Raw genomic sequence first — 288,358 nt, 5'->3', positions numbered from 1 at the left:
CTGAGTTATTAAAAAATCCAAAATAATTTTGATTTTATAGCAAGACAGGAGGCTTCGTATTTTGCATTAACCTTCTTTACTGTTAACCTCCAGCAGCAAAACAGTTAACAGAACAATAAAAAAACAACCAATAAGAACACAGCAACAAGTCTATAAAAGTCTGCACATCTTGGCACTCCTCCTCTTTCTTTGCTGCTTAACCTCCAGGTGAGAACATTCCAGTATATTTCTTTATTACTCATTTTTAAACTATTTGTATACATATATCTTTGCATTTATATTTATCGTTTACTTTTGTATGTACATTGCTGCGCTGCTATTGCGTTTTCTTTTTCCTCCCCTTACCCCGGTCTGCGGCCTGTCCTGCCGGCCGCGTGGTCAGGGCCTTTGCTACGCCCGGGGCGTATCTGCCCTGCGGTTTTTTCTGTCCCTTACCGCCTGTTCGGCGGTTTATTCCCTTCCCCTTGAGGAGGTTTCTGCCGCCTCCTTTCTACGGCGTTTTCCGCGCTCTTCCGCGCGGCGTTCCATCCTTTTCCCGCGCAGCGTTTTTCGCTGCCCGGGTCTCCGTGCGGCGGCCGTCTAACTTACCTTTTGCCGCTTGCCTCGGTGTCTCCCTGCTCTTCCCGCCGCGGTCGCTCGTTTGTCTGCGCCGCGGCTGTTTTGGTTTCTTTCCCGCGGCTTTTCTGCATCCTTTAAACGCAGCTGCTCTTCACGCGCGGCTGCCGTTTGTGGGATCTGCGGCGTGGTGTCGGCTCGGGTGCCCCCTGGCGGCCCACACCACGCTGCACGTCCTTTATTTATTTATTTATTTTATTTTCTCCTGTGTTGGGCCTTATCGGCCTCACGGTGTGCTTGTTTTGTTCCTATTTTTTCCTATTTGCTGCAGGTTCTAGGAATTTCTTTTGTATAGGCTGGCCATATTGCACATCATAGGGGTAACCCCCCTTCTGTCCGGGCTCCTCTGTGCCCCGTTATTGCCGTTGGATACCCCTCGGCTTAGGTGACCCCACCGCGTTCCTATTAGGGTAAACCCCTGCGGTTATTGGTTGTGGTGAACCCCACACTGTGGACAAATTCGGAGTGTACTGCACCTGCTTTAGGGGTGACCCCCTGTTTCAGCACTTACTGTGTTATCGGGTAAACCCCGTTTTGCTGACGGTCTCAGGACCTTGCATTTACTCACTCCTGTCGTTCTTTGTGTTCCTATAGACACATTTGGAGTGCAATGGCCGAAGAATCCCAAACTCAGATACCTGCCGCCGTTCAGGCTTGGCTCCGAGCTGCCCTGGCTGCGTCTCTTCCAGCTGCTGAGGACTTGCATTCTGCTCGCCCCTCTCCGCCTCTCGCTTCCCCTACTGGGGTGGAGGATTCAGTAGCTGGCGGCTCCTCATCTCCTGCGGCCACAGCGGCCTCCCAGAAGCGCACCTGGGGTGAAGCGCCCTCCACGTCCGGGAAGGGGAAAGCTCCGTTGAAAAAGGCCCGCAGTTCAGCCCTTCCGCTGGTTTCCCCTATTGAAGACCTCACTGACTACGAGGTTATTGATGAATACTGTGCTGGCTCCTCTGGTCCGGCCTCTCCCATGCGGCACCGGGACTTCACTCCTGACCATCCTAAGCTCCCTCTCATCCCGTCCAACGCTCCTGATCAACCGTTTGAGGTCACGGATGACCTGGGAACTCCGCTTTTCGACCCCAGGGCTCTGCGCCACCCTCGCTCTTCGGAGTGGACCCCATCGTCCCACATTGCGGAGTTTTTGAGATTCTGGATGCGTCGCCCCCTGGACAAGGAGGTGCGCCAGCGACTCCGTTCGGAATGTCCTCGGCCCACAGTCCGGGATAAAGTGCTGAACACGTCCGAATTTGACCCAACTTTTGTGACTTTCTTGACCAAGAATGGCAAGGACCCTCGCAAGGGCATTGAGTTGGGCCTACACTCGGCTCAGGATAAACTGTTAGACGTGTCGGGCCCCTTAACGCAGGTGTTTCAAATGGCTGACGAGGCCATTGCTGAGGGCTCTCCATTGGATCCCCACCTGGTCCGTGATTGGACTCAGAGGGCTTTATGTTTGCTGGGAAACGCCAACTGTGCGATCTCGTCTGAACGACGCAAGGCGGCCCTATTTAAACTGGATGCCAAGTTGGCCGACCTGGGCCCCAAGGAGCTGGGCGCGGACGCCAAGGGCTTGCTCTTCGGCGAGAGGTTCATCAAGGACCTCAGTCAGCATGTCAACCTGTTTACATCGCTCACTAAGGCCCAGACCAACATCAGGCGCGTCTTTCGTACGGAAAGCCGTTTTTCCCCCAGAGCTGGTCGGCAGAGGGGTCGTGCCGCCAGCAGAACGGCCTCCTTTGGCTCTAGACCCCGTTTCCCGGACGCTTCCACCGCCTACCGTTCCCAGTTTCGGGTCCCGTTCTCCAGAGGCGGCTCCAGAGGCAGAGGCTACACGTCCACCAGAGGGAGATCAGCTTCAGGTAAGACTGATTCCTATTCTCCCTCATATTCCTGTCGGGGGTCGTATCGCCCATTTTTTCCATGCTTGGTCCCGCCTTACGTCCGATCCCTGGGTCCTGCAGACTGTAGTGGGTTTTCGTCTGGAGTTCCTCTCTGCGCCTTGCCAGGATTTTCCACCTCCACTCCCCAGGTTGTCTCGTGTCGCCGCCGCCCTGGTCCACTCGGAGCTGTCTTCCCTTCTGGCGAAGGGCGCTATAGAAAGGGCTCACTCCCCTCCGGTTTTTCTCAGCAATATCTTCTTGGTGCGCAAGAAGTCAGGGGAGTTTCGCCCTGTTATCAATCTTCGGTCCCTCAACAGGTTCGTGGTGTATCGCCACTTCAAAATGGAGGGTATTCACCTCCTGCGCGACCTGCTCAGGGAGAACGACTGGTTCTCCCGGCTCGACCTCAAGGATGCTTACCTCTCGGTCCCGGTCCATCCCGACGATCGGAGGTTTATTCAGTTCCGCTGGCGAGGCCTCCTTTGGCAGTTCACCTGCCTTCCGTTCGGTCTCAGCTCCGCTCCGTGGTGCTTCACCAAATTGCTGAAGCCAGTCATGGAGTTCCTTCGGGCCCGCGGATTCGCTCTATAATTTACTTAGACGACATCCTCCTCATGGCTCAGGACGTCGAGTCCCTTCGTCGCGATACTTACTTGGCGGTTCATCTGCTTCAGGATTTGGGCTTCGTGATCAACGAGCCCAAGTCGGTCTTGACTCCTACTCAGACCGTTCAGTTTCTAGGGTTCTCGGTAGACTCCGTAGCGGCGGTTCTCCGGCTTCCTCGCGACAAGGTCCTGGGCATAAAGAAGGAGATTCGCAAGCTCCTTCGTGGCGGCCTGGTTTCACTTCGAAATCTCGCCAGGGTGATCGGCCTCCTCTCGGCTTCGATTCAGGCCATTTTCCCGGGACCGCTCCACTACCGGGCCCTTCAGCGGTTGAAGACGCGACATCTTCGCGTATCGGCTTCCTACGATGCGATGATCTCCCTGTCAGACGAGGCTCGCTTGGAGCTCCATTGGTGGTTGGTCCACATGGACGCGCGGAACGGCCGTGCCATTTTCGGGTCAAGCCCGGATTTTGTCCTGGAATCGGACGCAAGCCTGTCTGGCTGGGGGGCTGTTTGCGGCGACGTGGCTACCGGGGGTCCGTGGACTTCCGAGGAACGCGACCTTCACATCAATTGCCTGGAGCTCATCGCTGGCTCTTTCGCGGTTCGCAGTTTCCTGAAGGATGTCACTCATTGTTCGTTGGTGCTGCGCATGGACAACGTCTCGGCCGTCCGCTACATCAACAGGTTGGGTGGCTCGAGGTCCAGGCTTCTCACGGAGCTCACCAAGAAGCTCTATCAGTTCTGCCTGGACAACCATCTGTCCATCCGCGCGGAGTACCTGCCGGGCAAGGAGAACCTCGTGGCCGATTGGTTTTCTCGGCATTGGAGGGACGTCAGCGATTGGCAGCTGTTACCGAGCGTTTTCCACACTCTCCATCTTCGTCGCGGCCCTCTACATCTGGATCTGTTTGCGTCCAGGGCGAACCGTCAGACGGCCGCGTTTTTCAGTTGGCTCCCGGATCCGTTATCCTCGGCGGTGGATGCTTTTCTCCAGCCGTGGCCGCGCCGGGGAGCTTATGCCTTTCCCCCGTTCAACATGATCCTTCGGACTCTCCACTCGGTCAGTCGTCAGGGCGTGTCTCTCCTATTGGTGGCGCCCCTCTGGAGGACTCAGCCGTGGTTCCCACTTCTTCTGGAGCTGTCGTGCGCGGATCCCCTGATCCTTCCCTCGACCTGGGATCTGCTTCGGGATCCGGAGGGGAACCCTCACCCTCTCATCCTCGAGGATCGGTTGACTCTCGTGGCTTGGTCAGTTTCCGGGGATCCTGGCATGTGCCGGGTTTATCGGAGTCGGCTCGAGATCTGCTCTGGGGATCCTGGGCTCCGGGAACCAGACGGTCCTACCTCCAGGCTTGGCATGCCTGGAGTCGCTGGTGTTTGGCTCGGCACCTTGATCCCCTTACAGCTCCTGTGACAGCGGTTCTTAATTTTTTGGCTCATCTTTTTTCCCTGGGTCGGTCTTACCGTACCATTAATTTGTTCCGCTCGGCCATCTCGGCGGCTCACGTCCCGGTTCAGGGCTCGGGTGTCGGTAAGGATCCTGCGGTCTGCCGTCTTCTCAGAGGTGTTCGCCTTTCTAGACCCCCTAGGCCTCGTTATGAGTCCTTCTGGGATGTCTCTCGGGTGCTTTGTTTTTTGGAGAATTGGCCGGACAATGACGGTTTGTCCTTTCGCCAGCTTTCCGCCAAGACTGCCCTTTTGTTGTGCCTCGTCTCTTTCCGTCGGGTGTCTGACGTTCGGGCTTTTGATGTGTCCTCGTTTGTTTTTTCCCCTACCGGGGTATCGGTCTCTGTTTCTCGTAGGACTAAATCCAGTTCTACTTCTGTTTCTTACCCTTATTTTCCTGACCGGCCGCGCCTTTGCGTGGCTCGCTGTGTTCAGGCTTATTTGGCCCAGTCGGCTCCGTTTCGGTCTTCCTCCTCTGGTCCATTTTTCATCTCTTATGTGCGTCCTTTTCGGCCTGTCTCTGTTCCCACTCTCTCTAGGTGGATCCGGTGGCTTCTTGTTCTGGCCGGTATTGATGGTTCCTTTGGGGCTCACTCGGTCCGCGGTGCCGCCGCCTCCGCGGCTTTCTCCGCGGGCTGTTCCCTTTCCGACCTTTTATCAGCGGCGGATTGGTCCAGGGAATCTACTTTCCGGACTTTTTATTTTCGGACCCCGGCTCACGCCGCCTTGGCGTTGGTTTCGGGGCGTTAAAATTGCAAAATACGAAGCCTCCTGTCTTGCTATAAAATTAGGGATTAATCTAGCCTTGGTGCAGTATTAATCTAAATTTTATTAAAGACAGGAGGCGAGTATTTTCCCGCCCTTCCCCTTCCCTTATGTCTTAGGGTTTTTTGTTGGGGGATTGTTGTCGGGTTATGATTCTTATTATATTGTCTCATTACCGTACCTGATGTTTTTTCTGTCGTGCTCGGCATATGGTTGCGTGGTACTTTCACGATTCTTTGTTTTTCCCAGGTCGTCCTCCGGTTGTCTGAGGTGTTGACGCTGCTGTGGTCATTTTCAGCGTGGTTTTGTGTTCCTGTGTTTCTCCCGAGTTGTTCCTGACTGTCGGTTCTGCTTCTGCGCAAAGAAAGAGGAGGAGTGCCAAGATGTGCAGACTTTTATAGACTTGTTGCTGTGTTCTTATTGGTTGTTTTTTTATTGTTCTGTTAACTGTTTTGCTGCTGGAGGTTAACAGTAAAGAAGGTTAATGCAAAATACTCGCCTCCTGTCTTTAATAAAATTTAGATTAATACTGCACCAAGGCTAGATTAATCCCTAATTCCCATAACCTATATTAAGATCAGCTTTGATCAGGATTTGTTAAAGGTGTTTAACATTAACTGATAATCCCTCTATTTTAAATAAAATGATCCCTGGGACCTATTGAGTAGACACAAAAATGTGAGCTGTTTTTCAGATTCACCATTGAAAGTTAACTGCAGAGTGGCATTAAGGGGATTAAAAGGCATTTCATAGAGCACTCTGGCTACAGAAATGCCTTATGCCTCCATTTAACACCCCCCCCCAAACTTACCGGTGCTTCTGACTCTGAGTCCCTAGTGTGTAGTCGGGGCAGCAGGTACACGTCTACGCGATTCGGGTAGGCAACTTCCGCTGCAGCTGGAAGGAGGTGTGGTTAGCAGCGGGGGTTGTCTGCGTCCATCGCGCATACACCTTCCGGCTGTCAGAGAGAATTCTGCGCACCGGTGTGGGGAACTCTCCTCTCTGACAGCCAGGGAAGGTCTGCGCGATGGACGCAGAGAACCCTCGCTGCTACCCGCACCTCCTTCCGGCTGCAGCGGAAATTGCCTACCCGAATCTAACCGCTGCCCCGACTACACACCAGGGAGTCAGAAGCATCGTTAAAAAAAAATTGGGGGGGGTGTCAAATGGGGGGCATAAGACAGGAGGGTCCAGGCCCCCTGCAGTGCTGCGGGGGATCTGGATCTTAGTCTCATAGTCAGACCTGGTCTTATAATCGAGCAAATACTCTTAAAAGCTCTTAATAGCTTAGCAGTACCCCTACTTACATCTCCAAATACACTTCTAACCGGTTTCCACAATGATCCGATGATCTCCATCTGTCCTGTGCTCTGATTTATAGCTCTCATGCATGCTTGCAACATTTCTCAAGGTCCACCCTTATACTCTGGAATGCCCTTCCCTGACCTTCCTCCCTTCCTCCTCCCTTCCTCCCATTTTCCTTAGCTCACCTTATCCTATTGTGGCTAGTCCATCCCTAGCACTTTTACCACTTATGTGAATACACCCTAACTCCCTCTAGAGTGTAAGCTTGTTTGAGCAGGGCCTTCCTTACCTCTTGTTGAATTGTTATATACTACTTGCTCTGTCCTGTTTACCCATTGTACAGAGCGGTGTAAAACAAATAATAATAATAATAATAATAATAATAATTATTATTATTATTATTATTATTATTATACTCTTTCCTCCAGATGCCAGCAGATTGAAAAACGACCACTGGCTGCATGAAAGCATATGCTTTTGTGCACCAGCAGCACAAAGGGGTTGAAAGATTTATCCTATATTAACAAAGGGAAGTATTTTCTTACTGTTTTAATTTAATTTAATATGTATAGCTTCAGAGGAGAGGGTGGAAAAACATGTAAACACATGAGATTTGGCATTGTACAGGAGGAAAGTTTACTTAAAAGGTGTAGAAATATTAGAACATGAGGTCATAATCTGAATAGACAGATGCTTTGAAGTGATGTAAGGACATTTTATTCAACTAAGAGGGTTGTACATGAGTTGAACAGCCTTTACAGCAGAAGTGTTATGTTAAATTCAGTGAATATTGTCGGTTACTCCCAAATCAGCATACTGCCTCCCTGCAAGCTCTCCCCTGACCAAGCTATATGTTAAGTCAGAGAACATTCATTTATATTGGGTAAAAAAAATAAATGTGACTGAATAGTGACTTTTTTGTGTTTTCGTTTTAACTGAACAGAACTACAATGCTAACATACCAGAAACATTTGAGTTGTTATAGCTACATTATCCAGTCGTTACCTTATGTAGCCCTGCATGAATTGGATTCATTACCTATTATTCTCTGAGAAGGGGAAGTTATTGTGATTGTTAGTAAGCCCATGTGTTTTATATTGTTCCACACACCTGTGTGTTTTCACAAGTATATTAAAAGTACATAATTTCCTCCTAAAACACAATAACTCTGCATCATAGTAAGGTTCAATTCTATGGAGTCTTTCTTTTTGATAGACTGTTAATATGCAAAAAAACAAGTAATCCCACATGATAGCACTCTAAAAAACTATTTAAGAATGCCAAAATGTGGAAAGATTTGAAAATAAAGAGAAATCGCTACAAATCTACTTAACCAAAAAACACAACCAACATAATATAATGTATATAATGAAACAAGCTACATTGCTATCATACTCCATTATGAGTTTGGACATGCCCAGTCGCTGCCCAGGTTCTCCTAGTTACCGTTAACCTTGTCTACTAGAGTCTAAATGGGGTTAGTTTCACCCTTAAATGAAGCTATATCCCCAGAAGAGGAGGAGGTTTAGATTGCCAAGCCTGGAAAGTTCCTAGTTAAGATTGCGGCCCTCATAATAAGTTCTACTGTATTACATTATTAGCATTATTAACATTAACATGCTTCCTACACCCTAAGATAAGCATATCATATGGTATGCAAGTTTTTACATTAAAAGACAGGGAAATCTTAGAAAAAAATAATAATAACATAATGCTATACCATTTGAAATACACATCACCAAACTATAAATGAGATAAAAAATAGATTTACTATCCCCAGCTGCCCTTTAGTCTATAGGTCACACATGCCATAATATAGTAATGCTACAATATAATTTATTATATTTAATTTATTTAGGCAATAATAGCTATTGCTGATCTTTGGTAAAATGGTTTTATTATCCATTAGTAAGATATTTTTTATAGTGACCATTTATTAACAGTCAAATTAATTTCCTTTTGTAGATCTACCCTTTGTCACCCTGATCTCCCCTTGCGACAGATGTTTAAGAAGCCACAAATAACAGGTGTGTGAATGGTTACAAGTTTTCCAGACTCGCGCTGTAAAACACAGCATCCTGATAATATTATACAGCCCTGCACCGTTTTCATCGAGTCTAATGTTTGAAGAATTGTTGCTACGGGTGAATTTGCTTTTACAATTAATTTTGGTGTCTAGCTTATTTTTTTATAACTCACATAAGTATCTGTTACTTATTCTGCTCTGTGTTTTGGCTTATTGGATTTGAATGTCTAGCCAGAGCAAAGAATTACGTATTGTCAGATTTATACTAAGCAGGTGCAGCGCACAATGGTGCTTAAATTGGTGACTTTTCAGTCAAAGTTTCTTTATTTCAATAAGAAGAAAATCTTCTAGAGGTCCCAACATATAAATGTTCTTCATCTGTTTGTAAGATACACAATGACGATTGCACAATTATCATTATTGAAATGATTACATGATGACAAATGTATACTATTTTGGCCAGTCATGTCAAAAGTATTACATACAAAGTCATGCCCTACCCTACCTGAGAAACTGGAGAACTGCAAAGCTTCTCTCCCCCCTGGTACCATAGGCTGTCAAGGAGGGTGATATGCCAACAAGGTTTTCAGGAACCCAGAGAAAATACATATGGCGGTTGGCGAATGGTGAGAGTCAGATCTGATGGCTTAGGGAGGAAGCTAAAAGGAAAATGAACAAGCCAGGTTCTGAAAAATACCCCTCGTCTTATAATCGGGGTTGTCTTATAATCAGACCTCAAATAGGTCTGACTATGAGACTAAGATCCAGATCTCCCTCCAACTTACCGGTGCTTCTGACTCCCACGTGCGTTGTCCGCAGGGCCGGCCGAAGACTTAACGCCGCCTGGGGCGAAGTTTAAAATGCCGCCCCCCGCCGACGCCGGGGGGGGCGGCATTATCTCCCCCCCCGGTACTTACCCTTAAACAGTCCTGCGGCGAGTCTCCCTGTGCTGCCACGGTGCCGGCTTGTAATGCTGAGCGCCGGAAATTCGCGTCACTTCCGGCGCTCTGCATTACAAGCCGGCACCGAGACCGAACAGGTAAACTCGCCGCAGAGGAGAGAGAGAGGGGCGCCGAGCGGGTAAGCGAAAATCACTCGGTGCCCCTCTCTCTCTCCTCCGCTTCAAAAAAAACAAAAAAAAAACGCTTGGGGCGGCAAAGTGCCGCCCCTTCTGAAGTGCCGCCTGGGGCAATTGCCCCAGTCGGCCCCATTGTAGGGCCGGCCCTGGTTGTCCGGGCAGCGGGTAGACGGAAGGAGGTGCGGTTAACAGCAGATGTGCATAACTGGGGGGGCAGGTTGGAAAAAAAAGGAAATAAAAACTAAATATTTTTCTCAATCATAGCTTTTATAAAAAAAAAATAGTTCACATAGTTTACATGAATTAACATTTACTGGTAAAACTTTTTCCTATAGGGTCATCTTATATTCAGGCTTTTTCTTTTTTTCATAAATTAATATTCAGACTTTGAGGGTCGTCTTATAATCAGGGTCGTCTTATAATCGAGCAAATACGGTGTATGTATATATACATATATATATATATATTCACCAAAGTAAATGTTCTTAACGCAGGGCTGCACAAAGACAACTGATTTTCCATGAAAACAGCTAAAAAACCCAAAACCTTTGAACGGTAGACACATTTAAAAGCCAGCTATAGATGCAATATATGTAAGAAAAGTATGTATAAAAGTACACATACCCATTCGGTATGGGCATTTTAACACTATTTGTATTAGTGAGGCCTCTAGAGATTAAGCAAAAGGATATTCGTTTTCTGTGTAGGGGACTGAATATTATTGTATAACGTGCTAAAACATGGGATGGAGGGTTTAAAGGGAAAGTCTAGCTGTCATATGCACTTAATGTATGTGATAACTTTTCATTTCTTTGGTTCCTAATGCATTAGGAGATTCTGGAGAATTTCCTCGCCACCCAAGAATTGTTGGATTACAAAGCAGGAGCTTCTAGATAAGGCAAGTATTTTTTTAAATACATTTTAAAGTACTCATAAGGCACTTCAATATACATTGTTCTTTACTAGAAACACTAAACTGCCCCTTGAAATAAAGTAGGTCAGAATGGGTGAGCAAACTGTATGATCGACCTCTTGTAAAAATAGAATCGAACTATAAAAGCTAGAATTTCCATTAATTGCACTAGAATTTTATATTAAACTACAGGTTACTGATTTTATATGCTATTAAAGAATTCAGAAACTCACTTGGAAAAGATCATTAATCATAATATGAACACTTAATATAGCTAATAACCTGTTAAGGTGTCTATCTATCATGTTAAATCCAGTAAAACTACTTTTCCCTGAGATGAAAAGGAAGCAGAAACAAGTAACAACATTTATTTTCTCAGAGAAATTATGGGGGTGGTATTAGTTTCCTAGAGAAACTGATACAACTTAAGAAATGTCTCAGTATGCTGAAGGGGAAATATTGAGACATTTTGAATAATGCGATGTTTCCAACTTTGTGGGAACAGTTAGGTGAAGGCCTTTTTGTATTCCATCATGACTGCTCACCAGTAAACAAAGCAAGGTCCATAAAGACATGGTTGGATGAGTATGGTGTGGAAGAACATGGCTGGCCCCCACGGAGTCCTGACCTCAAACCCATTTAACACCTTTGGGATGAACTGGAAAGGAGATTGCGAGCCATTCCTCCTCGTCCAACACCAATTCCTGACCTCACAAATGCTCTGGATGAATGGGCAAAAATTGCCACAGAAACACTCCAAAATATTGTGGAAAGCCTTCCCAGAAAAGTGGAAGTTGTTATAGCTGCAAAGGGGGACCAACTACATGTTAATGTCTATATATTTAGAATGCAATGTCATAAAAGTCCCTGTTGGTGTAATGTTCTGGTGTCCTAATACTTTTGGCCATATAGTGTACTGTTCCAGGCAGCCAAGTAGTAGCGGTTGCAAAACAGATAGTTTTCCAAATGTATAGGTCAAGTGAAATCCACAGCAAAATAAGATGTGTAAACTTGAAAATACCAATGGCCGATAATTATTATCCTGGAGCACAAAAGAAAGTAATACTCCTTTCAGTGATGGAAAGATTGGCCAAGTCTAATTCCAGACTCCAGTGGAGTTTTACATTGAAAGTCGCTTGATGGTTCAAGAGATGTTATGGCAAACTCAAACAGTGACAGCTGGTATTCCCAGGCTGTGCGCTGCCATTCAAAGCAACAAAGGAAGAATATTTTCCCATACCCACATCCTTTTTGTGAGGTCAATGGACTGCCCACATGCTACTGTTAAACAACAACAAGCATTTTTCTTTGTTGTCAACAATTTCTATAAAGAATGCTTGCATTAATGATCGGCGACAAGCTCATGGAGCAGCCTAGACAATTTCAGGAAAAAAATACTTTCCCAAACAGTTTTTACTGCATATTAATTATGTGACATGAGACTATTGTGTTGTGTAATCCACTTTTTAAAAATTAAAGTATTAAGAAATCCCCAAAGATATACATTTTGTTATTATATTCATTACTATTACTATTATAATGAGTACATTTTAATGAATGTGTAGAAGCTATAATGTGGATCAACACAGCTTGGAACAAGTAGTTATTTACATTAATACATTTTTCAATCAAAAAGGCTTTTTGGACTAAAAACTTTCTATGCAACCCTGGTATGGTAGAAAAACGACTTTAATACAGGTAGACGAAGAGTTATATGCCTCTTCTGTAGACACGTGCCCTTTTTTGCTCAGACTGCCATCTCATGAAGGATATTATGACTGATTTAAAGGTTGATTAAATTATTAATTTCTTTTTTTGAAGTTAATGAGGTCCTGGGCAATTGTCTCTCAAACCACCACAACTTATTGGTTTATTCATTTTTCCACCCTCTTAACATAATCTTATCCTGCCACAAGGGTCATATAGTGTGTACCACTGAGTAAGTATTGAATCTTGGCACAGGAAATTATTTTTGTAGCCACCATTGAAGCCACAGCCACTTTCTGTTGGTCATCTACTGTATGAGGTAATCACTAGACGATCACTTGTGCATTCGTCTTCGGGCGAACATGAAAACGAACACGAAGAGTGTGTTTTCGTGTTCGTTCTGAAGACACGCCGAAGAGAAGACAGCGGCAGTAAAACGTAGGCGAAGACGAAGACACACACCACGAAGATCTTCGTGATCGTCTTCGTCTACCACTCTCCCCCCCTTCTAATTTACCTTGGCATTGTGGCAGTTCACGGAAGTGGAAATCCGCAGGTTCGCCGTCACGGGTTACAGGGCAGTGCGAATGAACCTATTGGTCACCTACAGAGGTTGATGCCAGAGGAAGACCCTGCAGGTGACCAATAGGTGACCCTGCAGGTGACCAACCGAGTCGCTCGTACAGACTTTTAAAACCCCAAGGCTGCAACTTACCCTGCAGATCCCACTGGTCTCCCTGTTCTATCAGTTAACTGTCCGTACGAGCGACTTTATTGGTCGTTCATACGGATATTTAACTGATAGGACAGGGAGACCAATGGCATCTGCCGGACAAGTTACGGCACCAGGAGTTTAACAGTCTGTACGAGCGACCCTATTGGTCGCCAGCAGGGGGCTCGTTTGCCATCAACCATTGACAGACGAGCCCCCTGCTGACGACCAATAGAGTTGCTCATACGGACATTTAAACTCCTGGCGCCAGAGCTGCTGCGGTACGCGTTAACCCCGTATTAACCCCTTAACCGGAAAAAACGAAGAAAAAACGAACACGAAGAATGTCCACGAATATTCGCCCGAAGACGAACACGAAGAGCCCCCTGGTGCCCAAGTCTAGTAATCACCCTGTTCTGGTACCTGCATAAAGTACAAATGGTAAGTATATATACCAAAGGAGGAAAAATGCTATGACAAGACCTCATAGTCTAAAATGACATGGCTATACATTTCTATAAAGCATTTTCTTCTGCCGGTGCTAGGTAGGCAGATAAGAGATTTATACAATGTAAGCATGCATGGGACAGGCATACAATAAGTCGAAGGCCAAGGATCATGTAATGCTTAGGGCCTTAAAGTAGATTAAGAAAAAAGTAGATGGGCCAAATAGCTTTTATTTCAAATCTATTTCTATGGTTCTTGACGTTTTACACCTTAGGGACTAGTTATCAACATAGAAAATTATTCTGGTAATTTAAATGATGCTAGTAAGCTCATTCTATAGCGAGCCAATATACATTTAGGTTGGGGCTCCTCATAAATAATTGTTATACTATCCTTTGAGACAAAGCACCTCATTATTTTATATACAGACTACATTTACTGTCCTCTGCAATACTTGAAAGCACTGTTAATAACCTGCTTCTACACTGCATGCTTATGATTTAGCTCTCTTTTTATGCTTATTGTTTGTTTGCTTTTTTTTTTTATTTATTTCCAAAACTTCCAACATAGATAATGGAAAATATAGCTATATCATATATATATATAAATACATATATATATATATATATATATATATATATATATATATATATATATATATATATATATATATATATATATTCACCAAACTAAATATGTTTAATGCAGGACGCACACTTTGGAATGTCTAGAGAAATATATACTAATACATTTCTGTTCTCTCTTGCTGCACAAAGGCAACTGATTTTCCATTGCGGTTACAGATCACTTACACGCCATGAGGCTTGAAAATCAACACACTTCCAATTGTCATTTATATCTCAATTTGTTTGACGTGTGCCACACTAAGTTGGCAATTGCAAGACAACTTTTAGCTGTAAGGGCGTACACAAAGGAGCCAGTCTAAAAGACACATTAAGCAGGGGCGATGAAATCTATCTGTGTAGTTCCTGTTAGTTACGCACAGCAGGACGACCCATCACTTATTTAGGATGAAAGGGTTGCCATAACATTATTTTCAATGAAAATGCCAGTATTCAGAGAAAATGGATGAAATCGCTTGGGTTCCTCTGTGGCTAGATCACATGCGACTCAGAAAAGCATGCATCAAAAAGACTATCCTACATGTCTGTAACCATTAAATGTGTTTTAAATTAGATTCCCATTGGGAATGTATTGAATTCTAAACTCTGACAATATTGCTTTTTTAGTTTGTGCATGGAATATAATTAAACTTTACATTTATCCAAATAAGAATTCTCATGTACTCGCTCTGTTATCTCTATGTCTATTTTGAAACAACAAAAAATATTGTGATCAAGAGTAACTTCTGCATAGTATTACTGTATGTATAATCTGACATGCTAAATCAAGGGCTTTATAAATTCATTATTTTTGTTTGTTATTTTGTTGTTTTATCTCACTGCTTAAGAAAAGCAAAATATAGAGGATTGATATTGATTTAACCTATTCCTTTATAATGAATTCAATTTGATCATCCAACAGTAGTCCTTATAGTAGTCCTGGAAAATTCCATCTGCTACTATGGTGACTGCACTTAATTTGCTCTTTACACATGCTCCAATGTTGTCTGTTTATTTGGTAAGTTAGGAAATATAAAGCAGCACCGTTTTTTTCTTTTTTTCACGTCATGGTTGGTATTTTGCATAAACATTGTAGTGACGGAACTGGAGAAGGATGCCTGCACCAAATCAAGAAGGAAATACCACAATTAAAATCCAAGTTGTGGTATCAAAGGATCAGACCATGGTTAGTTATAAAACATGATCTGGACAAGGCAGGGTATAAACAAGCATAGTCAAGCAGAGGTTTGGAACGGAAGTCAATCCACAAGAAAAGCCAAATGATCAGGAGGAACCTAAGCAACCTGGAGATCTTTAGAGCCGCAACCATGTTTCATCTTCCAGTGGCTATGCGTGCAATTATATTGTTTCCTGTTGCCATATATGTTTTACAAGCTCACAAGATCTTGGAATATTGGATTGTTTGGTAGGGTATTTAAATAATGTTACCTAATTGTCTATTTTTTTTTTTAAATAATCTTATTGGCATTCACCTATGCTTTTAAGCTGCTACTATTACCCAAAGGCAAACATTGTTACTTACACTGACATACTTACACATACAGTCTACTGAGCTTTTGAATAATTTATGTTCCACCTAATTCCATTACCCTTCTAACTGGCAGTGTATGCTGAGCAGGGTTTTTTTTTTTTGCCAATTCAATAATCCAACTTTTACAGTGTTATGTAATATAGTTTGTCAGTGTACACACCTGGGGTTGGTAGTAAGAAAAAAAAAAGATTAATTAAAGATCTTAAAGAATTCTAAGAGGGTGTCAATATGGCTGCTACCATAGGACATCCTAAGAAGGTTTCTGTTTTGTTTTTCGTTTTAATCTACAAGGTCCATTACATTAGTCTATTAAGTGTTCCAAACTGTAAAAAAATTGGAAGTAACAGATTTGCTTTAATAATTTCAACTAGACTTTCCTTTTCCCTCCATTACAAATGTCTAATTAACCACAAATTTGAACTCATGCTGATTATACGAAAAGTTATCTGAAACCATGTAATTAATAGACAGCTACAATGTATCCACCACTGTTCCTCAGGATGGGAGATTTCTTCCTTCAACAGACCTAGGATTTCCTGTTCCAGGATGCTGATTTGCAGAGATAGCAGCAGTTTTTCCTTAAAAAACATTCAAACTGTGAACAGCCCTTGACTCTCTGAACTTCTGTCCTAATGAAGAGTATCCTGTGCGTAAAACTATTGTATTTTGGTAGCGTGCCCAGTGTGTACCATTTGAATTGTGCCGGTGTGAACAGAGACCTAATAGAGGATTCTTTTGAAATATGAACTTTTGTTGCTCTTATCAGATTTTTTTTTAAATGATACACTTTTTATCTTGTGACCAAACCAACCAACCAATAGATAGCAACAAAATACTTTGTGTCAAATATTATAAGGAGATAGATAAATTAGCCATAGTTGTCAAGGAAAAGATGGGATCTTTAGTGAAAGGTGATGCTTTTTATTGAATCAACAATAAATAGTAGAGTCACATATGCTTTTTGGGCACTTAGAGGTCTGTTTGTCAGTTTTTTGGGCCAATAAAAAGGAATCCCTTTTGACCAAAGACTTCATCTATCAAATATAAAAGGAATGGGTGCAGTCAATTATAAATATATGTTTACACAGATAGTTGTCAATAACTTTTACTCCGTAGATGATAGTTATCTGTTGTCTTGTCAATGTTACTACAATATGTAGAACAAAATAAAAGCAGCTATTACAAAACTGATGATAACACGACCCAAATAAACTGATATCGTAAAAACTGGCAAAGTTTATTATGCTTGGTTGTGAGAACTGTCAATCCATTGTAAGCTCTTAGGAAGACTATTCCACTCACTGAGTGATTTATTAGTATTGGAACTGAGAACAATACTCCTGTCTTACTGTTTTATGTACACATGATAACATTAGTGAGCAGGATTATAGATTAACTACCCACATGCTTTCCAGAAGCACCATGTAGCACTGAAGGAAAATCTTAATGCCAAGGAGCCTGCTTTGTTTGCATTGGTTATCTTCTCCTTTGTAGTTCAGTATTGGACACTATTGGCTTGTTTTCCACCTCTAAGTAGAACAGGCATTTGATTTATGATTGGCCGTGTAAACTTTAGCTTGAAACTTATCTACAAGACAATACTTTATTTTAGACTTCAGTCATAATTTTTTGTAATGATTGATGTAAATGTAAGTCACTGCTAAAACCTCTGTTGTCCACTAATGCTATGGTCAATGCTTACCCTATGTCTATTAAACTAAAGTATATTGTACTGTGGTCTGCATTACACAGGCTGCCCCACCAGAGACCAGGGAGTCTGAAGCACAGGTCACAACAAGTAAAGGGATGCACTGGTAAGTCAGGGGGGATAAGAGTGGCATGGAGGGGGGGTAATGGTTTTCTGGAGGCAGAGTGGCATATAGGGGGTTAAAAGGCATATCAGGGAGGCAGGGTGGCATATAGGGGGGATAAGGCATATCTGGGGAGAGTGGCAATAGGGGGGTTAAAATGCATGTCAGGGAGGAAGAGTGGCATATAGGGGGTTAAAAGGCATATCTGGGGAAGAGTGGCTTATTAGGGAGGCAGAGTTGCTTATAGGGGGGTATAAGGCATTTCTGGGTGCAGGGTGGCATATAAGGGGGTATAAGGCATATCTGGGGGGGCAAAAAAGGGAAATAAAAACAAAAAAACATTTTTTTCAATCATAGTTTTTATTAAATATGAAAAAATGTGAATTAATGGATGTGAATTAATATTTACTAGTAAAAACATTTTTCTTATAGGGTAGTCAGGCTTTTTCTATTTTCCTAAATTAATATTCAAGAGAGAGAGAACAAAGAATTATATATGCAGGGAATAGGAGAGTGAGAATATCATAGAAAGAAGAGAAAGAACTAAACAAGGAGGAGGGTAAAGTATTTTAAGTACAGGATTAATGCACATTTTAAAAGAGTTCTAGGATGAAAGGCCAGTCTCAGATTAAAGGTCCAGATACTTTAAATTATATGTTTATTTATTATTTATATTAACATGTAAAATATCTAAAAGCTATAGCAACTTTGTTCCCTTTTATTCATTAAATGTTCTACTCTGTATCATTGACCTTGGTGTCCATATGGTTGTTAAATTACAGTTTAATGAACATCAGTTAACACAACATCATCCTACATTGTCCACACTCCATATGCTCACACTGTATTTTGTTTTTGGCCAAACAACATCAACTTTCGCATTCTTGGCATTTGTTCTGATACTCCTTTGGCATTTGTTCTGATAATATGCCGTTAGGACCATTTCAGATTATTCTTCAGGGAGCATTTTTTTAAACCTTCAACAATGTGGTTTCCCCAGGGTCGTAAACGAAAGGTTTTAATAAAGATGTCTTCCTGATAAATGTATGGATACTGATTTTATTATGTGTTGGGTGTCTGGTCTATATTCTGCTTTATTTAGTATATCACTACGGTTCATTTATTTTATATTGTCTTTTTTGCCATGGGATCATTGTCTTTTATTTTACAGTCTACCTGCCATCAAGGAGACTCATAGAACCTGGATTATATGACATGCAAAAACCTATGATGGATTTTTATCTAATTTCTAATTAATTGTGAGTGTTTTATAAATAATGCACAATAAAAGGTATTCTGTTTAACTATACATTCAATGAAATATTAGACAGAGAAAATATGACATAAAAATACAGACAGCTGCTTTTTGTATACAATAAGGCCAGTGCTGTCTTTAAGTTACAGCACATTTTACTTAGAAAATAAATATAATTCAGTACAAGTCAAGTATTGGCCTAAATGGGAAAACTTGGAAATATGGCTACTTGAAATACCTTAGCCTAGAAAAAGCAGGTCATGGGTGAAGAGTAGACAAAACTGGACAAATGGTAGATAGCAGTAAAAGCCACTTATAATGCACATTTCATAAAAAAAATGTTCTACTCATTATCCAAGAAATATTCTGATGAAAGTGGTAATGCATCTTCTTTTTGGTATGACATTATATAAATATCTTCTGAATACCACCAGTTGTTACTTTAGAGAAAGTTGCATTGAGAATTTTCATTCATTATATAGTATTCATTATGAAGGGCCAACAATGGAAGTTTTCTATAGAAAGAATGACAGAGGTGAACCTGTATGATGCATAATGAAATTTGTGAGAAGTCTCTGAAAATTCTCACTGCTTTAACTGTGCATTATAAGGAACATTAAAGGTCTTCCTGCAGCATAAGCTCACTGTGATTTGCCCTTCCTAATGTATGGTGGACTCCCTTTAGTGAACAGACCCAATTCAAGTACCTTCATTTCAAAAGCATTTCAAAAAGCAATTTATGTGTACCTTTTTATTCTATGCTTACGATTGCAATTTTTAATAATGTTTTTTTGGGAAATATCCTTTTTTTAACACTTACACATTTTGAACGAAAGTTTTCTTACACGTATGGCAAATGTACTGTTCCAAATACTGACACCTGTTGGACAGTACTGTGAATTGCATATGATGTTTAGCCATACTGTATGTAAACCTTGAAGGTAGAAATATTTATATATCTAACTTATAAAGCATCAAATGAAGAAGTTCTTAAAATTTGTACATAAGAGAAGATTTTAGGAAATGACACAAAGCAAACTATTTCTGCTTTGTAGAGCAAATAATGTAATTTTTGGATAGCAAAATTTTATCCTGTAGAATAATTATTCCATTTCCCACATTCCAAAACAACACCTGCTTGAAATGGCTATGTGCATCTATCTGCCAGCTTTGGATAGCAGCCTTTAGAAACCATTTAAACTTGTATTGGCAATAACATAAATACAAAGCGAGCAGGTGCGAATTTTGAAAACACTCTCAATTCCTGGGCTCCCAGTTAAAAAAAAGCCATTTTAAGTTACCATTTAATTTTTTCCAGGTTTACGTTTTTATGATGCACTCTGATAATATCTTGAATGTATTCATAGTCTTGGAAATATGATAGGTTTTTCCATAGCAGTGTTCTGTTTGTACCATGCCACTTACTGTCAAACGCTATGCGTAATTCTGAGCGCTCTACATAAATCATTTTTAAGTTACTCTACGTAATACTCTGCAATGTGAAAGCAGAAAATTTGCCAAAAAACCTTTCAGATTGTCATTAGGCATTACAAGCAGTTAACCAATGGAAATACCTTACCCATAGTAACAGAGAAAACAGGAGAATGTATTTTTTAGTTCCCCTGTAGCACACCTATCGCTATCAATACTCCCTCACTAGTATACGTGTCAGGCATGGTCATTCGTAGGCTTTTTTCCAAAGGGAGCAAAATATCATCCCTACTTTTCCCCTCTCCCACCTCAATACCTCTTAACCTCATCCCCAGTGGTTTCCTGGTAAGAAAAAAATGTTAGTTTCCCATTAATAGAAAAAATTACTAATTAACTTTTGGGTAATGAAGTTAGTTTGCTGCCCTTTTGTTTTCCCGTCACGCTCTTCTGGCTGGCATTCCACTGTCTCGACTCTCTCCTAGGCAGTCCATCCTAAATGCTTCAACTAGGCTTATCTTCCTTGCACGCTACTCCTCTCCTGCTTCCCCACACTTATTAAAATCCTGGTACATATAAGGGCCTCTATAACACTGCTCCTCCATACATTTCTGCCCTCATAAGCAAATACTACCCTACTCGATCATTACGTTCTTCCCATGGGCTAAGTCTCTCCCTCACTTATGACCTCTTCCTTTTCCTGTCTACAAGATTTCACTTGGGCTGCCCCATATCTCTGGTATCTACTCCCAACGAACCTTCAGCATTCACCCTCCCTCTCAACATTCAAGAAACATTCTCTGTTCCTTATGTTTGTCCTCACCCCATTCCCTCAAGATTGTAAGCTTGCAAACAGGGCCCTTTCTACCTAATGTATCGGTTTGTCTTAACCTGTTAATTCTCGTCTTGTCATTGAATATATGTATTGTATTAAGCGCTGTGTAAATTGTTGGCACTATATAAATAAAAGATCATAATAATAATAATAATAACTTGCTTAAAGAGACATTCCAGCTATCCAAAGCAGTTTAATGCTTTTGATATCTGAGAGGTCCCTTTATACTTGCTTATTGCCCCCTTGCAAAAGCATGGCATAATTCTGCAGAATCCTTCCTGCATTTTCCCTTTTGCCCATTCCCAGCTATTTCCCATGCTGGACATGTGTTTGGCCGGTTAAATGAATGCATATTACATTACTTACATTGCTAACTGGGGTCTCTGGGATACTGGAGTGTCCCTTTAACATGAATCAGAGCCCAGTTAATGTCTTATCAAAGTGGTGAGCACATTTAGTTATTATTAGTTGGCACTTTTAATAACATTTGATGACAGGTCAGTGATAGACATATAAGACAACTGAAAATAGAAATAAAGTAATAAAAATATTCTAAATACGGCAAATTACGGGTGTCTTTTTTTTTAGAACATTAACTTTTTTTTAGTCAGTGACTGAAGCTAGTCAGGATTTTGCACTTCACAGCTCAATTAAGTGGGAACTCTGAGGTTAAGATTTTTTTCTTTGGATCAGCATGAAAATGGTTAATGGACCTGCTATAGAGCGGATCTTGTTTTCAATAGATGGATGTGTGTATTGCAGTAGTGAGAGGTATTGTATTGTAGAGCAGGGGAGTGAATGGGGGACAGGAAGTTTTTAGAGAGTTCATTGATCCTGGATAAGACATTCTTTGATACAAATCTAAACTATCAGCAGGGATTTCCTTACGACTTCTGCAGTAATTAACTTGTAGCAGCGCAGGGCCTCATAAAGCGGTATCAGCAGCATTTTGTGACCACAAAGGCCTTTTGGCAATAAAAGTAGTGCTGTTCGCTTTTAGCACAACAGCTTGTATGATGTTATCTAGGTTTATGTATCTGATTCTGATATTTTGGTGTATGTTTAATAGGATTTTAACAGATCTAAACATAGTGTTTTAATGTATTAATGTAACCAGTGTTTTCTCTGGATATTTCAGGGTATACTTTAGTATTTAGCATTGAGAAATGCTTTTGAATTGATAAAGGGAGGACTCCCGAAAGCTCGTCTATTATTTTAAATACTGTTAGTCCAATAAAAAAGGTATTACAAGATTCTGCAACATTCAGTTTTTTTTGCTTGTGTATACTTTGCAATGGTACCAGAAGTCTTAAATTCTTTTAAAAGAACATAAAAAATGAAAACTTCAAAAAAGTAAATTCATATTTAAGATTAAGATCTCCATAGTTTCCATATGCATTTTAAACTGCCAAAAAATACAACATTATATTTTATTTGGTTTACACTTAACAACTTTCAGCGGTACAAAGTATTGTTTGCTATTTATTTTGCAGCAACACACTAACACATAGATATTCATGCTAACACACACAGTTATACATACACACACACACACTACCCCTCTCACCCACCTCACGACCTTTCGTCACTTAACAACCTCAGCTGTCCATTTTGGCAGCTGCGTGAGTAGCTTTGCTTTTACCGCAGGCAGAGCCGGCCTTAAGTGTTCTGGCGCCCTGTGCGGACTACTCCTCTGGCGCCCCCCATCCCAAAAAAAAGAAAGGAAAAAAATCTCCCCCCTCTGCCCCTTCTCACTGCCTCCCCCCTCTGCCCCTTTTCACTGCCTTCCCCCCTCTGCCCCTTCTCACTGCCTCCCCCCCGCCCCTTATCACTGCCCCCCCGCCCTTTATCACTATCTACCCGCCCCTGCCCCTTATCACTATATCTACCAACATCCTTACTTACCTTGTTGCCGGAGTCCTGCAGTGGGAGCGGGAGGCCTCCGTCTTCCCGCTCTGCCGTGGTGCACGCTTCACAGCTGAGCGCCAGAATAATTCTGGCACTCAGCACGAAACGCCAGCACCGCAACGGAGTCACCGACACCGCTCAGCGCCCCTGCCCGGGACTTAAATGAAAACACCGTTTTTTTTTTGTTTAACTTTATTTAACATCCTCCATGTTAAATAAAGCTAAAAAAAAACAGGTCGCACACCCCTAAGGCCGGCCCTGACCGCAGGGCCACGTAACATCAAGTTACATGACCACGCTGCATTCCAGCCCCCTTGCAAAGTCTTACAGAATGGTAACATTACTACTATCCAATAACCTATATCAGAATGCTGATCATTTTTACATTAAATAGTTATTAACTGCAACTTATAATTGTGGTATAATGTGTCTGTAACTATCCGGCAGCCAGTATTGTCATTAAGTTAAGCCTGAAGCAAACATTGTTATGTGATTATAGTGTACTCTTTGTTGGCATACAGTACAGTATTGTTTTTAATTATATTTTCTATATATAATTTTGATAAGTGGCTTTAGTCCACCCATAAAAGGGTCAAGTTTATTAATGAAAACCTAGGGCTATCGTGTTATATGTGAAGCAATCAGCTATCATTCCACTGGTTTCTATGACCATTACTCTCAATCAAGCACTCTTTTTCAACGTGGTACAGAGAGGGCCAAAGTGAGATTTGTGAACTGAAAAAAGGTGAATGTATTCAATCATTTACAAGGGCATGGGAAGGTTTCGGCTAAACTTCTCTTAAGTAGGGCAAACAGCTAACCAACAAAGTTAATAAGGGAAGTCATGCTTCTTCTTGACAAATGACTTGTAGATAAGGTAAATGCAACTGCGGTAAAATCTTTAGCATCTCCAAACGAGAAACAATGTTGGCATTGGTAATTGTTACTGGTTGCTATTTATATCTAGACACGCAGGAAACGAATTATATGCTTTTCCAGAGTTATAAGCTGACTCAGTCCATGCTAATGAACAAAATAAGTCAATGAATTTTCTTGACAGAAAACTATAATGCAAAAGGAAACTGAAAACTAGCTATTTAACTAACCCATTTATTACACATCACCTTGATATATTTTCATGGGGATAACAGAATTATGCTGAATTCTATGTATTCTAAAATGTAATTAATACACTACGCCCAGTGAATGTTTAATTAACAGATTACAGGGTTAAGTGGCATCATCAGTATATTTTAGTGCTATTATCTGTGTCCTCTGACAATACAATCTTTTTTTTTCCATTTTCTAAAGAATTATATGATGCATCAATAAATGTAAAGTATGATTAAAAACACTATAAAAAGAATTGCTATGCCTTCAAAGTCAAAACACTGTGTTAGTTATGTTTTTTAAAATTAACATAGTGATCACTTTACTTTAACAAAGTGTATTCAGTTGTTACCTTGCATAAATGGGTTTTATACGTGACATTCTGCATAAACCCAATTTTCTGAGCTGTATGTGGAATCCCTAAAATTACATTTATTTCACAATGTATTAAAGTTGAAGTTTTTCGTCTGTGCTAATTTAATTAATGGTTGGACCACTGCGATTGCAGCATTGGTCTCTTATATGTCTGTTAAAGATATTCATATTCAGTGTACCCTAATGCTAAATTACAGCCTGAAACCATGTATGACATAAGTATAAAGGCACAACGCACCAAATAAATCTACATTGGCCACTTTCCTAGCAGTCGGTGTATTAATGTAGAACATTATCAAAGACAGACTATTAACTGCTACATTCAGACAATGGAGTATTTAAAGTAGTTTTTAAAAATAAGTATACTTGAGATGGGGGTAAGTGGTGCTTTAATACCAGTTTAATCAAAAAGGCTCCTATGACTCTCCTATGCATTTGACAAATCATTCTTTTGGAAGCCTATTCAGATTTGTTTGGTTTTATTATCAGAAGCATAATTTAACAGGAAATACACATGTTATGCTTGCATGAAAGGGGGATACGTTGTCTTGGTTGCTTTAGTTGTTCCTGAGGGTTGACAAGGTATAGACATTGTGGTTTCAAAAATCTCATTCCCGAACATAAATCTGATGATCTGCCCCTAAACATCTTTACAGAGATAAAGCGCTCTTAGAATCTGCATTGCTTTAAACTGGATTCAATTCATAAATAAGTGATTTATGGAATCCTCTGAAGTGTAAAAGAATGTTTACCTCAAAATGTCATCACATTCCTTGTGTTATGATCTAGTGCTCGGGCCACTCAAAGGGAAAGTACAGTTCTACTTCCACAACAGTATATCAATGTCAACAGCATGATTAAATGGCTAAAATTAATTAGCTGTACCCTTTGTTTGACTAAAATATTTGGCTTGCTAAAACAAAAGTTGAATTGTTGTGTTTTGTACTCACACAACAAATATGATAAAGATTCTGTGATTACTGAAAATTTTATTACTTCTAGACTTGACCAAAAAAGATTAGAAGGGAGGATTGCAAAAGCTGTCGTTCAACTTTATACATAATATTATATAATATATGAATTTATATTTTCTGCCATGGTATATAATAGACCATGGACCAAAGATGGTTTGACACATTTTTTGCTTCTTTTTAGTCCATCGTTTTTATGGACAATGAACTTTGTTCCCTGTGCTTCCAGTTAGGATGGAATTTGGAGGTCTTTTTTAAATTCGGAAAGAAAATTTGTTGTCACTCACCTTAATTCATTCTCTCATACTCTCTCACTGTCTCTCTCAATCTCTCACTACCTTCTCCACTAACTTTTTCCATGCCTTCCTCTCCTTTTCCACAACACTGTTTTTTGTCTTGCCTCCTCTTGGCTTCTTCTGTCTTCTGGGTTCTTCTTTCTTTCTTCGTCTGCTCATAATTTCCTTTATTTCAAAGTCTGGTTTAGTATAGAACTGTTTTGTTGTTAAATATTTTTACAATTCATAAATAAACAACAGGTTCGAATTGCAGTCCACTGAATTATGTGCAACCTCTTGACCCTGGAAAGATTTAATCATGTTGGGTATGATTTAGAACATACAGAACATATGACTCAGTATCACCTTTGCTTAATCCTATAACACCAACAAAGGAATCCAGTCACTATTATTTGACAAATTTACACATCATAACCACAGGAAGAAATAAATTAGAACTGGGCCTCAGTGGTGTTCTGTGGGATATGGCATACTACCAATCATAAAGTGAAATTAAGGACTAAAGTAGAAGAACAATGACTTAATTGTGGAGAACAAACCAAATGTTTTGGGTAAATATAATAAATCAATAATGCATGTAATAAATATAACGTGTCCATACAAATATATATTTCTCTTATCCCTACCAACTGACATTTTCCAGTATGTGAGAATATGTTGGGTATATTTGTGCTGCAAACCATAATAGCCATACTAATAAAGAAGCTGTAACATAGTGTATGTGTGTATAGAAATATATTGTAATATATTATATATTGTGTTTATGTTATGCACCAAACCAAAAAATAATCTCTTGTTCATGTATAGTAGTTTGGAGGGGCCGTATTAGTCCAGTGTATAAGAATGAAAAAAAACCCAGAATGTTGCATAATCTTCTAATACCTTTTTTATTGGACTAACAGTATTTAAAATAATACACAAACTTTCAGGAGTCCTCCCTTTATCAAGTCAAAGGAGTCCTCCATTTATCAAGTCAAAAGAAATGCTTTTGACTTGATAAAGGGAGGACTCCCGAAAGCGTGTCTATTATTTTAAATACTGTTAGTCCAATAAAAAAGGTATTACAAGATTCTGCAACATTCTGTTTTTTATGCATTCTTGTTCATGTATAGGCACACAAAATGATCACACCATGCAATGCTTATGGAAGTAAATAGTTCTCATATATTTACTTAAAAGACATGCTATATATACCTAAGGAAGGCAAACAACTTGATGAATACAATGAGCCATAAAGAGAGTATAAAAACTGGTAGCGAGAAAGCTGAATAACTTAAAGGCAGTATCTGATACTGAGCTGTTGGTCCCAATGTGCTCCTATGTAGTGAGATTGTGCTTTCAGGGCATACCAAAGTACCCTCAGGCACTGAAGCATTAGAGCCACACTATCAACTAGATATACAGTAGAGATATCAGAGACATAGATGATTGCGATCCAGAATATTCCGTATAGCTATGGAACCATTTAATGAACGGTGTTTGGACCATGGTGCGGAACCCTAAAATTGTTCTGGCACAACAATCCAAGCTTTATATACTTCTACAATGAGATAAAGCTGTGGCTTATGAGCAATGTAATAACTGTTACTATGCTAATGATTCTTTTTGCAATAGCAGACTCTATACATGTGCATGCCTGAGTATGACAAAGCTGATAAGTATGTAGTTAAGTGTAATGCAGTAACCATTCCAATCTCTTTCAACTCCTTCACTGCATGATGAAGAACAGACAAAATGTTGTTTTTGATCATAAGAAAGCCTATTTGCCTTTTAAATCAATTTGACACTGGGCAGGATGTCACTGGGAAATCCTAACAAAGAGTAAAAAATAGGTAATAATCAGAAAGAAAATCCAGAACTCAAAATATAAACAATTCCCTTTTCATGTGTCAGATTGAAATGTGGGATGAGTACTTGAGACAGTCCATAGCAGATTTAAAAATGTAATCCAAAAATGAAAATAAGATGAAGATAAGTCCACCAGGCACAAGTGATAAGGTTAAGCAGAAATAGTTTCAGTTAGTGAAATTAATACATTTCCAAACTGTGTGAAATATATCAAGGAGCTGGTTTTTATACTTTTTTATACTTTAAAAACAGGATAAGGTTGTTTTTTGTTCAGTACGCCAGCTATTCAACTTCTAATCAGACAAGCGAGAGGATTCCACTGTACCTTGTCTCTGATGTTTAAACATGTGATTTGGAGCTATATTGCAAAGGACAATAACTGCCAGGATATTATATGACAACAACCATGGGGGCACAGAGAGGTCCTGGGATTGAGTTGAGAACTGGAATGATTATTTGAATACTTCACAAGACTCTTGAATCAAACGGGAGAATTCTTACTTGAATATCAGTCAGTACAATTATTTCAGTATTATTTGGGATTGAATGAGAATCATTCTTTAAATGCTTTTGAGGATTGATTGAGGGACTTGAATCGTCAGGGAAACAGGATGACTTATGATGTAAGTCTGTATATGAGCAACATATGAGCGTTTTTTATGCTCATGGAGCATATAACTGGGCATATCCAGCCATTGCCGCACACTACAGCACACGATCTGCTGCTGGAGCTGGCGCATGTGCTGCCGGCTGGCAGCCTACTAGGAGTTTGCCCAAGTTACCAGATGGCCAATTTATGTTATAGTTTATTTTGTTCCTTCAAAAGGTACAGCAATGGCATGTTGTCATTATATTACATTTTATTTATAGTGTGATAGCAAATTCCATATCGCTATTCCAATAGAAGAGAGCAAAAATTAAAAAGTACTTTTAAAATTGACAATGTACAGAATCGACAATAATATTAACAAATGTTAAGACAACTTGGTACAAAAGCACAAGAGGCAGGAATGTGTTATGTTGATGCCATTTTCCCATGTTCATCTGGAGTATTGCAAAATAGTAATGAATAGCTAATGTTATTACAACAAGGGCCCTGAGAGTTACCATGATATTGATAATGTAGTGAGTGTTAAAAAAAAAAAACGAGTTATATAATTGTAGTGTCTTAATTGAGTAGGTCCTTGAATTGTAATACTTAAAATTCAGTTATGCCAAGGATTATAGCAGTTTTTTATACTAAAACAAATGAAAGTGCTACTAACTAATGAGGGATGCATAATGCAATGATAATTCATTGAAGTAGTTGAATTCTATATCCATCAGTCTTCATTCTTACACGCTTCATTATAGGGAGTGGCATTGGTGATTATTTTCAATTCAATAACATTTGTCTTTTAAAATATAGCCCCAAACAAGATATAGACATTTTTTTTATTTCCCTGATCAGTTAAATAAAACCGAATTTAAATTACAATGGTAGGGTTAACATACATTAGAATAAAATTACATAAAGTTTTTGTCTTGGCACTAATATTGAGTATTTAGGTGACACAAAAAAACAAACACTCTCTATAACGGGACAAATAAACATGTACCAATTAATAAGTTCTCTAAAGCCCCCGTTGTTAACCATTTGTGACACCTACTTGTACTCTTAGACCCATTAGACAGTCCACCTCTGCATAGAAAAATAAAACTGTTAGGTCCTCGAAAGCGGTGAGAAGAGGACTGGCAACCTTTATCCCAATTAAGCTGCCAAGCCACATGGTCGAGTAATATAATAACAGAAAACTCATCAGTGCTCAAAATTAGACTTGTATGCATGGACAATTAATTTTTTTTGTTTCTTTGTTTCTGTCATTTTGGTTTGGATGAAATTCAAAGGGCTTTTTGAATTAGGGAAAGAAATTTGTTGTTGCTCACTCTCACTCATTCTTTGTCACATGCTGTCGTTCCCTGCCACACTGTTTCTCACTTTCAAACTCTCCTCAGCTCTGCTTCTTCTACTGCTTCTTCTTCCTCCTGCCCTACACAGGAGCAGGAACTCTGTACAGCCATCAATATGTTGTTATTATTATTAGTGGTTTTTTATAGCGCTGTCAAATTCCACAGCACCGTACAATGGGTAAACAGGAAATAAAAAGTAAAGTATAACATAACAATTTTACTTACAGAAATAAGAGGTAAGGAGGGCCCTGCTCAAACAAGGTTACAATCTACAAGACTGTTACTTGCCTTGGATGTTCGTTTCATATAAACTCACCTAATATGTGTAGATTTGTCATGATTAATAGGGTAGCTACCTAACATAGATAAAACAAACAAAATTGCAGTGAACAAAAAATAATTAAAATCGGAGCAGCTCAGAAATAATTGCTATTCCTACTCTCCTTGAAAACTCTTCCTTCTCTACAATCATTCCAAAAGTCTGAACCACAAGATCAAACAGGACCCTGCGGTACATAGATTTACACTGCATTATTCTAATGATTAGATCTAACACATCGATTTGGAGAAAATGGAAATGAAAGTTAGAAGGAGATAGCAATGGCTTCAAAAAGAGGAGTAACCTGGGATGGGCAACAGAAAAGGCTGTTCTTGGGTCAGAACATGAAAATGGAAGTCATACAAATTACAGCATTAAATGGTATTTGATGATCATCCAATGTAATTTACCTGGTTGAGACATCCCCAAAGATGGTGTTGTTGGAAAGTATGCTTACCCTTTCATCAATGAAAAAGAGCAAATTGGGCAAAGAAATATTTCTCCTCTGCACCGTCTAAATATGTAGCCCTGTATAGATTTTATTTACAATGACAAGCATTCTTGATAATCTTATGCAGAAATATTTGTTCTGAGTCAGCCTGATGACTCCAGCTTGAAAGAACCACAAATCCAAAGGTTACTAATTTAAATAATTTTATTCAGCCAAAGGAAACCTTTATTTCTTTGACATCCAAATGCCGAATGAAGGCCAGCGTCTATCAAATTTTCATGACTGGTGAATTGAACGTGAAAATGAAAAGGTTCTTCTGGGATGCTGTTGAAGTGGTGATTTAATTTGTGATTCTGCTTTAATAGAACCTTTAAAGGAAAGGGCACATGATGAACAATTTGAAATACAGCATATATGTAGAGATTGCTAGCAGTCAATGCATTATTTATCTGTAAACAGTTGATAACCTGATAAACTCACAAATGAACAAGAAAGGTGAAGCAAGAGATGAATTTATAAAGGTCATAAAGCTGACAGAAATTGAAGAATATAATTTGTAACCAGAAATATATATGCAGACATGGCTGTTTTTACTTCTAATCTGTTTTCCCTCTTCTGATTTACCCTCTAATAATAATAATTCTCTTAGAGTAGATATTGCTACATCTTGCAATAAGAAAAGGTATTTCTTTTGTTGTCAAAGCAATACTGCCACACTATGTCTCCATGATCAGACATACACTACTCAAATTGGGAAGTATTTATTTAGAACTATTTTGTCACACGTGACTGGTGTTTTTTCTTTTTTTCTTTCTTTGGTTTAACGACTACTCAAGTTAACAGACATAACTTACAGTAATTGGTGGAGATCAACTCTTACTTTTAAATAAAAGGAATTACTGTTACTGTATTTATGTTTAATTTTGCCTTTTTTGAGTATTTTACCCATTTCCCAAATCTCTTACCAACCTATGCCTAACCTTTATATTTTTCTTCTCCATTATAATCATCATCAGTTTGAATGCTAGGGGGTGGAGTGGGATATACTTTTTCTTGTTTTTGTCCCTTGGATATTTTCTTGGAGCCGCATTATAATTTACTTATGTAAAATTGGGGTTTGGTGAATAAACCCTTTAAGATACGCTATTTGGGTTACATAAAATATCAAGAAATAAAGCCTATGTAAAAACATAAAAACATTGACTTTGATGGCAGATAAGAACTCAACTTATGTAAGCACTCAACTCCTAACCAGTACAGGTCTGGTACTTTCTGCCTATCCCCTGCACGTTTAAATTCCCTTACTGTATTAGCCTCTACCACTTCTGCTGGGAAACTGTTCCATTTATCTACCACTCTCTCAGTAAAAATAACTTCTTTACATTACATATAAGCCTCTGACTCTCTAGTTTTAGACTATGACATCTTGTTCTAACATCTCGCCTCCATTTAAATAAGCTTCCCTCCTGGACTTTGTTAAATAACTTAAGTATTTTAGTGTTTCTATCACATCTCCCCTTTCTCCTGATAATTGTAAAAGCAGCTGCCTTTGCTAAAAAAAAAAGCCAGCATGGCAGAAAGGTACATTCTGATTTAGCCTAACAATAATGTGCTTTGTTTACGGACAACTGTTACATCAACTGTTAACCTAGTCCATAGTAAATATAATACTTCAAATGGAAACTATTAAAAATGTACATAAACTTATGCGTGGTTAAAAATTTTGTTACAGTTATATATACAGAAGACTATTTATATGTATATATATATATATATATATAATTACTAATTGAAATTGTATTAGTATTGTATATTAATATTGTATTACTCCCGCAGTTATAATTAAAAACCATTTAACTGCAATCATTATACATAAAAAAATAATGTGGATAATCAAGGGCTAGTTCAAGAAAGGTTTGGCTAACAATAGCTAAACAAATATCCATTATTAAAATCACTCTTTCTTTAAATATACTCACTTGGTAAAGTAATTTAAAAACAATGCCAACAGAAAACTACTTAGTGTATTGACAATAAATAGGCAGGCTCATTCAGCCAAGTATTGGTAATCCTTGATCAACCTACATTATGCATTCTAATAACAGCATTTGCATGGTTTTGCAGATGTTAAAAAAGGGAAAAAAAAACTTTGAGTGACGGAATGAGCAATAGATCCTTGAAATAAAAACTTTCTATTTGTAAACTGTAGAAACAAAAACATTAAGCAGCTGCAGACTTTAATTTTTAGTTATTTGACATTTGGTAGATGACTGTTTTTTAGGGGAAATGATGTCATTCCCTCTAAGCTTAATGACCAGCACCATACTGATAAAGCACACTCTGCTGACAATCATCACCTTCCCAATTCATTTCATTTTGTTGTGACTGCTGAAGCATTGATGGGTTTCAAAGAAAATCATCACTTTTTTTCTGTTATAAAAACTACACTACAGTGTTTAGGAAAGACACGTTCCTTGCTGAGACTGAGCAGAAAAGTGATGAAAATTTACTTTTTAATAGACTCACATAGACTGACAGAACATCAAAAGAGAACCACTTATTTACAAATATCCCTGAAGGAGAAGCTACTTCTTAATTAAATGGGTTGTATATGACTTTTTAATTTCAAACATGGTTTATAGAAACACAGAATTTGACAGCACATAAGAACCTGCAGCCCATCTAGTCTGTGCAAAACTCAAACCTTTGTTCTTGTCTTATATTTAGGATAGCCGTATGTCTACCCATACATGTGTAGATTTGCTGTATTATCCACTACCACTTCTTCCAGGAGGTTGTTCTACATATGTAAAACTTCTTGGCCTTGAGACTTTAAGGATGACAGCCATCTAATGATCCCAAAGATTCTTGCTCTGAGTGAGAGGGTAGTGGGTAACAGCCTCACAGAAGAATTTTAGACGTAATTTATACATGCATAAGGCTAAATTCAATAAAAGACAACTGAATAAGGAGGCATTATACAATGACATGGCTTGGAAGCTACTATCAAATTGTATGTTTCTATTTATTCCGTGTCTCAAATTCTGTTAAAAAATACTTGCTAAATTATCCTAGGACATAGCATATTGAATCAGTTGGGATGTTTTAATGACTTGCACGAGTCTATGTTTCATTTTGGTTATAAACGAGCTTTCCGTGGTCTGTGCTCCATGATACATGAAGAAGGCTGCAATAAACGCTTTGAAAAGTCTTTTCTTCCTCATTTGATTCTTTAGTTGGATTTTAGATCAGTTAAGCTTTACATCAAGTGTCTTGGTGGGATTATAGTTACAGACTGGCTGGCAGCCAAAATTCATTAGAAGGAGGTGATTTGTACACAAGGCATGGGCTGATAATTACCCCTTGTTATTTTTTTTCTAGCACAGCAAAGTATAAGAACTTAACATTCGATGCAATATAGCATCCATTAATTTAATGAAATTCTTAAAATGTAAATATTAAAAAAGAGGGGTTCTCACAGGTACTAATTTTCAGTAAATCATTCCTATCAAAGGATTGAATGTATTAAGGTAGTAAAGGTTTTTTTAATTTGTGGAATCCTCTTATCGTCCAGATACAGAAACTAGCGAGGTATGTCAGTGCACTGGCCTACCTCTTTTTAGATGTCATGCTGATAGTTTTGTCTTTTTTTAAATAGTTTATTGTCACAAGGCTGTCCCCTGATACACTTCAAAGCTCCCTGAAACCAGGCTTAATCCGGCCACACTGGTATGCGTGACATCATGGTGCTGCAGGGGGTGAATTTCAAGGCAGAGGAGAATGGTTCTTGCTTTCTAATGAACCTCTCTGTAGTGGGAACACTAGTTAATGTATTATATAACAGCATGATGTCAACATTGCATTACTAATTAAAGTAGTTAAAATACAAGCTATGTAATGTTTTACAGAGTAGCTGCAAAAATCTTGATACTTCTAAACAACCAACAACAGCGCTAAGAAGATTTAACTTAGATAAGTAGACATTCATCAGTTAGTAGTTGAGTTGAACATTTCAGCTCACCGCCTTCACTAAATATTATTCTTCCCCAAGAAGGGCTAAGCTGATTTTGCATAATGGGTAGTTAATGTGGAAAGATTTCTTGAAAATCATCTAATTGATTTAGCTATGTATTATAAGAAGCAGGTTCAGCCCATCACCCACAAGAAACACATAAGTTATCATAAACTGAAGTCAAAATAGAAATGTTCAGCTTGCATGCAAACTTCTTTATTAATAGACAAGATAAGTATTTACAGTGAACAAACAGAATGAAAACTGGGGAAATATTTTAAAGGGAAGCTTGTACATGACACAGCTCCTAGAATTATTGAATACATTTATTAAAACTACTGACACCATGGTACTTCCAAACACCACAACTCGCTTGTAGATATCCATCTTAAAGATAAGGGGATTTTTTTGTCCCATGGAAGGTTTGATCAGTGGCAGAATGTGGCAGTGGCATCATAAACAACATCTTGTCCTGACGGCCCCTCACTTGACTTTGACCACACTTAAGGAATTAATAATGTAATAGGAGAAATAATCATAATAGTGCAGATGCTTTGAACAGCATGGCTGTTTACAGTGGCATAATTTTATTCATGTAAATATATTGATTTTACTGAATTTAAGGGTTTCACATTTCTTGCTGTCTAGATTATGTGAATGTTAGACAGTTGAAATAGTACAGGGGTGTCCACGTTTTTTCTGCAGTGGGCCACTTCATCAGAATTGTATACGTGCGCGGGCCGCACTCATTTTTCACTGAGAGAAAATATGGCCTTTAATAAGATATGCAGATTAAAATAAAGTAAATGACACAAAACCTTTACTTTTCCTCTCACTGATTTCTGGGATTTCTGGGCCTACAAATTCAGGATTCTGGATAAGTAAAAATAAAATAGTTCTATTTATTTTAGGGATGCACTAAAATGAAAATTCTGGACCAAAACCGAAAATTCAGGGTTCACTTATCCGAAACTGAAAGTGACCCCCCACACACACACTTTTAATAAAAGTAAGTTACACACCAAAATTGTACAAAAAAATTATACATTATGATTGTTAACAGCAATCTCAGGCAAACCCAGATTCCAGCATGTACTGGTTGGCTGGGCATTGTATTTTTTGTCCAATTTTAGTGTGTAACCACACTTTTAATAAAAGTAATACACCACAATTGGACAAAAAAAATCAACAATATGACTTGGCATGATAGGAGTGTGATTGCTAACAGCAAACACACTCTTTTTATACCCAGGCAACCAGTGAATGCTGGAACCTAGGCATGATGGGACTGTGATTGCTGTTAGCAGATTGCTGTTAGCAATCACACTCCTATCATCCCAAGTCAGCCAATACATGCTGGTACAAGGTGGCTGTAAGTGCAGACCCCATACTGCTGGCAGCATCAATACACAAGGGGGGCAGCTAGCCAGGTTTCAGCATGTACTGGCTGACTTGGCATGATAGGAGTGTGATTTCTAACAGCAAACACACTCTTTTTATACCCAGGCAACCAGTAAATGCTGGAACCTAGGCATGATCGGACTGTGATTGCTGTTAGCAGATTGCTGTTAGCTGTTAGCAATCACACTCCTATCATCCCAAGTCAGCCAATACGTGCTGGTACAGGGTGGCTGTAAGTGCAGACCCCATACTGCTGGCAGCATCAATACACAAGAGGGGCAGCTAGCCAGGTTTCAGCATGTACTGGCTGACTTGGCATGATAGGAGTGTGATTGCTAACAGCAATCACAGTCCCATCATGCCTAGGTTCCATTACTTACACATCCATGCTATCACACACACACAAATTCATTCATTCATTCATTCACAGATTCATTCCCTCAATCAGACATACTCATTCACACAACCTACCCCACCCCCTTACCTGCTCTACAGCTCTTGATGCCGCTCACAGATTTCAGCAGGGGGCGCGGCCTCCCTCGTTCTCCCCACAGAGGAAGCAGGACTGAAGCAGAGAATAGACCCTCCCACAAGTAAGCAGCAGGGCTCTTGTGATCCTGGCTGCCGATCTCACGCGGGCCGCACCTCGAGGTTCCGTGGGCCGCATTTGGCCCGCGGACCGCATGTTGGACGCCCCTGAAATAGTAGAAGACAAATATTGATAATATGCAGATCTCCCATGATGTACACTAATGCAGCAGAGTAACCCAAGAACCGTATATATGTCATGTTAAGGCTATACAAAGCCCTGTCTCTCTCTATGCAATAATTAACTTTCAGCCAAGAATCAATTTCAAAGGAAATACTGGGGGCAGCTTGTATTTGAGGGCTGTACTCAGGGCCAGCCTTAACACAAAAAAGGAGGCCTATAGCACTAGGCTAGTAGATGGTGTCATCATGAGGTTTTATCATATGTTAGCTTGCAGGTACATGCGTGAAAGGGACACCAGAAACTAGAGAAAAAATAGAAATCCGAGTAACGGCCCTTGGCATGCCAGCATATTGTTAACCATTGGTTACGTGTAGTCTAGGCATGACCTACATATTGATGTTGAGGAGTTGAATTTAGGCTATACAACACAGTGTGTGATGTGAAATTATGTTTGTTTGGGAGATGAAATAAAGAGAAAAACTCCCATGATCTATGTGTAAAATGATGAAGTTGCCAAGGCCATATTAGCGCTGTAGGAGATTCTTGTAAGGCCCTGCTTTTTGAAAACTGCACCCAAGGGGAGTTATATGAGAGGTCTATGTATTGAGAATCTGGCTAAGAAGCAAGACTCTCTGCAAAATGATTTGTCATTGTTAGTGAAATGACCTGTTAATAGACAATTCAAGTAAAACACAATGTTACAATAAAACTAAGTAGTTTTTTTAGTTAATGCACATAATATGGTTAATTATGTATTACTAACTTGAACCAAAGTAAAAAAAAAAAACTAGCTCCATAATAAAGCTTTTACTTTAAAAATATTTTCATAGTGAAATCTCAATCATTCCATCAACAATTACAATAAGCATATGTTCAGGATGTAAAGTGTAATATTGATGCTTAAAAATACTGGAATTCACTTCCTTAACACAAAAAAACTTTCAGTGTTAAACTAAAAGAAATATAAAGAACCATTTAATTGGGACTTGGGGATTCAAAAGCTATTGTCCTTTTAAAACCCTCTGCATCAGTGCCTCCGATCTCCAGAAGAATGAAACACATGAGAGGGAAGAGAATTTAATTGGTTTAATAAATCCTACTGGTTGCAAGGGTTTGCTCTTTTTCTTGGCAATAAGGTAATTGGTTACAAAGGATGTAAGAACATTTTTTGTAAACCAATGTCAATTATTATTGATTTGTGTTACTTGTAGAGAAAGATTGTAATACATTTCCTGGTTACGTGAAACTTAAGAGGTAAGGTTTTATAGTGTTTGACAATTAGTCATTCTTTGCAGAACATTGTAAATATTGTCTGCATGGCCGAAGTGAGTTAGATGTATTACACTAGGTGAAGACTATGTTGATTGCATAATAAAAAGGCAAATAATGACATTTTTGCATCAGACACCTGACAAAATATGTCCTTGAATGACCCGTTTATAATAACGTCTGGAGAGTCGTACATGCATTTATTATTTATTTGCTTTCCACTGAAGTATGTAGGAAGGTGACTGACTACTTGCGGTTGTGGAGTCTGCAAGAACAAACATTTGCATTATCTCTCTGTGGGTCTTTGTGACAATAGTGCAGGTTATATGATCAGTGGGATATCACAAGCTGTCTAATTGACAGCACCTGCAGCTTGAAAACCTACAGAATTCAGTGAATATTGATAAAGTCAATAGGTTATGAATGGGTAATCTTTTTTTCATTATTTTTAAGAAATAACAAACTGCCAACTGGTACTTTCAAATTTTTTAAGGGTTAAAAAGGGATCTGTCCTTTCCTTTTCCAGATCATACATTTTAAGGTTTGGAACACTTAACCCATATACCCCACTTAATGATTTAAATTACAATATATATTATTAAACCACCACCTCATGTGTATAGTACCCTTACATTGACTTTATCAGGATCTAAACAATTATTCCTCTCCATTAAGTTAACTATGTTATTTTGTTGAATTAAATTAGTTCTGGCACCTGTTGACACAAAAGTAGGGGGAAACTGACTCGTGGTTCTGCTTGAAAAGTCTCTAAATCCCACTCAATGTGGAAACTATAACTCAGAGGATACAAGCCAGCTACAAGTAGGAGTACTATGTACAGGAATGGGCAGAAAATATGCAAACCCGAGCAAGTGTGAGTGAAATGAAATGCTATTGTACCCACTCAGCGATCAAAGGTTTTGGTGGTTTGGCAAAATCTGGAGCATTCCCAGGTCTAGAAAGTGAGTTCATGATAGATTTACTGATTGTGTGCCTTTTAAGGCAGTGTAGACTCAGACGAGGAGGGGTCATCTGGGAGCACTGCCCTAGAGCGGGACTAGAGCATGCAGAAGGTAAATGCATTGCTGACGGTAGCCCGTTGGTGTTGCTAACATTAAAAAAGAATGAACTTAGTAACTGTGCAAAAAAAAGTACTGTTTCTCATAAAAGCTTTTACCATTGGGTAGCAAAAGTGACAGTCAATGTCTTACCTTGTAAATAAATTAAAAAGAAAGACATAACCGTTCTATAATGCATTCTTTCAGCCACAAAAAACAAAAACAAAACTGAAGCAATTGTGCAAACTTTGCCTGACTTTACAATCTACTTACAGCTTACTGATATTTTACAGTGAATTATAATGTTCTTCATGGCCATATGTCTTCTGAGGTTAATAACCTAATGCCTCATCACAAACATTAATGTCCTGAATAGTTTTAAATTGCTCATGGAAAAAAAGCCTTTAGATATTCTTCTCTTCTCAAAGATAACTATCAGTTGCTTCACATCAAATGTATTGTCAGCAAGGTAATGACTCATTTTAAACAGTGATTCCTGTATGCTGAAAACAACAGACATTTTTACACAATGGGGGTCTTGTTACCACTTAGACATTCAGCCTGTTTTTGAGACACTGGGGAGATTTTGAAACAGTTAATTGATAAATGAGAGGACGATCAACAGTCAACATTTGCACAGGTTAGTGATTCACGTGTTCTAACTGCCAGAGCCTTCTATGAATCACTTGGTTATCGCAAAAAGCAAATATAAGGAGGGGAAAATAACACTTGGGAAGATTTTCATTTAAAGTCCCTGATAGAGTCATTGAAAAGGAATGATCTTTGTTGGCTAATCATGTTTAACCAAGAATGTTTAACTCACAACCATGAGTAGAAACCTTGAATTAAAGCACCAAAATCCTGAAGAGTTAAAGCTGTTCTCTTTCCTTGAAAATACTTGATAGTTTATTTATCAGTTTGTAAATCATTAATGTGTTTCAACAATAGAGTCCGTTGTTCGGATTGCAAGATGTTTAGCTGTATTTTGCCAGTTAATGATCTATGCAGCAAGAATAAAAAAAGGTGTAAAGAGCAATGCTTATCTCAATTTTTCTTGATTTTAGAGAAAAATCGGCAATTGTTTCAATAGTTTTAAAATAGTATCAAGTTTCTTGTTCTAGTTTTGCCAACCTTATTACACGAATTTAGTTTTTAGAATATATTGAAATCTGTCAAGATAATTTAGTTTAATCATATGTTAGCAAATAATTACTTTCAAAATGTTGCCTAGCAGAACAAATTTCAAAGAAAGCCTATAAAGTACTAATTAAACTGAAGGATCAAATTTATGATATTGAAAATCTGAATCTTTATCGCTTAATGTAAGGCAGAGTTCAAGAAAAATTACTCCAGAAATAAGATAATAAGATACCACTAACTTTTATAGTTAGACATAGGTATTCCACATTTTTGAACAATTTATGGATGATATAAACATATTCCGATTGTTTAGAGGAGCATTTGTTTAGTGACACAGATTACAACTAATTAAGTTTGGGGTTTATTCTCATAGCCCGGAGTCAGCAAGAGTGGACTTGAAATGGTAAATAATGGTTACATACCTGGGAAATCCAGGTATAATTCTTGGCATTCTGCTAACTTAAATTATATGAATGCTTACCGCCTTACCACAATCACAGGTTGCCCTGAGGTGAATTACTTTAACATGTGTCCTATGAAAGCTGCTCACCTAAGCTGAAGCGCAAAATGCAACCCACTTCTGCAAAGCTTTAGCCATGTTAATAGTTACAACTCTGTGATGATTTAATTTTGCAAATGTCTGAGATTGCCACCCTGCTGGACATTACATGTACTAATCAAGAGAGTTAGTCACAAAGGACAAACTCATGTGAGGAGACTCGTTGTCTCTACTACATGCATTTGAGATGTACACCTGGGGAAAAAATAATGGATCGTGTAGGTGGAAGAATATGGCACAGTGATTATTTAAAGACGATCTTGGAGTAGACGCCTTTAAAAAACAAACAAACCTAAAACTAGACCATTGGTTCAGCAACAAAACGTATAACTGACTTGACACCCCTACTTTGTGACACCCCTACTTTGGGTCAATGCATGTCTATCCTAAATAATAAAAAAAACCTGATTTATTGTGGTAGCAAGTGATAATGGTAATTTACTTGGGCATAGTCAATAGAAGAGTTCAGTCTGGTCAAGCTATTTGAACTCTTAGAAATTAAGCGACAGAACACTACTTGCTGGGGGTATATTTATATATATATACTGTATATACACCACATACTATATTGATTAACATTTTAATATAGGATAATATATTTGTTTATAATCATTGATCCTCTAAAAGAATTATGAGTTATTAAGTCCCATAGAAAGAAATCACATATGAGTGTCCAGCCTGGTGGCTAAAACAGCATAGAAAGCTATGTAGTCAACCATATAATTGTAGTTACAGCTCTGTTTGCTTTATACTATAGGATTGCGGTTTATACAAACTTTTCATAAAGGAGGAATCTTTATCTATTCATGGTCCACTGAGTTACTTTGGTAATAAAAAGGCCTTTTTTCCTTTCCCTAATCATGTATAACATTTCAGAGAGGTAGCTTCTCCCTACTCTTAATACTCCTCCCAGGTACACAAATCTTCAATAATGACTGGACTAAATTAAATATGAAATTTGAACAAGGCAATATTAAATTATTATGCAACTATAGCACTTTAATCATATTCAGCTATATGTTCTCTTTAAATTAAAAAATACAGAGCTAAAATATAGTGTATAGTATTATACCCAAACCTTTTCCTGTTTTGTTGTATTTAATTGTGCAACATAAAAGAACATTTAAACCTGTGTGCAAATGGTTGGGAATTCTTTTTTCCTTGATAGTTTCCATTCAGTTTTTTTTAATTGAAAAGAAATAGGTAGATGGAAAGATGCCAAAAAACAGTATTACAGAATTGGCAACTGCCCATACGTTGTAACTTTTAACGTTCTATTTAATTGAAAAAAAAGGATTTTGAAATTGGGTAACAACATAATTGAGATCTATTAAATAATAATACAACGCAGAATGTTCATTCTTTGTGAAGATTAATATTTTCAACCTCCACCAACCTTAATAAAAGTCTTGTGTTCGTGAGTGCTTTCTTAAATGAGCTATTTTCTAAGTACATTTTAGTTTTAACTTTTCATATAAACATTAAAATAAAAAGACCAAAATAGAATAAGAAAAGTTCATATTTGTAAGGGTCAGTTAAAATTTGCTGCAGTCCAAGGTATTTTTTCCCCAATAGCATGTAACCAACAAAAGTGTTTTGATGTTTGAAAACTCCACTTCAGACAAATGGAACCAAATTAAGCGTGCCAACATATTTTATCAAAGCTGAAAAACCATAAAAATAAAAAATAAGCCAAAATGTCATGATATTTACAACACAGCATTTTAGTGCAAATAACAACCATGTGGACCATGTAGTATGCCAAACCTTATTTGGTCCTTGGTCTTATCTTATGATCAGAATAGCCTTATGGAAAACTATTTCACTTATCTACCCTCGTATTATTGAAGTTAATTTTTCTTAACCTTTATCGACCCTCCCAGTTTTAGATTAGTAAGCCGATAGACTATTTTACTTTCTCGAGAGTAGAAAGTGATCTACTCAGAAAACCCAAAAGATTCATTTTTGGTGCTCAGTGAATTCCCCATTCTGGTCTTCATAGATTTAATGTGGGACTAAAACTTATAAAAAGCTTGTAAGGAACTTTGCAAATGTTCAAAGTAAAAGTCAGCCCTTAGTGAACATACCTTTACCCTCAGCTTCTTTAGCAAGGCGGTAGTCGTTATCATGTTGGAATACTGCCCTGCAGCCCAGTCTCCGAAGGGAGAGGATCATACTCTGTTTCAGTATGTCACAGTACATGTTGGCATTCATGGTTCCCTCAATGAACAGTAGCTTCCCGGTGCCGGCAGCACTCATGCAGGCCCAGACCATGACACTCCCACCACTATGCTTGACTGTAGGCAAGACACTTGTCTTTGTACTCTTCACCTGGTTGCCTCCACACACGCTGGACACCATCTGAACCAAATAAGTTTATCTTGGTCTCATCGGACCACAGGACATGGTTCCAATAATCCATGTCCTTAGTCTGCTTGTCTTCAACAAACTGTTTGCGGGCTTTCTTGTGCATCATCTTTAGAAAAGGCTTCCTTCTGGGACGACAGCCATGCACACCAGTTTGATGCAGTGTGGGGCGTATAGTCTGAGCACTAACAGGCTAAACCTCCACCCCTTCAACCTCTGCAGCAATGCTGGCAGCACTCATATGTCTATTTCCCAAAGACAACCTCTGAATATGACGCTGAGCACATGCACTCAACTTCCTTGGCCGACCATGGTGAGGCCTGTTCTGAGCGGAACCTGTCATGTGAAACCGCTGTATGGTCTTGCCCAGCGTGCTGCAGCTCAGTTTCAGGGTCTTGGCAATCTTCTTATAGCCTAGGCCATCTTTATGTAGAGCAACAATTCTTTTTTTCAGATCCTCAGAGAGTTCTTTGCCATGAGGTGTTGAACTTTCAGTGACCAGTATGAGAGAGTGTGAGAGCGATAACACCAAATTTAACATACCTGCTCCCCATTCACACCTGAGACCTTGTAACACTAAAGAGTCACATTACACCAGAGGGAAAATGGCTAATCGGGCCCAATTTGGACATTTCCACTTAGGGGTGTATTCGCTTTTGTTGCCAAGGTTTAGACATTAATGGCTGTGTGTTGAGTTATTTTGAGGGGACAGCAAATTTACACTGTTATACAGGCTGTACACTCACTACTTTACATTGTAGCAGAGTGTTATTTCTTCAGTGCTGTCACACGAAAAGATATAATAAAATATTTACAAAAATTTGAGGGGTGCACTCACTTTTGTGAAATATATATATATATATATGTGTAGTAGTACTTATCTCAGGTATATTGATGATATTTTATTCATAGACTGATTACATTAATAGTGTGGTGTGTGAATCCTCTTTTGATAGCATCCAAATTAATGTATTGACTAGCCAAGAATGTGAATAACAACAGTCTTTGTACATACCTTAAGTAAACAAAATATGCCAATAAACAAAACATACTGGCATTTCAAAAGAAAATACAGATTTATATACAAGCATGTTGACTGTTAAAATAATAAACAAACAGGAGGGTGTGGACAAAGAAATAATTCTTGGGGTAAAATGTATATATATGACTTCAAGGCCCAATAATAAAATAATTTACATAGAATATCTAATAATAATAATACTTCATTCTTTGTTTTATGTAGTTTGTTTTTTAAAAATATATTAAAAAATTATGTGGAATTTAAAATGTTTGGCTTTATTAAAGAAGCTTGAGAACACAAATCTGTTATCTATTAAACAATTTCACTTTATCTACAGTATGATGGGCCATAAATATTTAACTGTAGTTTGTCTGCGCAGTTCAAGTGCTATTATAGTTATAACCGTGAAAAGATTGTGCATGTTTGTTGTTTTTTGGGGTTTTTTTTTAAATAGATTGCCTTGACCAAAATGTGGTTTTAACTTAAGGACATATGACTAATATTAGGAACATCACCAAATTGATAAAAAAATGAAAAACCCTCTATGTACAGTATTTCCTGAACTATTTCTAGTATGTAAGGACAACCCTCAGGATATTTGATTTATGACAGTAGACGATATATAGGATAACACCAGGAAGCAGTTTGGACAGGAAATTAATTCATAAAGAGCAAAAGTTGAGGTATAAAGTGAAAAACAGATTTCCATATAGTTTCAATGTTTTGGTGGATTAAAAACCATTCTTTTTATAACACATTTTTATTCATCTGACATTGTATTAAAGTACAACAATACAAGACATTACAGTAAAGGCAAGTAGTTGTTATAGCACCACCGACATCTCTGTTCTGATCTCTACCTCTCTTAACAGTAGCCACAGTAAGCTTTGGCACTGGGTTCCAGCCTGTGTTTTTCCTGACCAGGGTCACTACCAGAGTCCCCAGGAACTAGCTGGTATGGTAGACCATATTGTGTCCTCCACTTGCGTGTGGAGTTGGGACAGGTGATGTTACACTAATTACTGCTCCCTCATCACTATGCGCCGGCAAATGATGCCGAACGTGGAGCTATTACTTCGTACCCCCACGCTCTGCATTTATAGCCAGCGCATAGTGATGAAGGAACAGTAAAGCAAGGTGAAGTGACCTCGCGCTCCCACCACAGGAAGAAGGATGAAGGAAGAGGTAAGAGATGGGGGAGAAAGGGGTTAAGGGCATTGTATATGTATATGTGTGTGTGTGTGTGTGTGTGTTTGTAAGCTTGTGTGTGTGTATGGGCAGGTGCATGTAAGAGCAGTATAGGTATTTCTAAGCTGGTGTGTATGTGTATATGTGTGTGTAAAGGCAGGTGTGTGTAAGGGAAGTGTATATGTGTGTGTAAAGGCAGTGTGTAAGGGTCCTGGAAGGGAGGCTAACTTTAGAAAATGCTCTACTGCTGTGGACCACTCTTCCAATGATTATGGTGGACACCTGACTGGCTGAGCATCATGGGAATTGTAGTTTACAGCTAACATCTGCAGCTTTATCTACTGTAAACTGAACTTCCCATGCTCAGCTAGCATTATGGAAGCAGTATGTCTGGCTGAGCCTCATGGGGATTCAATTAAATGTGATGGTTATTCTTAATACGCATGACTGTCAGACAAAAATGAAGCGTGTTTTAAGTGGAGATGCAAGCATGACATTGTAAGTGCAATTGCTTGTATTGGTGAGTTCCGCGTGAGCAATTTAAAAAAAAAGTGTCCCTCTTTCACATTTTGAAATGTTGGGAGGTATGCACAGATCCTGAGGAAGTAGCCTCTCTATAGACCTGTCATCTCTGCCACCCCAGCATTGGTAAGACCCCTTATGAAGTCAATTATTCTCCCAAATTTATATTCCACCACTCCATAAATATATTTTTGTGTTGTCATACCTTGGCATATATTTTGTGGTCTAACCTTGCATTTAAACTGACCTCATGCTTTGCAAGCATATTATTATTTTGATTTTATCTTAATTGTAAGACATTGTTTAAAGAAAAAGGAGAAAAGCATGGTTTGGAAATTAAATGTATGTATTGATTATACGTACAGTAACTTACTTTACACATAATAAAAATTAGATATTCATACGTATACAAAGATATATCTTGGTGACTGAGAAATTAGATTTAAAAAAACCCCAAAACTCTTAATTAAGTTTTCCGGTATAAAACGCATGAATGGCATTCGAGAGATGTCTTTGTCAAAGTGATTGTGGTAGAATAGCAATGTACTGAATTTCAGCTTGTAGGTCAAGATGACCCAATTGCTGCAACTCCAATGGCCTAGTATTGTTCTAGTTTTAGCTATAAGACCAGTAGAATATTAAGCGCTTGGTTTGTGGTTCCCTAGTATGATTCACTTTAATCACATACACTACACCATGATATCAATAAAATATTTATTTTTATTTTAAATAGGTAATGCAACAGTCCTAGTATATTGATCCTCTTTCTTGCTTGTTTGTATTTATGTTTCAAACATTACATGTAGCTTTACAGGTAGGTAATGAAAAATTCTTACTTTATTGTTTTATAAAGCACTCCAGATTACTTATAAATGGTTTTCATTATGCTTCAGCTACAATCCCAGGCTTTCCCAAAGAGGAAAAGAGTATTTAGAACACATAGTTAATTTAGTATTTAGTATAATTTAGAGAAGAACACAGTGTTCATATGTGGGAAAAAAATGATGGCTTTCTTTTAAATAGTCCATTAAAGCAATAGCCTTTCTCTTCATGCAAGTTCAACCCTATGGGTCTGGAAGGTCAAGACAGGTTCATCTGATCCTTTTATCTTAAGCACTTGAAACCAAACCTGATGTCATCACATCTGCTAAATTACAAGATAGAATTTCACAATCACACTTTGCTGAGCTATCGTTCAGTGCACCTGGATTAGAATAAAACCTGATAGCCTACAGATTTAAGGAATCCTAGACGACTCATATAACACTGTCAATTATTTTGTAAAAATAATCTATATTAATCCATTCATTAATTTAGGTTATTCCTTTTATCACTTATTCCAATCTAAATAAACATAACACGTACAGGAGGATTTTGATCTGGCATTTATGGTGTTAACGCACACAAATGTTTTTGTAACATGCAGCATCTACCTGGAATAAAAATCCTAATCAGGTTTGGCTCATAAATGTATTTGCTGCACTCAAATACTTTAGGTTAATCAATTTTTCATTTTGAAAAACATAAAATAAATCTACAAATCGGTAGTAAAGTAACAAAACCATAATTCAGAATATTACTCATTTTTAATTGGTATTTATTATAGTTCAATGTAAATTTCAGCCACTATTCGCCTATTAATCTAAATGCATAAATCCTCAATATATATTTGGTGTTTTACCCCCCCCAGCTGCTTGCCATCAAGAAGATGTGTTTGATCAAATACACATCTTACTCAGCAATGTGCACTGGGTCAAAGTCATGCTGGAATAGAAAAGGGCCTTTCCCAAAGTGTTCCCACAAAGTTGGAAGCATAACATTATCCAAAATGTCTTGGTATGTGGAAGCATTAAGATTTCCCTTCATTGGAAGTAAGGGGCCTAGCCTGATTTCAGTTGTCCATAAACCCAATAATGACAATGCATTATGAGCCTGTAAAGGCACGGGCTTTGTTGTGAAGGGGTTAAGGTGTGTCCCAATACATTTGTCCATATAGTGGTGCACAAATCAAGGTCCACAAAGACATGGTTGGATGAGTTTGGTGTGGAAGAACTTGACTGATCACCTTTGGGATGAACTGGAACGTAGATTACGTGCCAGGCCTTCTCGTCCATCAGGGCCTGACCTCACAAATGCTGTACTGGGTGAATGGGCAAAAATCCCCACAGAAACACTCCAAAATCTTGCAGAATTAATGTGTATGTGTTTAGAATGTGATACTTTTGTCCATATAGTGTATGTTTGGGCATAATTATTAATAATTCAGATTAGATTGAGCATGTGGGAAGATCACTATACAAAATGGATAGTATGTGATACAAAAATATGCCACACTTTGTCCTTATGTTACTTATATAATTCCATTAACAAAAGGTCCCTAGAGTATGCAAAACAAATCTGGTAATTACCTCAATTGGCCTGCTAGCAAAAAATAAATAAAAAAAAGTATCTGTCTACATTGTTTAAACTATAAAACCTTGATGAAAGCCTATGTAAACAAAGCAATATCAAATGAGATTTAGCTGTGTTTTTGGCAGAGGGTATATAGGCACTGGCAACACAATTAATTGAGAGTCTAATTAAAAAATATGACTATAACTTGAATAAATCTAAGAAAAGAGAACTTTTTTTTACAAAGCTCAAGTAATCCGAATTCCAAGATTCAAGACTTAAAATGACGTGTGTGCTTTATCAGCATTGTTCTGCTTATACCCCTTGCTGCCGTTGTGTTGAAGCGCTATATATATATATATGGAGCTGCACAAGGCACAGGAATTACAGATACCTCTCAAACCTTCTTAAACAATAGAAGTTAACACCACAAAAAGCATTAGGAGAGGTAAATGGATGGGAAATTAGGTAGAACAAAAGCAAAAATCATCAGGGCATGACATTTGGTATGGCCAAGACAAAAGTTGGTAGCACTAACATTCAACCCAGACCTGGAATGGCCAAAGGCAGAATGGGTTCACCAGCTGTGAGAGTCTAAAAACCATTTCCAATTGCCTCTTTCAAGGCACAGAAAATGCCATATTTACCCTTTTGAACCAGTACAACAGAACACTTCTTTGGACAAACATTTAAAAGAGGGGTGATTTCAGATCTAGGTCCATAAGTATTTCTATATAGATCTGAAAATAATGTAAGAACAGTTTTATTTGGGCAGAAGCTTAATTTCAAAAAGTGTGGGTGGTAAATTACAAATGGAATTTTCCTTATGTAAAACTTCATTTTTCTTGGTTAATTTTTAAATAGCTATTTCGTCACTTTAGTTCAAATGTACATTTCATTCATTTTTCTGAATAATTAAACAAAATATGTAAATCAATTGAAATGTGTATTCCATTGCTCTGTGTATCTTCAGTTTTAAAATGAAATGTCTAGTTCGTAGTGAGGAGAGCAATAATACCCGAGGCAAAAATATAAAAATTGATTATTTAATCTTAATGGAATATATTACAGAAATAACAGTCTGTGGCTGTTTTATGTATTTTTTATAATTAAAGCAGCTATGTCTCTTGTTTGAGGAAATAAGACATGATTTTGAGACTATCTTACTTAAAATATTACTACTGATGGCACAAAACATGAGATATATAGTAAAATGTGTAAATGTTTACATTTGTAAAATTGTAAGCTTATTTGAGCTGGGCCCTATGTTATATTGTTATGTTATATACAAGTTGTCCTGTCTACTCTTTGTACGGCTCTGTGGAATCTAGCGCTATATAAAACAATAAATAATAATAATAAATATGTTAGCTTGATAAATAGTCATTTTATTTTAATAGGGATTAAGAAAACAAACATATATAGAAAGACAGTGATCACCTCCCTTCTTCTCTCTGGTGGGTTGGGATCAGTGTTCCCTCTAAGCTGTGCGCTTGTGCGCGCGCACATAGCTTTTTAAGAGAGCGCACATGTCCAAAAATTGTGCGCACAACAGTTTTTCCCCAAAAAATAAAAAAAAATATTATTTTTGAAACTTCATGCGGCGCGGATATTGTGCGCCCAAAATTTTTGCTCTGTGAAAATTTTTGCACAAGAGAAATTTTCTGCGCACACCAACTAAGAAAAATAAGTGAGATGAGCTTAAATTAAGTAAAATACCCTTGAGTACATGTACTTTTGATAACATCCAGAGATGATCAGCAAAGTCTTCAACACAAGGAAATTGGCAAGTTAAAAAAACTAACGTATCAATTTTAAAAATACACCAAAAAATCCTTTCTACCCCTATTGGCAGCAGATTATAAAAAGATCCACTATAAAAGGGGTTACAGAAGGCAATGCATCCAGTACTAGTTATAAAGGAAGCAATTGACTTCAATACATGAAATATAAAAAAAAATGATCTGTGTGATCTTTTGGTTACTGGCCAAAAGAGGAAAACATATTATTTGAGAGGCATTTTGATCCCTTACTTGGGTTTTTCTTGCATAGAACCCTCAAGGCTGTATTTGAACCAATTCATCACATTTAAAAAGCAAAATCTAGAGTTTCACACCTAAAGAAATATCTCCCTAAAGGACTAATTAGCTCTTTATAGTACAATAGCAGTACCTTTTCCCAAGTACATTTCTCCATCACCAGCATTCACTAGCATAATGCGGAAGGATATTTACAATACACAAATGATATTTATGCTAAATATTGAAATGAACATATTAAAATTATTATATCTAAATAAAATGTTGATGATCATACAGTATATTTTTCATTCTAGATTTTTGTGACAGTAAAGGAACTCTGCTAATCACTAATTACCAGGATACGTTGTATCCCAGTGATAAAATGTGTTTAGCTTCTCAAAGGTCTAGGGTGCCACCTGCTGAACAGAGTGACTTTCCAGAACACTGAATATGATATTGTTTGTTACCCTTTCTGTGATTTGGAAATTTTTTAAAAAAAGGATTGTACCTAGAAATCAATGGCATGCTTTTGTGGTTTCTCGTGGTGAGTTTGATTGGCCATGTTATATTACAATTCACAAAAATCCAAATATAAGAATTTTCATGGCTATTGAGTAGTGTCCATGATACCATCAAAAGTAATGTACCGGTATATTTTACCATATACTTTTGAGCATCCGTAAATAAAAATGCAAACACTTATCACACCTCAGTACAAAGAAATGTGTTTTAAAAGCAACACTCAGTACTTAACATAAGTGAAAATAACAAAATATATTTTTCTCTACTGAATATACTAAAATTACCATGGATAGTATGATGTTCACCTGAAAGGAAACACTAGTGTATATACCAAGCACTAATCCATAAGGTATGGTGGGATTCATCCAGCGGAATATTATAAATTTAAACACATTCCAACCTTGTTATAGAACACCTGTTACAACATGACTAACTGGTTTATTGAAATTACTAAATTCTATTTTTTTCACTCCCTCCAGTTTTTCAATGGTTTAGGGGGTGATGTTCTGTTATATTGCGGAAACCTTACATTGTAGGAAACTTTTGCAGACAAATACAGGGATCGACTATGCGTAGATGGACACCAACAAGATCATTTCATTGGTCAGTTTGCAGAATGGAGGGCAAATAGGTCAAGTACAAAATGTTATTCAGAGTCTTAACAAGCTTTCAAGTTTGGAATTCTATCTTCCAGAATAACACCCCCATAAGTACTCATTAAATGTATTTGTAAAGTCATTTGTTTTTTTTAATTAAATAAGAAAACTATGTGCAATTATGTATAAAATTACAAATAAAGCTAAACTATAAACAGATGTCTAATGAAGAGCCTCTTCATAAACTGAACCAATTAACACCTTGAGCAATGTCATGCAGTCACGCCACCTATGTAATCATTTTAATTATATGCACGTGGCATGCGTTATTAATAACTATAGCAACAGTTTATGTACTTAGTCTTAGATATTGTGAAGTGTTCATGAAGATGTTGCTCAGTTGAGTATAAAATGTTTTAAACACCTAGAAATAAAAGCCTGTATATTTGTGTATTCCTGATAAAGATTCTACATTTACATTCAAAAACTGTATGTGAAACAATATTGTAGTCTTAAATATGAACAAGGAACAGGGCAGAGCTTTAAAAGGGGACACGTGGGTAATTGCCAAATGAGCTACTATGATCGGAAAGTTGTCAGCCACTGTCACGGGTTTACTTTTCTTTTTTTTTTTTTTTTTTTTTTTACCCACACACCCACCAGGATGTCTAGACATACACTTAGGCAGTATTTATGACCTGACTTTTTTTGTACCAATTTTATTTGTTTTCTATGGGCTCCATTTTGGTGAGAGCATGGCTAGTGAGCTCTAAATGAGTTGGTGCTACTGAATTAGGGGGCCATTTCAGTAGAACTGATCATTTGTGCTAAATGAGCAAGGAGCCAGTCATTACACAGCAGAAAAACTACCCATTCTTGTCTCTTGCTTACATAAAAGCCCCCTTTTACCCTGTAAGAATGCACATCAGTGCATGAACCCATTGTTTTGTTGCAACTAACCTTTTTAGCACTACAGTAGACCAAACCTCAAGCAAATCTGGTGATTATACAACTATACATAAATTACATAAAAAGCCTAAGACCCCCCCCCCCCAACTATTGCTATTCCAGAATAATTTTTGCATTTTGGTTTTATTCCAATTCCACTCCTGTGATTGATACTAACCAAACATACTGTGATCATTGATTGATCCAAATGGTTACTTTGTTCCAGCATTATAATGTCAAAATACAGTTTTGCATAAGCTAGCAATATCCTGCCTTATCATCACTCCACAAAAGACAAGACATTGCACCAGCTTTGCAGGAACCAGGATTTACCTGTAATCTGCCCCAGGGTAAAAACCTGTATACCAGACCTAAAGTGAAATCACAGATTCATTTAAACAGGCTGTAGAAGAATTCAATAGACTTACACAGACTGAAAACATTGGTAGAGAAATATGTGTTTAGTTATCTTATTGTCTTTTATGTTCTTTCTATTGACCCTTACAATTTTTCCCAGTCCATATGAAGATTTTCAAATAAGTTATAACCATTGAAGTACCTGTCCTAAATCACCACAGAGAAAACATTGTCTTAAACATTGGATATATTAAAGGGACACATTAAATGTATTAAAGGGACAGTCCAGCGATGCTCTTTAATCCATATGATAGTTGAACACAAGCCCGGACTGGGACAAAAAATAGGCCCGAGCATTTAAGAAGGAGCAGACCATTTTTATGAAAAAACATATATACATATACATCCATAATACTTGGTCATTCAACATGGGAAACCTGAAGCTACAATTTAGTGCGACTAATCCTTGAAATAAATATTATAGAGTTAATAACACAATACCTTATCTTTTCCACTAAATAATTTCAGGGCCTTGAATGTTTTGTCCCCTGAAGTCACTACAACTTCAGGAGGGTGTTTTATCTCTGGATAAGTAAAAATGAAATAGTTTCAACTGTAAATTAAGTGCCAGGAAACAAATAACCTAACACACACACCAGGACAGGCTTTTCAACACCGACACCCAGACACAAACACCAGGACAGACTGTGCCACACCGACACCCAAACACACATACACTAGGACAGGCTCTGCCACACCGACATCCAAATACACACACCAGGACAGGCTCTGCCACACCAACACCCAGACACACACACACCGGGACAGGCTCTGCCACACCAACACTCAAACACACCAGGACAGGCTCTGCCACACCGACACCCAAACACACACATCAGGACAGGCTCTGCTACACTGACACCCACACACACACACCAGGACAGGCTGTGCTATACTGATAACCAAAAACACGCAAACAGCAGGACACAATCTACGACACAGACCCTTAGTGGTTTTGTCCCTTGTGTATTGATGCCTTGGCCAGCACCTTTTTAGTATAGATTAATGTGGTGCCCCCAGACCCTTGATCGCCTCCAGCCAGCACTATTTGTATTAAAGCCCCCAGCAAGCCCCTCCCTTTATTATTTATTTATGTGATCGCCCCATCACATATACGCATTAGACGTGCATTTTTAACTACATAATAAGTATTTATCTCTTGAAATTGAAATATGATTTCAAAATAACAGCTGAACTGGCAGTTTCTTTAATATTAGACCCTGCTGCCGATTTGCAGGTATACAATAATAATGTATGGAAACATAGCATAGCCGATATGGATCTACAGAAAAACAAAAAAACCCAGCTTTGCAGATATAGATCAATTGGAATTCACATAAAAACTCAGCATTAAAGGGATAGATAAACCCCCTAAATTACAGGCATAAATCACAGGCCGCACATCCCAAAGCCAGCCCAAATTATACACATAAGACTTGCCCCAAACAGCCCAGCATGAGTCAACTTTGTCCCCAAACAGCCCGGCCTGTGCCATCTTTCTCCCATAAACACCCTGCCTGTGCCATCTTGGTCCCCATGGCTCCAACACCCTGCTTGTGCCATTTTTGCCTTTCCACAATTATACACCTAATACACACAAACACTTTTACAGTCACTCACTAATTCATACTTTCATTCACATTCATTTATTCTCTCACACATTCACACAAATCATTTACACATATTCGTTATTACATTCTGACAAATTCATTAAGTCTCTCCCTCATTCAGACAATTCATCCACCCATTAATTCATACTCACTCATTCACACTTCAATATCCTTACTACCCTCTTTCTCACTATCTACCCCCTCTCCCTCCCTTATGCATTTTCTACCTTCGGTCCCCCTTTCTATCTATCCCCTCTCCCTCCCCTAACCACTATCTACCCTCTCCCCCATACCTACTATCTACCCTCTACCCTACCCACTATCTACCACTATCTACCCTCTCCCCCTCCCCTACCCAATATCTACCCACCTCCCCTACCCACTATCTAACCTCTCCCCCCTTTGTAGTTCACTTACCTTGAAGTTCTGTGGTGGGAGTGCGAGACCCCTGTCACCCTGCTCTGCTGCTATGCGCGCTGCTTCACTGCTGAGCGCCATAATATGACTTCCTATTCCGGCGCTCAGCATGAAATGCCTGCACCACGACGGAGTGCGAGGCCTCGAGGAGGAGACTGAAGGGGCGCCGAGCGGTTGCTAGGCGCCCCTCTGTCTCCTCCGCGTAAAAAAAAAGAGCGTTTCTATTCACGTTGCCCGGGACCCAGGAATCCGGGACATGTGGTCATCCAATTACAGCTAGCCTGGTTAAACATGTGCATTCACCTCCTTCCCTGCTCTCCCAAGTGGTGTACTAACTGCCAGTCAACTTCACCTATGGATTGGCAAGGATTCTTGGGGGTCTAACAAGACTCCCAATGTGCAGGTGCATATGATGCGCCCATTGAATGTTTCAAGCAGTTGATAAGTGGCCCACAGACAATGGCATTACTCTGTACTTTTGGAGCTCCTCCTCTTCTCATAAATTAAGTAATTTTATTATTATTATTGGTATATAGGATGAAAAGTGCTTTCTTTATTGAGGCTGCATGGCATACTGCTAATTTTTGCTAAAAATATTTCTATTATTTGCTAATACTATTTCTGGTTTTGCTCTATTGATTTTTCTGTGGTCTTTTCTTTTTCTTGTATTTATTTGGGAAAATATTACATTTACAGCTATTTTCTTAAAATGACTTACCTCCGTTTTAGAATTACAGTCTACTTACTACTAGCTACGTAGATGTAGATCTAGACTAGCATAAAAAAAATTCTGACGTGCACAAAAAAACCCAGAAGTAGTTACAATAGTTACAACTTGAAGCTGCCCACCTAGACTCATTCCCTGGCTTAGTTTGCATGTGTTAGCATCTGCATTCGCAAGTGATAACCTCCCATGAGCACTTTTGCTTTTTTGATGCTTTATTATTATTATTTTTTTCCATTAACAATGCCCAGTTACATTAATCTGAAGGAAAAGGAAAGCCTTCACGCAAGCACCATGTGATTGACTTAGAGACCAGAATTAAAATCATACACAAACATGAAGGTGGGCAAACTATCATCACTATTGCTCGTGAGCTTCGCTATGCATCATCTACAATTAACACAATTGTCAAAGGTGGGTCCATCATTATTATTATTATTTACTGTTTTATATAGCGCCATCAGATTCTGTAGAGCAGTACAATGGGTAGACAGGACATAACAAGTAGTATGTAACATAACAAATTGACTTACGGAGACAACAGGTGAGGAGGGTCCTGCTCAAATTCTAGAGTGCCGTTGTTAGGGATAGACCAGCCACACTAGTAAAAGTATTGCAGGAGAGGGACTAGGAAAGGTGAGCTAAAGGAATCTGGGAGGGCGTTAATGTGCTGTGTTGTAAGTGTCCTTAAAGAAGTGGGTCTTGAGGGATTTTTTAAAGGAATAAAGCCACAGAGAAAGACGCATAGGCCGGGGGAGCCTATCATAAGAGAGCATTAAGAGAGCTACTGCTACAATGAAGGCAACAATAATCACAAAAAATGTAGAGGAGCCATTAGTGAGATTGTTGGCAATTTGGATGGAAGACCTGGCTTGAAAGGCCAAAAACCTTTTTCAAGAGATCAAAGCTAAGTATCCAGATGCCACTCAAAACGTTTTGTTCAGCAGGGGTTGGATTCAGCATTTCAGGGAACATGCTGGCTTTCACAATGCAAAAGTTACTGGTGAGGCTGCAAGTGGATATGCTGATGCTGCAAAGCAATAACCTGAGTGGCAAAAAACAATAATTGATGAAGGGCCCTATCTTCTGGACTAAATCTTCAACGATGAGACTGGTCTTTTCTACCACACAATGCTGTCTAGGATGTACATTTCAAAATAGAAAAGGACCCTGTCAGGACACAAAGCTTCCAAGAAGAGGGTCGCACGTCAGTTGTAGGGGTGCATCGGAACGTAAAGCTTCTACTCCTCCACACATTTGAGAACCTTTGTGCATTAAAATGCATCACAAAAGCAACTCTCTCTGTGCATTTCAGATAAAAAATAAAGATAACCATCCTCTTATTGGTAAATGTGTTTAAGAGGGCAAAAATACTGCCAGGAAAACAACCACACTTTCAAATTCTGCTCATCTTAAAGAAAGCACCCAGCCATCCCAGTCATCTCTGCAACATCTCTCCACAAATAAAAATGGTCTCCTCTCAACACTACTTCCCTATTTGGTAGTACCTGAGATCAAGCCATCGAGGCAGTCAACTCCACCCCTGAGCTGATGCTGTGAGAATTATGGCCAAAAATAATTATTTATGACGCAATTAAAAATATTGGTGCAGCCTGGGAGTGACATGGGCTTGTATGAAAGGTGTGAAGAATTGGTTAACAGATTTATGGTGTTCAGAGATAATGATGAGACAGTCAAACAGGTGGCTGCACAAATTATTAAGCTGGCAGAAAAGCTTCAGCTTGAGGTGGACAAAGATGATGTGGATGAGTTGGTGGAGTCTTATAGTAAAGAGTGAATGAAAGAGGAGTTGATCGAGCTTGATGTGGCAAAAGTGGCAAAGCTGATAATGAGCAACATGGCAATGAAGAGCCAGAAGTGCAGTAACACATAGTCAACTGTGCTTTCTCATGTTACAAAGAGGTATACAAGTAGAAGCAGAAGTATACAAGAAGCAGCCTGGCACCAGAACTGACCCCATATTTGTAAAAGAGCCATAGAACACATGGTAGCACTTTTACCTTTGCATCATTTTGCATCAATAGAGAAGAAGTGAGACTATGACTCAATTCTGGTGTATGCATTCTAACAGTATTTATTAAAGTACCAAGAAGCACATTTCTTCATTAAATAATCAAGTCCTCGTTAAGGTTTGCCCCAGTCTTCATGAAAAAACTTTTGAAATTTGGTTTGTCTACCTTAAATATGTAAACTATTAATGTGCTTTCTAATCAAAGGCTTTTGTGATATTATTTAGATTTTTCTAATTACTTGAACTGTCAAAAACTAAGAAAGAAGTATTTAGTCTCTTTGCATCTCTGTAATTACATTTTCAACAAGGCTCGATTTATATTCCATCAGTTGGGTATATTATTATTTTATTTAGTTTGAGGCTATTCAGACATTAACCATGGATACATGTGCATTTCTGTTCATTTGCAGGTCTAGTGGACAGCTCTGGTAAATTTCTCTTTTCCATGTAATTGAATGCGACAGAATACCCCTAATTTGTGTTTTAGCCCCTGGCAAGCAATTCAGTTTTCAAACAACTAGACATGATCACTCTATCACATACCTCTAATACTACGTCCACTCATCCCTATGGTATGATTGCTATCTACTCTTTTTTGTTTCCAAACCGTTATAGAACATCATACTATATCCCATGATATCAATTCTGCAACCATGTTTTTAAATAAAGAGAGACTGGCACGTCATGAGGTTAAATAAGCTTAGAAAGTGATCAATGATCACTTTCTTCACTTAGCCGGTGCTGCTACTGCAATGCCTTGTTATCGAAGCATTAAGCAACACCTAAAATTTTTTGCAGGATAGCCACAGAGAGATCACAATGTGCCCTGTTTTTTTATTTTTTAGAAGAGGGAGAAACTTTGTTCCTCTCCTCGTTGTGACCTTGTTGTGTTTGCTGAATACACACTGATCAGGAAATAGGACTGTATAGCCCTATTTATTCATTCCTTACTAACAGGAAACCCACCAAAGTCTTCTACATTAAACATGTGTTAACCGCTATATAGTTTTAATGTTTTTCATTTTCACCACCTAACATTAAATCTTCTAAACTCTCACTGCCAAATTCCTCCTTCTAAACTCACAATAGCCTTTCAATTTTCCTCCAGATTATGAAAAGATAAAAAAAAGCTGTACTGATCATTTGACTGATCACTGCAAAACATTCCATGCTGTCATGCTTATTGCATGGGACATCCATTTGCATTTCATTTAACAAGCAAGCTAAAGGCGATGTAAGCAATGTAAAAAGGCTTTTGAGCAGTGAGATTAGGATACCAGGTTGTACTGGAAGTATTATTGACAGAAGGACTAAGGCAGCCATTATATCATACATTTAAATAGTTATCTGCCTTACAAAATGTGAATGTGAATGTGTGTATATATATATATATATATATATATATATATATATATATATATATATATATATATATATATATATATATATATATATATATATATATATATATATATATGCAAATATCCATCAGTGCTAACTGAGGCTTGTAGAGTCTGATATGTAACTTTTTTTTGCAATTTCTCTGTGAATTGCTGATTGATCAATTAATCAAGGGCATTTGATTAGCAACACCTGTCTGGTACTTAGTATCTTAACTCCTACAGAAGTAGTAAGGGTATACTTAGTTTTTCACACATGGCTTCTCCATTTTGGCTTTATTTTTGTTGAATAAATCATGATATAATGTGTTGTTGTTCATCTAAGGTTTTTTTTTTTTATATTTTTTTAGACCTAATAAGGAACAGGTGATTGTTATTATGTCTTGATATTTAAGCCATAGAAATATATTAAACATTGGCTTGTATTTTAATTTGCCTTTACAGTATAAGGTGGCTATACACGTTACATATGATATTATGTAACTACCACACTAAAACTAGAAGGATGTTTAGATATACAGACAGAAAAAATCTATTTTATAAATGCAGCACTTTACTTCTAGGCATAGGTGATTTTCACAAAAACAAGGCACCAAGACTCCTGATTAATACAGACAGAAAAAATCTATTTTATAAATGCAGCACTTTACTTCTAGGCATAAGTGATTTTCACAAAAACAAGGCACCAAGCCTTTACTGGTTACATAAACTTATGTTCTATGCATGGTCTCACATTTTTCGTGATCACCAAAGTCTCATGCATTGATTGATATGGGGTGACCTGGCTGATGTCCTTTACCTGCAACCTGCCAGGAAAAAGAACTAGGTTGTCAGCCTAGCATAACACTGGCAAAATCCTTACAATGGAACGTTTGATGGTGAATTATATCAGCATATTTAAGAGGTTATAAACCATTTAGTTGAAATTGTAAGTTTATGGATGAAATCTTGGAGTGTGATAATTAATTGATCATTATATGATAATTATCGTTTTACAATTATGATAATTAATTCATAATAACAGATTACCCAAGAAAAGATGTTCTGTTATTTTTGGGTCAGGAATGATTCATTATCACATTCTCAGAATTAACAGGTTGTTTCAGTACTTTTCTTTACACTTTGGTTTGCTATTGCAACAAAGAGCAAATTTTAGCATCCTAACCTTGTACATTTTAATGCACAACTGAAAGAAACAAAAGTTCATCTATATGTCATTTGCACATAGTATATTAAACTTGAAAATAATAAAATAAAGCAAACAGACTATATAGAAAAATAAATCTATTAATTGAAAAATTGTATACAAATATTAATTGATTAGGTATCTATCTAGAATTAGGGCAATATTTAATGAGATGTTAACTAGAACACCGAAGATAAAAACATAATTATATTCACTAGTAAAAAGACACACACATAAAATAAAATAGTAAATGTAAAATTAACTCTGACATAACGTATATTTGCCCACCAAAGGCAATAATCCCCATTACAAATGTTACTAAAATTAGAGTGTCAGCCCAGAAGGTCTTAGCAAACTGCATTTTGGCCTCTTTTACTAAGCAGTTTTTGTAGCCATGTAATTCTGTATTAAAGTTGTTACCACACATATATTGTGGAAGATACAGCGGCTTTTGGAATATTTCTGCTTACTTACACCCAGTATATCTCCCAATATCTTGTATTTGTTTTATTTTGAATGTAAATTAATAAATGGATCATTTTACAATGAAAATAGCCTATTTTTCCATATAAATTCAAAAAGAAAAATAAAAAAACAGCAGTGGCACTGACATAAAAATGTAATAGTATTACTACTTTTAATCAATAATTGAGTGAAAATGTAAAAAAAAAAATATAAACATATAGTCATAGGAATTTCCAGTCAATATTAAGTAAAATGCATGACTCATTTACTATTTCTTTTACTTGACTTACATATTTACAGTGCTGTATACATTATTTTCAGCACTTCATTATGTAACAAGTAGAATCCTTTTTCCTTCTCCAAGCAAAAAAGTGGAAGTCATTTTCTTTAGTGCTATACCATGCTGTTCTGATCAGCAGATCTTCAAGAACACCATATTCTTGTTTGCTCTTTGTAAACCCTATCTCTTTTCTTATAAAAGGAATAATGTTTACTATGAGCTGCAACAGTCAAGTGCATGCTGTATTAAGGAGATTAGTGCTTACGAAACCATTAGTGTTTAGGATGCAACACTTTGTGTTCATACACTTATAGGTACATAACTGGGAACTTCCCAGGGCATGCTACCCATAGCTCTCATTCTTCTTGGGGAGTGGCTTCACGTGGGTTAGTGCTAGCCCAGTGTGCCTTTTAGCCCAGGAGGCAATCAGGTGAAAGTGGGTAGGAAGTGAAAAATTCAGCAGGGACTGGGTTTGGCCATGCACTACTCCCCTGCCCGAAAAGAGAAGAAACTAGCACAGGGAAGCAGAGCTTCATCCAAAGACTCTGGGTAAAATCCAAATAGTACTGATGTATGGATATGTAACTGCTCAGGAACAGCGAGAAACTTAACAAATAACATGATGTTAGGATGTGGGATATGGGCTGGATTTACATTAGTGTATATAGAATAAAAGTACAAAGAAGTTATTATTCCAATCCTCGCCTGTTGTTTCTGTAAATCCAATAGTTATGTTATATGCTACTTGTTATGTTCTGTCTACCCATTGAACAGCACTATGGAATATGATGGCGCTATATAAAACAATATGTTTTATAAGGGTTTACTTAGTTTTCACACATGGCTTCTCAATTTTGGCTTTTTTTTTCATGAATTAATGATGACATGGTGTAATACGTCATGTGTCTTTTTTATGAAGAGTTTGATAGAAGATAAAAACTGAAATATGAAATATTTATCACTGTAGAATATATAAGGCTACATCAACAAATGAGTTGATCTGAATAGCATTTTACCATTAAATTATAAAGGTTATGTTTCATTTGCCTTTTTTACCCTCTCGTTTATTACAGTATTTTCCTTAGATTATGCCCTAAGGATGGCTATACCATGCATGATTATTATATGATTCTGGTAATTCTATTATTAATAGAGATATGCAACATGAAATCCCTTCCTCGATTTCTATATTCGATCTTATAAAGCAGTCATTTCCATGTAAACAAGGGGCCAACTGGAGATAGTACTTTTGAGGACAGAAATGTTGCCTTCTGTTGCCTTCTGTTGAGATAGAAAAGAGACACCTCTGAGTGCTAAGTAAAAATGTTTATTTTGAACTTGTGACCTACTCATAGCTATTTTTTAATTGATACCCAATGTGGTCCAAAGTAAAAAAAAAAACCCTAACATTTTATATCCAGTGTAGTAACTGAGTAAGGTAAATGTAATATTTTAACACTTTAAGGATCGGGTTGTTTTTTTTGTTTTGTAACGTTCAGGACCAAGGCTGTCCTTGTGTTTAGCTGTGATATTTTTGTAGAATACTGCCATGAACTTATACCCACCAAACATTCTGAACACCTAGAGCAGAGGGTCTTCAGGAAAGGAAAAAGAAACTGGGGAGAAGAATGGGTCCAAAAAGGAGCTATTCCCTCCTAAACAGGGACAGTTTTTTACATGGACTCCAGGGCATGTATCTGTATGCAAATTGATACATATGTGAAGTTTTTTGGAGTTGGGAAATGAAACTTCTATGACCGTGAACTCCCTTTGATTTTTCATGTTGCCTTGTGTATACCAGTGCACTTCAGATAACTGCACGTTGTAATGTACTATATAGCTTTAATACCGTTACTGTCTTTGAATAAACATTGTATCTACAATTATTTTATATAAGAAATAAGAGATGGAGTCTCAGACCTCAGGTCAGAAACATAACCCATTTTATATAATTAACTTCTATGCAAAATGTTTACATCATTTTTTTTTAATTGGTGGGGGTTGGACTCCAATCCTCACCAATTGGCTGCTGGGAATTCACATATTTAGGTTGCACACAATCACAGTTTAGTGAATAGATGAGCACTTACCGTAATCTTTTCGCAGTATCTATCCAATGTTTTAATGCATACTTATTTAACACATTTGAAAAGTTCTGGCAAGAATGTAACATTATAATAATTACACAGCTGTATTTAATTGTTACCTTGCTATTTTTATGAAATCCTTCAAATTAGCAAAATAACATCTTGACTGTGAATTATTTGCAAATGTTCTGCCACTTGTCAACACACATCAAAAGATATTTTTTTATTGGTTACTTCCATGCTTGCAACACTTTCTCCAAAAACCTGCTTACATCTTGTCAGGTCAAAGAAACATGATTTTACAACAATGAAGTGAAAAGTATAACTTATAGAAATTATATTAATGTTGTATTGAGCAATTGAATATTTCTGGTGAACTGATTTTTCTTTTGTTAAATGGTGGAGTGAGTGATGACTAAATAATCCTTTTTTGCCCCTTCTCCCCATCCTCTGCTCTGAATGGGGGGTTAGATCATCTAAGGATTATTCAGTGTTACATAAAACAAAATATGCCCTACCCTTTTCCACACCTGCACATTGAGATGAGGGTTACACAAAACCTTTGGAGAGGCAGAGACCTCTTCCATGCCTATTCCAGTCTTATGAGATGGTGGAGGTAGTGTTCAAGATGAACAAAATGAAAAAAATAATACCTTCTCACCCACCTCTAAGTCCCCCAGGTAGAAGGGGTTGAAGTCAACCCAAGCACCTTTGGGTGCCAGGTAACTAGAAATGCTATGCACCTACCTAGCACTCAAAGGGCATAACCTGTGGGAAACATGTATTCACTTTGTAAGGCTTCATTTAGTGATGCTAAGCAACAGCTCATCTTTGGCACCCAAAAAGGCCAGTCCCAACAAATTTAAAAAATATGACACTTACTTAAAACTAGATGCAAAACAATTCAAGAATCCTCGCTGCACCTAATGTCTATTTAATGGGCCCCAGGACAATAAATCCCAACACACAACTCACTTTAGCAACTCGTAAGCAATTAATACGTTAATGAGTCTGCAACTTGCTTGTTGTTTTTTACCTTGCAACAAGTAGACTTTTCTGTAGTCAGGTACGTGTTAAGAGTAATTACCTGCATGTGTAAACGCGAGGTGACATTAGTGTAAGAAGTTGCTTTTAAATGAACATTCCTGCTTGATTAAAATTAAATCAATGCTGTGCATGTTCACTAATTCCAGTTTTGTGGCCCTAAATTCCAATTAACTGTGTTATGTGAATTGTATTATGTGTGTCACTTACCTGCTTGTCCACTGCCCGAATGTGCATGCTCCATTGTCGCACACCATGCGGATGGTCCTCCTGTGGCAGCATCCTCTGATGAAAACACTCCTCAGCAGTCCCCACTCAACCGCTACCACACACATATGATGATTGCACATCCTATATTGAGCCTTACATAAAGCCTCAGAACACACAAAACCTGGCCCTCTGATGGTCATACCTGTGCCTACCATAGTGCATTTGATCCTAGTGTGTCCTATAGTGTTGTTCCTGTATTTGACCCGACTTGATCCTTACTATTCTGAACTCCAGCTACCTGAGCTCGGCATTGATCCGGCTTATTCTGAACTCCGGCTTCCTGACTACGTCTTGTCATGACTACTCTGCGTGTGTACCCTTGAGTCTGTCCCCCATCCTCGGAGGATCCTCAGAACAGCCGCTCAAAAGGCTCGAGCCGAGTGGATACTGGCTGTAGGGCAAAAAAATATTCTGAGACCGACAGGGCCATTCACCTGCCTCTCTTGCCACGTGGAGGCTCTTTGGACATGGGAATTTAGAACACCCCAATGTCCGCTCTTCATCTTTCTCCAGCTTGGATGTAGCGTTTGATCCTGCTTTATCCTTTTATACCTAGTTTGATGACTGTGGTTACCTGGACTTTGATTGTAAGAAAATATTCCTTATCCAATAAGAAATGAACCCCTTATTTTTAATAACATCCTAAGCTTATTTTGAGTATTTGACCTACTTTCTTCCATCCGCATACATACCAACAGTCCTGTTCTTTTTCAATCATGTTCCATAAAATTTGGCTAAAGTAGGTATGCAAATGTAGGTAGAATAAATAAATATAATAAATTAAATAACTTTAATAATATAATAAGAAATGAACCCCTTACTTTTAATAATGCCTATTAAATTTAAAATTAGATAATAAATTAATAATAGATCTTTAACCAAACCGGTGCACTACTACTACTACCCTTAACCTTATATTAACCCTAAAACTCTAAGTCTAAGCTTATTTTGAGTTTTTGACCCACTGCCACATACCTGCCAACAGTCCCAAATTTTCTTGGACAGTTTTTTAGTCTAGTCTTGTCCTGTCAAATTCGGGTTGTAGGTAAGTATGCCATTGTAGATAAGTTGCAAATGTTAGACAAGTATGTAAAAATGGTCTCAAATTCCCTATTCAACACGTTCATTTAATGATTTAGTCGTTATTTCATGGCATTCCCATGTCAACCGTCAGAAAACGTCAAAAAAAAAAAAAATATGAAGAATGTACACTAATATTTCCCCAAAATGAACATCGGACTGGACGAATACTCGTATTATACAAAGATTATTTTTGGACGACGGCAAAGACGAACGCAAAGACAAAGACGAACACGAAGACTTCACTGCACCCAAGGCTAATCATTATTATTATTATTATTATTTAGTATTAACCCCTTTTTCTTTTTTATGTGGCAAGTCACCTTGCCTACAACTTGCAAAATTTACAGTTACGTGCAGTCTGCTTCTACTTGCAATAATCATGTATATTAATCATAGAGTTAATTCAAAAAGTTAATTTGTGAGTGTTAACGTATTGTTTGGTCTGGTCAGTCGCGTTAACCCTTAACTTGACTGACCATTCTTCACCAATAGATTGGTGCATTGACATCAGAGTATCGAGTGACTGGAACAATTTTTTTTTGTAGGATAAAGAAATTATTAAAAGAAAAATTAATTAAAAAACTAGAAATAAATGATGTCAATCTACATAGTAAACAACACCACTGTAGTTGTGATTAAATGTAAATGAATTAAAAAAAATACAGTACATTTAATTTTACACATTGATAACTTGTGAAATATGGAAAAATATCCTGATGCCATCTGTTTAATTTGAGATTAAAAGATGAGTGAACAACTTGTTTGGTTTAAACGTGAAATAGGGGGCATAATTAAAATAGATTTGCACATATTAAAAACCTGACTATTAATATTTTATCCAGTATGAAGCATTTAGTTTAAACAAATTGATTGCCCCATGTTGTTCTCAGGGCTGGATGTAGGAATTTCTAGGTAAAACTCCTGAATGTATTTTCTTACTAGATGAGATACTGGCAGCAGTGGACCCCATTATGAAGATCTTAGGCAGCTGTCCAGATCACCTATATAGCAGGGGTTAGTCCAGCTTCTTATTTGAGAGAGTCTATAAAACATCTCTGTGATGTAAAATATAGATGGTCCAGTTTAAGTCTACACAGTCAGAGGATAGTATCAGACAAAATAAGGGAGGATGGATTGAACAAGCTACGTAAGAAAGAGTAGGTAAAGGGAAAAACTCTTCTCTTGTCTCTTTGACAAACAAATCTCTTTTTTAAAATGTTTACAAATTTTTAAAGTACCACTTATATGCCAATAACACACTAACTTACCTTTTCTCTCCTAACCTCTTGTCTTCTAACTCACTTCACTAAATGCCTCTCTGAACTTGGATTGTAGATGACAACTCTACATTTCCAAGATGGAGCTCCAAGATTTATCTCCACTAGCCACAATCCTGATATCTCCTCTCTTCTTCACCTCTCATATCCTGTCACTCACTAAATCCTTCCTACTTCATATATAAAATATCTACCCTGTTTGCTTGATTATAAGTCGACCCTGATTATAAGATGACCCCCCCAAATTTGAATATTAATTTAGGAAAAAAAGAAATAGCCTGAATATAAGACTTCCCTATAAGAAAAAACTTTAACTAGTAAATATCAATTAATATAAACTATTTTCCCTATTTAATAAAAACTATGATTGAGAAAAATGGACCGCCTATATCCCACTCTGCCCCCCAGATATGCCTTAAACACCCCTATATGCCACTCTACCTCCCTGATATTCCTTTTAACCCCTATATGCCATTCTGCCTCCCTGATATTCCTTTTAACCCCCTATATGCCTCTAGAGAGGTCTGATTAGAAGATGACCTCAGATATAAGACGATGGTTATTTTTCAGAACATTTGCTCTGAAAAAAACCTTGTCTTATATTCAAGAAAATACGGTATTTTGTTTGTACACACTAGAGACCACTAAAATACTATTCCATTCCCTTGTGATATCTGTTTGCATAATTGCAGCTCCCTATTAACTGTCCTACCCCTGCTTAACTCTATTCGCTGCTTAACTTATCCCGTCACTCTCTATCTTCTGACGCACTGTGCCAGGCCCTCCACTGGCTCCTCATACCTTGAAAGTACTGCACCACCCTACATTCATGCACTTATAGGCCAAGTTGACTGTTAGGCAGCTGGCGGCACCACATCCGAAGTTTTGGCCAACAATTTAGCAACATTAAAATAATGAGCTCTACACCAGCCACATATGTACCTAATGTAAATTTAATTTGTGGAATCGCTAGGGAGTAACTCCTGATTCATAAAATAATGATCTAAAGATGTCTGTGTTTTTTATAGACTCTAGTATGGGAATGGGAAGTGTTTGTGATCTACCTGCTGTAGCCTCTGTATTTCAATCAGCCAAGTTAATGCTTTTATGGTTCACTTAAATGAAAAGAGTTTACATTTAACTCAATCAAGACATAAGCATATAATTTATCTTAGATTAAATATTAGCAATAATTCTCCAGAGGATTCAAAAACGAAAAGTTTTACTTTTTTTGTGCCTCATTTTACTAAATACGTTGGAAGATAGGTTATAACCTAAAAGTCAGGGGATGCATAGTGTAAAGTATTGGGGTTAACTTGACTGACCAGACCCAACTTCATTCACTTGTTCAAGTAAACTTCGCAAACCAACTCACAGATTCACCAGTCTGCGAGTTTCTTACAAGGGCATGTGAGTACCTGCAACTTCAATATAAACTTACATGACCTGCACACCCTGTATTTAAAAAATATATATTTTGAAAATTTTTTTTTAGATGTCCTCTATTTAAATTTTAAAATATATATATTTATTTTAAAATGGTTATCCCTAGTGTCACAGGCGCACATAAGTGTGCGCGTGACTTGGTTCTGGTGGTAAAAAGTTTAAAATTCACTAGACCAGTAATAATGTTAAACACCACCCCCCTTAATTATAATGATATAGCTAATATCATTACGCTGCCACCACCGAGACAATTTAGAAACGGGGTGACTTGGTCCTCCAAGCAGATCAGACTAAAAACACACAAAATATGCTTTAACAGAATATCAAATATACAAACCCTTCTCATGCTGAGACTGCCCATACCATCTCTACCAGGTAGCAAATCCATGCATGTACTACATGAGTCGACGTGACACCTAGAACCCCTATTCACTTAGAGTACTAATGCTAGTTGGCTTTAGTGAATTTCCAAGCTTGCTTTCGTAAGCACTAGCACTTTAGAAAATAGTCCTGCCCGTGTGCAGAGTTCCCAATGTATAAGTATTCAACATCAATAATTTAGCTGATTTTATTTTTTGTGAATCAAAAAGTCTGTTTTAAATCTATTTATATGGATACATTGTAGTAAAAATATATAGATAACTATTGTCTTTGTGTTGGAGATGGCCAGGTTGAAATCGAATCAATGACACCATCTCAGCTTATCTGTAACATTTTTAGTGTGTCAGTGCTTGCCGGTATCTGTCAGTAGAGTGTGAATCAGTTGGCAAATGTGTGGACTCATCCTCCCCTCGAAGACTGTGTGGTTGCTGTGGCTTTGTCTTGGCCATGGCTCCTGCTAAAAGGTGTTTTTAGTAATGTAATTTCAGAAACTGACAAGTTACATTGTTTACACCTGACTTCTAACGCCCCTTAAGCCCTCTACTTATACCTAATTGATTCTCCATTCAGTCCCTGGCCATTTATGTAGTAGGTTTCTCTTCTCAGGGTGTGATTTTTGTTATTCACCTAAACTATGCTTTTTGATCTACAATGCTTGTTACCAGGCCCGGACTGGCCATCGGGCACACCGGGCATTTGCCCGGTGGGCCGGGCCGCGGCAGGGCCGGATTGATTTAGGGGCTGATGGAGCTGCAGCTACAAGCCCCTACCTTAAAATAGGCCCAGTCAGGACCGGACTGACTGGGCCTCTACGGCCGTCTATAACGCAGGGCAAAGGGGGCACCTGCCCCTTAACCCTGCAGCAGCTGCGACCGGGCCCGCCACTCTAGGGGGCCCGTGCAACCCCCACGATTAATTCCGCGGGGGCCCGCTACTTACTGACTTGCCGGGGACGCAGGAATCCAAAAGAATCACGTGACGTACGTCACATGACCCTGCTGCGCATCTGCTTCCTCCTGTGCAGAAGAACAGGTTGGTCTGCGAGCGCCGAGTGGCACGTACTCTAAATCTTCAGTTGTTCAGGTAAGGGGAGGCTGCATGAAGGAGTGTTTGAGATTGAGTGAGTGAATTAATGAGTATCTGTGAAGGAGTGAGTGAATGAATGTTTGTGAATGAGTATATGTAAATGAGTGTCTGAATGAGGGAATTAATGAGTATCAATGTATGAATATCTGAATGAGTGAATGGATTATCTGTGAATTAGTGAGTAAATATTTGTGAATTAATATGTGTGTGTGTGATAGCATGGATGTGTAAGGGGGGCAAAGATATCACAGGCAGGCTGTTTTGGTGGCAAAGATGCCACAGGCAGGCTGTTTTGGTGGCAAAGATGCCCGCCTGTGGCATCTTTGCCACCAAAACAGCCTTGTTTTGGTGGCAAAGATGCCACAGGCGGGCTGTTTTGGGGCCAAAGATGCCGCAGGCGGGCTGTTTTGGGGCCAAAGATGCCCCAGGCGGGCTGTTTTGGGGCCAAAGATGCCACAGGCGGGCTGTTTTGGGGCCAAAGATGCCACAGGCGGGCTGTTATGGGGCCAAAGATGCCACAGGCGGGCTGTTTTGGGGCCAAAGACGCCACAGGCGGGCTGTTTTGGGGCCAAAGACGCCACAGGCGGGCTGTTTTGGGGCCAAAGATGCCACAGGCGGGCTGTTTTGGGGCCAAAGATGCCACAGGCGGGCTGTTTTGGGGCCAAAGATGGCAAGTCCTATTCTTCCAATCTGGGTCCTAGGCAGGTCTGGGTGCCAGGTCTGATTTGATACTAAGGGGGGTGGCTGGCATAAATACACAATGTAGGGCTGGCTGACGGGGCAATACGCAAGGGTGTGGGGGCATTAATTCACAAGCGAGTGCTGGCTGGGGCATCAGTGCATCACATAAATCAATACTAAAGTGGGGCTGCTCTCTTGAGTGCATAAATACACGTGGGGGCTGGCAGCATCAATACACAAGAGAGCCAGCTGCGGCCATCACCTAAATCAAAGGGAAAGCGTCCGTGAAAACCCTCCGGATGCGGGTGTCAGTGTGGCAGAGCCTGTCCTGGTGTTTGTGTTTAGGTGTTGGTGTGGCAGAGCCTGTCCTTGTGTGTGTGTGTGTGTGTGTGTGTGTGTGTGTGTGACTGACTGGGTGGCAGAGCCTGTCCTGATGTGTATTTAGTCATCTGTTTTCTGGCTCTTTACTTTCTGTAGGATTAAATTGAACTATTTAATTTTTACTTATCCAGAGATAAAACGCCCTCCTGAATTTGTCACTTCAGAGGTCAAAACATTCTAGGCCCAGCAAAAGTAAAGGTATTGTGTTATTTACTCTTATTTCAACCTGCGTATCTTATTAAAAAGGATTTGTGGCACTAGATTGTGGCTTCAGGGGTCCCGTGTATGATGACTTTTTTTAGTCACATTGCTCAGCCTAGAGGATTGGCTGAGCGCCGCAATTCAGTTGGCGTGGTCTGAGTTTCTTAGTTTGTGACTGGCTGCGAGAGAGGATCCAGGTCCCCTGCAGTGCTGCGGGGAATTTGGATTTTAGTGCGCAACTTCCACTACTTCACTTCCATCTGCCCCAACAGGGGTTAATATATCAACAGAAGAAAAACAGGGCAAATAAGCACCACTGGGTAAGCTTAGCCTGGAGTATTATCTTTATTTTTTTGCTTATTTGCCCCATGTTTCTTCTGTTGATATATTAACCCCTGGTGGGCAGATATAATTTTTTCGGGATCTATTAATTATGTGCATTCTTGAATTTTTTTTTATTTTTTTTTGATTGCTGTAATATTTGATTTATTGCTTGTATTGTCCATATATTTATATATATATATTGATATTGTATTATGTATTATCTATTTTTTTTGTCTATTTATTAAAGCATATATTTTCATACCTATTTTAGCGCTGTCAGTTTTTCTATCACGGGACAGAGTGTCATATAGGAGGTATAAGGGATATCAGGGGGCACAGTGGCATCTCTGGCATATAAATAAATAAATAAATAAAAATGGGCTGCTCAGTCTCAAATGCCCGGGCCTATTTTTTGTCCCAGTCCGGGCCTGCTTGTTACACTACCTCTAGTGACTCTGATGCCTTTCTCTAGGTTCAATTCACTGAAGATGGAGTTTGCAGGAGAGTTGAGAATTTCAACTCCCTGATCTCACTGTGCATTATCATCAGCAAACCCCTGTGAGCTTTTTCTGTAAGAAAACTAACCTTGGAAAATACACAGGTAATAGGGACAGTTATTCAGCTATATAATATACAGGGCTGGTTCAGCCTTTCATACAGGAGAAACTTACTGAGATCTGCCCTCCATGATGTATGATGATGTCAGGAGTTGAAATATTAAAGTCTCCGATAAACCCCTCCTTAGTTAATAGACACGCTCGCCTCATCTTTTGGTACCTTGGACTTGTAATGCCTGGAGCCTCAATAGCCACATGCATTTTGAAATGCTACCTACTGTAGAGTGTGCGTAACTATTGCATGTAAATGCCTAATATTGTAATGTGAGCATTAGGTGGTCCACTATTGACAATTCAGTAGACTATTTATCAGGCACAGCAGTAAGTAGCTAAGATGTTAGGTCACTCAAGTTCAATATTGGAACTGACTGTGGACGTGAGTAAATATTATGCTTATTTAGCTGCTCATATAACTGTTAGATTTCAGATCAGTTATTCTGCAACCAGGGAATTTTGAAAGAATACACGGCAAACTCAAACTTGTTTGTAGTAGCTGTCAATGGATGATCCACTGAACTCAACAGTTTCAAATGCAGAAAAACTCCAGCAAACTGGGATTTACTAAGATTAAAGTCTATATCTTGCTTTGTTCCAGTTTTCCACTTATTTGATACCATACTTTTAAGTCATTAAAGCGAACACATTTCCTTTATGCTTAAAGCTGTTTTGAACTATATGCATGATGGAAAGAAACAAAGTAAATGAATTAAAGACTACTAAATATTAAATCAGGTGAAATACAATTATCACATATGGATATAGCAAGAAAATTGTCTTTTCAATGACAATTGAAAATGAAATTGTTTCCATTTTAAGCTAAATTGACTAAAACTTCTGTGTGTTTTTATGTGTCTTTTTATGGCTTAACAATTAGAAAGAACTGGGAAAAGGTCTGTATATTGAGTCAGTGAGGAGCTCTCAGAAACTGATTTCCATTGCTTTCAAAAAGGTTGATATCATAGTGGACTTTCTAAAGAAAGGAGCCTCTGTGAAAGAGCGCTCAGAGGTGACATTCACATTCTACGGCTGTCTCTACCATTGTATTTTAAAGGTCACAACACCATTTCACCAAACTTTAGGTCAGGCAAAAAAGTGATAACAAGGTATTATTTTACCATAGATATTCTTAAGAGGCTACAGGAATAAATTAATCTTTTGTTTTGCCTAAAGAACAAGGCATTATACATATATGGTGCGTGTATATTTTTGTTTTTGTAATTATATGAAATTGTTATATGAATTTGGCTATCCTTTTTTGTAGTTCACATGAGCATGTTTTAGCTACTAAAAGGTAGTGTAGACCAAATTATTCATGGTGCTGCATTGATGGGTTAGAGCATGAGTGTGGGATTAGTATGTATGTATAATACAGGGGGAGACAATCATTTGGATGTACGTGCCCCCCAGGCCAAAAGGTAGTCCTGTCAATTGTAAAAAGTAAACAAGGATTTTCTAAAGACATATAACAGTTTACAATGTACTCATGGCATTTACAATTATTGATTCAACATGTCAGATTTTTCATTTTAAACACAGCAATAAACATATCTCCAAATAAAACTGAAATCAATAGAAACTGTACTGACGTAATTCTCCATCTAAAATTGACAAAATAGTTGATACGTCTAAGGGATCAATGCTGATGCATTAGTAAAATAGCACTTATGGAACTTTAACTGAAATTTATAAGGAATTAAAATGTGAAAAGAAAAAACAACAGAAGCTGCACTAGCTACTTAAAACTTATCAGCAGAACGAATAGATAACATTTTATTGGGATATTTAGTGGGGACTTAATATTTATTTTCTGATGGCATGGAGTTTAGAAATACTAATGGTATGCTTTCTTTTGGTATGAATCTTTGGGTTACCATGTTGATAATAAGATTATCTGTCTAAGTAAAAATCTGTGGCAAAATGTCATTTTTTAAGTAGGAATGGATGACCTCATATATCTTTATTATATCATATCCTCTCTAAGATGGCTTTTTTCTAGTGTAAACAAATTCAACTTTTCTAGCATTCATAATGAAGGTGTTCTATTCCTCTTTTTAACTTTGTAGCCCGCCTCTGCATATTTTGAAGCCCAATAATGTGCTTTTTAAGAACAAATTCCCAAGTGTACACTGCATATTCAAAGTGGGGCCTTACCACTGACTTATACAGAAGCAAAATTATATTTTCTTCACTACAGTCAATTCTCCTTATAATACATGACAATATCTTATTAGCCCTTGCAACCACTGACTGACACAGAAAGCACTGTCATTTTGCCCTAACTTTAACTCAGGGCGATATGGCAGCTTTCGGTGATGTCCTCTATACACACAAGAAGAGGATGTCACCGCAAGAGCTGCCATTTTGGTGGAAGGTCCCGCTGGGTTATGTCAGCCGAGATGTGGGCAAAGATAGAAGATAGAGATTTAAGACAGAAGAGAGAAGATAATAGAGAAGTGGTCGGCAAAAGCTGAAGTGGTCAGCAGAGAAGGTTTTAGAGAGTGTGAGAGAAAATGAACAAAAATGAGAGTGTGAGAGAGTGAGTGAAAGTGTGAGAGAGAGAATGTAGGCACTGGGCAAAAAATTGCCTAGAATTTACAGCTGAACCAAATGGGCAGGGAATGAAATTTGTTTACTGAAAATGGGCCAAAAACTATCCCAAAAAAATTATCCAAATTGATTTTGGCTAATTTGCATGTCTAATATACAGTGACTTCAATAGTTATGATTCCTACTTTTTAGTCAAATTTTATCAAAAGTTACATTTTACTGATGGACTTTCTTTCCAAATTTTATTTGGTTGTTTTATCAATAAATTATGTTGGGTAATTCTATTCGCATCTGCAAAGGACACAACTAAAATCTCTACATTTCTGTTTTGGACACATTTATAAATTCATTTTTATGTCAAAAACCAATTATTTCTTTTATAATATATCAGATATATAACTTCTTTTTCAAGTCACAAAACCAATTATTTTTCATATCCACCAAAGATTTCCCCTGGGGTTAAAGTAGCAAACTGTATGTCTACTCACCCCAGTGTTTAATGTATGAACATATCCAATAATATCAAACAAATGTTATTGCACACACAAATACTGCACTGTAGCAGGTAATAGCGGTGTGAGATCTTTTGGGATATTTTTTTTGTTATCTGAATATATGCAAGCATCATAAAACATTTTTTCAGTTTCCATTTTCTTCATTTTAACTTTCTAAAAGCATTTAGCTGGTTTGTGCATTTAAAGAAAGATGTTTGGCTAAGTTCTACTTTACACATTTCAGCAATTAACCATATGGAGCATTAATTAAAGTAAAAGAGACTTGTAAATGAACATCGTGAAACATTCTGTAATGTTGTTCTCTGATTCTACCAATGCCATTTATCTGTGGTAAACATAGGAAAATTTAACACATCCACAGAAATGAAAAGCGGTTTCATTTAGAACTGCGATTAAGTGATGCTGTACCAATGTCTACAGATTTATCTTTGCTATATATCATTTATTTATCATTATCATTAAACAATTGTCTCTTAATTGTATACAATTAAAAACAGAATGAAGAATCCATCCTTCACACTTCTAAGAATATTTTGAAGTTGTGCCATGCACTCCAGTAGTAAAGGTGAATTTGTACCACCACATTTATCCAGAACATACGATAAATGAGCAAACATTTTGGGGTGTTGTTCCTTTATTGCACATGCCTAGTCAAAATAACTCCCTTTATATAGTTTAAAACCGCCGTCCCCCAACCGACCCAGGAATGAAACTCCATGGTCACCACCAAGTAGGGCATAAACCAGAAGTAACATCCACAATATGTAGCAGTCAATCAGTGCCCTGCAGCCATGCATACCAGGGAATGACTGGCATGGGGAACAGTGGCTCAATTGCACACTGTGTTGCTCTGATTTAAAGATGTTTAACCAACACCTACAACCTTCATGTAATTCGCTTATAATTCCACATATTGTAACCAACGTTATATATAACATCCCTACATTAGTCTTTCTGTGCTCAGTTGCAATCACTCAGTTGTGTCATACTACTTGGCTTTACATTTAGCCTACTTTTATCCAAAATAATTTCAACCCTTTTTCATATATACTTGGAACAAAATATTATGGTAGAACAATCCAATTATTACAAAGAACTATACATGTACATATCTATATATGTATATACAGTAGAATATATACTGTTATGTATTTAATACAATAGGTGCGCAATGGAGATGTCTTTTTTCAATCTTCCAGTGTATAAAACTATGTAGCTAATTGATCTATATTTGAAAATTCCTAATTCAAACTAAAACAAAAACATGCTAATTGCAATGTAACTGAAATGTTGTTGGCAAACAATGTGTGAATGATTTGCAAATGTAAAAATCTAATCCAGAAAGTTTGTGCAAACTGAATGCAGTCGCAGCTGAATGCCCTTGCAAGGAACATCCAATACAGCAGACTCATATTGAAAATAAATTGTTCTGCAAAATGTGAGTAGTAAAAAGCAAGCGGAACAAATAAAATGCTGGCTGAAAGTAAAGGGATTTCCCTTGCTGAGGTAAAAACTAAATCCATGAATAGGACTACAAGTATTGATTTGGGAATATTTGTCAAAAACTGCTGGAAGTATTAAGTACGGACATATAAACATTGAACTTTTCAATCATTTTTCCAGCACTTTTGTCAGAAATAGTGGTGTGTTGACATCACAAAGCAAGTTTTACATAAGGACCCTTACAAAAACTTGGACCTAGACAGTCTCTGAGGTTAGAAGGGAGGCTCTGGGTATCACAGCATGAGAGAGTGAAGTTTATCACTGCTTACACCTTGGTCTTGGTTTCAGTATTTTGGTGGTTATCCCTGCCCATGTGTGTAACTTGCCCTACCTCCTCAATTCAGCAAAGGCCCCGTGTCCCATTATTAGAAAAGAAGGTGAGCTTCGTGGGACCAGGCATGGGAAGTTCTCAGGTACCCCTCAACATTTCAGGTGTCCAAATTAGGGTATCGGGTATTGAGGGTATAATGTATATTTGTATGTACATACAGTATATATATACAGGGGTGTAACTAGAAACCACTGGGCCCTGATGCAAAATTTCCCCTGGGCCCCCGAACTAGTATGTGCCATCAATGCCCCTTGCCCCCCTCCTTCCAACATAAAACATATGTAAATACACAAATTACACACACATGACCCCCTAAAGGCTTCTGTCTCTCCATGCCGGTTCAAAATAGTTTAGAATGGGCCAGGTTGCAAGGACCTTTTCTAAACTATTTTGAACCGGTACAAGGAGACAGGAAGAAGGGGTCATAGGTATCGCACCGGGCTCCCTAAAAGGCATATCATGGGGCGGAGTGGCATATAGAAGAATATAAGGCATATCAGGGAGGCAGAGTGTCATATAGGGGGTATAAGGCATTTCTGGGGGCAGAGTGGCAAGCCTGGGGGCAGATGTGCATAACTGGGGGGGCAGGTTGGCAAATAAAAGGAAATAAAATATTCTCAATCATAGCTTTTATTAAATATGAAAAGATAGTTTACATGAATTAATAAAGAAATAAAAGTTTCTTACAAGAATATTGTGAAGAATAATGTGATCACTGTTTTGTTCCACTGATTAAAACGGAACCTTATGTGTGTGTGTAAGGGCAGTCTACATGTATGTGTGTGTGTGTAAGGGTAGTGTCCGTGTATGTGTGTGTGTGTAAGGGCAGTGTCCATGTATATGTGCTTGTAACGGCAGTGTATGTGTATATGTGCGTGTAAGGGCATTGTACATGTTTATGTGCTTGTAAGGGCATTGTACAGGTATATGTCTGTGTAACAGAGGCGTATATAGGGTATGGCAGCTATGGCACGTGCGATGGGCGCCATCTCAAGGGGGGCGCCGGTGAGCGGCTTTTAAATGCCGGGTTTTTTTGGTTTTTTTTTTATGCGGAGGAGAGAGAGGGGCGCCTAGCAACCACTCGGCGCCCATCATTCTCCTCCACGAGCCCTCTACCCCCGTCCCGGTGCCGGCACTTCATGCAGAGCGCCGCAATATGCCGGCATATTGCGGAGCTCAGCAGTGAAGCAGCGGGCACCAGCGAGCGGTTTTTAAACACTGATGCGGAGGAGAGAGAGGGGCGCCTAGCAACCGCTCAGCGCCCCTCGTTCTCCCTCGCATCAAAAAAAAGAAGACAGCGTTTAAAAGCCGCTCGCTGGTGCCCGCTGCTTCACTGCTGGGCGCCGAAATATGACGTCATATTACGGCGCTCAGCAGTGAAGCAGCGGGCACCAGCGAGCGGTGCAGGAAGACAGCAGCATCGTGCTCCCGTCGCTGGACTTCAAGGTGAGAGATGGGGGGGAGGATATATAGTGGGTAAGGGAGGGAGGATATATAGTGGGTAAGGGGGGGAGGATATATAGTGGGTAGGGGGGGAGGATATATAGTGGGTAGGGGGATATATAGTGGGTAGGGGGGGAGGATATATAGTGGGTGGGGGGGAGGATATATAGTCGGTGGGGGGGAGAGGATATATAGTGGGTAGGGGGGGAGAGGGTATATAGTGGGTAGGGGGAGGGAGAGGGGTTAGAAAGTGATAAGGGAGGGAGAGGTGGGTAGAAAGTGATAGGGGAGGGAGAGGGGGTAGATATAAGTAAAGAGCGAATGAGAGAGAGCATGAGTTAATATGTGAATGTATTGTCTGAATGAGGGAGAGCATGTGTTAATGTGTGGATGAGTTGTCTGAATGAGGGAGAGCATGAGTTAATGTGTGGATGAATTGTCTGGATGAGGGAGAGCATGAGTTAATGTGTGGATGAGTTGTCTGAATTAAAGTGTGAATTAGTGAGTGACTGTAAAAGTGTTTGTGTGTATCATAGATGTATAATTGTGGAAGGGCAAAGATGGCACTAGCAGGAGGTTTGAACCTTGGGGACCAAGATGGCACAGGCAGGGTGTATATGGGACAAAGACGGCACTGGCCAGACTGTTTGGGGACAAAGTTGGCTTGTGCTGGGCTATTTGGGGACAAAGATTGCAAATCTTATGTGTGTAATCTGGGTGCTGGTCAGGTTCTATGTGGGCAGTGTGGACGCCAGGGCTGACTTTGGGGTGTGCAACCTGTGATCTATGCCTGTAATTTAGGGGGTTTTAAATATACCTTTAATGTCGTGTTTTTATGTGAATTCCAATTGATCTATACCTGCAAAGCTGGGTTTTTGTGTTATTCTGTAGATCCATATATGCAATGCTATGTTTCCATACATTATTTATGTGTACCTGCAAATACAGGGTTAATATGTCTTATTCAGTTGATCTATACATGCGATGCTACGTTTCATATATTTATTGTATACCTGCAAATACAGGACTTGTATGTCTGATTCTGTTTATTTGATATATACCTTCAGTGCTGAGATCACAAGTGAATTTCAGTTGATCTGGGTTTGTGTGTTGATCTATACCCACTATCAGCAGCAGGGACTAATATTTATATATATATATGGGCAGCAGGGGCTAGTAAATGGGTTTTAGATATTTGGACAGGGGCGCAATTTCAGTGCTTGCCATAGGCGCTATTTTCAGTAGATACGCCTCTGATGTGTAAGGGCAGTGTACATATATATGTGTGTGTAAGGGCAGTGTACGTGTATATGTGTGTGTAAGGGCAGTGTACATGTATATGTGTGTGTAAGGGCAGTGTATGTGTATATGTGTGTTTATGGGCAGCTGCATAAGTAGTCACTATTTTCACTGCTATATTTATGTATTAACTTTATTAAACATATCGATTATCATTAAAAATAGCCTTAATAGAAAATGTCAGAATGCAAGATATAATATGTAGACTGTACATAATATAATAGACTCTGGATAATATAAGTAGACTTATGATTCTTCCCACCAGCATCAGGACGCCACCTCTTGCCACTCCAGATTGTCGAAAAACATCCCTTCTACAGCTGTATTAGTTTCTCCGCCAATAAGGGCATGCCATGGGACAGTAGAAAACACCCTTGCAAGCCGTAGCTCGATCACGCAGTTGGACGTGGCATGCATGCTTGAGGTCAGGGATGCAGCCTGTTTCGTAAGTGCTCCTCTGAATGCGGAGTGCACAGCATTGGGGATGCGGCTTTGGGGATTCTGGAGGACAGCTGATCTGAAGGAAGCAGTCTCGGGTAGGTAGTCTGACCTTGGGCCCTTACAACTGCTTTAGTGGGACCTTCAATATTTTTTGCTCCACACTTATCATATAACTTCAAACGGGTCTGTGCTTTCACTATACAGCAAATAAAATAGATTAATTTCAGCTGTAAAGTGTACAGCTGATTACAAATCTGATTGCTGTGCACATGCTGCATGCCAGAGCTTACTTTTATTCTTTTCCAGCACTTGGAAAATGGAAATATTTTATCTAGACATTGAAGGATTAGAGAAAGAACAAGTATGTCATTGTAATGTGAGACTTGAATCAATGTCAATCTCAAGAGACAAGTCTACTTTTGTTTATTTTTTTTTAAACTATTCTCTGTTAAGGATATTTATATAATGACATTTTAGCTAAAAAATCTAACTATTTCAGATGAAGACATACATATTTTTGTGTAACATTGGAAGAAGAAAAATCCCAATATATATATATATGTATATACCTTAGATGCTCTGGATATAATAATTAAAATCATATGACCAACAGCCGTAAGGGCTTTTAAGAACTGCAATCTCTCACTTAAGTCTATGGACAAAACGGTTACATTATCCAAACACTAATGTTGGATTCAAATAAAAATGTAGTTTCTTAAATTAGAGCAGAAGAAGCCTCTCAGACCAAATAAACCATCTTCTGGAGTAATTGGGTCTGGCAAATATCTGATGACCCATGGGTTTTGCATAACCCCTTTTTTCGGGGATGTAGTTAAAGGTAGTGGCAGGGCTTCACAATGACATGTTACCTTTTCATGGATGTTGATAATAGACTTGGGCACCAGGGGGCTCTTCGTGTTCGTCTTCGCGCTCGTCTTCGGCAAAAAAAAAAATCTTCGTATTCTACGAATATTCGCCCGTTCCTGTCTTCTCTTCAGGCGAATATTCGTGGACATTCTTCGTGTTTGTTTTTTCTTAGTTTTTTCCGGTTTTGTATAAGAGGTTAATATGGGATTAACGCATGCCGCAGCAGCTCCGGCGCCAGCAGTTTAAATGTCCGTATGAGCAACTCTATTGGTCGCCAGCAGACTTGTCCGGCAGGAAGACCAGTTGTGTCCCTGCTCTATTAGTTAAATGTCTGTACCAGCGACTTTGTTGGTCGCTGGCACAGACTTAACTGTTGCAGCGGGGAGACCAACGGTGTCCCTGCTCTATCAGTTAAATGTCCGTACCAGCGACTTTTTTGGTCGCTGGCACGGACTTTTAACTGTTGCAGCAGGGTCCCAAGTTGTTTTATTTATTTTTTTGTGAATAGCAACCTTAAGGAGTTAAGGGGCCATGCGAGTGAGCCTATTGGTCATCTGCAGGGTCTTCCTCTGACATCAACCAATTGGTTGATGCAAGGGGAGGTCCCTGCAGGCGACCAATAGGCTCACTCGCACTGCCCTGTAACCCCTGACGGCGAACCTACGGATTTCTGCTTCAGTCAACTCCTGCGATGCTGCAAAGATAAGGTAGGCTAGATGGGGAGGGGACCAGGGCGATTAGTAGACGAAGACGATTGCGAAGATTCTTCATGTTCTGTGTCCTCCCTAAAGAGCAACACTTGGGAGGTATGTTTTCAAACACATTTGGAAGGAAAAGGGATGTGGCTTTGTGGCAGCCACAAAACGTCACCTTTCCATACTTTTCACTTATTCCTGCCCATTTTGAGTACCAGTAGTTTCCAGTGGCCAAGGGGCACGCAAAGGGTAATTTACCTGGGATTTTAAAAACTTCCTAATTGCTCTTAATTATTTTATCATGAATTTTACTACGTGGTCACTATGTTGCAGTCATCTTCAAGAATTTCATAGATTTGTATCAGATATTCACACAAACTTTTTTATGTTAGCTGTGTTTTACTATGGATAGATTTGAAAAGCTTACCTCAAGATCTGACAAATCCTAAAGCTTTTCTAGTCTCTCTTAGGGATTTTTATGGTTTTTATAAATTGTATACAATTGCAACAGATATTCCTAACAAAGCTTTATCTCTTGATCAACTTACTTAGTTTACTATGCTTGTTAGAAATGTGCTACAGAAAAGTACCTGTCAAATGCTTAGCAGGGGCAGCTTTCCTAGCAGCAAATTTGTTTGAGAAAGAAAGTCACTTACCAGTAGTAATTGTGAAACATTACGCAGAAAGTTTATTGGCATACTAATACTTTAAAGTGAAGCTGATAAAATAATATTAATAATATTAAGAATAAAAATAATGAGCAGTGGCGGAACTACCGGGTTCGCAGGGGTCGCGACTGCGACCGGGCCCTGGAGTTCTGCCAGTCAGGGGGGTCCAACTCTTGGGCCCCCCTGACTGACAGAAATCCAGGATGCCTCTGCTCCCCGCTGCTGCTGCTGCTGCCGCCGCCGCCTGCCTCAGCGCTGCCCAGAGTGCAGTGTTGGGAGCGTGAGGCGTTTGTCTCGGGTGCCAGCGCTTCACGCAGAGCGCCGGCATATGACGTCATAGATATGACGGGTAGATCGTGAGAAGGGGGGGTAGGGAGGGAGAGGGTAGATTGTGAGAAGGGGGGGTAGGAAGGGAGAGGGGAGATTGTGAGACGGGGGGTAGGGAGGGAGAGGGTAGATCGTGAGAAGGGGGGTTAGGGAGGGAGAGGGAGATCGTGAGAAGGGGGGGTAGGGAGGGAGAGGATAGAAAGTGAGAAAGGAATAGATGGGTTGGGGGTGGGGGGGGGGCCCTTAACAGATTCTCGCACCGGGGCCCTGAGGTTTCTAGTTACGCCCCTGATAATGAGTTCTATTTAACAATCTCTTTAATTATTTTCAAAGAACCAAGGTATTGGACCAGAGGCAATCCAAAGCGAAGTGGCTTTGCACATTGACAAAAGGGGGTTACCTCGAAACTTTGTAGGGCTATTTGCATTCTCACCAAAAGCTAAGTGCGCTTGACTTTTCTATATATTTTTCCAATGAGTCGGGACGGAGGTAAACTTTGTCTGTAGCAGCACTATCATAAAAAAAAAAAAAAAGACTTTGGACTCGCTATCCTACAAACTTTTCATTGGACAATGGATTTCAGTAGACAGTAATGATACACACAGCATTAAAATACTGCATCAGTACTTTAGGGCGCAAAGCACAACTTTTTAAAGAAACTTTGAATGTTTCAATCACTGCAGGTAAAATGTATACGCAGGAAGCAGTTTTTATCGGGTTCAGTGTTCAGGATTCAATGCTAGAAACTTTACTACAGTATTATAAAAGCTTGTTAAGTATTTTATATAGCCAAAGTCTTGTTTCTGATTCTATTCATCAGAAAAAGGAAGTTTGTTAATCAAATGTTATGGCTTAGTAAATGTTTATTGTAACTCAAGTCAATAGTTTGGTAAAGTACATTTTTGGTTTCGAGAGGCAATTCATCATTAAATGTATTTCTGAACTCTTTGAGCGTTGGAGGGACATTTTTCTCTTTGGGAAGCAGGAGTGATTAACATTTAGGCAACAGACTTGGATTCAATGTTCATTTTAGACTTGGATTCAATGTACAATAAAATGTACATTTTAACTAGGCAACCTATATATTATTTTAGGTCAAATTAACCTATGCATAAATAGCTAGGACAAACCATGTCTCGCATAACACAATATAGTGGTAAAAATACAACCAGCCCCCATAACATAATTTCCACACATTATTTTCACATAAATTCCAAACCAAACAGTAAAAGTAATTAAACCTTTTTTATTTCTAACTTTCAGTTCAAATGTTTTTTGTACAAATGCAATCTATTCTGATCACAATACAATATTGTTGTACAATTCCCTAGCATAATGTAAGATTTTTTTTCTGAGTAAGGAAAGATTTTAGAAATATAAAACCTTTAACACCCTGTCAAGTGTCAAAAATAAAAGTGAAAATGAAAAACCAAAATTAAATAAGAAGCAAAGTACTTCCCTATTTTTACACTGCTGCGGCCCAACAAAACACTCCTCTCAGTGTTCAGAAACGTACAAAAACAGCAATCGGGGCGCATGTGTATATAGGAAAAAAGAGAAATATATATGATAGTGTGATACCGTTTGTAAAAATCAATATGTGTAAATTTGTATATGCACTCACAAGCAGTGCCGGTAAAAGAGGCTCTTCAAAGGTAAAATCGGTTCTTTATTCTTTAAAATCTATAAATATAAGAATGAAAACAACCACATAGTGCAGTAACTTCCTGTGATGTAATAAGCAAATGTGAATGCACTTACTGGATGGTTGAATTCAAATGGTATATTCAACTTATAAAAAGTCCGAGGCCCGGAAAAGGAAGGATAGTCCTCACGGGGTTTTTTATCTCCGGTCAGAAAATGCCAATCCTCCTCTGTGTTGTCACTGTCTCAACGTGTTTCGCCTCTTAGTGGGCTTTCTCAGGAGAACAATTCAAAATGATCCGCAATAATAGCGTGTGTGTAGCAGTAACGGGGAGTTCGCTTTAAATACCATCTGGATCTGTTCCAGTGCCGGTGCGTATGGGGGGGGGCGTCATCACCTTCTTGCGTGTATGTCGGCGTCTCTAGGTAACGGGGACACATCTCCTCCCTTCGGCTTTGGCATATCCAGGTAAAGGAGATGCTTTAGATGTATTCTGGTGTCGGTGCGTGTGGGAGGCGTCATCGCGTTCTTGCGTGTGACGTTAGCGTTTCTAGGTAACGGGGACGCTTCTCCTCCCTTCGGCTGCAGTATATTCAGGTTACGGAGTCCTTTCTTCTCCCTTCGGCTCCTCCTCCCTAAATGTCCGTTATTTTTTCTTTTTAGGGATATCCTAATATTATCCAGATATTACCTAATATTTAATATTACATATAAAAACATTCATGATGAGAAATATGTTAGTGTATAAACTTTATGTTATTTTGACGGGGTTAATTGTAGGTGAAAAAAAGTGGTGTTTATGTTAATGAACATCTTACATTCCAGTGTGACACTAATCTCTATAAAATTGTTCCACTTGATTGTACCAATGAATCCAAGCTACTTTATTTAATTCCTCGAACAAAGATCTATTGTACTTAAGAATCAATAAATAACCTTCAAATATATATCCAGATATACCCGTAATAAGCAAATAATAGGACATATTTTTGTCCTCACAAGTAATTCATTGGATAGATGCAGAATGTATACAGTGCTATTAAAGCCCCACACACAAGTCCATTTTTATTTTTTTTTCAGCTATTTTTAAAAATGTGGTCAGTGGAGTTAAGGGTTAATTCAACTTCAGATGTATACCCTTGCATGTATATGAAAAATGTATATTGTCACATTAGGCCAAGAACAAATAAACTCTTTAGCCAAAGTTTACATTTTGCAAGTTTCAGACAAGGACACGCAAGTTTAATGACAAGTTGCCTGAATCTTAAAAAAAAATAAAAATTCAAGACCCCTTTATTATATATATATATATATATACATATATATATATATACATATATATATATATACATATATATTTATTTTTTTATTATTATTATTATTTTTTTTTTTTTATTATTATTTTTTTTTTTTTTTTTATGTTGTAATAAAAAAGTGTATGTAAAGATAGGGGCTAAAACAAACAAGTAATACATATCAAAATCCCTCAAAAAGTAGCCCCACATCCTTAATTGATAGCAGCTTGGGGAAATTGTCTCCCTGCTCTCCATGCTAGCCTTCCTCCCTTAAAATAAATTGTTTTGGTGATTTAATGTGATTTTGACATATTATTGACTATTGATTTATTTTCAGAACTACAAAGCACCTTGGAAAATACACAGCTTGTGATCACCTCAACAACACTCAGATATTGATAAATGAGGCAAAAAATATATTCTCTCTCTGTCCTCTGTGTCTGTTAAGTATGGTTCATTATATATATTGGTATTCATCTAGCAGTACCTTATTCTAAGGAAATGGACACAGTAACATGATTTCTGTTACCTGAAATTACCCTGTCACCAGGTTTATAAATCCACAGCTGCCTTACTAACTCTTCAGTTTTTAATGCCTTATACTCTATTATGTTCTTGGAACTTTTTAAATTCTTAGTTTAATAAAAAAAAAAATATGGAACGACCGCTTGTAATCATGGCAGGAGTCCTGCTGCTTTTCAGTACTTTATTTGTCTGGCATTAATGTTTATTTGAATTTATTATTTAAAATATTTTACAAACACTTTTTGAAGATGGATTAATTATAGAATTGATCAACCTTATTTCTTTTAACCACTAATGACTACATACTAATGTCAATCGGTTATAAAAGGAGAAAACTAGACCTTATTTTTTCATGCTGTTTCTTTGAAAAGGTTTAGCAATTGGGGTTTTTGTGTCCTTCCATTTTTGTGAGTTGGGATTTTTGTTTCTACAGTTTTTTTAGATTTAAAAATAGAATTCAAAATCTGCTAGGTTTAGAAAAGCATGTTCTATAACTTTTTCTTATGATAATTTTGTTATAAAACTACTAAATCATAGATTCCATGTTGTACTGGTGGCATTTATATATCCTGGGACCAGTACATACTTGCTAGCAGAGTATGTTATATGGCAGGCATCTATATTAAAACATATACTGTATTTAACTGAAATTAGTATTTTTACATATTCAATCCAAATTCCACCAACACTGTCCATTAGCACTTTATACCTGTTCATTTTTCAGGGGTTTATTCAACAAAGGTGTTTGCAGGTTGCGTTTCAGCTCTTTCGCTTCACTATATCTTATAAAAAGCCAACCCCAATAAGCTTCTGATGCAGGAAGAGCTTGGCTGGCCATTTATAAAATATAGTTAAATGTGTGAGAGTTCTTTAAAGTCTCTTCACACTATGTCTTTTGCATTAAACAGGGAAAGCGCTGCCCTTTACACTGAACAAATGTGCTAATATAAGGCCCTCTATAATGAATAGTGAAGTTAGAAAGTTAAAACCACAACTCTCCTGAAAACTCTCCCTTTCGTGAATAAACCTCAACTTTGTGCCTAGACACTCCTGTAATGTAAATCTCTCCCTTGTTCCTGGTGCATATTATTGATAAATTTATTATTTTGTTGCCATGTCTCTGAACATTACAGGGCTAATTCCTAAGAGCAGTACCTCTCCTGTGTTGCTTTCGGAAGGAAACAAAGTCTAGTCCTACTCTACCTTAGAGGTAGGGGAAGGGTGCGGAGCTAGCCCCAATATCTTGAAAGTGACAGGTGGTAGGTAAAATCTTGGTGGGCTCTGGGCAGTAAGCAGAGCCAAATGCTAATTTCCCTACCTGGTGCTTAAGCACTGAAGCAATGGGGCAATATTCAATTCAGATGGAGGGTTTTCGAGTTGCCATAAAGTCTACCTTCTTAACTCTGTAGCTAAAACACACAATCAATATAATAATTATGTCTACCCGATATTACTTCTCTATGTTTTGTGTATGTCTGTAGATAATTTTTTTGGTTTATTATTGAATATGTTTTAATGCAATACATGGCCTAAGCTATTTCTGCTTTTTAAAGGGAATTTGCCATTTTTCTTAGTGATCGTTGCCTATATGTGGTGAATTCAACAGCTGGTTTGAAAATCTTCCTTTCCAATTTTCAAACAATATTACACCTATAGGCATGTGGTCCTGCTAGAATCAGAGCAGCACTGATTGCATTTCCATAAAGATGAACGCTGTAGGACCACTATAAAAAATAAATATACTTCTAGAAACAAGGAACCAGTTTTACACTCAGAACAGAAAACTGAATGTAAATATAACATGTATACAGCATTTCACTCATTTGATGGGTATGCATTGATATTCTAAAATACAAATATATAATTGGACTGTAACAGTATTTTACTTAAGCTTTTATTGGGAAAATTATATATTTTTTCTGTTTTCTCAACCTTAGTTTGCAAGTACATATTAATAATATCTAACCTGATTGGCGATAAATGCTTCACTGCCACTCTCTAATGTCTATAGATAAATTTGGTAAAATGTTTGCTAAACAATGATTCATTTTCTTTCATACCCGCAATAATGCTTGCATTCATATAACTCTAAGTCATGATAGGCGTGACAGAATTTTGGGCCAAATTAACAATGACCCAGGAAACATGTCTTTAATAACCAACAGATAATTATAAACATAATTATAAACATAAAAACAATCTGAAAAGATTTAAAAGAATCAATATCACTGCCACTCAAATGTAAAATAATTACATGTAGTATTGGGAAGATATAAGAACAGTTAACAATGGCATCAGTTACATCATAAACTCTGACTCCGTTCTTTTGAAGGATCAAGATCCATAGATTTACTCAGCTTTTTTTCTAGCATGAAAAAGGAAAGAATAACCGACTATTCGCATACTAAATGGTGATGTACCTGAAAGAAACAACAGCATACATTCATAACAAATGAGGTATGATATATAACTGATAGTATTCACAATTGTGTACTACAAATATCTGATAACCCTAAGGCCGTCCCAACTCTTGAAAGAATGTGACGAAAATGTTTCTCCTTCTAACCCTAACCTTGCCAATGCAGCCTTAAAAACCCAATTAAAATCAGAAGATTGTTAGAGGTAACATATCTGCATGGATCAGCAGGGGCCCTGACAGCTTTGGCGTTATGTTGAAAAATGAATTAAGAAGAGTAACAGAGCACCAATTGACCCATAATTCCATGGACTCCACTAGACTCCACTCTGAAGGTGTGTGGCTTTGTCTGGCACCAAGAAGGTAGCAGCATATCCTTTAAGTCATCCTGGTGCCATGTGTTCTCCAGGTAAGCGACACACATGCATCCAGCCATCCACTTGGGGTAAAAGAAAACGTGATTCATCAGACCAGACCACCTTCTTCCATTGCTTCATGGTTCAGTTCTTATGCTCACATGCCCATTGTAGGAGATTTCGGCAGTGGTCAGGAGCCAGCATGGGCACCCTGATGCAGCCCCATATACAACAAACTCCTATGCACTGTGTGTTTTGACACCTTTCTATCAGAACAAGCACTCACGTTTTCAGCAATTTACGCTACAGTAGCTCGTCGGTTGGACAAGAGTATCAGTGTTATTCACTTCAGTGGTCATAACGTGATGGTGTATGATAGTATAGAAAAGTATAAACATTTTACAGATCTGTCGCCTGTCGGCGAACCGTGTTACACCCTGGAGGGGAACAGCTGGGGTTTTTGCCTGGTGTTGCTGAGGTCCGGTGGTTCAGGACAAGGGGTATGTGCTGGATACATCTTTTACCAGAGTTGGTTCAATTGTCTTGTTAGTTAGGGGCACCAGATATTTTGTTGATACATCTAGGAGAGAATGACCTGGGGACGATACCTGTATGGGGCCTGGGTGACTTAATTAAGCAGGATTTAGCACGGGTACTGTTTCCCAATACTTGTCTGGTCTAGTCAGAGGTGGTGTCTCGCAATTATTGGAGATGTGTACACAATCACTGAGCCCTGGAGCGTTCAAGGGTTAAATGAAATTGCTGGGTTTCCAAATTTGTTTTAGGCATGTTTTAGGAATTGTTTGGCATAAGATTTTCGAGAGGAATGCAGCAGTTTACTGTCGAAGCAACTGGGTCCATTTTACAGACGTGGGCCTTGATTTATTTAATCTTGCATAACAGGATGTGTTGGAGCAGGCCATGGCATTTGTGGTGGGGCGTGCCCGCTGATTTTAGAAGTAAAACAGCAGGGCTAACAGCAGTGTTGTCCTTGGGAGTAGAGGCTGGAACAGGTGTTTAACACAAGGGTGGTAGTTGGGCGGATCCGTTCTCTAACCTCTGGTAATGGGTTTGCTATGGTCGTGCCCACCGAGCTAAAGGCCGGCTGGTGGCTGGTACTATTTGGTTGGAAGGCCAGGAGTTTAGGCCTATGGTTGTTGAGTGATAAAAGGGCGGGGGGGTACAGAAGAGTTTAGGTCAGGGTGTAAATCCAGCTTGGCAAGGAATAGGATTACATTTTTTTAACCCTTCCAGTTATCAGGCCAGTAATGAGCTAACCATTTAGCCTTGTAATATATATTCCACATAAGCCTGCTGCATCTGTGAACAGCTCTAAGTCTCCATTGAAATGAAAATCTCTCTAAAACAAGGATCTACCGTTATATTGTTTAAAAAAACATGACCAAATTTTTTAGATCCTCTCCTTTGCCATTTGTTACTCTGAAATGGAGGTGAGGATTATGAATCCCTGAAATACCCTAGCCATATTTCTCAAAGAAATGTGTCCCATTGGCATAATGCGGGAAGTAAATGTAAGCAAACCCAACAGCTTCTGAAAAACTTTCACCATTACCTTACATGAATGATATACAAAATTCACAAAAAATGCAATCGTATGTATTTTTTTCTTCAGACAAATGGCACTCCATAGACATTGAGTCAATAGTTATAACTAAGAACTGCAAACAAGTGTAAGGTTTAACAGTGTTATCTAAAGCTAAGGGAACACCAAAAAGATCTAAAATCTACAAACATGAAAACAGTAATTTACAACATTCATTAGTACCTGTAAAAAAGAAAATTGTCTAAATAATGAACATGGAATCTAATTAAGAAGCCTTCTTAACCCCTTTGTCAACCAATTGTTGTTTCAATTGTGTACCCTTCATGACATTGCTGCAATGTTTCTGTTTAGCTATAATTTTCTTTTTTCTCTGTACTCGGTACAAAATGGCAATGCTTAAAAATAAGCCTCATTGGGGTCTGTGCTTTCTGGAACCTGCTCTCTCCCTGTGACTTGACTCGTAGCTAGTTTGTTTAACCCCTTCGTGACAAAGGCTGTTTTAACATTTCTGCGCTGCTCGTGTGTAGCTGTAACTTTCTTCTTTCCCGTTTACTGAACCCACACAAGTTATATATTGTTTTTTTCAGGACAAGAAGGGCTTTCTTTAGATGACATTGTTTTGATTGTATCATATTATTTACTATTAAAAAAGTATAAAATCTGGTGAAAAATTTAGAAAAAAATGACTTTTTCTAACTTTTCTTGAAAAATCTTTTACTCATCTATAAAAGGTAATGAAAAAACATGCTAACTAGATTCTACTATTCGCAGGGGCGTACCTAGAGTATTTGGCACCTGGGGCGGATCCTGTATGTGGCACCCCCCCCACACACACACTTTAAAACTGCATAGCTTCTACCGTTATATACCGGCGCAGACACTGAAGGTGGTACAGCATAACACTTATCACTATATACTGAGGCAGACATTGACGGTTGTACAGCATAACACCTACCACTATATACTGAGGCACACATTGACGGTGGTACAGCGTAATCCCTATCACTATACATTGAGCCAGACATTGACAATAGTGCAGCATAACTCCTATCACTATATACTAAGCCAAACATTGATGTGGTGTAGGCCTACCACTTCATTAGTAGTAGGGATGCACCGAAACGAATTCTGGACTGAAACCGAAAATGCAGCATTTACCTGGCCGAAACCGAATATGACCCCCTAACACCATAAAAAAAAATCTAACACTTTTATTTAAAGTAAGTAACACACCAAAATAGGACAAAACAATTAAATAACAATATTAATATATATATATATGATTGTTAACAGCAATCACATTCCTATCATGCCCAGGCATACCCAGATTCCAGGATGTACTCGCAGACTTGGCATGATAGGAGTATGATTGCCCTATCTACCCCTTCTCACTCCCTTTTGTCCTACCTACCCCTTCTCACTCCCTTCTCCCTATCTATCCCCTACCCCCCCTGTCTCACTCCCTTCTCCCTATCTACCCCCTCCTAACTATCTACCCTCTCCCCCTTTGAAGTTCACTTACCTTTCAGGAGTCCTGCGGTGGGGGTGCAAGGCCTCTGTCTCCCAGCTCTGCCACTGTATGGAACAGTATAGAGTGATGGGAGTTATGATGTACTAGAGCATAATTATATAATGAAAAATACATTGGAAATGGTACAGCATAACACCCATCACTCTCACACACCAATCCGCACATATACCAATCCACACATATACCAATCCACACACATATCAATCCACACACATACCAATCCACACACACACCAATCCACACATACACCAATCCAGACATAAACCAATCCACACATATACCAATCCACACATATACCAATCCACACACATACCAATCCACACACATACCAATCCACACATACACCAATCCAGACATATACCAATCCAGACATATACCAATCCACACATATACCAATCCACACATACCAATCCACACACATACCAATCCACATATATACCAATCCACATATATACCAATCCACACATACCAATCCACACATATACCAATCCACACATACCAATCCACACACATACCAATCCAGACATATACCAATCCACACATATACCAATCCACACATACCAATCCACACACATACCAATCCACATATATACCAATCCACATATATACCAATCCACACACATACCAATCCACATATATACCAATCCACATATATACCAATCCACATATATACCAATCCACACATACCAATCCACACATACCAATCCACACATATACCAATCCACACATACCAATCCACACACATACCAATCCACACACATACCAATCCACACATATACTAATCCACACATACCAATCCACACATATACTAATCCACACATACCAATCCACATATATACCAATCCACTCTCACTCACTGAATGCTTTCCTACCTTTCCTCTTTTCTCCTTACAGCTTCTTTTCCTCCTCTTCGCTCCTCTTCTTCAGTTCTTCTGTCTTCTTCCGGTTCAGTGGGCGCGGCTTCAGTGTTGTGCGCCGGGATCTGACAACAAATCCCGGCGCACAGCAGCTGTTGCCGATCGGATCGCAAGGGAGCGATATCGGAGGTCTTTAACAGACCTCCGGCTCCCTTGAGGGATTTTAAGCCGATCTGGCCGCAGCGTTTTTTCACTAAAAAAACCGCTGTGTGGCTGAATTGGCGTTGTTATGGGCGTTTTTAGCAAAAAAAAAAAAACAAGTGGAAACCTAGCCAAACAAAAAGCAAGAGGAAGAGACTGATAGCTACAATGTAAAAGCAACTGCAAAACAGGATTATATTTTAATCATAGCGACACATTCTGGCCTAGGCCGACTCTTGGGCAATCAGGCCCCCCACCAGTGTGCAGCTGCTTAATGGGCCGGTTACAGGGGAGAATATATTGAGAATACAGCCAAAAGTATATTTGTATTTTGATAAACACGCCTTCATATTTCTCTGTTACATGCATTATGACATTATTTTACTAGTTGTTATGCTGGCAATATTGCCTCAGTTGGCATTATCAAATAATTAAGGTCAACTGAAAAGAAACTACAAATAATTCTAGAAATAAATTAAATATCTCCTCAGGCACAACATTCTTTCAGCTCTTTCAATAAACTTGTGCAGCATTACCAACTCTATCTCATTCAAAATACAAGAACTGAATGGGTCAGTGGATGGAAATTTTCCTTTGACAAGCATTTGTTTTGGTAGTCCTGCATTGTTCTGACCCACTACCTCAAAAAAGTAGATCTGTCTAATAAAATATTTTGTCTCATACTTATGTTCCCTGCTTGCTTTCTACAGAACCTACAGAACTTTCTATTATATTACATATTACATGACAACCTGGACAACCATGCTTGCTGGTGTCAACTTCAAAATACATTAAGTATTCTGTTTAGTGTTTCCCAAAAGTTACAATAGACTGCTTTCCGGAGCTAGAATCATAAGGAAATCTAACTTTGACAAACACTAGAGGGTTTACGTCAAGAGTAACAGGCTGACAAGATCTGTAGTCAAATTCTATGTTTCTATGACATAGAGTGAATGCTAATTAGTAATGCTTTTGCATTAGAAGGTAGGACTTCCATATACAAGCATTCATATTCTCTATTTTACTCAACAACAGACAGCCAACGACCATCAACAGAAACTCAGATGCTGGAATAACGTTTTTTTTTTTGCCAGAGCTTTCCCAGAAAGGGCAGAAGGTGCATCAATTTTTGGTGGTAGCTGTAATTTTTTTGTCTATCTCTAGTCAACAATCCTGTATTTCCTGAGAGGACTAACTTATGTCTAAACAGTCTTTTTATGGAAGGCCTGCAACTCTGGGGTGGCATTTCATGTGCGGACCCTCGGTCTCATCATGGTCAGTTCGGTGTCCCAGGGAACTGGATTTGAAGGTTAAAAAATTATGATACTGGAATATTATATAAAAGTGGTATAATCTTTCTTAGGAAAATATTTTAATATTTACCCATGCCTTTTGAATTTCAGTAAGTTATTATGGGATCTTTTTCAGTAAAACAACTGCTATCAAAAACCACAGTCAAAACTGCTCTTTAGGAGTACGGTTTAAATCCTAGTCAGTACTGTGTCATTGCAAGAATCCATTAAGAAGGGTATTTTTTGTCCTCTAAGTCATTTTTAAAATCAATTTAATATACCCCTCTATAACACGCCTTTGTAAATGAATGCAAAGGAAAAAAAAGTAAAAATCTTTTACTATAGTGACATTTTCCTTTTAAATTCCCTGACAGGGGTTTTATGTTTTAGTCAGTAGAGTTACAATTAATTCACAAAGTTACAGTTGTTTAACATAACATTAACCTCAGCTAAAATCCTGGTAATGGCACTGCATTAATTACTTAAGAAAATAATGTGACATCTTCAGTGATAATGTCATCTTTACAGTACAGCATTAGAAATAATGGACATTAATTAAATATTAGATACAAATCATATGCAAATGAATCTTATACATCTTTGCTAAGGATAATGTCAGATCACTGATTAATTGATTTCTGAATACCAGCAAGATCTTAAAATATTTCACCATAAAATAGATGAAATTACATTTATTTTGCCAATGTGTGTGCATGTATATATATATATATATATATATATATATATATATATATGTATATATATATATATTCTATTGGTCTGCCAGTTGAAGAAAAAAAATTGCTTTGGCCCAGTGAATGAGCCCACGAGTCCAGTATTTATTTATTTATAAAAGCAGTAGTATCTGGTTTATGAGATCATAATTTGGTGGATTAAACTTCCCAAAGCATTCCTACAGAAACTGATGAAAGTTGTATGTTCCCAAATTGGAAATTTCGATATTAGGAACCAGGTTGGAGATTAAAATGGTCACTTGCACTTTAAGGCCAGTGACTGATAAATGACATGCAGTCGTCCACTGTAGTGTATACACAAACAGCTGCACATTATTACACTCTCACAGCATGCATCGTGAATCTGCATACTAAGGGACCATATTTGCTTTTATGGACATGAAATATACTAAAGATTCTTTGTGCAAACATGTAGTCTCTGTTCCATAGATAAGTATACAACAATAAATGAATCTGCTCTTTGCCCTACTTGTTTTTGCCTGGTCTTCTTCTGCTTACCACTCCTTGATTACTACAACTACCTCTCTCTTGGAGACTTTTTGTTAGTCTGATATCAGCCTGTCCACATTAGGTTTAATTTATCCTCTATCATTTTCAACTTCAATTCCACTTAAGCTGCACTGACCTTCCATTTATGATAATATAGAAACCTTTAAATAAAATTAAGGGATCAGATACATTTGAAGAGGGATGCAATTAAAAAACAAGATTATTAGAAAGGTCACACTTCATAAGGTGAGAAAAAGCACATTCAACATATAAATACCTGCAATGGTGCTTTCTTGTGTTTGCACATCATAGTCAGGGCTGTCAATAATAATAATCAGACCTTGGGGAAGCCCCCAGTGGGCTTATACTAGCTCCACCATGCCTGGGAACTTGCATTGTTTTTTTTGGATTGCTAAGAGGAAACTCTGGGTTGTGTGAGTGATGTTGCCCCAAGTCCCACTTCCCCAAGCACCACTGCCCACCATTGTCTGCGAGACCTCCTACCTGCATCTCGCAAGGGGTGCTTCGGGTTGCCAGAAAAGTTCCCAGGTATAGCCCCAGCAGCTAACTTGAACTCACAGCAATGAGGCAGCGCTTCTAGTGATGTCCTTTCCCTCGATTGGTGGAAGTTCCAACCAGGTAATGTTGTCCACGGAGACGCAGATGAAGATAAAAAATTGAAGATAGCAGATTGAAGATAGAAAAGTGAAGAGAAGAAAGAATAGAAGGGAGAAGATAAAAGACAGAAGATGAATAAGAAAATGCAGAAGCAGTCAGCAGAAGAGTGAATGAGGGTTTGATAGTGAATGCAGGCACCGGGCAACCAATTTCATTCCCCAATTAAAACACTTCAGAGTTTTCGGCCAAACCAAATGGGCAGGGAACGTAATTTATTGCCCGAAAATGAATGGGCAAAAAACTTTTTACTATACTTCAAATTACTATACTACTCACTATGTTGTTGATTCATGATGGCTTACTCAATATTTATCTTTAATTGATATGATAGATGACTATAGTAGACACCTAACTTAAAAAAACTAAATCTGTGCCAAGTTACATACTGTAGAAAATGCATGTAAATGTAAGTAGGTTTATTTTTCTTAACAGTCTACTTAACATGTCTGTTTACATAACGTAAATCAGTTAACTTCTGTGCACTCCAAACGCCAGTCCATTGGATTTAGTAAAGGGATTGAAATTCTATGGTGCAGTGTTTTTCGCTAAAACATTTAGAACTTAATGTGTTTCTTATAAATGCATTAGTAATTTGTGAATCGTGCATTTTAAATTCTGTCTACTTATGGCATGCGTCACTTAGAAAATGGTTTATACAGAAAGAATTAAATGGACTCATTTCATGGTAATCTATTGTGTAATAAATATCAGGTGTTATAACGGACCAATTACTTATTTCCTGTTATTAGAGGCACTTTTAGGATTGGCAGCCAAACATAATGACTAAATGTGTTAGAAAAGCAATACACTTAGGTTTTGGGTATAATCCAACTTTGTCAAGCAATATAAATTCTTTATAGGGCAATCCAATACAGCAGAAGTTGAGACTTAAGAAAAAGGAAGAATTTTTTTTTTTTTTTAAAACATGGTAAAACTGGTGTCAGAGAGCTATTATAATATTGTTGCTTAAAAGATTTCCCAAGCAAATACACCTATTGTACAGTGCTGCGGAATATGATGGTGCTTTATAAATCATTAAATAAGACTATTAACATTTGTCTATGTTTGAGTATTGGCATGTACTAAAATATAAAAGGGGGTCAATAATAATAAAAATCATAATAATGTTATAAGGTAAGGAAGTGTTATTATTACCTAAATATTATTAAGTATTTTAGTTTTTTTTCTGTATTCTACTCAGGGAATTTACCAAGTATCTTTCCCTATGAGACTCAATCAGCTGTTAGACTTTTATGCTCAAAATATTTGGCTATAATTTCCTTTTTTTTCTTATCTATTTAATCCAAAGAAATATTATATTGTTTATTTCAGGATAAGTAGGACTTTTCTTTGAGACCACACATATAAACTATAGTTTAATATAAAAAAAGTTTCACAGTTTCATAATAACTACTGCCAGTAGAAGAAAGCACAAAATGTAAAATGTATTTCATCTGATTTTGAAAACACTTTGTATGCCTAAAATTTTAACATTTTGTGGTAATGTAAAAGAATGTGCATCACAGTTTCTAAAGTAGATATTTTTATATTAGGTATGCTGGGATTTTATCTTTAGTAGCACTCAGAGATTTCAAAACTGCTCCCCAGTAAAGATTTTGAAAATGTATTTGTTTGCTTTTTAATATATCTTTATTGGGTTGTGTATCAGGTGTTTTAATAATTGTACTTTTCACTTAAAAAACCCAAAACTTTTTTATCAGAATACAGATGTTATATTTCTGGGCATTGGGAAGTCTGCACAAACCTCTATCACACCTAGCAACTACCGTGGGCTGCTTCGGTATGCCTGACCACACACCATATGCCTCTTTTGCCTTGCTTTTAATTTTCCAAGATTAAGTTGCCAACTCCCTGCAGAAATGTATCGCTGCTTTAACGTTACATGTAGTCAGATATGACGAAGGTAGAGCCGGATTCAATTTTACCCCCTGCACACTATCAGGTAACAGGCTCTTTATAGAAACATATAAAAGCCTATTTTAAACTAAGTAATAATTATGCTTGATTATATTAATATATTTATCATTATGTATTTTCCTCCAATAACATTCTTAGTACCGTATTTGCTCGATTATAAGACAAGGTTTTTTTCAGAGCAAATGCTCTGAAAAATACCCCTCGTCTTCTAATCGGGGGCCTTCTTATAATCAGACCTCAAATAGAGGTCTGATTATGAGACTAAGATCCAGATCCCCCGCACCGCTGCAGGGGACCTGGATCCTCCTGTCTCCCCCCCCCCACTTACCGGCAGTGGCGTCGGCAGGGGGGGGCCAGAGGGGGCCATGGCCCCCCCTACATCATGCTGTGCCCCCCGGTGTGCCCCCCCAATCGAAACGCCGTCTTTTTTTTTTTTTTTTAATAGACCCGGAGGAGAGAGTGAGAGGCGCCGAGCGGTTGCTGAGGAATAAGTTCTCAGCAACCGTTCGGCGCCTCTCACTCTTCTCCGCGACCGAGAGGCCTCTTCCTGGTTCGCAGTGCCGGCATTTCAAGCCGAGCGCCGGTATATGTCGTCATATCCGGCGCCCAGCAGTGAAGCCGGCAGAACCAGGGATACAGAGACCTCGCGATCTCACCGCTGGACAAGCCCAAGGTAAGTGAACTTCAAAGGGGGGGGTTAGAAAGTTAGGAGGGGGTTAGAGAGTCAGAAGAGGTAGATAGGAAGTGAGAAGGGGTAGATAAGGATAGATTGGGAGGGAGAGGGGGTAGATAAGGATAGATAAGGATAGATTGGGAGGGAGAGGGGGATAGATTGGGAGGGAGAGGGGGGAAGATGGGATAGATTGGGAGGGAGAGGGGGGTAGATGGGATAGATTGGGAGGGAGAGGGGGGTAGATGGGATAGATTGGGAGGGAGATGGGGGTGGATGGGATACATTGGGAGGGAGAGGGGATAGTTAGGATTGATTGGGAGGGAGAGGGGGTAGATAGGATAGATTGGGAGGGAGAGAGGGGTACATAGGATAGGTTGGGAGGCAGATGTGGTAGATAGGGAGGGAGAGGGGGCAGATGTGGTAGGTAGGGAGGGAGAGGGGGTAGATAGGATAGATTGGGAGGGAGAGGGGGTAGATAGGATAGATTGGGAGGGAGAGGTCTTTATGGGACAAAAACGGCGTACGTTCAGCTGTTTGGGGACAAAGTTGACATAATGTGTAACTTAGGTGCTGGTCAGGTTCTATGTGGGCAGTGTGGACACCAGGGTTGGCTTTGGGGTGTGTGACCAGTGATCTATGCCTGTAATTTAGGGGGTTTTATCTATACCTTTAATGCAGAGTTTATATGTAATTTCCAATTGATTTATATCTGCAAAGCTGGGTTTTGTGTCATTCTGTTCATCTGTATCGGCTATATTTCCATACATTATTAATGTTTATGGAAATATAGGATTTGTAAGTCTTATTCAGTTGATCAATACCTGGAGTGCTGTTTCCATGTGTTGATTATTTGATCTAAACCTTCAGTGCTGAGTGTACATGTGATTTCCAGTTGATATATACCTGCAATGCTGGGTTTGTGTGTTCTGTTGGTTTATACCTGCAATGCTATGTTTCCATACATTATTTATGTATACCTGCAAATACAAGTTTTTTTTTGTCTTATTCAGTTGCATGTGCTGTTTCCATGTGTTGTTTATTTGATCTATACCTGAACTACAGGGTGTAAGTAAAAGAGCGCTATGGTTTAGTGAATGAGGGGACAAAGGGACTCTGGGGATGATTACAGGGGAGAGGACCTCTCAATGTAACGGTGCAGTCAGAAGGAGGGAACACTGCACTGACTCTCACTGTCTTCCCCTGATCTGCAGTCAGTGTGGCAAATATATTGGCAGCAGGGTCTAATATTAATATATATTGGCTGCAGGGGCTAATATTAATATATATCGGAAGCTGGGACTAATGTTTATATATATCGGCAGCAGGGGCTAATATTAATATATATTGGCTGCAGGGCCTATTATCAATAAATATTGGCTGCAGGGGCTAATATTTATATATATATTGGCTGCATGGACTAATACTATATATCGGCAGTAGGGGCTAATATTAATATATGTTGGCAGCAGGGTATAATTTCTATGTATATCGGCAGCAGGGTATAATATAAGTATGTATCCGCAGCAGGGGCTAATATTAATATATCCGCAGCAGGGGTTAATATTAATATATATCTGCAGCAGGGTGTAATATTTCTATATATCTGCAGCAGGGTCTAATATTTATATATATTGTCAGCAGGGGCTAATATTAAAGAATGAAAAATAACTGTCACTTTAGCTGTTATTTTGAAATCATATTTTAATCACAGTCTTTACTTCAAAGAGATAAGTGCATATTATGTAGTTAAAAATGCACGTCTAACGTGTGTGTGTGTGTGTATATATATATATATATATATATATATATATAGTGTATATGTACCGTTTTATAATTGGCCCCCCTACTTTGGTCCCTGGCCCCCCATGTGCCCCCCCTAAATATGAAACCTGGAGACGCCACTGCTTACCGGTGCTTCCTGCTGTATTGCCGGGGCAGCGGGTTGACGTCTACACGATCCGCGTAGACAACGTCCGCTGCAGCCGGAAGGAGGTGTGGCTAGCAGCGGGGGTTGTCTGCGTCCGTCGCGGATACCTTCCCCGACTGTCAGAGATCAGAGTTCCCCGCACCGGTGCGGGGAACTCTGATCTCTGACAGCCGGGGAAGGTATCCGCGACGGACGCAGACAAACCCCCGCTGCCAACTCCACCTCCTTCCGGCTGCAGCGGAAGGAGACGTCAACCCGCTGCCCCGGCAATACAGCAGGAAATTGGAAGCGCCGGTAAGTGTGTGTGTGTGTGTGTGTGTGTGTTAAATGGGGGCATAGGGCATTTCTGGAATGCCTTATACCCCTATATGCCACTCTGGCACTTAGGGGGTTAAAAGGCATATTATGGGGCAGAGTGGCATATAGGGAGGTATAAGGCATTTCAGGAGGCAGAGTGGCCTTAAGTGGGCATTTAATAGAGCACTGTGCCTCCTGAAATGCCTTATACCTCCCTATATGCCACTCTGCCCCATAATATGCCTTTTAACCCCCTAAATGCCAGAGTGGCATATAGGGGTATAAGGCATTTCTGGAGGCAGAGTGCTCTATACAATGCCTTTTAACTCCCTTAATGCCACTCTGCCTCCTGGAATGCCTTATACTTCCCTATATGCCACTCTGCCCCATAATATGCATTTTAACCCCCTAAATGCCAGAATGGGATATAGGGGTATAAGGCATTTCTGGAGGCAGAGTGGCACATAGGGGGTCAAAAGGCATACCATGGGGCACAGTGGCATATAGAGGGTTAAAAGGCATATCATGGGCCACAGTGCCATATTGGTGTGGCAAGCCTGGGGGCAGATGTGCGTAACTGGGGAACAGGTTGGAAAATACAAGGAAATAAAAACAAAAAAAATATTTTTCTCAATCATAGCTTTTATTTAAAAAAATAGTTTACATGAATTAACATCTACTGGTAAAACTTTTTTTTTATTTTTTCCTTTAGGGTCGTCTTATATTCAGGCTTTTTCTTTTTTTCCTAAGTTAATATTCAGATTTTGGGGGGTCGTCTTATAATCAGGGTCATCTTATAATCGAGCAAATACGGTATTACGATGACAAACTACATTTAATTACATTTAATGACATTTTACATATAATTACTATATTTGCTATGGTTAACATATGTCTAGTCATTGAGCTATGGCAACTTGGCTTATCTATACCACATTCATTATTAAATACATCAGCCTTATTATATTACTGTGTATTTATATTTATTTATAAACAGATGGAAAGACCATTAAATCATATAATCTAATATGAATATCAGGGAAAAGAAAAAATGTTGGTGCGCTAAGCTAGTCTCAGGCTCAAATAATACAAATGTGTAATATGAGGCCTACCAAACAGTGTGAGCATGCTGCAAATACAGTGTGTTGGCTGTACAATGTATACAGCATGCTCACACTGTTTGGTAGGCCTCATATTAAACATTTGTATTATTTGAGCCTGAGACTAGCTTAGCGCACCGACATTTTTTCTTTTCCCTGTTTGCACATATTTGAGGTTGTTGGCTGCTCATCAGTCTGGTTGCAGCTTGCTGTCCAGGGGTTAATTGGGAAGAGGTTTAATTGCACCTCCCCCAACACATTAATAAGGTTTTGGTAGCAGTATAAACTGGTTTGTGTGCCCACTATGTAGGAGGTGAGAGTAGGTTCTCACCCTATTGAGAGTGTGCCTTGACGTGGCGGGTGAGCTTAATTATGCTTTGGCCAATTCATATAACCACAACCTCTCATTTATATTATGTTTATATATTTGTTGCCAACTTTATTAGGGTGAGAAGCGCAGACAGTATTTTGTTTTTTGTAATATGAATATCAGTCTAATTATAACCACATTTGTAATTAAAATATAATCAATTTCTTTAGCAGTAGCAGATTTAGAATGATCATGTTATTGGCATTTTAGGTTGAGCAGGAGGTCAACCATTGTTAAATAATATGAAGCCCAATCACAAAACTAAAAGCCAAAAGTACAACATTATCAGGATTTTCAACATAAGGATCATAACAGACCAAAATCATTGATCACTGGTATCAATCTAGAGTATGCATAAAGTTCACTAAGTAAGAGAAACTGAAAATGACTAAACATTTAAAGAAGTGGTAATAGATTTGTCCACCAAGCTAAGCAAACTGTTTGTTCAATGAAATCATTTGGCAGAACGTTTGTCCTCTAGCGAGTAGGACATAAATATTTTTGACATGACAGCTTAATACAGAAAACATCTTAAGAGGAATGCAGAATAAGTACATTGCTAACCTAACATGTCTGCATATGTTTGTGATCCAAAATGAAAAAGAGATGTGTAAAATGTATTTTCAGCATTGTGTATAGACAGAACTTCTTTAGACTAGAAAAATCACAGTGTCTCCTACAATGAAAATACTTTGAAATGGCTTTTTTAATTAATAACCTGGTAAAAATATAAACCGATGAGGCTGTTATAGTGACCATACATCTGAGTCACTAATGGAAATGTCTCTAATTTGAATTAGCAACTCGAGGACAATATTTCTGTGGCTCTGAAGTATACATGATCCTATCCTATGAGTATTTGTGTACATTTCGACACAGCTTTTTGTGCAAACATATTGTGCTAGGAAAATGTTAATTTCAATTAACCTTGCTACTAGCCATCGTTACATCCAACAATGCATGTAAGATTTACAAGCTTAAAAAAAGCAAAATTTAAACTTTATTTCAATCAGAGTAACTCATAGAGGACTTGCTTAAATTGATTTTAACCATTTCAGTACCTGTGAATTCAGCAGATTGCATTAAATTATACTCTACTGCATACACAATATAAAATGTATTATGGAAAATCTCACTTTGTGCCCAAATAGATTGAGTGGAATTGAATATGCATTAAAATTAAATTTGGAGCTTATGAATAAATTGTACACAATTAAAGGTTTCAGATCTGTTGTTAGAATCAGTATGCACTGGTGAAAGAAAGTTTAATGCTCAAGCCATTTAGAACATAATGCAGAAATAGCAAACACTTTACTCTTTGTTACAAGGGATTTAATGATTTAACCTTGTCAACAGACACTCAGTGTTTATATGCAGACTGTAACCTTCTATAACCTTTATTCAGATGTCAAACTAATTGTGTATAGTGTTGTCAGTTTAGGCATACTGCAAAATATAGCAGGGAATTAAAATTGCAGTAAAGATAGTAGATGCATATTGGGAAGACTTATGTGCTCCAGCAGACAGCTTACAATTGTAGAATGTTATTAAATATTACTGACTATTCTCATCTAAACATACCTACAGTTGTGTGAAAAAGAAAGTACACCCTCTTTGAATTCTATGGTTTTACATGTCAGGACATAAAAATAATCATCTGTTCCTTAGCAGGTTTAAAAAGGAGGTAAATACCACCTCAGATAAACAACAACACAACAAAAATAAAGCCAAAATGGAGAAGCTATGTGTGCTTTCATCAGAATTAAGATTCTAAGCAGCAAACAGGTGCTGCTAATCAAATGCCCTTGATTACTTTGATTTAAGGGATATGCCAGCCTTCTGTTTCCATACGATAGTCAGGTGTGGAAGTAGTAGGGCTGGTGGTCAGAGCTGGAGTGTATTTAGGCTGGAGGACCCGCTAGGATTGACCCTGTACAATCACTTCCAAAGGCCCGGAGGCACAGTCATGCTGTTTCCACAAAGTTGGAAGCATAGCATTGTCCAAAATATCTTGGTATGCTGAAGGGAACATACCAAGACATTCAACTTTGTGGGAACATCTTGGGATATGCAACTACATATTAATGTCTATGTATTTACAATGCAATGGCATACTTTTGTCCACATAGTGTACAGTGTATCAAAGCAAACATTGTCTCGGACTCAAGCCAATATTGAGTATTCTTCTGCTGTTTTCCCAGTTAAAAATCAGATATAGAGTTACATTCAGTATAGATGTATACTTCAGATGTCCTGTCTTTGTTCTTCTACACATAGTGCTAACCATGAAACAATAAACATTAAAGGACAGAGATATAAAATGTATACCTTATGTGTACCACACATGAGAACAATACATTGACTACTGGTCTGGCACACACTTGTTTTCTAAATATACAAAAGTGTTTTATTGCAACACGTGTAAGGTAAGAACATTTGTACTTTGCTATTTACATTTTCTCTTGATCTGATAAAACAAAACCACAGAATGTATACTAAAAAGTAGAATTTTGTCTTATGTGTTTTAAGAATATATTCATGTTTATTAAATCGGAATAGTCAAGTGTATCATGGAATTTATATTAGCTTTCCATATGTTGGAAAATGTGTGAACCATCCTGCTGTAATATTTAAGCCATTTACATGTGGAGCTAAGTGAGGTCCATGTGTGACAAGGTGTCTGCAAGAAAAATCCCAACATTATTGAAGTGCCAATATTATCATCTGGATATAATTACAACCTTTTTCTTGTACTAGTAAAATAACCACAATGCACGGAGAACTCTGTGTTGAGATCATAATCAATGACTTTAGGACACAGGTTGAGGATATTAAGAGGGTAGGTTGAATGCTTCTGTGAAGAAGTGAGTAAGTAGGAGGTAGGGAATTCCAGATTGGTACAGCACAGGTAAAATCCTGAATACGAAATTGGGATAGAGATTATAAAAGTAAAATAAAATAGGGAAATATAAAATAGATTACCCAATTTATCTGAATTCTACACTTTACTTGCTGATACTGTATTACTAAACAGATTAATAAGTATTTATCATTAGCAATAATTAGCAATAATAAGTATTTATGAATTAGCATCTCTAATCTCTAGTGATGATAATTCCATTAATGATTTGGTTAGAAAAAGATGAAATATCTTAAAATAATGTGGTATTATAAAAGAAATAAAGCAGATAATCTTATGACAAATACAAAGACAAAAAAAGGAAGAAATTAGGAGCTTCAGAACCAAGATTGCATTGTTATGATGCCAGAAAAATTGGCATTGCCTTTAATAAGTATTATGAATCCTTGTACAATGTTCATGGTTTTGATAATTTGTTTTTTAAAACTTGTTAAAGATCTTATTGTAGCTCTAAATCATATTACTTTGAGGGGGTCAGTCCCCCAAGAATTGTTAAAAGCAAATATAATCCCGGTTTTGAAACAAAGGAAGGACCCGGAACAAGTCACTAATTACTTATCAGTTTTACTACTGAATGTTGACGTTGAACATTTTCTCTGCAGTTTTTGCAGAAAGATTACAATCTCTTATTCTACTTCTACTAAATCAGGATCAGGTGGGTTTTGTCCATGGAGATGCTCTATTAATAATAGAAAAAAGGAATTGCCATTTTTGACTAAATGTTTGCATGCCAAAAAAGCTTTTGGTCAAAGTAGGCTTAAAGGTATGATAAAAGATGCTATTATGGCACTTTATACTCATCCGACAACAAGAATTGTGGGAGCTGATTTTACCTCTGACTGGTTTATGATATCAAACTCTACCAGACAGATTAGTCCCCTTTCTTCACTTTTGTGTATATTATCAGTCAAACCTCTGGCAAATGCTAGCAGGGATAATCCTCAAATTAAATACCTATGTACCTTCCAGGGAAATGTTAAGATCAATTTATATGCATACAACATTTTAATCTACTAAATGTGGCAACATTTGGTAAATGCTAGCAGGGATAATCCTAAAATCAAATGCCTATATACCTTCCAGGCAAATGTTAAGATCAACTTATATACAGACAACATTTTGATCACTGTTCAAAATCTCTTTAGCAGAACTAATAGATGTTATTTAAAATTTCATTTTTTTCCCTAACTTTAAGTTGAATATTAGACAAATCTAATCTCGAAAAAGGATTATTAGACATCAAATTTCAATTTATTTGGGCTAAAAATAAATTATGAACAAATAGATCTGTCTCCAGCCCTGGTGGGACACCAAACAGGTAAAATCCCACAGAGTGCTAGGAGTCTGAGGCACCTTTAAGTTAGCACCATACACCATAAAGCCAATAAAAAAACAAGAAATCCACACTCACTTGTCCTTGATATTTAATAACGTATATTAACAGGAACAGGTGGGTACAGGTCAATTGACGCTTAATGCTATACACACTTATACTAGGGTTTACTCATCATGATAGAATACAGAGTCTTTATCTATCATATTACTCATAGAGGGACTTCCCCTCCTAACAAGCACCTTAAAGAAATAGTAATAAAATATAACCTCTCTTTTAGGGAATAGTAAATGTTTATTTATATAGGATTTTTAAAATTGTTTCAATAAAGGTAGAAGATATCAGATTGAAGACTGAAGATAGAAGAGAGAAAAGAAGACAGAGCAGAAGACAGAAGATGCAGAAGAAGATGTGGAAGTGAACATGCTTGGCAGAGAAGGAAGGGAAACATTTAGCGAGCGTGAGGGAGAGAGTGAACAAGAATGAAACTGTGAGTGAATGTGGGAGTAAGGCCTCATTTTCGGGGCTTCATACGAATTACCGAATTTACCAAAATTCAGTAAATTTGCAATTGTTCTTGACCATTGTTCTTAAGTCAATCCTCATGCTTTAGTAGTTGCATATTCAGGTGTACTTTAAATAGATTTCCCTAGTGTACACATATATAATCTCAGCATGCTTGCATCTCCAAGAGAAACCAAGGGCAAGCAAAGATAAACAATTATTAGATCTTATTTGGGTTCAAAAGATCCAATTATAGCATAAAGAGCATAGGAAATTGGATTAACAAATTAAATGAGACATTGTAATATAAAAAGTGGAGCAATTGTCATTGGCTAGAATATCTAGGTAACTTTAAGACTTATTTAAAGCTATCTGTGGAACTGAGTAAATAACTTACATTAAAGCATTTAGAATTACATCTTCTATGGTTTATACAGACCAAATGTTTTATTGTTGTGGAGCTCTGAGATATATTGAGATCCAAGAAACAAGGCTAGAAATGAGGGACAAGCTTTGGGTTTTCAAGAGGGACTTTTCTTTCAAAAAATGTTTAAGTAAAACTGTTAAGAAATTTGAAATTAATATGAATTCATTCCATACAGTCATTTAGGTTTATGTTTTTTTTATTAAAAAAAAGTTAGGTATAAATTAACTTGTAACTGGATATGTCTGAAGGCAAAGATGAAAGCACTCACATGGTGGTGTGCCTGAACTGTACAGGAACCAATTAATCAAAATGAATTCATGGTACAAAAAAGTTTTCTTTGGCTCTTGAGAATTGTTCCTTTTAATGAATGGCTCTGTGAGGCCTGGTTTAGCTCATTCAAGTCACAGATTTGTGATACTGATTAAAAAATATGTAAGTCCAATAACATCAAAAGGTTTTTTTCCTCTTTCAATTTATTTGCCTGTTCTAAGAGCTGAGAGGTGTATTTTGTGCTAAGTTAATAATTTGAAACCCTGCATAATGTCTTACTTATTGAAAAAAAATGTTTGCTTATATCATTTTATCATAGTCTAACCTTTATAAGGACCTTTTCAGTTAAGCCGTTTCCCAAATTATATCAATTTCAGTTACTATAAACACTGCAGTGATGGTATAATAGCTAAATAAACAAAAAACAACAACAATTTAAAGGCATTCGTGAGATTTAAATAAAGATAGAACTAAATTAGTATATATACCCACACAAGGCTTCATGATTTATATATAACATTTATGAATTTTTGAATTCTATAAGCCACCATGATCTGTTGTGCCCTGTTTAGAAATAAGTAAGGATACAACAGGTAATAAATAATAAATGGCTATGAAATTGTACCTTTTAAAAGTGCCTCTTTAGCCATTTCTAAATAGAAGGTACCCTTTATTTCTCAAGAGACTTATCCCTTTGAGTGTTGGGGGTCAGGGCACAATTTATGCTTTTGCTATAGTTATGTTTGATGACATGCATTGCTGAACATAGTTGATGGAAGTCTCATTCTATGTCTGACTTCCTGCACTATAAATTCATGCTACATTCCTACTACTCTGCTATCACACTTGCTAAAGAAACCTACTTCACCTTATCTCCACCCTGTCTCTTAACTCTAAACATCATCAATTCCCTTCTTCACCCTGTCATAACTGCCCTTTCCACTAAATTTACTGCCTCTGACTTTGCTACATACTTCAATACTGAATTTGATACTATCAGATATGAAATATCTACATTGTCCCCTCCTGCCTTTGCCTACACCCTCATTATATCCTGTCTTGACTATTGTAACTCCATCTTAGCTGGCCTTCCCTCTACAATCCACCATGAACGCTGCTGCCAGACTTATCTTTCCTATCAGTTTACTAACACCTCCTCACTGGCTGCCTGTGCGCTTCAGGATTAATTTCAAACTCCTGACTCTTACCTTCGAAGCTCTTCATAGCAGTTCCCCTATTTACATCTCTAATTACATCTCTAATTACACTCCCACCTGGTCTCTCCGCTCATCGGATGATCTCCGTCTGTCCTATGCTCTGATTTTTGGTCCTCATGCACGATTGCAAGACTTCTCAAAGGCTGTCTCTATCCTCTAGAATGCTCTCCCCGGCCTATCTGTCTTTCCCCCCTGCCTTCAGTCTATCACAAAATCTCTCAAAACCCACATTTTTTTTAAGGATGCCTACGAATTTAAACATTAATCCTCTTCCTCCCTCCTTCCTTATTCCTTAGCGTGCCCTTCCTAGTCCCTCTCTTACAATACATAGACTAGTGTGGCTGGCCTATCCTTAACAGCGGCACTTTGACCTCCTGTGTAATACACTCTAACTCCCTCTAGATTTTAAGTTCATTTGAGGAGGGCCCTCCTTACCTGTTGTTTCTGTAGGTCAAATTGTTATGTTATATACTACTTGTTATGTCCTTTTTACCAATTATATAGCGCTGCGAAATGTGATGGTGCTACACAAACAATAATAATAATGAGTTTTATAAACAGCTTACACTTACCTAGGCAAACCTATATATAACCTATTATGGCAAAACCAAAAAGTCTCACCACAAGGACAACACAGAACACTTACCTGTGAAGATTTTTACGATTTTGGCGAAGCTGTGAGCAGCAGCTGGAGCACAGGGAGAAGAATGCTTCTCTGAGAAGTCGTCAGAGGAATGCCGGCTCCATGCTTGAGGCGGTGACCAAGGATGAAGAGTTGGCATTCAAGATTCGAACACCTGACATTTGCGTTTCTGCATAAGTTGAGTATAGCACGGCTCAACCCATAACGTGGTAACCAGACAGGACAAGTGGGGGTGGAAGAAGGGCCGTTAGGCCCCACTGGAGAAAAAAACAAACCGGCCATCGGGCAGGAAAGCCAAGGCAAATGGAGTGTGAGGTAGGCACGTTAGGGGCTTCAAGGACTAGCCAGTTTTAACCTGTATCCGGACCTGCTGCTGGCCAGGCTGGGGTGGCACAGTCAGGGAATGAGTGGCCATTGGTTTCTGTCTCAAGCAGGATACCTCAAGCAGTTGTTGCCACCACGTCTCTGCCTCATTCGATGGGTTGTAAGACTGTGGTGATTAGTACTAATGCAACTATTGTGCCTTTGGCGACAGGGGAGTCTGTCTCTGCACCGGTTAGGGCTCCTGGGTCAGGAAGTACTTTGAAAGTGAAACCAGGTAAACTAGCTACCTCTTGGACTACCTTTAGGTCTATCTCTCTGTTAATTTCCCCACTGGAAGCAATATCCTAAAAATTGACTAAATGGTTCCCTTACGCGTCTGATAGGATTGTATCAGATAGGATTTGTTAGACTTAGGCAACCTTCAGACAATACCCGGAGGATTCTGAATAATTTACATTAATCAAACAGAACCGGTGCTTGTTTTTGTCGTAGACGTGGAGAAGGCATTTGATTGCCTACACTGGGGATAAATGACAGAAGTATTGGCAACATACCTATGTTTATAAGCATGTTAATGGCCCTATATAACAGTCTAGCATCAGTAGTTCATAACATGGGCTTCCTTTGGGAATAGTTTGCAATATTCATCAGGATGAGGCAGGGATGCCCATTGTTCTATCACTGGTACCCTTGGTAGCTGGAATAAGAGGAAGTGATGCTATTAAAGGCTTCTTGTCTGGTGGAGGGCCACCCCAGAAACTAGCACTATTTGCAATTGATATTGTTCTGAAACTTCTTTGACAGCCCTACAGGCAGAATTGGGGGCATATAGAAAATATTGCACCATAAAATCAATCTAAGCCAATCACATGTGACTGGGACTCCATTCCCAGGCAGTAGAAACTGCATTTCTTTAAACTAAACTTGTACTCCTTGTACTAGCATATAAGGCCCTCAGCTTCTCTATACATTTCTCCCCTACATCTAATCTGTATGTCCTTCCCATGGGCTAAGGCTCTCCTCCTCACTTATCATCTCTTCCTTTTCCTGTCTACAAGATTTCACTCATGCTGTCCTATATCTCTGGAATCTACTTCTACCGAATCTTCAGTATTCAACCTCCCACCCTCCCAACCTCCCTCCCTCCCAACAATCAGGAAACATCTCAAAACCCTCTTCTATAGAGAAGCATACCATCTTAGTTGCTATAACTTTCCAGTCACTGATACAACCACCACACTACCACTCACCTTTCTCTGTTCCTTATGTTTGTCCTCACCCCATTCCCTCAAGATTGTAAGATTGCAAGCAGGTCTCTCGTCACCTAATGTATCGGTTTGTCATAGTCTGTCAATTCTAGTCTTGTCATACCCCTTGAATATATTTATTGTAAGAAGCGCTATGTAAATTGTTGGTGCTATGTGAATAAAAGCTAATAATTATAATAATAATCTAGGGGGTGTGACAAACCCTATAGCATGAGGGCCATAAATGTCACAGTTAAGGGTCCCAAGCACAGTCCTCTAGGGCAATCAGAGTCAGGAACACCAGCTTATAGCAGAAACAGCACTTTGTTTAAATGCCAAACCCCAAAAACAAAATCATAAAAAGAAAAACCCAGCTAAAATTGGAGCCCTCTCTAACTAAACTATACTGGCCCAGACTGATCACCCACTAACTTGACCTCCCAGCCAGACCTAGCTATGCCAGGCTCTGGAAAACCTCCCCCAGACAGTACACAAAAGGTCCAGGTAAGGTAATGCCCCACTTGGCTCAGGGATGGTCTTCTTCAGGGTCTCTTCTTGCTCCCAGGGAAACCTCCTCTTCCCCAACAGTCTCTCCAGGGGTTTTTACTGCCCAGCACCTTTTTCATTTTTTTCTGCATGTTTTGTTTCCCCACATGAAACTGCATCTGTGAATTCTACTATTTTAACACATAGTGGAATGTATTTACCTTAATTGATGTTGTGCCCCTAATATGCTTTACTGTACTCAAATATGTGTTATCATGATGCTTAGTGATGATGCAATCAAATATGATTATAAAAACAAAAAAAAAATCTGTTACGCCCAGCATAGTGGATGAAACACTGGTGCAGGGTAGGACAGTCCCCCACTGGGAAAGCCCAGCGGGTTGAGCCTTTCGGGTATGAGCGGCCACGGCACTTTGTGAAGATCTTCCAAGCCCCAGGACTAACTCCAAGGGTGCATGCACACACAGGTAGATCAAAATGGTCTGTGGGAGTTTGTGACCAGGAAAGCTGTTTAACAGGCCAGGTCAGGGAGCCAGAGATCACAGATCAGAGATCATCCAGTAACAAGGCGAGGTAAGGAAACCAGAATTCAGGATAGTCAGTGTCAAGCCAGATCAAACACAGGAGCACAGTAGGAATAGAACACACTAAGACAGGATACACTATGGTGAAATGATTATCAGAGGGAAAAGTATACTGGTTTTCTGATGGTTTTTACACAGAAATTATCACCTAATTTATTATTATGCCTCCCAAAACGGACAAGCTTGAGAAAACAGATAAAATGGATAAAGGGGAGAAGAATAAAAATACTAACAAATCCAGAAAACCACAATCCATAAGCACTTTCTACTCTCCTCGTAGCCAATTGAGTCTCTCTGAATCACCTGAAAAATCAGTATTAGAGCACTCCGTAGAAGAACCAGAACATACTCAACGGTCTTATATATCTTATAAAGACTTATCAACAGCTCTAGAGACTCTTTACGATAAAATTAAATCTGATCTGGACAGAAAGTTGAAAGACTATAAGGATGAAATCTCCTCCATAAAGTCATTATTAGCTTCTCAATCTCAGGAGATCTCCACCCTTCAACAGACTTTCAAGGATCTAAAAGCGCAAAATGAAGAATATAATCTGGAAATTAATAAAATGGCGTACAAATTAGCAGATATTGAAGACAACTCCAGAAGAAAAAACTTAAGAATCAGAGGTATTCCAGAAGCAACTACAAACTTGGACCAATATATTAAGGAACTCTTGGCTACATATATAGATATTAAACTGCTTGGACCAACACCAATCGATAAGGTCTATAGAATTTGAAAACCTTCTAATCCTACTTATAAAGCCCAAGACAGAGATACCATAGTTATTTTTGCCAGTTTGTGGATCAAAGATCAGCTTGTAAAGGAGTGGAGAGGAAACCCTCAAAAAAATAAGAAATTTGTATCATTAATTTTTTACCCTGAAGAAATTTGCAGACTTTACAGTATGCTTAAGAGAAAATAACATCAAATATACTTGGGGTTTTCCGACTAAAATTCGGGTCACTTATAATGGAAAGATCTATATCTGTCATGACCCTGAAAAGCTCAAAGCTAAATTAATTTCCTGGGGTTTAATACAATGAACCTCAGACATTGAAGTATAGAAGTTCCCAAATTGTTTTTTTTGTTTTTGTTTTTTGTTTTTTTCTTCTTCTCTCTCTCTCTTTAGAAATATATGATAAGTCAAGAATATATACAACACAGCTGAGACATGGGATATTTAAAAATTACACATTATAGAGAAATTTTCTTTTTATTCACCTGCAAGGAATAATATTTAAAAGTAAAGTATATGTAAAATTCTTAACACTATTATTATCCATTTATTTATTTATTTTTAAATAAAAATAAAGATTTTTAAAGATAAAGAGAACCTACATATAACACTTATTACACAGATTTCTCATTTCTTCTTTCTTCTCCTTTTTTGTTTTAGATTTTTATGCAAACTAAAGATACGGAGAACCTACACATAATACTTATTACACAGATTTCTCTTTTTCTCCCTTTCTCTCTCTTCTTCTTTTTAGATAAAAACATATGATTAATTAAGAATGTACACAACACCGCTGAGACACGGTACATTTAAAACTACACATTATAGGAAATTTTTTTTTTCTTCTCTCTCTCTCTTTAGAAATATATGATAAGTCAAGAATATATACAACACAGTCGAGACATGGGATATTTAAAAAATACACATTATAGAGCAATTTCTTTTTATTCACCTACAAGGAATAATATTTAAATGTAAAGTATATGTAAAATTCTTAATACTATTATTATTTATTTATTTTATTTATTTTTTTTTATTTTTTTTTATCTCTTTGTCACCATCTGACTTTTACACAAATTAAAGATAAGGAGAACCTATACATAATACTTATTACACAGATTTCTCTTTTCTTCTTTCTTCTTCCTTTTTAGATTTTTATGCAAATTAAAGATACGGAGAACCTAATGCACACAACACAGTTGAGACACGGTACATTTAAAACTACACACTATAGAAATTTTTATTTTTTTTTCTCTCTAACACGTAACCCCATATACCCCCCATATCAATCCCAGATGGATCAGGGATTCTTTCTCCATAAACGGAGGATGGTAAATTACCCCCTCCTAAATTTTGGAGATAGTTTGAATGATTTAATGTATGCTTTTGTATCACAAGTTAGTGTATATTTATTATATTTTTTGTATAGTGTTAAGCTCTATTGTCTCTTTCTTGAAACTAAAAAGGTCTTAATATGGAGGAGTGTCGGACTGTCGATGAATATGGGTCTTTATGTTATAACACTTTTTTATCAATTAATTTTATGACTCTTAAACTAGTAACAATTAACGCGCAAGGGTTGAACTCACCGTATAAAAGATCTTTTCTTTATGATTCCATGTTAAATGAAAATATAGATATTGCATTAGTACAAGAAACCCATTGGCAAAAACAACAAATACCAATGTGGAAATATCGTAAATATCCCCACATATATACTGCCTCCATGACAGAGAAAAAGAAAAGAAGAGTTGCAATTATAATATCCCATAGAGTTAAATTTGAATATATTACACATGATTCAGATAAAGAAGGGAGACGCTTAATTTTAATTTGTAAAATTAATGATATTTTCTATACATTGATGTCTCTCTACGCCCCTTCAGAATTATCAGCTAAATTTATCAACGACAAAGGTTTAGTAATAATAGGGGGAGATTTAAATTGCATTCAAGACTTCAATTTAGATAGGAAATCATTAAAGAAAACAGAGATATATGATAAAAGGCTAAAAAAAAAGCTGAAATGTTTTCAGCTTCCTTATTTAAACAAAATTTGTATGACATTTGGCGAACCATGCACCCAGACAAATTAGATTATACCTTCTATTCTGCACCTCATAAATCTTATTCCCGCATAGATACTTTTTTTATGTCAGGACTAACACTGGAGAGATGCTCCTCCTCTTCGATAGGTAGTATCACATGGTCTGACCACACACCAGTTTATATACAAATTCTGGATAATCCAAATGATAACAAGAGATTTAGATGGCGTCTGAATGAGCAATTAATAAAATCAGAAGAAAACAAAAAAGAACTGCGCTCCTTAACGAAGCTATTTTTAGAAACCAACGATACAGGAGAAACCTCAGTGACCACTTTGTGGTGCACAATGAAATGCTTTCTGAGAGGACACCTAATCAAAAAAGCATCGTGGATTAAAAAATCTAGGGGTAAAAACCTGGCAGACCTGCACATTGCATTAGCAAAAGCGGAGAGAATTAATAAGATTAACCCTAATGGAGACAAACTGGAAGAAATAAACTCAATTAAAGCAGAGATATTAACTAAATTACAAATTAAAACAGAGGAAATTATGACTCGTTTAAAACAGAAATGGTATTGCAGTAACAACCGAATCTCTCGAGATTTAACAAATAAACTCAAGGCTCAAAATCAAAATCATAGGATTAAACAAATACGCTTTAAAGATAAAACCTGCCTGTCCCCGTCCCAAATTGGAGACGCCTTTAAAAGTTACTACGAATCACTGTATCGTCTGGAAGATTTAAATAAAACAGATGCACAAATATTTTCTTACCTGAAGAAGTTAGATCTTCCTCAAATAACAACAGAGCAATCGAATATATTAAATCAAACATTCTCTATCATAGAAAATGAGGAAGCCATAAATAGTTTGACAGCAGGGAAAGCACCAGGCCCGGATGGATTTTCAGCATTATTTTATAAAATCCTCAGTACGGAGCTATCACAGATTTTTAAACGACTCTTTGAAGAAATAGGAGAAATAGGTAAATTTCCAACTGAAATGTTGGAGGCGATAATAACTCCAATACCAAAACCAGGAAAAGATACATCAATAGTGACAAATTATAGACCAATTTCCCTTATAAATGTAGATGTAAAAATCTTCTCCAAAATATTAGCTCAAAGACTTAAATTAGTTATACCAGATCTTATCCATCCTGATCAAACAGGTTTTATTTCAGGTAGATCGGGAGAAGACAACACCCGTAGACTCTTTAATATAATAGAGGAAGTCCATAGTAAGAATATCCCCTCAGCTTTTCTAGCATTAGATGCAGAAAAAGCTTTTGACAGAGTCAATTGGAAATTTATGAAAGCAACTTTTCAAATGTTTGGACTAAATGAAAGATTCTTAAGATATATTATGGCACTATATTCATCCCCTACGGCTAGAATAAAAGGACTTGCTTTCGAATCTAAATCTTCTACAATTCAAAATGGCACCCGCCAAGGCTGTCCTTTAGCACCATTGATATATGCCCTGGTCATGGAACCTCTAGCAGCATCAATTAGAAATTTACAAAAGATTCACGGGATAAAAATAGGTTCTCAAGAACATTCAATTATATTATATGCGGATGATGTACTCTTAACGCTGTCACTTCCAGAACAGTCATTTCCTTCTATGTTAGAAGAAATAAAGAAATATGCATCTTTTTCTAATTACAAATTACATTTTTTAAAGACACTAGTAATAACTTTATATTTGAATGAAAACCAACAAAGATTTCTCTCAGAAGGAGATTCCGCAATTAAATCTCAGAATATAGTTGAATACCTGGGTATTAAAATCAGTAAAAATCCTTTAGATATAATTTCTTTAAATTATACTGTTTTGCTAGAGGAAATGAAAGAACTAACTTCAAAATGGAAAAAAATTGAACTTTCATGGTTAGGACGTATAAACATAGTAAAAGCATATTTAATACCAAAAATATTGTATTTGTTTAGAACTATACTATATAAGGTTCCTAAGAAAGTATTAGATGAATTTGAAAGATTGTTTTCTATATTTGTATGGTCAGCAATAAAACCTAGGATTTCAAAAAATATTTTGAGGAGGAGCATCTCTCAGGAGGGGTTAGGTTATCCAGACCTAAACAGGCTCTGCGAGGCTTCTTTTATATCTCATATGATGGCCTGGGGTCTGAAAAATAAATATAATCTAGGTTGGTATAACATAGAAAAAAATTTAAGTAACATTAACTACCCACTTAATTTAATATGGTTAGATAAGAAAACAACGAAGGATCTAAAAATAGCTAGCCCTTTACTAAGAGATATCCTAAAGATAAAATCTAAAGTTGGGAAAAAATATGGCCTATTAGCAGGTATATCTGATCTGACACCTATAGAAACCCTGAGTATTTATATTAAAGATTTAAACATTTGTGGTTGGAAACACAGTGGTATATTAAATATCAGAGATATTATGGATGGACAACTGGTGAGGTCATTTGTTGATATTCAATTAAAATTGAATTTACCAAATAAAGAACTTTTTACGTATCTACGTATCAAACAGTTTTTGACAGTAAATCCACCAAGAAAACATGATATATTAGACGAACTTTATTTAGAAATTCCTCAACTGAATATAATCTCGAGGGTATCAAAAACGTTAACAAATCTTTTACCTCAGGAAAAATCCAAAACACTCTCCCTATGGGAAAAGGATCTCCAAAAAGAGTTTCAGCTGCAAGAGTGGTATAAAGTAGACTTGCGCATTCGTCTTCGGGCGAACATGAAAACGAGCACGAAGAGGCCGTTTTTTTGTTCGTTCCGAAGACACGCCGAAGAGAATACAGTGCTGGCAAAACGTAGGAGAAGACGAAGACTCACAACCACGAAGATCGTCTTCGTTTTTGCCGCGCAGCCGCCAAAATTTCAAACAGGAGTGAGCTGATCCTCATCTGTCCAATCAGCTCACTCTTGTGACGTCACGCTAAGGGTCTCGTCCAATGCCTGTGCTGCTGTTTTTTGAATTCTGAAGGCGCCTTTATAAGACCAGAGCTTGCCTGAGAGATCCATTCATTTTTCGCTGTGACTGCTTTGGCAACACTGCTGTGCTGCATCCGAGCGTTACAGAGAGAGATTGTTCTGTTCTGTGTGAGACTGGTAAGCCTTAGTCTGCCATTTCTCACAGTGTACTCTTCCTCACTTCAGTTCTACTTAATTAATATATTTAATAATAATAATTTGATGAATTTAATAATTTTTTTATTTAATTTGTCATCAACTGTAGTGTATAGTGCTGTTGAGTTGACAGTGCACTCAGTGCCTCAGTGGCACTGGGGTGCCCTTGCCCTGGGCTGGCACTAGTGCCTACTGCCTGTCCTGCTTAAATAAATTAAATAATAGAATTAATAATAGAAATAATAGAATTTATAAATAATAATTTAATAGAATATATAATAATTTAATTATATAAGTACATTATAATATTATATATGTATATTTGTTAGTCATATATATATTATATACTATAGTATACTAGTGTAGAGTGTACTGTAGACATTCAAGACATCTACTAGTGTCTAATCTAAAATCAGTAATATTAATAATGAATAATTGAATACATTATAAAATTATATATATATTTGTCAGTTATATATACTATAGTTACGTTAGTAATAGTATACTAGTGTAGAGTGTAGTGTAGACATTCAAGACATCTACTAGTGTCTAATCTAAAATCATTAATTAATATCAATAATTCTATAATTCTTATCTTAATAGTTAATTAAATTAGCTATAAATAAAAGTAATACTATTAATTAATTACTACTAGCGTATAGTTCAGCTAATTTTATTAGTACTGGTGCTGCAGCTCTATAGTTTGTGCTTTGTTTTAGCAACAGCAAGAGACCAAGTAAATTTTTCTTAATTAATAATCTTTCATTTTATTTCATTTGTTTTGCTCACCTCAGTCCATCAGTGAAGTGAACTTGTTGGGCTAGCGAGTGCAGCCGCATAAGTGCTGTGTTCTTTTTCGATCAGCAAGCAGTGACGTTAACTGTTTTGCAAAGATTTTCTCATTTATTTTACATTTTATTTCAATTTTATTAAAAGTACCCTTAGTGTTTTGCTCACCTCAGTCCATCAGTAAAGTGAACTTGTTGGGCCAGTGAGTGCAGCCGCATAAGAGCTGTGTGTTTCAGCAAGCAGTGAAGCTAACTGTTTTGCTGTGACATTTTATTTTATTTCTAATTTCTTTTCAAGAAAAATTGACTGTGTGACGACAACAACTGTACTAAGCAAAGCTTCAAGCTAATAGCTGTAGTACTAAAATAATTCTAATCTTTAATCTTCTTAATCTATAATATATTATATAATATAATATAAATTCTAATTCATAATCTATAATATATATAAGTAATTCTTTCTAATTCATAAACTATAGTCTATCTATAATCCCTAATATAAGTAATTCTAATCTATTAATAATAAAATATTATATATAACTTAACCTCACTTTAGCCTTTTTTTAAACACTACACTACACACACAACACAAAATTTGAAATGGATCCTCCTTTTGGGACTAAGGATGGACAAGGTCCATCTACCAGCACCACCAGCACCACCACCAGTTCTAAGATGCAGCCTTTGCGTCAGTCTAGTCGGCCAAGTAGGCCAAGCTCTCGCTTATCATTTGGGGAAGCATTGCTTGAAGGATCATCAAGTAAAGGAAAGGCACCAAAAGCAGGCAGTAGTAGTGCGACTAGGCCCACAAATGGTTTTTTACGGAAAGCCTAAAGCACCAGAAGCACGTTCAAAGTTAAAGGGTAGCACAACTAGTACTTCTACTAGGCCAGTGAATAAAAAGAAGTGCCTTTTGCCCCAAGCAGCATCTTCCCCATCCACGAGCAGCATGCAAGGTACCAAGCAAAGCCAAATTAGCAGCAAGACTCAGAGGGGTCCCAAACCAAAGTGATCTCATTCCTTTGTAGGGAAAACCACCACCACCACCACCCCCACCTCTACCGCCTCTACCACCACTAGTGCTGCGCCTACTGTTCCCACCGGTACCGCCACGCCATGTCCTCCTAGTACCTCTAGCAAGCCACCAAGTCCTTACAAAATTTTTGTAAAGACAGTTAGAGAGAGGGCTACACATAGTGGAACTCCACCTAGCGAGGTAGCAGAGGAGCCTGAGACTGAGAGGCCAAGTGCAGAGTCTGTTCTTCCTGCTCGCACTACTACTAGTCACGAGTCTCACGACGATATCAGTCTTATCTCCAGCCTAGCAGGAATTCCATTCGAACTGGCTAATGAAGAACTAGACTATGAGCCAGAGGAAGTAGAGGAGATGAGTGGTCAGGAATTCCTCATGGAGCAGTGTCCAAATGACTAGTGCACAATTTCCCCCTGAGCCTCCACCTTCTCCGCTACGATCATCACCATCACCACCAGCAGCAGCAAAACCTAGCAAATCTAAAGCTAAAGCAATTAGCAGTCCTACTATGGCCAGTACTGTTACCACCAGTCCCACCACCACTAGTTCTGCCTCTGTTCATCCACCCCGAGCAGTAGGAGCAGCACCCAAGGCACACTCCAAGGCTATGCGCGCCCCAATTTGGGAGCACTTTGAAAATGTTCAAGAAGGGCGCTATGGAAAGTGCGAACATTTTGGGAAGCTAATAAGCAGAGGGAAAGTGTCTGGCCATTTTACCAGTGCTAGCATGAAGCATCACCTCAGCACTCAACACAACGCTGTGCTATTGGGGAAAGATGCAGAAGTAATAGCATAGCTGGTGGCCGTGGAAAAACCCCAACAGCTGCTTCTCCTGAGCCAATAGCAGCAGCAGCAGCAGCTAGTGCTGGCAGCCAGAGACCAAGGCAGGTTGGAGCACTGCATGTCCAGCCCACCCTGGAACAATTTGTGGCATTCCAATCCAAAAGGTCAATGCCCAAACAGCAGCTTTCCAAGGCTGCTGGTCAGTGTGTTCATTTCACTACAGATTTGTGGAGTGCACCTAGCGGCTAGCATGCCTTTCTTTCTTTGACAGCACACTGGTGGCAGCCCGGTGTGTCTAAGGAAGCTGCTGCAGCAGGCTACCTATCTTTCCTTCTCCATGCAGAAGTGATGGATGAAAAGCACACTTCCCAAAATATTCTGCATGCAATGAGGAAAATGTTTAGCCTTTGGGTGGGAGCAGAGGCGGGCACCAATGTTGAAGTTGGTTTTGTGGTAACTGATGTGCCAATATGGTGAAAGCGCTGCGAGATGGTCATATTGTTGGTGTGCGCTGTGCAGCCCACATCATCCATCTTGTAGTGAAGGCAGCAATGTCAGAAGGAACTAATGTGGTAGCAGTAGTTCTGTCCCGCTGCAGAAAGATCGCTGGGCACTTTCACCATAGTGTTAAGGCTAGCCAACTTTTGAGGGAAAAGCAAGAGAGGTCAGGTCTTCCCGTACACTGCCTACGTCAGGATGTCAGTACACGGTGGAACTCCACGTTAGACATGCTGGAGAGGATTTTGGAGCAGCAGAGGGCAATCCACAATCTTGCCTCAGAGCACAATATTGGGATTACATCTCCATTGAATAGGGAGGATTGGACAGTGATCGCCCAGCTAGTGGCAGTCCTTAAACCAGGGATGCCACAGAAAATTTAAGATCAAACACTGCCAGTCTGGCCCAGGTAATCCCAGTGTTCTCCCATCTAGGCAGCAAGATGGATGTGTTCCTTGAAAACCGTGAGGCTGTTCAAGGTGGCACTCTACATCCTGACGTAGCAGCCATAGTCAGGAAGCTGAAGGATCTGCTAAAAGTACACCTTCGCAAACGCAGGGAAGAGAGTCCCGAAATGATGCTAGCGTGCCTTTGCGATCCAAGAATTAAGGGAAAGCTAGCTTTGAAATTTAATGTTCTCAGTAGCTACCGGGAGCAATTGGTCAACAAGGTGCGTGACTGGCAGCGTAAAATGGGAATGCTGTCCGAGGAGGGAGAGGTGCAGGAGGAGGAAGAGATGATGTGGTCTGCTACTCCTAGCAGCAGCAGCATCAGCAGCAGTGCCACAAGCATCACAGCAACACAGCTGAGTGGAGCAGCTGCGTTTTGGGAAGAGGCACTTGGGAGTATAGTTGGACCATCTGACAGAGCTAGCAGCAGAAAGGAGAGTAGTGCTGCTGAAATGGTCAAACTTTACCTCTGTGAAGTTCCTTCTGCGCCTAATGTTGATCCTCTTAGCTACTGGGATGAAAAGAAGAGTGTGTGGCCAGCAGCTTCTATCATGTCCGCCAATCACTGTTCAAAGTGAGCGCGTGTTTTCTATGACTGGAAACATACTGAGTCCACAGCGCTCACGCATGGCACCTCATCTGATGGAGCAGATTGCCTTTCTTAAATTCAATCTGCCCAAGTTGGGTTACCCAGCTCTTAGCTTGGAAAGTTAATTTTTTTTCTCTCTAATGTTTAAGGTAGTTACTTGGACTGACAGACTTTCATGCTTTGCCCTGGGGTGAAATAGGTGAGCGGGTCGTCAATTGCCCACTCATTCGCCTTTCCCAATTCTGCTGCTGATGGTGGTGCCAGCGTCTCTTCTCTGCCAGTTCGCTTCCTGGCTAGTGTCATGCCTCAAATGTCCCTAATGGTAAGGGCAGTTTCTCCCCCCTGGCTGCGTCTGTTTGCGGTGTGGCAACGCCTGCTACCTCCGCCGGTGTAGCCATCTTACGCTAGGACCTTGTGTCTGAGCTCTGGAAGTCCGCTGCCAAATGTCTAGGACTGACAGTTGTTTGGATGCTTTGCCCTGGGGTGAAACAGGTGAGTGGGTCGCCAATTGCCCACTCATTCGCCTTTCCCAATGCTGCTGATGCTGGTGGTGGTGCCAGCGTCTCTTCTCTGCCAGTTTGCTTCCTGGCTAGAGTCATGCCTCAAATGTCCCTAATGGTAAGGGCAGTTTCTTCCCCCTGGCTGCCTCTGTCTGCGGTGTGGCAATGCCTGCTACCTCCGCCGGAGTGGCCAGCTTACGCTAGGGCCTAGTGTCTGAGCTCTGGAAGTCTGCTGCCAAACGTCTAAGACTGACAGTGTTTAGGTGCTTTGACCTGGGGTGAAACAGGTGAGCGGGTCGCCAATTGCCCACTCATTCGCCTTTTCCAATGCTGCTGCTGCTGCTGCTGCTGGTGGTGGTGCCAGCGTCTCTTCTCTGCCAGTTTGCTTCCTGGCTAGAGTCATGCCCAAAATGTCCCTAATGGTAAGGGCAGTTTCTCCCCCCTCGCTGCGTCTGTTTGAGGTGTGGCAACGCCTGCTACCTCCGCCGGAGTAGCCAGCTTACGCTAGGGCCTTGTGTCTGAGCTCTGGAAGTCTGCTGCCAAACGTCTAAGACTGACAGTGTTTGGGTGCTTTGCTCTGGGGTGAAACAGGTGAGCGGGTCGCCAATTGCCCACTCATTCGCCTTTTCCATTTCATTATTTTCCTTCTGATACACAACCAACCAAACATAACACACACAATAACACAAATAACACAGTGACATAACACACATAACACATATAACACAGTGACATAACACATAACACACACACGTACAATGCACAAATCCCAAGGACCTTTCCTCTTGTTATTTGTCCTGGCCTTCACTTCTGCACTCACTAGCATTAATGCTATAACTCACACTTCATCCTATAACATTTTTCCATCCACATACCTGCCAACAGACCCAACTTTTTCAGGGACAGTCCTGCTTTTTTCCAGTCCTGTCCCATCTAATTTAGCTAAACTAGGTATGCAAATACACGTAGGTAGTTATAGCTCGGTAGGTAGCACTAGTATAAACATTAAATAAATATAATAAAGTACTAAATAATAACTTTAAAATACATTTAAATAAACCCCTAATTTTAAAAAATAAATAAATTATTATTTAGACATAATACATCTTTAACCAAACCAGTGCACTGCTACTAATCTTAAACATAACCGTACATTAACCCTAAGCTATTTTTTAGTTCTTGTCCAAAATTTTTCCATCCGCATACCTGCCAACACACCCAAGATTTTGGTGGACAGTCCTGCTTTTTTCCAGTCCTGTCCAGTAAAAGTTGGGTGGTTGCAAAGTATGCCATTGTAAATAGGTAGCAAATGTTAGGCATTTATTACAAGTGGTCCAAAAACAATAAAAAAATGTAAAATAATCCCTATTCTTTTATTAAACATCTATGGATGTGTGACTGTGTATGATAAAAAGGAGGCCAAGTTCCTTGGAGCATTTGTCTAGGTCATTTTGTGTACAGTACACCTCGGTATGTTTGTGCAACTCTATTGGTCGTTTTCGGCAGGGGGCTCGCCTGCCATCAACGAATGAAGTGCGTTCTGCAATTCACTCGTTGATGCCACACCAGCCCCCTGCCGAAACGACCAATAGAGTTGCACACACGTACCTTCACGGCAGCTGCTGCTGCTCTGCTCTGTTGTTAACCCTGTATTAACCCCTGCTAGACAACCGGGAGGGAAACGAAGATCAAACGAGCACGAAGAATGGCCACGAATATTCGCCCGAAGAGAAGACAGGAACGGGCGAATACTAAGATTTTTTCCCCCCCGAAGACGAGCACGAAGACGAACACGAAGAGCCCCCTGGTGCCCAAGTCTAGTATAAAGCATGGCAGTACACCAGAAAAGCAGTTCACTGCCTAAATTTACATGAACAACATTTTAAATTATTACATCGTTGGTATCTGGTTCCACATAGACTAAGTAAAATGTATAATACTAACAATGGTCTCTGTTGGCGGTGCCATGAAGCCACTGGAACACATCTTCATATTTGGTGGGAGTGTCAAAATCTTAAAATTATTAAGGAAAAAGTAAGTCTCCTATTCTCATTAATTACTGGTAATAAAATCTGCCTGACGCCTCAGACCTTCCTATTCCATTTAAACTTACCACAAATTTCTAAATTTAACAAAATATTACTGATTAATATACTATTAGCATGTAAAATTTGTATTGCCCGACATTGGAAGAGTCAAAATAACCCAACGTGGGACGAAATTCTTAATCAAATCAAAACTCAGGCAGTGTCAGAGAGATACTTTTTCCGAAGTAATTTAGACTGTTATAATAAAATCTGGTCTAGTTGGAATTTTTATGTGACTGGGATCACATAAATTAAGAATAAATTAAAAAAAAAAAGATGAAGAGGATATTGGAGAAGGAAGCGGAAGCTGATGACGGAGAAGGTACTGAGACATTCAAAAAGTGTGAGAGAGAGTGAATGAGACTGAGATGTGAGAGAGTGAGTGAGAGTGTGAGAGAGTGAGTGAAAGTGAATGTGGGCTTCAGACAAAAAATTTAGTTTCCCTAAAAAAGCACCAGGGTTAGTTTAGTAATTAGAAGGGATATGAGACCATAAATAATAACTTTAAAACTGTCTTCTTAGTAATTAGTAAATATAGCCATGCACATTATTCAACTGTGTATAAAATAATGTGATGTGGTAAATAACTTCTCAAGAATTGACAGAGCAGAATGAGCCCTGGAAAATAAATCCTGTACTAAAGAGGATTTAGCAAAAGGGCAATATGCAAATCACTGTTTGCTAAAACAGGCACTTTGTGGGTATGCAATGTCTCATAGCCAAAGGTATATGCATCAAGGCTTACTTTCACTCCACATATAACAAAGAAAATACTTCTAAAGTTTAGTCTTTCTGTAAGTTTTGTCTCTAATGTAACAGCTCTAATGTAATAAACCCCAGTCTTAGTATCACACTGTTCAGACAAGAATCACAGAGAACTCAGTAAAAACTCCATGATTTACTATGAATGTAACAATACATCTGAAGAAATCCTGTCATATGGCTGGCTTCAAAGGAATTAAGCCTAGAAGACAATGAAAAATGAAATGTGAGTCTGTGGCTACACATAAAAAACTATCTAGAACTTTGTAACAGATGCTTGAAAAAGTGACACATTTTACTACGTGTGCAGATTTTTGCCTATGGGGCTGATGAAAAGAAATGAGATTAATTTTATATTAACTTTCATTTTCGGATGAAGCATGTGCAGCTCTTCAGGAATCACAGTGGGGGAGAAAACAGAAACAGACTAGCAATTGTATGAAAGAAATAATAAGGAAATTAATAAAAATGGATGAAGGTTTCTTAATAATATTAGCAAATGTCCCTTAGTGGTTATTTTTGGAACTTCTGTTCATATTTCAAAAGTGAGCAAGTTAGCAAGTTGACTAATAAAAAAAGTACACTGCAATCAGGTTATACTGTGACTCCAATAATAAGAAATCCAGGCAGATGCAGACTTGCCGTCTGGCAGTGATGGGGAGCTGCCCGCTTTATAGTTCATTCTGTAGTGTAGAGTGTAAAAAAGGTAAAGCTCTGCCTGTCGTATCCAGCTATTGGCCGCGCTGACATCGTTAGACACTTAGTTACATTGCACAAACATAGATGAGGCACTCCTAAATGCAAATCCAAACCAATGGACTTATTGTTTTGCACCAAAGTAGAAATTTCACAGAAACCAAGACAGACTTTGAAGTACTTTTAACCCCTTAATGACAAAGCCCATACATGTACTCAAAATGCATTGTTTTCAATGGGTTTAGGGACCGCCCATTGTCCTTAAGGGGTTAATAAAAGTACCTTCATATTGTTTATAACTTCAGATTCTATGGCAACAACCTACCAATGTGTTACATTACAGTTACCCTTCCCAGCAAAATGCTGACAGAAGCAAACAAGACAAAATGTCACACGATTAACCATTTTCACTTTTAATATGTATAAAAATGTATGAGTAGTAGTAGCTGTCTCTCTACTTTTTTTTTATCTTAACATTAATGAATTAATTTGGATTATACAAATATTTTACTTGCCTCATCTAGTATTTTGGATGCCAAGCAAGTAGTATATGATATGATATTTTTGGTCATTACGCAAAAAGTACAAACTTTTTGCAAAGTTTCATGTTTTTATAAAGTATAAAACAGTGAAAATGGGAATTAAACAGTGTAATAAGTACAAGGTTAATGAGAAATTCCACAGACCATTTTGCAGAATTTTGAAGTACCAAGGACAATGTTTCAATCTGGATGAAGGTAGTGTTATGGTTGAATACATGTGCTGCCTACTTACCCACTGCTTTTAAAATTGTCACAGACATATTGGCCTTGTGTAAGAAAGAGAAACTTCTCCATTGCTTAAAAATTGCTTGCACCATATTATGCTTCGTTATCATTTTAACGTGGTTCATTCAGATTCTAAAAGCATTTCAAGAAAAGAAAAACAGTGTGAGCAAAGGTAAAAGAAAACAGATTATAATACAGGTTCTGGAGAGCCCATACAGGAGCTGGGTGGACACAATGACTAGGATCTAGGGGCTAGGGGCACAATACAGGGGCTGGGGCAAAATATGACTAGTGGTTGCAGGTTATGATATGGGCCTGATAGAAAATGCATATTACAGGAGAATGGGATCTGAGGGCCGTGAGTAATAATAAATAGAAAAAAGTATAGGGAGAGACAAAGGAGGGGAATAAAAAAAGGTAAATGTATTAGTAAAGAGAGTGTTTAATAAAAAAAAGAGGGAAAAGTAAATTGGAAGCGGTAAACAAAGACGAATTAATAAAAATTATAGGGAGACATCAAAGAGGGGGTTAATAAATACATATGGGGAAAAGAGTAACAGATGGGGAACATTTTTCATGTAGGATAATTTGAGAACTGAGGCCAAAATATCTGAATAAAAAACTCTAATTCAGCTGTTCTTAGCTCACCACCACTGGCAAGCAGATATTCATTACACATTTAGAGTATAATATAAATAAAAGATAACACTACTCTTTCTACAGCATGTACAAAATACTGTATGGTACCCCAAATCTCTATTCATAATAATGTTAATGTTTCTAGGTTAATGTATTAAGGTGTAGGTAAATCCATTTATCGAAACTACATAAACCGTGAGTTTTTATTAGCAGCCAGTTTAATTGAAGTTGATATCAGGGCGGTACATGGCAGAGCCAGCATTATTTGGTCAATTTCTTGACCTAATCTGTTATCCTCAATCTACCCCTTCAATGGGTGCCCAGCACAACAACCATATGGGTAGGAATAATCATGCATGTTATAATAAATCTATGTGTTATACACAGAAGGTATACAATTTTTAATGAATACTATAAAGCTACAGTATATCAGTTTTCTCAACTCAAAATTATTTTTGAATGCAAAATTTTGATCACAAGTAAATATAAATAATGATAATGAATTAATATACTTAGTAAACATATATATTTCAACCAGAGTACATTATGGAACTAAGCACGGTATTAAACAAGCTAAGCACACACTTATGAAATAATGTAATTTCTACCATATCATAGAATAGATATTTATTTTTCTATTATAGCCACTTTTCCCTTGTATTATAGATATATTTAATTCAAATTGCTTACTAGTGTATGCATTTACTTATGTTTAGGTTAATAGCTATAACTGTTAGCAAAGTTCTCTTTCCCGTGCTTAGTAATATTTAATGCATAATATGTTTTTAAAAAGTACAAGATAATTTTCAGTTTGTGTTTATATTGCAAGGAATTTTTCATTGATGTCTCAAGTTTTTTTAAACTTTTCCTAAATGTTCTTATAATCCATCCATTTCAGAATCAATATTATAAATTATTTCTGATTATTGTATCCCTGACAGGAAATATTTATTCAGATATTACTTTGAAGCTCTTGCAATCTCCTTATCCTTGTTGATGACAACTTACCCTCATAGAACCCAAACACAGTTTATCAGAGGTCATTCTTATTTAATGTCTTCCATGACAACATGAATTAAGTGTAATCTATGTATTCAGGGCTGGTGCAAGCATTTTTGCCAGCCTAGGAAAAACATAATGTTGCCGCCCCTGGCTCCACCCCAACAAGCCCCCCCTTTTGCCACACCCACCCATCCACTCCTAACTGGCTGACTCGCTCCTACTCCTCCCCATAGTGACCACAAGCCGCGGCCGAGCTTACTGAATGACCGCGACCGGCGGCTCGCGGCTGCAGCCTGCACTGCCTGTTAATGAATGCCCACGGCCGGCAGGTCGCGGGCGCCTACTTTGCCTATAGGTGGCGCCGGCCCTGTATGTATTGCTTACATAGAACTCGCCTCTTCCGTGTTTTCTTTCCGTCTGACCAGATTATCCTTGTGAAGATGCAGCAGACACCATATAGTTAAATTACCAAATGGTAAAACTTGTATTCAATTCTGTGGCCTACCTGGCAATCAATTGTAAAGCCTCACAATCAAACATAACACCTTCCTGGGCATACAGCAAAGAAACAACAGTGACAAACTTTACGACAATGGTATAAAATATGAAAGCATAATATAGCTTCCTCACAGTTCATAAAATATGACAGCAGCACTGGATTATAGTTAAGAATTCTGTAAAATTCTATCAAGTTTATGCACGTTGAAAGTCTAGTTGCATTTACATCATCTTAATAGCAGCTTGAAATTTAGGGAAAGAAAGTTTATTAATTAAACAATTAGTAATGATGAGAGTATACAGTATCCATTTACTCACAGAGTCCATTGCACACCATTCCAAATATTCCAAGCCCGGTGCTAGTAACCAGCAGTTTCCATGTAAAACACTTTCAAAAAGATGGTCAGCACTCCAGGTCTTTAAATAGACAATTTCATTTTATTCAAAGTCAAGTCGACGTTTCAGTCATTACTGACTTTCATCAGGACATGAGAGTATACAGTATATATGTATGTATGGATGTGAGCATGGATGTGTGCTTGTGTGTGCATGAGCATGGAACTGTACTTGTTTGTGTGAGCATGGGTGTGTACTTGTGTATGTGTATTGTGTGTGTGTGAGCATGCATATGTACTGTACTTGTATGTGTGTGAGCATGTATGTGCACACGTGTGTGTGAGCAGAGATGTGTACTTGTGTGTGTGTGAGCAGGGATGTGTAATTGTATGTGTATGTGTAGGTGTTTGTGAACATATATGTGTAAGTGGGTGTAATTTGTCTGTTTACATTTGTTGTATGTTGGAAGGGGGAGCAAAAGTCAAAGAAGGCATTGGGGGCAATTATGGCACAGACTAGCTGTTGACATTTGGTCGCCCTAGGCAATTTTAACACCAGGGCCTTGTGGTTTCTAATTACGCCCCTCTGTACATATATAAATAGATATACAGTACTGTGTATATATATATATATATATATATATATATATATATATATATATATATATTTATTTATTTATTTATTTAATATTTTCTCACTTCTAGCGACTACTTCATGGCTTTTCTCTACTTCATCTGCTTTCATCTGCTATCTGTAAAACCTATATTTTTCTTGATTGCTTTGTCTGCGATTGGCTTCTGATCACACTTTCATTATCCTTAGGGGGACTTCCGATATAAGGAAAATAAAACTTTTCTTCTTTTACTTGTCAATGATCTTTACCAGAAATTCCCATTGAATTCAGTTTTATTATGTCAATAATATAGTTGTTTACCTGAGGGTAAATTGAGATTGGTTGATTGCAATTAGTTTTTCCTTGTTCTTGCTATAATAGCAGACAGCATGGGGTTTAACGAATCGGGAAAAAAACTACCTTTTTTCTGTGATAAAATGTAAGCAGATTTAGAGTGTGCGGCTATAGGACTGATAGTACTACTATCATTACTAACCATGATCACCAAAAACATGACCCTTTATAAACATAAACAATCTCAAAAAAAAATCTCAAAACTGTCTCTTCTAAGCTTATGTCACTCCATATAACTTTCAATGTCAGCTCAGTAAAGAGCATTAAGTTTGACTAAAGGCTTTTGTAGAATGATAAAAACCAGATAGGCCATCTTATAGACATACACCTTAAATTACATGGTGGCTTTGAAACAACATAGGGCTCCAGAGTAGGTCCATGCATGGGTGTAGGTCTGCTACAGAACTTCAGTGTAATTATTTTGACTGTAGAATACTCGTACCCAGCAAATATTATTAGTTCCTCGGGAGAGTAATATGGGACAGTTCCCTCTAAAGGAAGGGGGTGCTTCTTCACAGTAAACATATTAAGTCAGCAACTTTTCTTTCCAATAATTTATCAGTCATTTATTATCCTACCTGACTGAAAGCCCAAAAATGTTTTATATGATAGACTGCTTTTATTTAAATACTAGTATAGTATAAGTTGAAATGTAGAATGCATCACAATTCTAGTTGATGTTATAGCTAGTTGATGTAACTGATCATCTGATCAGTTCCCCCAACACACTAGGGATTTTTCCCTATTACGTCAGTAATTCTTGTTATTAGTTGTGACATATCAGAGATATCACAAATGATGGTGCCTTTTGTGCTGGTATTTTATGATGCAACAAATTTAATTCCATGCAGATAAACATGCCAATGCATATTCTAGTCATAAGAATATATTGCTAGTTTATATTTCAAAATATTTAAACACAATGTAAGCTTATTTGTTCTCCTTGAGTAGACTCAAATGTGGTCTTGCATAAATTATTGAGTGTTATCGTAAAAACAAGGACACACTATTTCTACTCTCAATCCTAATTTAGCGCAGCTCAGCAATGACATGACGCAACATTTAGCCATATTTAAGAAGCAAAAAGAAATTACCAGCATTGAAGAAAATGGTTGGACTATACTAACTGAATATTTGTTGGTATTATAATTAATTGTTTTATATAGCGCCATAAGCGCAACGTTGTACAATGGGTAGACAGGACATAACAATTAGTATATAACATAACAAGATGACATAAAGAAACAACAGGTGAGAAGGGCCCCGATCCCAGAGGGTGCCTTAACGTGGCAGGTGAGTTTGTGTTCTACAAATGTACAAAAAAGCCAACGAAACAGAAAAGAAGGATTTGTAGTTTACATTATGTTGTTGTAGCAGTGTTGGTTGGAAATAGTGTTCTTCTGATAACAACTGATGTTTACATAAGGCTAAATAAGAAAAAATATCTGATTTTACACTAGCTCATTATGACAACTTAAATATTTCCATTATAATATTCTGAACCAGCATATAAAAATGTCTTGATAATATATTTAGTTTTTTACTGATAGTATGGATACACTGACTGCTCCATTACATATTGATTAGCATGCAAATAAAATAAATGATGAACAAATAGTGCCCTACCAGTGATTACAGAGCTCTTTGATGATCTGGAGAGAGCCATTACAATATCGATAATTGATGCCAGATAACAAATAAGATGACGGTTGGTAAACTGTGCCATATCTCATGTGATTCATTGATGATTGTAACTCATCAATGCATTTCAAATCAACCTTGGTGTTAGCAGTGATCTACTAGTTGAAATCTAATGTTATTTTATTGTGAGACAGCCAAAGTAAACATGGGTGCTAAGTCTAGACAGTTCAATTTAACTGAAAGTTATCTCCTTTAACCCCTTAAGGACCGGGCTCATTTTTCGTTTTGTACCCTGTGGGACCGAGGCTGTTTTAATACTTTTGTGGTGCTTGTGTTCAGCTGTAATTTTCTCCTCACCCATTTAGTGTACCCACATAAATTATATATTGTTTTTTTCAGGACAAGATGGGCTTTCTTCAGATACCATTATTTTGATCGTATCATCTTATTTACTATAAAAAAAAAAAAAAAACATGGTGAAAAATTGAAAAAAAACATATTTTATGACTTTTATTTGAAAAATCTTTTACTCACCTAAAAAAGCAAGTAAAAAAACTAGCTAAATAGATTCTACTACTTGTCCTGAGTTTAGAAATACCCAATGTTTTTATGTTTTTTTGCTGTTTTTTGTAAGTTATAGGGCAATAAGTACAAGCAGCGTTTTATGATTTCCAAATCTTTTTTAACAAATCTGGTCATTCTGCCTCCATCTCCTCTTTGAAGCCGGTTAACTCAATTTAACCCATTCAAACCATATATTTTTGAAAACTAGACACCCCAGGGTATTCCAAATGCTGTTATTTTAACCCTTTCCATGCACCAATTATACAACTACACTTTGTCAAACTTTGTAATAGTATTTTTTTTTCACACAAATTGTACTTTAGTTATAGATATACAGGTCCTGGTATATGCCACTGTCAAACAACACCCCAATGTGTGTTCAGGAACATCTCCTGAGTGCAGTGATACCCGACATGCATGGATTTGTCGTGTTGTTTGAGATTTAAAATGCCACATTTGGGAAGTGCGCTTTGGAAAGTCTGTACCTATGCCCTATCTTTGAGCTCAGCCACTCCAATTTACCCCATCAGCCATTTTTTTTATATTAGACACCCCTTGGGTATTTGAAGTGCTTTTATTTTAACTCTTTGTTGAGATTTTTGAGAAATTTTAGCACTTGCTCAAAATAATAAACTTTATTTTTTTATTTTAATTTTTTAATACTTTTTTTTTTTTTTTAATATTTTTTTTTACACATTTTGCTGGATGGTTCATCTAGTGACATCACTGCATAATTATTTTTAAATGTTAGCACTTTTAATTTTTTCCATATTTTTTTTTTTTTTTTTATATTTTACTAATCACATTGTGATTAGGAAGCTGGGCTCCATTGACTTGCATGGTTGAATGCAGTACCTGTATTCAACCTGCAAGTGGAGCCAGAGTTCTCTAGACCATCTAGCGAACTTTAAAAACTTGTTTGTTGCTTTTACAGGGCGGCCGCCATCTTGTTGATGGCGAAGAACACCGGCAGCTGCGGCTGTGACCGCTCTCCGGAGCGGTCACAGCCCACCCAGAGGTAAGTGTTTGGTGTCGCTGGATGCCTCCTGATCGAGGCATTCCAGCGACACCATTTAAGTTTAGGAGGCGATCGTTGATCGCCTCCTAAACGCTTTTAAACGCTTTTAAAACGGGCGCCTCAGGGAGGGGCCAGACATGGCCCCCGATGCCGATCTCGGCGTTACTGAATGCCTCGACATCGAGGCATTACAGTAACGCCGTTTAAGCGAAGAAAGTGATCATTGATCACTTTCTAAGCTTATTTTACTTTTTGACGGTTCAGGACCGTCAAAGGTCATTTAGTGACCTTCATGTCATGACGGTCCAGAACCGGCAAAGGTCGCGAAGGGGTTAATAGGGGCTCAGTTTCTCATCTCTACAATGTCCTCCCTTGTTGTCTATCAAAATGATGTTCTTCTTTCTAGACTTTTATTGCTGCTAATTAGTACAAATGTTTTAAAATGGAAACATGTGTCCAAGAGTCCAAATAAGATATATGTTCTGAATAGGACTAATGGCAGGAGGAATATAAACATCAATCTTCATGGCAGACATTTAGTCCACCTAATCTGCCTATTTTGTCCCTGCTTAAGACCTAGTTGGTCAATCGCAATGTTGATAGCCTTATTATTATCTGTTCTGTGTTGAAATTCCTTTACTGTATTAACTTTTAGCACTTTTGCTGGAAAGCTTTTCCACTTTTCCACCGCCATCTCAATGACATGTAAAATTCTTACCTTACACATCATCTCTAAACCTCTAAGCTTCTGATTTTATAGTCATCAATTCCTTCCAATATATAGCCCTCAATAACTTTACTAAATACCTCTATGTATTTGAAAGTCTGTCATAGGCACTTTTTTTCTTTTTATATATGATACATCGTATGTTTTCCACATAATCACATAACACACTTCATTTGCAACACTGTATTTTTAAAATAAAAAGAAATGTTGGAGACTTTTACTTGTTAAACTATTTTAGATGTATTTATTAATATTTACATATAAATAAGGTTTTGTGCAGGCTGTTTTCATGACATCAAAACAATATCATATGTTTTTTCCAAAAACATACAGTAACTAAACATGCCAAAATCAGTATCCTTTGGGAACAATATCAATAGACATGCTCCACTTATATAACAAAATGCATTAAACTGGAAATTTCAACTTGAATTTAGCTGGAATCCTAAGATTAATTAGAAAATCTTAAACTACTTAAATTAACAGTCCCTAAAACAAAAATGTAATCATTCTGTAATACCACAGATTCTTCTAATGGGTTAGTATAATTTTAATATGCATATAAAACAAAGCTTGTGTGTATCACAATTTCAACATTGAAAATAGAAAAATAGACTAAAATAGAAAACAAAACAGTTTCAAATAAAAAAAAAGAAGCTATAACTTTCACATCAAACAGACCTGCTGTCTGGTTTCTTTTTAATTATTTCAACATAGTAACCAGAACCTTAGAGCAAATGTTTTATGAAATATTGACAATGCATCAACTCAATTTTGAGATAAAAAGTAAAATGGCTCAATATGAATCATAGTTTAGATATTAAATCATTTTAAATAGCATCAGAATTTTAATTTCTTTTAGAAAATCATTTAATGTTGTGGAATACTAAATATGTTGCTGTTATATAAATAATACATAATCTGGTAATAGAAACACAAATACATTCTAAACTAATATATATTTTTTGCAGTGCCAGCACAATTAAAGCTTATTTCTTACGTCACATCTGTAATAAACAAATCAATGGAATGGAACAAACCTTCAGATGCATACAGTACAAACAAGAAAAAATTAATTTTCTAATCATTGGCTGTGCACATTTAACATTACTCCTAGAGGTTAATGACTAAGATTATGATTGAATTTTAATCGCTAATTGTAACTAGACAAATTATATCACATTATGGGAAGACGTCTTCTTTTCTTTCAATGAGTGATGATTTAAAGGTGTATTTCTACTTAGACAAAGATTTAATTGAATTCTGTAGAATGTTAAGTAAAAAGACCATAGCAGAGATGTCATTTTAGTCTTTTTGCTGAGAATATAATCACATACAATTTTTAATTTATATGGATACAGTAACTAAAAGTAAATCTATTTTTGTACCGCATGACTTTTTAGTGCCCCTAGCGTGATTAAGGATTCTTTTTGGGAAGTGGTTTGGTGTTCAGCAGTGCTGGGAATGATATTTTGAAGGCTGCATTTAGTTGCAAAAATATAAAAATCAGCATAGTAGGTGAAATAGCACCATTAGGTACTCACTTTTAGCCAATAGAATACTTACTTCAGTCTTCAGATTGGGAAAACCCTGTTTTTGGAGTATTGTTTTATAATGTACAGCATATACAATATTCAAAATGTGATTCACTGATTGAAACAGTGGTGGAGTGGAATTTTTACATCTTAAAAATGTTGTCAAGTACTTGATCACATTCAGTTTATTTCATTTGTTCAATGTCATCTGTTATTAAAAGCAACCTATAACGCAATCAGGATTTCCGTAGGAGGAAAACATAAGCTACCAAGCTATACATGCCAATTTCTTACTGATAATGAAAAAAGGAATATGGGAATATGGAATCACATGGTCAAAAAGTTCAAGGTACATAATGGCAGAGAACTGTGAAAATTTATTTTTGTTCCCCTTGGTTAACATAAAACCTACTTTCACATCTAAATATGGAAAATTCGGACTCTCCCACATATAATGGATTTTTAATCCATAGATGATAATGATGATAATTACTAAAATCTGAAAGCCACATCCGAGGAAAAAGCACAAGGTATATACACAGTAGAGTATCATCTATATTAAGCACATCCATATCTAATGCTGCTTTCAGATCTGATGTGAAAATGAAATCACAGCTCATACATACTCCGTTCCTACAGAAAGGATGTTGTCTGAATATTTTAGGAAAGCTACCACTGGCAGACATACTTTGATTTCAGAAAAATAATCAGATTTTTTCACACTTCTGGTTATATGTTACATGAAACTGATTTTATGGAAATTGTGATATTTGAAGTAAACTTCGCTCAGGATCGTATTGCGATAAGAAAATCTTTGCTGCATGAGGCGTTCAAAGGAAAGTTTAAGAGTAGAGTTCAGACCTAGGGTTTGTTCTGTTTGATTTATTGAGAAATGTAGTTACAGAATATATATTTATATATACTGTAGACCTGGCTCCTCTCTACAAATCCAGAGTGCACAGGCGGCACAGCTTATGATATTAGTGGAGTAGCTCAGGCTGCTATAAATGAAGTAAGTCCACTCAGAACCCCTTACTTCTTTGGCATACTGGAAAATTTGGTCTATGTGCCCCTTGGTTAACCAGCCTTGATTTTATAAATGTCTACATTGTTTGTTTTATGGTACTTTGCTAACAACAGAAACAGATGTGTTGACTCGTTGGCCGTTATTTAGGATGACTTAAAGGTATGTAGCAAATGAAGCTAAAAGAAAACGGTATTGAATAGTACAGGGAAGGGCTGTAAGAGGGTAAGGTGGCTGGCCTGTTTTAAAGATTATGAGTCTCTTCTTTTCTGAGTGTTTTACATGCAGCCACCAGGATGTCTAGAGTAAGAAAGTAGCAACTCCATGGTGATTTTTCTGCACATTTTATGGATTTCTATAAATTTTGTTTCTGTAAATGTATTTTGGACAGGACTGGATAGTGCATATGGAGATGTTACCTGCCACATGTGCCATGAGTTGCTTTGTACTGGGCCACTTGACTGGATTTGCCCACTCTGGATGGAATGTTGGCATAATGGTGCATGGCCTTAGTAGCAGTCACTAAAAAGTCACTACTTTTTCTGATCATAACCTTCATTACTAACCATTGCATTTATGCAACATTCTTGATAATATTGGTGATCAGATAATACCCATGATTGATGAAATTATCAATTTTCCTTTATTTTTTATTTTATTTTATTTTAGTTCGTTGTCATGATACACAAGGAAAGTGCACTCAAGTGCACATGTTAGAACTTCTAAAGACATAATACAATGAGGGGCAGAAAGTTGACATTCATGCATTAGAGGACAACCATGAGATATAAACCTTCACGTTTATTGGATTTAATAGCATCATTCATGTTAAAATAACTAATTCAAAAGCGAAATGCAAATATAAGGGTTGTGGTTTAAAGTTAAAGGGTACAATTATTGGGAGTTTTAGGGGTCTATGTACCTACTTGAAAATAAAGCTCCACATAAGTGAAGGAAGCTAACAAAAGCAAGATTTAAAAATGCCTGCATAAAGTTTTGGATGAACAAATACGAGATAAGTGCATAAGTGTCAGGAACCAATTTTTCACTGCCTGAACCATGGCTTTTTTATACCTGTGGCATTTACATCTGCGACCACTAGTGGCCACCCTCCGCCCTCTGGAGCACTCAGAACTCAGGTGTGCCTTGTTACCTGGGTTGAGCCCTAGTCTACATCCAGCTGGGCCTTGTTACCTGGATTACCCTGCCTTTATGAACCTGCCCTGCCTTTCATTCAGGGCCTTTGTATTGAAGTCTATGGACCTTCCTGCTGTGGCTCTGCACCTGTACTGTTCCTGGTTCCCTGCTTTGTGTCCCTCCAAGTGGACTCCCTGCTTTGTGTCCTTCCAAGTGGACTCCCTGCTTTGTGTCCTTCCAAGTGGACTCCCTGTTTTGTGTCCTTCCAAGTGGACTCCCTGCTTTGTGTCCTTCCAAGTGGACTCCCTGCTTTGTGTCCTTCCAAGTGGACTCCCTGCTTTGTGTCCTTCCAAGTGGACTCCCTGCTTTGTGTCCTTCCAAGTGGACTCCCTGCTTTGTGTCCTTCCAAGTGGACTCCCTGCTTTGTGTCCTTCCAAGTGGACTCCCTGCTTTGTGTCCTTCCAAGTGGACTCCCTGCTTTGTGTCCTTCCAAGTGGACTCCCTGCTTTGTGTCCTTCCAAGCGGGCTGTGTGCCTTTCGTGCCCTTCCAAGCGGGCTGTGTGCCTTTCGTGCCCTTCCAAGCGGGCTGTGTGCCTTTCGTGCCCTTCCAAGCGGGCTCTCTGTCTGTCGCGCCCTTCCAAGCGGGCTCCCTGCCAAAAGACTTATTACCTGTATTTTATTTTGCCATACGTCCGGTTACTTGCTTAGACTATATTACCCTTATTTGCTGGTCCTGTTATATACATGAAATACACTGCATTACCTGGATTTCTGTTTGTGGTGTCTTTGTTTGCATAATCATGCACCGTGGGTTACATACTGAACCCCAAGTATCCCCTGCGCATGGGCTCCTACCTGACCTGATCACCCGAGTCCTGACAGAATACAAAGGCCATTACAAGGAGTCAGCGGGGTTACTTTCAGTCATCAAAGTGATAGGAGAATGCTTGCTTGAACTGTGCAAATCATTAATGCAAATCTGGGACTCCAACTCCAATCACTCTCATGAAGACCCTTCACCTACACCTGCTACATCACCTGAGAAATCCAACAAGCCTGTTACCAGTGTTTAAAAAGGAATCTCCTAGGAAATCTAGGAAACGTGAACCCCTTACCACAACCGAATTACAACAAAGGCGTGATGAGGAATCTTGCTTTTACTGTGGCAAAAAGGGACACTGGATCACCCAATGTCCTCTGAAACCTCCTAAACCCTCTGTACCGATTGAGCAGTCTACGTCACAACCACAGAGCTCTGCTAAAAGGGGAAGTAGCTTTATTCCCCAGGATAGTGAACCCATGGAGTATATACCAACCCTGGTGATTCCTGGTGCTTCTCAAACTCCGGTGGATGTCCAGCTGAAGCCTGATGATTGTTCTGTGATGGAATGCAGCGTCTGTGATCCTACAGTCTGTGGCAGTGTGGGTTGCTCCCATATGGATGAACTTCCTATTGCTTTCTGTTCAGCCGTGATTGCAACTCCTATCACTGCTACCTCAGCAAAGTGTGATACACCAGAGACTACCATAGCCCCTAGTATCACCTCTGGACTGATAGCAAAGATACATGACCCTATTCCATCTCTGGGTAAGAAGGGGCCTTCCATCAATGCTTCCCATAATGAACTGCCCTCAGTGGTGCCCTGGGTACAGGGCAGCTATGTGACCCCTGGTACATGGACAGAGAAAGCACTGACTCATAGCTTCTCCTCAACTTCTTCAGCATCCAGTCCTAATTTGACCTACAATTGCACCACAGATAACCTTTCCTTCGATTGTGTTATTACCTCTAACGGCAATATAATCAGAAAGGAAGACCTGGAGATCTGTGAACAAGCTTTAAAGAAGAAGAAATCACGTTAAGTACACCCTTCTGCTCAGTTTATTAAAGGTGTACAGATTTTGTTCAGTCTGTTTGCGTTCAGTGACCGCTCCTTGGGGAGGGGGTACTGTCAGGAACCAATTTTTCACTGCCTGAACCATGGCTTTTTTATACCTGTGGCATTTACATCTGCGACCACTAGTGGCCACCCTCCGCCCTCTGGAGCACTCAGAACTCAGGTGTGCCTTGTTACCTGGGTTGAGCCCTAGTCTACATCCAGCTGGGCCTTGTTACCTGGATTACCCTGCCTTTATGAACCTGCCCTGCCTTTCATTCAGGGCCTTTGTATTGAAGTCTATGGACCTTCCTGCTGTGGCTCTGCACCTGTACTGTTCCTGGTTCCCTGCTTTGTGTCCCTCCAAGTGGACTCCCTCCTTTGTGTCCTTCCAAGTGGACTCCCTCCTTTGTGTCCTTCCAAGTGGACTCCCTGCTTTGTGTCCTTCCAAGTGGACTCCCTGCTTTGTGTCCTTCCAAGTGGACTCCCTGCTTTGTGTCCTTCCAAGCGGGCTGTGTGCCTTTCGTGCCCTTCCAAGCGGGCTGTGTGCCTTTCGTGCCCTTCCAAGCGGGCTCTCTGTCTGCCGTGCCCTTCCAAGCGGGCTCTCTGTCTGTCGCGCCCTTCCAAGCGGGCTCCCTGCCAAAAGAATTATTACCTGTATTTTATTTTGCCATACGTCCGGTTACTTGCTTAGACTATATTACCCTTATTTGCTGGTCCTGTTATATACATGAAATACACTGCATTACCTGGATTTCTGTTTGTGGTGTCTTTGTTTGCATAATCATGCACCGTGGGTTACATACTGAACCCCAAGTATCCCCTGCGCATGGGCTCCTACCTGACCTGATCACCCGAGTCCTGACAATAAGAGATGTAAATTATCTTTAAAATTATGGGATTTATTCACTCGGGCTTATTGACTGATGAGAGAGCAGTGGGTTAAAATGAAATATTTCCTCCTTCAACCGACAGAACAAGTGTACTAACAAGGCATTTATTTAGCTAGAGAAAAATTTTCGCCCATGGTCTACTTTCAGTACTTTCTTTTCAGGTTTAGGAAAAACCACACAACTTTAATTGGTGTTTTAATGTATTCCAAAAAATGAAACAGCCGTTTAAAAAGTAAACCAGCTCACACCTTTGATAGCGGAACTTCACAAATTTCACAAAAGTGAAAATTAATTGGGAAAGTGGAATAATCTTTGTGAGCACAGCAACAGTCATTAGCTCCAAGCTTTAAGGGAACAAATAGCAAAATGACTCAAAGTACCTGAGTGGATATGAAGCGCTTTAGATACAGAACCTAGAAATACATAATACATTGTAAATGTGATTATACTAAAACATTATAATAAAATGATATTTATTAGGAATACATAGAAACATAGAATTTGACCATAACCAGTCATTGGTCTTTTCTTAGACTTAGGTTCCCTGACTGTATTAATCTCTACCACTTCAGATGGGAGGCTGTTCCATTTATCTACCATCCGCTCGGTAAGGTATTACCACACAGGGACATGAGTAATATAATACAGTGAACTGGATCCTATATACTAACCTAAAGACTGAAATGATGGGTAGTTATTAAACTGCAGATACGGAAACCACAATGCTTGTAAAAAAATATGCATATACTGTAAATGTCCATTGTTACTATACCCTGAGCATACTGCAGATTCAACCTGCAAGGAGCTTGCCATCTATAAATGTCTAACTTTTAATAAAAGGTGCCTTAAAGAAATGTTAAGGTTCACTTAATACACACTGACAAGTATCACTGCTTACAAGCCAGAGGGATGCTTTATGGTTTTCATTTTTTCAAGTGCACAGGGATTAAAGTTTCATGCATAAAAGCCTACTGAGTTTTATTATAGTCATACCATAAGGTGTTACAAATACCCAACACATCAGAAAATCTTCCGACAGAAGTTAAAGATTCAATCAGCACCTAAGATGAAAGATCAAAACTTTCACCCTTGCCGAGGCATAAAGAAAAAAATGACAGCTGCGAAAAGCATCAACAAGATAAAAATTGGGAATTGCAGATTATGACATTGTGTGATTTTGTTCAATAAAACAGGATGAAGGTAACCTACTCTTTTATGATCTTATATATCAAATATAGACCAGTACATCTCAGCATTTCCTGTAGAACATTTTATTGCTGTTTATAGTTTAAAACAAAGTTAAGATGGGCTTACACATTGAAAAAGAATACCAAACAATCTCATATATGAGTAGAGCTAATTATTACATGTACTCATTAACTGTTAATGTGAATAATATTCACTACCACACTTTGCATAACTGTGCTGAGTTATTACATCATTACACAATGCTTCTTGCATATGCATTTTACCAAAATACTTAGTGTCACAGTTGACATGTAAAGTCTTTTACAGAGCATCAATGTTGCATGATTTTCTATTGTGTGTACATGTGCTGACCACTAATGTTGTATTGACCAGTCTATTTTTTTTTTAAATTCCCTGCGCGTTGGCAAAAAAGTGCAAGTTTGCAGTCGCAAACACTCCTGTGTTGAACTCCAGCTTCCCAGATTTACTTGTACAGTTGAGTCTATTAAGCTTATGTTAGCACTCATTACTAGACATTCGTCTTCGGGCGAACATGAAAACGAGCACGAAGAGTGCGTTTTCGTGTTCGTTCCGAAGACACGCCGAAGAGAAGACAGCGGCGGTAAAACGTAGGCGAAGACGAAGACTCACACCACGAAGATCTTCGTGATCGTCTTCGTCTTCGTCTACCATTCCCCCCCCCTTCTAACTTACCTTGTCTTCGAGGCATCGCAGCAGTTCACGGAAGTGGAAATCCGCAGGTTCGCCGTCACGGGTTACAGGGCAGTGGGAATGAGCCTATTGGTCGCCTACAGGGACCTCCTCTGGCATCAACCAATTGGTTGATGCCAGAGGAAGACCCTGCAGGTGACCGATAGGCTCACTCGCACGGCCTTTGTAAGTTGTAACCCCTGACAGCGAACCTATGGATTTCCGTTAACCCCTTCGATGCTGCGTTAGATAACGGGAGCGGAAATCCGTAGGTTAAAGGGCCGTGCAAGCGACCAATAGCCTCACTCGCACGGCCCCTTAACCCGTTAAAAAAAAAGTTAACCCCAATGCTGCAACTTACCCGGCAGATCCCACTGGTCTCCCTGTTCTATCAGTTAAATGTCCGTACAAGCGACTTTATTGGTCGCTCGTACGGACATTTAACTGATAGAACAGGGAGGCCAGTGGGATCTGCAGGGTAAGTTGCAGCATTGGGGTTTTAAAAGTCTGTACGAGCGACCAACAGAGTCGCTCGTGCAGACTTTTAAAACCTCAATGCTGCAATTTACCCGTCACATCCCACTGGTCTCCCTCCCTGTCCAATTAGTTAAATGTCCGTACGAGCGACTAAAGTTGGTTGACAGATTCAATATAAAGCAAGATAGTATTCTGATGGACAGAAAACATTGTTGGTCATAATTCAAACATTCCAAAACATTTACCAGCAATATTGCCTGCAAAATATTATATTTTTGTTATTTCACTGTACTAATGTTAAACATTTGAACATTAAAATGAAACACAACAAAGACTAATACATCTGACATGAGCTATGTCTATCTGACCTGGCAATATGTTGTGATTCATATGTGATGACATACAAATCAGGCACATGTGTCCATTTTAAACCCCCAAAGTCATGAAACTGAACTAAGGGCATACAACATTGCAACGTAAAAAAAAAAAAAGGGATTCTCCTTTGTACAACCTCATAACCAAAATTCATATTTGACCAAAAAATTATGGATAAACATAACTGAAATAAGGTAGATGATTAGGGTAACATTAGTAGACTAGGTACTAATCATATTCCTAATCGTATAACATTAATAAACTAGCTAATAATCTTCTATTCGCTCATAGGGAGGTCTTATACGGCTGTCCAGCGACATCCTCCTACCGGATGCCCTTCCGAGGTTACGGGTCTACCACATGATCGTACCTCTATTTATGCGCCCTGGATCCACTGACTATTTCTACCCAGGACCTTCACTTCCTCTTTACCGTCAGTTGGTGTAATACTCCTGTGCTTTTGCTGACCTGTTTTGGTGCTATTTCGTGTTTTGACCAGGCTTTTCCTGAGTCCTGACCCTGCTTTCAGTTGGACACTTCTCTCTGTTACTGACCCGGCTATATATTCGGACTCGGATTTAGGTTGTTACCTATTCTGGAACATCTGTTCGCCTTGATGTCCCCACTGGCCTACCTGTCTACGCCATAAGGATCCTACTCTAGCATTCATTATAAGAACATAGTTTTCATGGCCATTATTCAATAAATAAAGGGTGGGCAGAAAGGTGTACAGGAGGGTATGCAGGATGGTTATGTTCTCAATTTCCTCCCTTCGCTGTTCATTATGAGGAGGACAACAAATGAATGGCATCTTTTTTTAGATTTCTTGAGCTAAGATGTAAACTTTGGTTGTAAAACGATTAAGAAAAAAAAAAGAAACTAAATGAGTCACACAGAGCCATAATATTTTACCCCTTAAAATATAAATGTGCAGAACAGTGCATGAATATTTTAATAAGAATATACTTGCTGGATTTGGCATCCCATCTATGGGAAATTATTCTGTAATTAACGTAATAGAAAGAAAAGACAAATGCTATTTAATTTCCAAACTATTCTTTAAAGAATAGTATTATTAATGCAGTATATTCAGTTTATTTTCCAACACAAAATTCAGTTTTTGGCTTTGTATAAAACGTACAGTTCTAAAGGCAGAAAAAATCTTATGTGTCTCTGGTTAGTGTCCTGCTGAGTTGTGCATGTGGGCCTTTGTTTTAAGGGAAAAAAACATTGAAAGCTTGCTGTTCAATTTTTTTAAGACATCACTGACACCATCAGTTTCAAAGGACAAATAAGCACAGTAAGATATGGAAACATTAAACATAAAAGGAAGGGAGCTTTGAAAACATTAGGTCAGACAGAAATGTTTTCATTTGTTGATACACAGTGGCAAGGCAACATCGATCAGTAAGTATGGCAAGTTGTGGTGTAACTTTGATCTCATACTTTTTAAGTTACATTACATAATATCTCTTCATTTTCTATTAAACAGGCATATGTAAATGTAAGCAGATGCTCTAATCCAGCTACAGGTAGTAAGCCATGACATGTTATAATTTTAATAACAAAAAAGAAATAAAGATAATAGCCTCATTTTCTGGCTAAGTAAGTTATTCTCTCTTATGAATTAATATGAAGAAATGTGTCAGAGCCCAATAAACGATTTATCATTTCAACTTGCAATTCATAAATGCACAAATATAGATTTGTTTTAGCTAGGCGTCCATGTGGGGCCATGTCTGACTGTTCGAAATAAAACTACAATTACATAACCCGGAATTAAATTACTTATATTATAGATTCCATATTAGTGTCATGGAAATTAGTAGACAACTATTTGATTAAACATTGAAACTTATGTATGCATTACAGGTTTTATAATTGTGTTCTTCCATTAATAAAAAAAAAAAAGAAATCTTAAAGCATCTAATATAATAAAAGAGCAAAAACCATTAACTACAATTATCCAGCACAAATGATGAAGCGGACTCTCGCTCTGAACAAAACTATGGTTAATACCGTATTTGCTCGATTATAAGACGACCCTGATTATAAGACGACCCCCCAAATCTTAATATTAATTTAGGAAAAAAAGAAAAAGCCTGAATATAAGACGACCCTATAGGAAAAAAGTTTTACCAGTAAATGTTAATTCATTTAAACACTTTTTTTAATAAAAGCTATGCTTGAGAAAAATATTTTGGTTTTATTTCCTTCTATTTTCCAACCTGTCCCCCAGTTATGCACATCTGCCCCAGAAGTGCCTTATACCCCCTATATGCCACTGTGCCCCATGATATGCCTTTTAACCCTCTAAATGCCACAGTGCCCCATAATATGCCTTTTAACCCTATATGCCACTGTGCCCCATGATATGCCTTTTAACCCTATATGCCACTCTGGCACTTAGAGGGTTAAAAGGCATATTATGGGGAAGAGTGGCATATAGGGAGGTTTAAGGCATTTCAGGAGGCAGAGTGGCATTAAAGGGGTTAAAAGGCATTTCACAGAGCACTCTGCCTCCAGAAATGCCTCAAACCCACATTTAACACTCCCCCTCCCTCCTCCAAACTTACCGGTGCTTCTGAGTTGGGGGGGGCGCATAACACAGGAGGGTCCAGGTCCCCTGCATCTGAGCCCCAGGTGCTTAGTCCGGGCAGCATGTAGAGCTCCACGCGAATCGCGTAGAGCTCTAAGCACCGGGGACTCAGAAGCACGGGTACGTTGGAGGGGGCATAACACAGGAGGATGCAGGTCCCCTGCATCCTCCTGTGTTATGCCCCCCCCCTCCAACTTACCGGTGCTTCTGAGTCCCCGGTGCTTAGTCCGGGCAGCGTTTAGAGCTCTACGCGATTGTATCGTGTAGAGCGTAGAGCTCTACACGATACAATCGCGTAGAGCTCTACACGCAGCCCGGACTAAGCACCGGGGACTCAGATGCACCGGTAAGTTGGGTCGGGGGTTAACACAGGAGGATCCAGGTCCCCTGCATCTGGGTCCCCAGTGCTTAGTCCGGGAAGCGTGTAGAGCTCTACGCGATTGTATCGCGTAGAGCTCTACACGCAGCCCGGACTAAGCACCGGGGACTCAGAAGCACCGGTAAGTTGGGGGGGGGGATTAACACAGGAGGATCCAGGTCCTCTGCATCGCTGCGGGGGATCTGGATCTTAGTCTCATAATCAGACCTATTTGAGGTCTGATTATAAGACGACCCTGATTATAAGACGAGGGGTATTTTTCAGAGCATTTGCTCTGGAAAAAACCTCGTCTTATAATCGAGCAAATACGGTATTAGCAATTTTATTTCCTATGTCAGACCTTCATACAAAATTTTCCTTTTATTTGCTGTTTCCTTGCATTTTACTTACAAGTGTGATGGATGTTCACGTGAAATGTATCACCCTGAAGGAAGGGACCCCAAGAGGGAATTAAGTACCACTGGTGACCGTTCCCGCAATTAAATTGATTTAAAATAGGATAAGGACTTTTGCTAAAATCATCATTTTAACCAACTATCCTTAAGTGTAATACTTCTTTGTAGTTTAAATTTGATAGAAATTATGCTGCCAAACTAAATAATAAACTGTAACCAATATATTCATTCATGATTTGATTTTTATTTTACCAATAACTATTAGACTTGCATTTGTATTCATGGGAATTTACAGAAGTTTGGTAAAACGAGGCCACACCCTCCCAACAAATCGGACATAAAAAGAAGCAAAAAAGCTCCAAATTTTGGTCCGAAAAACATGAGGCCACATTCACTAACATTCACTCAGACGCTCTCACATTCACACCATCTCCCATGCTCTCTAAATGTTTCCCTACCTTCTTTGCTGACCACTTCTGCTTCTGCATGTTATTCTTCATCTTCTCCCTTATTTGCTCTCTTTCTTCTATCTTCAATATGCTATCTTCAATCCTCTATTATTGTCCGCATTAGACTTGGGCACCAGGGGGCTCTTCGTGGTCGTCTTCGTGCTCATCTTCGGGGGAAAAAAACCTTCGTATTCCGCAAATATTCGCCCGTTCCTGTCTTCTCTTCGGGCGAATATTCGTGGACATTCTTCATGTTCGTTTTTTCTTCGTTTTTTCCGGTTAAGGGGTTAATACGGGGTTAACGCAGCTCTGGCGCCAGGAGTTTAAATGTACGTATGAGCAACTCTATTGGTCGTCAGCAGGGTCCAATAGGGTCGCTCGTACAGACTGTTAAACTCCTGGTGCCGTAACTTACCCTGCAGATCCCACTGGCCTCCCTGTTCTATCAGTTAAATGTCCGTACGAGTGACCAATAAAGTTGCTCGTACGGACATTTAACTAATTGAACAGGGAGGGAGACCAGTGGGATCTGCAGGGTAAGTTGTAGCATTGGGGTTTTAAAAGTCTGTACGAGCGACCAACAGAGTCGCTTGTGCAGACTTTTAAAACCTCAATGCTGCAACTTACCTGGCAGATCCCACTGGTCTCCCTGTTCTATCAGTTAAATGTCCGTACGAGCGACCAATAAAGTCGCTTGTACGGACATTTAACTGATAGAACAGGGAGACCAGTGGGATCTGCCGGGTAAGTTGCAGCATTGGGGTTAACTTTTTAACTTTTATTAGGGGTAAACTTTTTTTTTTTAAAGGGTTAAGGGGCCATGCGAGTGAGCCTATTGGTCGCTTGCACTGCCCTTTAACCTACAGATTTCCGCTCCCGTTATCTAACGCAGCATCGAAGGGGTTAACGGAAATCCATAGGTTCGCTGTCAGGGGTTACAATTTACAAAGGCCATGCGAGTGAGCCTATTGGTCACCTGCAGGGTCGTCCTCTTGCATCAACCAATTGGTTGATGCCAGAGGAGGTCCCTGTAGGCGACCAATAGGCTCATTCGCACTGCCCTGTAACCCGTGACGGCGAACCTGCGGATTTCCACTTCCGTGAACTGCCGCGATGCCGCGAAGACAAGGTAAGTTAGAAGGGGGGAATGGTAGACGAAGACGATCACGAAGATCTTCGTGGTGTGTGTCTTCGTCTTCGCCTACGTTTTACCACCGCTGTCTTCTCTTCGGCGTGTCTTCGGAACGAACACGAAAACGCACTCTTCATGTTCGTTTTCATGTTCGCCCGAAGACGAATGCACAAGTCTAGTCCGCATCTCCACAGACATAACTTGGCAGGAACTTCTGCCAAAATGGCGGGCTTGTGGTAATGTGCCTGATCCTGCAATTAAGGAGAGGACATCACTGAAAGCTCCATCATTTTCCCATAACTTGAACTAAAGACAATATGGCGGCGCTTTCGGTGACCAATTGATCCTCCAATCAGAGAGAGGATGTCACCATACAGTAAGGCAAATATAGAGCATAGAAGTCTCTGAAAATTAACAGTGCTCGAGATAGAGGATGAAGAATTCAATTGTAAAGTCAGATGAAGATATTCTTGTAAATTGTACAATAGTGGCAAAGTTTTAAAGAGAAATTAGTAGACAGTCCAAGGCCAATAAGATGGCAACATCTTAGAAAATGGGTTTTTTGACAACACGGAAGCAAAAAATAAAACAACATACTCTAAGAGAGCAAAAAGCACAAAGTGGAAAAAAACTTAAGTGTGCCAATTATATAGGTAATATAATTAAACCTTGATAAAAGATAAACTAAAGGTGTGGAACCAAGTAAAGCACATAAACAATTAGAGGTTCCAGGCATTAAAGACATTGACATTGAGATAAAAGACATTGGCACTTAGGAAGAGAATAGAGCCCGTGTCTTGGACTTACTACCAACTTGACAGTTTACCCCTATAAAAGTAAGTAGACATATTTCTTCTTAGTAAACCTTAAATATTCTATTTAGTCCAATTAAGTAATAACAAAAAAGTAAAGAATTGAGATGCATATCAGTTTTACTGGATAAAGTTCAATTAGCAAAACACACATGATGGATCAATAGTCTTTTTAGCCCACATCTGAATCCAGGTACATACAGAAATTCAATGAGGTATCCTTGAGTATCATGTGGTTTATACAGTTAGTCTAGGGAAACTTGTTTTTTTTTATTTCACTTTATTTAAAAAGTTAATTGTATGAATGCAAAGTTGTGACACATACTGAGTGTTCATTCATTCCATATATCTATATCGATATATATACTGTATATATATACATAAACAGATATATCTATACTGTATGTATATATATATATATATATATATATAATGTAATACATATTCTTAGCACATACTGTCGACACCTTTCAGAATTAAGAAAATCCCTTATGAAAATTCCTCTCTGCCTTAAAAGTAAAAGGAATATGAATGAATAAAAAAACGACCTTCATTATATTTTGGCCAAGTGCTTTGATTCTGATGAAAATATAATGCTTTCATTAAAAGGGTTTAGTGAACTGCATGTTTCACTATACTTATATTAAGCTCTTAATGTCTTTCTTTTTTATAGGCTACTTTAGTGGTCTCTGGGGCAAAAGCAGGTGGGTACTGATACTTTTTTAAATAAAATCTTAATTTTATTTATTTATTTAAAGGTAACTTAGTTGTAGTCAGACCTCTCTAGCATGTTACATGGGAGAAAATAGCCTTAAGATTGTACAGTTTACAGTCAAACGGGGGCCTTTATCTATTAAAACAAATAGATTGTCACAGGAAAGAGTTGTACATGTTGAAATAAGTCAATTCAATATTTGTATGTTTAAGAATCTTATTTTCTGGAACAGAAGATTCCTTTTACTGCTGGTAATTTTAAACATGGAGAATTATTAAAGCTACATGGAAAATCCTTGGGGAAAACTACTTTTGTGTGGTGTGTAGTTTTTACACTTGCGATTACAAAGGGATGCAAAATCATACCTAGCAATAGCAATATATTTTATGTTTCAATAATGCTCTGTGGAGACAAGCAAATGTTTACATCAATGAAACATAAATTAGTGATCTCATATGAATTTTTACCCAGCAGAATAAATTTTTTTGATCCACAAAAAGACAAAATTCGTCATGGTCACTACTTAGTTTTGTCTCAAATAAGTGAACAAATAAAATTTGAGGCATCAACTGGATATATATGAAACAACTCACATATTCACTAAAATGCAAATTCTGTGTAAGTGCATACAAATGCTTGTGAATTTATATTTTTCTCAAGTTTTGAATGAGGACATTCGAGAATCATTCGAGTCTGCTGGGCCCATTCACGTCAATGAAGGGTTGCAATGTATCATTTGAAATCTGGGGGTGCGTGCCCCAGTGCCTTAGCAGCACTACTACCCTCCCAGGTTATTTTACTTACTTGCCACCTCACCACATCCAGGATGGGCAGTGCAAGCAATTCATGGGTTAATGAATCTGCAAGTTCCTTGCATTTTCCAACTCTCATCTACTTAAGTCTCATGGAATGCTTATATTTTAGCGAATTTGCAAGTTGGACTTTTGTTCAACTTGCAAACTTGCATTTTTACCAACTTGCAAACATGTTCCATTAAATGAATAGACCCCAATGTATATGTCTAGTAGAATAAGTGCTAGTTCCGAAATGCAGCTTTGGTGAAATAAAACATTTGCAAATGAGTCAATTGTGCTGAGTTTCTCCTACAAAAAAGACAAAATGATCATAGTCAAATATACAAAGTGTCCTTAAAGATTCACCATGCACTATGTTGGACCAGAATGGCAAATTTGGCAAATTTGAACCAAGTCATTGGACTGCACCCCAAGTCAACTACAGATCTATCTTTCCCCTCAAACACAATCCAGATTGTTGATATGTTACTTTGTTACTACTGTTCTATGCTCTTTTTGAACATTCGGTAAATGATTCCATCAGAACAAATTTCCTAACAGGAAATACAAGAGACACAATAAAGCAGAACAGGTGTTTTGATTAGAACAATGTGCATGTTCCAACTTTTAGAAGGTACCTCCATTTTTTAATTTGTCATATTCTTAAGTACATTCTCTGTATTGAATTCATTTGGACCATGTCCCTTGCCATTTAAAAAAAAAGGATCTCTGTCCATGTGGAGATAATTTTGCAATTTTACAGTATCCATAACTCTCTTGAAGCTATTAAGGCATATGGAACATCTGTTTTCTGCTATAAATCTATTATGTCCAAGAGTACATCTCAACAAGGAGATATTATCTTACTACTAAATGAAAAAATTCATGCTGAGGTATATGCAACATGTCCCAAAGTTGTCTTGTGTCACCTTCATTTTAAACATCATTTAAAGTGAACATAACAGCCTATAAATCACACACACAAATATTCAAAATCTGATTATTATATTCTGTGCCAATTATATGATAGGAAACATATTTTGCATAAAAATATCCCAAACTATTGACATGCAGTTTATAGTTTCTATGTGCATGTAAAAATTTGAGATTTTGCCATATTTTGTGATTAGCTAGATAGGGTAGGAGTGTTTGTGGTATCATGTGATCATCTTTCTAGCTTTCCTCTTAGTGAAAATTACAGACAAGCCACAAAAATAAACTGCATAATACACTCTTCGGTGCCTCTGAATAGGGCATATAAATTCTTTCAGTCCTTATTTATTTACTCTTATTTGACACATCTCTTGACTCTTGATCTAAGAAGAAGTAGCAGGCTTTGTGACAGGGAATTGGTTTTGTGGGAAATAGTTTGAACAGCTGAGAATACTTGGAAACACTGGAGATGTTGCTGACTATGAAGGCCACTGTTAAGGAACCAGGTCATGATAGCTACAGGACCAAAGGCAATAACACAGTCACAGTCTAGTGTGCCATTCCTAGCATTGCAGTCATTGGAAAAATTGCATGGTGATCGCGAAAGTGGGTGAAAACCACCAGAGAATAGTCCAAAACGATGTCAGGAACAGTCCAATAGGTCAGGGGCCCGCGGCAATCAGAGAAAACGGTAGTCCAAGTTAGGGTCAGGAAACAGACAAACGGGGTAGTCCAATAGGAAAGCCAAAGGTCAAGTAATGGAGAATCCAATAGAGAGTCTGTAGCAAGGCGAGCAGAGAAGAACAGTAATCTGGAGTCCAAGGACATACAGGAACACTGGACTAAAGTGATCACAGTCTGAGGGGGTTTTATAGTGCTGCAAGTATCTACAGTTCCCTTGTGCTGAACAAGCTCCTCACTGGATTGGTTACCAGAGAGGAGTGATTCCACAGCACATGGTTCCCTGTTTCTGTGTGTGAACATCATTGGTGGGTAGTTGATGGTGGAGGCAGGCTTTACCTCCCCTCCACAGGTGTACAACATAATGCTGATGTCTGAGCAACACCTGTCTTCTCTGGGGTTTGTTGTAACTTTAGGCCGCGGTTTTGGCCTTCCGCGCTACGTCGATCATGATTGCGGGTAGACACCGCTACTCTTGTCCGTGGCTTCGGCCTATTCTGCGATCGTGTCGTTTTTGGGAGGCCTGCAATGACAGAGTACTGCTGGGGAGAGCAGGTAAGAGTGAGAGGGGCATGACAGATGGTCTGTTAAACCAAGCATTTGGACATAAATATAGAAATGAACAATAGGTAAGCAATTAGAGCACAATGTTTTTTAGATGATTTGTTATCCTGTTCTGGTTTAGAGTGATCACAAAATGTCCGAAGAGAGATGTAGATAAGTTACGCAAGGGATGCTTGGATATTTCAGCCTGTACACAGAAGATTTCGTAACAAATTTAATTGGTTCCATTGTGGGCATTGTGATCCAGAGAAGGTTCCTCTTTGGTTATACAGAGCATGCGTATGACTACAGTAGCATATATGATGACTATACAGCACATAACATCTGTTGTTTTTATTTAGTTACTTACCAAGATATTACTTGGTATGATGCCTGTTTTTTATTAACATAAAAAAGCTCTAGAGAAACTATATGCTTGTTAATGGAAAAAATATACAAATGAGTTTTTACCTTCAGAACCCTATTATATTCATATTTTCAGTCTGCCATTAGTATAATAAATTGGTGTTTGTTTAAATTAACTTATAATTTGTCCCTTTAATTCAAGTAATATGCATAAGAAAACAATTTCTAAGTCATTTTTTATTTATATTCCTTAAACTAAATATCTAGCATAAATACTTTCTCATGTTTCCATTATATTTTGCTGCACAAGATTATATATACAAATACTTTTTGGTGGTAGCGGCTAAACACAAGCAATAGAATACACTGATAACCAGAGACACTGATAATCCAAAATACTATAGTCCTTTCTATAGTCAGAATCTGAGCTATGATTTCCTATGGTACGTTTTTTGACAAATTATCCTCAACAGTATTTCAAAGGAGATTTTTGGTGCCCTAGGCAAAAAATGGGACCCTCTGTTTAACACAAATAATACAAATAATGTCTAGAATTAGTAATGTAGTAGGTATGAGTATATAAAAATACATTACAGTGATACAACTTTATGAAAAAATCTGTGTCACACTTTTTTGGATCTCTTCCTTTCATACTTCAAGGGGCCCATTAGACCACTGGAGGCTCCAAGCAGTTGCTTATCTACTTACATGGTAGCGTAATCCCTAACTGGTATACAGAAAATGTGTGTAGGTCCTGAATAGCCAACATTTGAACCTGAACCTTAATACATTCATAGACTCTTTTGGGACATGAAGAAGCGACCACTTAGGTCCTGAAAGTTTATGTATTAACTTTGACTAAAGGCTCCCTCTTCTCTCGGACCATTTTCTTTTTCCGTGGTATTGTGTAACATTTGGCTTCCATAATATTCAGGTTTCTTTAGCTAGGTAAAATGGTATCTTAAATATTTGTTTTTAAAAATCGCCCAAATTAACCAGTTGGTTTGAAAAGCATGTGTAAGCTATTTAGTTAAATTTGTAAGATTGAAATATTTGTCATATCCCAAGAGAAGTTTGCAGAGCATAGGTACAAAACAAGGTTCTGCTGAATATATTTGTAAGTGGTAACAATGATATATATATATAGCTTTTACTGGACAGCTTGTAGACTTCATACTAGTCCCTGGTGCTTTGCACCTGCACCATCAAAAGAAGTACCAGCTCTGCAAACAAATGTCTCACATCCAATGAATTATGTGCTAAACTTAAATCTTCAGAACATGACATCACTAAAATACTGTGAAAAAAAAACAGTTATATAAAACAGACTGGTAACATATGGTACAGAGTATCCAGAGATCAATGTATGATGTCACCTCTTCACAGCTTGTCATTAAGTGATATCATTAAGACCTGACACATTTCATCCGATTACTTTCTGCTTGAGTGGACTCTTTTCTTAGTTAAGAAATAGTAAGCATAGCAATAATGTTTTTTCAGGTTGTGTTGATGAAAAAAGTTGTCTACTTTAAATACACATGGCATATAGATATACAGTATATAGAAATATATTTATTGGGGCTAACTCCATAACACAATAAAAAAAAATAATAACAGAAAACCCAAGAAAGCAAATATTTGTGACCTTTAGTTCATATTAAAGATGAACATATTAGAAAAATATGACTGTGATCTGTTTAACATTTGTATCAGACTCTCACCTCCCTCTGAAGGGTCTTGTATCTACTACTAGGGTCTCAATGCAGTTTCTTAATCATCTTATATTGTAGTGCAATTCCTGGAAATATGTATTTCTATTTTATGATGTGTACTAAAACATTTTTGCTAGCATAATATAAAAATCCGGATACAAACCTGGATTATTATTATTACATCGGCTACCAGCTGTTCATAAACTCTGATCAGGATTTTTTTGTTATACTCCTGTGCACTTAACACTTGCTAAATGCCAGAATAATTATTATAACATTCATTTTCTCAACCTTGATGTAACAAATTGGCTTTTCAGCAATCACAGTAAAAGAAAATGTATGACATTGAATTTTTATAATGGCAAATATTACTTGTAATACTACCTTCTGAAACATATGTCCTTAATTATCGCCATCTGTCTTATGTTCGGGTGTAATCATCATTAATTTTACTCTGTTTTCTCTAATATAATTTTCTACATATAGGTCAAGCAGCGACCCTATAATTGCTCAGCAATTTGTCACCTTAAATTATGGATAGACTTTAAAGGGTCTATAGAACTAATAATTGGCTTACCTTGGATAAATGTACCTGGATTTAGTTAAAATAAAAAGTTGCATATTTCAACAATTCTTAGCGTTATTTCTTTTTAACTTTATTATTAATTATAATTAATGATTGCGGGTGAGTGCTATTTAAAATTTCAGGTTTTGAGTCATATGTTCATGCTTCCAAAAAAATTATAGGTGGTGCAAAAGGACCCCCTCAATATCACTTTCCCCTTAAAAAGTGCAAAAACAGACTTTTTTCACACAGCTTTGGAGGGTATAAGATCATTAACTATTACTAACATATGCATTAACACACACTCACTTTCAAACTGATGCATACTCATTATACCCCGCCTTCACTTAATCACACTTCACTCTGTTGTACCTCATACCTAACCGTGTCTCAAGCGGTTCCACACCTCACTTTGCTCCTGCAATAAATAAATAAATAAATAAATAAATATATATATATATATATATATATATATATACAGTCCAAAATATACAATTGCACACCAACCTTAATTGCTCTGCCCGGTGCATGGTAGCTGCAGCAGTAATGCATATAAATTCCAAAAGTAGTTGCCGGCACTCATGGGACTTGTTTTAAATGATTATATGAAACTCCGCAGAATGGTACATAAACAATGATCATCAATCACAGCCTCTGCTAAGCTAACTGTCAAGTACTGGCAAGTTAAAATGGTATCAGCACACTTATATATATAATGCTTGCCCATTCCCCTTGTAAATGCTGATTGGCCAGAGTGAAAAAGTAAGGAAAAACTTCCACAGGTTGCTGGATACATCAATCACAGCCTTAACCATCAATGAGACCACTGCCTTTGTTTGGCTACTTCTACCAGTTATTTACCTGTACCTTTTTACACGCAGTCCCTCCCACTGTACCTCATCAACCTGCACCAAAACAGCTTGTAATGGCACCAAACCAGCTTGTAATGGCGGCTACACGTGGGAATGAATGGACAAATCATGACAAATTTTTGCAGTTATTTTTTGTCAGTTCAGTCGGAGATGGACCTCATTTTCGTCTACTTGTCAGTGACTGGAGTTCAGGTCAATCCACTTTCAATTATTCCTGAATTTCTAATTTCTGTACCTGTGCCAATAGCCTTAAAGGACAAGTGCACAACCAGCACAAGTAAATCAATACGACAAAAGAGTAAAATTTTAAAAACGTTATTCCTGTCCTTGTACAGCAGCAATCGACAACCTCAACCAGCAGGACCAGACTTCACATTTGATGCTTTTCACACACCCGTGCTCAATCAAAAGCAGTCTCGTTTACAGGAAAGGTCACACCCTTTAAATATTACATAATTCTGCAAACAATAAAACCATGAGTAAAATGAAACAATACAAAACAAAACAAGCACATCCCCCTTAACCCCTCACATCATAAACTGTGGAACACAGAACCGGAGTGACTCAGAAGTTGTTGTAGAACCTAGAAGTACTGGGTTTAGGCGGTTAGAGCGCTTCTGTAATTGATGTACTTTTGGATCTTACTATGGCTCCAGGAAATGGTTGTCGTTGGTTTGCTGTTTGTCTTTATTTATTCAACGTTGATGATGCTTGTGGATGGCATTTAAAACCCCAATTAATGACAAAGAAAGTTATGTTTACTGACCTTATACATTAAAAATATGAAAAAAAAATATGAAAAATAAATTGTCAGAGTGTCTATGTTTTAATATATTTTAATGATTATTTTGACATTGCAGTCATCATGCAAAATAATGTATGGCTAAATCAGTGAGTTGAAATAATTACTCTTACCACAACCGATTAATAATTCAAGGTGTAGGCAAAACAACATTATCACTTTCTCTATTCGCTAATCATAAACATAATGATGGCAAAGTGAGTATTTATAGTATTTGATTTATTTTAAAGCTTTTATTTTATAAGCTTAATGCGTTAACTATCAAATACTAGAATGTGTTTCTTTGCAAAAATAGTATTGAGAACAGAGCTCAATAGAATTGCTTTACAGAGAGTCTGAAAATACTTAATTTAAGCAATAGTGTCTGGAAATGGAAGAGTGTATTTCTTGCAAAGAAGAACTGGACAATAATTGGTAGTGGCTTAAAAAATGTAAAATGTATGGACTATAACATACTGAGTGTAATCCAACACTGTCAAAAACCCTCTGTCTAAAAAAATCTTATGCAGAGTAATAGCCTCCATATTTATGGCAACAATGCTGTTCTAGCTGGAATTAAAGCTATTTTGAACAGTGCAATGTCATTACACTTCTGTCAAAATATAACATTTCAAAACCCTCTTTAACTCTCTGGGATATAAAAGCTGAAAATCCTTCACATTGCTTAAAAATTTTCAATCACGCTTTGTGCTGTAAACTGGTAAGATTGACCTGCACACATTACACGAGCTTCCTCCTGAGTTTAAAGCTTATTGATCCATCTCAACAAATATGTTTAGAACGAGAAGAAGTCTTGCCTAAGTGGTTGCATGTACAGAATGAATGTTCTTTGCCAATATAATATAAAACATTATTTTATGTGAAAGCTTTGCAATTTTTTTTTTTGCTAATTTAATAGTGCCATATTTTAAAAAATTCATATATTAAATAAGATTATAAAATAATTGAAACATATATGTGTATATAGGAAATGTAATTTATAATAAACAAACAATAAACAATAAACAATTATCATGATATGTCTCTAACTGTCCAAATTTTACCTCTGGATGGCTGACCTGTAACCACATAGATCAAGCTATTTTGTGCCCGTGCTCCAGGTGGTTAGATTGTAACATCACTCTGCTGCCACAATATAATGCACATCAAGTATAAAGTATCATCACATCTTCTTCCACATCAGCACCATAATCTGTGTCTGCCAAAAGGAGATCTTTTCAGAATTTTAGGCCGTGTTCATCAACTGGAAACTGGATCAATTATGGGGCAATAAGTGCTCAGTCTGAATTATCGTTCATATTCCATTGGTTTCCAACTTCAGACATATTTCCTTGATGAGTTAAAAATAGTACTTAGAATACTTTTTAAAAATAAAACCTTGTCAACATTTCCTTTGAAAACAGCATGGGACATAATCAACACAATATTTTATTTGGTGAATTCTTACTTAAATATTTCATCAGCACTTTAACATACCATACGGAAGTTTTAAGATATTTGCACTAAATGATTTACCCTGACATTTCCGATGTACTTGTCTTATAATCGAGGTCGTCTTCTAATCAGACCTCGATTAGGTTGCCAGGCTGCTTACCGATGCTTTGGTCGCTAGCAGCGTCTCTTCTAGCAGCAGGAGAACAGGAAGCTAGAAGAGTGTCACATAATTCTGCCTCCCCCCTCCTTCCTCTGGGGGCGGGGCCAGAGAAGTTGCTCGCACAGCCGGGCCCCTGCAGAAGTCTTCGAGTGAGAGATCTGCAGTTCAGGTAAGGGGGTGGGGGAGGGTTTTTGTGATTAATGTGTGAAGTATGTGTGATTAATGGAATGAATGAGTATTTAAATGTTTGTGAATGAGTGTGTGTATGATAGCATGGATGTGTAAGGTGGGTGGTGGTGGTAGCATGGCATAGGGAGGCTGTACTCACACTCCTATCATCCCCAGGTTCCAGCATGTATTGGCTGCCTTGACTTGATAGGAGTGTGATTGTTGTTAGCAGTTATATATATATATATACCTCCAGAAATGCCTTTTAACCCCCTATATGCCACTCTGCCCCATGATATGCCTTTTAACCCCCTATATGCCACTCTGGCATATAGAGGGTTAAAAGGCACATCACGGGGCAGAGTGGCAAATAGGGGGTATAAGGCATTTCTGGGGGCAGATGTGCATAACTGGGGGGGCAGGTTGGCAAATAAAAGGAAATAAAAAAAATATATATTTTTCTCAATCATAGCTTTTATTAGATATGAAAAAATTGTTTACATGCATTAATATTTACTAGTAAAACTTTTTTTCCTATAGGGTAGTCTTATATTCAGGCTTTTTGGTTTTTTCCTAAATTAATATTTAGATTTTGGGGGGTCGTCTTTACTTATTTGATGGAAAAAATAGGTAATATGAACTGGTCCATTTTAAGAAACAGGTTCTCCTGTTATTGTATTTCTGTTAATAAGTAACAATACATATTATAATAAAGATAGTTTTTTTTGTTATTTACCTGATTAATCATATGATGGTAATTTTCCCCACTTCTTGTATATCTCATAAACAGTAGAGGATTGAAAAGAATTCACCAGATTACCAATTACTTTTAGAAAGTGAATTATGTTAAATCCTTTGGGTAGTTTCAATACATTTAACCAACATAGTTTCCTATGGCAACCTATTTCCTTTGTGCTGTTTTAATTTAAAACAAATGATTTTAATGTGATGGTATGTAAATGGAGACAATAAAGTCCAGTTAAGTATTTCTTGACCAAACAAATGCTTTTCTAGGAGCCATGGTTTATAGTCCTTCTACTCATAAGTTTCTTATTTTAAAAGCAACTACTTGTTATTTTGCTAATTGAGTCATTTAATATCCCCTGCTTGACTCAAAGAACCGAACAGTTAATATATTAATAGTAATACATATTTTTAAAGAATGTTAGTATATATTATTAATCAAAATATAATACATTAGTTTTATATCTTCATTTTATAGTATGAGATAATTAATTTGGCGTTAAAAATCTGCTTCCAATGACAGCAAAATTGGACTGAAGGGTTCATCAAGTATTAAAAAGTCAGTTCAGGGCAGGAGGTTGACATAAGCTCATGCCAAAGATGTGGGTAGTATGGTGCAGCAGGCAAAAGGCTTCAAAAACACAAAGCAAAAGGCTGCCTGACATCCTCTCTGTCATGGGGGCCCTTAGTCCAATTATTTTCCACGGGGATGTTCTGTAACTGGAGTTTATAATCCATCACAGGGACAACACAAGAACAATTCCCAGGGCATCCATTGGATGCTTTTTGGCATAAGTGGTCGAGGATATTGATTTCAAGCAAACATGTTACTCTATACCGGGACAGTAGAATGATTATATCTCTCATATGGACAAGAGCATGCAGCAGGAGGTGGCAGCTGGAGATATATTTCACCTAGGGTTCTAAAGACCCTACAGCTGGTCCTGATGTTGACCCAGCTGTATGTTGGTAGTTGCATCATGGAAATTAAAGCTTCAGTATGGCTATTCTCCACCCTCTTGTACAAAGCACAGATATTATAACATGTTAATAACTGTCGTCATAAAAATTGATGATTTCTGTAGCTAAACATTTTCAAAATGTCCTACCGTCTCCCTACTTCATTCAAATCATAGCAACTTTTACCTCAATAGCAGAGATCTACTATTGCAACATTTCACTATACTAACATTTATGGAGAATAAGACATTTTAAAATTTTAAATACTTTGTCTCCTTGTCTTAGATATTGTAAAAGTGTTTTTGGACCTTTAAGCTATATGTTCACGGTATGCTATTTTAAATACATTTTCCTCAATTGCTATTTCTATACATAAGGTGACAATGTATTTGTATCATGCATTCTAAGCTGGTTTGTTATCCAATGCTAAAATTAATTGGGAGTTTTATTATTTTAATTTTCAAACCACGAAATGAGATTTAAACCTTCCATCATTAAAGGGGTGTTTGGCATTTTGATTAATAATTTATAGTAATTCAATTTATAAATTATAGTAATTTCATTCACATAACCCTGATTCAAAAAGACAGAGACAGACTGTAGGTATACAATATATGAACGTCTCCTGTCAAAAGGCGTTTTATAGGTGTAACCTAATCCAGTCATTCTGTCTAATGACTCTGCAGCTGAGTTGTCATGGACACTGACCCTTTTTCCTCCCATCAACAGTCACTTTTTTCCTAGGAGCCAATCAGAATTATTTATGGACATCTGACATGGAAAATCTTTTTCAGTTTAAGCCAGATGGTTAAAGTGGCAGCATCCCATAGCTCACTACAGAGGGGCAAGGGGGGGCAATCCTCCCCTAAATTATTCTCCCTTTTGCCCCCCACCAAATTTGGAACCCTTATTGAAACATATGGGCACAGTGGGCAGTTGCCCAAGTGCCCTGCGTTTAGGGTGACCACATGTCCCGGATTGCCCGGTACAGTCCCACAATGCATTGTCCCGGAATTGAAACGTCGTCTTTTTTTGGATGCAGAGGAGAGGGGTGCCAAGCGATTGCTCAAGAATAAGTTTTCAGCAACCGCTCCGCGCCCCTCACTCTACTCCGCAAGGCTTCTAGTTTCATGCTGAGTGCCGGACTATGACGTCATATACCGGCGCTCAGCAGTGAAGCAGTATGTGCTGCGACAGACCAGTGAGACAGAGATCTTGCTCTCCTACTGCAGTATACTTCAAAGGGGGAGAGGGTAGATAGTGAGAAGGGAGGGAGAGGGGGTAGATAGTGATATGGGAGGGAGAGGGGGTAGATAGTGTGAAGAGGGAGAGGGGGTAGATAGTGAAAAGGGGGAGAGGGGGTAGATAGTAAAAAAAAAGGGAGGAAGAGGAGGTAGATAGTGAGAAGGGATGGAGAGGGGATATATAGTGAGAAGGGAGGGAGAATGGTAAACAGTGAAATGGGGGATGGGGTACATAGTGAGAAGGGGAGAGGGGGTAGATAGTGAGAAGGGAGGGAGAGGGGATAAATAGTTAGAAGGGAGGGATAGGGGGTAGATAGTAAGAAGGGAGGGAGAGGGGATAAATAGTTAGAAGGGAGGGATAGGGGGTAGATAGTGAGAAGGGGGAGGGGTAGATACAAAGAAGGGAGGGAGACAGGGTAAAGAGTGAGAAGGGAGGGTTAGGAGGTAGATAGAAGGGAGGGAGAATGGTTAATAGTGAGAAGGGAGGACAGGGTAGATAGTGAGAAGGAGAGAGGGGGTAGATAGTGAAAAGGGAGTGGTAGGAATATTGAATTAAAGAGTGAGAAAATGAATGAATGTGTGGGTGTATTGTGTGAATGAGTGAGAAAATTAAAGAATTAACGTGTGGATGAATTGTATGAATGAGTGAGAAAATGAAAGAATTAATGTGTGGAAGAATTGTGTGAATCAGTGCGAGAATTAATGAATTCATGTGTGGATAAGTTGTCTGAATGCGTGGGAGTATGGATTAATGAATTTGTGGGAATGTATTAATGAATATGTGTAAATTATTTGTGTGAAAGTGACTAAATTATTGTGTGAATGAATTATGTGAATGAAAGTGTGAATTTGTGAGTGACTGTAAAAGTGTTTGTGTGTATCATAGATGTATAACTGATTTGTGGATCAGTTGATATACTTGATATACTTCTATATAAAGTATATAGAGTCTATGGTTTGTCTATGGTTTGTTTTTTCAAAAATTGATAGCAGTGCATTTTACAAAATTTATAACCATTTAGTTGGTCAAGCACACCACAGCAAAGAAGAAAAAATAGATTCATAAAATTATCTGTAGTGATATAAGACTTCCAAAATCTGTAGTTCATTTAGTTGATCAGGCACAGTGGCGTTTGTGTTATTCTGTTGATCCATATCTGGTATGCTATGTTTCCATACATTATTTATGTAAAGGGCCCAAATCTTTCAATATAAAAGGTATTGGAAACAGGGTCTAATATTTATATATATATGTATTGTTAGCAGGGTCTAATATTTATATATATCGACAGCAGGGTCTTTATATATATTGGCAGCAGTAGCTAATATTTATATATATTGGCGGCAGGGTTTAATATTAAACAATGAAAACTAACTGCCAGTTGAGCTCTTATTTTGAAATCATATTTCAAATAAAATGTGGTCACCCTACCTGCGTTCTGGGGGCCCCGTGGTGAATCACATTACTGCCAACAAAGTGATTCCCCACAAAGCCCATAAAACTGTAAGGGGGGACGAGCGAGCGCCGGGATATCATCCCCACTCTCTGCATCAATAGCCGGTGCATAGTGATGAGGGAGCACTAAAGCAGAGGTCTGAAATGACAGACCTCGTGTTCCCACAACTGGATGGAAAATAGAAGATGATAGAAGATGAGAAAGGTAAGAGATTGTGAGAAAGGGGTATAAGGGCAGTGTATGTGTATGGGCAGGTGTGTGTAAGGTCAGTGCAGGCATTTGTGTGTTTGTATGATGGTGTGTGTAAAGGCAGGGGTGTGAGGGCAGTGTATAAATGCGTGTATGGACAGGTGTATGTTAGGGCAGTCTATGTTTATATATGTGTGTGTGTTTGTAAGCTGGTGTGTGTAAGGGCAGTACATGTATGTACAGTATTTGTGTGTGTGTGGGCAGTGTATGTGTATGGGCAGGTGTGTGTAAGAGCAGTGTAGGTAAATGTGTGTTTGTAAGCTGGTGTGTGTACTTGTATATGTGTGTGTATAGGATGGGCAGTGTATGTGTGTAAGGGCAGTGCGTTTATGTGTATGTGTGTTTATGGGCAGGTTTGTGTAAGGGCAGTGTAGGTATATATGAGTTTATGAGTAGGTGTGTGTGTAAGGGCAGTGTATGTGTATATGTGTGTTTATAGGTAGGTTTTTGTAAGGGCAGTGTATGTGTATATGTGTTTGTTTATGGTGCAGGTATGTGTAAATGCAGCATGTAAGGGCAGTGTCAATAAAATAAAATAAAAATAGCCAGGAGGGGGACTCAATTTTCCATTCTTGCGTCAAGTGCAGAAAGAGCCAGCTACGGCTCTTCTCACAACAACCAGTTATTCTAATATTTACTCTAATACATTTTTAAACTCCCAAGTTGTACTCTTGCATCCGGTAATGTGCTCTCCACGAGTTAGAGGATCAGGGAGAGAATGTTACCAAACGCCCAGTCATTTTTACAGACGTTTCCACTGGGTTATTTCTGCAGAGATGTAGATGAAGATAGAAGATTGAAGGTACAGTAGCAGAATGAAGAACAGAGATAAAAGATAGAAGAGGCTGACGCGGAAGTGGTTGGCAGAGAAGGCACGGAAACATCTTGAGAGAGTGAATGAGAGTGAGAGTGTGACAGTGTGAGAGAGCCAGTGGGAGTGAATGTGGGCACCAGACAACGAATTTAATTCCCAAATTAAAAATGCCACACAATTTTTGGCAGGGAACAAAATTTGTTGCTGAAAACGAATGAGCCAAAAGCGAAACAGAAAAATTTGGCCAAACCGTTTTTTGGCTCATTTGCACATGTCTAATTATTACCTCAGCAGTGAAGACGTAAACGTGTGCATGTGTTTAATTGTTTTTTGTCGTCACAGGGTATTGTTAAGTTTTCTTTTGAGGGAACTAGGGAATTGCGTTATTAAAATATCAATCAGATGGATTAATGCTTTATCTACAAAAGGCTTACAAATGTGTTATGTGTAAGATTACAACTGATCCCGCAACAGATACATCCAAACACACATCAATGAAATCACAATATGTATTCGGATATATCTCCTGAAGGCTAATGTGTTTTCTAGCTACAATAACTACACTTATCCAGGTGAATGGGTATATGGATACACTTATGAAATATGCACCGATAAACCCACCCACTGGTTTATTAAGTTAAACAATCCCTGTTCTATCTCTTCTAACTTTGAAGGTTTGAAGTGAAAACTTTCGCTTCTTCCAGAATGCAACAGAATATTTTGGAAACAACAACAGGATATCAAAGAATCCACAATGCGGCTATGATACAACAATACAAACTTTTACTAGAACGTTCCAAATATAAAACAATACAAATAACAGTACAATAATAATAATCCCCACATTAATTGACACACTTACAACAAATATATATATATATAAGTTCCTATTTACAATATTCAAACATGCATGTTCATAGTTACCTTCCCTGAGAGCTCCAGGTGAGTGATGTTCCTTTGTCTCTTTACTTTCTCTCCTCCTCTCCCCTTTACTTCCACTACCTGTCCCTTGATATACTAGAGGGTCCCAACTGAGTCTACTGGGGAGATCCCTGATTCGACCCTGTGGTTGCCGCAGTTACCCTTTGAAGTGATTCCCTTTGGCCAACACCACACCCTGGGGTCTTTACAATCATGGGGCAGTAAAACCCAAAGATCTCCTGACCTCTTTATTGACATGTCAGGTATTTTTACAATCCATTTAATGCGAAAACCTGTCTTTCTTCCACACACCCTTCATCACGCATATCAGTGTTATCTAAACTAAGACAAAAGGTTTCCCAAATATTTCTCATTCCCGGCCACCTCCCATGCATCTTGATTTAACTAGTATTAACAGAAGCCATGATATATATATATATATACACACACATACATACATATGCATATTTACACACATGTACATCCATACACCCGCATACACGTGTCCATATACATATATATCCACACAACTGCTTATAGTGTAACAGTATCCACTACATAGCCAACAAGGCTGTGGCCCGACAACGTCATTTAATAACCAGTTATCTATACCCACATGAACTGGATCAGGAAAATATAATAAGCAGAAAAGTACCCACATAACCCATCACTCAAAGATGGCCTAGAGTGAAGAAGTATCTTGTCACAACACCATTGCACTGTTATATGCTAGCTGCCTATATTTAGTGAGGAATATTTTACAGTTGGATACACTAACCTATTTTTACCATTTTCTATTTTTATTAGATTATTTTGTAGCAAGTCTCCATAACACCATACGTAGGAAGCAAAATGCTTTTTCTGTTTTTCCCACCCTTTTGACAATTTTAGACTAGTGTGAGTGATTACCAGTTTAGCATCTTTTACAAATATAGGCTAATCACGGCACACTAGATAAAACATGTTCCGCTGCTAATAGCATTCATTGCTAGATGAATGGGGGATTAAGATTATAATATGTCACTGCTTCCAATGCTGTATTTGTGTAATAAATCTTGAAGTCTTAGGCAATCAGAAATACTAAATGAAGAGGCAAACAAACATTGGATTTTAAAATCATCTTCAAAGAAAAGGTATGAATAAGATGTCCATTTGGAGATCTCAACTCCCAATCACATGCAGAAGCTGCTTAGCTTCAACAGCTTTCTACGATTTTAACAGAGGAAAAGACTCTGTTTGGTGGAGCTTTTACTTCAGTCTTTTGCTGCCGACTTGGCATTTACTTGGAACTTCAATTCCAGTTTAATTAGACATAAGACAGCATTATGCTCACACAATGAACCCACTGCTACAATTGGTGCACATACACATGCGTACATACATACATACATACACACACACAACTATACATATATACATAAAGTCACATACAAACACAAAACAAATAAGCTTACCTACATCTTTCCTGGTCCTATTCCTTATGTACACAGCGGTAGCATCAGCATTAGTGGTTCAAAGTCACATAGCACTATGTTATGTGAACCTCCATTGAGTGCTCACCTCCCAGATACACAGGCATGTCTATTCAGTTAATAGTTTGAACTTAATAAAATAAATAATAAGACATAAATCACAAGACCCTCAATCTTCCCTTTCTTAACAAACCATTTCTAGTTAGGTGTAATGAAATATCCTGGGGGAGTATGGTGCCAACTATAGCTTCCACCACCTCTCTACTAGGATGGGGTTATATTATATAAAAACAACTTCCGGAAGGTATAGAGCTCATCACATGCCCCCCCCCCACCTCCCATCCTGTGCTCGCTACGATGTGGAGGTAAAACTAAAGTGTAATTTTTTTGGAGCCATGCTATTAAGTATTCCTCTTCAGTTCAAGAAAAGTAAAATATATTTCTAAAATGTGCGAATGATGCATTGAATTCAGTAGAGCTGAAATATCCCATAAATCACCATCAAACGCTCAAATGCTGCAGGCACTGTTATTGCATAGTTGTTGATTGCATATCTCCTGATGCGTACCTGGTTTCCTTTAAATTGGCTTATTCAGGAACTAGTTCTGCTTCCATGTTGCTTTCTAGTTGGGTAACCTATTGGAAGACAAAAGAAATTCCCCACTTCCCTAGGCACTTGTTGCGCCTCTGATTTTAAATCAATATTTCATCCTTCAGCAGACTCTCACGACCCCACTACTATCATGCATTACTTCTCCTCTACAAACACACCTTCTTATTCATGTCTTCTCTTTGGGGTAGATCCAAGCTATGGATGGTTACTCAATTTACTGAAACTATTAGTAAGATGGCAGGGACATCTGAGATTTACCACTTATTCTCCTGGTCCAGTTTACCTTTAGATAGAAATGCTAGGTTATGTGGCCATCTCTGTTTTATTACTAGGAGAGTTTCCTTTAAAAGCCTCTGTCCATATCCCTTGGGGTATTCCTCATGTATATCCTGCGGTTTTAAATGATTGCAGTCACAGGTAGATTTCCTGTGTGTATACATTAGTTATTTTAATCTGTAATTACTATTACTAAAATGTAGTGATGATTCTGATTTTCCAGCTAGATATACACTATATGGGCAAAAGTGTTAGGACACACTAGCAATGCAATTTGCATTTACAAACATTTGTGGAAAAAATGGGTCGTTCTAAAGAGCTCAGTGAATTTCAGCGTAGTACTGTGATAGGATGCCGCCTTTCAATGAGTCAGTTTGTGAAATTCCATCCCTGATAGAAATTCCACAGTCAACTGTAAGTGGTATTATTGGAAAGTGGAAGCGTTTAGGAACAGCAGCAACTCAGCCAAGAAGCGGAAGGGCATGTAAAGTCACCGAGTGCTGAGGCGCATGGTGTGTAAAAGTCCCTAACACTCTGCTGATTCCATAGCTGAAGAGTTCCAAACTTCCACTGGCATTAATATCAGCACAAAAACTGTGCGGCGGGAGCTTCATGGAATAGGTTTTCATGGCCAAGCAGCTGCATGCAAGCATCACATCACCAAGTACAATGCCAAGTGTCTGATTGAGTGGTGTAAAGCACACCACCACTGGACTCTAGAGGAGTGGAAACATGTTCTGTGGGGTGATGTATCACGCTTCTCTATTTGGTCTGACTGGAACAACTTTAATGTTTGGTGGAGGAGGATTAATAGTATAGAGCTGTTTTCAGGGATTAGGCTATGCCTCTTTCTTTCAGTGAAGGAAAATCCATTTTGGACAATGCTATGCTTCCAACTTTGTGGGAACAGTTTGGGGGAGGCCTTTTTCCTTTCCAGAATGACTGTGCCCCAGTGCACAAAGCAAGGTTCATAAAGACATGGTTGGATGAGTTTGGTGTGGAAGAACTTGACTTGCCCACACAAAGCCCTGACCTTGAGCCCACTGAACACCTTTGGGATGAACTGGAATGGAGATTGGGAGCCAAACCTTCTCATCCAGTGCCTGACCTCACAAATACTCTAGTGGATGAATTGGCAAAAATTCTCACATTAACACTCCTAAATCTTGTACAAAGCCTTCCCAGAAGAGTGAAAGCTGTAATAGCTGCAAGGAGTTAGAATACAGATCCCCCGCGGCGGTGCAGGGGACCCGTATCCTACTCTCTGATACGCTCAGACAGCCTCCCCTGCCAGCACTTTCAACCTCCGCTGCCGGCACGTCTGCACGATGTGCTTTAACAATCTCCCTTGCCAGGAATTTACTTCTTTAAAAAAGCACCTAACTTTTAGGGTGCGGCCTATATTCGGGTGCGGCCTATATTCGAGCCAATACGGTATTAATGTGTTTCTATTTAGAATGCAATGTCGTAAAAGTCCCTGTTGGTGTAATGGTCAGGTGTCCCAATACTTTTGTCCATATAGTGTACTGTATATAATATGATATTCCATTCGCCTCACTGTTCATTGCACTTGACTCACACATGTCCTTAATATCAAGAGGAATGTATTAGGTTAAACGTTTCTCCCTTTTATAATTGATACCTGGAACCAGGCCCGGACTGGCCATCGGGCCCGGCCGGGCCAGAGCAGGGCCGCGGCCGGGCCAGCCAGGGCCGAATTGACTTAGGGGCTAATGGAGCTACAGCTCCAGGCCCCTACCTTAAAATAGGCCCAGTCAGGACCGGACTGACTGGGCCTATGCGGTCGTCCTTAACGCAGGGCTAAAGGGGCACCTGCCCCTTTAAGCCTGCAGCAACTACGACCGGGCCCGCTACTTACCGGCAGATGCGCGCGGGCAGCGTCCCTTCCACGGCCAGGGGGACGCAGGAATCCAACAGAGCCATGTGACGTACGTGACGTACGTGACGTATGTGACGTACGTCACATGACCCTGCTGTGCGTCTGCTTCCCCTGTGCAGATCCGCGGAAGTCTAAATATTTGTGAACAAGTGAATGAATATGTGTGTGTGATAGCATGGATGTGTAAGGGGGGGAAAAGATGCCACAGGCAGGCTGTTATGGTGGCAAAGTTGCCACAGGCAGCCTGTTTTGGTGGCAAAGTTGCCACAGGCAGGCTGTTTTGGTGGCAAAGTTGCCACAGGCAGGCTGTTTTGGTGGCAAAGTTGCCACAGGCAGGCTGTTTTGGTGGCAAAGTTGCCACAGGCAGGCTGTTATGGGGGCAAAGATGCCACAGGCAGGCTGAGTGAAACCGTCTGTGGAAACCCTCCGGATGCGGGTGTCAGTGTGGCAAAGCCTGTCCTGGTGTTTGTGGTTGGGTGTCAGTGTGGCAGTGTGTTTGGGTGTCGGTGTGGCAGAGCCTGTCCTGGTGTGTTTGAGTGTTGGTGTGGCAGAGCCTGTCCTGGTGGGTGTGTCGGTGTTGGTGTGGCAGAGCCTGTCCTGGTGTGCGTTTGTGTATGGGTGTCGGTGTGACAGAGCCTGTCCTGGTGTGTGTGTGTTTGGGTGTCAGTGTGCCTGTCTAGAGCCTGTCCTGGTGTGTGTATCTGGGTGTCAGTGTGGCAGAGCCTGTCCTGATGTTTGTGTCTGGGTGTCAGTGTGGCAGAGCCTGTCCTGATGTGTGTGTTCGGGTGTCAGTGTGGCAGAGCCTGTCCTAGTGTGTGTGCGTGTGTTTGGGTGTTGGTGTGGCAGAGCTTGTCCTGGTGTGTGTACGAACACAGAAAAGAACCCCAGCACTCCAATCAGCTTCCAATCCTTAGGTTACTTTACTCAAAGAAAGCAAAACAAAAAAGCAACATTCCGGCCAAACAGGGTCTTTGTCAAGCTCAAACGGCCCTGTTTGGCCGAAACGTTGCTTTTTTTGTTATGCTTTCTGTTTTTGTTTTGCCCTTTTTCCTGCTAGCTCCCAGCTTCCTGGGAGTTGAGTGCTGAAACATTTCTTCTTTCTTTAACTGTCCTGGTGTGTGTGTGTTTGGATGTCGGTGTGGCAGAGCCTGTCCTTGTGTGTGTGTTTGGATGTCGGTGTGGCAGAGCCTGTTCTGGTGTGTGTTTGGGTGTCGGTGTGGCAGAGCCTGTCCTGGTGTGTGTGTCTGGGCGTCGGTGTGGGAAAAGCCTGTCCTGGTGTGTGTGTTTGGTTATCTGTTTCCTTAATTTACAGTGGGAACTATTTCATTTTAACTTATCCAGAGATAAAATGCCCTCCTGAATTTGTAGTGACTTCAGGGGACAAAACATTCAAGGCCCTGAAATCACCCTGAAATAGTGGAAAAGATAAGGTATTGTGTTATTTACTCTATAATATTTATTTCAAGGATTAGTCGCACTAAATTGTGGCCTCAGGCTTCCAATGTTGAATGACCAAGTATTATGTATATGTATGTACATATATGTTTTTTCATAAAAATGGGCTGCTCAGTCTGAAATGCCCGGGCCTATATTTTGTCCCTGTCCAGGCCTGCCTGGAACCCAATTGTATCTCAACATATGGTAAGAACATTCATACTCAACTGTAAAAGCAGGCTTCAAACATACTTATATATCTCTAGACATAATTGCAATTCCACCACACCATTATAAAAAATAGCCTTTCAAAAGTATTTTACCATTTGAAGAAAACAATTCTATAAAGGCAAATGTAAAATAAAATAATCTAAAAAAAAGAAACAAAAAAGATTTGGTCTTTGTTTCTTCATTTCCTATTGTATTTTACTGCTGTATTTAAAAACTCTAGCATTTTGGTTATCTCACCAGTTTTCGTAGATTAATGTTTTGATCTAAGCATATCGCACAAACCTATTACAGAACACTATGTTTGCACAGAACACCTGGGAAGCATTCTTACTTACATTAGGAATGGATAGTGTCTACTAAACTTTGTCATTAAGTAAAATATCAGCAGCTTGGCATTCATTTTAACTTTTTTAACTTTAACTCATATACTTTTAACCAACCAAAACCAATCTATTCTTTTTCTCTTCTAACTCTACTGATATATTTCAGAAAATATAATACACATATTTAATAAATAATTTATTAAATATAATACACATATTTAATAAATTATTTACCGCCAGTGTCTTTTTATTTATTATCTGTATATTATAATACACATAGAGCAAGTATTAACCCCATATTCACACTATGAACATACCAGTACATCCACAAGGTGTGCCAGGATTCCCTGTTGGACGAACCAGTATGACCTGTAGAAAATCCCCCGGCGCACTCCCCTGCATGCTGCAGCTGGCTCGTTGGCTATGCATAGGACTGCACTGCAACAATGGCAGTCCCGTGAGAAACAAAAAGGTGATGGAACATTCATGTGATTTCTGTGATGAGACCCCCCCTGACTTACCAGTGCATCCCTTTAGTGGTGACCCATGCTTCAGACTCCCTGGTGTCTAGTGTGGCAGCCGGTGGAGGTCTGTGTGATGCAGACCTCCGCTGCTGCTGGCCAGTGCTTCCGCTGGGGTTTCTATGACTGAGCGCCGGTGTCACATGACCTTCCGGTGCTCCACCATAGAAGTCCCAGCGGAAGTGCCGGCAGCAGCGGAGGTTGTCTTGCGCTTCTGCCAGCACTTCCGCCGGGGCTTCTATGGTAGGGCACCGGAAGGTCATGTGATGCCGGTGCTCCGTCATAGAAGCCCCAGGGGAAGCGCATCGCACATACCTCCACCAGCTGCCGGAGAGGAGGATCCAGGTTCCCTGCAGCGCTGCAGGGGATCTGGATCTTAGTCTTGTAGTCAGACATAAGGCAATGGTTATTTTTCTGAAAAAAACCTTGTCTTATAATCGAGCAAATATGATATATATGAAAAAGCCCATGATATTCTAGCTGAGTCAGATATTTTGAGCCAATATCTGATATGTCTAGTGTCACTCTGATGCTGATTCCCAGGTTGTAACTCATTAAATGAGGCGAATGTAACCAACGCTAGTGTCAAAGGTTGTTGGGTACCCCCCAAGCTATTTTTTTTTCCCATTCCAATTACATTTTAAGAGAAATACTATTTGAGGAGTCCAGTCTAAATGTGCAAGTTGAAAATGTCCTGCATCTTACCGCCAGGTATTTTCCTTGCACAATATCCTCCACTGGTGTAAAACGAAAGGGTAAAAAAAATAAAACGCAGGTACCCGTTACCTTCCTGTACTATTAGATGTTTTTATGTTCAATTAAAGTGAGCCACAAGGGGAATGAGTTTTTTTTTAAATGCCACAGATTTAAGTTTTTACACTGCAAATTCCAAAAAACATAAAAATCATATGCATAAAAAAACCTATGTATCTGGGGCGGGTGTAAAAAGTGCAAAAGATTGTTTCTACAGTTAATTTTCGCAGTGATTGGTGGCCAAATGGCTTCATAACAAGTGTCTAAATGCTCCAGATGAAATACTCTGGGTTGTCTGTTTTAGCAAAATATATACTCTCAGTGCTAAACAGTCTCATATGAGGCATAGGGCAAATAGAGCAACATGTGAAAATTGAATGTTTGGGAACAGTCAGGGCCGGCCTAAGGGGTGTGCGACCTGTGCGGTCACACAGGGCGCCATGGCAACAGGGGCGCCTGCCCGGCACTTAAAGTAAGTTTTTTAACTTTATTTAAAGCCTCCATGTTAAATAAAGTTTTTTTAACTTTATTTTACATGGAGGATGTTAAATAAAGTTAAAACAACAAAAAAACCCGATGCTTTAATTAGAGTCCTGGGCAGGGGCGCCGAGCGGTTGCTCGTGAAGTTTTCAGCAACCGATTGGCGCCCCTCACTCTCCGTGACTCCGTCGCGGTGCCGGCGTTTCATGCTGAGCGGCACCGCGATGGAGTCACGGAGAGTGAGGGGCGCCGAGCGGTTGCTGAAAACTTTACGAGCAGCCGCACGGCGCCCCTGCCCGGGACCTAAATTAAAGCATCGGTTTTAACTTTATTTAACATCCAGATCGGCAGAGCGAGAAGACGGACGCCTCCCGCTCCCTCCGCAGGACTCAACAAGGTAAGTAAGGATAATGAGAAGTAGTGAGAGGGGTGAGGGGAGGGCAGTGAGAAGGGGCAGAGGGGGGGGGGCAGTGAGAAGGGGCAGGGGGGGCAGGGGGGGAGGCAGTGAGATGGGGAAGGAGGGAGGAAGGCAGTGAGAAGGGGCAGAGGTGGTAGATAGTGAGAAAGGGGAGTTTTGTGACAAGATTTTTTTCTTTTCCTTTTTGGGAATGGGGGGGACCACAGGAGTAGTCCACACAGGGCACCAGAACACATTTTTCTAGCAGTTATAGGGCATGTATTATAAGGTGTACAATATGGTTTCAAAACTGTTGATTTTTTACAAAACACTTTTCCTATTTTGAAGCAACTTATGGGGCAATTGTTTTGGCAAAACAGAAGATAAATAACATTGTGTATAGCTAACGGACCTGTATTCTCCATAAAGAATCAACAGGATGTTCAAAAGTCCTTAGCTGTAGTTATGAAAGCTTGTGATCCATTTCAAAAAGACTGAAAAACCACTCAAGTGTTTAAAAAGTGAGAACTTTATAGTGGGAATAAAGATATATTGTGCACATAAGACCAGCTGAAATCAAAACATTGTCAAAGTATGTAACAAAAACACAAAATCATAATAATAAAAAAGAACTGCTTAACCAACCCTGGCAGAGTTGTTCAAAGTGTGCAAATAAACACAATATTACATTGTACAGTAATTGCCATTAATCCAGAGCAAAACCAAATCAGCAAGATTTTGGATTACCTTTTGAGATAATATGCAGTAAAGTGATCTTCACTATAAATAATAATTTATGTGCTTAAAGCCTTTTACAAGTTGATAAGATATGATATTATTGTACAGTCTGTCATGATTAACTCATATAACGGAGTGGATGCATGGAAGGGTAACCCAGCAGAGGTGGTCAGTTTCTTTGTTTAAGCATTCGATGAGTTAATCTGAGGTTGATTAAATGTGTTTCTTTGTGAATGCCCTCTGTATCTGTTCTGGCAAGAGGTGTCATCTTCCCAAAGGACCCCTGTGTGATTCATGGCCTAACAGATAAGGAACCTGAGTTATAGGAATTCCATTCCTATCTTAAGGGGAGGGGTTTCCATCACCTTTACTCCACCATAACATATTGGCACATCAAAGATGGGAACCAATTCTTGGAAAAGGTGTCATATAATTGGCCATATGGTCAGAGGGGCGTTTTCTTGAAACAGAGTCTTATTGAGGGACAATGCAGCGACCGAAAAGCAGAACTCCATGATATTCTGTGATCAGAACAACATCTAGAAACCGTCTGGACTTAAGGAGTTCCCACAGGCCTGCTTATTGGAGAAACTCGTGAGTGAGGGTCCTGTGTTTAAGTCCCATTGTTTTTAAGAACTGTTTGCTGTTTTATTTTTATTTTGTATGTCTTGTTTTTTGTAATTGTGGCACTGTGTAATCTTTGTCTTTTTGTTATTAAAATATTCATAATCTAAGTCTGTCTTTGGGCTCTAGTATTGATATCCACGAACCCTAAGAGAGGATAACACGTTACCATATTGTTATTAAGTTCTACAGGATATATATATATATGTTGGTGGCCCAGGGTGGTTTGATATATATATAGAGATAAAGGTTCTAATTCGGATTTCTCACGAATCCGGTATCAAAATCGTGAGTGGTGGCAGACTACCTGGGGGGATACAGGCAGGATTTGGTGGTTAATTTGGTGTAACTTATGCCTTGTTAAGGGGTAAAGTTAGTAAATCCAGAGGCCTGGTGCTATTAACCCCTTCATGCCCACGCCCTCGACACAGTCACGGCTTGGCAAGTAGTCCTGACCGTGACACAGTTGTATACTTATTTTAAAATTGCCCCCTTGCCATCTCAAAAGGATTTGGAGTTAAAAATAATAAAATTACCCTATAGAGGACATGGCACTAAACTGTGCCTCCCCCACACCTGTCGCCGTTGTACGGTAGAGGGGGTAAAATAAAAAATAAATAGCATTTAAAAAAAGAAATGCCTATATCCCCAGTTGAATGTCTATAAATAAGCATGTTTATAGGCCATAATAAGCCCCACCCTTTTGCAATATACCACTTGTTATGTCCTGTTAGCTCATTGTAAAGTTCTGCAGAATGTGATGGTGCTATATAAATCAATAAATAATAATATTAGTTTTGAGCCACAAAATTACATTTTACATAGGCCTCTTTAACTGCGCCCTAACACAACGTATATATTATTGATAAATTATGTATAATTATACATTATTTGAGTGTTTCTTTAATGTCAAAGTAGCTCTATAACACACCTCCAATCATGTTTCATTGAATGGACTCCAGGTTTGCTAACTCCTGACTCCAGTTAGCATTTGTTGAAGTGATTAGCCTAGGGGTTCACATACTTTTTCCAACATAAACTGTGAATGTTTGAATGATGTATTCAATATGGACAAGAACAATACAAATGTTTATATTAATGGGTTCTCTTACTTTTTCCAGTCACTGTAAGTTTTTTCTATTTCCTTTTTATTCCCCTTGAGATTTTAATATTGCAAGAACATTTGTCTCACCAAAAAGAGTAACAAATATCCGCAGGTAAAACATTATACTTTTAGTGAATTTAAGTTAAAGCCATTTTCCCCAAACCAACATTTTATATACCGGTAGATATATATATATTTTTTTTACAGTAAATTAACTTATTTATTATTATAAAAGTGTGTATGTAATTATTCTAACAGATTAGAATAAGCAATGTATTTGTATTAGAAACCCATCTTATATGAATACTCTGAGAGCAGTTCTTAGGATCTGCATGATTATTGATCATTAATCATAATGGTATCTTTCACTTAATGGTATTGATTCTTTTATCTACATTATAGGTTTTCCCCTAGATAGATTTGATATAGCAAAATAGTCCATAACCTGCTTATTTGCAGGTTCTGACCAAACCTTGGGGTTCAGCACCCCCTTCTGTCACAGAGGTACCCTTTTAATTGGTGTCCAAAGAGGGTTTTACATTGATTGAGAGTCTCTTTTGGGTTACAATGCAATGCAGTCCCAGTGATTTAGCTTCTTAGTGAGCAATATAACCATGAAAATTAGATAGGACTTTCCTAACTTGGGGTACTTTGATTTTCTTTATTATTTAGTGTACCCACACAAATTATATATTGTTTTTCAGGACTTCCGGGTTTTCTTTAGATACTATCATTTTAATCATATTATCTAATTTACTATAAAAAATTAAATATGGGGAAACAAACACCTTTTCTGACTTTTATTTTTAAAAACCTTTTACTCGTCTACAAAGGCAAATGAAAAAACCTGCTAAATAGAGTCATATTTTAGATGTGTCCTAGCGTATTGCTATTTCAAAACCATTTTTTTTTCAAATCTGGTCATCCTGCACACATGTCCACAAATGGTGTGGCAGTTATTTAATTACACAAAAGAATTACTACAGCAAAGGTTGACAAAGGCTGGTGGTAGATTACCATCTTCCATGCAGGTACCTTTTCTTCCTTTGGTTTTAGTGTGACCTGTGTGATACCTGCCGTGTCCGCCGCGGTCCCTCGCCGGTCTGCCGCTGGTGGGCGGCGCTTGCGCGCTGACACGCTCCCGTCCTCTCGGTGTGACGTGCCCGCGGCACGTACACTGAGAGGACGTGCCGCACGCACGTCTTCTCGGTGTACTGTGCACGCGGCACGAGCACAGACGGAGGGGCGCGTCGATGTGGCGCATCCACGACGGACGCATGATAACATGCGAGCCACCGTGGCACGCCCACGACGCACCAGTCGTCATGAGCGAGCCGCCGCGACGAGTCGGCGGCACTCGCAGGGTTATGAGCGGGTTGCCGCGACTCGTTCGCGGGGCTCGACTTCGGCTGCATCTGCCGGTGTGGCACACCCGCGGCGCTCGCGGGTGTAGCACACGTAGATGCCGGTTTGTTTATTGTATTTTCGCGCCGACGCCATTAGTGTGCGCCGGTCGCGATGACGTCTTCCTAATTGTTTCTTTTTGGTTGCTATGGTGTTTCCCGCCCTTCTTCCTATTTAAACCTCCTGTCCCATTAGTGCATTGCCCGTTCAAAGAGTCGCTGTTGTGTATCTCTGGGTTCGTGAGTTATTCTGATTGATCTACGTGTACCTGACCTTGGCTTTGTTTTCTGACTTCGATTCTGTGCCGCCTGCCCCGACCTTGGCTTGTTCCTCATCTCGTGATCCTGTGCTGCCTGCCCCGACTTTTGGCTTGTATACTGACCTTGCTCCTGTGCTGCCTGCCTAGACCCTGGAACTTCCTAGACCCGTTGTGCTGTGCTACGCTACCGTCTCTGCATTGTGGGTGCATAATCCGTGTTGTCCTAGGTCCCGCATAACACATTGAACGGGCCAATACATGGACCCCGCGGAGATGGCAAGTGTTCTCTCCAGTCAGGAGCTGCAAGAACAACTGCTGACGTCTCATTCCTCCCAGCTGCAGTCGCTGTCGAAAAAAATGGGCACCATGACGGAGTTGCTCCGGTCATTGGCGGCTACACCGCCCACCAGGTCCCCTTTTGCACCAAGGGAACCCAGTCCCGATGAACAGGATCCTACTGCACGGTTACCGCTCCCAGACAAGTATTCGGGAGAACCCAAGGAATGCAGAGGATTCCTGAACCAATGCCTCCTCGGGTTTTTCGTTCACATGCCAAACGAGTTTCCTTCATCATCTCGTTACTTAAAGGCGAAGCCTTACTTTGGGCCTCTCCCTTGATTGAGCAGGGTTCAGAGTTACTTGATGACTGTCCTGCCTTCATGGAGGCCCTGCGGTCAGTCTTTGACTTGCCTGGCTGTAGAGAGACGGCAGAAGCCTCCTTACTGGAGCTCCAGCAAGGACATAAGACATTGGCCCAGTACACCATCGAATTCCGCACTCTGGCATGTGAGCTCAAATGGGATCCAGGGGCCTTGAGAGCAGCATACTGTAAAGGACTAAATGAGAGAATAAAGGATGCGCTCTTATTTCATGAGCCACCATTCGACCTGGAGGAGTTCATCGCTCTGTGTCTTCGTATCGATAAACGCATCCAAGAAAGGAACATAGAGAAAGAGAGGAACCGCAGGTCACGTCCCTACACGCCTCAGTCCTCGCCCCTGCCACCACCGATCGTCACCAGGCCTCCTACTGACGAACCCATGGAGATAGGCACCATACGCCATCTCTCGGACACAGAAAAGACCCGAAGGCGGAACCTCGGCCTTTGCTTATACTGCGGACTTAGGGAGCAGTCGAGGAGAACCCCTAAGCGCGACTATTACCACTCCTCCAAACCGCATGTTGCTCTCCATATCGCTTAGGTGGCACGACCACACTGTGGTCACCCAAGCGTTCATAGACTCTGGTGCGGCGGGAGTGTTCCTCGATGAACAATGGGCAGCACAACATCGCGTGCCCCTGCGTACGAAGAAAACACCCTCAGTCGTTACTACTGTAGACGGCACCCTGTTGGGCCCAGGCGTAGTCACCCGAGAGACCTCGCCCCTTGCCATGTTCATCGGAGCTACCCACAAAGAAACCATTGTGTTCGAGATGATCCAGTCCCCGCATGCGCCTCTCATATTGGGCTACACCTGACTGCAAACCCACAACCCACGTATCGATTGGCAAAGAGGAGAGATCCTGGCTTGGAGTCCCCGGTGTCACCGTCTTTGCTCCGTTCCTTGTCGACGAGTAAACCTTGTCCTGGAAATCAAGCCTACAGATCCCAAGCTCCTGGTACCCAAGCAGTATTGGGACTTCCTGGATGTTTTTTCCAAAAAACAAGCCGAACGACTACCTCCCCACAGGCCATACGACTGTGCCATTGACTTGTTGCCTGATACCATGCCGCCAAGAGGGCGTACCTACCCGTTATCAGAGCCAGAAAACGAAGCACTAGAACAATACATAAAAGAGAGCCTGGAAAAAGGGTTCATACGGCCCTCCTCCTCGCCTGCTGGTGCCGGCTTCTTCTTTGTGTCCAAAAAGGAAGGATCACTTCGACCGTGTATTGACTACCGAGGTCTCAACCGCATCACCGTAAAAAATCGTTACCCCCTTCCTTTGATCACGGAAATCTATGACCGGCTGAAAGGAGCCACGATTTTCACAAAACTGGACTTGAGGGGAGCCTATAACCTGATCCGCATAAAGGAGAACGACGAATGGAAAACCGCGTTCAATACGCGATTCGGCCACTACGAGTACAGAGTTATGCCCTTTGGTCTCTGCAATGCGCCAGCGGTGTTCCAGGCGTTCGTCAACGACGTGTTCCGAGACATGCTACTCACACATGTAATCGTATACCTCGATGATATCCTCGTGTTTTCGCCCAACAACGACATCCATCTTACGCATCTCCGCTCCGTACTACAGAGATTACGCGAAAATGGCTTATATGCGAAAGCCGAGAAATGCGTATTCGAACAACAAAGCCTTCCCTTTCTGGGGTATATCATCTCTGCAAAGGGATTGGAGATGGACCCTGCTAAACTGATGGCTATCACAGACTGGCCGATTCCGCGAACCGTGAAAGTGGTTCAGCGGTTTCTGGGTTTCGCGAACTACTACCGGCGATTCATCCGGAACTATGCCAGTATCGCAGCACCCATTACCGCTTTTACTAAAAAGGGGGCAAACCCCAAGGTCTGGTCCAGCGAGGCCATAAAGGCGTTCCACCTGCTCAAACGAGCGTTCATCTCAGCTCCTATACTGCAACGCCCGGATCCTGCCCTTCAATATATTCTGGAGGTGGATGCATCTGAGAACGGTGCGGGGGCTGTCCTGTCTCAACGTAATCCGACCACTTCCAAATGCCTTCCTTGCGCCTTCTTCTCGAAGAGCTTTTCCTCTGCCGAACGCAATTATGACGTTGGGAATAGGGAGCTGCTAGCAGTGAAACTCGCCTTCGATGAGTGGCGACATCTCCTCGAAGGAACTAAACAACCCGTCGTGGTCATGACAGACCATAAAAACTTACAATACATAGAAAGTGCACGGCGAATGAATCCACGACAAGCGAGATGGGCACTGTTCTTCACCAGATTTAACTACGTGATGACCTACAGACCCGGCTCCCAAAACAAAAAAGCAGATGCTCTCTCTCGACAGTTCGACTGTCACCATGACTCCCAACAAGAAGAACCCATCATTCCACAAAAACGCATCCTTTCTTTTCTGTCCTCTGCCGTAATAGCTAAGATCCGTCTACAACAGGCCCACATCACCGCGTCTCAAAGACCCCCTGCGGGACGTCTATTCGTGCCACAACGCTTTCGCACCGCTGTCCTGCGTTGGGGACATACCTCATCACTCGCTGGTCACCCCGGCACGCGTAAAATGGAATTCCTTTTACGACAAACGTTCTGGTGGCCTTCCTTGTCTCATGACGTCAACGCGTTCATAGCCGCCTGTCCTCTCTCGACACAAGACACCACACTCTCGTCCTCACGGCCTGTTGTTACCTCTCCCTGTGCCAAGGACACCCTGGACTCATGTTTCCATGGATTTTATAGTAGACCTCCCTGTCTCACGAGGACACACCACCATACTCGTGGTAGTGGACAGGTTTTCTAAACAGGCTCATTTTGTCGCTCTACCCCGTCTGCCCACAGCGGCACAACTGGCAGACGTCTTTATACGAGAGGTGGCCCGGTTGCATGGTCTTCCCCTACACGTGGTCTCAGACAGAGGTCCACAATTTATATCCCGGTACTGGCAAGCCCTCTGTCATAGACTGGGCATTCGCATGCACCTCACATCTGCCTACCATCCTCAATCCAACGGGCAAACGGAGCGCACCAATCAAACCCTTAAGCAATATTTGCGTATGTACATCAACGACAGGCAAGACAACTGGTCTTCCCTCCTGCCCTTGGCCGAGATGGCCTATAACAATGCCCTGCACACAGCCTTGCAGTGTTCTCCCTTTTTTGCCGCTTTAGGGTACCACCCTGTCGTCCTACCTCCTCCTTCCTCGTCCCATGGTGGAGGTTTACCGGCAGTAGAAGAACGGGTCTCCAACCTGCGGGCTCATTGGAGGAAGCTGGGTGCGCAATTGGATAAAGCCCAGGCTCGCGGCAAGAAAGCTGCCGACAAGAGACGCGCTCCGTCACCTCGTTATAATGCCGGTGACTATGTGTGGTTATCCACCAAGCACATCTCCCTTCGTCAGCCCTGCCGGTCCCTGGGTCCCCGATATGTAGGTCCCTTTCGTATCCTCAAGCGGGTGAACGAGGTTGCTATGTCCCTTGCTCTACCGTCGTCTATGAGGATCCCCAATACCTTCCATGTCTCCCTTCTGAAGCCGTGTGTTGCCCCCCGTGTTTCTATTGCTCGTCACCCTGCTCCTGTTCTCGTCCGTGGCCGCGAGGAACACGTAGTTCATCGCGTCCTTGATTCTCGTTGGCACCGTGGCTCCCTTCAGTACTTGATTGATTGGAAGGGTTACGGCCCGGAGGAGCGGTCCTGGCTTCCTGCTCGCTCCGTTCATGCCCCTCTCTGTGTCTCCCGCTTTCACGCTCGCTTCCCGCTTCGTCCTGGTCCTTCGCGCTCGGTGCGCGCTCCTGGGGGGGGGATTGTGTGATACCTGCCGTGTCCGCCGCGGTCCCTCGCCGGTCTGCCGCTGGTGGGCGGCGCTTGCGCGCTGACGCGCTCCCGTCCTCTCGGTGTGACGTGCCCGCGGCACGTACACTGAGAGGACGTGCCGCGCGCACGTCTTCTCGGTGTACTGTGCGCGCGGCACGAGCACAGACGGAGGGGCGCGTCGATGTGGCGCATCCACGACGGACGCATGATAACATGCGAGCCGCCGTGGCACGCCCACGACGCACCAGTCGTCATGAGCGAGCCGCCGCAACGAGTCGGCGGCACTCGCAGGGTTATGAGCGGGTTGCCGCGACTCGTTCGCGGGGCTCGACTTCGGCTGCTTCTGCCGGTGTGGCACACCCGCGGCGCTCGCGGGTGTAGCACACGTAGATGCCGGTTTGTTTATTGTATTTTCGCGCCGACGCCATTAGTGTGCGCCGGTCGCGATGACGTCTTCCTAATTGTTTCTTTTTGGTTGCTATGGTGTTTCCCGCCCTTCTTCCTATTTAAACCTCCTGTCCCATTAGTGCATTGCCCGTTCAAAGAGTCGCTGTTGTGTATCTCTGGGTTCGTGAGTTATTCTGATTGATCTACGTGTACCTGACCTTGGCTTTGTTTTCTGACTTCGATTCTGTGCCGCCTGCCCCGACCTTGGCTTGTTCCTCATCTCGTGATCCTGTGCTGCCTGCCCCGACTTTTGGCTTGTATACTGACCTTGCTCCTGTGCTGCCTGCCTTGACCGTGGAACTTCCTAGACCCGTTGTGCTGTGCTACGCTACCGTCTCTGCATTGTGGGTGCATAATCCGTGTTGTCCTAGGTCCCGCATAACAACCTGGTCTAGTGTGCCCAGCTTTCACTGCTCTGCCTGGTTCTGTATCAAACGGATCTCCCTTTAACACTCTGCAACCTGTTAGCTGTGCTTTTTTCACCTAGCAGGACCTGGGGCATCTAACCTGGGGGCTTAACCACCTGGGGAAGAGTTCCAGTGTCTTCTGTTATCTCTTCCCGGTGCAGCTTTCCTACCTGCCCTGTCCAGTTTGTATTTCTGGACAAGCGCCCTGTCCATGGGCTTCCATTCAAGTGCCCTGTCCAGGGGCTTCTAGCTTCTGCCCTTCCTGAGAACTTCCAGGATCCCCTGTTAGTCCAACCACAGAGCGGCATTGCCAGTTCGGCCTTATTTCTAAGTCCTGCCACAGTTCTGTGTTTACCATCCTGCCCTGTCATTGTGGAGTACAGACAGACTCCACAGTATCACCTGCAGTGAGGCCCCCCCCTGACCACATTACCTGTGTTATGACACTCACACCGCATACATTCCAGCAACATATTGGGTCCTACATTGTGTGGCTGCTGCCTGGATATGCCGACCTTGCCACTTGAGCAGAAAAACGTAACATGCAGTCTATCAAATGCAGCCGCTGGCTGCACTTATGTCATTAAAGTGCCAGAGCTGCCTTGTTTTCCCCAGCCCAGCTCTGGCGGATCCAAAGTTTATTGAAGAGTAACCATTAATGATAAACATAGTATTACAGGTTGAGTATCCCTTATCCAAAATGCTTGGGGACAGAAATATTTTGGATAAGGAATCATTTTGAATAACGGATCTGTCTTCTACCCTGTTTTGCTTCATTGGTGAGGATTGGTCTGTTGTTCAGGCTTCCCAATAGCACTTCCTGTCTGGAAAAGGGAGCAGACGTGTTCTGGGGAAGCCTGAACAATGGACCGGAAGTGTTTTGGGACCGTGGGTATAAGCCTGAACAACGGAACAGGCACCAGGGAGAAGATGAAAAGGAGGTAGGGAAAACATCTACTAACTACAGGAGAGGTCAGACACCTCTTTCCTGTCTCCCATCTGCCGGGAGTATCCCTTGTCTGAATTTCCTTTATCTGAAGAAATATTTTGGATTTCAGATTAGGAATTTCCGAATAAGGAATACTAAACCTGTATACTCATTCCAGTAAAACTAACAATACAAAAGCACAATTACCTCTAATGCTGTTTAGAAACATTGTACCAATTTAAATAGCTATGTCATGTTGGCACTTGTTAGTGTGAAAAAGAATTTTGAACATCTTAAATCCTTAGACACACTTAATAAAAGTCAAGCTTCCCTGCCTCATTTAGATAAAGCCAGAAGTTATTTTTTTTTGCTTAATACTGTATGTTGCTTGAGGATAACAAAGTGTCAGTTTCAACAAAAGAAGCACATTTCTGTCTAAGATTCTGGGAGAAAATAATGCAAGAGCATAGAACCACTTATGAGTCAGAAGTTCAAAAAGTAATTTGAATTAATAATATGACTAAACAATAGCTTTACTCACACAGATGCATTCTATATATATATATCAATCTTTTATGAGTACATGGTGTGCAGCTTTAAACCAACTAAGAAGCTAAGGGTAGAATGACGGATGTGATGAATACAGAATTTTCCATTTATACCTTACATCACTTGTAAACATCTTATGGCTCAACAAAAGATTCTTTACCTTGGATATTTTTCTAAAATGTAACGTTTTACTGAAAATAAGGATTGTCTGACCACAGAACAACTTGTATTTCTGTTGATAGAGCCAGGCAATTGTTCATTTATTTGCAAAACTCCTGAGCCAATATAGGAACTTTACCCATCTTTCAACTATGGGCCACAAAATGATTATGCTTGATAAAACACTTAATGCTTATAACATTTCTCCCAAACTTACTGTTGGATCAAAAGTATTACGGAAGACAACATATACAATTTACAAATGTTTATCATTCTTTTACTAAATTAATAAGATGAAACTCTTTACATATTCATCACTGATTTATACCCCCATTGATTTAAATTTGAAATCATTAGTTTAGGTATGTTATACTTTTTCTGGATAAAGGACAGTTAGATAAGAACCATTCAGCCCATTTAGACTGTCAGTTTCTCCTGCTGTACAGACTCAAAATTTAATCAGACCTTGGTCTTGTCTTAAATTCATGATAGCCATATGCCTATCCCATGCATGTTTACATTACTTTATTAACTCCTACCACTTCTGCTGACAAGCTGTTCTATTTATCTACTGCCTTCTCAGTAAAATAAACCTTCCTTGCATTATATCTGACCCTCTAGTTTAGATCGTGATCTCCTCCTGAAAAAAATAAACCTCTATGTGCTTTGTTAAATATCTTTATGTATTTAAATGTTTCAAACATATCTTTATATAGTATATATAGTTATGTGCTGCATGCTCATGTTTATTTTACAACAGATTAGAGTAAAATCAATGCTACATTTTAATATATATTTAGTGGAATCCTTTGAAAACATACACAAAGAGTATTTGTAGTACTGTCTGAGCAAAAACACACACTTCTTTTAAAACTGACATAGGAGAGGGATATCCACCAAATCTGAGTGTTTGATTGTTGGCTCTAACAATTATCTTACATAACTAAAACAATTAATTGAGACACAATTCAACTTATTTATTGTGGACATTTAAGATTGTAGTATTATAAGCAAAATTCAAGTTGCTTAATGTGACCTGTCCTACTGGCACCCAGTACAACTTCTGCATTGGGATAGTTCTTCTCTTCTGTTTCACGCTAATTGTTGACAGCAGCATGTTAACCCTTATGAGTTTTCTGACAGGAATGGGAGGGCATGTTGGAAGTTTTTTTTCTTTTTGTGTCTTGGATGTCTTCATTCAAACTCAGTTGTGACTTATTTTTCTGCTGGTAGCCCATCCGATATCTTTGCTCATACATTTTACTACTTTTGAACACCAGACACTGACATGATCACTGATCACATTATTATACTTCCTTCTGAGTGTTTTAGCCTGTTTTTAGCTTTAAGGTTAAATCACCAATTTACACTATAGGACCAGTGTGTTGAGCTTGATCCTTAGAACTTTTTGTAAAAAGGCCTACAAAGACTAGCGTTTGATGCCATATTATATGACTTTTGACTCCTTGCCTTCTGTTTGCTCTGGCTATAACATTTGAAGAAGTCTGTTAAATGTCAGCTTTGCTTTGCTGTCTAACACTTCTTTTTAACATACATTATTGGTCTTGGGAAATATCATTTAATGTTAAGAGTCTCAAGGGTTTGTTCCCTGAAGATTGTATGAACCTGAGATAAAACCTAAGCTACTTCTCTCATACAATCTCTGGTAAACTGGCCTCACTATGTTGGCTGTCTTAAAGGACAGACCAAATTAAGCTGAGAGAATCCAGTAACGTGGGTATTTATGAACTCTCAAATTGCTGTAGAGTTGCTAGCAAGTTACATGGGGAAGAGGAACAGTGTATATTCCAATCAAGCAACTTTAAACACACGTTAAAAATATTTCTTTTAAGAAGTTATAGAATTACTACATCAGCTTAATACTTAATACCCGCTTTAACATATTGACTGGAGAGACTGAAGACAAAATGTAATCTTTATCAGTGCAGAAACGAATCAATAAAACCAAAACCCCTGGTTTCTGAATGAGATCAATTGTTTGCATGCGTAAATCCCTGCATTTAACAGGGGGGGGGGATTACATGAAAAAACATACACAAAGAAAATAGTTAATTAGTTGCCCGCTCTGTGTCCCCTACTTTCACATATGAAACATAATTATTATTACAAGCTCCATGTTTCATTCTGCTGCCAATATTACATATTTGGATTTGTTTTTCCATAGAGCATTATTTTACATTGTGTTCGCCAATTTTCCATAGGTTGGAGATGAGGATTCAAGACACTGTTCAAACCTGCATATGCCGCTAGACTGCAACTAACCAGAAACTTATATGTTTTAAACCTGATACAATTCAACTTTCAAGTGGTCAGGTCAAGTTCCTTTGGAAGGCAATCAGTGTATGTGAGTAAGGCTAAGTTGCAGTAGCGTACCTAGCAGGGGGCGGGGGGGGGGGCGGCCCACACCGGGTGCCGCTCATCAGGGGGGTGCCAACTTGCCGGCACCCGGTGTGACAGAACCCTCCATCACTGGGGCCCCTGGAGAGGCCTGAGAACCAGCCTCCTCCCTATCGACGATGGGCCCAGGCCTTGTAAAGACTTCTGTGTGTGGATACAGGGGTTCAGTTTCTGCTGATGTACCCCATGTTTTAGCACTCAGAGTCTCAGAACTGTAACGTCAGCTGGACATCCTGTGGTAGGAAGAAGGCTGATTGTCTGTGCATTGTTAATTGTATAGGTGTGACGTGTTTCCCCTGTTATTGTGTGAGTTAGCCCTTGTCTTAAGACCCTCTGTAGGTATGACTATGTGTCACTGTTGCATACCTAATTATCAATTACATAACAGGTAGCTGTTAATCCTGTGAGCTCCTGTTATCCCTGTGTCCTGGCCATAGTCTGTCTTAAACCAATTATATGTCTATCGTCATTCCACGTCTATGTCCCCAATTAATGTAATTATTTATGTCTCATGTCATTCTGCCCTTCCCCCGGATATTGTGTTGCAGGATTTGATCTAATTACTTCCTTCCTGCCATGGTAATTAGATCATGTGATATTTGTCTTGCCCCTTTTCTTACATGTGTATATATAGCTCTGTATTTGGTTTTAATAAAGGAGTCCTGTTTTCACCTCAACATGACTGTTGCCTGATGTTTGGGGTGGGCTGTAGTCACGCTGTGTAGCTAAGCTTCGGATAGCCACAGTGCCAATGCAGCTTCGGTGCAGCGACGTCCCCCCTTCTATCTACAACGCTGTTTCTGCCTGGTGCTGAAGGGGTTACTTGTTGGTGTCCCGTCAGGAGGAAGCAACGTTTGGCGGGAGTACCCACTCGGGGTACAGGTCGGCCCCGTCACACCCGGCACCCCTCCAGACACGGACAGTAATGTCCGCCGCTGGAGGAGAAGGCTCGCAAGGGAGCGGTATCGGAGGTCTTTAACAGACCTCCGGCTCCCTTGAGTGATTTTAAGCCGGTTCCCTTGGACCGGCTTAAAATCACTCAAGGGAGCCGGAGGTCTGTTAAAGACCTCCGATACCGCTCCCTCGCGATCCACGAGGCAACTGCTGCTGCGCGCCGGGGTTTGTTGTCAGATCCCGGCGCACAACACTGAAGCCGCGCCCACCGCCGTCCGTGCCCTCTGAACCGGAAGAAGACAGAAGAAGAGGAGCGAAGAGGAAGAAAAAGAGCTGACTGCTGTAAGAAGAAAAGAGGAAAGGTAGGAAATCATTCAGTGAGAGTGACAGTGAGAGTGGATTGGTATGTGTGGATTGGTATGTGTGGAATCTGTGGATTGGTATGTGTGGAATCTGTGGATTGGTAAGTGTGGATTGGTATGTGTGGAATCTGTGGATTGGTATGTGTGGATTGGTATGCATGGAATCTGTGGATTGGTAAGTGTGGATTGGTAAATGTGGAATCTGTGGATTGGTATGTGTGGAATCTGTGTATTGGTATGTGTGGATTGGTATGTGTGGAATCTGTTGATTGGTAAATGTGGATTGGTAAGTGTGGATTGGTAAATGTGTGAGAATGATGGGTGTTATGCTGTACCATTTCCAATGTCTTTTTCATTATAACTCCCATCACTCTATACTGTTCCATACAGTGGCAGAGCTGGGAGACAGAGGCCTTGCACCCCCACTGCAGGACTCCTGAAAGGTAAGTGAACTTCAAAGGGGGGAGAGAGTAGATAGTTAGGAGGGGGTAGATAGGGAGAAGGGAGTGAGAAGGGGGGATAGGGGGTAGATAGGGAGAAGGGAGTGAGAAGGGGTAGATAGGGCAGAAGGGGCTGAGAATGGGTAGACAGGGAGAAAGGAGGATAGCAAGAATATTGAAATAAAGAGTCAGAATGAGAGAGCGAAAATGAATGGATTAATGTGTGGATGAATTGTGTGAATGAGTGAGAGAATTAATGAATTTGTGAGAATGCGTCAATGAATATGTGTATATAATTTGTGTGAAAGAATAAATGATTGTGTGAATGAATTGTGTGAATGAAAGTGAATTAGTGAGTGACTGTAAAAGTGTTTGTGTTAATCATAGATGTATAGTTGATTTGTCAAAAAGGCAAAGATGGTATAAGCAGGGTGTTTATGGGACAAAAATGGCACAGGCAGGGTGTTTATGGGACAAAGATGGCGTACACTCGGCTGTTTGGGAACAATGCTGACTCATGCTGGGCTGTTTGGGGGCAAAAATGGCACGTCCTATGTGTGTGTGTAATTTGGGTGCTGGTCAGGTTCTATGTGGGCAATGTGGACGCTGTTTTTTTTGGAGGGTTATTAAAGAAAGCACTATTATGTGCTTATTTTACTTATAAGTTATTAATTTATTTTTTCAGATTTCTTGTTGTTTACAATTGACATACAGTTTACAAATTGGTGCAATAAATATAACATCATTTTGTAGATGTCTTTACATTTGGTGTGGGGGGGTGCCACTTACAGGATCCGCCCCGGGTGCCAAATACTCTAGGTACGCCCCTGCTAAGTTGGTCAATATAAACAAGTTAGGCTTGTAACTTTAACTGGCAACTCAAATGTGTTCGATATTTATTTAAAAGACCCTGCAATATTGAAGTTTATATGTTGCAATCATTGAATTCAAATGAGAGCCTTCTACAGCCTTTCTGTAACATCACAAGCTATGTGCTAGCCACCTTCTGAAACTAGGATTCTACAGGATTCAAAGGCATTTCTGTAACATCACAAGGTGTGTGCTAGCGACCTTCTTAAGCTTATCTTAATTCATTGTTTGTATAATTATGCATGTTTTCCTGTATATGTACCAAATATGTATTTTGGGGAGATTGTTTATTTTCTAGCAAACTGTTATTATTTCACCTCTCTCTTTGTTCTCTTGTAGCCATTCAGTAACATCACATGCTCTGTTCTAGCACCTTCTGAAACCAAGCACTAAATCTGGCAGAACTATTATATTAATATATGTGCATAATATATGTGCATACCTGGCAACTCTCCGGTTTTGACCCGGAAATGACCGGGTGAACGCCCTTGACATCAGTGGGACCTCCCACCGACGTCAGTGTGCAGTCCTGGCTGCGTCCCGCAAGGGCAGGCTCCGGGTAACCAGAGCCCAGAAGTTCCCATGTATGTATATATGTTACTACAAGGACTAGCAGTATAGCCAAATGGAGAGAGTTAAAGAGTGTATGTACGTATGTATGTACGTATATATTGCTCCACTTTTAACATTGTGTAGCAGATTTGCTCTTTGTACATAAACGTCACCCATTTCATGATGGAGGAATACTGAAAACTGGCTACTGATTGTACTTATTAAGCCAGCTAGTTTTTTAACATAAACAAAATGGTATAGTGTACATTGCCACTGTCACTATTTTCCACTATTGAAGGGTTAATGAAAGCAGTTAAAGTGTTGGGTATTTATTTTATTTCATTTTTCAATTTATCTCACTTATATATGTTATATAATTTGTTAATGAAAAAGTTCTTCCCACGCACATTGGGAGGAGTGTAAGATGTAGCGAAAACCAGTTTCATTTGCAGCTCATTCATATCATTACATTCCATAAATCAAAGCTGAAAAATACAATCCAGACACTAGAGAGGTCCTGAGTTATAGCCTCATTCAATTAAACATTCTGGAAGGCATGATTGCCTTGCTCTGAAATTGAACAACATCTCAGTAGAAATTAAAAGACATAAAGAAATAAACTTAGGTAATTGCTTATTAAATTTTCAAACCCGAATGACAATAACAAGTTTAAATTGATTGCTCAATATGGTTAAATAGACCAAGCAGTTTGCAGAACTAACAGGAAAGCACAGCAGCATGACTTCATATGGCACACTATTGATTTACAAACAAGAGAATCTAGATGCAAAGTTAAAGGGAATGGGAAAGGTTGAATCTATCAAGCAGGACACATTGAGATGCAATCACAACCAATGGATTTTAGGTATAACCTATATGTCAAGTGTTTGTACATCAATACCAGTTATAGCAATATTATTTAAAAAAACAAAACAACAAACTAATATTAAATAAAACTCTTACAGCAAATGACATTTAAAAACGAACATGTGGAATTTAATTATTGACACTTCTATAGCTCAAAGTTTACAAGAATAAACCCACATAATAAACAAAAATAAAGTTGAAAAATTCCTCCAAAGGTTTCTAAAATATATTTTTTAAGGCTTTTCAGTATTCAACTTTAAATATTTCATAGTCAACTCCAGAATGGACAACTTGGTTGTTAGGGAGTAAAATGATTAGAAACAAATGCCAACTGAACATCGCTGGGATATTTTCATGAGTATTTAAAAATATATATTTTTTCCCAATTGGAAACTCTGATTACATTTCATTTAATACATGGTTTTTCATGTCTACTAGCTGTCTTTGCAGCATGGTTTCTCAAGATGAATACCTCCAGTTTAGGATTTGAAGATTTTTTAGATTAATAAAACATTTTCAAGTAATGAGACTGGTGCCTTAAATTGGCAAGTGATATGGGAACCATCAAATACTCTTCTGTGATGTCTATCTTTTGACATCCAATCATCTGGTGAGAGGAGATCTGTTGAGATGAATTTACTTTAATATATCCACTTGTTTAGATCTTTTAAGTTGACCATTGTCTTTAGCCCAGCATGTTTCTTTTTTACCAAGAAAAGGTAGCTTACAAATCCCAGTGTAGCCTAAGGGGCAGGAATAATCGCCCTATTCAATAACAACTCTCTTACTCCCATATCTATTAGATCTATATCCACTGAATGGAAATGAATTGCTTAGGGTAACATAGTTTGACGTTATTCCCTTATTTTGGGATTTGTGAATTATGAGACATGGCTTTTTTAGTCTTGGAAAAATCTGTATTTCCTGGTACCTGGCAATGGTCTGTGGCATTACTGACATGGCTCATTCTAAAGCTTTGAGGATGTAGTTAGTGATGTCTCCATTAAAGCTTTTCACTGAGGATCAAAATAAAAAGCAGGAGAGGGTGGGCAGGCATGCACGCAATCAGAGTTATATCTTGGATAAGAATCCATGATCTATTGAAATAATAAAATAAGAATAAATACGTATTAATAGATAAATTAATAAAATATGGATTAAAATAAACTGCAAAATGAATTATCAATAAGTCAAGTTATATGAATAATCAGGTAAAATAAATGAATCCCAATACTGGAGAAAAATATTTGATTGTATAAAATAAAATAGCGTTTGATTTATTAAACAGAGTGTTAAATTGAGGAAACAAACTGAAAAAGAAAAAAACTTTCCTCCACAACACAATCTGTGAGACTGATAGTCATACAGAAAACTATTACGTCAAGCTATTGCTGCTAAAGGTGGTTTTACAACCTATTTACAAACTATTGGATCATAGTTTTTCATGCATGGCTTCTCCATTTTGGAGAGTAAATCATGACACGGTGTCATGTCATGTGTTGTTGTTCATCTGAGGTTATAATTACCTAATTTTTAGACCTGCTAAGGGGCTAAGGAACAGATTTCTAATATGTGCTGATATGTAAAACCATACATTATGACCACTGATTGGTGAAGTGAATAATACTGATGATCGTGTTATGACACGTGTGAGTGAGTGGATGGGATATATTAGGCAGCAAGTGAACATTTCATCCTCAAAGTTTAAGTGTTAGAAGCAGGAAAAATGGGCAAGCGTAAGGATCTGTCAAGAACCAGAGAACCAGATGTAGACGACAGTGCCGTTAAATCACACCTTTTATTAAAAATAATAACTATAAAGGCAAAAAATTTAATCCAGAGATGTGTTAAAAATACACAGCCAGGAGTTAGGAGCCAAAACGGCAAATCAGACAAGCCCAAGTCAGCCCAAGAACAGCATACACAGGAACAAGCCAGGGATCAGGAACCAGAGTGGGAAGTCAGCCAGGCCAGAATCAAACACAGATAAGCAGCAGAACATAGAGTAATGAGCTGGACATCCGAGACCACGCAAGGAAAGAGAACTACCGATCCTAAATAGCTAGGTCACAGCAGGAGAGGGGCTGGCTTATTAGCAGGTAACCAAGGAAACAGAAGAATGCAGACTGCTCGTTAAACTCAGCTGAGGTGTTCAATTGCAACACAGAGAAGCAAGTAGTGGAGTGGGGAAAGGGTGTGAACCCTGACAGGATCTGAGTGACTATGACAAGGGCCAAATTGTGATTGCTATAAGACTGGGTCAGAGCAGCGTTCTGGGGTGTTCCCGGTCTGCGGTGGTCAGTATCAAAATTGGTCCAAGGAAAGAAAAGCAGTGAACCGGTGGCAGGATAATGGGCGGTCAATGCTCATTGATGCACGTGGGGGGCGAAGGCAGGCCAGCTACTGTAGCTCAACTTGCTGAAAAAGTTAATTCTGGTTCTTATAGAAACCAGAACACACAGTGCATCATAGGTTTGTTGCATATGGGGCAACGTAGCTGCCGATCACAGGGGGGGTGCCCATGTTGACCCCTGTCCACTGGCAAAAAGGCATACAATGGCCAGGTGAGCATACGAACCAGATAACAGAGCAATAGAAGAAGGTGGCCTGATCGGATGAATTACATCACGTAGATGGTCGGGTGCTGTGCTCACCTGGAGAACACATGGCCCCAGGATGCATCCATGGCAGCCCAACCTTGCAACTTAAAGGACTTACAGGTTCTGCTGCTAACGTCTTGGTGCGAGATACCACAGCACACCTTCAGAGGTCTAGTGGAGTAGAGGAGACAGGTCAGAGCTGTTTTGGTTATTATTATTATTATTTAAGTAAAATAATAATGTATAACATCATATTTAAATATTATATATACACAATATATCATATTTCAGTATTCTACAATTTGTAATTTTTACTAAACTATTAGAAACTTCTAATGAAAATATTTTAACAGCAAATATAATTCATTAGGTATTTACTAGATGAATTAAATTGGCATGTAAGCTTGTTGTGTATCAGGGAAGATGCTGAAGAAAAGCTTGTCAAATATATAACTAATATGGGTGAAATATACACAAACTCAATCAAGAGTAAACCAGTTCAGCTTGATGCTAGGAAACAACATGCATTCTCTGCTTAAAACAGCCACAATACAATGCCTTTAACACACCATTGACCTGATTTCTTGGCTTGCAAAGGGAGGTATAGACTTCTGCCAGCTGCTGTGTTTAAATCTGTGCTTGGCCGGAATGCAGATGTATAGCACTTAGAATTTTATGGTCGAAACATGCATTTGTGGATCACTTTGGAGGTGTTTGAATTCATAAAGAAAAAGCTGAGCTTAAACTGAATAACATAATAGCCAAATAGATTTGTGTGCACATAGATTATATGCAACTGGGAAATATATCAAAAGATTATATATATCATTATGACTTCTATACCTAAACTCTTCAATTCAATGCAGACGGCTAACTGCACATCTATATTGTTGATTAGATTTAGATGAATTAACCTGCACAGAATTATGCACCATATTTTTTTTTTAACAGCGTAGACAGTTAACGTGCAAGTTGCATGCATACCATACATATCAGGAATATAATAAATAATTATGCTGAAATCTTGGGATCAATGGTGATCTAGAAATATATGTGAGTACTTGGAATTCTTATACCCACCCAATGAAGGAATTGTACAAAAATGTACAAATGTTTATTGCAATAAATGGAATGCTTTGAATAATCTTGAAACAGTTGTTTATTGTATCATCTCTTATGAAGTAAGAAATAAAGAGGAGCAATAATTAACTCTGTGTTAAATTTTGTGAAGATGCAAATATTATTTACTCAAATTCACTCACACAAGGTTAATGGATTTTCCTTATTCCATTAAATTGCATTAAAGTTCCTGTAAATATTTTAACAGCAACAAAGAATATAATCTTAAAATGATCTAAGAAACAACAAATATTTTAGTACTTGTCAGTGGAAATTAGAGAAAATGGGTAGTGACGTCTCCAGCTTTCATATTTACATGGGCACATGGGGGACAGGGACCAAAGTGTGTGTGGGGGGGCAATTATAAAACGCTACATATACAATATATATATATATATACAATATATATATATATATATATATATATATATATATATATATATATATATATATATATATATATATATATATATACAGGGCCGTCCTTAGGTGTTCAGGAGCCCTGTGCGGACTATTCCTCTGGCTCCCCCATACAAGAAAGAATCCTGTAACAAACAACTAGTTTTAATTAGAGATTATTTATGTGCAAGTGCAAACAAGTACAATAATATATAACTGGAAGCATTAGTTACCCATTTCCAGCACTCTCCCCATATAATTATCCCCAGAGTCCCTTTGTCGCCTCATTTACTAAGCCATACCTCTCCTTTCCTTCCTCCCTGTAGTTCAAGTAAAGATTAAATAAACACATGTAAACAGCACTTGCATGTATTGATCAACTGAATAAGGCATACAAACCCTATATTTGCAGGTATACATAGACAATGTATGGAAACGTAGCATAGCAGGTATAGATCAACAGAATAACTTATAAACCCAGCTTTACAGGTATAGATCAATTAAAAATCACATATAAACTCAGCATTAAATGTACTGATAAAAGCCCCCTAAATTACAGGCACACCCCAAAGACCAGCCCTGATGTCTATATTGCCAACATAGAACCTAACCAGCACCCAGATTACACACATAGGTCTATGTCCCAAAACAGCACAGCCTGAGCCAACTTTGTCCGCAAACAGCCCTGCTGGATTCCTGCGGTGGGAGTGCTGGGCCTCTGTCTCGCTGCTCTGCCTCCGGGGTGCTGCTTCACTGCTGAGCGCCTGGATATGATGTCACTCTGCACCGCGACTGAGAGCTCCTACCACCACAGTCAGGGCAGCACCAAGGCGAGTGGCGGCAAGGAGCCAAGGAAACAGAGGGCCACCGAGCAGTTCCAGAAAAGTTTTTCATGAGCGGCTGCTCCGCACTGCTCTCTCTCCTCCGATCCCTGCTGCCTGGGTAACGTGCACCCAGCCTTGATGATGGGACGGCCACCTGACTTTTCCATTTGTGGGGGCACAGCCATGGCCCCCTACCAACTCCACTGACAATGGGCTAGACGTAACATTTTATCTACCTCCCAAAAACACATGTGGGGTTAATTCTGCAGCATTTGTACTCAGGTGTAATATGTACCTCCCTTTTTAAGACTTTTGAAAAAAGTTGTGCATATTATACGTGAGATGTTATGGTGTATAATATGATGGTCATTACATTGATCAAATGCTATATTTCTTATACATTTTTCTGGGTTTTTTTTGTTGTTGTTGTTGTACCTGTGGCAGTTGTTTATCTTATGTCTGGCTTTGGAAAATCTCCCTGACTTCTGCTACCAGTAAATAAATACATATTTATATGTATTGTGAGCCTGCACCCACACAGGGTACCAAACAGCACGGTCCTCTAGGGTATTAACGCCACATCTCAGTTAGGTAATCACCAACGATTTATTTGTAGTCCACGTATGAAGATATTTACAGGATTACATAGAACACAAATTCGCTACAAACAAAAGCCTAGCTCGTCTGAGCGCTTACTAACATATAACTCCCTCACTACTAAGGGTCTAAACTAACACAAAACATAATCCCACCAACCTCTTTGATGGTCTCTTTTGGGCATAGCAAGCTCTGCTGCTTCCAAACAAACTCTCTTCTCTCCCTCTGTCCAACAGGTCAGGTTATATTGTAGTCAGTGCAGCTAATTACTTGCAGTGGACCAGAGTCAGCTTAAACTCCCGGCCTGGAACCCGTGTCAGTCCAGGTGCATGTAAACTGCGGGGTGGAGCACCAGCCTGCCCTATATGTCGTATAAAACCCTGCAAAATCGAGGGGGAATGTATACCCCTTCCACGACAACACCCCGCACCTTGTTACAGTTTGTATAATAAAATAGGTTTAAAATATAAATATTATCATACCATGTAAAGAAATGATGTGCATATAAATATATCAATATGTAGATAAGTATATGATAATGAGTAGAAAATTAGTTTTTAGACTAAAATGTAAACTCAGTAAGAAAATCTGAATAAATCTCTCTTTTTATAATGCAAACACAGTTACAACAGCAAATAATTTCATTTTCATGTAAATACTATCCTTTTTGACCTTTTAAAATACCTTGGCTGACTTTCTATAAATTTCCCAGCAAACTGAAATATATTCTTGCTTTCATTCTCTGACATCTTGTTACACTCCTACTCATATCCTATGCTTGACTCAACTTTGTCTCCTCTTTGAACTTTTAACCTCCAATTTCTTTTTTTCATTTATCTATATATACTTTCTGCATATTATTAAGTATTTCTAAAAATGCTTTCAGTTCTGACTGAAATATGGAATATGCATACATTTTTTATAAATGTGCTAGAAAGTCAACACAACTAACTTCAGTTGTAATCTAATTAGCTTGAGCATTGGAAATCTACTGTGGAAGAAGGAAAAATACATTTTTATAATTTATAATATCATGGAAATCAGTAATTAGTGGGAAGGATAGACAATTGAAAGAATTCTGAAATATGGTATAATAGGGATAATATAAAATTAGGAGGCCCACACATAAAATAAGCAAATTTAAACATTAATATGTATGTAAGTTCTTCCCATCTCCTCCAAGTTTTCACATAAGAAGGTAATAGTGTATTTTAAGGATCTAACATTGTGCTGCCTGGGTCCAAGGATAAAATGCTGCCCCCTTCCAAATTTATTATACTCTATCATGATTAATACATTCACTCTAACATGCTCTCTCACACAGGGCTGCCTTAAGGGGGTTACAACTATTACAGTAGTAAGGGCCAGCCATTATCATACCTTAAAGGGGCTAGGGGGGCGGTCCTCCTCAGGTGCTACTCATCAGGGGCGTGCCCGGTGGTCTGACGGCAACCTAATGCGGGCTCAGAGCTTACTGCTGTGGTGCCCAGTGCATTGTATGAGGGAACTTTATTCCCACCCAAGTTCCTGCTCCTCCTGCCGATGCTCTGGCTCAAGACCCGAATCCTCCGGGTCGTGGGAGCGGGGCATGTCAAGACCATTTTCCATTTACAAGGGGGTGTTTCCCACTGATGTCAGTGGGATTGCCCCTGGTGTCAGCGGGAACTCCCACTGATGTCAGGGGGACCTCCCACCGACGTCACAGGACCGCCCGATGACGTCAGTGGGCAGTCCTGGCCGCATCCCGAAAGGGAAGTCTCCAGGTAGCCGGAGACCAGAAGTCCCAAGGTATGATGCATGTGTATTTGGGATAAATTTGTTTGCTATGTTGTTACCTTATAATAAATACCTTTGGATGTAGACAAACCTTTGTAATATATTAATATATTTGGTTTAACACCACACACAGTTTTATAGTTCTATTTAAATTGTATAAAAGCATACAGTTAAAATTCATACATTTAAAGGACATGCCAAATATCAGGAGCCAGCCAGAAAAAGATGCAGCCAAAAAGGAAATAAGAACAAATAGTAGTCGTAAAGTTTCCTGGCTTTTGGTTTCCCTGTATTCTGGTAGTGCATTAAGATATTAACCAACTGTATAAAACGTGTGCTTTATGAGCTTTGTTGAGAATCTGAGAGTTACTGACAGTTTAATGATGATGTCAGAGTTGATGATGTAAATGTTTCAGCACGTCCACATAGGGCTGCTAACCTTGATCTAGAGAGCACTAGTAATCTTGCTGACAGCTCTTCTATGGCTGTGCAGAAGCTCTGTGTATTTACAACCACTAACTGAAACACTAAACACTTCTGCTAAGAGTTCTTTCATCACCAGCAGTTCTACTTCTTCTGGTAAACAAAATCATGCATAATTGAATTTTTTTTAAATGAATGCATCAAATGAACAGGGGTCTTGTTAGATTAACAACAATTTCTTGTTGTAAATAGCCACCCACCAGACAGGTAAACCAACCAAGAGAGGGTTTTAATGAATACTAACACTATAACATACCTAGTTTCTAACAACGTAAAGAGTAAAGGCATTTGCTGAATCCGTGAAGAAGAAAAATGTATGCCAGCATCCCAACCACACAAACCACAGTAATAGTATGAAACGTGGAAAAGAAATAAAGTGGAGTGTGTAGGTAGAGTTAGGAAATTAGGTAATGGCTCACAGAGCAGCCAAAATCCACAGTATTCTCCCTGTCACCATACAAAAGTTTGGCTAGGGAAGGCTATGAACAAATGTCTCAGCTAATGTTTTTTCATTTGGCTCTGCTCCAGTTTCTTCTGCTATACCGCTTAAAATCTTTGCTTATAAATCATAATACACTCACTCTTTTAAGAAAATGTACTTGCTGAATGAAAAAATAGGATGTGGTAATACAGAGAAAAAAATGTATTGGAGGGCTGTTATTTTTAAAAATGCATGATAAAAAGAAAAAGAAATGGCAAACACCTTTACACAGCTGCAATAAAGTTAAATTTGTTGGTGTTTATTTAGTGATTCTGCTTAACATGTCCCCAGGCTTTTTCTTTTATTTTTAATAAGTCAGTTTGGAAACTCATATGATAGATATATTAGTGGGAAAAGGCTGCCAGTGTCTGACACTGTTAAAGGGATCGTAATGTCATTTACAGCCCCACTAGTTAAGAATGCATTTATACTCTGTGAATACTTCCATCAAATCGATTTGAATGTATTAAAAGCAATTGAAACACTATCGCCATGCATTTGCTAGGGAGACAAAATTGAAATTGAAAAACAATTGAAATTTATTTATTTTTACCATGTTTTTGTGCTTTTGCTATGTCTTTATTCAACTCTGATTGCCCACTAACTCATTTAGTGTACACCACACACATTATACACTCACTGGCCACTTTATAGGTACACCTTGCTAGTACCTGGTTGGACCCCTTTTGCCTTCAGAACTGCCTTCATGTTTTGTGGCATACTGTCTACAAGGTGCTGGAAACAATTGGTATTAAGGGGCCCAAAGTGTGCCAATAAAATGTCCTCCAAACCATTACTCCACCACCAGCCTGAACCTTTGATACAAGGCAGGATGGACCCATGCTTTCATATTGTTTATGCCAAAGTCTGACCCTGCCATCTGAATGTCCCAGCTGGAATCGAGACTCATCAGACCAGGCAACATTCTTCCAGCGTTCCATTGTTAAATTCTGGTGAGCCTACGCGAATGGTAGCCTCAGTTTCTTGTTCTTAGGTGACAGGAGCGGCACCAGGTGTGGTCTTCTGCTGCTGTAGCCCATCAAGGCTTGACGTGTTGTGCATTCAGAGATGGTATTCTGCATACCTTGGTTGTAACGAGTGGTTATTTGAGTTACTGTTGCCTTTCTGCGATCTCGAACCAGTTTGCCTATTCTCCTCTGACATCTGACATCAACAAGGCATTTTCGTCCACACAACTGCCGCACACTGGATATGTTCTCTTTTTTCGACCATTCTCTGTAAACCCTAGAGATGGTTGTACGTGAAAACCCCAGTAGATCAGCAGTTTCTGAAATACTCAGACCAGCCTGTCTGGTACCAACAACCATGCCTTGTTCAAAGTCAATAAAATCTCCTTTCTTCCTCATTCTGATGCTCAGTTTGAACTTCAGCAAGTTGTCTTGACTATGTATACATGCCTTAATGCATTGAGTTGCTGCCATGTGATTGGCTGATCTTTTTGTGTTAACAAACAATTGAACAGGTGTATATTGTTTATTTCAGGACAAGTAGGGCTTTGAAATAATAATTACATATATCAACCATCATTTAGTATGAAAAATATCTAAAAATGTGGGGAAATCTAAAAAAAATACATACACAAAGAAAATATACAGTTTCACGTATAAAAACTATATATAACCAGTGCAAATGGGGAAAACAACTCCAAAAATGTATTACGGTATTTGTCCTGTTTTTGGAAACACCTCATATGCCTGGTATTTTCATTTATTTTGGCACTTACAGGGTTAAATATGAATGACGCGCATTGCTGTTTCTAAGCAAGATTTTCTTAAAATGTGGTATGCTGGGTAAGTTGGTCCCCAATAGCATCCAGAAAAAGCAAAACTGCTAAACAAAAGTAGGGGCTCTTTCTTGCTGTTGCTGGTCTGCTGGTCTCTTGCTCATGCTCTCTCATACTCTTTCTTGCTGTTGCTGGTCTGCTGGTCTCTTGCTCATGCTCTCTCATACTCTAACTCACTCACTCATGCTCTCTCACACTTTCACTCATGCTCTCTTACACACTCACTCTCTCTCATATGCTCTCTCAATGTGCCCCTATCTTCTCTGCTGACTCTCTTCCATGTCCCTGTCTCCTTTTCTGCTGCTCAACGTCTTCTCTTCTGTCTTCTTTTCTTCCTGGTATCAGCTGGTGCTAGCTCCGCTGACCAATGCCTCAAGGGCAACTTCGTCAAAAAGGAGGAGACACCGACCCTTTGAAGAAACACTCCAGAAGGCTTGCACATTTCAAATACAGCTTCACTGAGGTGCAGAGACTCAGTAAAGCTTGTCGGAGGGCCACCGACGATCTCTGCGGCTCAGTGACGAGAAGTGAGAGACGCATAAGCCAGGACACATGTTGGGACTAAATTTGTATTTTTAAAGTTTTACACTGAGCAGCAGTATACGATAATTGGTGTTATAAAACCTATTGGACAGATCAGTCAATCAAAGTAACCTTTTCCAGCAAAAATTTAAATATTTGTGTAATTGAGCAGAAACTGACATTTAAAGTCAACGCCTGTGCTGCAAAGATCATTTGTAAGATGATCTTTAGAAACTACAATTTAATAAAACTGAATCTGCACATTTATACCGTGACAATAATATACCAAGACAGTACTTAGCATAGACGTATGATATTAAAATAACTTGTATTCATCCTTTGACACATGGATTTAATAAAGATATCGCCTTATATATGTCTGCAGCAATCATGTAATTAAGGTTGCTATATCTTCAACATGTTTCTGAAAAGCCTCTCAAATGATCGCATAGATGAGAATTAGATAAAAAATTGATAAAAAGATACATTTGATAAAAAAATGGTTTGAAAAAGAGTAATGTAAAGGGAGAAAGGATGCTAAAAAGTAATTTTTCAAATGTTCGTAATAATCTGTTGAAAAATCATACTTGTAATATATGAAATCAGTTTTAAAAGGTCCATAATGTTTTATTGAGAAGAGGAATGTTACAATACTGTCAAAGTACTTGCCCTCCTTTTGCCACCAAAACAGCCCTGACCCATCGAGGTATATGTCTATACCTCTGAAGCTGTGGTATCTGGCATCAAGATGTTAGCAGCAGGTCCTGTAAGTTGCGAGGTGGGGTCTACATGGATGCATCATGATGCCACGTGTTCTCCAGGTTCTTCCATTGCTCCGTGCTCCAGTTCTTATGCTCAAGTGCCCATTGTAGGCGCTTTTGGCAGTAGACAGGGGTCAGCATGGGCACCCTGACTGTTCGGAGGCTACACAGTCCCATACACAACAAACTGCGATGCACCTTTCTATCAGAACCAGCATGAACTTTTTCAACAATTTGAGCTTCAGTAGCTCACCTGTTTGACCACATGGGCCATCCTTCGCCCCCACATGGATCAATTATCCTTAACCGCCCATGACCCTGTTGCCGTTTCACCGCTTTTCCTTCCCTGGACCACTGTATCCATCACAATTTGGCCCTTGTCAAAGTCACCCAGATCCTTACCCATTTTTCCTGCTTCTAACACATCAACTTTGAGGATGAAATGTTCACTTGCCGCCTGACACAAAGGGTAATAATGTCATGGCTGATCGGTGTGTAATCAATCAATAAAGTTATCAGCTGTGTGAAACCTCAATGGGGGAATTCAACTGCCAAAGAGTAATTTATACCAACAGATAAGGCGATAAAGATGTTACAGATGTGTACTTGATGACACAATAGATGCATAGGAAAGTAGGGAGAAAGTAATGGTAATAAACTAAAAAGGGTGACTAGAATGAATATGTGTAGATGTCAAATATGAAGTGCTATCCTATTAATAAGTGATAGAAATAATGAAAACAAGTGTATATGTCAAATGTAGTAAATACATAAAAATTATTTTAAAGCAGAAATATATATAAATAATCCATATTCAGACAAGACTTCATAATTTAAATAATATAACTAAATTATAAAACTTAAACAATGTGTCAAATTACCAATAATTGAAAAATAATGTATAATATTCAGAATTAAGGCTATCAGGACTTAGTTCTCACTAAGCATTGTCAAACAGAACTTGTGACAGCGAAGATAGCTTAATAAATATGATCAGATAATAAAATAATATGATTTTTCCTTCTTCAGATAAGTGTAATAGCTTACATAAACTATAACTTGATTCATTCTACAGCTGTGTTTTGAGATCTGGACTGTATCATAAGAAAGAGAAAAGTAGAAAAACAGAATAACAGAAAAAAAAAACAGGTCTCCAATTTAATGACCATTATCGATTGAAAAATACAATGTGACGATCAATAGCTTTTCTATTTTATTTTGATCAGTCACTGCCACGTCTGTACAACTTCAACTGTAGCAGACATACATTTAACAGACTATTCTAGGGAGGGAATAATATACAATGCAAAAAGAATTTAGGTGTGAAAATATTCACATTTCATGTTTAGCTACTTTCATAATGTATTAATTAATTCATATTTGGTTACTAAATTTGCAGAAACTGCAAAAAAACAAAGACTTTTTCAAATTCAGTCCATTTTATTTGTATTTGCTTCAGGCTGGCATAACAAAAAATGTAAAAATATATTTAACATGATGTATAAATGCAAACTGTTTAAAAATAACACCAGGGCACAAAACACAATAAAATGTGAATTATTTTATACCCTGAGGGTATTTTATATTTTTCCATTTAGCTACATTTTGCTACGGCTTGTCCACTATATGCGATACCATATGTGTTTAAGATATTTTTCCTGAGCTCTCCTGAACGAATAGTACATTTTTATTTTTTACAGTTGAATTTGTTTCATCTTTGTAGCTGCCAGAAGGTATTTTTATTTTAATAAATGTATTATTATTATTACTCGCACTATTCTCAGCTACACATGAGGAAGGTAGTGTTCTTATGGCATTTGAGCTTTGAAGACGTTGGCTATCCTTAGACTCTCACTTTTTCACTTTTTTTCCCAATATAACATTGTTCTTCATGGTTATTTGCTCTAAATCATCAAAACCTTTATTAGTTCTCAAAAATGTTGCTTATGTACATACGATATTTTTAGGCAAGCAAGAAAAAATATTCAGCACATAAATATCACATGATGATCCAATCCATTAAGAATACCTTTTAATTATTCAAATAAAGATGAAAAAATGAATGACATTATGCAATTAAAACAACAAACACTAAGCAAACAAGTTAGTTCAATAAATTCAAAAGACTAATTATTTTGATTATTTTTTAATGGTAACGTAGAGTCCTTCATTTATCGCCTGATGAGACCAAAGATATGCATTGTCCGTCTTCAAAAGAACTTTCAGCCTTTGAATAGGACACTATAAAGCGGATTTCAACAGACTGAAAACAAGATGTGACAAGCAGCTTGACACAGGCCCTCTTCTAACTTCCGCTGTTTGCAAAGAGGCACATTTCAATGGAAACAACTCAGCAAAATGGGTCACTACAGTTGAGGCCATGTCAGTCCACATATAAAAACTCGGTATAGGGAAAAATAATCAACCATTGATTTCCAATGAAAGCATAAGAGTGTAAGGGAAAGAAGCCAAAATGAGACACCAGCTGTTCCCTGCTTGACATCTTTTGTGGAAAATAAAGACTACCAAGAGAAAGTAAAGAAAATCAGTCGCCCCTTAAAGGTTAAATGAGACAGAAATCGGTATTTGAAACGTGATTTTCTTTGTAATATTTCTTTCTCAATGTTTAACAAACTTTTTTTTTGCTCAGAAATCCACTTGTTAATGTATGTGGGTTTTACTGGAGTCTTTAAAAAAAAACCATCATAATCAAAAAATTAAGCATTAAAATATAATATTACCAAATTTATGTCAGTACTGAATAGCAATCATTACATTATACATGTAACACAACTCCGATATAGTGTGAAGTAATAATACTTGATATGATTCTACGATAAGAAGTAAACATATTACGTTGTTTTGCATAATTACTATAGGTGATTGTAGCATTTATTTGAGAAAAAGTACACAAAAATCAATTAGCTGAAGGCATCTAATATTGGTAACTTCTGGGTTAAGTTCCTCAAACCAGCTTCTGTGTAAATGCAAGTTGAATTTACATTTTTTCAAACTACCTATAAGTTTAATTTTTGGTTTTTTTTTGGTTTGTTAGTTAAAATTGTTTATCTTGCGGAATATAAGATATGTTGCTGATAATAAAACATGCACATCTAGTCAATTTCCTATCCTAGTGTTATCTCTCTTCTCCTACCCCCTTATAAAGGCTTCCTGAACCAATCTATAATAATATGCTAACGCAAATTAATAAAACACGCATCTGCATTTTTTTCTTTCAAAAAATGGACCATGGGCGAGCACAATTCACTTTTTTGCTCCCCCCTCCCTGACACCCATCCCTCCCGACACCCATGACTAGGGGTCTAAAGAATCCTTTTATTTTTTAGCTCAGACCTTAGATGCGGAGAGTCCCAGCATTTAGAAGCTGGTATTCCTTGTTGTAAGAACTTGGTCTGTATTTTTTAACCATTAGAGCTACTAAGCAAGTAGCATAAAATAGGAATCATATATCCACATCCTTAGTTAGTTCAAATACAAGTTAAGTTTTCATGTATCATTTTCTGTTTCTCCCATTCTTTTCTTTTTCAATAAGCAGGATTAGATAAAATAACGATGAGGAATAATCATACAGATCGGTTGGAAATTATGCTATGGTAACTGAAATAAATGTAGGATTTGGGACAGATAAGGTTTTCGTAAATATTATTTTGCTTTTTTGTTGTTTATTTTTTTTCGGCGCTCCGAATTTGATGCGTTACTTGAAATTCTGCTTTATATTTTTATAGTAAAAATATAAATAACGAATCATCAACGTATCATAAAAATCAGAGAATTAATGAATACAGGAAAGGGTTCTAAAATGTGAAATACTGCAGAGTTTGTTTGCCTGGCTTGAACTATTGTAAATTATACTTCATTTCATTCTCAGGATACAAATTATAGTCTGCCCATTCAATTACTAAAACATGGTTAAACATTTTACAAAACCTAATTGAAATTGCTGCGGGGGAATCCACTGGGAAAAGAGCCAATGTTCAAAAAAGAAAATAAGCTTGGTGGTCTTTGTTTGATTGTGACAGGACAGAATGACAGTGACTGCTAACTAGTGTTCTGGAATGAAGGCAGCACTGTCACTTTTCCCATGGGAGGCCCATTCTCCCTGATCAAGATGAGGTCATCATTATTGGTTAAACATGCTTCTATAGGGTATGAAAAGACTGGATAAGGACCAGATTTTTGAACTACTTTTCCATACAGAAAACAATAGCAGACAATTTGCACTTGCAATTTTTGTGGATATAGTTGACAAATATAAAAATTGCTTGTGATAAAATTGCAGATTTAAAGCTTCTGCATATTTTTTCAGCTAGATCTTCTTGGTCCTTATATAGGCGAGACAATTTTACTTAGTAATACATTTTAATTTGGCTACCAAGTAATTAAACAGAAGACATTGTGCTGCATTCAATATATGTAATGAGACCACTGTCAATATATTTATTTTCCAGAAAAGAAATAGGTCTGTTCTGAATTAAAGTCCTGATTTATTGACTTTTGTGAATTCCCATCTGAACCCATTTATTTAGCCACAGTCATTAGCATAGCTTTCTTTCTGCCTGCTACGTCTTTCTTCTGGACTTTAAAAAGCGATCTTTTAAACTAGTTAATATTTTCTTCTGGACTTTAAAAAGCGATCTTTTAAACTAGTTAATATTTCTGCTATATCATGAGAAGGTAGAATTATATAGAACTGCTTCCAAAATAGTTGATGCTGATTCTATCTTAATAATGCTCCTTTTTTCTTTTGAGACATACATACAGTGAAGAAAAGGTTTTCCTGTTACATAGGTTTAAAGGTTACACTGTACCTTTGTTCAGGATACTATAGGGTATTTTTTTGCCTTTCCTTTAAAAATCTATTTCCGGAATCAAGATGAACTATATCCTGAGGTATACTTAGTACCTAAATCCTTATGTGTGTGGATGACATGCAACAATTTAAAATGACTATACTACACCAAAAAGAAATCTGAAGCACCAATATTATTAGCTCTAAACACAAGATAGATGATTTCTCTCTTTTTTGCTGAACAGGTTTCCCACTGCTTATAATTTCATTCTTGCATTTTTTATTAAATACGTATTAGGTTTGTTTCTAAAGATTCATTCATAAAATCCCACCCAGTTATGTATTTTGGGATTATCTGACCACTTGTTCTTTTACAATAACCAGATTAAGTAGTAATGTTCCAGTAGTAATGAAATTCTAATGTAATTACTACTGACCTGTCAAATTTTGTAGATTGAGTAAAAACCAAATAAATAATAGATTGTAAGCTTGCACGCAGGGCCCTCTTTACCTAATATATTGGTTTGTCTTAGTCGATCAATTTTTGTCATACCCTTTGAATGTATGTACTGTAGGAAAACACTGCATAAATTGTTGGCTCAATACAGAAAAAGGATAATAATAATAATAATAATAATAATAATAATACATTTGGTGCTTGAGCGTAGATTCATACAAAGAAAAGTAATATAATACTAGGTTTTAGTGGGGCAATTTAAGGAGCAAACTTGGCATGTGGAATAGTTTGCTGATTTGCCTACCTATTACAATTTAACTTCTAAATTATTTAAATTTCTATTGAAGTCCTTGTTAAATTTTAAGGGGGACTAAGCCTTTACAATTTAATGTAAACAGCCCAATTTCTCCTGCTTCCCTATTGCTTTGTTTATTCTCAGATCACTAGACCAGGACTTATTTTGATCTAAATGTTCCTACTATATTGTTAACCTACTTATGTCTGTTTTTTCTGCCCAAAGCTCTGTCTACAGTTCCACTATGACTTTTATCTAGGTTATTCATGTGCCCTAAATTCGCGCTGAGCCACTGGGTATCAAACTCTCAAAGGCACATCATGTCAGGTATATCATTGACTAAAATATCGATACTCACAAAGGAAATCTTCTAGCAATCTGTATACAATGTGTGTCAATAGCATAAGCACAGTTGTATGTGCTTGTTCAATGCTTCCTTCTGCCCTAACTAAAATAATTTACACAGCGCATCTTACAATACATATATTCAAGAGGTATGACAAGACTAGAATTGAGAAACTAAGACAAACCGATACATTAGGTGGAGAGAGACCTGCTTGCAAGCTTACAATCTTGAGGGAATGGGGTGAGGACAAACATAAGGAACAGAGAAAGGTGAAATGTAATGTGGCGGTTGTATCAGTGACAGGGAAGTTCTAGCAACTGAGATGGCGCAGCTTCTCTGAAGAAGTGGGTTTTGAGATTTTTCTTGAATGATGCGAGGGAGGGTGAATGCTGAAGGTTCGGTGGAAGTGAGTTCCAGAGATATGGAGCAGAACGAATGAAGTCTTGTAGATGGGAAAAGGAAGAGGTGATAAGTGAGGAGGAGAGCCTTAGCCCATGGGAAGAATGTAAGGATCGAGTAGGGGAGTATTTGTTTATGAGGGCAGAAAGGCATGGAGGAGCAGTGTTATTGTGGGCCTTATATGTTAGTACAACTATACAATTCTACAAGGCTGTCCATAACATTCATCCAGACTCACGATGAATGTACCCTCGTTTCCTTTCAATTTCAAAATAATCCTTTTTTTCTGTTACTCAGCATTGTTACACATGCCTCTTTCTCCTTGGACATCTCTCTCCCAGTATTGAAACAAGAAAGGTAGAAATTAATTCTCCCAATGCTCAGTATTTTAGCTGTCAGCTTGTTGAAGTTCCATGCTTGATAGGACTCAGTATCGAAGAGAGGTATTTATACTCCATTTTTCTTCATCAAAAACTGTAAAGTACAGGAGTAACCCAACTGAACACTATATTAAATGACCATCGAAGATTAAAAATTGTGAGCTGGACCCTCCTTTGGGTCTATTCACTAAAGGGTGATGTTGCAGAAGAGTTGGCTTAAATAACTTGAATTCACTAAACATATGAAGGTCCAACTGCAGGGAGCTTCTGCAACAGTAAGACTTTGGCTCCCCTTGTATAATGTATTGTTAAATAAGTGAATGTTTAACTAAAAGTGAAGTTGAATTTTGTAAGGCCATCTCAGCTTTTCTTGTAATGTTGGCCCTTCATAATGAATAGTGAAGCGGGGGAGTTGAAATCATAGCTCTCCTGCACATTCTCCTGTCAGCTCTCACTTTTAGGTAATTTTTTTTGTAGATCAATGTGCATTTGTCACTCACCATGTACCCTGTTGCTCTTATATAAATAACAATAATTAAAAGGATGGAATAATACTAGAACCACATTACATAAAAATGTGCTCTGATTTTTGTTTTTTAATACATTTGTTTATTTATTTTTTTCAATAATCTCTAATGGTTAAATGTTGAATGCACACACATATGAAATTGCATTTGGCTTACATTTTTTTTTATTTTACCATTTATTATATAATCATCTGTATATTTATTACCGTATCCTAGCAATCAATCAAGTACTTACTAATTGTGCTTATTTTTTAGCTCTGTTTTAGCCTATTGTTAGCCTATGAAGGTGCATTGAGTACATGCTGATTTTTATTGCTTTCTGACTAAACGCTATTCTCTCTAGAACAAATTATCTTTTCAGATCATGGATTTTTGCAAGCTGTCTTTTTGTAGCTTTATGGGGCAAAGCATTCTTTTTCCGTTTCTGAGTGCTCATCCGTTCCCATGCAAACACACATATAATCATCAAATTCAAAACACAAGAAAAAAACATTATTCTGTGAAGTATAAAGGAGAAAGACCATAATGGATTTTTATCCTTTACTCAGTCGCTTCAGCACCGGTCTGCTTCACAGATTACATACACCTAATTTCCATATGAATATTGATTCCTCTCACATGGATGGGCCATCCTTTTATACTTCTTTCCTGTGAATATCCTCTTCTGAGAATACATTTTTGTTGCCATTGCTGGGATGTGCATTGCTCTTTACGTTAGAAACATTTCCCAGTTAGAATAAAACAAGAAGCTCTGCTGAGGCTTACCCTTGGTTCTTCTTCTGTCAAGCATAAACAATCAAAGCTTCTTACTAAAAAAAGAATGAACATTTGACCTTCAGCATTACCTCACCGGATAAGGTGAATGGTACATAATGAAGAAAGTATGATGAAAAGATATATGAGATGTGAGCATGTAAGAAGAGGGTAACGTCACAGGAGAGATGTGTGTGCATGTGTATGTAGCTACAGCTAAATGCATTCAAAACATTTTTTGTTGTTATATTTGTTCTCATAGCATGTACAGTGACTGTGACAGCAGACACCAAGCAAAACATAGTCAAGGTGTACATCTTAAATCTCCTTAGTACACAGTTGATAAGCTATTTGCTGTTTTGTAGAAGACGTCTCTGCTTGTTCACAAAATATTAATTTGAATCTCCACAATGATAAGCAACTATACCTTACCAGATCAGCAACTGATTGTTAATCACGAATAACAAAACCTACATAGAAACACAAGAACGTTTTTGGTTTACGTGGTAACAAATTATCAGTGCCTTTGTCACATAACAAATGTTAACCCAGGAAGAAAATATTAATACCATGTATGTATAAAGAATCTCTGTGAATGGTCTGGACATTCAATAGTACTTGGAGTACTACTAGTAGGTGGAACAGCACTGGTTTCACTGGTTCCTGAGTAGACCTATATTTGGGTACTTTACATATTTTACTGCATATTACGCTCATAAAATCAAGGGAAAGACTGTAGAATGTAGAGCGAGTTCAGTTTTAGTTCCTAAACTCTTTGCTTTTGTGTAGACACTTTCACTTCCACTAAAAGACAGCATACTAAAGTGCAACAAAGATAAAAGCTGTAGCCCTGCAGCTGCCCTCCTCCTCTGTGATCTGACAATTCTTGCCACTGATTGGCTGCTTGAAGCAGCAACTCAGTAGTAGAAAAACACTCCCATTGAAATTACCCTGACACATCATATAACTTTGGGGTGGCAAAGGGGAAAATGCATATTGGGAGATTCTACAGAATTCCCCCATGCATTTGTCAGTGGGACTCGAAAATTACAAGGTACAATATATATTCAACTGAGTATTTATGTTCTTAAAAACAGCCTCTTCACTTGCTTGTTATTTTCTTTCTACTCCCTTGTATTTTTAATTGAGTTACAATATTAAACTATGCATTTCGTAACGCTTTGTCACAGCACTATTGTCATTATTTCAAGTATCAGGAAGAACAATTACAAGGAATCACTAAACTCCACTAAAACATAACTTTCATTTATTAATATAAAACAGACCATAAGATGGCCATAGAAACAAACCAAAAGAAAAACAGAATACTACTACTAATAATAAGAAGAATTAACAATAGGATAACTTAAGTGATTTCTTAGTATTGTATTGTATTGTAAATTTCTACTAGGCAATTAATTTGAGTAATTAGCATCAGGAATCCTCATTTGATGAGATATGTTATTATGATATAGCTAATAGTGGCAAACAGGGTTCATTTTTATTGTTGTTTAAAGTTAGTTTTTCTCTAACAAGACAAATATAATTCAGAATAAGTAAACTTGACATGGGCGTGTATTTATATGAAGTGTTCCCTGGAATTGCTTTTCAATTTTTATAAGACTCCTCATTTTATGTTTAATATTGATGTTAGCAAAGTTAAACTCATTAATCCTAATAGAGACTGATAGCAAAGAGAAACATTAAGACATAAATGATGAATTTGTGTTGCAAGAAGCCTTTGATATTCGTACAATAAGATTTTTACTAACTACATTAGTGCTCAAAGATGAAAGTTTTTCCCCAAAATGCTGTAATAGCTAATAACTACTTATATATTTTAAATTTTTCAGCAATTTACATCTACATCTGGTAAAACAGCCTGCCTGTACCACCACTGCTCCTAAAAACAGCCTGCATGTGCCACCGCTGTCCCTGATCAGCCTGCCTGTGCCACCACTGCCCCTGAAGCAGCCTGTCTGTGCCACCTCTGCCCCTGAAGCAGTCTGCTTGCTCCACTTCTGCCCCTGAGTGCATATCCAGCGAATACCATTCAAAAACACCTTTCTAAGCCATAAATATTGGGGATTCCGTCACACAACATGGCCATACATAACGTAGCCTGCCACTACGTTAAAGTACCCCAAGTTTGCAAGTCCTATCTAATTTTTCATGGCTATATTACTAAAGAAGCTGAATCAGTGGGACTGCACCGCATTTTAACCAAAAAGAGACCTGTGAGGCAGAAGGGGCTGCTCAACCCTGAGGTTTGGTTAGAAGCTGCAAATATGCACAGCACAAAAATAAACAAAATGGGGGAGTGAACAACCTAAAATGCATAAGATGCATAAACCTTCAGGTTCCGGGGTTGCAGGAACCACCTCAGAAACTGCCATTAACTCTTCCAGTGCTGAAAGTCCTGCATGATCAAGCAAGACTTCCGTTATGAATTGATGCATTCCTCATGTATAATGAGTGCTGAGCAGCATCAGTAACGTTAAAAAATAAAAGGGTAAGGATGAGTTCCCTTTTGTGTCCCATAACTTCCAATAAGAAATGCAGCTGAATAGATGTTGGTTAGGTTTCCTGCAGTTACATGTAATCTGTGCAAACAATCCTAAGAAACATAGAAATGTTGGTGAAAAAAATCAACAAAATTAACGTTACTGCTTCCTTTGCCAGGGATTGATGACCAACTGGTTGCATGATAAGTGCCCAAATGCTCCTAGTTAAATACCCTGGCTTGTCTTATGTCCAAAATTATATACTTGTATGGAGGTATTTTGAGCTGGTGGGCTGCTAAACAGTCTCAAATGAGACATCGGCCATTGTTGGAAAAACGAAACAGACATGTTCCGTTTTGTGCCCTGTAACTTAAAAAAAAAAAAACATTTTAAAAATGCATGTTAGTTTTTTTTCCCTCAATTCAACACACAATAAGATATTCTGTTGTATTTTTGTCAACTGAACTGGTTTGGAAACCATTTTCACAGTACAATGTTTTTTTCTCAAATATTTACATTATTTTATGATTCATATGAAATGTTGAACTACAACAAGAAAGCTCTATCTGTCCTTAAAAAAACCATATATAATTTGCGTGGGTGCATGAAAAATTAAAAAGGAGAATCATGGTTAAGGGAACATGCTGAAAAAGTTTTTGGCACAAAACCCCCTCACACTACTAGAGTTTAAAAGACAGCCTCTGGAAGCATTTGGTGTCTGCTATGAGAAGGGAGAGGAGGCAGTCAGTCATAAACCCTAAGACCATGGAAAAGGTACTGTGCAAAGTATTTTCATGGAACTTGTGGAATTGATGATATTTATTATAGTCTTTAAACTAAAATAGGACTTATGTTGTTTGTGTTTGTTTTCCATGCTGTTAATACACACTGCTATTGTCTTTGTGATTAAATCTCCATTAACTTTCATCTTGACGGCTTTTTTTCAAGTTTTGTTGTTGAAAACCCTGGCCATATACATATTCTGGAGAGATCCCTTCTAACAGTGTTGTCCCAGAGCCCCACCTGACCGTGATTCACCCCTGGGGCACCCCTTAAAAGGTAAGTGTACGGTCCCCCTGATTCCCAAAGGCTGCATTGTTGGATTGCCTGTGGTTTTCAGTCCTGAAACCAAATAGTGCTTGGGTATTTCATGTGAGGAAATATTCATTTTCATTCAGCTTGCATTGCAAAAAGTTATTTTGCAGTTGCTAGTATATATAGGCATGCAATCTCAGTTTTGTCTAGTCACGTTCACCGCTTTCTGTTCGAAACCCTATGCAGAGGCATTAATCATTGCTGCTGTCTGATATAAGCACCTAACACGGACTGAGAGGAACTTGTGGGGATAGCAAGAACAGTATAGTGTTGGGTTCATTCTTCGCCCGCACTGCAGGTAGAAAGAAAGCTGACAGCAGATGCAAGGCTACTCCTTGTAGCTTTATACAAACAAACAAATCAGGTATTTACTGCCCTGTGTTACTGGGATTATTCACTGAGCCTGTGATATCAAGGGGCCTGTGATCTCCAAGACTACCTTTCTTTATGGTAATTCTACTGATATCTGTGGTAGATAACTGTCAGACCGACTACCTCCGCTGACTTGTGCTCCCTTAGCCTGGGACAACACACTTAACACACTTTCCCCACTTCCCCAGTCACTAGTCGAGACTCAGTGTAGGGTAAAACCAAACGAAGAGGGCAGTCCCACTGACGTTGGGGGCGTTCATGATGACATAGCTGAAAACACCCCTGTTTAAAGGTGAAATGGGCAGGGGAGCAGGGCATGTCAAGACCCTGTTCCAGCGACCCGAAGGTTTCTGGTGTTGACCTGGAGAACCGGAGAAGCAGTGCTTCACCCGGAGTTCTCTAAGTGAAACCTGGAGAGTTCCCAGCTATGTAGATAACCACATGAAAAATGGCAGTGACTGCCATATCTAAAATTGCCATATTTCAAACCTATTTGAAGTGCTGTATTATGTAAAGTAGTTCCATGCATGCTGTTAGTAGACATGCTGGTCTGAGGTCCAGCCTTAGCAGATTTGGGAGCAAGCCAAACACCAGATGCTGATAATCCAACCAAGATATTGAACAAGATATTGAGTTGGCAAGTTTAATCGCATTTTACATACCAGGCTATGATTCAATATAAACAAATGAATATGATGAGTGACCCTTGTGTACAATGATTAACATGATTTTAGTTTTAATATATTGATTATATTGGAGAATTATAGATCTTTATTTGTATGTTATATCTACAGTACTCTCCATCAAAATGAACAACAGTGTGGCAAACATGTGTTTTACATAGAAACAAACCTCTTCTTCAGCTCCCTTAGAGTAAAGTTCATCCTAATGTCATCTGCAACATTCTAACACCATTTTGGTGAAGATCATTTATCTCTATGCATCTTGCACTCTCTGTGTCAACTACTGCATTTCTACTGCGAGGTCATGCAGCATGATGGCCCTGATCTGCCCTATGCACAGGACAACTCTGTCTGTATCCTATATGCTGCATTCTCATGTCCCCCAGAGGACAGTCATCTGTTAAATGCACAAAACTTTCATACTGTGAGGCTGAGTGTGTCGTGATACTGCTGTTAAGCAGGTTTGGTGTCCAGCAGCCAAGTCAGAATGGTCTACTGCCAGAATTAGCTACTCATTAGCCAGGTAGTTAGGCCTCTGAATTTAGAGTGTCTGTCTGGGGTATGGCAGCAGAGCTGAGTGGCTGAAACCTAAAGGTAGTCAGGCAAGCCAAGGTTAGAAGGTAGGAGAAGGCAGCAAAGTCAGGCCATAGAGAATCGGTAATAGGTAAGTAAAAAACATCAGCAAGCTTGATTAAAGTGCAAGCAGGAACCACAATAATCTGGCAAAGTTACAGTGACAAAACTGACAATGAGTATCTTTTATAAAGGGCAGATACAGCTGAGGAGAGTTGACAATGATATCAAGGCTTGTAGAGTCCAAAGCTGAGGCTAAACTGTTCCTGGTCCTGCGAATTCAGTTCCTGACAGGAAGTCTCCAGTGAGCTACAGGAAACGTTTCTCCTCAATCATTCGTAGCAATTGCAGAGGGAGTAATCCTTGGTGCCACTACATATTAAATACATAGTTAGCTGCTGGGGTCCACTTTGCCAACCATGTATCACAAATGTGGTTGGCACTGAAAGGGTTGAGGGGAGATATTTTGATACCAAAGATATCAGAGACTTGATTTGAGGAAAATACTTTGTGCTGCTGTTCCACTGGAATTGAGGTCTTAGAGAACCTTTGTACAAAAAATGTGTTGATATCGGGGGAAGTATGTTAAATAAACTACTTCTTAATTTGTTAGGGTCAAAAAGGTTAACCTCGTTTTGTAAGCAGAGGGTGGGCATTAAAAAGAATCAGTTGTTTTAGATACTTGGTTTATCACAGAAAATATGCAAAAATCTGGACCTGCTAAGTTATGCATGCAAACTAAGAAACATTAAATTTGATAACATAAAAATATGTTTACACGTTTCAAGGAATTCATTGGGAATTCATTGTAATATTTAGTAGAAAATCCAGTCACCCCAGTATGCATTTGAATTCACAATTATGGAGAAATTGTTAGGATGATTTTTTGTAGATGGTTCAGGATATTCTGTTCTATTCTACAACAAATACATAGGTCAAAAGTCTAACTCAATCCACATTATGTATAGTAATTGAAACATAACACCTTGTTTCATTCTAAATTTAGCAGAAACTGTACATTATAGATTAGCTTTTAATCCCTCTGGCTAACCTCTGACGTGAAGTTAAATAAGTTACCTGTCAAGGTTTAATATAGCTATTTTGTCATCAGTCACCTGAGGTTAATTGACCTTCAAAGCACTCTCTTCCTGAGAATCTCTTACCTTCAGTAATTGTTCATCATCTGAGAAACAAAAAAAAACCAAGTGCATTCATTAAGTTTATACATTTTAGTGGAAAGTAAATGCATACAAAACAATGTCGTAAAACCATGCCCTTTGTTAATGCTATAGTAGATGTTAGAAGTTTAAATATAGTGCACAAAACAATATTTAGGGAACCAGGCAGCACTTTAATCATGGAAGGTTTTTGGTATGCATGGGCATTTAAGGAAAATGTATCCTGTCTAATTATAGTGAGGAACATATTTCCAAATAGATAGGGGTACCCCACTCAAATTCAGTTCAGTTTTCAATCAAAAACAAAACTTATATTTTAACATACAACCGCAAAAAGTCCAAAAAGACCTGCAAGGTTTTCCCATGGGAAAAATGTTATTGCTAATGATTTCACTAAAGGGCTTGTGCATTACTAACAAATATTTCCTTGTCTAATGTAGGTGTCCCCATGCAAGTAAAATTATCTCTATAGATGCTGGGAAGGTTAATCACAACACATAGAAGCCCTATTACACTATTACACCAACAGTCCAACCAAGGCAGGTAAATGAGCTTAGGGCTCTGTAGCTTACATATAGGAGTGACCCCTCTTATTTTATGGTCAACTAAATAAATATAATCAAAACCCCCAAAACATTAGTTTACTACAATACAAAATGCCACAATACCTATTGTGTAGTTACAAGAAAATGTATAATTTTGTTCATTGCAAACTATTCGTTCTTCCATTCAGAAAATGAAACCTAAACGCTAATGTTTCTTGCTTTTCTACTTTTCTGGTTTGTTTTGCCTTTGGCAAGCTCCTTTTTTTCCTTCTGCTTTCTGCCTACCTCTTGGGTTCTTTTTTTCTTTCTGGCCTATTGTTTCCCCTTCTTTGGTAATTTCTTTTGTTCTATCTTTTTATTCTCAGCTCAATTGCTTACATTTTTCCTCCTCTTTTTCTTTCTTTTCTGCCTGCTTTTTACATTTTTCATCGTTTTCTAATCTGCTCTCTACCAGGGCTACCAACAGGAAGTACAAACAGTACTGATGAACTAGGGTTCTCAGTCTCAGCTCCCTCAAGAGCCCTTTTATTGGTTGCAAAAAAACATATTTCATCTGTTCCTGCCCTCCCATTGGTTAAAGGAGGAAGACCTACAGTCCATATAAAGTCATGAGCACAGAGAAGTGCTTCCATGTGGCTATTAGAAGCCTGAGGGAGCAGGTATGTTAATTGCCTTCTGCCTTTCTCTATCATTGTCTATTTGCTCTTATCTATCTCCTCCTCCTTCTTTTTCTTCTTTGTGGGGTACAGGGCCCATGTAACCAGACTGTGAGGTAGAGACAGGACCCATTCAACCCAGTTTAGGAATAACACCTGGAGCACAGTATGGCAATGACAGAACCTTTGGGGCCGTATATTCTGGCCTGTAAAATAGTTTAGGCTAGGCTAAAAATTATAATATTGCATAATATGTTAGCAATGGATGTGTCCCACTAGAACATAAAAAACTATGTATGTGGGGTATTGCGACAATCTGAAAATGATGCTGAACATGAATTGGATAAGTGTTATATTTAATGGGGGTTTTTTTGTTTGTTTTTTTTACAATAAACATGTTTTTTAAATATAAGAGCTGATAATTATTCTGATTCATGTGTTTCTACGATTTCAAAAGAAAACCTTATGAGCCATTTTTGCTAGATGTAGAAGCATTGTGCAGCCACCTGTATCCAGCAGGTTGCCGCATGCAAATGTGTTAAATCAGCAACCCAATAAAATCAGCAACCCAATAGCCTGTCACATGGCTGCAGCTTGCAGCCATGTGTATCCATCAGGCTGCTGCACACATGTTATTTATGGGCCACTGGCTTTATAGTGCCAGGGCTGATTTCCATCCGCAGTCTGTTCTAGATGCTACACTTCCTAGATACAAACAAAACATTTTTATTTTCTCTACCCCTAATATATAACATTATCCTGTAACCATGACACTATATATATATATATATATATATATATATATATATATATATATATAGTGTCAAGGAATTAGGACTGCAGAAGACTGTTTACACTTGTTTCCCCCTGTTTCTTCATTTCCCCTAGGAGTAAATTCACACCCTGCTATTACCAACCCATTGGATCACCATTTCCTGTGCCCTGTTCCTGACCGGGTCTTAGCCGCAATGCTCTCAAACTGTGTAGCGGCTAGGAGTGCTGGCTTTAACCCTGGCCCCACCAGAGCGCTCTTTTGTGTCTAATCCGAAGATTCCATCCATTCTCCATGATCGTCACCGCTTCACCGGGATCACCCCGCAAACATAGACTTCGGGTTATATGGACATTACTATGGGCAGGATATTGTTTGGTTGATGTGATTATGCTCCTTATCTGAGTTTTGTATATAAGGCTGTGTCAGGCATCCCTCAGAGTCCCATAGACCACAAGCGTGGCCGCCCCTTTAAGAGGCCTGGCTGGACCCAACCTCACCAAAGTGTTATCACCTAGTTCTGTTATGGACTGAACCCTGCCTCCCTCACCTGGCCTGATCAACAGGCTCACCTCCTGCCCAGTATCTGGTTGTGTGTTTTTGCTGCTGGATGTGCTGTTATTCTATTCCTTATTTCCTGGACTTTGACCTCTGCTTTGATACATGTTTATGAACCCTGTCTGCTGGCCCTGACCTCTGCTTTACGTTTGGCTCTGCTTCTGTACCACGTGCCTGTTTTGACCCCGTGCACACTCTCACTGCTCAAGTGATTTCTCCATACTGTCACTCTGAGCAGTGTTATTTTTCAAGGTTGTGCGCCATCTCCTGCAATTGGGCTCCAACTCCTGGTAAGTCCTTACAGGCTGTGTGTGTTCTCAATAAACTGTTCCTGTCACCTCAACATTAGTTCTGTCTGTTGCCATTGTCCTTTATAGCTAAGATCTGGCTGGCCATAGTGCCGGTACAACTCCATTGGATTGCGGTCCCGCTTCCTCTCGTCATCATCTCATCTCGAATCATAGGAAGCATGATTTGGAGGGTGTACCCAATCAGGGTACAGGTTGTCCCGTCACATATTGTTCACTTGTGCAACTTTTGCCAAAATGGCAGTGCTTCCAGTGACGTCCTAAGTTCAGAAGAGAAGGTAGGGTAATGAGAGTGAGGGAGATTGTGTAAGAATGTGAGTGAATGAGGGTCAGCATATTTCAGATGAAAATTCTGAGCTTTTTCCTTTATTTTTGTTCAATTCATGGCCTCATTTTCATTGCTACGTATAATTTTCCCAAAATTCTGTTGATTTGCATTTCATAGGCATCCAAATGCACAAGTCTAATATATAGTGTGCTCTGTGCTCTTTAAAAATGTAATAATTTAGATGTGATTTCATCTTGTCCATTACTTTTCATATTTCATGTGTTTTTTTTTCTAAATAAAAAGCTCTAGGCTACTAGGCTACATAATACTCTATTTGCTGAAAAAAATATGCCATGATCAGATTAATCATGAAAACAAAATTGATTCATTTTGCCTTGTAATTAAAGGCAAACAAGTAAAATAATTAATCTAATCATATCAGTGCATAATCCATGATGTTTATTTTAGCTCACTAATATAAATACACTCTTTAAAATGCATATACCCGCAAGATTGCTGCAAACTGCTGGGGCCACTTTGAAGGGGGATATATTTACAAATACTGGTGGGAGAAAAAAGATAGTTGCCCAACCCATTTTATGGGCCTGTCATTGTTATTATAGCATTAGTCAACAGCAATCAGTTTCCATTACTGTGACTAGATCAATGGAACTCAAGACATCAATAATAATAATAATATATATAGTGTGTTTTTGTGTTATGGATTAAAACAATACCAAGGGGACAGCTAAATCAAATAAAAAAACAAAATTTACATTAATCACAATTTCAAATAAAAAATATAATTAACTAGTCTTATTGTTCACATTCAGCATTTAATCAAAATATAAGATTTCATCGAAAAATGACTAAAAGTAATTCCTTAAATAAAAGAAACAGTCTTAACAACAATGAATGGAAAATAAAAGTACTTTATACTATGCAAACTGCAACCCATCGAAAACAAGTTAAGAAGAAATTAGTTTGTTTAACACCTATCACACAGCACCTAACAACTATCACAAAAATACCTCACACTTATCACAAATTACTCCCATCACACCATTCACACAAAACAACTCACTCAATAACACTCACTCCCTAATAACTGACCAATGTGTTAGGAACTGTAAAGCTGTAAAGCTTTGATACATGAGCATGAAATATCAGGCGGGTGTGGGAGTAGATGCTCAGACTGCTGTGATGTAATACATAGAGGAGGGCTTTGGATGAATGATAAGACTCTGTTTCTAGCCAACTGTAGTATTTCAATAAACTTTTAACTATTTTTTTTAAGAAACAGGGAGCATTAAAGAGAAAAATAAAATGACAGGTTTCTTTTAGGGTTTTACTTCTCCCTTCATGATATTTCAAGAGGCCCCTTAGGCAAAACAGAGCCTATGAAGCATTTAACTCTATGAGTTAGATAAAGCTTATACACTTACAATAGTGTATTTTTCTACTTAACCTTTTTGCATTTCTATCCGATGGGATGGGACTATAAGTCATCAATCTTAGTTGGAATGTATTCAGTAGAATATTGTATAAAAAATCTCTTGATTAAAACAAAATTCAACTTCTCAAACTATTATATTCCAAAGTCTACATGGGAAAATTGTTATGAATTATACTTTTTTTGTCACCCTGGGTAAGAGCGCTTCACTATACAATATTATAAATGTGAACATAAATGTCTCTTCAGAAGTCTAAGTCACCGCAGAGAAGTTCTCTCTCTTAGCTTTCTGTCGTGAGTTATTGCTTGGCACCCACTGCCTGTATCTGAGCATCTAAAAGGACCAAGTGCTGTGAGCCATTACATTAAACTTCACAGAATGATAATAACTTCTCTCTAGGAATACTACTTGTTCTATCCCAGTAGTGAAGACCAAAACAATTTGCAAAACCAAAATTATCAAGTATAGTTACGGTTGCTTAAATGAGTAAAAAAAAAAAGTATAGTGAAATAAATAAGATGAAACAGTACTTTTAACATTTTCCAGCGTTTGTAATTACATTTCCAAGTACCATGATATTTTGGAATAATACATTTTCGCCTTCGTCAGTTCTTTTTTATTTTTTGCACCTTCAATTTAGGGTGTTATTCAAGGTATCCTAATCTGTTCTCAAGTGTTCTTCCAGGGCTTTGGATTTCTCAATGGACAATGGAGCGGCAAGCATCTTGTAAAACCTGTTAAATATAAAGACTCTTGGAGATGTGTTTCCTTGCTGATAACATATTGCTAAATAATATATAAGAGAGTTTCTATTTTGTCTGATAGTAGCTTAGAGATCAGAAGGAAAAGCCTAGTCAAATTACCAGTAATATAGCACTCAAAAAGACATAAACTAGGCACCAATGTGTACTGTTTCTGTCCATCACACACTTGCCAAAATAGAATATAAACCAAAAAGTTCTGTTTTTGGCAAATGCTGAATGAAGTCCTTGTTACTCTGTGTGGAAGTTTCTCTATGTAGACGCACCCCCCCCCCAAGAAAAACTAACAAAAACACACACATACAGTGGCCAAAAGTCTTAACTACTTTAAAGCAGTTCAGAATATGTGTAGGAAATGTGCAGATTTTTAATACCTGTTGAGCCAATATGACCATATGTGTTATTTTCTGGTAATACTCTAACTGGTCTGGAACATCCATGGCAAAGAATAAAGATAGAAAGGACATTAATAATAAATATCCTATGTTAAAGCATCAAGTTACCATTATGTATGTATATATATATATATATATGTGTGTGTGTGTGTTACATGGTTTACTAAGGTAATACAAATCTCAAGAGCATGTCTAATAATTGGAGAACATGTTGAAAGTGATTTACTGTAGAGTGAATGATTGATCTCTGCACTTTGGATGATCAAAACATGCATATTGCAGTTTTAATTTTCCACAGAACATAATTTATTTCTTTTTCAACTGAGAATTATATTGGTATTCTGTGGTAAGATCATCTGGACCAAGTTTCCCTTCATCAGAGGCCTTGTCTGGCGTATTTTCGCCAGAACCCAAGGCTTTCCATGGTTTTGGTGACTTTGAGCCAACTTTCAGAGGCTTTGTTTGGTCGCCAGTAGTGATGTAGTGTGTGTGTGTTCCAGGCCTTGTTTCGTCTTATAAGCTACCAGAACTCTACCTACAAGTGTCTAGACCCATTCGGCTCGTACTTTGTCAACATCCTGAGTTGAAGGATGCATGATATCTCCAGTACAAATCTGCAAGACTGCCGCTTGGGGTAGTTTCCAGTACTTGGCAGTCCTGGAAGCAGCAATTTCCTTTTCCTGAATCGGCTTTGTCTCTTCTCACCCATTTTTCTTTTTTTTTCTTTGGTATATTGCTATCTGTTTGTCACCAGGGATTTCAGGGAAACAGTTCTACTTACCAAGAGCACCTTTTCCCTTCTGATCCATGATGACACACTCATTTCCTCTCTCCATTGCATGTTCTTTTGCTGTTTGACTATTTCTACCTGAGTGGTCTTTGTTAATCACTGAAGGTAGCCCTGAAGGGAGGAGAGGGGTTTTCATTTTCTTTCAGAGGCCTGCCCTATTTCAGGTACAGAGGAGGAGTCTATCTATCTATGTGTCACCATGGATCAGTAGGGAAAGGGAGCTCTCCGTAAGTAGAACTGTTTTGAGAAGCGTACAACCTTTCCTCTTAACACTCAGCCAGCATCCTAATCAAGCCCTTTCAATGATCAACAACCTCTACAGATCATCCTATTTTGTTCAACTCTACCATGTCCCCGTGACTGTGCTCCTTTGCTGAAGTGCTGCAACCAGAATATTGCCCACAGATTCTTGAAGAAAGAGTGGTGCAGAAATGCTTTTTGTTTCTTCACAAATCTGGCTTCTTAGAGTGCTACTGCAAACCATAGTTCCCAGTTATAGGCAAGTTGTAAGATGAGGTGTTTTTGTGACCAGAAATTATTTGTTTTATGTTTGTGTATTTATTAATTTCTGTACACAGACTAGCAATACACATTGCAGTTTTAGTTGCCACTGGTTTTATCATTGACATTCTTTATAAATAAAACAAAGAAAAATAAAGGCATTTATTTGACAGATATACCAAAGGATTAACCTTAAAAAAATCAACACTAATAAAATAGAGGCAGATAGTATCTTAAAACTTTTATATAATCCAAACAAAATCATGCATTGCAAGTATACAGTGCAATAAAATAAAAATGGAGAGATTTGCCTTTTAAAGTAGGAATTGGAATTTGTCATATCTTCAGCTTCACTTTTTGGCATTGAACGGTTACATTCCATTTATTTAAATAGATTTCATAGCGCTGTTATTGAGTCAGTAAACCAATTTAAAATTACCCAAAATAACAAACTGGTACAAAAGGAGGAGAAAGTCCTGCAAGCTTACAATCTAGTCAGTGGTTGAGGAGAAAAGTAAAACAGTAGGCAAGGGCATTTTGTATAGGGATAAGTTGATTGAGTCTGTATGATCTGTAGAGGTTGTTGGTCATTCAGATGGTTTGATTAGGATGCTGGCTGAGTCATAGGAAGAAAGGTTGCACACGTCTCAAAAAAGGTGGGCTTTCAGAGAGTTTTTGAAATTTGTGTACAAGGGAGAAAGTCTGATGGTAGTAGGCAGGGAATTCCAGAGACGGGTACAGCAAGTGAAATCCTGAATACTGGAGTGGGAAGACGTAATGACAGTAGAAGGGAGAACAAGTTCATGAGAGGAACGAAAAGGATGGTTAGGGGTGTATTTTGAAAAGAGGTAAGAGATGTAGAGGGGGATGCCGAGTTGTTAAGGGCTCTGTAGGGCAAGGTAAGAAATTTGAATTTGATTCTGGAAGCTATGGAGAACCAATGGAGTGATTAGCACAGTGGATTGCAGATGAGGAACGGTAACAGAGAAAGATTAGTCTGGCTGCAGTGTTGAGGATAGATTGCAGAAGTGAAATGTGGGAGAGGGGGTCTCCCCTCTCAAATTAGAATAATCCAGACAGGTTATCACAAAGGAGTGGATTAATTTTTTGTTTGTTTCTTGTGTGAGGAATAGCCGACTTTGGGAGATGTTTTTCAGGTGAAGGCGACAGGATTTGGTGAGGGACTTCATTTGGGGGATGAAGGAGTGAGCATGGTAAAGTGTGACACCAAGCCAACAAACTTGGTCTGTTGGTTGACAATAGCAATTCCAGCAATAGCAATGCCTGGAATTGTATATAATTAACCTCCCATGAGAGGTGAGATATCACAAGAACACTGCAAAGTGATCATAAAAAAATTGCTTGGTGCATGAGAGACCAATTTAAAACTAATATTATGAGTGACTTGAAATAAAATCAATTAAAAAACATAATCTTGGTCCGTTGAATCCCATACAATCAAATAAAGATGCTGGTATGAATACCTAATTCCTGAAAGGCAAGAGTACTAACAACTGTGCTGCCGAAGTCTATATTAGAGAAACGAATAACTAGTACCCTACATCGACATGCTCAAGTGCTGAGTTGTGAACGGTCTTATATGTGGCACACAAACCTCTCTGCCAACCACCCTAATTGGCTAAGCAGTGAATGAATCAATCAACAGACACCGGAAGGACTAAAGGTAACAACAAGTACATCACCAAAGTATGTTTCCCCTGGACATTTAGATCAGGGGTAAGCTGTGTCTTACCTACAGTTGTTTTAAGAAAGCCCTTGAATGAAATATATGAAATAAACTTTCTTTAAAACAATATCATCTTTGTAACAGATGTTTCTTTTCTTTTAAATCATATATGATATATATATTATATATATGTCAAAAGAAGGCCACACTTTTCCTGAAAAAGTGCCATAAAATGTTTTCCTTCTCAAGTGTAACTCAGCCTTGGTCATTAAAGGTCATAGACGGTTTTCCCCATTGTTATGTACTAAAATGGAATGGAATCTTAACCCCTTAAGGACCAGGCTGATCTTTTCTTTTTGTACCCTTCATGTAACTAATTTGGGATATGCGCAATCCAATTTTTCAATTTAGAATTTTGGCATGTGGTTATTCTGTGTCAGGGTCCCAGTTCACAGGGTATTTCAATTGCTAGTATTTTAACTATTTTGATGCTCTAATTCTCCTACCAGCTTTCGTTAAACTTTGTGGTAGTAAAGTTTTTGAGATTTTTTTCAACACACATTGTTCTTCAGGTATGAAATTTACAGTTCCTGATATGTCACTGTCAAACACCCCAAATGTGTTCAGAAACTTCTCCTGAGTACACTGATATCCAGTAAATCAGAAGGGGCAGGTTACAAGAAAACCTGTCCTTTCCGCAAGAAGGGATTTGATCTAGTACTGTTAAGAGAACCTTCAGCCACAAAATAGACACAGGGGACACTTGTAAGTGCAAATATATGGGATAGATACAGAGCCAAATTTAGGGCCACAAAATGGCGCAATAAAAAAAATCTAAAGGATGAAGCAGGAGCAAAAAGGAAAAAATGTGCAACTGTGTGTTACAGCTCATAGCTTGAAGCAGTTGCCGATGCAGAGTGCAGGTTTTCCAAGGCAATATGGACAATAGAACGTGGTGCCTGTTGTAGCATATTCTGCATTTTTGGGGGTTCTGCTTGGGGAATTTTAAAAATAAAATGGGTAACCCCAATACTGCTTTCCTCCATCCCCACTCGGGGACCAGGTACATCTTGGTACAAGATCCACGAAATGACCTGGAGCCGAAGCTGCAAAGAAGACAGTAGCATTCCAGGGTTTGCTTTTTGTGCAACAAAAAAGCATTATATGTTGCAATTTGCATCAGATAAATTGCATCCTTCTTGTACCAGGCCTTTGTCTTCCTCATAATGAGGTATTGCTGTAGAAGCTGATCTGACAGATCAACTCCACCTATGTTCCTGTTATAGGCCTTGATGCACACTGGCTTACTAGCAAACCCAGCTCTGCCACTGACAGAAACATCCGCAGTCCTCTCATCGTGGATGGTGCTTAGCATGCATACTTCTTTTCTGTCCCTGGACTTAAATGCCAAGAGCTATCCGTGGCACAGAGCCTTTGTTCATAATGGGGAATATTATGCCCCATACAATTTTGGCACTGGCTCCCAGATGTTCAGAGCAACCTGGAGGGCTATCCTTTCTTTCATATACAGCGAAGGACTGGTTATACCCAGTCTCGCCCTTGCAGTGCTTATACAACTTTACCTGAAGCACTTGGAAAGAATAAACTGCTTGAATCCCAACCTTCCCTTATACTTAATCAGAGATTAATCCACACAGAGATTCCCTCCAGATGTATAAGCCTCCGCAAACCTGTCAGGGAGGTGGGTAAACAGGGGGCAGATTTTATACAGCCTGTCAAACTGAGGGTGCTCCCTAGGGGGGCACAGGCTGTAGTCACTAAAATACCTTCCCCTAGCAATAAACTGAGTGTAAATGGGGGTACTGCACATGGGGTTGGTGCTCTAGTAGGAGCGGATAAATATTTTTTTATAATGTCCATTAGCATAGTTAATATCCCGTTAATGACCGTTTTTCCATCATGTGCCTGGCATGTCATTGGTAATTGAGGGGTTACACTGGATATAAAATTATTTTTCATAGATTTAATATTGTATTATACTTTTTTTCTGTACCTATATAAAATTATTTTTTCTGAAAATCTCAATAAAAACTTATTGCATTGAAAAGTCTACACACCCCTGTTAAAATCCCAGGTTCTTGTGATGTTAAAGAATGAGACAAATATAAATCATGTCAGAACTTTTTCCACCTTTAATGTTACCTATAACGTGAACAATTCAATTGCAAAACAAACTGAAATCTTTGAGGGGGTGGAAATAAAAACCCACAATAACCTGGTTGCATAAGTGTGCACACACTCTTATAACTGGGGCTGTTCAGAATTAACCAATAACATTCAAATAGAAGTCATTACACACCTGCCATCATTTAAAGTGACTCTGATTAATCATTTAATAAAGTTCAGCTGTTCTAATAGGATTTACCTGACATTTGCTTAGTTGCATCCCTAGGCGGGTGCCTACTTTGCCTAAAGGTGGCGCCAGCCTTGCAGGCTGGCCCTCTGTTCTATGATGCTGGCCGGGCACTTTAAACAGAGGTTCTTCGCCATGTTGTTCTTATGTGCTTGTGAGTTTCCTTATCTATTCAGTGCAGTGGTCTGTACATGTTGACATCTGACGCCTAAGTTACAAGATATATAACTATACTTAACTAATTAACCCTGTCGTGACCGGGCCCAGGAGTCATATTATTAAAATACTCATCGCCCTCATCACACCTATCAAAAAGAACACTTCACTTACACTAACATGTTTATCTGTAAAGCCTTGCTGTTTCACATGCAGGAGCATGAAATGGCAGGTGGAAGTGGCTGTAGTATTTTAAATTCTCAAATTATGCAATTACTTTTGCAGTGATTTTTTACGGTTTGTGTTTTTAGATAATATAATCTAAATATTTTTTTCCCAAATAAATCCAATGCTATTTTATTGTGTATGTCAGTATCTTTGTTTATTGCAGTTTTTTTTTCTAACGTACTACCAGATTTTTTTTCTATTTGTTGTATGCAGTGAGCAATATTTTAAATCACATGTTGCTGTATAATGGACGTAAGATTAAACATATTTCCAACAAAATATTGCTTTCTGGTCGTTTTAGCGAAATTGTTGTGTCCTTCAATTCAGTTTAAGGTTTCAAACTGATTCACACATATGAATATTTTAATGGGTTATGGCTATATAGATAGATGTTCTTTAACCTTGTATAAATCAGGAATAGGTTAAAGGGGTTACAGGAAAATGTTACATGACTGCATTCTGTATCTTACCTTTCACCATAGAGCTTCATATTGTTAAACAGTTGGGCTTTTCACTTTGCTGTGACAGAAGCATTTTACCTTGGGGCTGAAAAAGTAATAATTGAAAACCTTACTTGATCAGTGATGTAGATCAAAAACTAGGAGCCATTTAACATTAGTAGTGTTAGCTAAGGTATCAAAGTCATCTAGTGCTTGCGTTAAATCAGGTGTGTTATATATAAAAATATTTTCAGCAATGTCATTTTTCTTTACGTGCTTCAGGCCCCCAAGATCCTTAATCTGGCCTTGGTCACAACACTGAATTAAGTGGATCGGTACTATCCTGCTTTTTGTATGTTTTCTGTGCAAAATGTCTTATTTTTTAAGTACTTTTACATTACTATTATTATTATTTTATTGACTTTTTGGGCCCCAGCAGATTGTGTAGCACTATTACAATGAGCGGATAATACCAAATTAACAGTGTTCTAAAATGAACAAGGGAAAACAGGGTGCTGCTAGCTCTTGCCATCATACATTCCATCAGGACTTTGCTGCTAATCCCCTCACCAACCAAGTAGCCTTCCATTCAGATCCTGACCATGGCCTGCCATGCTTAGCATCTGAGGGCAAAGAAGATCATTCATAGGAAGTCTTATAATTGTAGACACACATTCCTTCCCCCAATCTGTATAACTCACTTTATCACAGACAGCCATCGGTCAGTTGTGCTGCTACCTTGTCAGAGCTACTCAGTGGTCCTCTTTCTTGATGCCTTGAATGATTTCTGCATTATTGACCCTTTAGTTTGTGTTCTTGTTCCTGAACCTGAACTATCTGTCCTGACTACATCTCTAGATTTGCCCCCCCCCCTTAGTACCTTGCTTTTTAAATTGCTATTGTTGTGACTAATCCATATCATGGAAATATGACTACCACATTGTTATCATAGTTTGTAGTCTGCATCAGTATGCACTTCCCTCACTCCTGGGCTTCAGGCTGGTAACCCCACTATTACAGATTAAAGGGTATATTCACTAAGCCAAGAGTCTTCTGAGTAGTAGGGCTGATGCAAAGCAGTGTCTAATATTGCTTTCATTTTCAAGCAAAAAGAAAAGTTTATGATTTTACAAGTACTGTACAAAAAAGCAACACGTTGTTATTGTAATCAAACAATTAACAAAGGGTTATTTACAGAGAATATCCTTGCATTACAAGTAAACACTTGACTCTCATTCCAACAGGATAGTGTAATTGTTACAAGAAAATGGAAATGTAGTTATTTGAAATGCAAGATTGAATCTCTTTCATTTCAATAGTATTCATGAAAATATTAACAAACTGCCCTTGACAGACAGTAATCATCTACTGTATAGAAATATGTGTGCACAAAAGTAACATACAAAGGGATATTAAAATAATAATGTTTTTAATTTTTAACCATGTAGGATCAGTGTGCCTGCCAAAGTATCTTCTTGGTAAACATGAATTTGCAATGTACCTTATTTATACTACAATGTATATTTTTAAGAGTAAAATGGCAATGATAGGTATGTGTGCTATAAAAAGATTTAGCTGGTGTAATAAAAAATGTACATATGATGTATATTATATTGTAAGCATGACCGGCCCTACAATGGAGCCGAGTGGGGCAATTGCCCCAGGTGGCACTTTTCAAGGGGCAGAACTTTGCTGCTTTTTTTTTTTGAAGCGGAGGAGAGAGGGGCGCCGAGTGGTTTTCGCCCCTCTCTCTCTCCTCTGCCAGCCCTCTAGCTCAGTCTCGGTGCCGGCTTGTAATGCTGAGCGCCGGAAGTGACGTCAATTTCCGCCGCTCAGCATCACAAGCTAGGACCTTGGCAGAGCAGTGAGACTCGCCACAGGACTGTATAAAGGTAAGTACAAAGGGGGAGAGGGAATAGCGTAGATAATAGGAAGGAAGGGTAGATAATGGCGTCGGCGAAGTTTAAAATGCCGCCCCTGGCGGGGGGGGCAGCATTTTAAACTCCGCCCCAGTCGGCATTAAGTCTTGGGCCGGCCCTGATTGTAAGTGTAATAAATAAATTCAATGTGATATGTTGTATTTGATGTCTTTTTTTAAGATTCATTGTTATTAGGTTGCTGTGATAAAGGATGACAACATTACTTACTGAAGGTAAAAATAAAAGTATTGATACACAGATGTTTTATGTAACACAATTTGGAATATACTGTACTATAGGCATAATTTGCTGAACTTATTTATAACCTTCATATAACCAAAACCTCTCATTTATATTATGTTTATATACTTGTTGCCAACTTTATTAGGGTGAGAAGCGCAGACAGTATTTTGTTTTTTGTATACATTGTACAGCCAACACACTGTATTTGCAGCATGCTCACACTGTTTGGTAGGCCTCATATTATACATTTGTATTATTTGAGCCTGAGACTAGCTTAGCGCACCGACATTTTTTCTTTTCCCTGTTTGCACATATTTGAGGTTGTTGGCTCCTCATTAGTCTGGTTGCAGCTTGCTGTCCAGGGGTTAAATGGGAGGAGGTTTAATTGCACCTCCCCCAACACATTAATTTGGTTTTGGTAGCAGTATAAACTGCTTTGTGTGCCCACTATGTAGGAGGTGAGAGTAGGTTCTCACCCTATTGAGAGTGTGCCTTGACGTGGCGGGTGAGCTTAATTATGCTTTGGCCAATTCATATAACCAAAACCTCTCATTTATATTATGTTTATATACTTGTTGCCAACTTTATTAGGGTGAGAAGCGCAGACAGTATTTTGTTTTTTGTATACATTGTACAGCCAACACACTGTATTTGCAGCATGCTCACACTGTTTGGTAGGCCTCATATTATACATTTGTATTATTTGAGCCTGAGACTAGCTTAGCGCACCGACATTTTTTCTTTTCCCTGTTTGAACTTATTTTATGCACACACTAAAGATGAACACTCATGTGAGGCATTGCACAAGCCAAATATTTCAGAGGTAAAATATAAATGTATATAGAATTTATATAGATGTAGCATGAACAGACATTTAGGGCAACACATCACTATGGCACATTTACATCTGTATACTGAAGTTACCATTTCATCCATCTTGTTTATCTTGCACATGAAATGTGGCGACTTTCCCACAAAGCAAAACATTTTTTATTCCGCACATTTCATAACTTATTTCCAGAAAAGGTTGGACATGTCTTAAATGAAAATGCTTCAGTCTTAACAAAGCACTATCAAAGGAGGCTAATTAACAATTAACCCTGAGTTTAATAGAAACAGAAGCAGATAAAATTATCAAATTCCATCTTGTTTATTAGTTTTCAAGACTAAAATACAACATAAACATGCATCTTGCAAATAATCAACGTATATAAGATGAGGCACTCCCTACCAGTAATGTCAATTAATGAGCAAATAGTCCACAATTCAACAGAAAAATACAGATAACCTTCAGAGACATGCCCATTATGAAATTGTGTAAATACGGCACTATAATAAGATCTTATCATAATAAAACAGTTGTATTCTGTCTTTTAATTTAAACCATACAGCTAACCTGAAAAAAATTAATAGTGGAAAAAAGGAAAACCATAGGGGTCTGTGGATTATGCTATTTTTACCAGTGAATTATGATGGCTTTGAAGAAGCTATGATTGCCAATTTAAGCAACTGGACATTTCTAGCACCCTCTAGACAATACTCTAGTGGAAAGACTATTGCCTCACTCTGAAAGGGTGGAATACATGACAAACCTTCACATTGTGAAAATGTCATTTATTTGAAAAAGACACATTTTATTGAAGATTATTGAATTTTATCCAGAAACAAATTACAGGGTCTTACTACAATTATTTTCCAAGACTCTTGGAAATAGTTGTCAGGCTCCATTTTACTGCTAAAAACTCTAACAAACTTTTCAGAGGAAAAATGGCTCATTATGATAATAAAGATGTATACACGCATTGGGTAATCATTAAAATAATTAAACTAACATCATATAGATATTATAAATTCATACAGACCAAAGCTGAACTCAGAAGGTAGATGATCTCATGAGTCATGATGAAGCATCTCATTAAAAAATAATAATAAAAAAAAATAAATTAAAAAAAATATATATATACTGGATGCAGGCTTACTGGAATCCTGTATAGGAAACATTGCCATATAAACTTACACTTAATTCTCTAATAAACGTGATATATGCCTTTTAAAACATGTAATAGATAGAAAGATAGATAGATAGATAGATAGATAGATAGATAGATAGATACTGTGTATATATACAGTATATATATATATATACCATATTTTAGATTAACTGTTACAAAGCTTTACTTCCTCGAAGGTAAGCAATTAGGCATTTACTTTCAACATTAGCTTTTTGACACAAAATCATTTTCTAAAATGTTAGCCTAAAATATAATGTTAGAATCAAGATCTGCCTTGCGGCAGCACAGTTATTAAGATTCAGATCTTTGATGCTGCTGCTCTTTTTCTTACAGCTAAATGTAATTTTATATATTTCTAAAACATCTCACAAAGCCGAGACGTAGTAAAACATCACTAAAAGATTATGTGTAGGCAGAATGTATTAAATTTTGCCTTAACTCATGTGCTGCCTCAGCTCAGTTAAGGGAATCCCATATATTATATTTTGAGAAATTGTCTTATAAGATGTAGGCTTAATGACACCTTGAGTTGTATTAGTGCTTTAGTTAATTTTAGAATAAACAATACAGATTAAAAAAATAGAATTTTCATAAATGTAGTACATTACATTATGCTATGAATAAAGAAAATGTTTTAGGTGAATACATTGTTAATTAACTTTAATATTTATACTAGCACATTTGGTTTTTTTTACAGATTCCTAGACAAACCTTTACAGCTTGGCTTGTTTCATCTATTTCAGACCCAATTGTCAATCACATTACTATGGGCATATGCAAAACACTGCACATGCTGGGTATGTGACAATGTCTGGCACTGGAACAGTGGATGAGTAACAAAGTGTAACTTGTAAGAGACTCCTCCAAAAAGCACCACCGTGCCAAAACATAAACCAACCAAAAACTGCAAACATATTCTGCTAAACCTAGCCATTTATCTCTCTCTCCTTCAGGTTTCCAGTTTTCTTGCTTGAATTGTCAATGTATTAATTTCAAATGGGAATCCAATAGCAGAATAAATATTGTTCTTTAAACATTAAGTGCAGTACCGTATACTGTTATTAAGTTTAGCATTTAACCCCTTCGTGACAAGACCATTATTTTGATCATATCATCTAATTTATTATAAAATAAAATTAATAACATATAGCAAAAAAAAGTTTTTTTACCTTTGTTTGAAAAACTTTTTACTTATCAACAACAGCTAATTAAAAAACCTGCTAGCTAAATTCTAATATTTCGATATTTTGAGTTTATAAATACACAATGTTTTTATGGGTTGTACCATAGGGCAGTACGTACAAGTAGCTTATTGGTATTTCAAAATCATTGTCCTATTTGGGAGATCTTTGAAGTTGGCCAATTCAATTTACCCCATCAAACCATATATATTTGAAAACAAGAGACCCCAGAGTATATCAAATACTAGTAATTTAACTCTTTCCACATACTAATTCTATGACCAGTCTTTGTATGAGTTTGTGGTAATAATTCATCTGTTTATTTTTCCACACACATTGTTCGTAAGGTATGAATGTAAACTTTCTGATATATGTCACTGCCAAATACCCCAATATGTGCTCAGCAACATCCCCTGAGTATAGTGATACCACCCATGTATATTTTTTTTGTTGTTTGGGGGCTAAAAGGCCACATTTGGCAACCATGCATTTCAGTTTTTGAATTTTAGATTTTTTCTTCTGGTTTTCCTTCCTCATGTCCTATTTGGGACATCTTTAAAGCCAGCCAATTGAATTTACCCCATCAAACCATATATTTTTGAAAACTAGACACTCCAGTGTATATAAAATTCTGGTATTTTAAGCCTTTCCATGCACTTATTTTACTAAAAGCCTTAGCCACTGTTTGTGGTAGTAATTTTTGTGTCTGTTTGTTTCACACACATTGTATTTAAGGTATGAATTTAACACTCCTGGTATGTGTCACAGCTGAACAAAAACAACCTCAATATTTGTTTAGCAACATCTCCTGAGTACATTGGTACATTGATCAGGTTTGGTGGGGCTACTTTTTGGAGGTCCCCCTTTTTCTGCCTGTGGAGGCATGGACTCCACTAGACCTCTGAAGGTGTGCTGTGGTATCTGGCACCAAGACGTTAGCAGCAGATCCTTTATGTTCTGTAAGTTGCGAGGTGGAGCCTCCATGGATGCATCCTGGTACCATGTGCACTTGATGTGAAAGAAAACGTGATTCATCAGACCAGACCATCTTCTTCCATTACTGCTAATTCTCCCTCAATATGTACACTCATGATGCAGCTTGACACAATTGTCTCAGTTTACTAATAGTTAGATGGTGTCGAGAGTGTTCCAATCAGCATTATCACATCTTAATTGGGATGTGTCACAACAGCTTTTTAGCATAAAAGAATAATTAAAATTAATTTATACCACCTACAGCTTACGTGCTTTGCTTAGCAAACAGTGTAATAACTGCAGAAACGTTTTATTTAAAACTATTTAAATTCAGAAAAACTGAAATCAAGAAAAAAATCTGGCAAGCAAAATTAGTTTCCTGTTCTGAAAACAGGGAGATAAACAATATGATATTATGTGAACAGGAAGTTAAGGTAGTTTCATACATGGCATATACATAAGCTAAGTTTCTATATTAACTTAATATGTAAACATATACATATATTTACATATTAAGTTAATATGTAAACATATACATATGTTTATTTAGTGTAAAATATAGGATTTGGGTAAATGCACATTAATTCATGTGCCGGGTAGCATTCAAAATATGTTTGTAGTAATTGGTCACATTAAGTTCACAATGTAAAATCCGTTCAGGGTTAATAATTTGAAAATAATAATAGCCTGCATATATCTACAATGCACAAGTACTCAAATATGCTTTCAGTCAATTCACAGATTATGTGAAAATTAGTATGCATATTTTTTAATTTGGTCTAGTTCCTTGATGTTACATGTATAGAATACCTACCAGTCTATATATATACAATATGTGTTAATACTAGAACAAATGCTATCTCTATGACCCAGTAACCTTTGAATGTATGATTGTCATATCTCTACTGGAATTTGCCATTACACAATAATCTCAATGAAACCTACAAGCCAATGATATATATTAAACTATGAGATCAACTACCAATAACTTCAATGTTTCAATGACCCCTAGACATTTTCCATTCCTGAGTAGAAATACATTGGTATGGTTCTTAAATTCCCATCAAGCTATTAAATGCTACCAGTCCATGAACAGTGCATAGTCAACTTGAGTATTTCAACCCCTGGTGGTCATTATTACAAGTTTTCATTTCTATTTTTCCCTTAAAAAATGATGTTTGATGTTTGTAGTAATTTACTTTTCATGTAGAAAATCACTAGCATGCTTTGGGTAGTGCATATCCATATTACTTATATTTTAAGAGCACTACTACAGAAAAGATGCCAATGTACATGTTATGCGTTAACGGTCAAGTAACTAAATTTCATCTGTCATCACAAATTGCTTATTTAATCATAAGGTAACTGTGCTTACAACATTACAACAAGAAGAGTGATTGAATCTATATAGTAAATTAACTTTAGACAAGACTTATTTACTAAATGATGAATTACTTATATATTCTGGCAGTATAACCAGTTAACAAATAATTTGCTTTTGTTAGTGATTACATTTATGGAGATTAAACTAAAATTATTTTATTGTTGGTGTGGTATATATAACTATGCATTTTCCACATTTTGTGATCTCTCTAACACATTTTAATGAGCATCTTGTCCTACAAAAAACTAATTAACATGCGATAATTTGATCAATTTTAAAAGGCGTCTGCTTTTTATTCCCTGATAATTGATTGCTTCAGCTACAAATACATTTTATTTACCAAGTTTGCATTTGCATTTACCTAAGGAGTGTCATGGAGATGCTAGCCACGATCTTATTTACTGTTAGGCAAAGCAGAACAACAAGGCCAGATTAAGGATTAAATTATCCTTGGCACATTAAGGTAAGAGACTGATAAAACGCTAACCTTTAACATAGAGTGTGGCCAAACAGCATTTGTCCAGTTTGTCAGATGGCTACACCAGGCCTGGAAATCATCCATACTGTTTTCTTCTGTGTTAACTAGTTTACTTCTGTGGCATCTGTAGAAAAGTGCCACTACATGGTATATGTTTAAAGAAGACCAACATGAATATTGTGGCAAGTGAAGGCTACTGACTGGGAAGGTTTGATATACCAAAATATCAAAATGAGTAAAATTATGATGAAAATTACATACAAATACATGTGGGGGTTTAGTTACTAAATATATAATTGTGTTATTTTGTGTCTTTCCGTTTAATATAATACTGTCCACATTCAGAGAGATATGTGTGTGTTGGTTAATAAACTAAACTGTGTTAACTGCAGCTTATATGAGATTTTAATGCTTATATGTAAAATTCAAGTAAAACACAGAATACTGTCCTCTGGCTTTCTTAATACTGTGTGCTGCTAATAGAAAAAAAAAAAATTGGTTTGATTAACGTATTGCTTAATGAATAATTTGAAAGCAGGTACAAACAAGGTAACTTCATTAACATCATGACTGATATTTTAATACATTTTTTCTGTTTTATGATGTTTAATCCATCATGTTGTGTTATAAAAGGCATCTCAAGTTTCCATCTGATTGCTTTTATAACATTTACATGACAGAAATAAATGTTAGGCTATTAGAGCATCACACAATCTGCACTATTTAATTAATAAAATAAAAAAAGAGACATTCAATTTATTTAATTTTCCACATTTAGAAAAATTTTGTAGGTTTTGTAACCTTTTATATGTTATAAAAGATGCAGTGAAAACAATCGCACAAGGACAAAACATGCTGCTGTCTCAGGAGCGGCAATAGCCCTGTTGATCCCAAGGGATCCACCGATCAGGTAAATATCCCATATTTGTTTCTGTAATACTCCTTACTAACAAGTAACCCGCAAGATGCCAAATACGTTCATCTGGTATGCGAAAGATGAAAAGTTTTTTTTTTCCCCTCAAATCAACCCTTTCTGTGCTCTTTTTGGAAAGTGTATACTACTATCAATTATCCATTATTCTTAGACAATTTCTATTCATTCTACTCCAAACACTTGCCACTATTATTAATCACTTATTGATTTACAATGTAAACATTGTAATAAGACTTGAATTGTACATGGAAATCAATGGCTTGTTAACCTCTTATCCTTGGATTGTAAATGTAACTATTATGTATAGTCTGCATCTAGAATATCATTTCCAAATAAGAATATCTTGTTGAGTATGGAAAAAGTATGGCAGCTTGATAATCATAAACATCATTTTATAATAATAATGCATATTACATAGTTACATAGTTATATATGCTGAAAAAAAGACATGCGTCCATCAAGTTCAGCCTTTCCTATATCTGTTAATTTGTTGCTGTTGATCCAAAAGAAGGCATATATGTAATGCTTTATTCAGGCATACTGCCAGATTCTACAAATTGTACTTTTCAGTTTGTTTAAAACACACAAGCTAATATATATAAATTATTTGGACTAAACTTGCAGCAGATTACTGTTATTATAGTTTATAGCTTAGCTATAATAACATTTTTCCTACTTCATTTACTATTTTTCAAATGAGCTCTGTCTGGTCTGTTCTCAGGCAATGCAAGGAGAGATTATTTAATTAGTATCATAAATATTTATAAAAGACTACAGTAGACATTTTCATTTTGGAGTTTTTTGGGATAAATTATTTTCTATTTACCATGTCATGCATATCCCTTCAAGAAGAATTCCCAATTATTTGATAGTGCATACAAAGATAATTAGTCTTGGATACATTCAGGGGGTGGTTAAACTGGAAATAATCAGACTGGAGATGAAAGCAATAATAAATTTTTAGGTAGCTTATGCCAAAAAACTGTTCTATAGCAATCCTGGGAAGGTACATTACATACACTAGAACAATTACTTTTATAAACTCGGTGCACCCTGCATCAGTGAGATAAAAAAAATCAAACCTGCCGAATTTCACTGATATCAACTTTGACAAGTACATTGGTAGGTAATAATTCACTTTGGACATTTATTAATATAGCATATTGAGCTTACTAAATTGTGTTAAGGTAAAAAAACACTCAGATCAGTGGCCAATCACATTGACCATTTCCAATCTTTCCATACAATTTGCCTTGGTAAAGAGCAACACAACACAGTTGCACAAGGGTGACAAGTGGGCAGAATCTGCACAGGCAACTGAGTGGACACCAAGACACAAAAGTCCAAAGGAGAACAATAGTGCAAAGAGCAAGATGAAGCAAGCTGAGAGCCAGGTCAGAGGCAAGGAGCTTTGAAAGCACAGAGAACAACTAGAAGACAGGAAGAAAGCATAGATAACTGGATGGTACGAACAAGCCAGGAGACAAACCAAGGGTCATGACTGAGGAACTAGTTAGACATCAATGTACAGAACTAGACAATGACAAAATTAGGACACATGCCAAGTATCAAAATCAGCCAACTTTAATCATAGAAGAGGTAAAGAGGCACAGGCCACATGCCAGGGGTCCAGATCCAGAGAGTAATCAGAAGAGAAATGCTGCCAAATGAGAGACAGAGTACCTCTACAGCAACAGGACTACAAGGGACTTCTGGAAGCCTTTAGTGGGTCTTAAGTACCTGAGATGCAGTAGCCATACCTTCAATGCACACTCCAAAGATAGGTGACATCAGAAGTAAATAAAGATTTTAGAACCCTGTATTAACCAAGCAGAGGTCAGCTCCATTCTTCTCCCACCCTGTTTAAAGACTTTATTTTTTACAGTCTTGTAGGCTACCTGTAGAGTGGGGAGGTGGTTAACTATAATTTTATGCCTTACCCATAAGCACCGTGCATTTACTTTCAAGGGATCCATGTATAAAGTGGATAAAGAGGCAAAAGGTGATCATTGTTGACCTTGTTTGCTTGAGCCTACCCAGAATCCCTTGTTGTGGCAGCACCAAGAGATTTCTGTGGGAAAAAAACAAGCCTTCTGGCTTGTCTGGTGTTTTGTAGATTAGTGTTTAGCAATGCCTCTACTACCCCCTTAATTTTAAATAGAAAGGTTTTCCATCACCTTTACCCACCATAACTTTTGTTATTGGTATTTATTGTGCTCCCCCAAGCCTCACGTATTAAGCTAGTATTACAACCTCATCGTGACGAGTCCCATTAAAGACAAAACAGCTGTCCATGAGTGGTGATCTGGCTACTGCACCTCTTTCCCGAGTTTTGTCTAAAGACTGTCTTGTACACCAGGCATTTACTTTCAAGGGATCCATGTATAAAGTGGATATAGAGGCAAAAGGTGATCATTGTTGACATTGTTTGTATGTCCCTACCCAGAATCCCTTGTGGTTGTGGCAGCACCATGAGATTTCTGTTGGAAAAAACAAGCCTTCTGGCTTGTCTGGTGTTTTGCAGATTAGTGTTTAGCAATGCTTCTACTACTATATATATATATATATATATATATATATATATATAGTTATTAATTTTAGTAAACTTGCTTATTACATTAAACTCTTAGTAGACTAAGCAAATATGTGCATCTTCCTAATTATCTGGGTAATATACCAAACCGCTGTGTCGAATTGCTGATGCACTAGTTTTGACTGAGTTACCATCAGCAATTATATTAATATTGTATATCTTATTGCTTCACTGGATAGAATAGCTTTTTGTGAAAAAATAAAATATTAAAATGACAGGCTGTTATAAACAATAATGATTATTCTGCATACATTTTAGCTATTCCCTTTTCTACCCTGTTATACTGTATTGAACAAAATAGTAGGACTCTGGAATATAGTAAATTAAATTCAGTTTAAGTACACTGCTGTTTTTAGGCCTAGGCAGACTAGGCCTAGGGTGGCACTTTACAGAGGGTGGGATAAAAAGTCACCAGAGGAAACAGAATTCCCCCACCTGTCAGGAGCAGAATTTCTTTATGTGCTCAATCATTTTCATGGGTGGTGCTAGCACTACCCCCGAAGATCATTTACCACCCACAAAACTAGCATGTCTGCAGTTTCCTTGTTTCCGGCACATGGAGGCCTGGAGGGAATGAGCAGAGGTACTGTGAAAGGCTGAGCCACTGAGCAATTCTGAAGCCTTTAGTCAGGTAAGCTGGCAAGTTAAAGACAAAGTTTTGGGCACAAAGTTGGCACTGGGGAACTGATGGGGAAAAACATGGCGCTGTATTTGGGGATGGATATGGCAGAGACAAGCTGTTTGGGTATAAAGATGGCAGAGAGAGAAGCTGGTTGGGCAGAAAGTTGGCACTATGAAGCTTTTTAAAGCACAACAATGGTAATGTTAAACTGGGGACAAAGATGGCACTGGTAGGTTGTTTGGGGACAAATATGGCAGAGAAAAGCTGTTTGAGGACAAAGTTGACACTGGGAAGCTGTGGACAAAGATGGCACAGTTAAGCTGTTTGGGGCCAAAGATGGCACCATTAAGCTGTTCAGGGACAAACATTGGCACTGTTAAGCTGTCTGGGAACAAAGATGACAGAGAGAAATTGAGGGCAAAGATGTATATATGTCTTGCATGTATGGTGCAAATGCTGTGTGTATGTACAGTAACGCCTTGGCGTGGCATTGCTCACATTGTGGACTGATGATGTGCTAATGCAACTAAGTTGAGTGTCTGTAATCCTTCAACTATAGTTGACATGGATCACTGATCTTGGTGAAAATGGTTCAATTTACACTTTCTATTGTTTTACTTTAAGATTATTATCTCTTAAAATAATAGATAAAACCAGGACCGTCTTTAACACGTTTGAAATAGAGCAGCTGTCCTGGCAGGCTGTTTGGGGGAAAAGATTGCACAGGGAGTCTGTTTGGGGGCAAATAAGCCATCCAATTTGGGGGCGACCCAGGTCCTGTGGATGTAAACTGGGTGCTGGGACAAGTCCTATGTCTGCAATCTGCATTTGGGACAAGTCCTATGTGTGCAATCCGGGTGCTATTGCTGGCCATTGCTGGCCTTTGGGGTTTGCAGCCTGTGATCCATGTCTGCAATTTAGGGTTTTCATGCATTATTTGATCTATACTGGGTGCTGAGTTTTCTTGTGAATTTTCACTTGATCCATACCTGCAAAGCTGGGTTTGTGTGTTATTTAGTTGTTCTGTACCTGCAATACTATGTTTAATGTGTTATTTATTAATACCTGAAATACAGGGGTTGTGTTATTCGGTTGATCTATACCTGCAATGCTGGAATTCCATGTGGTGTTTATTTGATCTATACCTGAAATACATGAGGGAGGAAAAGAGAGGTGAGGCACAGTGAAGGAGGGGACAGAGGGACTGGGGGTGATGACAGGGAGGGGCATCACAGGGTTGACCCACACAGGGTTCCGGAGCACCATAGGTCGGCCCTGATTGCCCCTCGCATGTCCGTTTCAGGTCACATGCCGGACCCGTACCATTCATTTGCTATGTGATAAGCATAGTATTGTGCTCCTGCCCTGCGCCTGTGGACATCTCATGCGGAGTCACACTAGGGTCAGAAGGAGGGAAGATCGCACTCCTCTTCCTAATCTGTAGAGTGAGTGCAGCAAGTAATTTTGTTTTTTTTGGTGTTGTAGTGGAGGGTGTGATTGTAGGCCAGGGCGTGAGGGGGGTGAGCAAATACTTGCCCAAGGTCCAATCAATATTAAAAGCAGCCCTGGATAAAACATTTGAAATAGTGCAAAAAACAACAAAAATACAAGTAGGAACTCAGGAAGATGAAGTACTTGACTTTATACAGAAAGCATAACACGCACTGGTGTATAACACGCACCCTAATTTTAACAAGGAAATTTGGGTAAAAAAATTAAATTTAAAATAAATTACTTGGAAGCTCTTAACTTAATGTTGGAATAATATTTATTACATTATAACATTTATTATAATAGTGATGCAAAAAGAAGCAGCTCAGTGAGACAGACACACACTTAGTGACACACAAATACTGAAAACACACTTACACACACACTGACAGACACACACACACTGACAGACACACACAGACACACAGTCACATGACAGACATATATTATAATAGTGATGCAAAAAGAAGCAGCTCAGTGAGACAGACACACACTTAGTGACACACAAATACTGAAAACACACTTACACACACTGACAGACACACACACAGAGACAGACACACACACACATTAATTTTATATATTGCCAATCCAGACTCCCTACCGTTTGGGAGATCTGGTATGGGTCCTCTTTATCTTCCAGCGTTTTAATTTTTGTGCCCGGGGCTGGAGTGATGTCATCACCCGGCTCCAGGCTTCAGAGAGGGCGTGCGAGAGAGCTGTGCAGGGGAAGATTGTGCAGCTTTAGGATTTATCGGCGTATAACATGCAGGTTTTCAGCGTCATATCTTAGTTAAAAACTTAGTTAGTTCATGTTATACGCCGATAAACACTGTATACGAAGAGGAGCACTCTGGGCAGAAAACCATATGTTTTTGAAAAATACACACTCCTGGGTATTTCAAATACTGATATTTTAATACTTTTCATGCACTGATTCTACCAGCAGCCATTGTCAAAGTTTGTGGTAGTCATTTTTGGTGTGTTTTTTTTTAATACACATTGTACTTCAGATATGAATTTATAGCTCCTGGTATATGTCACAGCCAGACAACACCCCAATATGTCTTCAGCAACATCCCCTGAGTAGAGCGATACCACCAATGCATGGGTTTGTTGGGTTGTTCGGGGCTAAAGGTCCATATTTTGGAAGTGCACATTTTTTTATTTAGAATGTTACCATCTTGTCATCCTCCCCCCTCCCATGTCCTATTTGGGACATGTTTGAACCAAGCCAATTCAGTTTACCCAATGAAAACATATATTTTTGAAAACTAGACACCCCAGGGTGTTTCAAATTGTGGTATTTTAACTCTTTCCATGGCCACCACCAGCCTTTGTCAAAGTTTGTGGTAGTAATTTTTGTGTGTTTTTTCTCCCACATACATTGTACGCATTGATACCACCCATGCATAGGTTTATCAGGTTGTGTGGGGCTAAAATGCCACAATTTATTTCTTTTAATTTTGACATCTGTGTCCATGTGCTAATTGGAAATAAAGAAGCAGAGGCTCAGCACTCAAATGGTAAGGTGAGTTTATTTCATACAGTCAATGTTTCGACACACAGGTCTTTCTCAATCCTTAGAAACATAAGTGCCTGTCCTGATTAGGACATCCTTGAACAAAGCCAATTCAAGTTCCCCTATCAAACCATACTTTTGTTTTTAAAAACTAGACTTTTTTAAAAATTTTGTTGGAACTGGATGGTTCCTTTGATTGTGACATCACGGCATAATTATTTTCAAATGTTATTACATTTTTATTTTTTTAATGATTTTTCCACTTTTTACTTTCTACTAACCACATTGTGATTAGAAGCCTGGGTTCTCAGGAGATACCCTCTGGTAAATGTTTTGTTTTTTTTAAGGGCACCGCCATCTTTCGAGAGGCAAAATATTTCGCAGTAGCAATTGTGACCGTTCTCTGGAGCAGTCACAGTGCGTCCTTTGGTGGGTTTTTCGGTGTTGCTGAATGCCTCAATCTTAGATTGCATTATAATCTTATTTAATGCCATGACGTCTCAGGCACATCATTGGTTGTTAACTGACCATTTTTCCGTGACGTGCCTGAGATGTGATTGGCCGTGAAGTTACACTTTAATCAATTATTTGACCAATTACAGCCACATGGCGAAAGACCTTATTGTATTAAGTTGTTTTTATCAACTCTTTGTACGATCATTTATACAGTACTGTGCAAAGGTTTTTGGAATGTGTGAAAATTTTTTGTAAAAACTAGACATGTTAATAGTTTATTTTTATCATCTAAAAAGTGAACAGAATAAAAACCTAGATGAAATCAATATTTGGTGTGACTGCCCTTTGCCTTGAAAACAGCATCAATTCTTCTAGGTACACTTGTGCACAGTTTTTTAAGGAACTTGGCAGATATGTTGTTACAAACATCTTGGATAACTAACCACAGGTCCTCTGTGCATTTAGGCCGCCTCGGGTAATCTTTTGAATGTACGTTTGGGGTTGTTGTCACACTGTAGAATAAATAGATGCCTCCCTGATGGTATTTTTGATAAGTATCTAACTGTACTTCTCAGCATCTCACCCAGCTCCGTTTGCTGAAATGCAGCCCCAAACTTGCAAGGAATATCCACCATGTTTCACTGTTGCCTGCAAACACTCATTCTTGAACTGCTCTCCAGCCCTTCTGTGAACAAAGCTTCTGCTACAGCCAACTTTTTCAAATTTGCCATCAATATTGCCATTTTTCTGCTGTTTCCATATTGGCAGTATGGCTTTTTGGACAGTAGATTGGTGTACCAGGGTCCCACTGTTTTCTGCCAATGCCGAGCTGATTGCGCTGCTGGATAACTTCAGATTGCGAAGGAACGTAATCATGATGTATCTTTCATCTGCTGCACTAAGTTTCCTTGGCCAGCCACTGCGTCTACGGCCCTCAATATTGCCCAATTCTTTGTGCGTCTTCAAAAGAGTTTGGACAGAACATCTTGAACACTGCCTTAAAATTTCTACCTGGGAGAGACCTTGCTGATGCATTATAGCCTTATATCTTTTTGTTGTGCTCAGTCTTTCCATTGTGTATGCCTGTTGACATTAATCTGTCTTCAGCAACCTCACCTTGCTAGTGAGCTTGACTGTTCCTGACACAGGTTTAGTCGTCATTACAACACTGTTTCTGTTAATGATTGTGTTTCAGACTATATATTAAATTGATGATCATTAGCAGCTGTTAACTATTGACATGTCTATTTTTGAAAGCATTCTTACTTAAGAGCACTTTTTCACACCTGCCTAAAACACTTGCACAGTACTGTATATGGCATTTTATGAAAACATCTTTATCTAGGATTCACTTGATAAGATGGTTGATTTGTTCTGGAGTAATTAATTGTTCCATATTTAGAATGTGTATTAAACTACAATTTAAAAAAATTACCTATAAATGTGGCTAATGGAGAATGGATGGTTGTTATTGACTGCAAATTACCTTGTAATTAGGGTTTATCTCCGGAAAACATCTGCATGCTTGATTTTAGCTGTTTATATTAATCATCATACATCTCTAGATTGCAAGCTTGCGAGCAGGGCTCTCTCCACCAAATGTATCGGTTTTTCTTAGTCTGTCAATTCGTGTCTTGTCATATCCCTTGAATTTATGTATTGTATTAAGCGCTGCGTAAACTGTTGGCGCCATATAAATAAAAGATAATAATAATAATAATAATAATAATAATGGAGGCCAAACAGATAAATAATACCCAACTGTATTATTTTAACTGGTGCATGTCACAATAAAGACTGATTATATTAAATACAATAAATATTTATGTTACTTAACAGTGTGTAAATATATATATATTAGTAGGTGTGGATGAAATTTTCATTAAATGCATTTAGGCTTTCATATTATTCATGTTCTATTATAGCATATACAATATGTTTTCATAATTTGTAAGTATACATTTTATGTATAACACTTTCCTCATATGCAAAAGTAGGTATTCACAATAAAAAAATTTAAATAACTAGAAATATTGGAAATTGCATCTTTTTAAAAAGAAAATTTCCATGCTTCACGTCAGGCCTGTGAGTCATGTGACTAGGTAGTAAAATATAAAAACTAATACTCATGTTTGTCAAAGGATAAAAGAAAACCATTTAAGCTACTATATTATATTTTAGTTTGTGAGAATATTCAATTATTTATGTTTTTTTCATAATCACTGCAAACATTTTAGTCCAACTACAGTAGCTTAATGTTTTCTGACATATGAAGTGCAAAATTGCCTGGAGTATCCTCAATGGCCTATAATTGTTTCCCAGTGCACATCTACTGAATAATTACATTCTCGCTCACACGTTTCTGAAGTGATGGGTTGGCATTTATAAAGTTTACTCATTGACAGTATTGTTTAAGATTGGACAGTCATGTGAAATGTTCTTTGAATTCTATGGTTTTACACACCAGGACATAACAAAAAACATCTGCTTCTTATCAGGTATAAAAATTAGGTTAGTACAGCTAAGGTGAACAATGCATGATATATTACACCGTGTCATGATTTAGTCAACAAAAATTAAGCCAAAATGGAGAAGCCTTGTGTGAAAAACTAAGTACATATGCACACTATTATACATACAATAACATACTTACACACACTAACATACAACATATACTAATACACAGACTAACATACTGATATACTTACACACACTAACACACACATCTATGTTGGTTGGCTCAGGAGAGAAGTTAATTTGTCCCACAGATTTGTCTCTGCCCAGAGAAAGAAGACACTGATCCAAACACCAAGGGAAGGACAGTTAAACCCAGAAAGTTTTCAGCTATGATAATGTCACTAACAAATTCACAAATGATTCAGGCTTACCTACACTATTAAACAATATCTGATATCAAACTTCTGAATTTGAACATAAAGACTGTAAGTGAATAAAATCGCTGATACATAAAATTTGCAGCCATTGATTGGAAAAAAGTGCCATCTATAATAATGCTGACAAGAAGGTATATGTTCCTGAGGATATCAAACAGAGTTTATAATCACCTCATTAGCATGTAGGTTAATACTGGCTATGAGCAGATAAAGTCTTCACTGATATATTTATGTCTTGTCAAAGTTGATATTAGCTAATTATAATTACCCTATTGAGACCTGAGTAGTGTTATAACCCATATGAAATTCCACCCCACTACATTATAAAACTTACATGATGCACAATGTGATTAGATTTCAGTCAGAGTAAAATAAATGACTGCGCAATTTATAATAATAATAATAACAATATCAATTTGTTTACATTGGTAAAACAGGGCAAAAAGTAAGGTTTTATTTTGACAGGCGTTACCATGTTGTGTGCATGGGGTACCTTCACCAAGGCTTTGCCAGCAGCCCCTCATATTAAGCAGACAGGCATTGCTATTTAATATACCGTATTTGCTTGATTATAAGACGACCCCCCAAAATCTGAATATTAATTTATGAAAAAAAGAAAAAGCCTGAATATAAGATGACCCTATAGGAAAAAAGTTTTACCAGTAAATGTTAATTCATGTAAACTATGTGAACTATTTTTTTTAATAAAAGCTACGAAAGATATTTTGTTTTTATTTCCTTTTTTTTCAACCTGCCACCCCAGTTATGCACATCTGCCCCCTGGCTTGCCACTCTGCCCCAGAAATGCCTTATACCCCTATATGCCGCTGTGCCCCATGATATGCCTTTTAACCTTCTAAATGCCACTGTGCCCCATGATATGCCTTTTGACCCTCTATGTGCCACTCTGCCTCCAGAATTGCCTTATACCCCTATATGCCACTCTGGCATTTAGGGGGTTAAAAGGCATATTATGGGGCAGAGTGGCATATAGGGAGGTATAAGGCATTTCAGGAGGCAGAGTGGCGTATAGAAGGTTAAAAGGCATTTCTGGAGGCAGAGTGGCATTAAAGGGGTTAAAAGACATTTAATAGAGCACTCTGCCTCCAGAAATGCCTTATGCCCCCCATTTAACACTCCCTCCCCCTCCCTCCTCCAAACTTACCGGAGCCTCTGAGTCCCCGGTGCGTAGTCCGGGCAGCGTGTAGCGTGTGAGATTTATAGTATGTCTTACCGGAATCCAAGCTGCAGGAATTGAACGCGCTTGCTCAATACAGGACACACACTGGGAGGCCTGGAGTTGGTAACAGGAACTCTGGCGGTGTAACCGTAAGCACGGGTAGTTGGGAACAAAGCCGGGGTCAGGATACCAGAAGTCACAATAGCCGTTTAGCAAGCCGGGGTCAGGATACCAGAAGTCACAATAGCCGTTTAGCAGGAGAATAGGCTCAGACAATAACAAGAACATCCACAAGGGAGCCACAGTACAACTGAGCACCGGCATAACAGTGAGAGAGCTTTAAATAGCCCGGGGGGGGGGTGTTCCTGGACGTCGGGAGCGTAACCGCGTCCTCCGTCACCATAGCGAAGTGGCGGAATCTAAGAGGCGGCCACGTGCGTGTGCGGCCGCTTCGTGTCGCCGCGAGTGGCGGCGTCCCTGCAGGGGAGAAGAGGAGGACGTCCGTCGTGTTCCCGAGGTAAGTGCCTTACAACGCGATTCGCATAGACAACTTCCGCTGCAGCCGGGAGGAGGTGCAGTTAGCGGCAGACCTTCCCCGGCTGTCAGAGATAACGGGGACACCCGCACCTCCTCCCGGCTGCAGCAGAAGTTGTCTACGCAAATCGCGTAGAGCTCTACGCGTTGCCCGGTGCTTAGTCCGGGCAGCGTGTAGAACTCTACGCGAATCACGTAGAGCTCTACACGCTGCCCAAACTAAGCACCGGGGACTCAGAAGTACTGGTAAGTGTGTGGGGGGGTGGGGAGCAAATACGGTACTAGACTTGTATACTAAGATCTCATTTGTATTCGGGCGAACATGAAAACAAACACAAAGGGTGCATTTTTGTTGTTCAGCCCAAATACCAAAGAAACTAACATGGCGTGTTAGTGCACTACAGGTGCACTTCATTGGTTGATGGCAGAGGAGGCCCCTGCCAGCAACCAATAGAATCCTGGCGCCAAAGCTGCTGCGTAGTGCGTACCGCATTAACCCCGTATTTACAGAGAAAAACGAAGAATGTACACAAATATTCGCCCGGACCAAACACAGCAACGAGCAAATATTCGTGGACTACAAAGTTTTCTGTCCCCACGAAGATGAACACGAAAAGTTTCCCGGCGCCCAAATCTACTAAGATCCTCCTACAATTTAAAGCCCTCTCTGGACACCATTAGTGAGGCAGTTGTTTGTTACAAGTGCTGAACTCAGAAGTTTGTTCAGGACCTCAATATATACACAAAAAGGAAAGCACACCTAAACAAGCATGTAAAGATGTATTTTCTGAAGCACACTATATGGCCATATATTGCTTATCCTACCTGTCAGACATGACTTCTGTAGCCGCATAAGACCCCTGCAAAGAAAATTCTACTCCTCGCAGCCCCATCCTCCTTCATCCACAAGGAGGCCTACCTAGCATTATGCTTTCCTTATTGTATGTAGCCACCTGATCGTGCAGCATCGTGTGCACACACAAGCAGTTTTTTAAAAACTCAAAATTGTTCTTTGACCTCTCTATGACCTTGTTTTTTATTTAAACTTCCCACCTTCAGTCAAACCTTGTCATTTGTTGATCTTGCCTCAAATATTTTTTGCAATGTTACCAGACCCAGCTTGTTCTGACAGTGTGCTTAGCAGAAGCACTAGGAACAACATTTTACATTATAGTGAAAGAAGCAGACATTGTTGATGGAAATACTTTCAATGATGTAAGAATGATGATGACAACAAGATGGTGGCAACCACTGCAGCAAGTACATTAACTTCATATGTTCAGGGTAATTTACTTCTTTTATATCAAAATCAAAGATAATGCTACATTATTTGCTAAATTACCTCCATCACCACAAAAAACACCACCTCACTCTCATGCCCCTTTTCTCCCAGTCGGGCTTTAATGATAAACCAAGTTGTTTATTTACTGTTTTACCATAATAAATAATCCCCTATATGTGTAGCCATCAGCTGGAAGTTGCTATGTTGACTTTACCACATTTAGCTCTGCTCCAGAATTTCAGTCTAACAAATACATTTTTGTTTAGAAGAATAAAAATAGTATGTAACAATTTGTTAATTATTATAATGTCATTAGCGCCACCTGGGTTGTTATTCATGAATCTAAAAAATGATTAAACTAGTAAATAAAAATGAAAACATTAAAGTTCTATGAATCCTACAGATGAAAACCTCTGTAGACCAGATGTTGCAATGGTTTGTTTTTATTTTTTTGTAGCAATGACAAGAAACCCAATCAAATTTTTGACAGCAGAGAAAACAAATATCAGAAAAAGGAAATCTATCTTAACTTGCTTTGAAACAAGCAAAAGAAAAAAACTAATTCAAAGTGCTTTATTTTGTTTATGACTTCATAAATGATATATGTGCAAAAACACAATATGTTCATTAATTGTTATGCAAGCAGTGCATCTTTCTTTGGAAAACTACATAAAATATGTAGGAAAGACATTTAGTTATACAGATCAAAACAATGCATCTTTACTTTTAGATATTTTAATGGTGTGGCTGTTGAAATAAAACTATTTTGAAAAAAAATGCAATGTGATTCATGTGTGTCACACAGAGACACTGCTTACACGTGTTGCACAGGTTTGCAGCTTTACTAGACCCCACGGAGTTCCCTCGTCTATAGCAGCCAAAAAGGTCAGGAACCTTAGCTACAGGAGAAATTGGGAAGTGAGGGCCTTCTCCTGATAGAACCTAGAGTAACTACTGTTAATCCCTAGTTTGTTGCTATTTCAGCAGTTGTAACCATAACACAAGACGTAGGTCATTAGTAAGGATATATATATATATATATTATTATTATTATTATTATTATTATTATTTATTTATTTATTTATTTCTGACAACTCTTTGTGACAACTCATTCAGAGGCATGTAATTAATATAGGAGTGATATTTTGGTTTTTTTATGGCACATTGAATTGTTGGCATTGAAAGGGTTGTCACTGGGATAATTTTTTGCCTGTATATAGAGTTTTTTCTTCTTTCTATGGCGCATTAAATTTCTCTGGATTTGTATTGAGAATTCTAGATGATTTTACTGCCTGGAATGTGCATGTAGAACTATATCCATTTAGGCTGGGCTCAGGGCCGGATTAAGACCGTCATAGGCCTGGTGCTGAGGATTATGGTGGGCCTTTTTATAGAAATAAATAAAACAGACAGAATTTCCTCGGCATCCATGTTAACTGCATAAAGATGACATCAATGCTAGGCAGATAATACCATCAGTACATTAAAAAAAGTTTAGTCCTCTGAAGTGACTACAAATTCAGGAGCGCATTTTATCTCTGGATAAGTAAAAATTAAATAGTTTAATTTATTCATAGAGTAAGTAAAGTGCCAGGAAACAGATGACCAAATACACACACCAGGACAGGCTCTGCCACACTGACACCCAAACCCACACACACCAGGACAGGCTCTAAAACACGAACACCCAAACACACACACACCAGGACAAGCTCTGCCACACGGACGCCCAAACACACACACCAGGACAGGCTCTGTCACACTGGCACCCAAACACACACACACAGGACAGGCTCTGCCACACAGACACCCAAGCACACACACACACCAGGACAGGCTCTGCCACACGGACACCCAAATACACATACCAGGACAGGTTCTGCCACACCGACACCCAAACACACACACACACACACACACACACACCAGGACAGGCTCTGCCACACAGACATCCAAATTTGTATGCAATTGGCAGGTTTTTGTGTCATAATACATCTAAGGAAGCACAAAAAACTATTTGTTCGATATTCTAGTAACAGTAAACCGGACAATTTTGTCACATTCTATCTGAAATGCCTTCAATTATGTACAGCATATATTACACATGAAATAACATTTAGTTTTATAGAGATATAGGATATTTTTAGCACATTATGCAATGTGTCAAATGTCAATCAGTTGCATAAACTCAAAAAGTAGGATATGACAAGTTGGCATCTCAAGTAAAATATCCTACAGTAATGCAGCATATTAAAATGCCGTGTTTTTAAGTATTCATCACAGCTGTCAGGCAGTTTTCATAAAATAAGACAGAAAAGGCTCTGAAACTTCAGACTGGAAAAAAATGTAACATAGCCTGCAAGTTTATTGATAATTCAAGGTTAACCTAAAAATTATATAATCACTGAATATTAATTCATACCAGGGCTGAAATATATGCTATCGGTGTTTTTCCAGTGATACAAGTAAGAATTCCTAATGGCAATGCACTGTTTTGCTGACATTTGCCTGTTATCCAGTTACAATGCAGTTAGCCTAATCCTGTACTTTCGGTTGTAGTATGGTCAGCACAATATGTTTGTGATCTAATTTGGTTTTCATAATTAAAAAAGACAAGAAGAAGAAAACAGTTCTAAACAAGTCAGGATTCGAATATGAGTCAAAACCATCCTTTGAACACTTCAACTTTCTTTTAAAAAAAAAAATAAATAATAATAAAAAAAAGTTTGTTCGAATCTGAATGCACAAGTCTACTATTCAGCCAAAAGACCATTTGCCACTGATGTTGGACAAGATGGTCTGGCTTACAATCGACATTCCAATGTCCTGGATAGGTAACAATCATGATTCTATTTAAGAACATCTTTATAAGATAAGAGAGCTTCAAAACAAAGCGCGTAATATCTCTCATGAGTACTGGAATCCTTTCAGTTGGTTTTTGATGTCCAATTCAATGAAGCCAATAGTTGTGATAATGATATTGATACTACTGTGCGATAGGATGGAAACTAATAGCATGCTGTGTTTCTTCTAGAACTAGGTGTGGCGGAAGTGGGGTCCAACAAAACATGGATGTCATACTCAACAGCTGATGGGAGCCCACTGCCACATCCATCAAGGAACAGATAGAGAAGCTCTGCAATGACTTAAAGATAATGGATTTCAATCCCACTATCTGTGACGACAAGCGACATACTTAGTGAAGCACCTGAGCTTTTCTCCATTAGATAGGATGTTAAGAGTGTAAGTGTTCCCAGACACAGGAGTCAAGGGTAGTGTGTAATGCATTTTAATTATATGACTTCTGAGCACGGTCACGACAGGGTTAATTAGCTAAGTATAGTCATAAAACTTGTAATTTAGCCGTCAGACATCAACAAGTACAGACCACTGCCGAATAGATAAGGAAACGCCCAGGCACATAAGAACAAAATGACGAAGGACCTCTGTTTAGGGTGCCTGGCCAGCATCATAAGATGGAGGGCTAGCCTGCGTCACACAACAGAAACTACCTAGAGATAACACCATGACGTACAGACACTGGTCCCTGGAAGAGTCTGGGAAATCCCCACAGAGGCTATAAAAACCCACAACTTTGAAGCCTCACCTGCGGTGTTTGCAGGAACGTGCATCGGCAGCCCGGGACGGATCCAGGGATCCTTGCGTCCGAGACAAGTGGCTGCTTGTAAAGACTGTTCTGAGGGGTTTCCTAGTCCTTGCTGATTTGGGAGTTAATCAGGTAGAGGAGTGATAACATGACATTTGACACTATGGTGTTGATTGCTGTGATATTGATTGATTGCTTAACTCGTTTTACATACACACATATATAAAAAACAAAATACTGTCTGCGCTTCTCACCCTAATAAAGTTGGCAACAAAAAAATAAACATAATATAAATGAGAGGTTTTGGTTATATGAATTTGCCAAAGCATAATTAAGCTCACCCGCCACATCAAGGCACACTCTCAATAGGGTGAGAACCTACACTCACCTCCTACATAGTGGGCACACAAAGCAGTTTATACTGCTACCAAAACCTTATTAATGTGTTGGGGGAGGTGCAATTAAACCTCTTCCCATTTAACCCCTGGACAGCAAGCTGCAACCAGACTGACGAGGAGCCAACAACCTCAAATATGTGCAAACAGGGAAAAGAAAAAATGTCGGTGCGCTAAGCTAGTCTCAGGCTCCAATAATACAAATGCATAATATGAGGCCTACCAAACAGTGTGAGCATGCTGCAAATACAGTGTGTTGGCTGTACAATGTATACAAAAAACAAAATACTGTCTGCGCTTCTCACCCTAATAAAGTTGGCAACAAATATATAAACATAATATAAATGAGAGGTTTTGGTTATATGAATTGGCCAAAGCATAATTAAGCTCACCCGCCACGTCAAGGCACACTCTCAATAGGGTGAGAACCTACACTCACCTCCTTCATATTGGGCACACAAAGCAGTTTATACTGCTACCAAAACCTTATTAATGTGTTGGGGGAGGTGCAATTAAACCTCTTCCCATTTAACCCCTGGACAGCAAGCTGCAACCAGACTGATGAGGAGCCAACAACCTCAAATATGTGCAAACAGGGAAAATAAAAAATGTCGGTGCGCTAAGCTAGTCTCAGGCTCAAATAATACAAATGTATAATATGAGGCCTACCAAACAGTGTGAGCATGCTGCAAATACAGTGTGTTGGCTGTACAATGTATACAAAAAACAAAATACTGTCTGCGCTTATTATGTTTATATATTTGTTGCCAACTTTATAAGGGTAAGAAGCGCGACAAAAAGGAACCATCAGCGTGCACAAAAAATGGCCCCTGTACACTAGGGCGCAACTGTAAAAAACGCGACAAGCACACAACCGGACATAAGGACGACCCGGACAACTGAAACAAAGAGACCGTAAAACCCTTACCCAACTGATCCGTCTTGGACCTCCGAATAAACAACTTCACTACGTCAACACCGATCAACACGTCCTGCAAGCGCACACCACCACTGACCCCACACAATGGAGTAACGAATTCGCTGATGCTTAAGGCCCCAAAGAAGGCCACCACGAAAGCAGCACTAAACAAGACTACCTCATACGAGTCCCTGCAAATCGCACCCAAACCGTCACAGAGCTCGCCCAGTATCTGAAAAGTAACCGGCCGACGAGAGTCCCTCCTCTGGAAACCCTTGCGAAAACCTCTTAAAGCCTGTTGAACCACAAAGGCCTTACAAAAATCACCCTCACCCATCAGTTTACAACGAAACGAGAGAGCAGAGACCAACTGGTTCACCTTGGAAACCGACACCCCTCTCTCAAACAAGTCGCCTAAATACCTCAGCAACACCAGCACCTTGTCATCAGCAGAGGAAGGGTTTCCGCAGGACCCCAGGAAAGCACCCCAGTACGTCCAAGCCCTCTGATAGGCCGTCCAAGTAGAGGGAGCCAGCGACCGACGTATCAGGTTCAAGGCGCGACGCCCCCCATCGTCCAAAGCCAGGACGGGCAAGGCAAGCCCACCGGAAGGCCCGTAGGCGCCAGCTGTCGAAACCGCGACCACTGCTGTCGAGACAAAGCATCAGCAATAGAATTCTCAACACCGGGTGGATCGACTGCCGTCAAAAACATGTAAAGTTGCAAACAGCGAAAAACGAGATGCCGTAACAATTTCACGACCAGGGGCGAAGAGGCCGACACGTTATTAATGGCATCACCACACCCAAATTGTCACAATGCAAACGCACTCGCTTATTCTGAAACAAATCGCCCCACAACTCCACAGCCACAACCACCGGAAAAAGTTCGAGGAACACTAGATTCCTACAAAGGCCAGACTCCGTCCAATCCGCGGGCCAAGGAGAGGCACTCCACTGACCCCCCAAGAAAGCCCCGTAACCGTTGCCACCAGCGGCATCCGTGTAAAACTCCAGATCCACATTAGAAACGACCTCATCCATCCAAACAGCCCTCCCATTATATTCACTGAAAAACACGTCCCAGACTGCTAAATCCTCGTGCAAATAATGCGTGATCCGGATAAAGTGATGGGAGGCCTTAACCCCGGCTGAGGCCATCGCCAACCGCCGACAAAAAACCCGGCCCATCGGGATTATGCGACAAGCAAAGTTACGTTTCCCCAAAAGATATTGCAGCTGCTTCAGAGTTACCTTCTTAACCGAACGAAAATGACCCACCAAAAAGGCATCCATAGGCAACTGGAAAATCATGGCCACCGAATCAATTTCGATCCCTAAAAACTTCAACTTAGTAACTGGCCCCTCCGTCTTGTCGGGGGCCAAGGGGACCCCAAAACGCCTCATGACACTCTGGAGCGTAGACAAAATCATCGCACAGACCTGCGACCCCCCGGGACCGACACACAGAAAATCATCCAAGTAGTGGATAACAGAAGAAACCACAGCCTCTTCCCTGACCACCCATTCCAGAAAACAACTAAAGGTTTCAAAGTAAAAACAGGAAATAGAACACCCCATAGGGAGACACTTATCCACGAAGTATTGTCCTTCCCACAAACAACCCAGAAGGTGAAAACAATCCGGATGAACAGGAAGGAGCCGAAAGGCCGACTCAATGTCGGTCTTAGCCAACAACGCCCCCTTCCCATAACGCTGAACCCAGTGTAACGCCAAGTCAAAAGAGGCATACGAAACGGTACACAGCTCTTTGTCAATCCCGTCGTTCACGGAACCCCCTTTAGGAAAGGAAAGGTGATGAATCATCCGAAACTTTCCGGGTTCCTTTTTGGGAACCACACCCTAAGGCGAAACACGCAAATTCTCAAGTGGGGGGGTAAGGAAAGGGCCCGCCATCCGACCCAGAGCAACTTCCTTCCTTCACGGAATGAAAAACCTTCGGAAAAACCAGCTTCCAACAACCCCGCAGCCGTCCTGTCAGGGTAACGAGACAACCAAGGGAGCATCTCATTTAGCTTCACTGGAGTCCTGCCCTTTTGAGCCAGAACCAGACCCCTTTCTCCCCCTTTCCCTTCTTAAAACATTTAGACAGGGGGTGGGAACCGGAGCATCCGGAACACTCGTGCTTAAATCTGCAGCTAGTACCCCACTTGGACTGCCCTTCATTAAACTGCCAGCAATAACCTTGAGCCCTGACGGCGACGAGTTGCTGGCCCCGCCGAATAGGGGCCGTGACCTTAAGCCATAATGCAATGTCTTTATGGTCCCACCGTATGGACGACCGTACCACCTTACGCTGACGAAACTGTTCGTCATAGCGAAGCCAGGCTAAGCCCCCATATACCCTGTGAGCTTCCCCAATACTGTCCATGTAGCAAAAAAGTTGGGAACACTGGTCAGAAGCCTTTTCCCCAATCACGCTAGCTAGGATAGCAAATGCCTGCAACCAATTCTGAAAAGTTCTAGGTATCAGGCGATACCTCCGCTTTTCCTCGTCCTTCTTTTTTTCATCAGACTTAGACGACCTATCTAACTGAAAACGCTCCAATGGCAGAAGGGTGAAAATATCCACATACTCCCCCTTCCAAATTTTTTCCTTCACTTCCTGCTTTAAATGAGCCCCCAAAGGACCCTCAAAACAGACATACACCTCCCCCTTTGCCGTATCAGACGGACGCACCGGATCAGCCACAGCCGCCGTCGCCACCACACCAGAAGCACCAGAAGCCTCAGTTGAAACAGAAGCCACAGAAACAGTAGCCGCAGCGGGCTCAGCGGGCACAGCAGGCATGACAGGCGCAGCAGGCGCAACAGGCACAGCAGTCGCAACAGGAGCAGCAGGTGCAACAGGCGCAGCGGGCGCCGTACCACTGGTACCAGTACCCCCCCACACCACTGTTGGTGACGCAGGCGCAACCCCAGAACCGCCCGGAGATGCTGCCGGGAATTTCTGCAAAAGGGAAGCTAATGCCCCCACAAAAGAACCCCAATCCCCAGGATTAACCCCAGACACATCCCTAACCCCCGTCACAGATTGTGAACACGGTAAAGGTGCAGCCAACATAACCCCTGCGGGACCAGTATCCCCTGAAGACTCACCAGGCTGGCCATGTGGTGTCTGCTCAGCTGTTCCCGAAGTCATCAAAGAGCCATGCCAAAGAGGCAGGAGTGGTGAAGAGGTCAGGAGTGGCAGCCAGCCGTTGAGAAGACGAAGCCCGGCTGGACTGCCCAGCAGCCGGTACAGAAGAAGGGGCAGCCACATCAGAATGGCAACCCACACTGGAACGAGGAGGAGATGCACGCCACGAACCGGACCGCCGTGAGGAGCGAGTCCTGTTCCTGCTCCTGTCCCTGGAAGCCGCGGCGGACGAGCCGTCACGTGACCGGGAGGGAGACCGCCGTTCAGCTCTGCCGGGTCGCCGGGAGTCCCGCCTCCGAAACGCAGGCTCCGCCTCCACCCGCCGGAATGAACTTGGAGCCGGGGACAACGATACACGCCGTCCCCGGCCGTCACGCCGCACGCCCGTCCTGGCGCTCTGGCACCGCCACTCTCACCTCCTCCTGACGGGATCTTTGCGGGCTGACTTCCGCCCGACCAGGAACTCGGAACCCTGCCGCCTGCCGGTGGACCAGTGCGGACTGAGCCTCTCGGGGGGTCCGGATCCTGGACAGCAACACCTCCAAATCAGCCATGGTAAGTGGTAAAGCCTCTCTGGAACACTGCTCTCTGGAAAAACGCTGCAAAAAAAACCAAACACTTCTCTCTGCCTCTCCTTCCTGTTTTAAAGAAAATGGTAGAGGATCAGAGAAAAAGCAGCCCCATTTAAAGACCCTTAACCCCACCCCATCATAAACCCTTGACCTATGGCAAACTAGCCATGAGGTGATCATGCCCCCCTAGCATGATCCAGGCCTGATCATGCGGCCCCTTCTTTGATGCTGTGTATCCGGGGCCCACTGTATAGGTTTTATGGAGGTAGGGGCTTGCTACTTAGTGTAGCTCTTTTATGTATTTTCTGTTGGTTTAGTTATCAAGGTTTTTATTTTATTTTAGTATTAATAAAGGTTAAGTTTTAATTATTCTTTTAGGGTGAAAGAGGACCTTAGTCTATTTATGTTTATGAGCATAGGAAAGGGTTTCCATATCCCATGAACCCTATCCACACTTTCTGTTCTACACTTTATGATAGCTCGCATCCAAATAAGTAAATACTCCAAGAGGATATACAAAATGTGTTGGGTGCTACCTCTATCTATAAATTTTCATCATAATTACATGTCTGTATTGAACCAGTATATTCCAGATGGTGGGAGTAGTGACAGTAGTAGACACATGGACATTTTTAAATCAAACATGAAATATTCAAGTTCTCTGAAATATAGACTGCATAGTTAATTAGACTTTTTGTGAGTTTATTCACTAGTACCTGCTTATTTTCAAAAGGTCACCATATTCATAGATACATCAGCTAGATGCTATTTCCTTATTCTTCTGGGAATCATTTAGGGTTTTTAGCATTATGTTAAATGTCATTATTGTTGAAGAGAAGAAACGTGTTTACCATAATTGTATTACTTTTAGCTTTAACAGTTTAATAAATAATTAAATAGTTGGCCTTTTTTAAGGATAACACAAATAAAATTAGCTTATTTTTTGGCGACATTATACGTTATTCTTTTTTTTTAACTAGTTCAAACTATGCCATCCTGAAAAAGGCTACAACTATTCAACCTTGTACCACGGGCTGCGCAATAATGATTTAGCCAAGGCAGACTTCTGAAAACTGGATGATTCTCCGTTAAGTGATCATGAATTAGAGAATATTGTTGGCTTGTTTGTTCCAAATAAACTCATTTGATCCCTTTCTTCCCCTTCTTACTTGGAATACATATAATAATTTGATGTTTGGTTTGGTTGAAGCCATACGAGCCCCCTGCTGGCAACCAATAGACTTGCTCGAACAGACTTTTAAAATCCTGGTGCAGCAACTTGGCCGGCAGAGACCAGTGGTCTCCCTGCTCCAACAGTTAAAGGTCCGTACAAGCGACTTTATTGATTGTTCGTCCGGACTTTTAACTGTTGGAGTAGGGAGACCAGTAGTCTCTGCCGGCCAAGTTGCACCAAGTTAACCCCTGACGGTGAACTTACGGATTTCCGCTCCCGTTTTCTATGCAGCATTGCAGGGGTTAACAGGAGCGGAAATCAGTAGGTTCGCCGTCAGGAGTTAAAAAGGCTGGTGTTTTTGTCTTCGTCTACGTTTTGCCGCCACCATGTTTGTATGTTCAGTATTCGGGCTGAACAACGAAAACACACCCTTCGTGTTTGTTTTCATGTTCACCCGAATACGAATGCACAAGTCAAATATATATATATATAAAAATAAACCCTAATCTTTAATTATACATTTTTAGTGATGTTCAGTACATATACAGTAATAATGTAGTAGAAGCATTATTAAACACTCATCCACATCTACCAGACAAGCCAGAAGGCTTGTTTTTTCCCCCAGAAATTTAGGTGGAAGGGTTTTCCATCACCTTTACCCGCCATAAATGTTGTTATACAGTAATAATGCAATGCAAAATTTAGATTTTTTAACACTCTATAGTCTAAAATATTTGTTGACTCACATATATCTGTATAAGAAATGTGCTGTGCCCTATAGTTACCTGCACTCCTCTTATAAATTTGAGAAATGTCTTATCCATGCATTAAACAAAAGCATCCATTTACACTGTCTCCTGTCAAACTATGGAATTATGGTATCCATATATCACCGAAATGGCACATATTCTAAATAACTGAAAGCATCTCATCCAGAAACATCAGAGATATTGAAGAATTGCACAGTGGTGTAGATTAATTCAAAGAGGTATCTTCAATGCCTTCTTAATTTATTTCCATGATTTTTCAGGATGAATAAAATATGTTTAATGTTTGGTAACCACAATATTTTTGCCCAACTGAAGTTACCTGAGCAAAACATAAAGAACAATTAAAATGCTATGGTCATAAATGATTTTAGTTTGCATTCTATACTTGCTTGTCCAGATATATGATAAATACATTATTAATTTTGATGCAATCCTAAAGACCAAGCAGGAGAATTTTTGGTAAGCTATATAAACTGGTTAATTGTCATGATTAACAGTTATAGTCAAGCCATAAGCAGGATATACAGGTTTACTGTGATTAAACAAAGCATTGCTCTATATTGCAGTTCAAATATGCATTAAAAGAAAGTAATGCTATTTCTCCCAACTTGTTAGCGATGTATTTTGGCCAAATGTGCATACTTTATCTGCCTTGCTAACAGGGGGGGTGGCCTAGGCAAAAGGGAGCAATTGGCCTCCATGCAGTCCTAATTCTATAAACAGGGCCAGCCTGAGGCCCAATGCAAGCCAGCCTGATCGTAGAGGTGAAGCTCAGCAGAGTCACATAACACAACATTACATGTGCCCACGGAAGTAGGGAGGCAGCTCGCACCATGTGCTAGCTGTCCTGAAGACAGGCTCACGCTCCACACAAGGGTTATTGGGTACATGTGGGTTTACACATAAACTATTGTGTGTTTATCCATTATAAATACATTTCCTTTCATAAATTTTCTTAATTTGAAAAGGCTTATTGACACTTAATTGGGCTCAGAACTGGATTCTGGGCTCCATAAGGATTAATTGGCTCCTCTACACAAGACCTTCTCCCTTCTCATAACAGATATTCCCTTCATGTTATTTGTGACTTTTCCTTCATCAACTAAATTATTTGTTCCTTAACTTATAACTGCTTTAAATTGATATCAGAAGATCCCTATATAAAGAAGTTCATCGTAAATGACACAACCTTTGAGTTACAGTATGTCACAAATTTAATTTATGTAATGAAACACCTGAATAATACAGTGTGTTATAAAGGATGTCAGCAAATAAATCTAAGCTACAATTAGTTTTTATTATGTTGTTGCGGCCATGTAAAGTCACCTTAAATACGTTTTCTGGAATATTAAAGGTATGAAGGTAATCATTTCTTTTTTAGAATGTGTTTATTCTCTCAATTGCATTTTAATAGTTTATTGACCGTGCAGAACCTGTAATCAGGTAGAGCAGCGTATGCAAGTTCAATAGACAGAACATCCAAGTCCAGTACAGAATAGCCAATGAGCAAGCCAAGGTCAGGAAGCCAGAAGTCAGGATCGTTGCAGGGTAAGCCGAGGTCAGGAAGCCAGAAGTCAGGATCGTTGCAGGGTAAGCCGAGGTCAGGAAGCCAGAAGTCAGGATAGTCGTGAGGAAAGCCAGAGTCAAACGCCAGGAAATCGGAAACAGGAACAAGCCGGGTCAGTAACGGGAAATCAACAGGAACGCGTACTGAGAAGATACTATGCAAGATAGGTACAACCATCAGAAGGCAAAGCTGGAAGGTTTCTGAGGTTCTTAAATAGGCAGAGGAAGTCCAGGCATCAATTAACAAATTCCCGCCAAAAATTCAAAGTGCCGTTACGTCACTTCCGGTTCGCGGCCATCTTGGCATTGGCGAGATCGTAAAATCAGGACCGGACCTGGCTCTAGCAGTGGACGGCTGACGTGTGGAGTTGCGAGGTCTTCCCCTTCCTCGCGGCGGCGGAGGCTGTCTCGCAGAGGCGGGAGGTCTCCCTCTCCTCCTCGGCAGTTGCGGCTGCTGCGGTAAGGCGGGAGGTCTCCCTCTTTTCCGCGGCGGCTGAGGCTGCTGTGCCGAGGCGGGAGGTCTCCCTCTTTTCCGCGGCGGTTGCAGCTGCTGTGTTAAGGCGGGGGGTCTCCCTCTTCTCTGCGGTGGTTGCGGCTGCCGCGGCACGGTGGGAGGTCTCCCTCTTCTCCTTGGCGGCTGCCGGTCCGAGGACCCAGAGGCACTGGCAGCCAGGTATGTGACAGCAGCATCTTTTTCATTTCCAAATGTTTATCCTGCATTCTTATAATGTTTGATGTAAAGATTAAATTTAATTTAATTTGTCTTCTGTCCTGTATCAAAAATAAATTAAACAACCTAACATGCATTTACCACTTATGTATCATCATTGTACAATACTACATTAATATGACTGTGCTATCAGTAGTTACTTGCTAGTTTTATGAGTCTGTGACTTGGTATCTAATGCTTATTAATTGTGATTTATTTATTCCAACTCAACCCTTCTGTTCACCAAAGGAGGGCCAATGATTGCCCAAATTACCCACCATCCCCATTAGCAAGGGAGAAGGTGAGACTATACTGTAGGGCCAAATCCCCCCTAGGTACTTAAATTGCCTCCAACCCCATTGTGCGCAGGGTGGGAGGAGAGGGGGCAACCCCTTGGTTAATAGAGAGCCCTGAGGACCCCTGTTTAATTCTTAATTTATTTTTAGTTAATTTTAATGCAGCGGGCAGCAGGTTGTAATTCTGTGGGTTTCAGGTGAAGACATGTGAATTCATATGCCCTTGTCTGAAACTCTTGACTTAGAGAAATTAACACATATAACAATAAATAAAATATTGCAATTTCCACATATTCCCAGGAATGGTGTATGGCCAAGGTAAGGGGCAGGTATAGCCACACAATTGGGTTTTAGCTGACTTGGTTCTTGCTTGCATTTCCTGTTTGCTGAGCAAAGTATATATAATTCACTGAAACTTCTACCATGAATTCAGTTGTATCTTAGAAAATATAACACAGGCGGATTTCCTTTAAAACTCAGTGGAAAACTCAATTTGTTCCAAAATCTCGAAACAACTCAAAAAAAAATCTTTCCCAGTGTGGATAAACAATTTCGATTTCTAAAAGCCTGCATATTTTTTCTGTGTTTTTTTATATAAGGCAATGCAAAATACTGCATTCAAAGTGACCTCTCGTGTAATTTATAGGCAGAACCATCTTTGTTACTCAATATATCAGTGACACAGGAGAGATTAATATCCGCACTCAGTTCTTGCAAATCCAGAACATATTAAGCAGCCAGGTTCAGAAAGGAGCAAAACCAAACTTTGAACTGGCTTTTAATCAAGCTCAAGTGATTTAGAGTCTGCATACATCTTGTTATTTGATTGGGCATAATTAGTATGATGGGAGCATTGCTGTAGTCTGACCCTTCAGAATGTTTGTGTACAGTAATCTGCAGCACAGGCGTAAAATGAGGACATTCATTAATTTTGTTGATATCAAAGAAAAGGACAAAAGGCAGCAGAAGTCGCCAAGGTGATATTGCACTTCTCTTCACAAATTGAACAGAACAATATTTAATATCCACTTCAAGGAGATCTAGGGTTAGCATCAAAAATGCTTTTGAATGCTATAAACGCTATATAATTTGTTTTATTGTTTAGGATGCATTTTAGTTTAGAAATGAACATGTCACACATTAAAGTTAAGTGATAATGGAAAGCACTTTTAAGAAATGTTTTAAATTTTTTAAAGCTATAATATATGCCATTATAAAATTTATTGGATTGGACGTTTAAATATATTTGTGAATAACTAAATTTATCTGATGTATGCCGTTAGAGCAATATTATAAAAAAAAAGCCCTACTCCTAATGTTTTAATATATTACTAAAAGTAGCGATCACCAAAAAAGGCGATAATACGATAATTTTCTAATGAAGTATAGCATTAGTGTGGAAAATGGGCCAATTAGAATTGGTGAGGCAAATTGGCATTTGAGCAATAATGTAATGGTTAAAAAGGAGGGGCATGTCATATAAATTGGCATATTAGGCACCATCCACAGTCAACATGAATCCACCGGACTACAGAATATGGGTCCTCAGCCCATCCAAAACGGAATACGAAGAAGAAAGCAAATTGATTGTTCCGGACACACACCACCTGATGCAGCCAATCACAATCCTCATGTAGCAGTCAGGAAAACGTAGCCTTTATTCATCATTTAAAATACAATGACACAGTAGCCCATATTTTGTTCTGTGGTAAGGCGTACCTCAACCTGCATCTAATGCGTTTTGTCCACCCTTTGTGGACTTAATCATACGTGAGTTTTGATTGGGCTTGGAGCACTTATGCACACCACTCCCACTGAGAACACTCAAAGTTACAGCTGTATAAAATAAAAAAATAAATACAAATGTGTAGAGGTGTGGCATGTACAAAAGGGGTAGTTTGATATTTTTTGTACTGTAGTAAAGAGGCTCAATACTTGAGTTAGGGGCTTAATGCCTCACTTGATGGACAACGTGAATTAGGAGTTAGCATCCTTTATTCCCAGTATGTGCCCCTCCTCTGCCTAATTTTTAACCATTACAGCTTTAATGGCAATTATCTAATTGAGTGGCACAGTACCATACTAGTGCTATACTACATTAGGACAGTATCTTTATTTTTTGGTTCTCTCCATTTAGCGATTTCGTAAATTTTTTTGCTTTAAAGTAATAGCCAACATTAAAAAAATGTTGTTTTTTTTAATTGGCATTAGAAATATAGTTACAAAGTTATTTCATAAATGTAATGGAAACTGTATTTTCTCATTTTATAGTATTTGTATGTTATCGTTGTATCCATTTACAAGTAAATATTATTATCAGCCTGGCCATACTAAAATGAATGCACCAATTCTCTCTATTACGTAATTTGTAAGGATCTTCTATTTATAAGCCTGCACTATTAAGAACATATTCTCTATCAGTTACATAAAAGATATAAAGCTTAGGGGAACTGTCACTATGGGGTAAAATCTGGAATGTCACTGATTCCCTTAAAATATCAATACACTAATAATAAAGACTGCGTCCCATAAAGCTTATACACCTGGTCAAAACTTTATTAGGCTAGGTTTCCACTTGGGTTTTTGTCCTGCGTTTTTTTTCTTGATGAAAAACGCCAAGAAAACTGCCACTGCATTTTTCTGCGTTTTGGCGTTTTTTTCTGGAGTTTTTTCTGGCGTTTAGCCTTTCTGTGGAAATTGCTTTTTTTGACCTTAGGCAGTTTTTCCAGCCTTTACAAGTTAGAAGTTTCACCCAGCTAAAAGGGATTAGGATAAATGGCAAGTATCTGCCCCCTGATGTCATTTACTTGGTAGAGTTCTACTTAAACGCCCCGGCGGACCCTTTTGTCACTTTTCTGTGGTTTGTAAGGCATGCTTTATTCCGAATGTCTGCTCCTCTAGGAAGATTGGCCCCAAATGATGGTGCAAATTGTTTGCTGTTGCTTTTGGCGCGCAGGATCCAGTTGGTTTGTTTGTAATGGGATGTTTGTTCCAAATGGTGTAGAATTCAATATGAACTTTGTTTTGTGTGAAACTGTTTGTTTCCAGCCTATTTCTCGTAGGACACACAGATACTGGGTCCATCCTCTGCATTGTAACTGTGGAAAAAACGCCATAAAAAACGCCAAGGCAATAAACCCACATGGCTTTTTCATGGCGTTTTTTCTCTCCCATAGACTTCTATTGGAGAAAAACGCCAAGATTTCCTTGCAAAAAACGCCATGTGTCAACATGCTGCGATTTTGAAAAACTGCCACAGAGCCCAAAAAAGCAGAAAAACGCCAAAGAGGACTGAAAAAACGCCAAACAAAAAAACGCCAAGTGGATATGGCATTCTGCGATTTCCTATTGAAGAACAGCTAACATCTGGCCGCTGCGTTTTTTCACAAAAAAAACGCCAGGTGGCGCTATTGGCGTTTTTATGGGCGTTTTTAGCTAAAAAAAACCAAGTGGAAACCTAGCCTAAAGCTTTTTATACATAAAATATATTCAAATGACTGAAATAATTTAGTTATTCAAAACACTTTATGGTTTTAAAATAGAAAAATATATATTTTTTACAACAGTGATCTGGCTTTGAAGTTAACATAAACTATTGGCTTGTTTTTTCTAATTTTACTACTTATTGGATTTTTTCACTTTGATTGATCCATCCCTGTTAACTACCAATAACTTGCCTTTGAAGCCTATTTATTTGTGTGACTATATGGGGATTTTTGCCGAATTTGAGCCCAGTTGATTTGCAAAGCGTTTATTTAACTGTGTTGGATAATGATGTGTGATTAAGTTCTGAAGATCTCTTTTCCATCCATCAGTATAAAATAATGATCTGACAAAAGATAGATCATTATTAAACTTTAAAAATAATGATCCTCGACAGTTTAATAGCTATAAAGTAGCATTGTTCCCATTTAACAATTAACATTAAATGTTTGCTAATCATTGGTACTTTTAACAAGCAGTTTTTATGCTAACGCTGAAATTGCTTTAAGTTACAACTGCTTTAATTTAGTGACTGTGCATGAGGATTTATTATGAAGAAAACAGGTGATTAGGAATTTAGTGAATGTAGTATTACTAGTGTTAGATTAGGACATCACAGGGGGTCATGCTGTCATGGACAGATCTCAAAAAATAGCTTGAGGTTAGTGAACTGCCTGTTGTGTGATTATGTGTCAGGTGGTATAGATGGACTGGATGGACCATTGGTATCAGTTAGCTATAGAAGAACAAGCAACAATAACTGTTTTTCATTCCATTCTCCATACATGCCAATCAAACGTGTACATTTCCATGCCTGTGAGCTCTTTGCATTTGCCTTCTGGGGTAGGTCACCCTCAATCAACCCCATCCTTTGTCTCATAAAGAGCTTCTGGAAACAAGTCTTTGGAGGTATGTATATGTCCTATACCCCTTGGAATAAACATACTATTCATTCTGTCTTCACTTCTATCAATATGGGTACTGCAACAAAGTCCTCTTAATAATGAATAATCAGAGCTGGTCTGGCCTGGTGTGATACACTACAAAACTACCCAGTAGGTCCCTAAGGCTAGTATGGAAGGCAGCGTGAGATTGTTTAACTGCTCTTTATGCAAATGCACCTGTGATTATTTCACAAGCAAACCTTTGCGACTGTGAGACTTTTTATTACGATAGTAACAAACCCCTTGCACCCCTCTTTGTGTGTCTGTGAGTTTGTATCAGTCTCAAATATGACAATATTAGCATAAGTGCCCTTTATTTTGCTTGCTGTACTCTATACAGCAGAATACAGCTGTTTGTTGATAAACCCTCATATCCATGGATTTCCAGCCCTTTGCAGTGACCAAAGTCTGTGTCTAAAACAACAGTCATATGCAAATGGTCGAGCCCATGTAACTATGTGTAAGGACCAAAAAGTCCCTTGTCTTCCCATGAGTTTTGGTTGCAGACATTTCGGCATGTGTACTTTATTTTGCTTGATTCAATCAGTGGAGGGCTTTTGTCACTTTTGTCTCACCATAAGCAAAAAAAAGATACCTTTTTGTATAGGAAATCCTAAAATCCATAATATGTTGGGGTAAAAATCAGAGAACTATACAGTACCAACGTGCACAGTATATTGCACAAGAACTGTTAACCTTGATAAGCAGATATATGACTTTATTATTAATCCAAATAAATGTTCTTTTTATTGTGTCGATATGGGTTTCCTGATTCACTTTGTTTATTCATAAGTCTGATAAAATGCTTGTGCAATGAATGTGTTAGATAATTCTAAAACATTGGCAAGCAATGGAATAAGTGTATAAACAATGATAACTGAAATCATCCAAATCTAGTATATTTTTGTATTAAACAAATATGTCACTTTTATCTTTCAACTTCAAATAGCATTAAAACGGACTCCTTTAGAGGGGCTAATCCATTTTTTCTGAAGAATTTATTCAACAAGAACTGCTAAATAACATTATTACAACACATCTAAGTTAAAAAAATTGAAATACTTACCTACTTTGAAGAGCTTCTCAACCCCACAAGACTACCCTGTATAATTATATTGCTTGTAACATTTCAGTACAGTTGTTCTTTAAGGACTTAACTCAGGGCTGCATGCCAGTCCTCACAGGCCACAATTTTTGTATATCTCAGTTAAATTAAAACTTCCTTAAACTACTAACTAGTTGTAAAGCATTGGTTAAGCTCAAAATCAAGCCCTGCATGATTTATTGAGGGGGGGCGGGGTATGCCCCTCCCCCCGGGTCCTACGCCCATGCCGTAGAGGACTACAAGGTGATAATACAGATTGTATGAAGAGGGTTTTTGTCGCTAAACACTTTTTGATCACCTTCAGGTCTGGTGTTGTTTAAGCATCTGTATTTATGAATGACAATATCTGAATATGACTGTCTTCCCAATACAGGAAGCTACATTTGTTTTATAGGTGGTTTTATTATTTTAATTTTGCAGGCTCAAGCGTTCAGCTAAAGCGAATGGAATCAGTAGTGCATAACGTTAGACAAGTCAAAATAATGACTTTGTACCTGGGCACTAAGATTTACATTTTGAAAGTGTGTCTTATAGCATTATAATAGCAAAGCAATTTCAATAACCGGAAACGTAACAGAAGAAGCTGTGTGGTGATATTTTATAACAGCAGGAGAAGCTACTTTGGTGCTGAGTTTTGTGTATGCCCTATAGATCACAACTCAGTAGGTTACTTGTATTATTCTTGCTGATAATGAATATAATAATAAAGCTGCTTCAACAACAAAGGAATATTGTAATGTGATTTTAAATCAACCTGACAATCAAATAACAATTATCACCAACACTAACAATTTCAGGTCATATTGCCGTCTTACTTTGAAAACAATATCATTATATGCTATATTTTCTTTAGATAGTTTTATTTACATATGAACAAAACCCCCAAAGAAGGCTAATTTATATTTATCATACCTGAAAATCCTGGGATGAGTTTTTTCCAAGATGCTCCGGGTATCAAATCTGGTAATTGGGGCAGCCCTATTACCTTGTGCAAAATATATTAAATTAATAAATTACATTTATACTTAAACCTCTACCCCACTATGCATGAGATATGGTGTAAGGTGCAGAGGGGAGTATAGATAGCCTCTTGACCTCATTAGATGCAAATTATGGGCCCTTCTCACACAAGGGAATTTAGTGGTCACTTGATTTTTTATTTATTTTTCATCCCAGGGTGGATTTCACTAAAATTTAAACTTTGCAGCCATTCACACCAACTTGAAAACAACTGATATATTAGGGTTGACTGAATGTGTTCATATTGTCCCTTTTAAAGCAATTTAAACAAAAAAAATGGGAACTGAAATGCAAACTAATGTACTATGGGTAATCTATATATATATTTAAAGGCTGATTGGTTTTGACATATTTAAATGCATAATTAATTCATTTATAGTCTATTCCCTATCATACAGTCAATCATCTTTTTGTATAATGTATTTCTTTCCTGCAAACTTTCTCTAAATTGTTTTACATTTCTCTTCAGAGAAGGGCAAGCATTTATTTTATTAGTGTTGCCAATAAGTTGAATAACCTTTTACCACTGCACATCAAGAACACATGAAATGGAGAAGTGGGTCAAAGATTGTCCTATACATAGTGTATTGTAAAGCATCAATGGCATCACATAAAACCTAGTGAGTATTGGTATTTTTTATGCTATCAATTTTAGTTATATCCTAAAATCATATACACTTTATATAAAGTATAGATCTTGCTTGGAAACGCAGTTAACATTAGAATCTGCAGTTTATTTATCACAAATACCATAAGGGAATAGACAGAAAAATAATATATTTCATCCTCAATCAAGTTTGACCAAATGTACATCATCTATTTTTACTGAGTGACCCTCAGTAGTAACAACACAGAGCAGAAGCAGTAGCATGCATTAAAATAATAATAGGTAAAGTTTTCTAAGAAACCTTACAAGATTATAACCTATTAAATACACATTATTTGTTAATTTGTTTATGATTAATTGGATATGTACTTAAAATTGGAAGAACTGTGGGTAAATCCTATTGTTACAGTGTATAGGTATGAAGAGCATATGCAATGCAATGGAATTTATCAGAGCGACTAACTTCAGAACATCTTGCCTTTTGTGCATTAGATTTTAGAGAGTGCCAGTAGATTCCGCAGTGTTATTACAAAGTGAATAACATTAAAATTGACAATAACATTAACATGTTAAGACATACTGTTACAGCATTTTTATTGCGGTGAGACACATAGGCAGAGAAAAATATTGATGTGTGAAACGGAACATGATTTTCATTGCCTCGACCATCCAAGTTGCAGAAAGTTACTATAATGATCGTGGGCCTATAACCATATTGTGTCAATGCAAAAACAATAAACCAATTAGTCTGCTTAGTTACATTTTTTATGAACTCTTTATTATAACATTTTTATTAAGATAAATAGAACTAACATCTTCAGACTCCGGAAGTAGAATAAAATATATTTCTAGTACGTATTGCTACCTAGTTTTTAAAATGATGGTGATATAAGAAGATTTTAACGGGGTTAGCATTTCCAACTTGTCAGCATGACCTGTTAATTCATTATCAGTAGACTTGCGTTATGGCGAGTTGCAGTATGGTTGTGCTTCAAACAAATCGGTGGGTGCTGTAGTGTTTGCCTCACCCCACCCTACTCCACAATTAGGAGTACGGGTTTTATATACTCAGTGATGCTGCCACAGTCCTAACGAGCTTCATAACAATTTTTCAAATGTTTTTTATGGAGGAAGGCTAACTTACATTTTAAATTTGCATGCTGCTAACACAGCATCACAATTAAGTAAAAACTCTATGGCTATTGGAAATCTAGATGAGAGTTGTTGGAGACCATTCTATGAGTTGCCATTAGTTAATTCTAGAGGGGTTCCTTTACATGCAATTCATCCAGAAGGAATGAAAAAAATATCTCTTGGAGTTTTGGCGCTGTATGCTTTTAAATGTGGTAAATATGTATGCCATGCAAATTCAGATGTAGTAATGCTTTAATATGCCTCTCAGTGACATGGAAACATTTTTACTTTACAAAGATTTTGAAAACATAGCATACCTTAATACATTTTTTTCCATAACAGCTGCAAACAAGTGCAAGAACCATAAAATATATATTACTGAATTGTTTACTGATGCTGTATAGTGAATATGTTAAAAATAAACTTGTTAATATTTTGACATTTGACTTGTGTTGAGATATTTCTAGATAGAAACATTGCAGTCTGGCTGTATAGTTCATACACCAAAGAATTACTTAAAATGTTGCAATAGCCGCAAGTGTCTTATTATATATTATGTTTAAAAAAATGGTGGCATGGAGCCAATTTAAAATAAATAATGACTGCCTGGGAATATTTTTAATATAAAGAGGTGAGAGGGAATGCATGGCATTGTGCTCTGTCCCAAAGGAAGCCTTCCAGTATATTGTGGTTAGAGTTTATTGAAAAGAAATCAATACCAGTCATGAAAGTATGCCTAGAAAAGATTTTAAAATATATTCGAAACAACAAAATGTATTACCTATTCAAAAGTATAGCAAGAAGGTTGTCTTAAAACACAAGATTACTTACAGACCTTGTCACTCTTATTTATTTAAAGTGGGAAAATATTTAGCAAGACTATACTATGGGCTTGGGCTGTACTTTCAATCATGTTTTGTAGAGTAGGCACTAGTAAATCGAGATGGGGCACATGGACTTTGTTACACAAGTAAAGATGCACATTAGACCAATAAAACTCTCCTTGTGAGGTGAAGCTCACCAGATATATATTTAGGATAGAAGAGATTAATCCTACTGAGACATAAATAAGATACTAAAATGAGAGCCTCAATAGATCAGTTAACTTCTGCAGCAATAGCCTTTAAGTAGGCTGGGGTGGCTTAACGTCAAATGTTTTATGGAAGGCTGCTATGAAAGAGGGAGAAGCCCAAGTCAAGGCCTTGCCAGTCAACAGGGAGATGAAGTTAGCCCTCTCTGATGGGAATATTTGAGGGATGAGTACAAACTAGATTGAGTACATTGGTTCAGAAACTCTCTACTGCATTCTGAAAGTGGAAGCAGGAGTTATGGTCGTAGGAGTAGCTTCTTGCCCAGTAGATGTAGCAGGAGCAAAAGCACCTTCATTTCTAAACCGACAGGACCACACCACCCACATTGCTCTGGTGAGTATGCTCTACTCAGGACCCTCACACTGGCTGGCAGCCTGCCTACAAGCAATGGGTCCCGGCAACGTGACAGCATCAATTCAACTCTCCTGCAATTGAGTGTTAATTTCTACTTCTAATTTAGTCAAAAGTTGCATGCGCTCTCCATTTAGTGAATAGACCTCTCAATGCCTAATGCTTGTTAGTGATCCTTTAGCTTAACAAGACAAACAAGAGAAAAACAAAATGTTTGATACCGATTATAGAGAGGTCATCAAAGCAATCACAGGCAATAAAAATGTTTACTTCAAAGTTGTAAACCACACTAGGGAAATCTTTACAGCCAACCGATACACTTGATAAAATAAAGTGAAAGAATGCTCCATAAAAAAAATCCTTTGCATTGCCATTAAATAATAAAAAATCATGTATGGTCATAATTTGACTCAAGAAGCATATAAAGAATTTGACAGAAAAAAGCCAAGTGCAGTAAATTACAAATAATTAAAGCTAGCATTAAAAAATAAATCATTGCTAGTTTATAGTTTAAAAAGTTTCTCCTTGTCTGGTATTATCCAGGTGAAGCAAATTTCATTAGTTATGTTTTCCTTTGAGAACATGAATCACTTCAAATATATTTTCAAATATTTATTTTCTTGTAACAAATACCGTATTTGCTCGATTATAAGACGAGGTTTTTTTCAGAGCAAATGCTCTGAAAAATACCCCTCGTCTCCTAATCGGGGTCGTCTTCTAATCAGACCTCAAATAGAGTCTGATTAGGAGACTAAGATCCAGATCCCCCGCACCGCTGCAGGGGACCTGGATCCTCCTGTCTCACCCCCCCCCCATCATACACACACTTACCGGTGCTTCCTGCTGTATTGCCGGGGCAGCGGGTTGACGTCTACGCGATCCGCGTAGACAACGTCCGCTGCAGCCGGAAGGAGGTGTGGCTAGCAGCGGGGGTTGTCTGCGTCCGTCGCGCAAACCTTCCCCGACTGTCAGAGATCAGAGTTCCCCGCACCGGTGCGGGGAACTCTGATCTCTGACAGCCGGGGAAAGTATACGCGACGGACGCAGACAAACCCCCGCTGCCAACTCCACCTCCTTCCGGCTGCAGCAGAAGGCGACGTCAACCCGCTGCCCCGGCTGGAAGCACCGGTAAGAGAGGGCTGAGAGGGGAGGGGAGGGGAGAGTGTGTGTGTGTGTGTTAGTTAAATGGGGGTATAGGGTGTGTGTGTGTGTGTGTGTGTGTGTGTGTGTTAAATGGGGGCATAGGGCATTTCTGGAGTGGCGTTAAGGGGGCATTTAATAGAGCACTCTGCCTCCTGAAATGCCTTATACACCTATATGCCACTCTGCCCCATAATATGCATTTTAACCCCCTAAATGCCAGAGTGGCATATAGGGGTATAAGGCATTTCTGGAGGCAGAGTGCTCTATACAATGCCTTTTAACTCCCTTAATGCCACTCTGCCTCCTGAAATGCCTTATACCTCCCTATATGCCACTCTGCCCCATAATATGCATTTTAACCCCCTAAATGCCAGAATGGGATATAGGGGTATAAGGCATTTCTGGAGGCAGAGTGGCATATAGGGGTATAAGGCATTTCTGGAGGCAGAGTGGCACATAGGGGGTCAAAAGGCATACCATGGGGCACAGTGGCATATAGAGGGTTAAAAGGCATATCATGGGCCACAGTGCCATATTGGAGTGGCAAGCCTGGGGGCAGATGTGCGTAACTGGGGGACAGGTTGGAAAATACAAGAAATAAAAACAAAAAAAATATTTTTCTCAATCATAGCTTTTATTAAAAAAAATAGTTTACATGAATTAACATTTACTGGTAAAACTTTTTTCCTTTAGGGTCGTCTTATATTCAGGCTTTTTCTTTTTTTCCTAAGTTAATATTCAGATTTTGGGGGGTCGTCTTATAATCAGGGTCGTCTTATAATCGAGCAAATACGGTAATTAAGCATATGCAGTTTGTCCTTGATGTTCTGCTCACAGGTTAATACCACGGAGTTCGACAAATTTGGTTTCGATGTTGGAGCCAGCCAAAAAATTTAGGATGATTATGGGGCAGTATAACATATAACATACGTTTTTTCAGTGCTACACCACTTTGTACAGTACTGCTGTTAACCCCTTCGTGACAAGGAGTATTTTATACCATAAATATTCAAGCATGGATGTTTAACCATTATTCTTACACTTACACACACTAAAACCATATAGTAACAGACACATGCTAACATATTATGCTCACAATCACCTTACAGTAACCCACATGCTAACATTCTATACTCATGTACACACATGTTAATAAATACACTAACACACACTATTTGCTGACATAGACACTCATCCCTATGCCACACCATAACAAACACAACACTATACACATACTAACCAATAATATACACATTGGCTAACACTATTCATATATATAAAACCATACACTCTAACACTATGCATAGATACACACTGGATCTGGCACTACAATAAAGTAGACACACTGACTCTAGCATTATAAATATAAATACATACACGCTGATATTATTATTATTATTATTATTATTATACTTTATTTATAAAGCGCCAACAGATTCCTTAGTGCTGTACAAGATGAAAATTTTACAGATAACGACAAGTACAATACAGCAAATGACATACAGATACAAGAGGAATGAAGGGCCCTGTTCCAGCAGGAACTTACAATCTAGGTGGATAAGGGGTGAGAAACAGGAGGTGAGGACTGCGTGGTAGTGAATGATGTCAATGTAGGACGAGATAAGGGTTGTAAGTGGGTGAGAGAGAAGTTTTGATGTTTATGTCAGTGGTAGGCTTCCCTGAAGGGAAAAGTTTTTAGGGAGCATTTGAAGGAGGGTAGAGTTGGTGAGAGTCGGACAGCACGGGGAAGAGAGTTCCAGAGGGTTGGTGCTGTGCGAGAGAAGTCCTGTAGGGGGGCATGGGAGGAGGTGATGAGTGAAGGGAGCAGGTCATTGTTGGATCTTAGAGGGCAGCTGGAGTATATTTGCTGATGAGGGAGGATAGGTAGGGGGGAGAGGCATTAGTGAGAGCTTTGTGGGATAGAGTTAGTATTTTAAATTTAATTCTGCTATGGATGGGGAGCCAGTGGAGGGACTCGCAGAGAGGTGCGGCAGATGCAGGGCGTCGGGTGAGATAGATTAGTCTGGCTGAGGCATTGAGGACAGACTGGAGGGTGGATAGTCGGGAGAGAGGGAGGCCGGTAAGTAGGTTGTTGCAGTAGTCTAGACGGGAGATTACGAGGGAGTGGATTAGTTGTTTTGCGGTGCTGGCAGTCAGGAATGGACGAATTTTGGAAATGTTGAATATTTGGTTGTGGCAGGATTTAGATAGTGATTTGATGTGAGGGATAAAAGATAGGTTTGAGTCTAGGGTCACTCCGAGGCAGCGGACTTGTGAAGGAGAGATAGTGGTACCGTCGACAGTGATAGAAAGGTCAGAGAGGGGAATAGAGTTAGAGAGAGGGATTAGAAGGAGCTCAGTCTTAGACATATTTATCTTGAGGTGGTGAGAGGCCATCCAGGAAGAGATGCCACAAAGGCAGCTGCTGATCTGAGAGAGGACAGATGCAGAGAGATTGGGGGTGGAGAGATAGATTTGTGTGTCATCTGCATAGAGCTGGTATTTGAAGCCAAAGCTGTCGATAAGTTTTCCAAGTGAGGAAGTATAGATAGAGAATATTAGAGGACCCAGGACAGAGCCCTGAGGTACTCCAACAGACAGAGGCATTGAGAAGGAGGAGTCGCCAGCAAAAGACACAAAGAAAGATACGAGTTAATCCAGGAGAGAGTAGTGTCATGGAGACCAAGAGATCTGAGAGTCTGTAGGAGGAGGGGGTGGTCGACTGTGTCAAAAACAGCAGAGAGGTCAAGTAAGATTAGGATAGAGTACAGGCCATTGTTTCTAGCAGATAGAAGGTCATTTGTGACCTTGGTGAGACCAGTTTCAGTCGAGTGCTATGGGGGTAGAGCAGGGAGTTTAAGGACAGAAAGTGGGTTAGACGGTCGTAGATTAGTTTTTCTAAGAGTTTAGATGTTTTTGGAAGTAGTGATATGGGACGGTAGTTAGCAGGGAAATTTGGATCAAGGCAGGGTTTCTTGAGGATGTGAGTGACCTGTGTTAAAGATGTGAGTGAGGGCAGGAGTAAGGCTAGAGGAGAGTGATGAAATTAGGTATGAAGGGGTGGGGTCAAGAGGGCATATAGTAAGGTGTGAGGAAGACAGAGTGTGAACTTCATTCACTGTGGTTGGGGGGAAGAAGCTGAGAGAGGCAGATGGTTGATCGCGGAAGGAGGAGGAACGTGGAAACCATGCACTGGAATATTGTTGCGGATGGATTATGTTTTTTTTGGAAATATATTACAGTATACACACATATACTCACAGACTGACTCCAGCACTATACATATACACACTGACTGATGTTACAGTATACCCATACATATACTACACTCCTACCTTATAGAGACCTGTCACACTGTTGCCTTTCTTCTGCCATTGTGAATCCGTCACCCTATGCTTTTCAGTGAAGCAGGGGGACTTAATGAATTCTGATGTGCGGGAATCACAATGCTAGCCATGGCCAGTTTTTACCCTCCTGTCCAGCAAAACCCTGGGCACTAGGAAGTAGTTTCTGGCACTCGGGATTTGTCGACTCCTGAAATACCATAAAAAAGCTTTTCAATTAATGCATCAATTAAAGTCTCTTTCATAACACTAATAAAAGATCAATTCTGGTTAATGATTAATTAATTGTAAAATGTGTGCAAAGGGAAAGTGATTGCATAGTTTCCATATATTTTATTTCTGGAGATGTTAATGGTTGAAAAAATATGAAATACTTTTGTATGAATGACGTGAGAAAATTGACAATTATGTTGAAACTAGAAAGGTCAGGATAATATCAAATAAATTAAAGAAAATGCTTCTAGCAAAGCACAGAGACATTTTTGTCAAACTTTATTAGAAAGCTATTAAAATTATACAACATAGTTCAAATAACATGGAATAAAACAATTGCTACAGAAAATCAAATTTAAAAATGAATACAAACTAAAGATATTGAAAAAGGTTGATCACCTGCTTGGTATGCCTACTTACATCTTTTTAGAAAATGTCTTCCCATCACATTTGAGTGCTCTGTCCTAGCGGTAGCACTAGGTTTTAGCACTGCTTAAGGCATCATAATTTTAGGTATGTTATTAGTAAAAAAAAATTATATATATATATATATATCAAATCAATTTAGGCATGGTGGGGAAAAGGGCAATGGAAAACCCCTCCACTAAGATAGCAGGCATTATTAAATGCTCATCTACATGATCACCTTTTTTCCTCTATATCCATTTTTTACATGGATATGGATCCCTTTAGAATAAATGTCTGCATTACTAGACAGCCTTTAAACAAAGCCCGGGAAAGAGGTACAACAGCTAGATCATCACCAAATTGGATGAAATCTACTAGTGGAGGAAATTGATCTACTAGTGGAGGAAATAGCTAGATTGACAGTGAAGGGGGATGTCATAATCATGGGTGACTTTAATCTCCCTGATGTGAACTGGAAAACGAAAGTAGCTGGTTATGCCAGCAGTGCAGAAATTCTGAACTCCCTACTGGGATTATCTTTAAAACAAGTAGTTGAGGAGCCAACTGGTAAGGAGGCCATACTGGATTTAGTGTTCACAAATGGAGATTTGTTAACGGATATTTCTGTAGGTGAAAGTTTGGGATCTAGTGATCATCAGTCTGTGTGGTTTAATATACGAACAGTGACTGAGTCACACCACACAAAAACAAAAGTTTTAGATTTTATGAAAAGCTGACTTTTCTAAAATGAAAATATGTTTAGAGGAGTCATTATCAGACTGGGACAATTTAAATGGAGTCCAGGAGGAATGGGATTATTTAAAAGTTGTATTATTGAAGATAACAGAAAATTGTATTAGGCTGGTCAGTAAGAGTAAAACAATTAAGAAACTGCTGTGGTCCTCTGCAGAAGTGGCCAAAATCATAAAAGACAATAAATTAGCCTTTAGTAAATACAAAAATACACAAAGTGAGGAAAATAGACAGATCTATAAAATTAGGCAGAAAGAAGCAAAAAAAAGCGCTGCCAAATCACACGCAGAAGAGAGAATTGCCCTGTCAGTAAAAAAGGGAGATACATTTTTTTTTAGATATATAAATGAGAAAAGGAACGCAAAACAAGGATTAGTTAGATTACAAACAAAAGAAGGAATGTATGTAGAAGAGGATAAAGGTCTAGCTGACTGCCTCAATGAATATTTCAGTTCAGTTTTTACAAATGAAAATGAGGGAAATGGACCTCGGTTAGGAAAAAAGACTGAATCATTTGAAATATGTGAGTTTATCGAGGTGGAGGTTGTCAAGGACAGGATTGTCAAACATCTGAAGTCACATGGGTTTTCATATCAAAAACAACATGGGTTTACCTCAGGAAGATCATGCCAAACCAATCTTATAGAATTTTTTGATTGGGTGACTAAGGTGGTGCAGTAGACATTGCGTATCTGGATTTCAGTAAGGCCTTTGTCACTGTGCCACACAGAAGACTTATAAATAAACTGCAATCTCTGAGTTTAGATCCCAATGTTGTTGAATAGATTAGGGAGCAGCCGAGTGACAGACAACAGAGGGTTGTCTATATATATTCATAGCAAAGTCTTGTTACCAGTGGGGTACCTCAGGGATCTGTACTTGGACTCATTCTCTTTAATATTTTTATTAGTGATATTGCACTATGGAAAGGTATGTCTTTTTGCTGACGACACAAAAATTTGTAACAGGGTTGATGTTCCTGGAGGGAGAAGTCAAATGGCAAATGATTTAGGTAAACTGGAAAAATGGTCAGAGCTGTGGTTATTGGCATTTAATGTGGATAAATGCAAAGTAATGCATCTAGGGCATAAAATCCCAAGGACAGAGTATAGAATATTTGATACTGTCCTAACCACGACATCAGAGGAAAGGGATTTAGGGGTAATTATTTCTGAGGATTTAAAGGTAGGCAGACAATGCAGTAGAGCAGCAGGTAATGCTAGCAGAATGCTTGGTTGTATAGGGAGAGGTATTAGCGGTAGAAAGAGGGAAGTTCTCATGCTGTTGTACAGAGTACTGGTGAGACTACAAGGCCCTTTTTGTAGCCATTATTTTGTTATCGTTATGCTTTCTTGTGCTCCCACAAAAGCAGATTAAGGGCATCTCACAGTATTACTGATTCCTTTACTGGTAAATTCAGAGATGGAATGCCTGCCCTATGAATTTTAGGTTTGCTTTATTGATGACACAGATATATTTTAAACATTTTAAGGGAAATAAGTGCCACTTAAGGAAACTTTGAACAAAAATGACCCATATTTAAAAGCAACTACTACATTGAGACTATGTTCAATATTTTATAGTGTTATAATGAGACATACATTTGAAATGTTATGTAGGAAGCCAAACAGACACCTATTAATGGAGAAAAAAACAGTTACAGAGTAGCTGTACTAGTAAAATCAACAATTAATTTTGACATGGAGAAAAAGTTAAGTTAACTTTTACATTCATTATAAGAAATTAATCCATGCCAATGGAAAAGGTAAATTTCTGGACATAACATATTAGTTAGGCCTGTAAGTAAATGTACAAATTCAATAAGTCAAGTAAGTTAATGATATCTGCTTGTAATAACTTGCAGAGGGAGAGCAGAAATTGAAGAGAGGAAGTATGAAGAACAATGAAAGAGACCTAAAAAAAGATAAAGATAAAAAGAGATAACAGTCTGGATTAATTTAATATGGCAGTTAATGAGTATTTGCTGCTTCGGATAGCAGTGTAATGTATGCATCTTCATTTTCAGATAGATTTAAAAATTAGTGAAATTGTTTAAAATTAATAATACTAAACTATTAAAGGAGACCTTCAGCATTAGCGTCATGTTAAATGCATCTTGGAGTCTCTTTTGTATGGACTCCAGGGGATTTTACTACATGCGAACACAAAAAGGCGTCATTAGTCACTGGATTACTTATGTCTCATCTACCTTACCCCAGCTGCTTCTACTGAAAGCAGGTACCATACAACAACATGCTTCTTGCACATGCTTAGTGGAAAATGCCTTCTAGTCAATGAAATCAGTGGGAGTAGCAGTAGGAAACCCCATGTATGTTGTCAGAACAATAATGTTTTGCGGTTGACTGCTCCTTTAGTGGCGTCAATGGCAGAGCTACTAAACATGTGCAAGAAGCTTACGTACTACTGCTTCCTAGTTTTCAGCAGAGGCAGCCAAGGAGGACTTGGATCAACAACAGTCTTATTTTATAAGTCTAATAACAAAAGAATATGTGTTCCAATTTCCATGCAGTAAGATCTACTGGAGTACATTACACATTAAAAATGACTTCATTTATGAAGTACCCACAAGTATGCTGGGGGCTTCACGAATACAATACGAAAGCCAGAGGAGGTATAGTAAGTCCAAGTGTCACAGATATAAAACTGGAATTTTCTGCCACAAAGTCTATGAATAATATTACATTTAATGTTTAAATATTAAATATATATTTGACACAGAGGATATTTTTTTAATATAACACCACTGGCTTGTTGACAGCTGCAATATTACGATAGCAAGTGTAAAGGACTGGCACAGTATGCATATGATATAATATTTTAAAAACATAATAAAAAATATGTAGCGTTTGATAATTCTGCTGTTGCAAACTTTTAGATGAGTTTGGTTCTTAAGAAGTTTGTAAGCAAATTGAGCAATTTTAAATTATGATATTTTAAATTATCTTCACTCATGCAGATATGGAAATGTTGAATTGTATTCATGTACTACTTTGACTTATTTTTTCCTATGTTTTTTTTGGCAAAAAAAATATGAATCATTTGTTACTATAGGCTAAAATAGTGAGAAAAATAACTGAGAAATTACCTAAGGGAAATAAAGACAGATGATTTTTGGTTTGTAGGCATTTGCAAAATTTTGAAGTAGTACACCATAAACACACACAGAGCCAATTATGGATTTTAATTTAATTTGAGACAGGTTTTAAAATCCTAATTTACTTTTTATTACATTTATATAGCAATAAGATTTTCCATTATACTTATTACCAATGAGCTAACATAAAAGAAGAAATATATAGGAAACAATACTAATCTTAGAACAAAATAAATAAACAAACCAGCAAAAGCTAAATCCCAAACTTCAGGCTTTTTACTCACATTATTTAATTTTGTTTTTATAAGCACCATTGTAAGTTGTTCAGATTGCTCTTCTGTATTTGCTTATCCAAATATATGTTTGAAGGGGATCCAGGTAACCATAGAAATAATTATATCTTTTACCTTCCTATGACTTTGATGGATGTAATGCAAATCTTCATTACCCATGCTAATAATTGCAATAAATTAAGGGGGGGGGGGAAAGGGCTTAGAAAGTAAGAGTGAGGATTTTGAAATGAATCCTGAAGCACACAGGCAGGAGTAAGTTGCAGCAGCAGAGGCAGGGCACATGCATTGATTCCCCAGAGTAAGGATGGGCATTCAGGCGGAGAGCACTGGGCAGGGCAGGCACTGGCAGGCAGACACATCAAGTTTGTACAGGATTGTACAGGACAAGATTTCTCCTAATATTAGAAAAAGAAAGAAGAATACCTCCCTAGACCAGGAAAGAAGATATAGTAGCAGAAATAGTAAAACATGGAGACTTGGCAGGCACTTGGAAACAGGCACATCTAGCCCCTTGATGCAGGACTGAATTTCCTCCACTATTCAAAAAAATTTAAGAATTGGCCACCTCAGAGTAACCCCTGCCAGTTTCCCACTGAAGCAAAGCTGTGCTTTTGTGTGTGTATACAGATGTTGGTTCATACCAGAACTGGTGAGATGTCCCAACACCTTACCCAGACTCACATCCTTATCATACAATTTACACCGTGCAGTTTTCCCATCTACCACACTCTCTAAATTTTATGTTTTTTTCAATAGAGTATTAGTGATGGTAATAGTGGAACTGGTGCCAGTGCACATAGGAAAACAAGTAGCATAGCTATCCTGTAGTTATTGCTTCTCCAGAGTGGACTGAGGAGCACATACACGGTGAACTTAGATTACTGGAACACATGCTGCGTGACTACACCTTGTGCACAATTCAGAGTCAGACCCAATTCTGCTACAAGGCTTGATCATACCTCCTCTTGTTTTTTCTGGCACCATAAATGTACAGCTTTCTTAAACACAATTTAGGAACAGTATTTCAACAACTAAAACACAGTCACACTGCGCACAAACACAGCCACACTGTGTGCAAGCTTAGTCAAATGCCTGATTTTGTCACCAATATTTATCAATGAATACAATAATAATTGTTTTGTGTTGTAGGTTTAGCATAGCGTCAATGGGCAACTCAATTCTAATACACATTGTACAGTCACTTGCCTAATTTGTCATCAATACAGTGTTTACCCATGAACAGGGCCGGCCCGACAATGGAGCCGAGTGGGGCAACCGCTCCAGGCGGCACTTTTGAAGGGGCGGCCCCAAGCCCTTTTTTTTTTTTTAAAGCGAAAGAGAGAGAAAGGGGCACCGAGTGGTTTTTCGCTTACCAAGCAGTCAGTATCCGCTCGGCGCCCCTCTCTCTCTCCTCTGTGGCGAGTCTCCCTGTTCGGTCTCGGTGCCGGCTTGTAATGCTGAGTGCCGGAAGATTACCTCATTACCTCAGGGAGAATCGCCGCAGGACTGCTGAAAGGTAAGTACAAGGGGGGAGGGTAGATAATAGGGAGGGAGGGAGAGGAAGGGTAGATAATTGGGGGGCGGCAGGGATGGAGGGAGAGGAAGGGTAAATAAGGGGGGGGGGCGGCATTTTAAAATTCGCCCCAGGCGGCATTTTGCCTTGTGCCAGCCCTGCCCATGAATATAATATATTCTTGTGTTGTCCACAAGCTAGAGGTTTTTCTGGTAGCATAAATCTTCAGGAACAGTATTTCTACCATGAAAATATATTGTGTGCAAGCAAAGTCAAATGCCTAAATGTATCACCTATATTTGTAAAGAGTTATTGCATTGTGTTATCCACAAACTAGTCGTTTTGCCTAAGTTAATTATTTAAGTGAAAACAACAGTCCTAATTTTTTTTTAAAAAAGGTGTCCTGCAGTCCCCATATATCAATAATGAAGTAATATACAGTGCACTACAGCTTCTCCAATCTACCTCACCCCAGTACATTTTCTGCACTACAATGCTGAATTGACTTGCTGTATGATAGATGAGAAATAATAGAACATCAATCTCAGCCTTTGCTAACTAACTATGGTTGTCACTGACTGTCTCACACTCCAAATCTTATTAACAAGATACTTGCTACTGACAAGTTAAAATTATATCACATTTGTAAATGCTCATTGACCAAACACTTACCTTTGGATGGACTGTGACCGCTCCGGAGAGTGGTCACAGCCGCAGCTGCCGGTGATCTTCGCCATCTGCAAGGTGAAAAAGTTCGCTAGACGGTCTCCTGACCCTCTAGAGAACTCTGGCTCCACTTGCAGGTTGAATACAGGTACTGCATTCAACCATGCAAGTCAATGGAGCCCAGCTTTCTAATCACAGTGTGATTAGTAAAAATAAATTAAAAAATAAAATAAAATTAATAATAATTAGAAAAAAATAGTTAAAAAAACAGTAAAATGTAAAAATAATTTCCCACTGATGTCATTATCAGGGGAACCTTCAAGTTGAAAAAAAAATGTAATTTTTTTTTTTTTAAAAAGGCAAAAAAAAATAAAATATATATATATATTTTTGTGAGCAAGTCCTAAAATTAGCATATTAGCTTAAAACAATTCTCGCATGGAAAGAGTTAGAATACTGGCATATTAAATGCCCATGGGGTGTCTACTTTTAAAAAATGTATGATTTGATGGGGTAAATCGAATTGGCCGGGTTCAACAATGTCCCAAATAACACGGGGGGGGGGAAATGCACACCTACCAAATGTGGCCTTATAGTTCCCCCAAAAAATGACAAACCCATGCATGTGGGGTATCACTGTACTCAGGAGATGTTGCTGAACACATATTGGGGTGTCATGTGACAGCGGCATGAACCAGGAGCTGTAAATTCATACATAAAGTAGGTGTGTGGGGGAAAAATACACACAAAAAAATACTACTGCAAACTTTGAAAAAATTCTGGTGGTAAAATGTGTGCATGCAAAGAGTTAAAATACCAGCATTTAAGATACCCTGGGGTGTCTAGTTTTCAAAAATATATGGCTTTATTGGCCACACTGAAATGGCCCGGCTCAAAGATGTACCAAATAGGGCATGGGCAGTGGATCCCCAAATGCCAAAGTTCAACATTGAAAAATGCGTATGTCCCAAATGTGGCCCTTTTTCCCCCAAACAGCCAGGCAAAATCATTCATGTGAGGTATCGCTGTACTCAGGAGATGTTGCTAAACACATATTGGGGTCTTTTATGATAGTGACATATACCAGAACCTGTTTATTCATACCTGAAGTAAAATGTGTGTGGAAAAACCAATGCAAAAAAATGACTACCACAAAGTTTGACAAAGGCTGATGGTAGAATTAGTGCTTGAAAAGGGTTAAAATACTAGCATTTGGAATACCCTGGGCTGTCTAGTTTTCAAAAATATATGACTTGATGGGGTAAATTGCATTGGCCGGCTTCAAAGATACCCGAAATGGCACATAAGGGGAAGAATTACCAGATTTGGAAAAAATGGCTTTGAAATAGCAAAACGCTATCTGTACTTTTTTCCCCATAATGTGTAGAAAAAAGCAAAAAAACATAAAAACATTGGGTATTTCTAAACTCAGGACAAAAAGTAGAATCTATTTAGCAGGTTTTTTCATTACCTTTTATAGATGAGTAAAAGATTTTTCAACTAAAAGTTAGAAACAGTCATTTTTTTCTTAATTTTTTACCATATTTTATACTTTTTTTAATAGTAAATAATATGATACAATCAAAACAATGTAATCTAAAAAAAGCCCTTCTTGTCCTGAAAAAAAACAATATATAATGTGTGTGGGTTCAGTAAACGGGAAAGAAGAAAATTACAGCTAAACACGAGCAGTGCAGAAATGTTAAAACGGCCATTGTCACGAAGGGTACAAAAAGTAAAATCAGCCTTTGTCACGAAGGGGTTAAAACAGGTTACTGTTTGTGTTTGGTGTTGGTTAATCAGTAAGGACATTGGGCTAAGCACCCAGCGCATGTGAGTAAAGGTTAAAGAATGGTTAATAGTATTTTGACTGTTTTATTATGCAACTGCAACATTCGGTTGTAAATTGAACCAAGTTAAGTTGTGGTTAATGTTGTAGAGAAGCTTTGGAATTAAGTTGAACATCAAAGATAGCGCCTAATAACATCTTCTGCACTTAAGTTGTGGTTAGTGTCACAAGTGTGAAAGCACAAATATTTCCAAAGCTGACTGGTATAATAATTTGTTAATAAAGAAACAAAAAAAATTAATTTGTTAAATATACATTGTATATGCCTGTTTATTTTGGTTAAGGAGCAAGGGTGCTGTTGTGGCCCTCCTCCAGTCATGGAAATATGCAAACGAAATCTTTTCACTTTTGATATTTGTTGTCCACTTCCGCATCTTCATATTTTATCTTCTCCCTTGTCTTCTCTCCTCTTTTCTCTTCAATCTTCAATGTATCTTCTATATTCGTCCGCCTTTCCATGGACATAGCCCGGTGGGAACTTCCTCTAAAATGGCGGCACTTGTGGTGACTGTCATGATTAACTCATGGGATATAGTGGATGCATGGAAGGGTAATCCAGGAGAGGTGGTTCGTTTCTTTGTGTAAGCGTTCAATGGGTTAATGTGATGTTGGTTTAAATCAGTTTCTTTGTGAATGCCCTCTGTATCTGTTCTGGCTAGAAGTATCATCTTCCAAGAGGATCTCTGTGGTGATTCATGGCCTAACTGATAAGGACCCTGAGTTATAGGAATTCCATTCCTAGCTTAAGTGGAGGGGATTTCCATCACCTTTACCCCACCATAACTTACTGGCAGAACAATGGGAATTAATTCTTAGAAAAGGTATGGTAGATGGTCATGTGGCCAGAGAGGTGTTTTCTTTGCAAAAGAGTCTGATTTAGGGGCAATTCAGGGACCTCAAAGGAAAACTCCACAATTTACTCTGATTGGAACAACATCATAAGAAACCATCTGGACTTAAGGAGTTCCCACAGGACTGCTTATTGATGAAACTTGTGAGTGAGGGTCCTGTGTTTAAGTCCCTGTGTTTGCTTGTTTTGTTTTTCTTTTGTATGTCTTGTTTTATGTAATTGTGGCACTGTGTAATATTTGTCTTTTTGTTATTAAAATATCAATAATCCAAATCTGTCTTTGGGCTCTAGTATTGATATCCACAAACCCTAAAAGAGGATAATACGTTCCCAAATTGCTATTTCCTAATTTCTAGAGGTATGAGACTCTATGTATTAGACTTGTGCATTCGTGACAGAACGTATACGAAGACTAACAACATTAAGAATCTTCGTGTTCGTCTTCGTTTACTAATCTCCCTGGTCCCTTCCCCATCTACCCTACCTTATCTATGCAGCATCGCAGGGGCTAATGGGAGAGAAAATCCGTAGGCACCAGATGTTAAAGGTCTGTGCGAGCGACTCTATTGGTCACCTGCAGGGGCCTCCTCTGGCATCAACCAATTATGGATTATTATTTTTATATATAGGATTTCTTGTATTCTTCAGAAATTATGTCACATATTGAGAGAAACAATTGTTTTCAACTGTTCGAAGCAGACACATTTAAAGTTAATGCAATAATACTCCACTTATAACAAAAAATGAAAATATATGAAGAAGAGTCATGTTATATTTTGTTAATGCAGAATAATGAGTATAACAT

At 38.7% G+C, this 288,358-nt stretch overlaps 1 non-coding gene across 1 annotated transcript; it reads right to left on the bottom strand.

The window, feature by feature from the left end:
* Window positions 1-226,250: 226,250 nt before the first annotated feature.
* On the bottom strand, window positions 226,251-226,381 carry LOC149302962 (small nucleolar RNA SNORA35). The gene has a single exon (XR_016272065.1). It is a non-coding gene; the product is annotated as a small nucleolar RNA SNORA35 (small nucleolar RNA).
* Between the last annotated feature and the right edge of the window lie 61,977 nt (window positions 226,382-288,358).

Source organism: Sceloporus occidentalis, unplaced genomic scaffold (genome assembly GCF_023333645.1).
Source record: "Sceloporus occidentalis isolate IW3139 unplaced genomic scaffold, rSceOcc1.0.p SCAF_16, whole genome shotgun sequence".
NCBI classification, from domain to species: domain Eukaryota; kingdom Metazoa; phylum Chordata; class Lepidosauria; order Squamata; family Phrynosomatidae; genus Sceloporus; species Sceloporus occidentalis.
The sequence above is the reverse complement of the archived record's forward strand: the minus strand, read 5'-3'. Positions and strand labels throughout refer to the sequence as shown.